Raw genomic sequence first — 268565 nt, 5'->3', positions numbered from 1 at the left:
GGTTCCTGTGGTGGAATGCACAGGCCCAATACATGTGCTGATTCCCCCTGTTTCCAGTCTGGATAATATGGGGAAAGTTCACACCCAGCTCCATGCTGGGGACAAAGGCCTCTCCCTCTGACAGCACAGATTTCACTGTGTGGAAACCACACAACCCTGGCATGCACCGGGGACTATATCCAATACTGACTAGTGAGCACAGAAACCTCTTCAGTTAACCTGTTCCTGGCAATATTCGCACCCCAGAGCCATAACCGACGTACTACAAGCTAGTGACAGAGCACTGGCTTTCTTACCAGGTCCTGACAGACTTTGCCCAGGATCTTGGGACAGTTGCACCAGCTGTCCCATCTGCACTTGCTCTGAGGCAGTCGCTACCCCAAGAATTTACCACGTCTCTAGCTGGTCTCTTTAGATGCCTAGAAGTCAAGGTGAGATGGGGAAGGGTTGCACAATGGATAATAGGAAACAGTGAATATTGTCCAGCTAATAAATGATAATGAAAAACCAATTGTCTAAGGTGGAAGTGTGAGGGACCATCTGGTGCAGACTTCTCCAGTCCTTCAGGGTCCCCACTGGTGCCGTTAATGGACATTTGGACCTCCTTCATAATAGCTGCATTGGAAGTGACTGATAGAAGCCAGGAAATACCCACTCCTCTGTATTGTCCATCCACACAGGAGAACGTGGGTGGAGTAAGGGATGTTGCTATGGAAGTACATCTGGAGATCAAGCTAGCGGAAGAAACTGTGGCGTGAGGGTCTGTCATGCTGGGGAGATAACGACAGTGGGACTTACCTTCAACAGCTCAGGATCCTGGTCCTGCAGGAGCAGAAGCAGTGGGACCAGGCTGCCGGTGATGCTCTCATTCACAAAGTGCTTCTCCTGCACTTTAACTGCTCCTGCAGCAGAGCACACTTCTGGTTTCACCTGGGAGAGACACCCATAAGGAGAGGGTGAAAGGGCTGGGTCACCCTGTAACAGCAGGGATTGCTCTGATGGGGATTTACACTCCACTTGCAGAATGATCTCAGAGTAATGCAAACTAAAGACTGGGACTGAATCGATAAGTAACTCTCCTGGATGCAAGTACTGATAAAGGGTCAGAGCCTGCCACCTTCACTCACCTTGTGCAATGCTTCACTCTGAGTCATCTCATGGGAACGATTGGGACTAGCCCTGGATCAAGGTACTACGCAGCATTAGTAAGAGTGGCAGAATCTGGCCTATAGTGGTTCCTTTGATAAAATGACTGGCATAGAACTGTCCAGGGTGTCAGTTTGACCGTGTGCTTGATTGTTTGATTGTTTGTTTGAAAAGTGTGAATTGGGAGTGCTTTGTTCCAGGTGGGCCTTGAGTGGGCCTGACTGTTATAAAAAGGCAGTCAGCAGCGAACCAGCTGAGTGGCGAACAGCGGAGGCTAACAGAGGGAGTTTGCCTGGGAGTTCGCCTCGGGAGAGCCCACTGAGGCTTTCATCTCACGTGAGTCTGTGAATTGCTGCAACAGCTGAGGAAGATCTTAGAAGGAAGAAATTCTGGAAGGAGAGCGTTCAGCTGTTGTAACCTGCACAGGTTGTGCCATGTTTGTCTTTCTTCCACAGGACAGAAGCGACTTTGTCTGTACAAAGTGCAAGCTGGTCTCCATATTGGAAGAGAAGGTTCACGGTCTGGAGAAACAAGTATCGACCTTGCGTTGCATACGAGAAAATGAAGATTTCCTGGACAGACGTCAGGATATGCTTCTATGGGCACAACATTCTGAAGAATCGGAACAGGCTGCACAGAGGGGACTGAGGGACGGTGAAGAAATTTGGCAGCATGTGACCTCCAGAAGAAGAAAGAGGAGCGTCCATGTATCAGCAATGAAGATACAGGTGAACAACCGTTTTCATGTTCTCTCCACAGGTACTAATGCAGAGAGGGGACAGATGATACATCTGAGGGAAGGGAGCAGAAGGAGACTCCACCGATTGGAAGGCATGAGATGCACTGTCCTAGGGATGGGGGGTTCCATGACCACCGCTCCCAAGAGAAGGAGGCAGGTGGTGGTGGTCGTGGACTCCCTCCTCAGGGGGACTGAGTCATCTATCTGCCAACCCGACCGAGAAAACTGAGAGGTCTGCTGCTTGCCAGGAGCTAGGATTCACGATGTGACGGAGAGACTGCCGAGACTCATAAAGCCCTCGGATCGCTACCCCTTCCTGCTTCTCCACGTGGGCACCAATGATACTGCCAAGAATGACCTTGAGCGGATCACTGCAGACTACGTGGCTCTGGGAAGAAGGATAAAGGAGTTTGAGGCGCAAGTGGTGTTCTCGTCCATCCTCCCTGTGCAGGGAAAAGGCCAGGGTAGAGACTGTCGAATTGTGGAAGTCAACGAATGGCTACGCAGGTGGTGTCGGAGAGAAGGCTTTGGATTCTTCGACCATGGGATGGTGTTCCAAGGAGGAGTGCTAGGCAGAGACGGGCTCCACCTAACGAAGAGAGGGAAGAGCATCTTCGCAAGCAGGCTGGCTAACCTAGTGAGGAGGGCTTTAAACTAGGTTCACCAGGGGAAGGAGACTCAGACTGAGAAAGCGGGACAATCAGCGAGTTATCTTAAGTGCCTATACACAAATGCAAGAAGCCTGGGAAACAAGCAGGGAGAATTGGAAGTCCTGGCACAGTCAAGGAATATAATGGGATTGGAATAACAGAGACTTGGTGGGATAACTCACATGACTGGAGTACTGTCATGGATGGATATAAACTGTTCAGGAAGGACAGGCAGGGCAGAAAATGTGGGGGAGTTGCATTGTATGTAAGAGAGCAGTATGACTGCTCAGAGCTCCGGTATGAATCTGCAGAAAAACCTGAGAGTCTCTGGATTAAGTTTAGAAGTGTGAGCAAAAAGGGTGATGTCGTGGTGGGAGTCTGCTATAAACCATCAGACCAGGGGGATGAGGTGGACGAGGAATTTCTTCCAGCAACTAGCAAAAGTTACTAGATCGCAGGCCTGGTTCTCATGGGAGAATTTAATCACCCCCTGATATCTGCTGGGAGAGCAACACAGTGGTGCACAGACAATCCAGGAAGTTTTTGGAAAGTGTAGGGGTCAACTTCCTGGTGCAAGTGCTAGAGGAACCAACTAGGGGCAGAGCTCTTCTAGACCTGCTGCTCACAAACCAGGAAGAATTAGTAGGGGAAGCAAAAGTGGATGGGAACCTGGGACGCAGTGACCATGGTCGAGTTCAGGATCCTGACACAAGGAAGAAAGGAGAGCAGCAGAATACGGACCCTGTACTTCAGAAAAGCAGACTTTGACTCCCTCAGGGAACTGATGGCAGGGCTGGCTTTAGGCCGATTCAGCCGATTTGGCTGAATTGGGCCCTGCGCCTAAGAGGGCCCCGCAGCTGTCCACTCCGCCCCCAGCTCACTTCCCCTTCCTCCCCTCCCCTGAATGCTCCGCCCCCTGTTCCTCCCCCTCCCCTGCTTCCCGCGAATCAGATGTTCGCGGGAAGTCTGAAAAGGGGCAGGCGGCGGCAGCAACAGGTAAGCTGGGGGGAGGGCGCGAGGAGGGCTCCTGGGAGGCGCGGCGCGGCCCAGTCCGGCCCTAGCCGAGCGGCCCCGGCGGCTCTGGCTCCAGCCCGGCACGGGCTCCGGGGCACCGGCCCCGGCCGAGCGCGCCGGCCCGGCTCCACGGCCCCGGCCCTGGCGCCGGCCGAGCAGCCCCGGCCCGAGCGGCTCCGGCCCCGGCCAAGCGGCTCTGGCTCTGGCTCCAGCCCGGCTCGGGCCCCGGGGCGCCAGCCCGGCCCCGGCCGAGTGGTTCTGGCTCCGGCCTGCTCAGGCCCCAGGGCAGCGGCCCCAGTTCCGGCCGAGCACCCACAGCACGGCCCCATGGCTCCGGCCCCAGCCGAGCACCCCCGGCCCCAGCTCGGGCCCCGGGGCACCGGCCCGGCCCCGGCCCGAACACCTCAGGCCCCGGCCCTGGCAGCTCCGGCTCAGGCCCCGGGGCGCCGGTCCCGGCCCCAGCCGAGCGGTGCCGGCCGAGCACCCCCGGCCCGGCTCGGGCCCCACGGCTCCGGCCCTGGCCGAGCACCCCCGGCCCGGCTCGGGCCCTGGGGCGCTGGCCCGAGCGGCCCCGGCCTGAGCCCCTCCGGCCCCGGCGGCTCTGGCTCGGGCCCTGGCGGCTCTGGCTCGGGCCCGGGCCGAGCGACTCCGGCCTGGCCCCGGCCCTAGCGGCTCCGGCCCAGACCCAAACCCTGCGACCCCAGTCCAAGCGGGGCCCGATTCCTGGGGGAGGGGCTTGCCAGCGGCAAGCCCCGCCCCCAGGAATCGGGCCCCGCTCTTGCTAAGGCCGGCCCTGACTGATGGGCAGGATCCCCTGGGAGAATAACATGAGGGGGAAAGGAGTCCAGGAGAGCTGGCTGTATTTTAAAGAATCCTTATTGAGGTTGTAGGAAAAAACCATCTCGATATGTAGAAAGAACAGTAAATATGGCAGGCGACCAGCTTGGCTTAACAGTGAAATCCTTGCTGATCTTAAACGCAAAAAAGAAGCTTACAAGAAGTGGAAGATTGGACAAATGACCAGGGAGGAGTATAAAAATATTGCTCAGGCATGCAGGAGTGAAATCAGGAAGGCCAAATCACACTTGGAGTTGCAGCTAGCAAGAGATGTTAAGAGTAACAAGAAGGGTTTCTTCAGGTATGTTAGCAACAAGGAAAGTGTGGGCCCCTTACTGAATGAGGGAGGCAATCTAGTGACAGAGGATGTGGAAAAAGCTAATGTATTCAATGCTTTTTTTGCCTCTGTCTTCACAAACAAGGTCAGCTCCCAGACTGCTGCACTGGGCAGCACAGTATGGGGAGAAGGTGACCAGCCCTCTGTGGAGAAAGAAGTGGTTCGGGACTATTTAGAAAAACTGGACGAGCACAAGTCCATGGTGCCGGATGCGCTGCATCCGAGGGTGCTAAAGGAGTTGGCGGATGTGATTGCAGAGCCATTGGCCAATATCTTTGAAAACTCCTGGCGATTGGGGGAGGTCCCGGATGACTAGAAAAAGGCTAATGTAGTGCCCATCTTTAAAAAAGGGAAGAAGGAGGATCCGGAGAACTACCGGCCAGTCAGCCTCACCTCAGTCCCTGGAAAAATCATGGAGCAGGTCCTCAAGGAATCAATTCGGAAGCACTTAGAGGAGAGGAAAGTGATCAGGAATAGTCAGCATGGATTCACCAAGGGGAAGTCATGTCTGACTAACCTAATTGCCTTCCATGAGGAGATAACTGGGTCTGTGGATGAGGGGAAAGCAGTGGATATGTTATTCCTTGACTTTAGCAAAGCTTTTCATACGGTCTCCCACAGTATTCTTGCCGGCAAGTTAAAGAAGTATGGGCTGGAGGAATGGATTATAAGGTGGATAGAAAGCTGTCTAGATTGTCGGGCGCAACGGGTAGTGATCAACGACTCCATGTCTAGTTGGCAGCCGGTTTCAAGCGGAGTGCCCCAAGGCTCGATCCTGGGGCCGGTTTTGTTCAATATCTTCATTAATGATCTGGAGGATGGCGTGGACTGCACTCTCAGCAAGTTTGCAGATTACACTAAACTGGGTAGAGTGGTAGATACGCTGGAGGGTAGGGATAGGATACAGAGGGACCTAGACAAATTAGAGGATTGGGCCAAAAAAAAACCTGATGAGGTTCAACAAGGAAAAGTGCAGAGTCCTGCACTTAGGACGGAAGAATCACATTCACTGTTACAGACTAGGGACCGAGTGGCTAGGAAGCAGTTCTGCAGAAAAGGACCTAGGGGTTATAGTGGACGAGAAGCTGGATATGAGTCAACAGTGTGCCCTTGTTGCCAAGAAGGCTAACAGCATTTTAGGCTGTATAAGTAGGGGCATTGCCAGCAGATTGAGGGACGTGATCATTCCCCTCTATTTGACATTGGTGAGGCCTCATTTGGAGTACTGTGTCCAGTTTTGGGCCCCAAACTACAAGAAGGATGTGGAAAAATTGGAAAGAGTCCAGCGGAGGGCAACAAAAATGATTAGGGGGCTGGAGCACATGACTTAGGAGGAGAGGCTGAGGGAACTGGGATTATTTAGTCTGCAGAAGAGAAGAATGAGGGGGGATTTGATAGCTGCTTTCAACTACCTGAAAGGGGGTTCCAAAGAGGATGGATCTAGACTGTTCTCAGTGGTACCTGATGACAGAACAAGGAGTAATGGTCTCAAGTTGCAGTGGGGGAGGTTTAGGTTGGATATTAGGAAAAACTTTTTCACTAGGTGGGTGGTGAAGCATTGGAATGAGTTACCTAGGGAGGTGATGGAATCTCCTTCCTTAGAGGTTTTTAAGGTCAGGTTTGACAAAGCCCTGGCTGGGATGATATAGTTGAAGATTGGTCCTGCTTTGAGCAGGGGGTTGGACTAGATGACCTCCTGAGGTCCCTACGAACCCTGATATTCTATGATTCTATGATTCTATGAAATTTAAGAGTGAAAAGTGCAAGGTCATGTATTTAGGGATTAATAACAAGAACTATTGTTATAAGCTGGGGAGGCATCAGTTGGAAGTAACAGAGGAGGAGAAGGACCTCGGAGTATTGGTTGATCACAGGATGACTATGAGCCGCCAATGTGATATGGCCGTGAAAAAAGCTAATGCGGTCTTGGGATGCATCAGGTGAGGTATTTCCAGTAGAGATAAGGAGGTGTTAGTACTGTTATACAAGGCACTAGCGAGACCTCATCTGGAATACTGTGTGCAGTTCTGGTCTCCCATGTTTAAGAAGGATGAATTCAAACTGGAACAGATACAGAGAAGGGCTACAGGAGGTTTTTAAGGTCAGGCTTGACAAAGCCCTGGCTGGGATGATTTAGTTGGGAATTGGTCCTGCTTTGAGCAGGGGGTTGGACTAGATGACCTCCTGAGGTCCCTTCCAACCCTGATATTCTATGATTCTATGATTCTATGACTGTCCAGTGTGTATAGCTGCCCTGTGCTGGAGCTTCCTGCCTCATGCAGATGTTGGCCTGTTGATGTGTAAATCCACAACCACACACATCCTGTGATATTATTGCACCTGAAATACACAGATACAGTGCAGTAACAGACAGCCCAGGACTGTACAGCTGCACCTAAGACATGCTCCCATAGACCATAAATGATCATGTAGTGAAAAGGAGGAGGAGAGGGGTTGTATTGTGATGTGCTTTCTGATCAGTCAGCTGTTAGTGTCTGTACGTTACCTTGACAAGTTCACTTCCCATTGGTTTCTGGTCAGCAAGAAAGGCTGCAGAAATTCAAGGTGGCCTGTTAGAAGAAAAGAGCATTTAAAAGACAGGGAGGTATTGAAAGTCCCTTTGTTCATATGATCCCCTTAATTGTGTGCCTGAGGTCTGGTGGGATGTGGAGTTCCAGGGATGTTTTGGCAGGGCCTGCACCTCTGATAAATAGATGACATCGGGGCCTTTCTAACTGCACGGGGCTACAGCAGGTTTGTGTCTCTGATACATATGATACCAAGTCTAATCCTACCAACACAGCTATACCAGGGTCTGTACCTCTGCCACAGAGGACACAAATCATTATGTTTAATGGCACAACTAGAGGTGCAAGCACAGGAAAGCAGTTAGTTTCCTGACATAAGTGAGAATCACACCCACTGCTCTCTCACACATCCTGTTTCCTTATATCACTGAAGAACAGCAGCAGCTTGCCAGCAGTAAGTTTGATGCTATTCTCCCACCCAGGCTCTGAAGGAGGATGCTGAGTAATCTGGGAGCCTCCATGACAGCTCTCCAAGCTGCATCAGTCAGGCAGCTGGGCTACGACATCTTCCACATGTAAAAAGAATTAAAAAAGCCATTGATTCAGTAAATGATTACAACATGCTGTTGAATCCCAGTTCTGCTTATTATAAACAACAGGGCTAAGTGCAGAGAGACTCACATTTCGCTTATTTGGGGCCTGGTGTCTTACCTACCACCCATTCCTGTCTGAGACATCTATTGGCTTGATAGCTCTGGAGATTAAAGTTCTTTAGGTACAAGTCAGGTACAGTACGAGCAGCAATGACACAAGCTTTCCACACTGCCTTGTTGTCCACTGTGTGAAGAGGAATCCCTTCTAGACATGAGAGGAGAGTTGGATCCCCATGGGCAAGTCAGTTCTCGGCCTCTCTGCGGAAATGGCCTGCACGGTACCTGTTAGTGCTAGCTGTGGGGGTGGACTTCGGGATGAGATCATAGAGGAAGCCCCATGGAACAGGGCCCTTGCTGGCTATTGCATATGAAGATGAATTATTGCTTGTATTACAATAGCCCCTACAGGCCTCAGTTGAGATCAGAACCCCATTGTGCTCCGTGCTGTGCGTACACATAGCAAGAGATAGTCCCAGCCCCAAAGAACTTTCAGTGCTGGAAGCCCTACACCAGGGGTCAGCAACCTTTCAGAAGTGGTGTGCCGAGTCTTCATTTATTCACTCTAATTTAAGGTTTTGCGTGTCAGTAATGCATTTTAACGTTTTTAGATGGTCTCTTTCTATAAGTCTATAATATATAACTAAACTATTGTTGTATGTAAAGTAAATAAGGTTTTTAAAATGTTTAAGGCCTGGTCTACACTACGGGTTTAGGTCGACTTTAGCAGCGTTAAACCGAATTAAGCCTGGACACGTCCACACAATGAAGCCCTTTCTTTCGACTTAAAGGGTCCTTTAAACCGGTTTCTTTACACCACCTCCGACGAGGGGATTAGCGATAAAACCGGCCTTTGCGGGTCGGAATTGGGGTAGTGTGGACGGAATTCGAAGTTATTGGCCTCTGGGAGCTATCCCACAGTGCTTCATTGTGACCGCTCTGGACAGCACTCTCAACTCAGATGCACTGACCAGGTAGACAGGAAAAGACCCGCGAATGTTTGAATTTAATTTCCTGTTTGCTCAGCGTGGAGAGCACAGGTGACCACGCAGAGCTCATCAGCACAGGTAACCGTGATGGAGTCCCAGGATCGCAAAAGAGCTCCAGCATGGACCGAACGGGAGGTACGAGATCTGCTCGCCAGATGGGGAGATGAAGCAGTGATAGCTGAACTCCATAGCAGTAAAAGAAATGGAAAAGTATTAGAAAAGATCTCCAAGGCCATGAAGGACCGAGGCCATAACAGGGACACACAGCAGTGCCGCGTGAAAATTAAGAAGCTACGGCAAGCTTACCACAAAGCCAGAGAAGCAAACGGAAGTTCCGGGGCAGAGCCGCAAACTTGCCCCTACTACGCGGAGCTGCATGCGATCCTAGGGGGTGCAGCCACCACTACCCCAACCGTGTGCTATGACTCTCTCACTGGAGAAACACACAGGGAAGACGGTTCGGGGAACGAGGAAGATGAGGATGGAGGTACTGTAGGTAGCTCACAGCAGCAAGGAAGCGGAGAAACCGGTTTCCCCAACAGCCAGGATATGTTTGTGACCCTGGACCTGGAACCAGTAACCCCCGAACTCACCCAAGACCCTCAGGGCACACAGGAGACCTCTGGTGAGTGTAACTTTGTAAATATTTGTAAACATTACACACAAAAAAGCAAGCGTGTTTAATGATTAATTTGCCCTGGCAATCGCGGCCAGTACATCTACTGGAAAAGTCTGTTAACGTGTATGGGGATGGAGCGGAAATCCTCCAGGGACATCTCCAGAAAGCTCTCCTTTATGTACTCCCAAAGCGTTTGCAAAAGGTTTCTGGGGAGGGCTGCCTTATCCCGTCCGCCATGGTAGGACACTTTACCACGCCAGGCCAGTAGCACGTAGTCTGGAATCATTGCATAACAAAGCATGGCAGCGTATGGTCCCGGTGTTTGCTGGCATGCAGACAACATCCATTCCTTATCTCTCTTTGTTATCCTCAGGAGAGTGATATCATTCACGGTCACCTGGTTGAAATGGGGTGATTTTATTAAGGGGACATTCAGAGGCGCCCGTTCCTGCTCTTCTGAACAGAAATGTTCCCCGCTGTTAACCACGCGGTGGAGGGGAGGGGTGAAGTGATCATCCCAGAGAATCGTGTGTGTGTGTGTGGGGGTGGTTTACTTGTGTTTGTGCTGCATGTTAACCGGGAAACCGCAGCCCCTCCTTTTACATTGAAAACCCATTTTAAATGGACAACCCAATTCATCCTTGATATGGGAAATGCGCTGCTGTTTGCAACCTTTCCCGCATGTTAAGAAGGTTAAAAAAGCCAAAACACTGTGGCCTACCATGGCTGCCTGCAAGCCGAAATATGCGACCTTGTAATGAAAGAGTGTACCCATTGTTCTCTAAAATGTGTCTTTTTTAACCACCTCTCCCTTCTCCTCCACCAGCTGCAAATGTTTCTCCTTCGCAGAGGCTCGTGAACATTAGAAAGAGAAAACGTAGTACGAGGGATGATATGTTCACGGAGCTGCAGATGTCCTCCCACGCTGATAGAGCACAGCAGAATGCGTGGAGGCAGTCAATGTCGGAGATGAGAAAAGCCCAATATGAACGAGAGGAGAGGTGGCGGGCTGAATGGTGGGATGAAAAGAGCAAGTGGCGGGCTGAAGACGATAGGTGGCGTCAGCTTGCAGACAGACGGCAAGAGTCAATGCTCCGTCTGCTGCAGCATCAAACTGATATGCTCGAGCGTATGGTTGAGCTGCAGGAAAGGCAGCAGGAGCAGAGACCGCCGCTACAGCCCCTGTGTAACCAACAGCCCTCCTCCCCAAGTTCCATAGCCTCCTCACCAAGACGCCCAAGAACACGGTGGGGGGGGCCTCCGTCCACCCAGTCACTCCACCCCAGATGATCGCCCAAGCATCAGAAGGCTGGCCTTCAATAAGAGTTAAAGTTTTAAAATGCAGTGTGTCCTTTTCCATCCCTCCTCCCCCACCCATCCCAGGCTACCTTGGCAATTATCCCCCTACTTCTGTGAGGAACTAATAAAGAATGCATGAATGTGAAAAAACAATGACTTTATTGCCTCTGCAAGCGGTGCTCGAATTGGGGAGGGGAGGGTGGGGTGGGGTGGTTGGTTTACAGGGAAGTAGAGTGAACCGGGTCGGGGGGGGGGGGGTTGGAGGGTTCATCAAGGAGAAACAAACAGAAGTTTCACACAGTAGCCTGGCCAGTCACAAAACTCGTTTTCAAAGCTTCTCTGATGCGCACCGTGCCCTGCTGTGCTCCTCTAACCGCCCTGGTGTCTGGCTGCGCGTAATCAGCGGCCAGGCGAGTTGCCTCAACCTCCCACCCCGCCATAAAGGTCTCCCCCTTACTCTCACAGATATTGTGGAGCGCACAGCAAGCAGCAATAACAATGGGGATATTCTTTTCGCTGAGGTCTGAGCGAGTCAGTAAGCTGCGCCAGCGCGCTTTTAAACGTCCAAATGCACATTCCACCACCATTCGGCACTTGCTCAGCCTGTAGTTGAACAGGTCCTGACTCCTGTCCAGGCTGCCTGTGTACGGCTTCATGAGCCATGGCATTAAGGGGTAGGCTGGGTCCCCAAGGATCACGATAGGCATTTCAACATCCCCAACGGTCACTTTCTGGTCCGGGAAGAAAGTCCCTTCCTCCAGCTTTCGAAACAGAGCAGAGTTCCTGAAGACGCGAGCATCATGTACCTTTCCCGGCCATCCCACGTTGATGTTGGTGAAACGTCCCTTGTGATCCACCAGGGCTTGCAGCAGCATTGAAAAGTACCCCTTGCGGTTTACGTAGTCGGTGGCTTGGTGCTCCGGTGACAAGATAGGAATATGGGTTCCGTCTATGGCCCCGCCACAGTTTGGGAATCCCATTTCAGCAAAACCATCCACTATTGACTGCACGTTGCCCAGATTCACTACCCTTGATATCACCAGGTCTTTCATTGCCCTGGCAAATTGGATCACAGCAGCCCCCACCGTAGATTTGCCCACTCCAAATTGATTCCCGACTGACCGGTAGCTGTCTGGCGTTGCAAGCTTCCACAGGGCTATCGCCACTCGCTTCTCAACTGTGAGGGCTGCTCTCATCTTGGTATCCTGGCATTTCAGGGCAGGGGAAAGCAAGTCACAAAGTTCCATGAAAGTGCCCTTACGCATGCGAAAGTTTCGCAGCCACTGGGAATCGTCCCATACCTGCAGCACGATGCGATCCCACCAGTCTGTGCTTGTTTCCCGGGCCCAGAATCGGCGTTCCACGGCATGAACCTGCCCCAGTGACACCATGATTTCCACATTGCTGGGGCCTGTGCCTTGTGAGAGGTCTATGTCCATGTCAATTTCCTCATCACTCTCGTCGCCGCGCTGCAATCGCCTCCTCGCCTGGTCCGGGTTTCGCCTTGGCATGTCCTGGCTCTGCATATACTCCAGGACAATGCGCGTGGTGTTCATAGTGCTCATAATTGCCGCGGTGATCTGAGCGGGCTCCATGATCCCAGTGCTAGCTATGGCGCCTGGTCAGAAAAAAGGCGCGAAAGTAGTATCTGATGGACCAGGAGAAGGAGGGAGGGCGGGAGGGAGGGAGGGCCGAGTGACGACATGGCGTACAGGTACAGGAACAGGGAGAAACACAAACAACTGTCACACAGAATGGTCCCCCCAAAGATTAAACAGAAAACCCTGGGCTTAGCAGGCCATTGATTTCACGAAGGAAGGGGAAGCAAATGAATACAGAACAAATCTATTTTTTACATCTTAAGCTGGCAGCCGATGGTGCAGCATGAGTGATAGCCTCTCCAGTACGATGATGATGGATACCAGTCATAATATACCATCGTCTGCCAAAAGGCAAGGGGCTGCTGCTGTGTAGCAATGCAGCCCCACGTCTGCCAGCCCCACGTCCGCCAGCACCCAGCATCGCCCTCGGCCTCTTCTGGGTGCTTAGCAGACAATACTGGGCAATTGGCAGAAAATAGTATACTACGACTGGTAGCCATCATCATCTAAACATGTCTGCCCAGGTGGCCATGATTGACAGCCACTCCAGTATGACGACGATGGGTACCAGTCATAATATACCATCGCCTACCAAAGGACAAGGGGCTGGTGCAATGCAGCCCTACGGCTGCCAGCCCCACGGCTATCACTCATGCTACACCGTCTACCGCCAAAAGGCAGTTAGCAGCTGCTGCTGTGTAGCAATGCAGTTCCACGTCTGCCGGCACCCAGAGGACATATGGTGACGGTGAGCTCAGCTGAGCTGAGCGGGCTCCATGCTTGCCGTGGTATGTTGTCTGCACAGGTAACCCAGGTAAAAAGGCGCGAATCTATTGTCTGCCGTTGCTGTGACGAGGGGGGAGGGGCCTGACGACATGTACCCAGAACCGCCCGCGACACTGTTTTGCATCATCCGGGCATTGGGATCTCAACCCAGAATTCAAAGAAAAGGCGCGAAAGTAGTATCTGACGGACTAGGGGAAGGAGGGAGGGCGGGCCGAGTGACGACATGGCGTACAGGTACAGGGAATTAAAATCAAGAAAGGTGGCTGTGCATCAGGGAGAAACACAAACAACTGTCACACAGAATGGTCCCCCCAAAGATTAAACTGAAAACCCTGGGTTTAGCAGGCCGTTGATTTGACGGAGGGAGGGGGAAGCAAATGAATACAGAGCAAATCTATTTTTTACATCTTAAGACGACGGTGCAGCGTGACTGATAGCCCTCGGCATCTTTCTGGGTGCTTGGCAGCAAATACTGGGCGCTTGGCAGTTAGTGTATGACGATGGTCTTCAGGCCTATTGCACGATCGGCTGCTCGGGGAAGACTCTGCTAATGTGCGATGACCCAACTTGTAATAGGACGGTTAACAGTCGTAATACACCATCTACTGCCAAAAGGCAAGCCCCACGGCTGCCAGCACCCAGATCGCCGATGAAGGCTACCAGTCTACTGCACCGTCTACCGCCAAAAGGCAGTTAGCAGCTGCTGCTGTGTAGCAACGCAGTCCCACGTCTGCCGGCACCCAGAGGACATATGGTGACAATGAGCTCAGCTGAGCTGAGCGGGCTCCATGTTGTCTGCACAGGTAACCCAGGTAAAAAGGCGCGAATCTATTGTCTGCCGTTGCTGTGACGGGGGGGGGAGGGGCCTGACGACATGTACCCAGAACCGCCCGCGACACTTTTTTGCATCATCCGGGCATTGGGATCTCAACCCAGAATTCCAAGGGGCGGCGGAGACTGCGGGAACTGTGGGATAGCTGTGGGATAGCTACCCATAGTGCAATGCTCCGGAAGTCGACGCTAGCCTCGTACTGTGGACGCGGTCCGCCGACTAGAGCACCTAGAGCATTTTATGTGTGGACACACACAATTGGCTGTATACAACCGATTTCAATAAAACCGGCTTCTATAAATTCGAACTAATTTCGTAGTGTAGACATACCCTAAGAAGCTTCATTTTAAATTAAAATGCAGAGTCCCCCGGACCGGTGGCCAGGACCCAGGCAGTGTGAGTGCCACTGAAAATCAGCTCGCACACCGCCTTCGTAACTCTTTTATAATAACACTGTGGTTTTGCAATATTTGTGATACCTCACAGGGCTAACTGAGGTGGCCCCAGCCTACAGTTCAGCCATACCACTGGAGCCATACCACTGGAGCCCCCTTGCTGTCCTGCAAGTTCTGTCCAATGTTGTGATGAACCTGCACATGCAACAGCAGGGCAAATAGACCCTTCTCTCCAGCCAGGGCTCTGTGCTTCTCAAGGATGCCAGCAAGGGCATAGGTTGCTTGGGAAAGGTCAGAAAAAGACACAAGTTAAATGTCAAATTCTTGCTTTGCCACCACACTTCACAACTTCTCCAGGGAGGGGAGAAATATGCTTTGATGCTCCCTTCCATCCACAGGCAACAGAAACAGGATAAGGAGGTTTTACTAGAGAAAAAGTTTAGCAGTATGTCAACTTGGTGCCTACCGCTAATGACAGCACAGTTATATAGGAGACCAGAATTGGATTTCCAGTCCCACTCTCCAGCTTCTTCCTGAGACTGCAGGGCTGGCAAGAGTGCTGAGCCCAAGGGGAAGGAGTGCCTCCCATGGCTCAACAGTGCCCCAACAGGGCATACATTCAATTATCCCAGCACGTCACAAGATTCCTAAGCTCTTTAATATTTTATTTTATATTAATGTTTTAGCTGGAAGGTGAAATTCTATTGGCTGATAAGAATTCCACACTGGGTGATAATAATGTATTTCCCAATTACATACCCAGCAAAATAGACAGAGGACAAATAGATTCTTAGATATTTTGTTACCATTTATTCAAGACTCTGACAAAGTACACTTACCTGCATACCTGTCCAATGTTTTTGAATATTCCCTTGGACAGACATGCCTAGTGTGTTAAATATGTGTAATCAGAGATCTCACTCCGTTTAATAACATCAGCAGACACAACATGTTGTGGGTAGTAAAAAGATGCTGCCTTGGTAATTCAGTAACACCCTGTTAAATAGAAAGATCATAGAATCATAGACTTTAAGGTCAGAAGGGACCATTATGATCATCTAGTCTGACCTCCTGCACAATGCAGGCCACAGAATCTCACCCACCCACTCCTGTATCAAACCTGTGTCTGAGCCACTGAAGTCCTCAAATCATGGTTTAAAGACTTCAAGGTGCAGAGAATCTTCCAGCAAGTGACCTGTGCTCCACACTGCAGAGGAAGGTGAAAAACCCCCAGGGCTTCTGCCAAAATTCCTTCCCGACCCCAAATATGGCGATCAGCTAAACCCTGAGCATGTGGGCAAGACTCACCAGCCAGACTCCCAGGAAAGAATTCTCTGTAGTAACTCAGATCCCACTCCATCTCACTTCCCATCACAAGCCATTGGGCATATTTACTGCTAGTAGTCAAAGACGAACTAATTGCCAAAATTAGACTATCCCATTATACCATCCCCTCCATAAACTTATCAATCTTAGTCTTGAAGCCAGATATGTCTTTTGCCCCATTACTCCCCTTGGAAGGCTGTTCCAGAACTTCATTCCTCTGATGGTTAGAAACCTTTGTCTAATTTCAAGTCTAAACTTCCTTATAGCCAGTTTATATCCATTTGTTCTTGTGTCCACATTGGTACTGAGCTTAAATAATTTGTCTCCTTCCCTGGTATTTATTCCTCTGATATATTTATAGAGAGCAATCATATCTCCCCTCAGCCTTCTTTTGGCTAGGCTAAACAAGCCAAGCTCTTTGAGTCTCCTTTCATAAGACAGGTTTTCCATTCCTCGGATCATCCTAGTAGCCCTTCTCTGTACCTGTTCCAGTTTGAATTCATCCTTCTTAAACATAGGAGACCAGAACTGCACACAGTATTCCAGATGAGGTCTCACCAGTGCCTTGTATAACGGTACTAACACCTCCTTATCTCTACTGGAAATACCTCACCTGATGCATCCCAAGACCGCATTAGCTTTTTTCACGGCCATATCACATTGGCGGCTCATAGTCATCCTGTGATCAACCAATACTCCGAGGTCCTTCTCCTCCTCTGTTACTTCCAACTGATGCCTCCCCAGCTTATAACAATAGTTCTTGTTATTAATCCCTAAATACATGACCTTGCACTTTTCACTCTTAAATTTCATAGAATCATAGAATTATAGAATATCAGGGTTGGAAGAGACCTCAGGAGGTCATCTAGTCCAACCCCCTGCTCAAAGCAGGACCAATCCTCAACTAAATCATCCCAGCCAGGGCTTTGTCAAGCCTGACCTTAAAAACCTCTAAGGAAGGAGAGTCCACCACCTCCCTAGGTAACTCATTCCAATGCTTCACCACCCTCCTAATGAAAAAGTTTTTCCTAATATCCAACCTAAACCTCCCCCACTGCAACTTGAGACCATTACTCCTTGTTCTGTCATCAGGTACCACTGAGAACAGTCTAGATCCATCCTCTTTGGAACCCCCTTTCAGGTAGTTGAAAGCAGCTATCAAATCCCCCCTCATTCTTCTCTTCTGCAGACTAAATAATCCCAGTTCCCTCAGCCTCTCCTCCTAAGTCATGTGCTCCAGCCCCCTAATCATTTTTGTTGCCCTCCGCTGGACTCTTTCCAATTTTTCCACATCCTTCTTGTAGTGTGGGGCCCCAAACTGGACACAGTACTCCAAATGAGGCCTCACCAATGTCAAATAGAGGGGAAAGATCACGTCCCTCGATCTGCTGGCAATGCCCCTACTTATACAGCCTAAAATGCCGTTAGCCTTCTTGACAACAAGGCCACACTGTTGACTCATATCCAGCTTCTCGTCCACTGTAACCCCTAGGTCCTTTTCTGCAGAACTGCTTCCTAGCCACTCGGTCCCTAGTCTGTAACAGTGAATGGGATTCTTCCGTCCTAAGTGCAGGACTCTGCACTTGTCCTTGTTGAACCTCATCAGGTTTCTTTTGGCCAATCCTCTAATTTGTCTAGGTCCCTCTGTATCCTATCCCTACCCTCCAGCGTATCTACCACTCCTCCCAATTTAGTGTCATCTGCAAACTTGCTGAGAGTGCAGTCCACTCATCCTATTACTATTACTCCAGGTTACAAGGTCATCCAGATCTTCCTGTATGATATTGTGCTGTCTGATACTTACATGGCTAGGATTTGTAAACCTGTTAAAATTTCCTAAATAAATAGAGAGATAGTAAAATATAATAAATAATAACAAATCTTCTATTTAAAACAGGGCTCCAGTTGCTCAGAGTGGACGTAAACCATGTGTATCTAGCCAGATAAGGATTCCCTTTGGGTCAGGGAATGCTATGATGGCATAGTCCAGCCCAGTGGCTCCTATGCCAGCCTCCTTCCTCCCCACCTCCCACCCCAGTGGGAAGCTGTGATTGGGTATACAAACCCCACACTGGGCAACAAGGGGTTAAGGAATTGCTCTGGGCCCAGCCAGCCCCGCCCCACCACACCTGCAGGAAAAACACCACCTGGAGGAGGAGTTAAAAGGCAGGGGAGCAGCTCCCTTGGTGACAGACCAGGGAAGAGAGCAGACCTGCCACCTGCAGCTTCAGGACAGAAGAGCTGAGGGAAGGCAGAATCTCTCCCTAGGACAACTGTCCCAAGATAAGGGAGGGCCTGCCCCAGAGACAGCTGGAGAGAGACGCCTTCCCCTTCTCCCCATCTTATGGACTGTGGACTTTGGTAATCCCCTTTATTTTTTGTTTGGAGTAAATCCCTAGGACTGTGCTGGCCCAGGAGGGTGGGCCATACCTCAGGAGGAGGCAGTTGGCACCAGAAAGAGATTGAGATACCACACTACATGGAGCCTTGTGGTGAGCAGACACCCTTTGCACTGCCTTAACCCGACTTTGGGACAATTGCAGGGGAGGTGGGGGTGATAGGAAGTGGCCAGGGAGCAGCCATAAGCAGCCCTGGCTGTCAAATCACTGATAGCCCCTCACAGGGCCCCGGGTTGGAGCCCATCAGGAGTGCTGGAACAATTTGTATAGTGGGGGTGCTGATAGCCATTGAACCAAATTGTAAACCGTGTATATAATGGAAACCACTTCAAGCCAGCGGGTGCTGCAGCCCTTGTTCCAGCACCTATGAAGCCTGGGGGAGTGGGAAGGTCCCGGGCTCCCCTCCAAATCACAGGCCTTAGCCCTTACACTACCTGACCAACCAACCCCTGAGCAAGGACCGCCACAGTAGCTTGTCAGGGCAGCAGAGGGAATATGGGTAGGATACATCAAAGGAATCAATCACCAACCACAATAACAGTTAGTCTTTTTATTTATTTTTACCCAGCATAGAAAATAACATTAAAGGTTAAACTCGGGCAAACCTTAAAACTCCTTCGAAAGAGAAGGGCTCAGATATTGGAAAGCCTGATGCAAAGGAATCCTATAATAGTGCACCACAACACAGATCCATTTTGGGGGAAATGTATGTTGTGTTTTGGCAAAATAATCCCTTCAGACCAGAGGTTCTCAGGGCATGGCTACACTTGCAGATGTAGAGCGCTTCGAGTTAAACCAGCCCTCGGAGACCGCAGCAGGGAAAGCGCTGCAGTGTGTTCACACTATCAGCTGCAAGCGCAGTGGCGTGGCCACATATGCGGCACTTGCAGCGGCATTGGGAGCAGTGCATTATGGGCAGCTATCCCACAGACCACCTCTTCCCATTCTGGTGCTGTGGCTTGTGGGAAGAGGGTGGGGCATTCTGGGTGCATCATGATGCATCGCTTTACATCCCAGCAATCCCTCTGCTTCCATCCACATTTGGTGCCATCTTTCAACATTTTTTGTACTAAACTCTGTCTTCCCTTTTGGTCTGTGGGAATGGATCATGAACGTGTGAGAAATATGCTGATGGGTCTTGGCAGCATGTCACAAATTGCAGTCGAGGTTCTCCTTAAGCTACAAAGTGACAGTGAGGAGTCCGACGATGATGTCGACTCGCATAGTGCATACAACATGAAATTGCTTATGGCATTCATGGACATGCTCACCACAGTGGAACCCTGCTTTGGGGTTTGGGAAACAAGCACTGAGTGGTTGGATCACATCACCATGCAAGTCTGGGATGATAAGCAGTGGCTGCAGAACTTTCGGATGAGGAAAGCCACTTTCATGGGACTGTGTGCTGAGCTTGCCCCCACCCTGCGGCACAAGGACACAAGATTGAGAGCTGCCGAACATAAGAATTGCCATACTGGGTCAGACCAAAGGTCCATCCAGCCCAGTAGCCTGTCTGCCGATAGTGGCCAATGCCAGGTGCCCCCAGAGGGAGTGAACCTAACAAGTAATGGTCAAGTGATCTCTCTCCTGCTATCCATCTCCATCCTCTGACAAACAGAGGCTAGGGACACCATTCCTTACCCATCCTGGCTAATAGCCATTAATTGACTTAACCTCCATGAATTTATCTAGTTCTCTTTTAAACCCTGTTACAGTCCTAGCCTTCACAACCTCCTCAGGCAAGGAGTTCCACAGGTTGACTGTGCACTGTGTAAAGAACTTCCTTTTATTTGTTTTAAACCCGCTGCCCATTAATTTCATTTGGTGACCCCTAGTTCTTGTGTTATGGGAACAAGTAAATAACTTTTCCTTAGTCACTTTCTCCACACCACCCATGATTTTATATACCTCTATCATAGCCCTGCCAGTGGAGAAGTGGGTGGCTATTGCAATCTGGAAGCTGGCAACTCCAGACAGCTACCGATCGGTCTCTAACCAGTTTGGAGTGGGAAAGTCAACCGCTGGAATCGTGTTGATGAAAGTTTGCAGGGCCATTAATCACATCCTGCTCAGAAGAACCGTGACTCTGAGCAACGTGAGTGACATTGTGGCTGCTTTTGCACAAATGGATTTCCCTAACTGCGAAAGGGTGATAGATAGGACGCATATTCCAATTCTGGCACCAGACCACCTAGCCTCCGAGTTCATAAATCGGAAGGGGTATTTCTCGATGGTTCTCCAGGCGCTTGTGGATCACCGTGGGCGTTTCATGGACATTAACACAGGCTGGTCTAGAAAGATGCATGATGCACGCATCTTTCGGAACACAGGCTGCTCAGGAAGCTGCAAGCTGGGACTTTCTTCCCAGACCAGAAGATCACCGTAGGGTAAGTCAAAATGCCCATTGTGATCCTTGGAGACCCTGCTTACCCTTTAATGCCGTGGCTCATGAAAACCTACACAGGGAGCCTTGATAGCAGCAAGGAGCAGTTCAACAACAGACTGAGTCGGTGCAGAATGACTGTTGAGTGTGCTTTGGCCAATTAAAGGGCCCCTGGCGCTGTCTGTATGGGAAGCTGGACCTGGCCCACGACAACATCCCCATGGTTGTAGCCATGTGCTGTAACCATAACATTTGTGAAGGAAAGGGTGAAAGCTTCACTAAGGCATGGGCCATGGAAGTTCAACACCTGGAGGCTGAATTTTAACAGCCAGAGACCAGGGCTATTAGAGGGGCCCAGCGCAGGGCTGTAAGGATTGGGGATGCCTTGAGGGAGCAATTCGATGCTGAAAGCCACCAGTAATGTTTGGTGCCCTGCACGGGAGTGAAGTGCAGTGGTTCCAATGTTAGTAGGCATCTGTGTTTGCTATGTATGATGCACTGACTTACAATGCCTGTTGCTTTCCTGGGCTACATTACTTAATGCAATAAAGAATGTTTTCAAAGCCAAAAAATTCATTTATTGAAAAGAAACACAACTGCTGGGGAAACCGGGCATGACACATCTGTGCTGTGTGGGAGGAGGGAAGGGGTTAGGGTGGAGAATGGGACAATCACAGAGTGGTGTATGTCTGTTATCATATTCAGCCTCCCTGCCTGGAGTGCCATGCAATGAGTGCTGCACTTCAGGCTGGCTAAAATGCATAGTGATGGGGGTTGAGGGCAGTGGATAAGGGTCGTAGCTTGCAGGGCTGGGAGGTGAAGCTACAGGTGTTGGAGACAGCTGGTGGCGATAAGAAACCGGATGTTGGAGGAAGTGGGTTGGCGGTGACATGGGGGCACAAGGGAAAGAGTTTTGGGACAAGGGTTGCAGGGGCGGGCGCGGATCTGCTCCGTCTGCAGTGCTATGAGTGCCTGTATTGAGTCTGCTTGGCGCTCCATAATGCCTATGAGCCACTCCATGCTTTGGTGCTGACAATCTGCATTCTGCAGGTGGAGCCTCCTTTCAGTCTCCCGCCACTCCTGTACTTTTTGATTTTCAGTAAAGGACTGCTGCAAGAAGTCATGAAGTCACGCAGCAGGTCCTCTTTGGTTCTTCGCGGACACTTCCTGATTCTTTGCAGTCTTTTGGCCGTTGATAAGAAGGATGGCTGGGATCTCAAGGTTGCATCTGTAAAGCCAAAATGCAGCACTTAACAGAGGCAGCATTGTTCACACTAGTAGGGTGACCAGACGTCCCGATTTTATCGGGACTGTCCCGATATTTCCTTGTTTGTCCCGCATCCCGACCGATGTGCGGTCGGGACACTGGACAAACAAGGAAATGCTCCGATGCCCAGAAGTGCTCGCCACCCCCCCCCCCCGGCCCGACTCCGCCCCCTCTTCCCCGCATTGGCTCTCTCCCCGAATCCCCGCCTCTTCCCCAGGTTCACCGTTCCTCCTCCCTCCACAAGCACTGGAGCGAGGCCCGGGAGACGCAGGGGAAGCACGGTGCCAGGGTGAGTAAGAGTCCTGCCTGGCCCCAGTGCAGGCAGGACTCAGTCGGGCGGTAGGGAGAGGAGGGGGGTGGCCCATGGGGCCAGGTGACAGCTGTACTCCCCCCGTTGGCAGCGCGACTCGGGAGCAGCCGCTGCTGCAGCTCCCACTGCCGCGGGGGGAGGAAGCGGCCATGGCGCTCGGCGGCTGCAGTTCTGGCGCCCGGGCCCGAACCTCCCCGAGCCCGGGCCTTCTGCGGGGACCCAGCAGTGTGCACCCTGTGCCCAGCCCCTGGCCAGTCGCGTCTGGGCTGCTGCCCAGCTGGTGCAATCCCGCGGTGGCCCCGGGGCGGAGGCATCGACAGCCCAAGCCCGTTCATTCCCCTGCGGGACCCAAGCGGGACGGGGGGGCTGGAGCCTGCTGCCCCCACTCCAGGATAGCACGGGATAGCACCAGCTGGGCAGGGGCTGGGCGCAGCGTGCACGCTGCTAGGTCCCCACAGCAGGCCTGGGCTCGGGGGGTTCGGGGGCGCCAGAGCCGCAGCCGCCGAGCTTGGCCATCGGCCGCTTCCTCCCTCCGCGGCAGTGGGAGCTGCAGCAGCGACTGCTCCCGAGTCCCGCTGCCCGGGGGAGAGAACAGCCGCCGCCTGGCCCCGCGGGCCGCCCCCCTACTCTCCCTACCGCCCGACTGAGTCCTGCCTGCTCGGGGCCAGGCCGGACTCTCACTCACCCCGGCCCTGCGCTTCCCCTGTGTCTCCCGGGCCTCCCTCCAGCGCTTGTGGAGGCCCCCCACCCCCCCGCGTCCCGATATTTGACTTGGGTGATCTGGTCACCCTACACACTAGACAGAGCAATTATTCGGCCATACTTAAAGACAAGTACAGTGTACACAATAGCAGAAAGTGCCAGTCCCAAAACGAGTGCACATAACCCACAGGAGCCCCAAAATGGTGAGTAAGCACAGGGCCAAGGGGGACTGATTGTTTCAGGGCCATAGTGTACTCTGGGGTTGGTTCTGTGCCTTGGGGAGAGCCAACAGTGGCAGGGGGCCCCTATACTGAACACTGTCCCCACATTTTCCACAGGATGAGTTCATCCTGGAAGATATCTCGCTGCTGAGGGTGACCTGGGAAGCAAGGGAGGGTCTTCTGCTACAATGCGGCTTCCGCCCTGGCCCTTATGCCACTTGCCTATGTGCAGCAATGGTCTCCCTGCCCCTCATGGCACAGTGGTGCAGACATGCGAGCCTTACTGGGACAAGGAGGACAGTAGCTCTGCCAAGCAACCTGCGCAAGCGGATTGCTCAGCTTCTGCATGAGACCTTCAATGAGATCACTGAGGCTGATTATCGCAATGTGAGAGAGCACATCAACGCCCTATTCCGCATCTAGGCATGCACGCAGCCCTAACCCTTCTCGCCCCAAGAGCCCGCACCAAACAACTACCTTCCCAAAATAAAAGCCACTTACCAGGCACCTCCTCTGCTGTTTGTTCTTCCCCAAGCACCGTCTGCTGCAACTGGCTACCTTCCTCCTGGCTTGAACACAGTTCCTGGCTGCATGCATCTAGGGATGACGGGCCATCTTCTGGCTATGGGCCCCCCATCTCCTCAGAACCCTCACTCCCGCTTTCCTCCTCCTGCCTTGTTGAATTCTGTGTTGCTACGGCCTCTGAAGTGTTCATGGTGGTCTTCGGAGTGGAGGTGGGGTCGCCCCCAAGTATCATGTCCAGCTCTTTGTAGAAACAGCAGGTTGTGGGGGCAGCACTGGAGCGGCGGTTTGCCTCCTGCGCTTTGTGGTAGGCATTCCGCAGCTCCTTCACTTTAACCCTGTACTGCAGTGCATCCCAGTCATGACCCCTTTCCATCATGGCCCTTGATATCTGCCCATAGGTATCGTAATTCCTATGGCTGGAGTGCAGCTGGGACTAGACAACTTCCTCCCCCAAAACACTGATGAGGTCCAGCACCTCACCATTGCTCCATACTGGGGATCGCCTGGTTCGTGGAGGCATGGTCACCTGGAAAGATGCACTGAGAGCACTCCACGCCTGGCTAAGCAAACAGGAAGGGGAATTTCAAAATTCCCAGAGAATTTAAAGGGCAGGTCTGACGGTTGGTCACCTGAGGGCAGGGCAGTAGAGTTCAAAGTGATGACCAGACTGGCTAGAACAGGCATTGTGGGAAACTTCTGGAGGCCGATCAGAGTGCATTAATAGACCAGGGTGTCCACACTGGCACCCAGCACGCCAGCCAGGAATCTGGGAAGGAGATTCTGACTCTGGTTAGTTAGGTTACATGTAAATGAGCGGTGGAGGGAAGGATGGTGGGACAAGCTTCTCAGGCTAGGATCTAAAAGGCTACATCTACATTACACACCAGTGTCGGCAGTGTGTAGCTACACAGTGAAAAGCAAGCTGCATCCACACTGCAGTGTGTAGCGATACAAGTCAGTGAAAGATTCTGGCGGGGGGAGGCAGCTGGGAAAAAAACCCTGTTGGAGACTTTCCCACTACCTCCCCTCTGCTGGAGTCTTTCCCTGTGGCGAAGAGAAAGTATACTACTAAAATGGCAGTGTTGATGGGGAGGCACAGCCTGGGCTAGTAGAGAGCCAGGTAGTGTATATACTCACATACATACCTACACTCTTCCTGCGTGTCTTTACTCAACTCACCTATGCTGCACCTTGCCAGCTGTACTGGGCTGACGCTGGGACTACGGGAATCTTTTTAGGAGTTTATGGGGTCAGAGGCAGTAAATGAAACACTGGGTGTTGGTGTTTCCATTGGGTTCTCCTGGAGGGGAAGCCATGGTCTGTATATTAAAATGACACATTTATAATGCTCCACTAGAGGGAGTGAGAAGGTCACTTGTTGCCAGACAGCTAAAGGAACTGAGTCCAGTAAAGGACTTCAGGATGTAGAAATAATTAAGGGAAGGATGTGGTGGGCAGGGAGAGTCATGAGGCCATAAATTCCCATCTCGTACCCAGTGGAGCTCACCAATGGCGCATTCTCTAGATAAACTTCAAACTGATATAAGCTCCCCCATTTGAACCTGAAATAACACTTTGACCAGACTTCATTGGGTGTCCCTTAGCTTAATATTGCCCTTTAGCTTAAAGAGCCCTTCATCCTCGTTGGCATTTACCGCCTCCCTCATCCCACGCCCCCAATGTATTTATAGATAGCTGTCTGTACACACCATCTCTTGGTCCAGTTTGAATTCCTCTTTTTTGGACATAGTGAACAGCACTGTACACAGTATTGCAACTGAGGTCTTACCAGTGCCTTGTACAATAGCACTAATACTTCTCTATCTTGCCTGGAAATGCCTCACCTAATACCTCCAAGGATCTCAGCTGCCTTTGTCCAGGTGCAGAGAAGGGCTATTAGGATGATCAGGGAATAGAGGGCTCAGAGGAGACTGGAAGCTTGGCTTGTTTAGCCTACCAAAATGAAGTTGCTCTAGTGTTTACCCCTCTGATGTATTTTTAGAAATCCCTCTATAAATACATCAGCAGGTAAACACCAGGAAGGCTACATAAGCTAAAGGAACAAGAACAAATGGGCATAACCTGGCCATGAAAAATTCAGGCTGGAAATTAAAAAAAAATTCTAATCATCTGAGGGGAGAGGTTTTGGAACAGCCTCCCAACAGGAGTTGTGGGGCAACCAGCTTAATTAGTTTTGAGAGATAGATGGACAAATTTGAGTGGGATTGTCTGACAGGGGTGCCTGTCATGGTAGGATGCAGAGCTCAGCAGCCCTGAGAGTCCCTTCTGGTTCATGTCTGATTTTCCTGAAATCTTATGCTTCAGGGCTTCAGACAGGCACCTGCAGCCAGGGTCAGGAAGGGATTCTTTCCCCTCCCTCCTAAGTGTGTTCTGGGTTGTGAGGGTTGTTGGTGGATTTTTTTTATTTCTATTTTTTGTCCTCTCCCTCTGACGCATCAAAAATGGCCACCCTTGGAGATAGCCCTCCCCATCTAATGTCCTAGGGCTCTGAAGTGGCTCAAGCATTTTCTCTCTCTAAGGTACTTGTCTGGCTGGTTCTGGCTCACATGCTGAGGGTCTAACTGATCAGTGGGGGTCAGGAAGGAATTTCCCCCCCAGGACAAATTGGGAGTGACCTTGGAGAGGGCAGGGTTCACCTTCCTCTGCGCCATGGGGTGAGGGTTGCTTGCTGGGATTATCTGGGTGTATCTCATGTAATCAATTCCCTGCCATTGTATGGGCCTCAGCCTCAGAGCACCTTGGTCCCTCCCGCCCTGTGGCACATTATAGTCTAGTCTCCTGCGGGCTGTCATACTTTGGTCTCATTTCAGTTATTGGGTTCAGTGTGTGGGTGCTGTTGGTAGCTTGTGCTATAGAGGAGGCTGATATGGCTGTCCCTTGCTCCCTTGAATTCTATCACCTCCTTGAGGCTCCCTTGTCATCCCCAGCTTGCATGACTTGCCCAAAGTCACATGTGACAGCAGTAGCAGAGCTGGGAACTCGACTGAGGCCCCTTGAGTTCCAGACTAGTGTAGTAACTGCACGACCATCCTTTCTCCCTGCACACCATGCACAATAGAGGTATATAATAAAAGGGCATGGCTAGCACCTCGAAGGTATTTAGGCTCCTACCTTCCATTGATTTCAATGGAACATAAGTGCCTAAATACCTTTGAGGATTTGGGCCTGTGCATCTTATGCACTGGTATCCATATACTGTAGTGCTATCTGGCACAGAAACCAGGTCACCTCCCCCACACCATAATGATCTATCCATTTCTCTTATTACCAGCAATGACTACACCAGTCTTCAAGTCTCCTACATGCCCAATTCCTGTTGACTTCACTGAGATTCAGTAGGTGACAGGGTCTGCAGGACTGGCCCTAAGCAGAGCCATGCAGTGCTCCTTGAGACTAGCAGGAGGGCATCACACCCCTCAGTCAGAATCAGCCGTGGGGGGAACCTAGTGGCATGCGAGGGCTGGTGAAACTCAATGTAGTTTTGTGATTTGCAAAAATAGTGACATCCACTAAACCAGTGTTACCATCCCTTAAATTCACGGAGCTGATTCTCTGGTGTACTGTGATCTGATCCACTTTAAAATCATCATTTCTGTTGTCCCATTTATAACTGCTTGTTTTAAATGGGAAACGTGTTTTAATTTCTATTATTGGGAGTGCGGAATTCCCATCAAGTTTCCCCTTCAACCTAGACCAGGCTATAAAATATTACATTGAAGAGTAAGAAATCTTGCCCTATTCTAGCCCAGACTGGACTCTTCACTAACTTTTGCCCATGGTGGCAGAAGCCACATTTATAACAGCTTTACTCCTGTTTGACTCAGACCTGTGGGGATTTTTTTTCAGCCAGTGGCCTTCAAGAGTCCATCCTGATGAGGACACTTGCAGTAATACTGGTGCACGCAGTGATCAAGAAGTTTGCTACCAAACAGAAGAAGGTGAGTGGAGCGCATAAAGAGAGAGGTAGAAACAGGCCCCAGGATCTGTCTTCTCTTCTGGATAAAAGCCTGACCCTGGTTGATGTTACATTAAGAGGCCTGGTAGCTTCAGAAGGCCATATAAACTGTCAGGGCACAGCCTCCTCCAACCCTGGGGATAGAATCACAGCATCTTGGGAAAGTCCCTTTCAGTTTTCCCTCTATTCCCACCTCTTCAGACAGGTCTCTGTTTAGCCACCAGGAAGGTGCTTCCTTTAGCAATGGGACTTAGTCACTGTTACATCCAGATGTAAACTCACACTCTTATATGCTAGAGGAGAAAAGAACAAACAAACCTGAAACCTGCTTCCAACGATCTCCTTTTCATCCAGGTGGCTAACCTCACTAGTGGGATTTTCCTCTGACAAGGTTCCAGCCAGGCACCTATTGATAATACTCTGTACCGGCTGGCTGACAGAGCTCAGTGCACAAAGACTTATTCCTTTTAGGATACCCAGTCCCATGGGGAAGGTGCTGAGCTCTACTGCGTGATCTCAGTGATAGTTTAGTGTCGTCCAGGTACACAGGCTATTAACTACTAGCTCTCCTACTCAGTCCAGGTTGGGGGAGGAGGAATCTCCGGGTCTGAAACAACTAATGAGTGTCCTATCTTGTGGAGAATGGTTTCTCCTCACTGAATGAAGATACACATGCAGCCTCTTGTCTGAGTGACATTCAGAGCCCGGCTCCACCACGGATGCATGGTGCAGATCAGAGTCACTTAGTTTCTTAGTTAAGTGAGTTTACAACTATTAACAGCTCTAGTCAGTGACACCCTGATTGTATTGCAGACAAGTTCAGCATGGAGATGACAATGGAGATTTGCCCCACGCTCTTCCTGTGTTCCCCCACTTCAGCCTGATCTGGTGCAGCTACTTCTAGAAGTGGAAAGAAAGCCTCCAATTCCCACAGCTCACCCAGCAGCCATCCAGTGGTAATCGCTATCTGCCAGCAGGCAGAATTTGACCTGCCCACTTCAAAATCCCGTTATGAAGGAATCTCCTGAGTTCTCCAGTCTCACTGTTTTCCTGCATTTGCAGACATTTAGCTGAGCTGAGGCAGGGACTGCACTCATCTGCAAACGGCTCCTACAGGACTGGCTCCCACCACTGGAGAAAGCCAGAGCAGCTCTGAGGAGGTTTCCCAGGAGTTTCCTCCTACTGTGGGTCACCATTCATATGCTACTTCCTCTCTGAACAGTGAGGTGTTCCCCACAGTATCATTGTCTCTGTTCTGACCATGAGCACTGTGTAGGCCTTCCATCTGGAGCACCGCAATTCAGCCTCTAGTCTGCCCACGGAGCACCGCAAAGCAGCAGGCGGCATGCCTTTCCTCAGTGGGCTGCTCACCCATCCTCTGCAGCATGCATGGTCTCTTACCTAACAGTGTGGATCACGGCCCAGGCACGGGGCTGGCCTGATGCTGAGCCTTCAAACTGCCCCAGAGTCTGTTTCTCTCCATTGTGCATTTTAACCCCACTAGACAGTAAGACAGGGGAGCATGAGCATATTTTTTGCATCATTAGAGAAAACATGAAGGGTGCAGAGCAGAGGATGTTAACATCTCACTATTACCTTCTTCAGGTAACTGATGTCCTTTTTGTGATCCTCCAAACATACATGAGCCTAGAGGAAGAAGCCCTTCAGAAGGGAATGGATTGAGGCTGTGGCTGACTGGTGGGGAATTCCACTTGCAGTCGGGAGCTCTCCATTGGTGTAAGATGGCTGGAGATGGCAGAGCTCCTGGACAGGCCAGCCCCCCATTTCCAGAGCAGAAGAAGAAGGGAGCGTGAGGGTGTGCCAGAGGAGCAGAGAGGACCTGCCAAGCACAGTCCTGCTACGTTGATCCTAGGTTCGCCGTTCTCAGCCAATGGGAGCTGCAGGAAGCGGCACGGGCCAAGGGATGTGCTGGCTGCCGCTTCCCACAGCCCCCATTGGCCTGGATTGGTGAACCGCGGCCACTGGGAGCTGCAATCGGCCAAACCTGCAGACATGGCAGGTAAACAAACTGGCCCGGCCCGCCAGAGGCTTTCCCTGAACAAGCCACGCCCCTAGTTTGGGAACCACTGGGCTAGATGGACTTTAGTAAGGCATTTGATACGGTCTCGCATGATATTCTTATCAATAAACTAGGCAAATACAACTTAGATGGGGCTACTATAAGGAGGGTGCATAACTGGCTGGATAACCATACTCAGAGAGTAGTTATTAATGGTTCCCAATCCTGCTGGAAAGGTATAACAAATGGGATTCCGCAGGGGTCTGTTTTGGGACTGGCTCTGTTCAAGACCTTCATCAACAACTTAGATATTGGCATAGAAAATACGCTTATTAAGTTTGCAGATGATACCAAACTGGGAGGGATTGCAACTGCTTTGGAGGATAGGGCCATAATTCAAAATGATCTGGACAAATTGGAGAAACAGTCTGAGGTAAACAGGATGAAGTTTAATAAAGACAAATGCAAAGTGCTCCACTTAGGAAGGAACAATCAGTTTCACACATACAGAATGGGAAGAGACTGTCTAGGAAGGAGTACGGCAGAAAGGGATCTAGGGGTTATAGTGGACCACAAGCTTAATATGAGTCAACAGTGTGATGCTGTTGCAAAAAAGCAAACATGATTCTAGGATGTATTAACAGATGTGTTGTGAGCAAGACACGAGAAGTCATTCTTCTGTTCTACTCTGCACTGGTTAGGCCTCAACTGGAGTATTGTGTCCAGTTCTGGGCACCGCATTTCAAGAAAGATGTGGAGAAATTGGAGAGGGTCCAGAGAAGAGCAACAAGAATGATTAAAGGTCTAGAGAACATGACCTATGAAGGAAGGCTGAAAGAACTGGGTTTGTTTAGTTTGGAAAAGAGAAGACTGAGAGGGGACATGATAGCAGTTTTCAGGTATCTAAAAGGGTGTCATAAGGAGGAGGGAGAAAACTTGTTCATCTTAGCCTCTAAGGATAGAACAAGCAGCAATAGGCTTAAACTGCAGCAAGGGAAGTTTAGGATGGACATTAGGAAAAAGTTCCTAACTGTCAGGATGATTAAACACTGGAATAAATTGCCTAGGGAGGTTGTGGAATCTCCATCTCTGGAGATATTTAAGAGTAGGTTAGATAAATGTCTATCAGGGATGGTCTAGGCAGTATTTGGTCCTGCCATGAGGGCAGGGGACCGGACTCGATGACCTCTCAAGGTTCCTTGCAGCCCTAGAATCTATGAATTGGTATGACTCAGAATGGCTGTTCTTACGTATAAAGCACCATGCACACACCTGTGACACCATATATATGATTATTATTTCTTTATTTGAATACAATTGTCTGGGTTAATTGTGATCCTAAGAGTCATTTCTGTAAGGGAAGCAGATCACCTGGGATGAGTCTCGCTCGATCACCAGAACCATGTTCCTTTCTTTGTCTCACCTTTTTCTAGGACTCTATTTTTGAGTTCCCATTCTGCAGCTCCATTGTTTCTCGCTCCTCAGTTAAAACTGGGTCCCCCTTCACCCAGCATTCCATATATTAACACTGTCTTCAGGACCATCTCAGAGCATCTACCTGTGCACTCTGCTGAGAATGAATCATTTGAAGCTCACAGAGAAAGTTGGCATTGTTAGGGGGCTTATTCCTTTACCCTCTCACTTCCCTGGTTCTTCTCGCATGAGAACAGAGAGCAACAATACCCGAAGTCCAAAGGTGCAAACAATTTGATGTTTATTGGGGTGAACTTCCAGCAAGCATGATTCCAGTTTCCTTCCTTAGTGTCCCCCTTCCCAGCTCTGACACCACAGAGCCTTGCCTGTGTCCCTGTTCCCCTTCCCCCCCTTAGCAAAACATGATCCCAATTCCCCCACCCCCATTCCCTGTTCCCATTCCCCCCCCCCACTTCCTAATTGACTGCAGACTATATAGTAAAACTTGAGTTCTGCTTAGCGATGCCTTAACCAATCATTTTACTGAAATTTAACTAACCAATCCTAAAATACTGTAACATGGTTATTTAACCAATTATATTCCACCACCTTAATTGGTTTACACCCAACAAAATTAATTATACAGCAGACAGCAACAATTACAGAATCAGACAGAGAACATGCAAATAAATATACAAAACAATACAGAAGTGAGGATTTTACATCCCAGCTATTGATAAGTGAGTTCTTGCCAGACAGGATGCTATCACACTAAGTTTCCTTTTACATCTTCTAGGCTCTTCCCTTTCTCTGGAGGCGATAGGAATATCAGGACAGGATTGTATTCCTAACAGCCGAATAACACCTTATTTCAATGTGACTAGTTTGGAATGTGAGAATGTTACCGTTTACTTCTCAGCTTAGGGCTGCCTCTGCTGCTTAGCCAAAGACCTTACCTAGCCTAAGAATAGAGCCTCAGGGTATGTCTACACTACGAAATTAGGTCGAATTAATAGAAGCCGGTTTTATAGAAATCGGTTGTATACAGCCGATTGTGTGTGTCCCCACGTAAAGTGCTCTAAGTGTTCTAGTCGGCGGACCGCGTCCACAGTACCGAGGCTAACGTCGACTTCTGGAGCATTGCACTATGGGTAGCTATCCCACAGTTCCCGCAGTCTCCGCCGCCCATTGGAATTCTGGGTTGAGATCCCAATACCCGAATGATGCAAAACAGTGTCGCGGGAGGTTCTGGGTACATGTCGTCAGGCCCCTCCCCCTCCGTCAGAGCAACGGCAGACAATAGATTCGCGCCTTTTTACCTGGGTTACCTGTGCAGACAACATACCACGGCAAGCATGGAGCCCGCTCAGCTCAGCTCACCGTCACCATATGTCCTCTGGGTGCCGGCAGACGTGGGACTGCATTGCTACACAGCAGCAGCAGCTAACTGCCTTTTGGCGGTAGACGGTGCAGCATGACTGGTAGCCTTCATCAGCGATCTGGGTGCTGGCAGCTGTGGGGCTGGCAGCCGTAGGGCTGCATTGCACCAGCCCCTTGCCTTTTGCCTTTTGGCAGTAGATGGTGTATTACGACTGGTAACCGTCCTATTACAAGTTGGATCATCGCACATTAGCAGAGTCTTCCCTGAGCAGCAGATCGTGCAATAGGCCTGAAGGCCATCGTCATCATACAGGAAAAATGTGGCTATCAGTCTTAGTACACCAACTGCCAAGCGCCCAGTATTTGCTGCCAAGCACCCAGAAGATGCCGAGGGCTATCAGTCATGCTGCACTGTTGTCTTAAGATGTAAAAAATAGATTTGTTCTGTATTCATTTGCTTCCCCCTCCCTCCGTCAAATCAACGGCCTGCTAAACCCAGGGTTTTCAGTTTAATCTTTGGGAGGACCATTCTGTGTGACAGTTGTTTGTGTTTCTCCCTGATGCACAGCCACCTTTCTTGATTTTAATTCCCTGTACCTGTACGTCATGTCGTCACTCGGCCCACCCTCCCTCCCGCCCTCCCTCCTTCCCCTGGTCCGTCAGATACTAGTTTCGCGCCTTTTTTCAGACCAGGCACCATAGCTAGCACTGGGATCATGGAGCCCACTCAGATCACCGCGGCAATTATGAGCACTATGAACACCACGCGCATTGTCCTGGAGTATATGCAGAGCCAGGACATGCCAAGGCGAAACCCGGACCAGCTAAGGAGGCGATTGCAGCGCGGCGAAGAGAGTGATGAGGAAATTGACATGGACATAGACCTCTCACAAGGCACAGGCCCCAGCAATGTGGAAATCATGGTGTTACTGGGGCAGGTTCATGGCGTGGAAAGCTGATTCTGGGCCCGGGAAACAAGCACAGACTGGTGGGACCGCATTGTGCTGCAGGTGTGGGACGATTCCCAGTGGCTGCGAAACTTTCGCATGCGTAAGGGCACTTTCATGGAACTTTGTGACTTGCTTTCCCCTGCCCTGAAGCGCCAGAATACCAGGATGAGAGCAGCCCTCACAGTTGAGAAGCGAGTGGCGATAGCCCTGTGGAAGCTTGCAACACCAGACAGCTACCGGTCAGTCGGGAATCAATTTGGAGTGGGCAAATCTACTGTGGGGGCTGCTGTGATCCAAGTTGCCAGGGCAATCAAAGACCTGGTGATATCAAGGGTAGTGACTCTGGGCAATGTGCAGGCAATAGTGGATGGTTTTGCTGAAATGGGATTCCCAAACTGTGGTGGGGCCATAAACGGAACCCATATCCCTATCTTGTCACCGGAGCACCAAGCCACCAAGTACATAAACCGCAAGGGGTACTTTTCAATGCTGCTGCAAGCCCTGGTGGATCACAAGGGACGTTTCACCAACATTAACGTGGGATGGACAGGAAAGGTACATGATGCTCGCGTCTTCAGGCACTCTGGTCTGTTTCGAAAGCTGGAGGAAGGCACTTTCTTCCTGGACCAGAAAGTAACCGTTGGGGATGTTGAAATGCCTATCGTGATCCTTGGGGACCCAGCCTACCCCTTAATGCCATGGCTCATGAAGCCGTACACAGGCAGCCTGGACAGGAGTCAGGAGCTGTTCAACTATAGGCTGAGCAAGTGCCGAATGGAATGTGCATTTGGACGTTTAAAAGCGCGCTGGCGCAGCTTACTGACATACTCAGACCTCAGCGAAAAGAATATCCCCATTGTTATTGCTGCTTGCTGTGCGCTCCACAATATCTGTGAGAGTAAGGGGGAGACATTTATGGCGGGGTGGGAGGTTGAGGCAACTCGCCTGGCCGCTGATTATGCGCAGCCAGACACCAGGGCGGTTAGAGGAGCACAGCAGGGCGCAGTGCGCATCAGAGAAGCTTTGAAAACGAGTTTTGTGACTGGCCAGGCTACGGTGTGAAACTTCTGTTTGTTTCTCCTTGATGAACCCTCCACCCCCCACCCCACACGGTTCACTGTACTTCCCTGTAAACCAACCACCCCACCCTCCCCTCCCCACTTCGAGCACCGCTTGCAGAGGCAATAAAGTCATTGTTATTTCACATTCATGCATTCTTTATTAATTCCTCACACAGGTAGGGGGATGATTGCCAAGGTAGCCTGGGATGGGTGGGGGAGGAGGGATGGAAAAGGACACACTGCATTTTAAAACTTTAACTCTTATTGAAGGCCAGCCTTCTGATGCTTGGGCAATCATCTGGGGTGGAGTGACTGGGTGGCCGGAGGCCCCCCCACCGTGTTCTTGGGCATCTGGGTGAGGAGGCTATGGAACTTGGGGGGGAGGGCTGTTGGTTACACAGGGGCTGTAGCGGCAGTCTCTGCTCCTGCTGCCTTTCCTGCAGCTCAACCATACGCTGGAGCATATCAGTTTGATGCTCCAGCAGACGGAGCATTGACTCTTGCCTTCTGTCTGCAAGCTGATGCCACCTATCATCCTCAGCCCGCCACTTGCTCTTTTCATCCCGCGATTAAGCCCGCCACCTCTCATTCATATTGTGCTTTTCTCATGTCTGACATTGACTGCCTCCACGCATTCTGCTGTGCTCTATCAGCGTGGGAGGACATCTGGAGCTCCGTGAACATATCGTCCCGTGTCCTCTGTTTTCTCTTTCTAATGTTCACTAGCCTCTGCGAAGGAGAAACATTTGCAGCTGGTGGAGGAGAAGGGAGAGGTGGTTAAAAAAGACACATTTTAGAGAACAATGGGTACACTCTTTCGTTACAAGGTCACATTTTTCCTCTTATAGTGAGGGCCTGCCGGTTTGTTATGAGAGATCACTCACGCAGTGCCAGGCAACAGATTTCGGCTTGTAGGCAGCCATGGTAACATGTGGGAATGGTTTCAAACAGCAGCGCCCTCATTTCCCATATCAAGGATGAATTGGGTTGGCCATTTAAAATGGGTTTTCAATGTAAAAGGAGGGGCTGCGGTTTCCAGGTTAACATGCAGCACAAACCCAACTAAACCACCCCCCCCACACACACACACACACCCAATTCTCTGGGATGATCACTTCACCCCTCCCCCCGCGCGTGGCTAACAGCGGGGAACATTTCTGTTCAGAAGAGCAGGAACGGGCACCTCTGAATGTCCCCTTAATAAAATCACCCCATTTCAACCAGGTGACCGTGAATGATATCACTCTCCTGAGGATAACAAAGAAAGATAAGGAATGGATGTTGTTTGCATGCCAGCAAACACCGGGTCCATACGCTGCCATGCTTTGTTATGCAATGATTCCAGACTACGTGCTACTGGCCTGGCGTGGTAAAGTGTCCTACCATGGCGGACGGGATAAGGCAGCCTTCCCCAGAAACCTTTTGCAATGGCTTTGGGAGTACATCAAGGAGAGCTTTCTGGAGATGTCCCTGGAGGATTTCCGCTCCATCCCCATACACGTTAACAGACTTTTCCAGTAGCTGTACTGGCCGCGATTGCCAGGGCAAATTACTCATTAATCATTAAACACGCTTGCTTTTAAACCATGTGTAATATTTACAAAGGTACACTCACCAGAGGTCCCCTGTGTGCCCTCAGGGTCTTGGGTGAGTTCGGGGGTTACTGGTTCCAGGTCCAGGGTCACAAACATATCCTGGCTGTTGGGGAAAACGGTTTCTCCGCTTCCTTGCTGCTGTGAGCTACCTACATTACCTCCATCCTCATCTTCCTCGTTCCCCGAACCCTCTTCCCTGTGTGTTTCTCCAGTGAGGGAGTCATAGCACACGGTTGGGGTAGTGGTGGCTGCACCCCCTAGAATGGCATGCAGCTCCGCGTAGAAGCGGCAAGTTTGCGGCTCTGCCCCGGACCTTCCATTTGCTTCTCTGGCTTTGTGGTAGGCTTGCCGTAGCTCCTTAATTTTCACGCGGCACTGCTGTGTGTCCCTGTTATGGCCTCGGTCCTTCATGGCCTTGGAGACCTTTTCTAATACTTTGCCATTTCTTTTACTGCTACGGAGTTCAGCTAGCACCGATTCATCTCCCCATATGGCGAGCAGATCCTGCACCTCCCGTTCGGTCCATGCTGGAGCTCTTTTGCGATCCTGGGACTCCATCACGGTTACCTGTGCTGATGAGCTCTGCGTGGTTACCTGTGCTCTCCACGCTGAGCAAACAGGAAATGAAATTCAAACGTTCGCGGGTCTTTTCCTGTCTACCTGGTCAGTGCATCTGAGTTGAGAGTGCTGTCCAGAGCGGTCACAATGAAGCACTGTGGGATAGCTCCCGGAGGCCAATAACGTCGAATTCCGTCCACACTACCCCAATTCCGACCCGCAAAGGCCAATTTTATCGCTAATCCCCTCGTCGAAGGTGGTGTAAAGAAACCGGTTTAAAGGGCCCTTTAAGTCGAAAGAAAGGGCTTCGTCATGTGAACGTGTCCAGGCTTAATTCGATTTAACACTGCTAAAGTCAACCTAAACTCGTAGTGTAGACCAGGCCTCAGACTGTCACAGTACGAGAAGGCCCTTACACAGACAGACAGTGATTTTAATTCTCTCTTTTATACCTCTATAACTAGCTAAGTGATAAGAATACATGTAAATTCTTAAAGTATAGGCCTTTACAGACAGGCCTGAATATCTATATCCTAACAGGCGTCATGCTGTGTATAAGCAAAAGGGGCTTTGGATAGGAATTCTGTACAACAGACCCTGAGGAAAAGTCCTTTGGTTGTTCAGCCTGTTACTCTCTTGCTGTCTGTCGTTTTAGTTCTTCTTTCACAAGGTGACCAATCTGATCCCACATCTACACACTAAGGAGCCATCCACAGGAATGGATGAAACATACAAATCCAGCATTCTGAGCACTCACTCTAAGGGTACGTCTACACAGCTAAAAAAGACCCCTGGCTCCACCTGGGCGGAGACTCCTGGGCATTAAAACCCGGCAGGAGGGGTGGATTTCAGAGCTCAGGCTCTAGTCTGAACCTGAACATCTACACTGCTATTTTTAGCCCTGCAGCCTGAGCTCAAATCAGCTCATCTGGGCTCTTAGATATGCTGCTGAGGGTGGGTTCCCCCCCCGTTGCATAGATGTAGGGTGGGTTCCCCCCCCCCCCCCCCCGTTGTATAGATGTAGCTCAAGAGGCCCCTGCAGCCTCATGTCCCACCCAGATAAGGGAACAGACAAAGATTAATTACAAAGCCAACTATCCCCTTACAATAAATACACTAGAACCCAGACACTGACCTGGGGAGACTAAACTTCATTAGCACACTGATTAAATGAAAGCAGAGACACCAGCTTGGATCAGAACTCAGGGTTTGTCTACACTGGCAATTTACAGCTCTGCAACTTTCTTGCTCAGGGGTGTGAAAAAACATCCCCCTGAGCACAACAAGTTTCAACGCTGTATAGTGCCAGTGTAGACAGTGCCCCAATGCTGGGAGCTGCGCTCTCAGCGCTGGTACCTACGCCTCTCGTGGAAGTGGGTTTTTTAGAGCGACCACACAAGGCACGTTAAAGCGCTGCCACGGCAGCACTTTAGCGTTGCCAGTGTAGACTAGCCCTCAGTGACAGCACCTTGCAAGAATGACTGAAGCCACAGGAAATAAAATAGGTCTGATGATAACAGATCTACTGCTCCACCTCTGGGTGATTAGATGGCTCGGGAAATTCTAAGGGGGCTACAGACCTGTTCACGTCTAGGGCACTGGTTGAATTCCCAGTCCAGGCCTTTAGGGACTGACAGTTATTACCATCTGATGGCTGTTGCTGTCCTTTGTGTAAGGAGTTTTGTGGTCTCAGCCCAGTTCCCAAAGGCCGCATCATCAAACCACTAACTGGAACCCTCGTAAGTAGATTCAGCAGAGATCAAGGACTGAATTAGCCACGGGGGTTCACTTCCTCTCCCCCCCCCCCAGACTGGTTCTTCCTGGTCAGGGGGGCTACCAGGGCAGTATGGGGGAGCTTGCACCATCACTGTCTATGCTGTACTTGTTTTGTGGCTCTCTCTCTGTCCTACCAAGAAGGACAAACCCTATAAGATCAGAGAACACTCCCTGTCTGAGTCCTGAGAGATTAATTTCTCTCACGCTCTCCGTGCCAAGTAACCCACTACCAGCCTCCCCACACCTGCCTGTCAGCCCAGCTCAACTTTCCAGGCACTGCTCATCAACACACCACCCCAAAGGCCAACCTACCTCTTCCTTGCTGGTTCCCTGCCTGATGGAATAGGTGAGAAATGGCAGCAGTGTGCTTCAGTTTTCCCCTTCTGTAAAATGGGGAGGATAATAATAATTGCCTACTGCACGGGGGTGGGGGGGTGCAAGGCTTAAATACATCTGACAAGTGTATTGGGAGCTCCAGCTGAAAAGGTGCACAGATTCCCTGGCGATAGGAGTGCTAGGAGAACCTGAATCAAACTGAGTGGGACAGTTCTCTATAGCACAAGCTACTATGTCAGTGCTGGTGCTGCCATGTCCCACTGTGCCAGTATAGAGCCATGTCTCATCATACATTTCCCAAAACATTACTGAGGAGCATTTGAGCTGGGCATCTCCCCGGAGGAACATCGGTGCCCTCCGTCATCAAACCTCCACTCAGCTCCCACCTGAGGCAGGAAGGCCCTCGCACAGTATAGCTCCCTTCCGTCTGCACAGTCCTGGCGGTGGGGCTGGCCCCAATCCTTCTCTAGGTCTGTGAGAAGGTGTAATGGTTCTCACATTCAACAGAAGGTCATTGTTACAAAGGTAAGGAGTGCATCAGGACAGCCACTTCCCCTGAAAGGTGTAGCTTTCATCTGCCCCACTCCATTATGAAGATCAAGAAATAAAACCCCATTTTCCCACAGCTACCCCTCTCAGCTTCTCTCCAGCTGGGGAGTACACAACTCACCCTGCCAGAGCACCCCTGAGGGCAAAAGCTGGCATCAGGGCCGGTGCAACCCATTAGGCGACCTAGGTGGTAGCCTAGGGCACTAGCATTTGGGGGGCAGCAGTTCGGGTCTGTGACGGGTTGGATCACAGAAACCCCCTTGGGAGCTGCCACCCGATGTGCAAAGACTACCCCTGCTTCTGTTTTCCCTGCCAGCTCAGGACTCCAGCACCCTGTCTTGCTGAGCCAGACACTCCTGTTTGGCTCCAGACACAGATCCAGGGTCTGAATCACTTGTCCCAAAGCTGCAAGTTTACCTGAAAACAGCTCACAGTAGAGTGCTTGTCTTTAGCACTCAGATTCCCAACTCCCAGTGGGGTCTAAACCCAGATAAATCCGTTTTACCCTGCATAAAGCTTATGCAGGGCAAACTCATAAATTGTTCGCCCTCTATAACACTGATAGAGAGATATGCACAGTTGTTTGCTCCCTCAGGTATTAATACATACTCCGAGTAAATTACTAAATAAAAAGTGATTTTATTAAATACAGACAGTAAGATTTAAGTGGTTCAAAGTAGTAACAGACAGAACAAAGTAAGTCACCAAGCAAAATAAAATAAAATGCGCAAATCTATGCCTAATCAAACTAAATACAGATAATCTCACCCTCAGAGATGCTTCAGTAAGTTTTTCTCAGACTGGACATCTTCCAGGCATGGGCACAATTCTTTCCCCTGGTACAGCTCTTGTTGCAGCTCAGGTGGTAGCTAGGGGATTCTTCATGATGGCTCCTCTCCCTCTCTGTTCTCTTCCCCCCTTTATATATCTTTTGCATAAGGCGGGAACTCTTTGTCTCTCTGGGTTTCCACCCCCCCTCACTGGAAAAGCACCAGGTTAAAGATGGATTCCAGTTCAGGTGACATGATCACATGTCACTGCAAGACTTCATTACTCACTTGCCAGCACACACATATACAGGAAGACTCACAGGTAAATACAGCCATCTGCAGACAATGGGAGTCATCAAGATTCCAAACCATCATTAATGGTCCACACTTTACACAATTACAATAGGCCCTCAGAGTTACATTTTATATTTCTAGTTTTAGATACAAGAGTGGTACATTTATACAAATCAGATGATCATACTCAGTAGATTATAAGCTTTGTAATGATACCTTACAAGAGACCTTTTGCATGAAGCATATCCCAGTTACGTTACATTCACTTATTACCGTATTTTCTCTAAAACTATCTCAGTTACATTATATTGACTTATTATCAAGTTTTTATAAAACCATATAGACTGCACAACGTCACAGGGTCCTTCGGCGGCGATCGGATCTTCGGCTGCCCCGGTCATCGTCAGCATATAGGCAGAGGGAGTGGGGCAGGGGCGCGCAGGGAGTGCCGTCTGCAGCAAGTAAGGGGGGGGGGCAGCACACAGGGGAACCACTCCCTGCCCCAGCTCACCTCTGCTCCGCCTCCTACCCTGAGCACGCTGCCCTGCTCTGCTTCAATCCCTCCCAGGTTTGCGGTGCCAAACAGCTGATTGGTGCCGCAAGCCTAGGAGGCAGGAGAAGCGGAGCAGTGAGGGCATGCTTGGGGAGGAGGCGGAGCAGAGGTGAGCTGGGGCGGGGAGCTGCTGCACGGCTCCTCGGGCCGGGGGGAGCTGCCGCGGGGGGGTGCCTCAGGGTGGTGGGGGGGGCGGAGAGCTGCCACAGGGCTCGGGGTGGGGGGGCGCAAGGTGGAAGTTTCACCTACGGCGCGAAACATCCTTGTACCTGCCCTGGCTGGCATTGCAGTCTTTCCACCTCACCCTCTTCTGCAGGGTTCCCATGGACTGGGGAGGGGAGTTGGCTCTCCATCCAGGTTATATTTATGTTTTTACTCCTTGCAGGGTAACCAAGCTCCTTAGTCCAAGTACAAACCAGTACCAAAACTAGAGAATCTGTAGCTCCACTGAGCTCAGCCTTCAGCCTCCTTCCTTGCAGGCAAGCCCCAGCAGCAGCCTGTTTTACTGCCTAGCCACCAATCAACCCAACAACTTAGGCCAAGCCCGCCCTCCTACCTCTGGCAGGTTAGAGCCTTTCCACATTCTCTAGACCAGGGATCGGCAAACTTTGGCATGTGGCCCATCAGGGATATTCTGCCAGCGGGCCGGGACAGTTTGTTTACCTGCAGCGTCTGCAGGTTCAGCTAATTGCAGCTCCCAGTGGCCATGGTTTGCCGTTCCAGGCCAATGGGAACTGCGGGAAGCGGCGCTGGCCGAGGGATATGCTGGCTGCCACTTCCCGCAGCCCCCATTGGCCTGGAACGGCGAACCGCGGCCAGTGGGAGCTGCGATCGGTTGAACCTGCAGACGCTGCAGGTAAACAAACTGTCTTGGCCCACCAGTGGCTTTCCCTGATGGGCCATGTGCCAAAGGTTGCCGATCCCTGCTCTAGGCCAAGCCAGGCTTCTTACCCCATCTCTGAGCAGCTTGCCAGCTCTCTTCACCAACCAGCCCCCACCTGCTGCTGGGCTTTCTTCCTCTGAAGTCCAACACCCTGTACAGGTGCAGCAGGGTGGTGCTAACCAAACAGGGCTGGGTGGCCCCACTCCAATCCCAGCAGAAGTCACTGTAGGCAATGGGGGAGGAGCACTGCTGGGGGCAGAGGGCACTCAGCTACTCCAGCCACTGTAAGCAGTGGTGTAGCTGTAGTGGCAGCTGGGTGGGACATGCACATGATTGGCTGATATGCCTTTCCCACAAGCTGTCATACATTCATCAAAAGCATTAGAACTACAGGTGCACAAGAAGAGTTCAGCATGGAAGTGGGCCAGTATATTTTCATCAATTGTCTCTCTGCCTCCCACTTGGAGTGGCATCCTTTCACCCTGACCTCTGCACCCGAAGACGACTTCTTCTCCGTCCACAGCTGGGCAGCAGGGGGCTGGGAAGAGAAACTAATTGATGCTTTTCAGCAGCAGGAACCAAGGACACCCAGGTAGGTCAGGAAGCCAATGATGACGTTCTCTACCCAAAGTGTTGAGTTCTGCAGTACAAGAAAATATTAATCCAAGTGCACAGAAAGTAGCAGAGACCAGATGCTGGAACTGGGTCAGAGATTCAAGGAGGCAGCATCCTCCTCTTCTCCAGGTCTTGCCTTATGTTGCTAGCATTGAGAAGAACAGTCCCATGTTCCAGTATGAGGCTACCATGCTGGTGGGAGCAGGGATTGGGAGAGGGTTTGGAGCAGTTCCAAGGCCCATGAGAATTTAGAATGTGCATAATCCGATGGGAGATAGCAGGCATTGGCTGGAATAGCTGAGGTCCAATAAACTAGCTGAGTTGCCTGAAAAGGTTGGGAAGATCTGATCTCAGATGAGTGGGTCACTATCCAGCGGAGTGGGTCACATGCTACATCAGTGAACCAAAACTGGTGGAGGGATACTGGTTATTGACCCTTGTTTCTCTGGACTTTGACCACCAGGAGGCAATGTTGGCATGTACACGAAGACATGTACTGTACAGGAATTACAGGGAGGCTGGACAGCTTCTCATCCCTCTGTTAGAAGGGTGGCAGGGCTTGTTTAAATTAGATAAATTGATGGAAGATAGGCCAATCAATGGCTATTAGCCAGGATGGGCAGGGATGTCCCCAGCCTCTGTTTGCCAGAAGCAGGGAATGGACAACAGGGGATGGATCAGTTGACAATTACCTGATCTGTTCATTCCCTCTGGGGCACCTGGCATCGGCCACTGTTGGAAGACAGGATACTGGGGTAGATGGACCTTTGGTCTGACCCAGTATGGCTGTTCTTAATGATTTTTAGTGCTGCTGGTTCCCTATTTGTTTTGGTGAAAACATTGGTGCATGTTTCGTATTCTGTCCGGGAGCCAGGGTAGGCGCTTCCTTAACTCCATTTCCACTCCCTGGGGGATTGGGAAGGACCCACGCTGAGGAATGCGAGGGGGGCAGTAATTTTCTGTCCCCACAGCACACCTATGATCCTGTTACACTGGGGAGCACGTGCTGGGACTGTCGGCAGCTTTCTGACTGAGCTTGGCAATAACAGGGCTGCCTGAGATCAGTGAGTTCTGCTCCTCCCTAACAGCCCCTGACTATTGAGGGGTTCCAGGGCAGGGGCCCCAGGGGCACTGATGGAGCAAAGCATTTCACTCCGGTTCAGTGGAAGATAGGATTGCAAGGAACAGTAAGATTCCATTTGATCTGCACAGGGCTTGCTAGTTGCTTCCCCCGCAGCTGGCTGGAAAAACACCCAGAGTTAAAAGGGCTAAATTCCAACAGCATTAAACAAGCAAATGAAACCCCCTGCTCCAAAAGGGGGAAAATTATGCCCTCCTTGTAGAGTCTCCCAGCCCATCCCTGTCTCCCTCTTCAGAGCTTTGGGAATAAAACTCAGGCCTGTCTGTTGTGATGAGTTTGCTGGGTCTCTGGGAGCAGAGCATGTGAGTCACAATCATTTCCCCTTAGGATACAGTGACTGTTTATCCCTCAGGAGAGTCCCTTCATCCTCATGCTACCAGAAGAGGGGCAGGAAGCTCAGAAGTACAGGGAACCTCTGTGGTAATTTAATCAGCTATGTGATTTACATAGATTGGGAACAACTGCCCCAGATAAGCCCCTTCTCTGACCCAAAGCATTGCTGCTTCCCAGTCTCTTGGGCCATACAATGCTACTGCCTTGCCCCCACTCCTCCTGGCCAACCTAGATCCTGCCTTGAATCCCCCTCCAGCAGCCTCAATTCACTGCTACTCCCTGCAGGTCCTTACCTGGATCAGCCTGGCTCCAGCCAGCCATACCATACCCTTTGATGCTGTTAGAATTAGTCACAAAGAGTCCAGCTCATTCTCAGTGTTCAAACTTTGGTCCTCACTCTCCATCCAGTAATGCCACCCACTGGCAGCATCTTTCCAGTAGGGGCCCCTGTGCAGCTGCTATCAGCATGTCTCAGTGGAACTTCCCCCCCTTATTCCAGGGTGGGGCCTTCATGCGGACCATGACATGGCTTATAGGTCTCCAGTCAGTTCATTTAATCAAGGAGAGCTATGATCCCATACTGAGGGCTGCAGGAAACAGCCAGCCGGGGCTGCCGTGGGACTGTGCCATCATCCTCTGTCCTAAGGGATTGGCTATTTCACATTGCCATACCTGGTTCATGCCTGTGCTGCCTTTGTCCATGCCTCTGAGTGGAACCCCCATGCCGTGGAGGCCCTGAGAAGGAACCGGGAGTTGAACGGCGTGTGGGGTCAGTGTCAGATTCACCCAGGGGATATCAGGCAGGTGAGCAGGGAGCAACCCTTCCGCAGCTGAGGGGCCGCAATGGAGTCTTCGGGAGGAGGATTCCCTGGGTACGGCCCATGCTGCTGAGGGTGGATGTGACTCTGAACTCTAACTCCTGGCTTTAGATGTGACAGGAATACCTTCCCTGGGAAGCTGCACCTATCCCTTCCTTTCCAGCCCCCTTTCTCATGTGGCAGGGCTTCCCCCATGATACAAGGTGTAGGAGCAAAGGGACAGAGTGTCTAGGTGGGAAAGGCACCATAATGTTTGCAAACTGTAGAAAACAGAGACATGGTGTATTGAGGTCTGTGTTATCTCAGACCACCTCCATCGAGGGCATAGAGAGAAGGACCTAATGGGGCCTTGTTCCATTGTCCATTCTACCTCCAAATGCCCCAAGCAATGAGGTTTCACACCTTCCCTTGGGAGATTATTTCACAGCCTCATCAGAGATCTGCCTCCCTGTCAGGACTGCTCTCTGGCTCTAGCTGAAATGTTATTTTGTTGCTGTTGTAGAAAAATGGTCTTATGCAAAATTGGAAATTTTCACTAACAAGTTTTGCTTCCCCCCAAAAAAACTGTCCTAATTTTTTCTAATTAAACTGGAAAATGCAAAAAAAAGTCATTTTTTAATTCATTTCATCACATTCTCTGCCTTTTTTTCCTCCCTCTGTTCTCTACTCTAGGGGGAAAAGGAGAAAAACAGAGGGAGAATTAAAAAAAAAATGAAAAAATTCAAAATCAAAATGGTCAAAAAACAATTTAAAAAATAACAATATGGAAGAAATGAAAAAAAAAATCACCTCTTTCAAGCCCTATGGTACAAAAAGTACTTTAAACATGAGCCACCCCCATTATTTATTTATTTATTTTAAACCAGTGCTGGGTGAGGCAGTCAGAGCACATTTTCTACAAGCTGCCTGTCAGCAGCGTGCAGGGCATGATTGCTTAGGTACACATCGAGCATTGCCAAGTCATGATTTTATTGTGTGCCTCGCAATATTTGGTGTTTTTCTTAAAGCTCCAGCGGCTGGAGTCATGTGACTGTATGAGACTCTCAGATCAGGTCTAGACTCAAAAGTTAGCTTGAATTCTTCCATCAACGTAGTTACCACCTCTTGGGGAGGTAAATTAACTATTCCAATGGGAGAACCCCTCCCGTCATTGTAGTGAGTGTCTGCACTGAAGCACAGCTGTGCTGCTGTAGCATTTCAAGTGTAGATAAGCCCTCTGCTCTTATTTTTTTAAGGAAGTTTCTGGCCCTTATGATCACTTGAAAATATGACCCCAGTGTACCCAAAAAGCTCAGAAACAAGAACATGAGTTAAAAGAACCCATAGTTGATTTTTTTTTTTTTAACAACTTACGATTTTGAAGCTGATCTCATGACTTTTTGAGGCCTGACTCCTGGTTTTGAATGTTTGGGATTGGTGGTACTGCCTGGGGTTTAGAAACAAGCAATCCACCACAGGAGGTGTGGTGCCAGGGTGCAGTCTGGCATCAGAACTGAGAGCCCTGTGACTTGAGTCACCCTTGCTAAGGTGACATTTGTCAGGGTTAGAGCTGGTCAGAAAATCCCCTCATAGAAAATGTTGAGGAAAACTCTATGGAAAGCTTGGACTTTGTCAACAACAAGAAAGAAAAAAAATCAGCTGCAAACTAGAAGTCAGAAATCCAATTTTCTATCCAAAAAGAGTTTAAGTGAAAAATCTTTGACCAGCCCAAGTTTATTGCTATGGTATCCAGGCTTCTTAAAAAAACCCAGTCCCTGCCACTAAACTCCAATGATGGAAAGTATCAGAGGGGTAGCCGTGTTAGTCTGAATCTGTAAAAAGCAACAGAGGGTCCTGTGGCACCTTTAAGACTAACAGAAGTATTGGGAGCATAAGCTTTCGTGGGTAAAACCTCACTTCTTCAGATGCAAGTAATGGAAATGGATACCTGCCTCTGGAAATTTCCATTACTTGCATCTGAAGAAGTGAGGTTTTACCCATGAAAGCTTATGCTCCCAATACTTCTGTTAGTCTCAAAGGTGCCACAGGACCCTCCGTTGCTTTTTCCAATGATGGAGTTATTCAGACAGCATAGTTGCCATTTTCCTATATACCAGCTCCCCCTAGCAGTTATAATGCACTACGCTCAATTGCTACATTTTCTCAAGATCACTTCTGTTCTATTTGGTGATATCTGACCACCACCCCTTTGGCCTTCCCTATTTCGTCCTTTATTGATCTCGAAGACAGCACATCTGGGACTGTCTCCCCAGCCATGAAAAGCTGCGTGGTCTCCAGAACCCATCAGAGCAAGCAGTGGTGGGTTCAATGAGAGCAGTGGCAGATGCCCCCTCCCTACAGTCGGGGGGGTTGAGTAGAGGGTCCCTCTCTAAAGCTGTCCTGTTGGGGAAAATATTTCACACAGGAGGAGGAAGAGGAAGAGGTGGATGCTGCAGCCACTGGCAGAACAGGAGCCACTAGAATTACCCACCACTCTGTTTTCTTCCTTATCTTTCCCTTTGTTATTCAAAGTTTTTGTAACAAACAGGAAAATCAGTCCAACCACATGAATCAGATTCTACTGAGCATCAATTCCAATGTGAGAGTGTGAAGTGAGGCGGATTCTCCTTATTCCTTCCCTCTTAGGGTTACCATATTTAAAAAAAAAAAAAAAAAAAAAAAAAACAACAACAAAGAGGACACTCCACAGGGCCCCGGCCCGCCCCAACTCCACCCCTTCCCCGCCTCGGCCCCACCCCAACTCTGCCCCTTCCCCAAAGTCCCCGCCCCAACTCTGCCCCCTCCCCTGAACTCTCCACCCCCTGCTCCTCCCCGTCCCCTGCTTCCCGCGAATCAAATGTTCGTGGGAAGCCTGAAACAGGCAAGCAGCAGGTAAGCTGGAGCTGGAGCTGGGGGGCGTGAGGAGGCACGGCCCAGTCCGGCCCCCCCGGCCGAGCAGCTCTGGCCCCGGCGTCTCCGGCCCGGCTCAGCTCGGGCCCTGGGGCGCCAGCCCTGGTTCTGGCTGAGCGTCTCCGGCCCGCCATGGCAGCTCTAGCCCCGGTGACTCCAGCTCGGCTCGGGCCCCGGGGCACTGGCCCTGGCCAAGCAGCGCCGGCCGAGCACCTCCAACCCCAGTCCCAGTGGCTCCGTCCGGGCTCAGCTCGGGCCCCGGTTCCGACCGGGCGGTGCTGGCTGAGCACCCCCAGCCCCGGTCCCAGCAGCTCCGGCCCAGCTCGGCTTGGGCCCCAGCCCTGGCCGAGCGGCACCGGCTGGCGGCCGAGCACTGCCGGCCCCAGCGGCTCCAGCCCAGATCCAAGCCCCACGACCCCTCCCTATTTTCCCAGACATGCCCGGCTTTTTGGAATTTCCTCCCGGCCGGGGATTTGAGGACTAAAAAGCCAGACATGTCCGGGAAAATCCGGACATATGGTAACCCTATTCCCTTTAGCTGATACGTGGTACTTAACTGCAATCTTACAGCACAGGCTCGGAGGGCATTTTCCATTAGCTCAGTGTTGTCATCATCTCTACTTTGCAGACAGGGAAACTGAGGCACTGAGTGGTGTCATGACTTGCACAAGGTCACAGAATGAGTCAGCAGCTGAGCAGAACCCCAATTGCCTGACTCCCAGCCTCGTGCTCTAGCCCCATGACCCTCCTTCCCCTACATCCACCTTGTAGAGTTTGGGCTTGCAACAGAGCCAGCTGCAGATCAGGATCTCAAAGGAGAAGCCCAGGGCAGGAAGCGAGGCAGCGAAGCACAGCTGGCCTGTCTGGGTGCCTGTCATACACGCATGGTACCCGAGCCAGGGCTGGCACGGCATTGGGCCTCTCTGCTTTTTTTAGCATCTGTTTCGACACAAGGTTTCAAAACCAAAAATGTGATTCAGTATGAAAATAGAGTTCCCTTTTCTTCTTTCCTACGGCAGGAGGGACCGAGGTGAAGCCTGCCAGCCAGACGACCCTGAGAGCTCTGCATGCGGCCTCCCTCACATTTGGAATGGAGCTGTGGATACTACAGGGGGCCAGATTTCCAGAAGAGCTCAGCACACTGGGTGCGCGCTTGGTGCTGAGCTTGCACATCTGGTACCAATGTGCAGGTTACTGGACTTCCACCAGCTGAGGTTCAGGCCTTGTAACCTTAGGCTCTGATCCATTTGGGTGGAGCCTCACCCCTACACGGAGTAGGCAGTCACAGGGGGTCAAGGATCAGATTGCAGGAGCAGGGCCTATTATTCAGTTACCTTTGGTGTTTAAAAAAAAAAAACCCACACAATCACTGCAGCTTCCCTGTGACAAGAGCAAAAGTGCAATGATGGAGGAAGAAGCATGATGCGATGCTGGGAGAACTTTGGTGACATGTATAATGTTTACGAGAACCCCCTAAGAAAGATCCAAATTTTGAAAGTTAATAACCAGCATAATAAAGCAATAAGATAAAAGCCAGCATTGAGGATGGAGTTAAAGGAGTGAGTGATTCCTCAGACAAGAGAAGCTGAGATGATCAGTTCATTATCTGCCATGTCCTCGGTCTAAGGACCAGCCTGCCCAGACCGTAATGGATTCAACCGACCAAAGTCTCATCCCTCCCTAACGAATATGGTGGACCCCTCTCTCTTTGGGCTGAGTGGCTGCAAACTGTCACACAGCACCATGTCAGTCCACACTCCAGATTTACTTCAGACCCATTAGGGCTGGAAACTTGGGTGGTTTTGTGTTTGTTCGTTTTTAGTAAAAGCTTAAATTCTGCACAGCCCACAGCAGGTATGAGAAAAGTGCTGCTATAACATACAAGCCTGGACGGGCTCAACCAGACTCCTGCTTGGTGAGCAATTCCTCCAGTCTTTGCATCCATCTCTCTGTGAAAGCCCAGGGCCTGGGACAGCTGCCTCTGTCTCACAAATGTCTTGGGATAGCAGGGCAGGGAGGAAGCCAGTGAGGGAGAAGGAGGTAGTAGCCAATTCCCTCTGTGACTGCAGCCAAGGAACAGCACTGGCTGGCACTTGCAGAAGCAGTTGCTAGATACCCAGGCTTCAAGAACAATAAATCTCAGTGCTCCGAGCTGTTTGCAGACATAGAGGAACAGATTCTCTGACTTGCTTCGTTCAGGTGGTGGAAAGGGAATGGGGACTGCCCCTTAGCTGGGAGTAAACTTGGCATGGGGGGTGTCCCCAGCCGATATAGATCCAGCAGAATTAGCTCAGACCTCTCCCTTCCCCACAGCCTCTGGCACAGGGGCCTGTCCGTCCAGCCTGGAGAAAGGCAGGGACTACTGCCCGCTGACACACCTTACAGCAGCCCAAAGGTGCTCTAACCTGCACCTGGGCTGGACAGAGAGGGAGGGAGCTGTAAGTAGCTGCCAGGCGACTTTGCCCCTTTGCTGCATGCAGCAGAAGCTGGACACAGGGAAGAATCTGGCTCAGAGGGTGAGTTTGCCTGGCACTTCGCAGAGGGAGCTTCTACTGGGGAGCACATGCTGAACAAGCTCCGTTCTCAGGTGTCAGCAACGCTGGGTGTGTGGCTCAGCTCTCTGCTTTGGGAGGGGCCTGAGCTATTGGAACAGCTGGCTTTTCTCATCCTGCTTAACAGGGAACAGCGTCAACTCCAATGAAATGGGTGGAGGGGGGGGGGGAGCGATGCAGGACAAAACGCCTGAGCCAGCAGAAAGCCTGCGGTGAAGGTTTCCGAGGAGTCAGCTCCCTGGCCACAGCTGCTTCTCTGCTGCAGTCTGCTTCCTCCACTCCTGTGGTTTGCACATTTCTCCCAGCTGCTATAAAGAGAAAGCTTGCTGGGCCATTTAGGAATAAAGCAGAGATTCTCTTTTCTCCCTCGGGAGGGGGAATGCTCTTAGTGCTGCTTTGTTAGGAAATCTGCATGATGCCCTTTGCCTGGGTCTGAGTGGATTAGGAATTCCAGAGGCAGGGCATCATGCAAATCCATTTTACAGTGCAGGAAGTTTTGGCGCAGATCCCGGCCTGGCTCGTGGATCACACAATCATGGTGCCTGAGGTCAAGTAGCTCATGGTTGTAGGGTAACTGCTACAACCTTTGGCCCCCTTTGAGGAAGCTCAATGAGTCTCTGGAAAGAGACCAAGATCCACTTGCTAGAAATGGTTCAGGTTCAACAACTGGATGCAGCTGCCTTTACTGTAACATTTTTAAAGGGCCAGATCCTAGTTCCAGTGAAGTCAGTGGCAAAGTTCCCATTGACCAGGGCCAAGACCTTGGCTTGGAGTATTAAAGCAACATCCCCAGCAAATAAGAGCATCCCAGCCATTCAGGGCAGCTTACAGTTCCTGGGCTGTGGCTTTTGTCAAAGCAGGACATTGGACAAGGAGGAAGGAAAAAGGAAGAGGAGGAAAGAAGAAATCATAACTGAAAGTGGTGCCCTCATTTCAAACAAGCCTTCACATGATCTATAGCACATTCCAGCCCAAATGATCCTCAAGCACTACCTGTCACACAGTGTGGGATAGACAGAGAGGGGCTACTGCATCCATCACAGATCTGCTCCCAAAGCCCAATGGCTGTTTCTTTTGTCTTCTTAGATGAAAAGGAGAGAGATGGATAGGGAGAGATGACAGGGGCAAAAACACCCCAAGTTAAGGCTGATTCCCCACTCTGGCACTTCGAGTGCAGAAGATGGGAGCCCACAAGGATTCTAAAAATTAATAGTGGCCACTCGAGGCTTGTATTAAACTCCCAGGGTTACAGCTTTTCTCTGACCTTGGCTTGGTAAACGCTGCCACCAGCCAAATGCAAAACCCCTTTTTTGGAACCCAGGAAGGCGCACTTGGGAATTTCTTCCTGTGGGGTACCCTCAAACCCTTTCACCCCCTCTCCAGGGAAGAAAGGAGGGGGGAAAAAAAAGGAAATTAGCTGTTGCTACCAGCTAATTAAAGAAAATATGCATAAACCTCATAGGACACCAAAAATCCAATCCTGTTCTTTAAAAAGGTAAATTTTATTAATAAAAAAAGAAAATACATCTGAGAACTTACTTTTGCTAGATTTTAAAAGAGCAATTCCAAAAATTAAGCACCCAAAATAGCTTTCTTGGGGGTTCAGCTTAAAGGTTACAAGCAAACAAAAGCATCTGGGGTTAACACAGAAGAGTCCACTAGCCATAAGAAATAAACAGAAATAAACCTAATTGCATATTTCTAAACATTCCTGATCTACTTACACATCTGGGGGTTCCAAATAAGTCGTTCTAGGTATGATCTGATGATCTATGATCATACCTGGCTTAAAGCTTCTCATAGCATTACTGCTCCATGTTCCCCTCTTTCCCGGAGAAAAACAACAGACACAAAAGGGAAGTTTTTTCCCCCCATTTTAAAAATTTCTAGCCTTCTCATTGGCTCTTTTGGTCAGGTGCCCACTCCCTTTCCTTTACCTGGGGGACTTTAATCCTTTACAGGTAAAGCAAGCAGAGAACAGCCACCAAGAGGGACTTTATAGCTAAATAGGTGTTCATAAAAGGGAAGCCCCCTCCCCCTTCATTTATCACACCTTACTTTTATAGTTCAATCACTCTTTGAAATGCATTTTCCTGAGGGTTACCCCTAGATAAAGTTCCTTCCAGCTGTGAGGATGGAGACATGGGGGTCTGTCCTGAAAGACTTCACGCTGTTTGCTAAATTGCAGATTTGCCTTGTCTCCCTCTTGCTGTTTCAAGGCCATTGTTTAACACACACACACACACACACACACACACACACACACACACACACACACATTCATTTGTTTAAGGCCTGCTTGGGGCTATGTGGTTTTGAACATGTGCCACCAACATCATTCAGGGGGAATTCATAACTTTACATAGAATGTTGCTACCCACATTTCATCCTGGTATTATTGACCAGTGAATTGAGTTTTCCAATGATACCGTGCAAGGCATATTTTGTACAAAGATTATTACAATAGTATGTAGGGTGTGAATACGGGGTTGCATTCCATCACACCATGACTGTACATTGGGAGGTCCAGCCCTTGTTATGATCTCAGCCAGAGCGACTTATATGCTGGAATACTCAGCAAGCCATTTCCCAATGCAATCCTTCCACTGCTCCACTGAAGTAGTCCCATCCAGTTACTACTATATTTTAATGTCCTCTCTTACCCTATCCTTATTTATATCAGGCTGGATGCTTTTTCAGGAAACGTGGGTGCAGATACATATGAGGATTTGGGGAACCCAGTGAAAAGAGGGGTGTCCTTGGCAACAAAGAGAGACAAGAGCTGGGTCCCTAGCTTTCACCTTCACAGAGATACTCAGTCCTGTCTACAGATGTACATTGTCAAAGAACTGTGCAGACATTAGCTAACTCAAAGGTCTCCATCTCACCTGGCCATCAGTGGGAAACTTTCCATTGCCTTTCACAGCACTTGAATCATGTCCTTAGAGGGAGCCTGTGGTGCAGTGGAGGGAGACCTGGTCATAGGGGAAGGGCCATGCCATTTCTGGCCCATGACAGTGATTGAATGAAAGGAACACCCACCTCCTGTGGCTGTAATGTGCCATGGCTATGCCCTCCCGAGCCCTGATCTGGACTTTGGAACAGCCAGACAGACCTGGTCCCAAAGAATCTATCCCCAGGATCAGAGCCCAGTGCATTGTGGGGCAGGTCTTTGGGAGTCTAGTCAGTGCTGTGCTTATGCCATGCAGTGCATAAGTGACCAATAAAGCTTACAGGTACTGAATTTACCACACTGTGGCATCGAAGTGTTTTGATATAAGGACCTCCCAGTAACCTAAAACACAACAGTGGCAGCTGCATGGCAGCACCAGACATACACCACGACAGGAAGAGGCTCCCAGAACAGAGGAAGAGCAGAGCAATGTGACAGCATCTGGCACCAACAGAGCAATGTGACAGCATCTGGCACCAAGTGCCACTGGCCCCCAGGGCACACGAGTCACCCCTTTGCTGCAGTCTAACCTCCCAGAGAGATACCCTACAATGTCAGAGCCTACCGCCCTGGATGTGACCACACTCAGACATTGGGCAACATCAGATCTGCATCCTGCAAAACCTAGGCCGAGGCCTAAACTGCTCTTGAATCAGCACTTGTTGGCTGCCTGGCTTCCTGGAGGCTGAGTCATGGCTGGCACCGCCTCCATTTCTTCTTCCCAGAAAGTTTCTTCCTCCGCCAGATCATTCTTTCCCATCACCACTTTTCTTTGGAATTTGGAGAGGTCACAGCTGGGGGACCTGCCCATGTGTGATCTTCCTCTCCCCTCACCACCCATCCCATCCACTCATCTCCGCCGCAGCTCTGCTAGGATTTGCCCGGGAAGAAAGAGCAGATAAATTCGTCATCATCACATCTGCTCATTGTCAGACAGTGGGCACTCAACAGCCCATGCACCAAAACACCCTCTGGTCACAGGCTTGCAGTCCCTTCTCTTCAGAATAAGACTAACAAAAGTTCAGCACCTCAACCACGTGCTTTCACCATGACCCAAGGCCTCCTGCAAGAGCCTATCTAATTCCAGCAGCCCTGGCTGCCTGGGAGTCAAGGCAAGCCTCTCCGCTCCCATCTTCTCCCTAGCCTGCACCCTGCAGGATTACACTTCACAGTCCCTCTTCCTGGGAGTCTCACCTGTCAACTGAGGTCTGTCATCTACAGAAACCTTCCTATTTCAGCACAGCTGGCGACTTGCTGAAGGAGGCAACGGCTGATTAGTTTCCGAGTAGTAGCCTTGTTAGTCTGTATCCGCAAAAAGAACAGGAGTACTTGTGGCACCTTAGAGACTAACAAATTTATTTGAGCATAAGCTTTCATGGGCTACAGCCCACTTCTTCGGATGCATAGAATGGAACATATATTGAAGAGACACCCACACCCACACAGCTATCCCTCCCCCACACACACCATGAACAGGTGGGAGTTGTCTTACCAATTCTGAGAGGCCAATTAAGTAAGAGAGAAAAAAAAAACCACCACCACACACAAAAAAACACACACACTTTTGAAGTGATAATCAAGATAGCCCAGTACAGACAGGTTGATAAGAAGTGTGAGAGTAGTCACAGGTGGGGTTGGACCAAACATTCCTTAAAGAGCCAGCCATCATGTGATGTTCACTTAGAAGCCAGCTCACATATGACATGGCCCCCTCATTTCAGTCATTAAAGATCTGCAGAATTCAGTGACTCACATAGACACTGACCATGCACCTGAGTATATATGGTACAGTGGGGGGTTGGGGAAAGACCTCAGCTCTACAGACAGGACTCATCAGCAAGGCTATTCCCAGGTGGGAGAGATCACAGGAGGGTCAGAAGAGAAACAATAGAGCAGTGGAAAACACCCAGACTTGCATTGTACCCTTGGTGTAAATGACTCATCTGCTCCAATATATACAATAGCCTAGCTCAGGGGTTCTCCGCTTGGGGGTCATGATCCCCAGCGGGGTCAAAAACAGGTTTCAGGGGGTTATGACCCCCCTCTTTCTATATTCCTAAATACCGGGAGGGGGAGGGGGTCCCAAAACTTTCTTCTGTTGTAACATGGAGCCAGGATGAGGCTGGAAACCCCGGCCTGGCTGGAGACAGTGCTAATATCAGCACTATGGAGTCGATTCTTCCAGCTGTGCATGTGGGTGGGACGAGTTCTCTAAGCCCATTAACAGCAGGGGAGCTGCCATTCTAACCACCCCCACTCTTTGTGTGTGTGGTGTGCATTATATCTGGGCTATGCTGGCTGCAAGGAAGAATGTGGATTTCACCTCTGACCTTGGATCCTCTTGGGTTGCAAACTGAGGAGCGCTGATGTTTCCTGTCCCATAGGCATCTGAGTCGCAAAGTGCAGGCTGAACTTGAACCAGAATTACATGCACTGTGAAATTGCTGGTTCCATGACCGAGGGAGGGAGAGAAAAACGTCTGGTTCTAATTACACCCTAAGTGCACAGTTCATGGTGTATTACTAGGCATGATATAATTTAAGGTTTTAAGACAGTTTCTGTTCTAAGCCTGCTTTTGACCCTGAGCTGCTTTCAGCCTGACCATATGCAGCCAGAGGACAGTATGTCTGGGAAAGTTTGAAGCTAATTGGATAAGCTGTTGCCAGGTTTTAGGACCTTGAAATATAAGTGGTTTTTCATTGTTTGAAAGTGGGTCTATTGTTTATACTCTTGTCTATTCAGCCCTCCAATGCCCCTTTTTTCTTAAGGGTAACCCACCACCACAATTAGTTTTCCATAGAGTTTAAGGCCAGAAGGGACCAGTAGGATTATGTAGTCTGACTTCTTGTATAACACAGGCCAGAGAACCTCATCCTATAGTTTCTGCATCAAGCCCACAACTTCTGGCTGAGCTATAGCATCTCTTTTAGAAAGATCTAGTCTTGACTTAAAGATTCCAAGAGATGGAGGATCCACCTAGGTAGGGTGACCAGATGTCCCGATTTTATAGGGACAGTCCTGATTTTGGGGTCTTTTTCTTATATAGGCTCCTCTTACCCCCCCCCCCCCATGTCCTGATTTTTCACATTTGCTGTCTGATCACCTTACACCTAGACAAGTTGTTCCAATGGTTAATTACCATCACTAAGGCTAAGATTTAGTCATGGGTATTTTTTTGTAAAAGTTATGGACAGGTCATAAGCAGTGATTTCCCTACACCACCCCCCTGAATTTCCCCAACACCCCCCCCCCAGTTTTGTGAACATGCCAATTTAGTGACTGTTTGGAAATTTGAATTGAAATTGAAACATTAATACACACTTTAAAAGCATATGCAGTGTATGATAAAATACATGTATCTGAAAAAGAATCAGATTTGAAAAGTATGAACATAGACTAGCTTCCTTATACAGCTGTTTTTTAGGACAATGTCAGCGCATTCATTTCGGTGATGTTGGCCAACCTAATAATTTCAAATGATGATTTGTAAGCGAAGTCTAAATGAGCTCTCCCTGACAGCTAGTGATGAGCTGTGGGGCTGGGGGTGGAAAAAGGCTTCAGGACCAGATTGTATTTACATTCACACCTAATCTATCTAGGTATCCAGCAAACAGAGCTGTGTTGCCCAAGTGATAGATTTTGGCTGGGGTTGGGTTACAAATCCCTTGAATGCGGGGGGGGGGGGGGGGGGTCACATGAAAGCACCTCTGAACTCTGAGGCCTTGTCTACACTACGAGAGTAGTTCGATTTTACTTGCATCGAATTTTTGGAATTGATATTGCAAAGTCGAACGTGTGTGTCCACACTAAGGACAGTAATTCGACTTTGTGCGTCCACACTAACGGTGAAAGCGTCGACATTCGAAGCGGTGCACTGTGGTCAGCTATCCCACAGTTCCCGCAGTCCCCGCTGCCCATTGGAATTCTGGGTGTAGCCGGCAATGCCTTCTGGGTAACAAAATGAGTCGAGGGTGCTTTTGGGAAACTGTCGTCATCCATCCATCACTCCCGCCCTCCCTCCCTGAAAGCGCCGGCGGGAAATCAGTTCGCGCGCTTTTCCAGTCATTGACAGCGCGGACACCACTGTACTCCGAGCATGGAGCCCGCTGCGACCATCGCTGCAGTTGTGGCCGCTCTCAACGCCTCGCAGCTTATCATAAAGGTTTCCCTGAGGCAGATGCAGAAAAGTCAGGCGAGGAGGCTACGGCACCGCGGTGATGTCCTGAAGTCTGAGAGTAGCACAGACCTGTCAGAAAGCAGGGGACCCAGCGCTGAGGACATCACAGTGGCAATGGGTCATGTTGATGCCGTGGAACGGCGATTCTGGGCACGGGAAACAAGCACTGAGTGGTGGGACCACATAGTGCTGCAGGTCTGGGATGAATCCCAGTGGCTGCGAAACTTTCGCATGCGGAAGGGAACTTTCCTGGAACTTTGTGAGTTGCTGTCCCCTGCCCTGAAGCGCAGTGACACCCGCTTGCGAGCTGCACTGAGTGTACAGAAGCGAGTGGCCATAGCCCTCTGGAAGCTTGCAACGCCAGACAGCTACCGGTCAGTCGCGAACCAGTTTGGGGTGGGCAAATCTACCGTGGGGGTTGTTGTGATGCAAGTAGCGAAGGCAATCGTTGATGTACTGCTGCCAAAGGTAGTGACCCTGGGAAACGTGGAGGCGATCATAGATGGCTTCGCAGCGATGGGATTCCCAAACTGCGGTGGGGCCATAGATGGAACTCACATCCCTATCCTGGCACCGGACCACCAGGCCACCCAGTACATTAACCGAAAGGGATACTTTTCCATGGTGCTGCAAGCACTGGTGGACCACAGGGGACGTTTTACCAACATCTACGTGGGATGGCCGGGCAAGGTTCATGACGCTCGTGTTTTCAGGAACTCTGGTCTGTTTAGACGGCTACAACAAGGTATTTACTTCCCGGACCACAAAATAACTGTTGGGGATGTGGAGATGCCTATAGTCATCCTCGGGGACCCAGCCTACCCGCTAATGCCCTGGCTCATGAAGCCCTATACTGGCGCCCTGGACACTGAAAAAGAACTCTTCAACTACCGGCTAAGCAAGTGCAGAATGGTGGTGGAGTGTGCTTTTGGCCGTCTCAAGGGGAGATGGAGAAGCTTACTGACTCGCTGTGATCTGAGCGAAACCAATATCCCCATTGTTATAGCAGCTTGCTGTGTGCTCCACAATCTCTGTGAGAGCAAGGGGGAGACCTTTATGGCGGGGTGGGAGGTTGAGGAAAATAGCCTGGCTGCTGATTACTCACAGCCAGACAGCCGGGCGATTAGAAGAGACCAGCGGGAAGCGCTGTGCATCCGGGAGGCTTTGAAAGCAAAGTTCCTGAGTGAGCAGGGTAACCTGTGACTTTAAAGTTTGTGTACTGAGAAGCTAAACCTGCCCCCGTTTCTTTACCCAGTTAATGTTGACTATCCTATCCAGTTACATACCCCCTTCACCCCCCTTCCAACACACGTGTCGAAATAAAAATAGTTCTACTTTGTTAAAGCACACCGTTTTCTTTAATACTGTTTTCGCGGGAATTTTTTAAAACTGGGACACAGACTGTGGTGCGGAGCGGGTGTAGTGTTGTGACGCGAATGCAGCTTCTAAACTCAAGGATTGACAGGCTCCGCTGCGGTGGGATGCTTGTTTCAACGGAGCCTGTCACCCCTCCTGATCGGGACTGTGTGTATGGGGGGTCTATGTGACTTTGTGGCAGGGGGAGGATGGTTACAGATCCCATGCTGTGTGGCTCTGTGATCCTGCCTAAGGACCGGCGCTTAAGATCTGTAACTGCCCTCCCCCGCCACAAAGTCACAGAGCAACCCCCCCCCCCCAACATAACATGAAAACAACCTCCCAGACTAACCGGGGTAACTAGTCACTGCATCACTGCACTGTGTATGTGCCCTGCTGCTGTGCCTGCCCCCGACTATGTACCCTGCCAAAGGTGACTGTCCTGTCCAATTACCAACCCCCTTTCCCCTCCTCCTCCAAAAGAACAGGATTGAAACAGTAGTTAACAGAAACGAATTTTTTATTATCAACTACACATGGCATTGGGAGGTGAAACTTGGACGTGGGCTTGTGTCAGGCGGGAAGAAAAGAACTTTTCAAATTTTGGGAAATGAGAGCCTTCTGCTACTAGAGCTCTCTGCAGGGGTGGAGTGAGACTTAGCAGGGACTCTGCCGCCTCTCCTTCTTTGCACTTTGGGTGAGGTGGGTATGGGACTTGATGGCGGGGGAGGGCGGTTAGAGATGGACTGCAGCGGGGCTCTGTCCTCCTGCCTCCGTTCCTGCAGAACATCCACAAGGCGCCGGAGCGTGTCCATTTGCTCCCTCAGTAGTCCAAGCAGCGTTTGAGTCGCCTGCTGGTCTTCCTGCCACCACCTCTCCTCCCGATCCATGTTGGCTTGGTGCATTTGGGTCAAGTTCTCCCGTCACTGGGTCTGCTGTGCTGCCTGGGCTTGGGAACAGGCCATAAGCTCAGAGAACATGTCCTCCCGTGTCCTCTTCTTCCTACGCCTAATCCGCGCTAGCCTCTGGGAGTGTGATTCCAGGCTAGGTTGTGAGACAGTCGCAGATGGGGCTGTGGAAATGGGAAAAAGGGAGTGAATTCCTCAGAAAGATAAATGTAGTTGTGAACAAAGAACATAGTCTTTCTCTGTGAACAAGACCATGCACAGCACCTTTCACATGCGCACTCAGCACAAGGTCGAATTCTCGGCCTTCGCATTCAGTGCCTGGGGTCTTGCACAGCACATTTGAGAAGCGGGGCAGCACAACGGAATTTCTGTTGCAGGCAGACATGGTAAGCCGTACACTTGTGGCAGTTTAAAACTTTTATATTACCACTGGCCTCATTTCACATTTAAAGCAATGTCAGTCCCTGCTGCCAGCAATCCGGCAAGCGGGAACTCTGCCCCTGTCCCACCCCCTCGCGGCTGTCCCCGGGAACGATCCCTTTCGGCTGCCCCTCTCCCGCCTCCACCGCGTGGCTGCAAACCAGCGGTTACAGTTCTGTAAAGGAACGGGAAAGCAGTCCCAACACTAACATTCCCCTACCTAATTAAAAGCAGGTCACCATGGCCGACATCACCCTGATGAGGATCTCCGAGAGCGACAAAGAGAGAATGCTCCGGGAAAGCCTCCAAAGACCAGGGCCGTATGCCGCCCTGCTGTGCAGAGCAATGATTCCCGAGTACTTGATAATCTCGTGGCGCGGCAACATGTCGTACTTCGGAGGACCCAATAAGGCCGCTCTCCCCAGGAACCTCATGCAACGGCTTTCAAATTACCTCCAGGAGAGCTTCATCGAGATGTCCCAGGAGGATTACTGCTCTATCCCCGGACATATTGACCGCATTTTACTGTAGCTGCAGTAGCAGGGAATAAACAGTAGAGCGGCTTGTGCAGGACAATCACTGAAAACCGGACATTGCTAGATTTCTTTTCAAAACTTGCACTGCCCATGACTAAACCGTTAAGCGCCTAGGGCACACTAATCATGAACAACCCATTCTTTTAATTGTTAATATTCCTGTTTTGTTAAAAATAAATGTTTAGATGTTTACAACACTTACTGGCTGATCCTTCACCAGATTCTGTGTCCGGGGTAATGGCTGGGGACGCTTCGTAGGGGATCTCTGTAAGGGTGATGAAGAGATCCTGGCTGTCGGGGAAATCAGCGTTGTGAGAGCTGCCGACTGCCTCGCCCTCCTCATCTCCTTCCTCATCTTCCCCGTCCCCTAACATGTCCGAGGAACCGGCCGTGGACAGTATCCCATCCTCAGAGTCCACGGTCACTGGTGGGGTAGTGGTGGCTGCCGCACCGAGGATGGAATGCAGTGCCTCGTAGAAACGGGATGTCTGGGGATGGGATCCGGAGCGTCCGTTTGCCTCTTTGGTCTTCTGGTAGCCTTGTCTCAGCTCCTTGATTTTCACGCGGCACTGCGTTGCATCCCGGCTGTATCCTCTTTCTGCCATGTCTTTAGAGATCTTCTCGTAGATCTTTGCATTCCTTCTTTTGGATCGCAGCTCGGAAAGCACGGACTCATCGCCCCACACAGCAATGAGATCCAAGACTTCACGATCAGTCCATGCTGGGGCCCTCTTTCTATTCACAGACTGCACGGCCATCACTGCTGGAGAGCTCTGCATCGTTGCCAGTGCTGCTGTGCTCGCCACGATGTCCAGACAGGAAATGAGATTCAAACTGTCCAGACAGGAAAAGGAATTCCAATTCAAATTTTCCCGGGGCTTTTCCTGTGTGGCTGGTCAGAGCATCCGAGCTCGCACTGCTGTCCAGAGCGTCAACACAGTGGTGCACTGTGGGATAGCTCCCGGAGCTATTAGCATCGATTTCCATCCACACCTAGCCTAATTCGACATGGCCATGTCGAATTTAGCGCTACTCCCCTCGTCGGGGAGGAGTACAGAAGTTGAATTAAAGAGACCTCTATGTCGAACTAAATAGCATCACAGTGTGGACGGGTGCAGGGTTAATTCGATGTAACGGCGCTAACTTCGACATAAACGCCTAGTGTAGACCAGGCCTGAGTCTCCACTGACCAAGGACAACACCGGTGAGTGGGGTGCGATGGAGGGAAAAGTGAGGGGCATGTTAAATAAACATTTGTTTGTTGGACTATATTTTAGTGATTTTGCTCCAGAATACTAGATTTGTGACTGGGGATGGAAATTTATATAAATATGTTTCCTAGTAGGCCAAGATTTTTAAAATGCATTATTTGCCAAGGTTGTTCTCACATTGTTGCTATCTTGAAAGGTCATTATGTTGGGGAGTTTCTGTACTAAACATTTTTATTATAATTAATTTTTACATAAGAATGATCATACTGGGTCAGACCAATGGTCCATATAGCCCAGTATCCTGTCTTCCGACAGTGGTCAAGGCCAGGTGCTTCAGAGGGAATGAACAGAACAGATAATAATCAAGTGATCCATCCCCTGTTGCCCATTCCCAGCTTCTGGCAAACAGGCTAGGGACACTCAGAGCATGGTGTTCCATCTCTCCCCATCCTGGCTAATAGCCACTGATGGACCTATTCTCCAGGAATTTATCTGGTTCTTTTTTTAATCCTGTTATAGTTTTGGTCTTCACAGCATCCCCTGGCAAAGAGTTCCACGGGTTGACTTTATGTTGTGTGAAGAACTACTTCCTTTTGGGGGGTTTTTTTTTGTTTTGTTTTTTTAAATCTGCTGCCTATTAATTTCATTGGGTGACTGCTAGTTCTTGTGTTATGTGAAAGATTAAATAACATTTCCTTATTCACTTTTTTCACACCAGTCAAGATTTTATAGACCTCTATCATATCCCTCCTTAGTCGTCTCTTTTCTAAGCTAAAAATTCCCAGTCATTTTAATTTCTCCTCCTGTTTCATACCCCTAATCATTTTAGTTGCCCATCTCTGAACCTTTTCCAATTCCAATATATCTTTTTTGGGATGGGACGACCACATCTGCATGCAGTATTCAAGGTGTGCACATACCATGGATTTATATAGAGGCAATATGATATTTTCTGTCTTATTATCTAGGGTTACCATATTTCAGCAAGCAAAAAAGAGGACGGGAGGAGCCCCGCCCTAGCCCCGCCCCTGTCCTGCCCTAGCCCCGCCCCTGCCTCTCCTACTTCCCGCCCCCCTCAGAACCCCCAACCCTCCCCCCGCTCCTTGCTCCCTGACTGAACCCTCCTGGGACCCCTGCCCCTAACTGCCCCCCAGGACTCCACCCCCTACCTAAGCCTCCCTGCCTCTTGTCCCCTGACTGCCCCCTCCTGAGACCCTCCCCCCCATCCTAACTGGCCCCCTACCCCCTACCTGTCCCTTGACTGCCCCAACCCTTATCCACACCCCCAGACAGAGCCCTGGGACTCCCATGCCCCATCCAACCACTACCCACCCTCTGACAGCCCCCCCAGAACTCCCGACCCCTCTAAACCCCTCTGCTCCCTGTCCCCTGACTGCTCCGATCCCTCTCCCTACCCCTGCCCCCTGACAGCCCCCCCCAGAACTCCCAACCCCCCCCTGCTCCTTGTCCCCTGACCACCCCTCCTGGGACCCCTGCTCCTAACTGCCCTCCAGAACGCAACCCCCTACCTAAGCCTCCCTGTTCCTTGTCCCCTAACTGCCCCCTCCTGAGACCCCCCCCACCCTAACTGCCCCCACCGGACCCTACCCCCTACCTGTACCCTGACTGCCCAAAACCTTATCCACACACCCCCAGAAAGCCCCCCCACTCCCGACCCCCCTCCCCTGTCTCTTGACTGTCTCCTCCAGAACCTCCCTGCCCCTTCTCCGACCCCCTGGCCCCCTTACTCTGCCGCTCAGACCAGCGTGCTGGGAGGAGGAGCAGGGGGAGGAGCTCCAGACTGCCGGTGCGAACGGCCGGCTGGTGATCTGCGAATGCAGGGAGGGAGGGAGGGAGTGCTCTCAGCTGCAGGGGAGAGGAGGGGGAAGTGGAGGAGGGGGCTCTCTCTGGCTGTCGGAGCCCCATGTAAGTGGCACCATCCGGCTGGCTGCCCTGTCAGCCGCGCGCGCTCTGCATGGGGGGGCGGGGGGGAGGGAGTCCGGACATTTACAAATTCCTCCCGGACGCTATTTTTAACTCTAAAAGCCGGACATGTCCGGGGGAATCCGGACGAATGGTAACCCTATATTATCTATCCCTTTCTGTTTGCTTTTGACTGCCGCTGCATATTGAGTGGATGTTTTCAGAGAACTATCCACAATGACTCCAAGATCTCTTTCTTGAGTGATAACAGCTAATTCAGACTCCATTTTGAATGTATAGTTGAGATTGTTTTCCAATGTGCATTACTTTGCATTTATCAACATTGAATTTCATCTGCCATTTTGTTGCCCAGTCACCCAGTTTTGTGAGATCCCTTTGTAACTCTTCGCAGTCTGCCTGGGACTTAACTATCTTGAATAGTTTTGCATCATTGCAAATTTTGCCACCTCACTGTTTACTCATTTTTACAGATCATTTATGAATATGTTGAACAGTAATGGTCCCAGTACCGACCCCTCAGGGATACCACTATTTATCCCTCTCCATTCTGAGAGCTGACAAAGGGTAGAAATAAATTGTTTCCCATCTTTTAACCAGTTACTGATCTATGAGAGGACTTCCCTCTTATCCCATGATAGCTTACTTTTCAAAGTCATTATATTTTTTTAGAAATTTAGACCGGTTATGTGTTTTGGTGTAATTTGCATTATCCTTATGTTACATTTGCATTATCCTAACAAAACATTTACTTTATTCGTATCTTTTATATATCTCATCAGCCCCGATGCGCACACACACACACCCCGTATAAATTCGAACACCCCCCTCTAATTTCAATTCCTGGGGAAACCATTGGTCATAAGCAATAAACAATTCACAGGTCCAGCCCCACCGGCCGCTGCTCTGGGGGGCCCCAGGGCCAGCCACACCAGCCACTGCTTGGATGGTTCCCAGAGCCAGCTGCCCGGGGCCACCAAGCAGTGGCTGGGGGGCAGCTCCAGGAGTGGCCGTTGTGCCTGGCTCCAGGGCCGTGTGAGCCTGGAGTTGCTCGGGTGGCCCTGGGGTCAGCCACACTAGCTGCGGCAGTTGCGGAATTTTACAGAGGTGGCGGAAAGCCACAGAAGCCATAGCAAACTCACAGCCTTAACCATCATTGTTAAAAAATGTGCCTTGTTTCTAGCCAGAATTTGTCTAAATTCAGCTTCCAACTACTGGAACTCATTATGCTTTTTTCCTGTTAAATTAAAGAGCCATCTACCAGAAATCTTCTCCCCATTTAGGGATTTGTAGAATGTGATCAAGTCACTTCTTAATCTTGGTTTTGTTTTATAATAATAATATTGTGACTAATTTGTATTATCATAGTGACCAGCTCCCCATTGAGCTAGGTCCTTACTAGCACAGAACAAAAAGACATGGAACAAGCATCACACCGGCTCATGACAGGCTGTCAAAAGCAGGGTAGACACCAAACTGGTGGTATGTTCCATAATTAGATTTCACCAGTCCAGGACCAAATGTGAACTCCCAAAATACTACAACAGTCTTAGACTGGAGCATCTCAGGGTACTGTCTGTGACTCTATTATATCTTGCCACTCAGGCAAAACAGACTATGTGATAAATGGTCACTTACACCAAAAATCAAATATTCCAGGTTTCGACCAGTCACTCACCCAGGTTGAGTTGCAGCCTACATCTCACACCGAAGACAATGCCAGTAGACAATTCTATAGTAAACTAACTAAAGGCTTATTAGCTAAGAAATGAGAGGATAAAGCAGGTAAAGTATGTGCACAGCTGAATCACAGTCTATGATTTCAAATCGTAACAGAGACGTAGTAATCTGCCAGTTTCTCGGAAGTCTCTCAGGGCTACCCAGAACAGCTCTGTAATCTCCGTCTCCTTGTTGAGTTATTCTGCCCTGTTAGAATCCAAACAGTCCAGAGATGAAGGATCCTTCCCTGAGTCCATACTTACAGCTTCTTCTCACAGAAAACAAGCTGACAGGGTCACCACGCAGGTGGGATCTTTCTTTGATTGGCAGAGAGAGAGAGAGAGGGGGGAGTGCATTTAGGCCCCGCCTACACTGGCAAGCTTGTGTGCAGTAAAGCAGCTACAGCGCTGTGGTGCCAGTGTAGACACCATGGTGATTACAGCACTGCGATTGGCCTCCGGGAGGTTGTAACGATGCTGGTTCTGGTGAGACCCAACTGAGAGTGCCAATTTAGGACAAATTGCTTAAAGCAGGGCAGTTACAGCCCAAGGCTGGAGTTTTTCCACCTCTAAGGCAAACCAAACCAGCCAGACAGGGAAGACTTTGGTTTTACCCCACTGGCTAACCACAAGTCACGCAAGCAATTCCCTTAGACACTCCAGTTTCCCAGTATCACCACCAGTGCCACTCGTTATGGGGACAAATGGTTATGAAAACCAATACCCCAGTAAAAGAAAAAAGGTTCTCTTGATCCCAAAGGGCCAAGCCCCAGCCCCAGGTCAATATATAAATGAGATCTTACCCACAAATCATGCTGTTGCCAATCCTTTAGAATCTAAAATCTAAACGTTTATTCATAAAAGGAAAAAGATATAGATAAGAGCTAGAATTGGTTAAATGGAATCAATTACATACAGTAATGGCAAAGTTCTTGGTTCAGGCTTGTAGAAGTGATAGAATAAACTGCAGGTTTAAATCAAGTCTCTGGAGTACATCCACAGCTGGGATGGGTCCTTCAGTCCTTTGTTGAAAGCTTCAGTTTGTAGCAAAGTTCCTCCAGAGGTAAGAAGCAGGATTGAAGACAAGATGGAGGAACTGCAACAGCTTTTTATAGTCTCTTGCCATGTGGTCTCTGCTTTCTTTGTCCCAAAGACACGCATTCGGGCACATGGCAAGAAAAAACCTTAGAGTTCTGTCCATATGCAAGTCCCTGCGTACCTTGCTGAGTCACAAGATGTATCTGCCTTCTTGCAATGGGTCAATTATATAGCTGATGGTCCTTAATGGGCCATCAAGCAGGCTAGGCAGTGCTGATGCCAAATTGTCTGGGGTGTCACCCATCAGCATAGCACAAGTTTGAAATACAGACAGTATAAAGACAATACTTATAACTTTCCAATATAAAAATGATACATGCACACAGATACCATAATCATAACCAATTATGTTAAGGCCCTTTCTTGCATCATGTGCGCCAATCACCTCCTAGCATTACAAGCACTGCAATCCCAAGCAGAGCAACAAATAGAGGGTTACCATTCGTCCGGATTTACCCAGACATGTCCTCCTTTTTGTGTTAAAAATAGCATCTGGGGGGGAATTTGTAAATCGCTAAATATGTCCGGGATTTCCCCCCCATGCAGAGCGAGGCGCGGCTGGGAGGGCTGCAGGAAAGTCAGCCGCTGGCAGCCAGAGCCCTTCCCCCGCAGCTTGCCGGGCTGGACTCCGGAGCAGCTGTAGAGCTCCTCCTCCCCCCACCCCTCCCTCCCTGCATTCTGAGCGGGCCGGCCTGCCGGGCCGTTTGCATCGGGCCTCGGCAGCTCCTCCTCCCCTGCAGCCCAGCGCCCCACTCCGGCAGCACTGTGCAGGGGCAGGGACCGGGTTGTGTGTTGCGCTGGGGAGCGCAGCCACGTGTCCGGCTCCGCACAGAGCCCAACACCATGTTCTGAGCGGCGGGGTAAGGGGGCCAGGGGGCAGGAGAAGGGGCAGGGAAATTTTGGAGGGGGCAGTCAAGAGACGGGGGGGGTCGGGAGTTCAGGGGGGCTTTTTTGGGGGGGTGGAGAAGGTTTTGGGCAGTCAGGGTACAGGTAGGGGGTAGGGTCCTGGGGGGCATTGGGGGGGGTCTTAGGAGGAGGCAGTTAGGGGACAAGGAACAGGGAGGCTTAGGTAGGGGGTGGGGTTCTGGAGGGCAGTTAGGAGCAGGGGTCCCAGGAGGGGGCAGTCAGGGGACAAGGAGCGGGGGGGGGGTGTTTGGGAGTTCTGGGGGGGGGCTGTCAGGGGGCAGGGGTGGGGAGAGGGATTGGAGCAGTCAGGGGACAGGGAGCAGAGGGGTTTAGATGGGTTGGGAGTTCTGGGGGGGGGGCTGTCAGGGGGTGGGAGTGGTTGGATGGGGCGTGGGAGTCCCAGGGGTCTGTCTGGGGGTGGGGGTGTGGATAAGGGTTGGTGCAGTCAGGGGACAGGTAGGGGGTAGGGTCCTAGGGGGCCAGTTAGGATGTGGGGAGGGTCTCAGGAGGGGGCAGTCAGGGGACAAGAGGCAGGGAGGCTTAGGTAGGGGGTGGAGTCCTGGGTGGCAGTTAGGGCAGGGGTCCCAGGAGGGGGCAGTCAGGGGACAAGGAACGGGGGGGAGGGTTGGGGGTTCTGAGGGGGCGGGAAGTGGGAGGGGCGGGGCTAGGGCAGGATGGGGGCGGGGCTCCTCCCGTCCTCTTTTTTGCTTGCTGAAATATGATAACCCTAAACAAATATTAGTGGCTTTCAGCTTCAAATTGCTGCCTCAAAGCATCCCTGATCCTTATGGCCCCGTGCTGTGCCCCTCTAATAGCCCTGGTCTCTGGCTGTTCAAACTCACTTCCAGGCGCTGAGCCTCTGCAGTCCAGCCCTGAGTGAAGCTTTCACCCTACCCTTCACAAATATTATGGAGTGTACAGCATGCAGCTATAAGCATAGGAATATTGTCATCGGCCATGTCCAGCTTCCCATACAGGCATTGCCAGTGGGCTTTTAAACAGCCCAATGCACACTCCACAGTCATTCTGCACTTGCTCAGCCTGTTGTTGAACCGCTCCTTGCTGCTGTCAAGTTGCCCCATGTATGGCTTCATAAGCCACAGCATATAAGGGGTAGGCAGGGTCTCCCAGGATCACAATGGGCATTTTGATTTTCCCCTACGGTGATCTTCTGGTCCAGAAAGAAAGTCCCTCCTTGCAGCTTCTTGAACAGGCCAGTGTTCCAAAAGATGCATGCATCATGCACCTTTCCAGACCAGCCTGCGTTAATGTCTGTGAAATGCTCACGATGATTCACAAGCACCTGGAGAACCATTAAGAAATACCCCTTGCAATTAATGTACTCGGTGGCTAGGTGGTCTGGTGCCAGAATTGGAATGTGTGTGCCATCTATCACCCCTCCGCAGTTAGGGAAGATCATTTGTGCAAAGCCATCCACAATATCACACACGTTGCCCAGAATCACGGTCTTTCAGAGCAGGATGCAATTAATGGCCCTGCACACTTCCATCAACATGACTCCAGTGGTCGACTTTCCCACTCCAAACTGGTTAGTGACCGATCGGTATCAGTCTGGAGTAACCAGCTTCCACAGTGCAATTGCCACATGCTTCTCCAGCAACAGGGTAGCTCTCATTCTTGTGCCCTTGCGCGGCAGGGCTAAGGCAAGCTCATCACACTCAGGGCTGGCTCTAGGATTTTTGCCGCCCAAAGCAAAAACAATTTTGGCCGCCCCCCACCCCCCGTTCTTTAATTACCCCACCCCCGGCCCCGCCTCAACTCCGCTCCTTCCCCAAATCCCCAGCCCTGCCTCCTCCCCCCAGGCTCTCAAGCCTAGGAGGGAGGGAGGGGGAGAAGCGGCGCCCGCGCCGTGGCCGCTCGGGATCTCCCCCTCCCTCCCAGGTTTGAGAGCCTGGGAGGGAGGGGGAGACCCCAAGCCGCTGTGGTGCGCGAATCAGCTGTTTCGCACACCGCTGCTCCCCCTCCCTCCCAGGCTTGAGAGCCTGGGAGGGAGGGCGAGTAGCGGCGGGCAAATCAGCTGTTTTGCGCACCGTGGCAGCAGCAGCGGAGGTGAGCTAGGGCGGCCGGGGCACATTTTTAGGGGTGGCATTCTGGCGCCGGCCATGCCGCCCCTAAAAATGTGCCGCCCCAAGCACCAGCTTGTTTTGCTGGTGCCTAGAGCCGGCCCTGATCACATTGTCCCATGAATGTGGCTTTTCTCATGTGAAAGTTCTACAGCCACTGCTCATCATCCCAGACATGCATCACAATATGATCCCACCACTCAGTGCTTGTTTCCCAAACCCCAAAGCTGCATTCCACTGTGGTCAGCACCTCTGTGAATGCCACAAGCATTCTCGTGTCATAGCTAGTATGTGTGGTGAGATCAATGTCGCACTCCTCTTGCCTTTGTAGTTTAAGGAATAACTACATTGCCACTCATGACGTGTTGGTCAGTGCAAGCAATGTTCTGGTCAACAGCTCAGGATCTATTCCTGCAGCCAGAAAAAGGCAGGGCAGGGCACACAGTACACAAACTGTTGAAAGATGGCGCCAAATGCAGACAGAAGCACAGGGATTGCTGGGATGTGAAGCAATGCATCACGGGGCATTGGGACAGGACCCAGGATGCCCTGCAACCCCTTCTGCCTTCCCACAAGTCTTAGCGGCAAAAGAGAAAGTGGTGCTCTGTGGAATAGCTGCCCAGAGTGCACTGCTACGAATAGCACCACAAGTGCCACAGGTGTGAACATGCTATTGCGCAGGCAGCTTTCAGTGTGAACACAAGACAGCGGTTTTTCTTCAGCGCTCTGAGTGGCGCTGTAACTTTGCAAGTGTAAACGTGCCCTTAGAGTCTTTGAGCTCTGATCATCAATTGCAAGGACCACTTGCCTTCAAATGCGCAGGAATTAGCGCTTTCCTGTTAAAGTTCTTCATTTGTATTACACAAGGCTTCTTTCTCATTTGATGGGTTATTTAGTTACGGGGATTTATACAATGCAAATATTTGCTGCTACACTATAATGGGATTCAGATAAGTGACAACAATGTCCCATTAGTTTTCATGAAGTTTAAATACCAAATACATTCTTACATCTTTAACAACACTTTGATCTATATGATTACATAAGTGAATTGGCCTCTCTTCCAGCTGTGAATGTGTCAGTTTGCAGCTCAGCCTACAATTTTGATCATCAGCATCACAGCAAGTTAACAACTTGTTCTTTTACAGGAGCTCTAAATTGTATGTTGTGGTAGGTCCTCGCCCGCACTTGCAGCACGACAAAACCCAACCCTTTTTAGGAGAGGAACCAAATAATGTTGTATCCAGTTGAAAAAACATGGGGGTTCCATGTAAGAAGCATGTATTCACCTAAAATGGAATTTAGCCAGGACACTGGGGCTAACATCCTATTTCTGTGGAGCAGTCTGTAGTCAAAGATCCCAGGAGCACTTAGCACCAACATTTACATGTCATCCAAGAGATATAACAGGCCAGATCCTCAGCTGATGGGAACTGGCTTCACTGAAATCATTGATTTACCGCTAAGGTTCTGGGCTAGCAGCTTCCAGCAAGGAGAATGTGACAAACCCCAGAACAGAGATGGGCTACCAACATCATTCTGTGAGGAAAAATCAATGTAGAATAGGCCTGCATGACACACACTCCCTCCCACCTAGTATGCATCCTGTGCCCCCTCTAGCTATTTCCTTTCCCATCACTTCTGAGTTCCATGTTGGCAGATCACTGTCCTTTTCCTCCATCCAATTTCCACCCATCTGATTCACCCAACAATATCACAACCCAATGCTTACAACAATACTCTCACCCCCAATGGGGATGAATTAATTACAGGACTTTGTCCTCATCTAGTTCCTTCCAACCAAACATCTCAAAATGCTTTGCAAACATTCATGAGGTTTAATGACCTGAAAATCAAAAACAAACCTACAAATGGTGGAAGCATGAACAAATTGCTAAGCATGGATACAAAAGACTAGCACAAGCATGTAGGGATAAAATCAGGGAGGCTAAGAGACAAAATGAGTTACATCTAGCAAGGGACATTAAAGGCAATAAGATGTTTTACAGATACATTAGGAGCAAGAAAAAAACAAAGGAAGTGTAGGTTCTTACTTAGCATGGAAGGAGAGTTAAACAGACTACATCAAGAAGGTTGAGGTGTTTAATGCCGATTTTACTTCAGTCTTCACTAAAAAGATTTATTGTAACTGGATATGTAACACAATAAATATTAACATCTAGGGAGAAGGAATTAGGGCTGTTGATTAATCACACTTAACTCATACGATTAACTCAAAAATTAATCGCGATTAATTGCAGTTTTAATTGCACTGTTAAATAGAATACCAATTGAAATGTATTAAATATTTTCGATGTTTTTCTACTTTTTCATAGATATTGTATTCTGTGTTGTAATTGAAATCAAAGTGTGTATTATTTTTATTACAAATATTTGCACTGTAAAAATGATCAACAAAAGAAATAGTATTTTTCAGTTCACTTCATACAAGTACTGTAGTGCAATCTCTTGGCCATGAAAATGCAACTTACAAATGTAGATTTTTTTTTTTGTTACATAACTGCACTCAAAAACAAAACAAATGTAAAACTTTAGAGTCTACAAGTCCACTCAGTCCTACTTTCTTGTTTAGCCAATTGCTAAGACAAACAAGTTAGTTTGCATTTACAGGAAATAATACTGCCCTCTTATTATTTACAAGGTCACCAGAAAGTGAGAACAGGCATTTGCATGGCACTTTTGTAGCTGGCATTGCAAGGTATTTACGTGCCAGATATGCTAAACATTCATATGCCCCTTCATACTTCAGCCACCATTCCAGAGGATATACTTCCATGCTGATGACGCTTGTTAAAAACACAATGCATTAATTCAACTTGTGACAACTCTTTGAGGGAGAATTGTATGTCCCCTGCTCTGTTTTACCCGCATTCTGCCATATATTTTATGTTATAGAAGTCTCAGATGATGACCCAGCATGTATTGTTCATTTTAAGAACACTTTCAATGCAGATTTGGCAAAACACAAAGAAGGTACCAATGTGAGATTTCTAAAGATAGCCACAGCATTTGACCCAAGGTTTAAGAATCTGAAGTGCCTTCCAAAATCTGAGAGGGACGAGGTGTGGAGCACGCTTTCAGAAGTCTTAAAAGAACACTCCAATGCGGAAACTACAGAACCCAAGCCACCAAAAATAATAATAATAATAATCAACCTTCTGCTGGCGGCATCTGACTCAGATAATGAAAGTGAACATGCATCGGTCTGCACTGCTTTTGATTGTTATCGAGCAGAACCCATCATCAGCATGGACGCATGTCCTCTGGAATGGTGGTTGAAGCATGAAGGGACATATGAATCTTTAGTGCATCTGGCACATAAATACCTGGTGATGCCGATTACAACAGTGCCATGCAAATGCCTGTTCTCACTTTCAGGTGACATTGTAAACAAGAAGCAGGCAGCATTAGCTCCACAAATGTAAACAAACGTATTTGTCTTAGCGATTGGCTGAACACGAAGTAGGACTGAGTGGACTTGCCGGCTCTAAAATTTTAAATTGTTTTGTTTTTTGAATGCAGGATTTTTGTACATAATTCTACATTTGTAAATTCAACTTTCATTATAAAGAGATTGCACTACAGTACTTGTATTAAGTGAATTGAAAAATACTATTTCTTTTGTTTTTTTACAGTGCAAATACTTAATCAAAAATATAAAGTGAGCACTGTACACTTTATATTCTGTGTTGTAATTGAAATCAATGTATTTGAAAATGTAGAAAACATCCAAAAATATTTAAATGGTATTCTATTAATTTTTTTAATTGCAAGACAAAATAGGGAAAGGATTAAAGCATATTTAGATAAGTTAGCTGTTTTCAAGTCAGCAGGACCTAATGAAATGCATCATAGGATTCTTAAGGAACTAGCTGAAGCAATCTCAGAACTGTTAGCAATTATCTTCAAGAACTCATGGAGGATGGGTCAGGCACCAAAGGAGAGGATATGTGGAAACATAGTACCTATCTTTAAAAAAGGGAACAAAGACGACTGGGGGATTATAGACTGACCAGTCAGTCTAACTTTGATACCTGGAAAGATACTAAACAAAGTATTAAACAATCAATTTGTAAGCACCTAGAGTTATTAGAAATAGCCAGTACCATTTGTCAAGTAAAAATAATGCCAAACCAACCCAATTTCCTTCTTTGACAGGGTTACTGGCCTAGTGAATAGAGGCAAAGTGACAGACATGATATAGCTTGTTTTTAGTAAGGCTCCTGACAGTCCCACATGACATTCTCATAAGCAAGCTAGAGAAATGTGGTCTAGATGAAATTTACTATAAGGTGGGTGACAACTGGTTGAAAAAACCATACTCAAAGAGTAGTGTGACAAAGTTCCTCCTCTATCTTGGTGGGTCCTGTGCTTATTGGCGGATTTTCTTGCCTCAGAGATTCACCATGTGGGTTGGGGAACAGCCCAGAGACCTTCCCTTCTGGAAGAACCCACAGTCCAGGTCAATTGGGAGGTTTGGGGGGAACCCGGGCCCACCCTCTACTCCGGGTTCCAGCCCAGGGCCCTGTGGACTGCAGCTGTCTATAGTGCCTCCTGTAACAGCTGCATGACAGCTACAACTCCCTGGGCTACTCCAAACACCTTCCTCCTGGTGTCTGATAATGCTTGTGCTCCTCAGTCCTCCAGCAGCACACCCTCTCACTCTCAGCTCCTTGCCTCTCTTGCTCCCAGCTCCTCACACTCCCCCCGCAAACTGACGTGAGCTCCTTTTTAAAACCCAGGTGCCCTGATTAGCCTGCCTTAATTGGTTCTAGCAGCTTCTTCTTAATTGGCTCCAGGTGTCCTAATTAGCCTGCCTGCCTTAACTGGTTCTAGCAGGTTCCTGATTACTCTAGTGCAGCCCCTGCTCTGGTCACTCAGGGAACAGAAAACTACTCCTCTAGTGACCAGTATATTTGCCCTCTACCAGACTCCCGTACCCCGCTGGTCTGGGTCTGTCACAGTAGTTATCAATGGTTTGCTGTCAAACTTGAGGACGTATCTAGTTGGGTCCAATACTATTCACTCCATTATCCAAATCATTAATGAAAATGTTGGCGAGTATGCTTAGAACAGTTGTGCATGACACCAAGCTGGGAGGAACTGCTAGCATTTCAGTGGACCAGATTAAAATTCAAAATGACCTTGACAAATCATAGAATTGGTCTAAAATCAACAAGATGAAATTCAATAAAGATAAGTGCAAAGTACTACACGTAGGAAGAAAAAAATCAAATACTCAGCTACAAAATGGAGAATAACTGGCTAGGCAGTAAAACTAAAGATAAGGATCTGGGCGTCAGAGTGGATCGCAAATTGAATATGAGTCAGCAATGCGATGCAATTGCAAAAAGGCCAATATCATTCTGGGGTGTATTAACAGGAGTGTCTTATGAACGGTAACTGTCCTGCTGTACTCGACACTGGTAAGGCCCCAGCTGGAGTACTGTGTCCCGGTCTGGGTGCCACACTTTCGGAAAGATGGACAAATTGAAGAGGCTCTAGAGGAGAACAAAAATGATAAAAGTATTTAAAAACTCGACCTATGAGGAAAGGTTAAAAAAAAATTGGGCATGTTTAGTCTTGAAAAAGAAGATTGAGGGGGGGACCCGATAATAACCTTCAAGTTTGCTGTTATAAAGAGGATAGTGATCAATTATTCTCCATGTCCACTGAAGATAGGACACAAGGTAATGGGCTTAATCTGCAGCAAGGGAGATTTCAGTTAGATATTAGTAAACTCTAACTATAAGGATAGTTAATCAATGGAATAGGCTTCCAAGGGTGGTTGTGAATTCCTGTCATTAGAAGTTTCTAAGTACAGGTTCTACAAACACCTGTCAGGGATAGTCTACATAAACTTGGTCCTGTCTTTGGGTAGGTCTATACTTACCTCCGGGTCCGGCGGTAAGCAATCGATCTTCTGGGATCAATCCCGGAAGTGCTCGCCATCGACGCCGGTACTCCTGCTCGGCGAGAGGAGTACGCGGCATCGACGGGGGAGCCTGCCTACCGCGTCTGGACCCGTGATAAGTTTGAACTAAGGTACTTCAACTTCAGCTACGTTATTCACGTAGCTGAAGTTGCTTATCTTAGTTCGAAGTGGGGGGTTAGTGTGGACCAGGCCTCAGTGGAAGGGGCTGGACTAGTTGACCTCTGAAGGTTCCTCCCAGCCCTATATTTCTATGATTCTGTGACTCTCTCAGCTCTATTGGGAGGCAGGTGAATATCATAATCTCCATTCCACAGATGGAGAAATTGAGGTTCAGAGAGGGCACATGACCTGCCCAAAGCACCTCAATGGCAGTCTCTTGATTCCCACTCCCCTGCTACAACTCCTGCTGCTTTCAGTAATAACGCTGTGCCCTTTGCTAGTTCTTTCCAGTTGCAGACCTCAATTAGCTTGACAGGAATGACTTACAAAATATCTCCTGCGGAGGGTTAATTATTTATAGCCAGTTTTATGCTGCTCATCACTGCAATATCAGAGTGCCTCAAAAGCACCAATGAATTAAGTCTCACAGACTCCCTATTGTTAAACAGGTGAGCAAACTAACATATAGAAAGGAAAATCTAGCGAGACTTGAGCAGCCAGGCTCACACAGGAAGGTCTGGAATTGAACACAGATCTCCTGCCTCCTAGCCCTGTGCTCTAACTGCTAGATAGGTGATACTCAGACCTCAGTGGTTCAGGAGCCAAATTAGCAATTAACATTACCCAAATGAGCAACAGTATGTGAATTCATTGTTTCATTTACTATACCACATATGTAATTCCCACAGCAAAATGACTGACCAAGTATTATTATTTTATCAATTTACAATTGCTTTTACAATAGTAAAAGCATCCTGATTGGTTAATAATTAAAGCACACAGTGTTTTACTATCATGTACTGCAAAGAGCTGCAGAAGAAACATTAAAAAGCCACTTGCAGCTCATGCGCTTCAGCCTGAGTATCCCTGATCTAGATCATCTTGCCTTCCACAATTAGATCACAAATACTGCACCAAGGAAACATCTAAACCAGACTGGAGCGAATGTTTCATGCGGATTATCCTTTGGCTGCTCCAACATCTGCCACCTGGGCCAGCAAACGGAATGAATTCATCCAGGTCAGCTGACCAGTCTCTCTGGGATCGGTGGCTTTGCCACTAGATACCAGGGATCTAGCTGAGCTTTTCACCCCTAGTCATTTTCCCATGGTGTTTGGCACATGTTTAGCCACAGTGCCCAGAACGGTCACCTGGTGAGGCTTGTACATTAAGAAATATCCCATGGGAGAGAACGGTGAAGAGTTTACTTTCAAAATAAAACTGAACATGAAAAGGAATAATGAAAAAATGCATAGTAAAAGTTATTTAATGAAACATACCAGCGGGTTGAGGCGTGGATCGCCTGAGCTGAACTGAATTGCATGGAATGATTTCAGATCCCCAGGCGGTGTGTGTTTCCTGTGTAGGGGTCACATAGCCAACATATGGTAGAAATCACCCCACAGCTCAGTGTCTGAGGCAGGCAGCAGTCTGTCTTAAAGGGATAGCATCACCTAAAATTTGATTCATATTAAAACTGGTGTAATACAGTGAGGAAGGTCCTCCCAAGCCTAAATATATAGATAAAGATTCTTGATTTATTTCTTGCATGTAGGGATCATAAATAAAAATATTCAGAAAGATTGGGGCATGATTGTGTATGCAGCATGTGTGTGAATTGCACCTCTATTTGCATGTACATTTACCACAACAGCAATTGAAACCTAGACAACTGGCTCTTAATTGGATACCTGAAGCTGTTTGAAAAACTGGCCCTTAGACTGAGAGATAACTGATCTATTTCTAGTATCCCCACTGCCACGTGCTCCCCTCATGCTTTTTGTGAGACCCCTGAAAAATCCATGTTTCATTTCCTTTCACATGCTCTGCATCAATGGTTAATGCACAAGCAGGACTCCCAGAGCCATGCTGACCTCTCCAAGCTGCCAGCCTGCAAAGCAGGAAGCGATCAAAAGAAAAGCCATGCTCATTTAAGCTGCCTTCAGAATGTTGTTGTCAGCCCCCCTCCCCATGATTTTCACTGGATAATCCTGATCTCAGCAGGCTGTGTCAGCACCTGGCTCTGAGGACTTGCAGGTCACTACAAACATCCCTTCTCACACCCCAAGATGTGTCGCTCTGTGAATAGCAAGTATATATTCCTGTGGGGCAAATTCACCCCCTCTTCGGAGGGCTCACACAAGATCTGTGCACCACTTCAGCCCTCCAAATAGGCTTTGAGTGGGACTGAATTGGTGTCTAGGGCAAGTTCTCTGACAAAATTGTAGCCTTAATTATGAATGAACTAAAATGATTATACAACCCACCCCTCTTCCCCAAATTCCAATGTGCCAATTCAGCAATACGCTCGTCCGAGTGAGACCATGCCTTCGGCAGTGCCTGGCACAATGGTGCCCTGATCCTGATTGGCCCCTCTGGGTTCTATGGGAACTCATAGACTCATAGACTTTAAGGTCAGAAGGGACCATTATGATCATCTGGTCTGACCCCCTGCATGTCGCAGGCCACAGAGCCGTCCCTACCCTTTCCCTTGACTCTGCTGTTGAAGTCCCCAAATCCTGTGGCTTAGTGACTTCAATTGGCAGAGAACCCTCCTGCTAGCGATCCCTGCCCCCATGCTGCGGAGGAAGGCGAAAAATCTCCAGGGCCTCTGCCAATCTACCCTGAAGAAAAATTCCTTCCCAACCCCAAATATGGCGATCAGTAAAACCCCGAGCATGTAGGCAAGAGTCTCCAGCCTGACCCTCATTGGCCATTATACTATTTACCTACCAAGGCATGGTATTCATTTGGCTAAAATCATGTTTTTCCATTAAACCATTCCCTCCATAAACTTATCTAACTTAATCTTGAAACCAGACAGGTCCTTCGCCCCCACCGTTTCCCTCGGAAGGCTGTTCCAATATTTCACCCCTCTGACGGTCAGAAACCTTCGTCTAATTTCAAGCCTAAACTTCCCCACAGCCAGTTTATATCCGTTCGTTCTCGTGTCCACATTAGTACTGAGCTGGAACAGTTCCTCTCCCTCCCTGGTATTTATCCCTCTGATATATTTAAAGAGAGCAATCAGATCCCCCCTCAGCCTTCGTTTGGACAGACTAAACAACCCGAGCTTCTCTAGTCTCCTTTCATACGACAGGTTTTCCATTCCTCTGATCATTCTAGTGGCCCTTCTCTGTACCCGTTCCAGTTTGAGTTCATCTTTTTTAAACATGGGAGACCAGAACTGCACACAGTACTCCAAATGTGGTCTCACCAGCGCCTTATACAACGGAAGCAGCACCTCCTTGTTCCTACTAGATATTCCTTGCCTAATGCAACCCAAGACCGCATTGGCTTTTTTCACCGCCACGTCACATTGTCGACTCATAGTCATCCTACGGTCTACCAAGACCCCGAGGTCTTTCTCCTCCTCTGTCACTTCTAACCGATGCGTCCCCAGCTTGTAACTAAAATTGCTGTTAGTCATCCCTAAATGCATCACCTTACACTTTTCACTATTAAATTTCATCCTATTTCTGATACTCCAATTCACAAGCTCATTCAAGTCTCCCTGCAGAATATCCCTATCCTCCTCCGAATTGGCAATGCCTCCCAGCTTTGTGTCATCCGCAAATTTTATCAGCCCACTCCTACAGTCGGTTCCAAGGTCAGTAATAAATAGATTAAATAAAATGGGTCCCAAAACTGAACCTTGAGGAACTCCACTGGTGACCTCCCTCCAACCCGACAGTTCACCCTTCAACACGACCCGCTGCATTCTCCCCATTAACCAATTCCTTATCCACCTCTGGATTTTCATATCGATCCCCATCTTTTCCAGTTTAACCAATAATTCCTCATGCGGTACAGTATCAAACACTTTACTGAAATCAAGGTATATTAGGTCCACCGCATTTCCCTTATCTAATAAGTCCGTTACTTTCTCGAAGAAGGAGATCAGATTGGTTTGGCACGATCTGCCCTTTGTAAACCCATGTTGTAATTTGTCGCAATTGCCCTTAACAATAAAGAATTACAAAATCACGGCATTTGAGTTAGCAGAGGATGCTGCAGTGTCATGATATCGTGATAATGGTTAGAGAGAGACAGGCATGAACTCTGGATTTGAATGCCCAAAGCTCAGATCTGGATCAGAACACCCCCTAGGTTCAGTCTCTGACCCCCATGGCCTAAAGGGATCACTCCGCCCCTCCCACCATCTCTGCAGAAGTTGCACTTTCACAGCTTTTGACTGCATTAGAAACACAGGGGCTAGATCGCAGCTTGCCAAGGGAAGAGAAAGAGTGCAGTAGAGAATGGCTGAGATGCTGGGGTGGGGGAGAGGGGCCCTGCCATACTAGGGAGCAGCATGGAAAAAGAAGGCAGAGGCCAGAGTGGGAGGAGAAGTGAATGGAGCTAGCTCAGGAGATAGGGCCCTAGACTAGGCATGAGGAGACCTTAGGGTGACCAGATGTCAAGAGTGAAAAATTGGGACAGGGATGGGGGGGGGGGGGGGAATAGGTGCCTATATAAGAAAAAGCCCCCAAAATCGGGACAGTCCCTATAAAATCGGGACATTTGGTCACCCTAGGAGACCTGGGTACAATTTCTGGCCCAAAGTCACCCAGCAGGTCAGTGGCAGAGCAACAATCTTTCTTCCTCCCACTTGCTTGGTTTTGCCTATTTAGATTGTAGCTCTCCAGAGCGGGGAATGCTTCACACTGTGTCTGAACACGGTCCTGGCATTATGGGGCCTCGGTCTCAGCTGGGGCTCAGGGCTCTACTGTAACGGAAGAAATAATAAAACTTAGCTGGCAGAGAATGCAATGCATGAGCAGGGTGTGATGGAGGCAGCCAGCACCACTGGAACTGCTCTGGGGAACCTCCCTGGGCTTGAGCCTACACAAATGAAGCGCCTCCTGATTTAGCAGCGTGGAAAAGAATCAGGCCCATTGCCCTAGGCTGGGACCCAGCCGTCAACTCCCTCCTGACTCTACAGAAGTCACTATGATTTCAGAAGCCGTGTCACTCACACACTTACACACCCGCCCCTCCCCATTCCTCCCAACAGAGGCAGATAGGGCTGACGCCAGAGAAAATGTGTGGGTCAAGGGTACAGGGCAACAGGGCTTCAACTAGCACAGCTAATCACAAATCAGGCTGCCGAGGAGCACAACATTACCAGTCCTCTCTCCCCCTCACATCCCCGTCAGCTGAGCTCTCAGACTGCATGGCCTTTGCTGTGAAAGAATCAGTGTATGCATCAATGGGAGAGACGGAGCAATGGGAGTCATCACCCCAACTGCTCCCTCCCCCCCCCCCCGCCCCGATCAGGATCAATGCTGCCTTTCTGCTGATCTCTCTAGGGGACAGCGAGGGTATTGTATGGGGGTTCAGATTCAGAGTGGATACAGCCAGTGACCCCTGTTCAGCCAAAGCCATTAAGATACAGCAATTAGCAACAGAGGGCAGAGAGCCACAACCAATGTCTAGACTAGCATCCTAGACAGAGCCATGCTCGGACATAGCTTATCCTGGAAAGAGACCAAATCCCAGTCTAGATACATCTTAGCCATTATATAGACTTTCCAAAAGTGACCAGTGATTGTGCTTGTCTCCGTTTCTGGGGGACAAAAAAGGGTCTGATTTTCAGACAGTGCTAAGCACCCATCACTAAAAGTCAGGCCTTTTTGAGGTGTCTCAATTTTGGGCTGCTCAAATCATAGTCACTTCAGAAAAAAATCTTGGCCCGAGGCTATAAAATGGTTTGCAAAAGCCATATCTACACTGGGATGTGACACATTTCCAGCATGTTTTATCATGGATCTGCCTAATTCAATTTGAATTATAGTGTAGACTGGGCTATAGAAAGACACGGTGCCAGCTACCCTGTAATTTGGGATGTAATTGGTTATGGGACCAGGCTACAGTGTGGCAGTCCCCCGACACAGATAAAACACTCTTTGGTCCTGGTTACACTGCAAGGCAGAATCCTGTTTCAAGCATCTCCCAAATCAAACACTGGATCTTTCCTTGGCTCAGGCACCACCTAGGAAAGTGGTTAACAAATGGTTCATTCGGTCCCATCTTCACCACAAGAGCCGACTGTTTTAACCATGCCACGGGGACTATTCTTTTGTAACCAGTTCCCAAAGAGGCAGGGAGCAACACCCTGTTAAAGCCAACTGGTGGTGAGGAAAATGAACTAGATTTATGTAAAGGACGCCTGAAAAAAGTTTGATTTGCTTTTATTATGGTTTTTTTGTGTTTGATTTTGCCTTAAAATCTGGTCTTCCTCATTTTGCTGGAGGTTTCCTTGGAGAACCCAGAAATGTGGATCAGGAGTTTCTTCAGCCTTTAACTAGGGGAGCTGCAGTGTTGAATCTTCAACAGTCGTCCTTCCCCCCCTGCCAATGGCTTGTTGGGTGTTTGAGTGGCAAAAATCAAACAAACAAAAACCAGCCCAAATAATTTTAAACAGTCTGAATTAAACAATCACTTTCCCTCTCAAGGGTTTTCCCTTGCTCAGTACCTGGAGTGTCATAAATCTACCAGTTCTCCAGTCATCCATAGAGACTGCCAAGAAAAACACAATAGACAAGAGCTGGATTTTTAATGCAAAAAAACATTAAGAAAAAAACTTTTTTTATCATTGATCATAAAAAAACAAAAAAGGGCCACACGCCCATTTCCCACCCCCATCACCCCCAACAAACAGGTCACCTGGAAATGTTTCCCTGTAAATAACTGATTGGCTGAGCTGTGGTTTATTGGAAGTTTGCATGAAACAGGGTGAAACCTTATATAATCTAGTTTATAAAGGCAATAAAAGCAGATAAGATGGTCGTTCACCCAGGCTCTCACATGCCAGAGGAGCATTGCCAGGCATAATGTCAAAAGCCAGAAGCTTCCATCTACCCAGGTAGACTGAGTACCTGAAGCATGTAGGCATCCTGGCAAAGTTGGCAAGCACCAAGTATTAGCCTGAGGAGGCTGGCACATTCCATGGACATTGCATGCAGTGTAGAGGGTGCCATTCCAAACCTCATGGCTCCTGAGTGCCCACTGTACCTGCTGCTCAATGGCTTAAATTGGCCTTTGCTTTGAATATGGGAGGCACAAGACTACAGGGAGAAACAGGGATCGTCTTCAAAGGGTAACAGCCCTCTCCCCGAGCCCCAAAAGAAACCAAGTGGGCGAGATTTGGGTTAGAAAGATTCTTTGGGACTGACCGAACTATATTTCATTGTCTTGCAAACAAGGCAGGCTGACGACACGGCTGTGCAAGAGATGGGCCCAGAGAGCAGGTGAACAGGGCTGAGATCTCAGTGTGCAAACAGCCCAAGAAGACCAAACTGCCAGGAGAAAACAAATATTGACCAAGCCCCGTAAAGGAGTGTGCTGGGGTTATAACAGCAGCGTTTTCCCAAGTAGCTCAGACTTTAGTGAAGTAGTAAACAACTCTCCTTCGCTCTCCTGCCTGTGAGAACGCAGCATGTGCAGCGGGGAGAGCAGGTAGCTGGGAGTTAGGACTCCTGGGTTCTGTTCCTGGCTCTGCCGCTGACTCACTCAGACCTTGCGCATGTCATTGGCTCTCTCTGTGCCTCACCTCCCCCCACTGGTAGAACAGACTTCACACTAACTGAACTCCTGCAGGTCGTGGGAGTTTTCTAGGGCCTTGCCTTCACTAGTCTTTTTTCCCTAAAATGTGTCAGCTTTGCTGGTGGAGAGCTAGTGTGAACAAGGGCTCCGTTGGGTTGTCTGGCCTGGCTCAGAGCAGCTCTCGGTGACAATGTATCATTACCCTATGGCCCTTTGCAGATAGGCTGGTGCAGAGGGGCAATAGGGCAGGCACACAGGCCTCCTAAGGAATATCCCCAGTGCTGGGGGGACCTCTGCAGGACTGTTGGGTGCAGGGAGCATTCTGGAGCAGGCCAGAGTGGGGGGAGGGCTGCCCACGCCTGCCCCAAAGGCCACACTGGCCCCTGAGGCATATGCTGCCTCCCCTCTGTCCCTATGCCAGTGCCTGAGCCAGACGTACAGGGATGACTCTGGCTCAAGGTGGCTACCAGCACCTTATCGCAATGGTGGGGACTAAGGGCTAGTGCGGACACATCCTGAGAGTGACAAGAGGGGTGCTAGGTATCTGCTCTGTGTGCTCACTAGGGGCGCACACCGAGGTGTCTTGGGAACAGGGAGTTGCATATTCCTCTAAAGCAACTGTAGGAAACAGAAGAGCAGAGCAAAGGGAGCACCTTGTCTTCCCCAGCCTGGCAAGTCCTTGCGATGGAGCCAGGGCCGGCTCCAGGCACCAGCCGAGCAAGCTGGTGCTTGGGGTGGCAGCTTGTAGGAGGTGGCATTCCACCCAATCCTAGGGCGGCATGGCCGCTTTTTTTTTGTTTGTTTTTGTTCCGCTCCGGCCACCCTGTAGGGGGCAGTGGCATGGAGGACAGGAGCGCCCTGCAGCAAGCCCGGCAGGGCAGCCTGCGTCCTTCCCTCCCAGCCGACCGGAGTGGTGCGGAGCCCTCCCAGCAGGGGGCACGGCGGGAGGGGCCACGTGGCAGCGCCCTGCTGAAGCCATGGCCACCCCCCTTCTCTCTCTCCCCCTGCTCCCTCCCCCTCCCCCTGCACCCTGGCTCCAGCCGCGCCGCAGGTTGTTTTTTTTGCTTTGCCGTTCTTGCCGCCGCGGGGTTTTTGTTGTTGTTGTTGCTTGGGGCGGCCAAAAAGCCAGAGCCGGCCCTGGATGGAGCTTCCAATCCTTTCAGTGCTCCTCCTCCAGATCCTCCTGGCTATTTTGCTCAACAGACAGGGAACTTCCCCCTCTCCCCACCAACACACAAATCTTCTATATCTTCCATGCAGAAGCCATGGGGAAAGAGCCGCCGCCATATGCTTGGCTCTCGGCCAGCAGCTCCTGCAAAGCACTGGTCAGAAGGATCAGCAAAATCATGCCTATTGCCTAATGACGCGGTACACCGCTACCTCGATATAACGCGACCCGATATAATACGAATTTGGATATAACGCAGTAAAGCAGTGCTTTGGGGGGGGGGGGGGGCGGACTGCGCACTCCGGTGGATCAAAGCAAGTTCGATATAATGCAGTTTCACCTATAAGGACAGCGTTATATCGAGGTAGAGGTGTACGTACAGTCTGCAGGCAGGAGGCTACAGCCACTTCAGCGAGGAATCAGAGACATAAGTCATAAGCGCTTCAAGTGAAACCAAGGGTGGCAGCTCTTAGAATTTGCCGAGCCCAGATCACAAATGGGGATAGTTCACTAACAGTTATCCTTTAAAACCTCTGTAACTTGTGCCTAAACAGCTCGATGTAGGAATGGATTTGAGAGTAAATGAGTAAATAATTCCCATTACTGATGCAACTAGATGATACTTGGCATGAATTCAGGACTAATTGTCTTGCACGGCAGGACTGCAAGACTGAACCATGAAAATCAAGTTCAGACACAGTGCAGAGTCACTCATATACAGTCACCTTTATCACTGTCTGCCCTTCTCTAGCACTTCCTGTCTGAAGGTCACAGAGCACCGCCCAAACATCGATGAATTCAGCCACATAATTCCCCTGGGGAGGTGAATGAGTGGATCATTCCCATTGTACAGATGTGGAAACTGAGGCACAGATTGGGGCAGGGACTTGGATGTAACACAACCCATAGTTGAGGGGGCTTTTGGAAACTTTTTATTAATATAGAGTTACAATATAATGTTTCTATAATACATTGTACATTACTTTATTCAGGTTCAGGTTAATATTCAAATAACCTGGCTAAAGATTCTGGCTTGCTAGCTGGGAAGTCCTCCTCCTCTGAGTACGCTAAAAGGGTGACCAAATTTCTATATATCTGTCCTCTTTTTGAGAGAGACAAGGCAGGTGAAGTATTATTTCTTATTGGACCAACTTCTGTTGGTGCAAGAGACTCACCTTTTTGGCACTTGTGTACAGGTCTGTCTCATCTTACGCGGGGGTTCCGTTCCGCGGTTAGCGCATAAAGCGAAAACCGCATATAGCCAAAACCCCATGGGGTTCAATGGTGGGCGAAATCGCCCGCACTACAGGTATAGTATTACAACTGTTGTTTTTCTCTTTTTTTTTTGTTTTGTTTTTGCCGACCGCGTAAAGTTGAAATTGCACATGTTAAATGCGCGTAGGATGCGACAGACCTGTACATACTTGGTGTACGTACTTGGTGTGAAAGCTTTCCCATACAAGGACAGTCCATATTTTACTATAGCACAGTTCAATAGGAGGAGAAGTCACATTTTGGCAATACAAAGTCTTGCTGCTAACAATAAAAAAAAGAAATTATTTTGTCATTCTGTTTAAAATGTAGCTCCTTTACTGGAGCATTAGGGTCAGGGGATCTCTGGGAAACTGGCATTTAGTTATAAGATGAATCTCTTTAATAATTTCCTACTCAAACTGACTAATTTCTGGACACAACCACCACATGAGCAAGTATGTTCCCCTTTCCCCATAATCCCTCCAACAGAGCATCTTGATAGTAGCAAAAATATGATGGATCGTAACTGGAGTCAAATGCAATTGATACAGTAATTTATAATATAATTCTTTATGAGCTAAAGAAATTGAAGGTGTAGATCCCCAATTCAACCCATGGTTATACCATAAGCTTCTCAGGGCAGGGATCATCCCTTCTTGGGTGTCTGCAAGATGCCTAGCACCGTTCCGAGAAGTACCACAAACAAATGATAAATAACAGTCAACCTCCCAACTCCTAGTCCAGGACCATCCTTCCTCCCTCATCTCTTGTTCTGCTGCATGCTAGACATTGATCAGGTAGAGTCACGCTTTGCCTTCACTACCAGCTGTCATCAGAGACATCAATGAAGTCCCAGATACTTCTGGGAGCTGAATAAGGCTATGTCTCCACTTTACCCGGATGTTTAATTTGCAGCCCATTTGGACGTACCTGCTCTGGCTTTAATCTAGCTAGCTCATTAGAAACAACAAGAAGGATGCAGCAGTGTAGGCTGTACAAGGCTGCCTCACTCTCCTGGTCATTGCTAGGCTCCCATTGCAGACAATGCCACCTTGTTCTCACTGCTATTTTATCAAGCTAGCCAAACTAAAGCCAGGACAGATATGTCGACAGGAGCTGCAAATCACACCCCTTGCAGCAGAGAGACAGCCGAATTATGATTATTTCCAAATAGAAACTAGGGTTAAGGAAAACGCCAGCATAACATACAAGAGAGTCTGGTCACTACATAGATTTATAAAAGAGAGAAAATAATGGAAAAATAATTCTGAAATACATCATGATGAAGAAGAAGAAGAAACACTTAAATTGTGGTAGTGGTACTGACCAACCAGACCCAGACCCCATTGGGCTAGGTGCTATAGAAACATATAGTAAATGACTGTCCCTGGTCTAAAGAGCTTGTAATAAATAATTAGCGATCAAATAGGAAGCTGCTGGCTTGAAATCCTAGGTTAATGAGTCAATACAGTTCATTATGCAAATGAATGAGAAAAGGGAGGTTAGATTCTTTTTTAAAAGAGTAGAACGTATCTTACCACACCTTTGAATGACTTATTTGCCTATGCATTCCAACGGGCAGTGGTATCTCCTATGTCCTAACCATTGAGCTTCTTCCCACCAGGAAGCTCATTCTGACAAAGCACCAGGAACATGGCAGCTCTCGGTGCAGGAGACATCACCAGCCATTGTAACAGACAGAGTGAAACCATGAAGGGCATTGAAAAAAAACCGCCTGCTGCTCCTTGTTTGATTGTTTTGTGTATGTGTTTGCCTGGTGAGTTATCTCCCCTAGTTAACAATGAAAAGGGCAAACCTGTTTTGGAAGGTTTCCAGTTTGTACATTTCTCACTATTTATAAGACAATTAATCTCTGTAGTTTCCGTTTGAAGGGCTAATCCTGTAAGGGATGCTGACCACTCTTTCACATTATTCTTACCATACCACTTACAGGTGTTGGAGAAAAATGAGTCCTCACTCTGAGTTTGAAGCAACAAGCCAGAGGCAGCTTTATTTTCCTGACACTTGGAAGGGGAGAGTACTCACGGGCAGGGGTTCCCCTCCCGAGGCAGGTCTCCATTAGATAAACAATTAAGGCAAGCATATACCTTTTGTCACATACAGTAATGATCAACAGCTGCATTCAGGGCTGCCCAGAGGATTCAGAGGGCCTGGGGCAAAGCAATTTTGGGGGGCCCCTTCCATAAAAAAAAGTTGCAATACCATAGAATACTATATTCTCATGGGGGCCCCTGTGGGACCGGGGGCCTGGGGCAAATTGCCCCACTTGCCCCCTCCCCCCCCCCCCCCCACCAGGCGGCCCTGGCTGCATTTTGTTTATACATATTCCTTCTTGATATTTCACTTTTTCTCATTAATTTCTGCCACAGTCTACTTTCCATTCTTATCTAACACAAGGTCAAAACAGTATCTCTTACAGTCTGCTCCCATTCCTCTAGGCCAGTGGTTCCCAAACTGGGGTTCGTGAACCCCTGGGGGTTCGCGAAATGTTACAGGGGGTTCTTGGAAAAAAATTCCCTAATGGCGGACAGAGCTGTCCCTAGGAACTCTGGGCAGCATGTGGCCAGCAGCCTGGAGCCTCTGGACTTCCAAGAGCTAAGCAGATCAAAGCAAGTCTATCTATCACACTGAGAAGATTTAAACTTCAAGACTCCTTATAAGAAATGGAAAGGGAGGTGGATATTTTTTGCTGTTTTTAAAATGAAACAGGCAGCTAGTATTGTTTTTTAAATTATTATGAAGAACAAGTTTAAGCTTTGTTGTAACATGTGGTGTTGGCCTGGACTGCTCAAGATCTGAATGCTTGTGTAGGAGGAACTCTTTGAGTTGGCTTCTTAAATACCTTCATGCTGTTTCACATCTGATACCCCTTGATGAAACATAGGAGCTTTGTCTTATAACAGGCTTATTCAAATTGATACAAGCTATGAAAGTGAGTTCTTGGAAGAGTGTTGCCATTTTAATAATGTAATGAAAATACTGTAATGATAAATAATTAATAATAAATAGTGTGTAATAAGCATATCATAAAAACAAATTTTATATTTCCAAGATCACTGCTTTTATAATTTATACTCAGGTAAAGGAGAAAATCCCTGGAAATAGACATTTTTAGGAGGGGGTTCGCGAGACTTGACATTTTAGTGAAAGGGGTTCACAGGTTGTTAAAGTTTGGGAACCACTGCTCTAGGCCTTCAAGTCTCGCGTTATTAAATAGAAGAATTAGCCTGACTCTTGCTCTTCCTGGAAGACTAAGATGTCTGCGCTTTTCCCAATTTCCACACAGGCTTCACTCAAGCTTAGGCTCTGGAGGGCACTGTGCCTACGTAGTGAGAGACAGTCCCTACCTGCAGTCTAAATCGCAAATGGCAGGAGGGGAACAGAGACACACAGAGGAGAAGGCCCCACATCCACAGAAGTATGTAGGTGCCTCACCGCCATGGCAGTTATGCACCTAAATACCTTTGACCACCTGGGCTGAGGTGACTTGCCACATGTCCTGGCTACGCCGCCAGCTTGATGGCAGAACAAGGTCTCTTGACTCCTAGCCCAGTTCCCTATCTACTGTCACTGCCTCTAATTTTTTAGGGCATCTTTAATAGCTTCAGGGACAGAAAAACATGCCCCCAGCTGGCAAACTCTAACGTATTTGTTAATGTCCAATCCCTGCAATGCAAATCACTGCCCAAAGGGCTTGTCTATGTGCTTTCACTATGGCATTTCTAATTTAATTATAATCTCTCAGTTCCTACCCTCCTTAACTCCTCTTTCACTTCCATTCTTCACATGCCCCAGTACAGGCATGCCTTCCGAAGGCCCAGGTACTCAGATTAAACAGTTACTTCGCCTTTTATTTAGTAATTTGTATTTACTTTTTCAAACTTTATGCTCTTTGTATCACTTTGATACCTTGTTTTTTTTAAAGTTTATTTTTGTAGCATTTACTCTCATTATAATTATTCTTATTTATATGTATATGGCTCTCCTCATCACCAGGATGAAAGCACTTTAGAAATCTAAGGCCTGATGTTGTAGTCCCTATCCAAATAAAACATGCACATCTTTCTGTAGGAATTCTGTTTACATCAATACTGCAGATTGGGCCCCAAAACAAATTAAGGGCTCAATGCTGCAGATACCTCCCCAGTAATTTTTATTCCCAAAAGTAGATCTATTAGAATTACTTAATTTGAGGAAATCCGAGAGACCAGGTGGAGGAGGTAAACTTAGAGAATTTTTTCACTTGACCAGAGCTCGGATTGGAACAATTTCTGTTGGTGGACGGGACTTGCTTTTGAGCTTCACAGAGCTCTTTCTCAGGCTGAGTAAATTGCTCATTCCCTCCTCTGCAAGTCAGGATAGAGATAATTTCGTCTACTACTGAAATGCAGCCACCTCTGGGGTGCAACACACAGCAGCTGTTTAACTTTTCACTTAAAGACAACCATTTGGGATGAGAAGGAATAAGGACAGAAGAGTCCCACATCCCAATGAAACAGAGAGGAATCTGGGGAGAGGAACACTGCAGCTAAGAAGCCATCCTCTTAGGGAAATTTGCATCCCTGAAGATCACAGGTTGTGATCACAGGTCCTTGGTTTTATGTCTCACAGGAACAATAGGATTTTAAACAATGACTGGCAGGCAGAGAGTTGAGGCTGTCTCCACGTGTTGTGTCTCGGCGATGCCTTTGTTTATAGGGTGAACTGAACTTTACACTCGATTAGCATCAGGATATGGCAGGGAATCAAATACCGCCTGGAAAGAGACTGGAGCTGTTTAGCTCTGCCTGTCCCTCCCACACACACACACACACACACACACAGAAGTCTTCTCTCGAGGCAAGAACTTTTCTCTAAACTTGCTTCCTTGTGTGGGTGTGTGAGGAAGGGAAGGTGGGAGGAGGATCCGAGAGACCCAGAAGGAGCTTAGAGGGGAAGTAAAACCAGTGCTCTCGCTTCTGGGATATTTATATAATGCAATGGACAGCCAGCAGCAGAATAACCAGCAGTATTTCCGATCGGATAGCAGCGACTCCTCAGCATGCATGATGGGGTCCGGAGCAGGGCACAAGGACGAGCCAGGCTCCGGGAAGAGGAGAAAGAAGCATTGTAGCCCGGTGTGGATCGCCATGGCTGTGATGTCCATCCTGGCTCTGCAGATCGCCTCTACCACGGGGCTCTTCGTATATTTCACCATGTCGATATCCAAGGTGAGGCCAGGTCAGAAGTAGTAGCACCGAAACTCACTCGCTCTGGTTTGCAAAGGGGGGAGGCGAGATCTTTGTGCATTTCAGCTTTTAAACCCACTTTCGGGGAGATTCAGATGTACTAGCAACAAGAGCTGTGAACTGCAAACTCTTTCGGGTGCAACCTTTGGTTTCTTTTCAGAGTGATTTAAATTCAAAAATACGGTTTTGCTTAAGAAAGCTACTGGCACAGTCAAGGAGGGTTTTATTTCCAGAGGTCTCCTTTTGCTTTGCATTCAAAGCAGTTGTGAAAATCTTGTGAACTAGCCTCCAACCCCTTGCTACACATCCCCCTCCCCCCTTCCCCGTTGGACTGAATCATTGAGCTTCTATAGGAAGCTTTGAAAATGTGACTAATCGCTTCCTTGATCAATGCAAAAATATCGTTTCAGGTGAGCGATGCAGCTCCTCTTAAAGGCGTAGGTGTAATTCTGAAAGCAACACAGGTCCCTGAAAGAATAGGGCAGCCTTGATTTGCATGTTCCCTCTCTGGCCAAAGTTCTGCACAGTTTTAGCAACGGGATCTTGTAGTCAAAGCTCCTGGTTTTGTTTGTGCATGTGGCAACTCTTTTCCCCAGTGGCTGGGCGGGCTCCCTAATTATCCCAGCCGTGATTTGAGCGATGCCAATAAAGCGATTACAGCTTTACAAGAAACTGAAAGCGTCTCCACCTTCCTTAGAGGAAAACGCAAGGTGCCTTAATAACGATCAAACCCGAAACTATTGTTCTCGCGCATAAGTCCCTGCAGCGCAGATCTCTGCCTGGCTCTGAGCTGCAATGTACCAGTTCAAACCCACTTTAGATGGGTACTAAACATAGAGTGAGGTGCCACCTTTGCTACTTTGCCTTGTGGCACCCCCCACCCCAACCCCCAATGGAATCAGGACATTTTGTACAAGCAGGCACAACATATTTTTCCCTTTTAAATATGAGATTTATTTTTTTGCATCCATTACTGTCTTGCCAAATTGAGGAATAGGCAAATCCCACCGAATAAGGGGTTTTGTGTGTGTCTGGATCAACACAGACCTGGAGGAATCTACCTATTTTGTAGAATGCAGAGCTTTGCTGATAACAATGACAGGAATGACCCAGTCTTATTCCCCTGGATAGAAGGGGAGAGGGAGAGAAATTACCTCCTATTAAACAACAGTATAAGGTTAAGTCAGGAAAAGATGTGTGTTTGGTGCTTAGATGCTATGGTGATGAAGACCCCAGGAAAGACTAGATAGAGAGCAGAGTTTTACCAGGAAGAAAATAAACTTTTATGGCTAAGTGTCCGAAGATAAGGAGTAATTCAGTCTCATGCTTCTGGGTGCCAGGCTCCAGCTTATCCCAGCAGGAGACAGGGAAAGAATTTCCCCCTTCTCACAAACTTCATTGCACAATTGCCTATATATGGCGGTGTTGGGTGAGGAGGGGGTTTGTCTTCTTCAGTGCATCGGGTATTGGCCACTGTTGGAGTCAGTACCCTGTGATCTGGTATGTCAAGACAGGGGCTGCTGGACTAGGGGCCTAATCCAAAGCCCATTAAAGTCAATGGAAAGATTCCTGTTGACTCAGTTGGGCTTTAGATCAGACCCTCTGTGGAGCAGGGGTCTGATCTGCAATGTCAGGAGTCAGGCTACTGCACTATATGAGCCGGTGATCTGATCTGGCAATGAGAACTCAGTGAGACCTTAAGAACCAGACCCTGAACTGCCTGCACGCCCAGACTCTCATTGACTTCACTGGGAGTTAAGGGCATAAACAAGGCAGCATCAAGCAGTAAATCTGTCTCAGTGCAGGCAACAGTTTAAAAACATGTAACATAATAAATAGGCCAAGTCAAAAAACTGCTTTTCTCTAATTCAGCTTCCCATCAGATGCTAGACTGTAGGGAGCCGTCTGCATGATTTAAAATGTTGAGCTGCTGGTGCTGTTCACAACCCATAAAAAAACTGCTAGTAGCCGAAGAGCTGTAGAATCCATTGTACTTGTTCCCACCACGTGTCTAAACCCATTTGACAGTAACCATTAACAGGTGTTGGAAAATCAGTTTGAAGTAGTGAGTAATCATTTATGCTGGTTGGGTACAATTTTCAAAAGCATCCAAGTGACTAAGGATTCTAAGTCCCATTTTCAAAAGTGATTTAGGACCAGATTGACAGATGTAAGTGCCTAAGCAGGGTAGGTGCCTAACTCCCATGGGTTACACTGCTTAAGCATTTTTGTGTCTTCCACTAGGCACCTGAATACCTGAACTCTGGGCACTCAGGAGCCTAAGTCTCACTGAAAGTCAATGGGGCCTTCAGCTTCACTGGAAATTGTACCAATTACTTTATGTAAAACATTACCCTCAAATCTGGCATTTACACTTTGGGCTGGGCAAACATTGAGCCCAAGTCTCCTCTCCCATCAGGAGTGTCAGTCCTATTACATAGTTTTATTTGTGTAATCCAGTACACTCAATCAAAAGCTGAATCCACAGTGCTAGGAGCTGCTCCGAGGAGTTTACAATCCAAGACCCGGATCCTGCAAGCCGTCCAATACAGGCATGCCCCTCTGCCCACGCTGAGCACTGTCTACTTCACTGGCACTTCATGCTGGCCCAGAAACCATCTGTGTAGAACAGCTTACAGCCTCAGGGACACAGAATCCAAGTTACATAGAAAGGGTGAGGAGAGAGGGACACAGACAAATATGTACAATGTTATAGGGAGATATACAATAGCACGTGTGGATCATTATCATATACAGAGAAAATCAGTGCTAGCTATCTCTATCTTTCTCTCTAGTTATCATTAGCTGGCAGATTTATTCTAGGCATTGGAAGGCAATGGAGTTCAACAGAGCTTCATTTGAGCTGGGGCTTGGCAAAGCTGAGCCCCAGCACCTCTAAGCTTGCCAGTTCTTCGCCCCGGCACCTCTGGGCCTGGCAGTTCTTCGCCCCGGCACCTCTGGGCCTGGCAGTTCTTCGCCCCGGCACCTCTGGGTTCTGTCAGTTCACAGCCCCGGCACCTCTGGGCCTGGCAGTTCTTCACCCCAGCACCTCTGGGCTCTGTCAGTTCACGGCCCCGGCACCTCTGGGCCTGGCAGTTCTTCGCCCCAGCACCTCTGGGCCTGGCAGTTCTTCGCCCCAGCACCTCTAGACTTGTTACATCAGTTTTGAAAGTAAATGGCTGGAGCCCCGGAACCCCTTTCATTACAAACTAAGCTCTGGAGTTCAGTGATGTAAAAGCAGCATTAGTGAGATCAGAATCCATCCATCTTAAACCAGGGTTGGGTTGGGGTATTTTTGAGAAAAGTGTGGTAATGATCAGTGAGTATGTTGGCAGTGAGGGGGAGAATAATTGTTTATTATTATTACAGAGCCCCATTGTGCTAGGTGCTGTATACAAACACAGCACCCAAAGAATGTCCCTGCCCCAAAGAGTTTATAATCTAAGATGAGAGACGGGGGGGGGGGGGGGAATACAAAAACAGACAGCTGGGGGCTGCCCAAGCAAAGAATGAGACAATTCTGGCCAGTATGGCCTGTGGCAGCTGGACAGAGTGGTTTTGGAATGGCGTGGGAAGAGTTTTGAACTTGCTTTGTTTCATTTTCCCAGAAGCTGGTGTCCTTTCCCTGCCCCGGGATACGTGAAGTTTTCATTTCCTAGGGTTGTATGAAATGTACTAGACAGGTAGTGGGACACATGCCATGGGATAAAGATGTGTTTACCAAAAAGTGCTGAGTCTATTCAACATTCTTCAGTAGTTTTTGGAGAATTACTCAATATTTTAGCAATGTACAAGAGCTGGATAATTACATCCTAAGTTACTGCTTATTCATGAGTCCTTAGGGTGCATCTACACTACGGGGACTTGACCCACAGAGCTATAGCCCCATAGTATAGATCAGGGGTAGGCAACCTTTCAGAAGTGGTGTGCCGAGTCTTCATTTATTCTCTTTAATTTAAGGTTTCGCGTGCCGGTAATACATGTTAACGTTTTTTAGAAGGTCTCTCTCTATAAGTCTATATTATATAACTAAACTATTGTTGTAAAGTAAACAAGGTTTTCAAAATGTTTAAGAAGCTTCATTTAAAATTAAATTAAAATGCTGATCTTACACCACCAGCCTGCTCAGCCCACTGCCAGCCTGGGGTTCTGTTCACCTAGGCCTGCAGTGGGCTGAGCAGGGCGACTTGAGGTCAGGGCAGAGGCCTGGGGTGTGTGTGGAGGTGCAGGGCAGAAGGCTGGGTGTTGGGGGGGACTCGAGGTCCAGGCAGAGGGCTGGGGTGTGTGGAGGTGCAGGGCAAAAGGCTGGGTGTGGGGGGGTTCAGGGCAGACGGCTGGGGGTGTGTGGAGGTGCAGGGTAGAAGGCTGGGTGTTGGGGGCAACTCAAGGTCAGGGCAGAGGGCTGGGGGTTTGTGGAGGTGCAGGGCAGAAGGCTGGGGGGGGGTTCAGGGCAGAGGGCTGGGTGTGTGTGGAGGTGCAGGGCAAAAGGCTGGGGGGCGTGGGGGGTGCAGGGCAGAAGGCTGGGGGGCGTGGGGGGTGCAGGGTAGAAGGCTGGGGGGCGTGGGGGGTGCAGGGTAGAAGGCTGGGGCCATGGGGGTGCAGGGCAGAAGGCTGAGTGTGTGTGGGGAGGTCAGGGCAGAAGGCTGGGTGGGTAACTATCCCTACAGGGATGCCCGAGGGACCATGCTGGGTACAATATTTTAATTCTCCAGCTGTTTGGTTTCCCATGTGTAATGAATTGGGGGACAGGGCAGGGCAGGCCCCAGCCCAGTTTCAAAACCACCCCTTCACCAGGCCCCCTGGTTGGCAGTCTGAGCAGGGAGGCCAAGGACCGATTGTTCCCGTGACCCAGCTCCCCTCTCACCAGTAGTGGGGGATCCCTGCAGGTCAGGGTTGAGGCAAACTGGCAGTGAAAGGGACATTTGGCCTGCTGGGTGGCCACACATGCCCTGCAGCTAGAGGACTCCATTCTCCAGGGCTGTGAACCAAGCACCTCTCCCCAGCATGATTGTTTGTCTGGGCTGGTGAGTCATGCTGAGCGGGGAGACAATAACATGACACCGCAGATCTAACCAGCTGGAGGGGAGGCTAGGCCTGGGTGTTTATTACAGACTGAGTCAATTTCACAATGTCTGACCTAATTCTCTGGTGGTAATAAGGCAATGGGAGAGCTGCCCATTCAGTGCAATGAGCCAGGATGTACAGGCATTTCAGCCTCAGCACAGCTGTAGGCTCCGTACAATGCTGCATTTCAGCTTTTCTCCTTTATTTCCTTAGCAAGACACACTAAATCTGTGCCCTCCCCAAACAGGGGCAGCCCTCTCTGCAGCGCTGGGGGCATCTGTTTCCCAAGGACACAGTGCTGCAGGGGCTGAGATTCTGCACCAGGGGAAAATCCATTGCACACTTTGGCTAACAAACAGGTTCAGGGTTGGATGCTGCTGAGGCTTGGAATTAGGCTGTGGGGCCTTTTGCCTCTAGCTCACTGGTTCAAATTCAGCCCAGCTGGGGAGTAACCACAAACGTTGGCCCTCTGAGGCCCATGAGAAATAACTCAGGGGCCTCAGGCTAGGTCCTGCCTCAGAAGTGGCACTAATTGGAAGCCTCAGCAGCGAGCAAGGACTGAACAGACCTTGGAGACTTTGGAGACAGTCCAAAGCAGACTGTGAAAAACTTCAAAAAGATCTCACAAAACTAAGTGATTGGGCAACAAAATGGCAAATGAAATTTAATGTGGATAAATGTAAAGTAATGCACATTGGAAAAAATAACCCCAACTATACATACAATATGATGGGGGCTAATTTAGCTACAACAAGTCAGGAAAAAGATCTTGGAGTCATCGTGGATAGTTCTCTGAAAATGTCCACGCAGTGTGCAGAGGCAGTCAAAAAAGCAAACAGGATGTTAGGAATCATTAAAAAGGGGATAGAAAATAAGACTGAGAATATATTATTGCCCTTATATAAATCGATGGTACGCCCTCATCTCGAATACTGCGTACAGATGTGGTCTCCTCATCTCAAAAAAGATATACTGGCACTAGAAAAGGTTCAGAAAAGGGCAACTAAAATGATTAAGGGTTTGGAACGTGTCCCATATGAGGAGAGATTAAAGAGGCTAGGACTCTTCAGCTTGGAAAAGAGGAGACTAAGGGGGGATATGATAGAAGTATATAGAATCATGAGTGATGTGGAGAAAGTGGATAAGGAAAAGTTATTTACTTATTCCCATAATACAAGAACTAGGGGTCATCAAATGAAATTAATAGGCAGCAGGTTTAAAACAAATAAAAGGAAGTTCTTCTTCACGCAGCGCACAGTCAATATGTGGAACTCCTTACCTGAGGAGGTTGTGAAGGCTAGGACTATAACAGAGTTTAAAAGAGAACTGGATAAATTCATGGTGGTTAAGTCCATTCATGGCTATTAGCCAGGACGGGTAAGGAATGGTGTCCCTAGCCTCTGTCTGTCAGAGGATGGAGATGGATGGCAGGAGAGAGATCACTTGATCATTGCCTGTTAGATTCACTCCCTCTGGGGCACCTGGCATTGGCCACTGTCGGTAGACAGGATACTGGGCTAGATGGACCTTTGGTCTGACCCGGTACGGCCTTTCTTATGTTCTTATGAGACTTCCAGGAGGGATGATGGGACTCAGGCATGCAAAGCAGGGCCTGGCTGCTACATCAAACTCTAGAATCTCAGCATGTAGCACGGGCCTCTCCACTTGCTAACTACAGCTGTCTTTCCCACAACGCTGCTTGCTTGCTGTGTCACCTATTGCCAATGGAACATGGGCTGCAGTCACTATGGGGACCTTCACCTGCAGGGTGATCAGCACTAATTCCATGGACACTCCAAGCACAAGCACCTCATTGCAACAATAGAGCGAGGTCTCATTTGTCATAGCCATCATCCATGTCAGCAAATAGCCACCCCACCACCATGCCTGGTCTCAAGAGGGCATAGCTAGCAGCAGTGTTCAGCTGGAAATGGTTCAGTTCCTCTCCTGTGGGTTAATGCAGATATTTACAAGGGGCAGATTAAGGCAGGGGCTGGGGTTTGTAAGGAGAGTGGGCCCAGAAGGAGCACCCAGCTCCTACTACACTGGGTTTGGGCTGCCAGGCAGGAGGATCAGAGATTCTGGAGTAGGAGAAAGAGCCCTGTGCAGATGAGAAAGAGAGCTCAAAGAGCCAGATCCTGCCAGGTGCTGAGCACGCTTGACTCCCAGTGACATTAATGGATGTTGAGAGTGCTCAGTGCCTAGCAGGTTCAGGCCATAAGTGATGGGGAGTTTAGCCCCAGGAATTTCTCCAGCAAGTAGGGTGACCAGACAGCAAATGTGAAAAATCGGGACAGGGGGTGGGGGTAATAGGAGCCTATATAAGAAAAAGACCCCAAAATCAGGACTGTCCCTATAAAATCGGGACATCTGGTCACCCTACCAGCAAGGAGCCGAGTCCCAGCTTGTCTCCTGAGCATAAAAGCATTTGCCACTGTTCCTACTGAGCACGGAAATAAAATGATTCCAAGACAGTCGGAAATGTTTTGGGAGAACAGTTAATTCCAGGGGCTGATCAGGCCTGTTCACCAGGGATCCCTCCAGGGCAGAGATGAGGCAGGAGGGCAGGGCAGCCTGCAGGAACCGCGCCTTGTCATTGCTTGGCCTCTACTTGTTCTGTGGATGAAAGGCTCTGGTCTCCAGGGCTGTTAAACCAGCATCTTTCACCACAGTTAGATTCACACAGCCACAGTAATGTGGCCTGCAGGCAGCTTTGCCTAGCAGCATTGTGTGACTGTTCATACACACATTTATAACAGAGGAACATGGTTACAAACCCAGGATGAGGCATCACGGGCTTCAGGCTGGGTTTTGCTGATGGACAAGCAGGTGTCCTAGGTTTGATCACTGGGACTTGGGTTGCAATCTGAGCAAGAGACCTGACTGAAACCCCCTGAAGAAGAGCTCCGTGTAAGCTCGAAAGCTTGTCCCTCTCACCAACAGAAGTTGGTCCAATGAAAGATATGACTGCACCCATCTTGTCTCTCTGACATCCTGGGACCGACACGGCTACAACATGGCATGAAACTGCCTCCGACAATCTCAGCTCTGCCATTAGCTTAACAGAAACACCCCCTCTTTCTTCCCCTCCCCCCTCCCCCATGTATCTAAGCCAGCAGCCCTAGGGGGTCAAAAATCCTGAATCAAATCCCCCCACAATCACAAGAGGGAATAAAAATCAGATTTAAAAAATAATAGCTATGGGGATCTTTGCCTCTGGAGCCTTTGAGTCATGTTTTCCAAGTTTTCCCTGCAACGAGGAGAGCTAGAAACTTAGCAGGTCTCCCCCCTGCCTCCCAATGAAAGCTCAGATTCTTACTGTCACACACAGCCCTAGTAGAGCTGCCCCAGGTGGACACATACCAGCTTGCTGTGTTTGGGTCCCACCATGCTAGACCCACGTCCCTTCCCTTGGGCAGTCTTCTAGCACTCTCTCTCCTGGGCCTCTTTGGCACATTTCCTAGGCACAGGCTCTAGGTCACAGAAATGGAACCATGCAACCCATCTGCTGTAGGCCCTCCGGACCAACACTGACACCACCACGCCGATACCCAGGGGTGTAAGCACACTCTCTCCCTGAGACCACCTTTATGGGACCCTGGCTTTACAGCTACCTCTTCAGGGGCACACAGCAGTGAAAGCAGACAGACAGGTTTTGAAAGGGTTTCTAAACACAATCACTCTTTACTTTAACAAGCACAAGAAATACACAGATCCAGGCAAAATAAGAAACACCCATGCACGTTTCCCTGCCGTCGTTTCCTCACCATGCTTGAGCATTTTCTGGGCTCAGGGCAAAGCTCTCTGGGATGTCCGGGATCCTTCTGCAGCTCACGGCTTCTCCTCTGGATCGTGGAGTCTCTGACTAGGTCTACACTACCGGGGGGGGAGTCGACCTAAGATACGCAACTTCAGCTACGTGAATAGCGTAGCTGAAGTTGCATATTTTAGGTCGACTTACCTGGCTGTGAGGACAGCGGCGAGTCGACCGCTGCTGCGCCGCCATCGACTCCGCTTCTGCCTCTTGCCGCGGTGGATTTCCAGAGTCAATGGCAGAGCCATCGGGGATCGATTTTATCGCGTCTTCACTAGACGCAATAAGTCGATCCCCAATAGATCGATTGCTACCTGCCGATCCGGCGGGTAGCGAAGACATACCCTCTCTCTCCTCCATGTCAGTTTCTCTTGACTTTGGGTGGTCCTGCAGTGAGTTAAACAGATCCTCCTGCTACAAAAGCATGTTCTTTCTCCTGTCTCACCTTCTTGGGTGTTTCTGTGTCGCCTGAGTTTAGAAGTCCTACTACCAACACCTGGTTCTGCTGCTGGGGAAATTCCACTTCTCCACACCCCAGCCCACTGCAGAGAAGTTGGAGAAAATTGGCTTCCCCCAGATGCCTCATTGTTCTGTCTGGGCTATGTCTATTTACTAGTTGGTAGCTTTGAATGACTGTCTCTTTCAAAGACAAGGTGGAGGAGGTAATATGATTTATTAGACCAACTTCTGTTGGTGAGAGAGACAAGCTTTTGAGCTTGCGCAGAGCTGAAGAAGACCTGAAGATTTCTGTGTAAACACAAAAGCTTGTCTCTCTCACCAACAAAAGTTGGTCCAATAAAAGACGTTACCTCACTCACCTTGTGTCTCTAACATCCAGGGACCAACACGGCTACAACATCATCTTTCAAAGACAGACTTGTAGGTACCATTTCCCTCCCCTTAGCACAAGGAGCATGAGGCAGCGCACAAAAGTCAACAGTCATAAGGATAGAGACAATTCATAAAATCAAGCTAGAATTTATAAATTGTACACAGATTCCCCAGATTGTCAGATTCACGTTTTCACATGATTCCAGGAGCTGGAGGTTCAATGAAGACATCAAATATCACAAGACTAACAATAAAATTGCATGAGATAGCAACACTGCTCAGCTATCGATCGCTAATGCACCAAGCAGTGCAGGAGTCTATTCCAGGAACTGTACTTCAATAGCACTCATCATGCGTAGATCTCCCAGTGCTTTGCTGAAGCTAGCAAGGGGACCTGAGGCCCAGATAGGGGAGGTGACTTGTCTGAGGTTGCACAGCAAGTCAGTGGCAGAGCTTGGGGATTGAATCCAGGTCTCATGGCTCATCCACTGGCTGGTTAATACCCGGGCATCACGTTCACATCACAGGATCTCAGCCCCTCTGGCACTGTGATCAGAGAAGCACAGGCTTATTCTCAGTTCCTGCATCCAAGCTCGGCACAGGGCTTACTCTGGACGAGTATCAAAAAGAAGAGCAACAGTCCATATTTACGTAGGTCTGGATCACATCAGTGAGGCCTCCCTCTGCACCCTACAGCTCAGCCACGCATGCAATCCTTTGTACACTCAAGAGGCTGCTTCGTTTAATCGATTCAACTCATCTTATTTTCCAGTTAAAAGCCCAGACACAGGGGAGCTCAGAGGAGCTGAAGTGTTTGCAGCTGATCAACAGATTGCAGGAAGTCTCAGACTTGGAGGAACTGATTGGCAACCAGTCCTGCCTCAAGCTGGCCAGCAGCATCAAATCCTACGTGACCATGGTGAGTCCATGACAAACCACACACTGGGTGGGGGGAGGGAAGGGAAATGGGAGGTAGGCACTTGCCAAGGAAGACCCTAGAACACCACAAAGGGTGACATTCCAGCAGAAGGTCTTGGGCCAGTCCCTGTAGGTGACTAATTCCAATCAGTTCCCAGGTCAGGAGGGACTCAGAGTTGGTACCATCTGGTGGCTGTTGGTGCCCATGTGAAATGAGTTGGTGTGTCTCCATCTAGGATCTCATGGACGACATCACAGAAGCCACTCTATCAATGGGAACGCCTTTGTTGGCCCTCTCGGTAGAGAGGCCAGGGAATTAGTTCAGCTCCCTCTTTCACTCCCACCCTTGCCTGCCCTGACAGGGTTACCTGCTACTGCCAATGAATGTCAGCGAAGAGTGTGGCCGAACCAGAACTGAATGTGGTTAAAGGGGATGGGCACAGATAGAAACCTTACTCTGAACAGGGCTGTGATGTGGTTTCTGAGATGGTGCTGGACATGGTCTATCCCTGTCTGCACTTGCCGTCAAACCAATGCCAATTCCAGTGCCAGCAATGAGTCAATTTCCTAGTGCAGATGCTGCCAATGTGCCTCAGTTTCCCCATCTGTAATACCCACCTCAAGGGGAGGGGGATTTTTAGGCTCCACTTATCAATTTTTGAGTTCCCCAGGTGGACAGTGGTAGAGTAAAGCAGAGGGGTGGCAGCAGGGTGTGCCTGGTGCTTTACCCTGCCAGGAGGGGCGTATTGTCCGATTGAGCTTGTTGACATGACTAGAAGTAATGACAGATGTGGGGGGCCTGGAAGAGGCAACAGGACACAAGGGAGTTGGGGAAAGTCTCCTGTTTACTCACTGACCTCTCCTCTTGCCTTCCAGGTGACAGAGAACATTATCCACAGTAACGCACTGAAGGGTGAGTTTCTGGCCCTGGCAGGAGGGAGCAGGGCAAGTGCCCTTCTGTACAGGGATAGAAATGGCTACATTCATTTAAATGGCTACATCTACTTTTAAATGTGTGAAGATCTCACCCATCTGGCCAGCTTGGGTCCCTGTTAAGTTTGATGAAAGGGCTCGATTTTCCAAAGCAGCCTGTGACAGAGCAGACAGCCTTTTACAAGTCCACCTTCCTGTGCATGTAATGCTTGGATTTATGCACAGCCAGAGGATAGTGAAACTAGACTGGTTGGGGGGATTGGTCAGTTTCACTTCCTGGTGAGGGTGCACTGGCACACAGCTGTGCTTGCTCACCCCAAAGCAAACCGGCAGCAGCATCTCCACTGCTCTCACTGGAGTCACAGCAGGATGAAAGCAGTGTTAGGGAGAGGAGAATTGGGGCTGTTGTGTTAAGTCACTAGAACCAGATGGGATTCACCCAAGAGTTCTAAAGGAACTCAAATATGAAATTGCAGAGCTACTAACTGTGATATGTAACCTATCACTTAAATCAGTCTCTGGTGACGCCAATTATTAAAAAAGGCACCAGAGGCAATCCTGGCAATTACAGGTTGGTAAGCCTAACTTCAGAACCAGGCAAATTGGTTGAAACTATAGTAAAGAATAGAATTATCAGACACATAGATGAACACAATTTGTTGGGGAAGAGTCAACACGGCTTTTGTAAAGGGAAATCATGCCTCACCAATCTATTACAATTCTTTGAGGGGGTCAGGTCAACAAACATGTGGACAAGGGTGATCCAGTGCGCATTGTATACTTGGACTTTCAGAAAGCATTTGAAAGTCCCTCACCAAAGGCTGTTAAGGAAAGTAAGCAGTCATGGGATAAGAGGGAAGGTCTTCTCATGGATCAGTAACCAGTTAAAAGACAGGAAACAAAGGGTAGGAATAATTGGTCAGTTATCAGAATGGAGAGAAGTAAATAGTGGTGTCCCCCATAGGTCTGTGTTGGGACCAGTGCTGCTCAACATATTCACACATGATCTGGAAAAAGAGGTAAACAGTGAGGTGGCAAAATTTGCAGATGATGCAAAATTACTCAAGATAATTATGTACAAAGCAGACTGTGAAGAATTACCAAGAGATCTCACAAAACTGGGTGAATGTGCAACAAAATGGCAGATGAAATTCAGTGTTGATAAATGCAAAGTAATGCACATGGGAAACATAATTCCAATTATACATACAAAATAATGGGATCTAAATAGGATCTAAACTAGCTATTACCACTCAAGACGAGATTTTGGAGTCATTGCAGATCGTTCTCTGAAAACATCCACGCAATGTGCAGCAGCAGCCAAAAAAACTAACAGAATGCTAGGAACCATTAGGAAAGGGATCGATAAGACAGAAAATATCATAATGCATAATATAAATCCATGGTACACCCACACCTTGAATACTGCATACAGTTCTGATTGCCCCATCTCAAAAAGGATATATTAGAATTATAAAAGGTACAGAGAAGGGCAACAAAAATGATTAGGGGTATGAAACAGCTTCCATATGAGGAGAGATTAAAAAGATTGGGACTTTTCAGATTGGAAAAGAGATGACTAAGGGGGGATATGATAGAGGTCTATGAAATCATGATTGGTGTGGAGAAAATGAATAAGGAAATGTTATTTACTTCTTCTCATAACACAAGAACCAGGGGTCACCCAATGAAATTAATAGGCAGTGGGTTTAAAAACAAACAAAAGGAAGAAATACTTCACACAACGCACAGTGTGGAACTCGTTCCCAGGGGATGTTGTGAAGGCCAAAACTATACATATAAAATGATGGGGTCTAAATTAGCTGTTACCACTCAAGAAAGAGAGCTTGGAGTCATTGTGGGTAGTTCTCTGAAAATGTCAGCCCAATGTGCAGGGGCAGTCAAAAAAGCTAACCAAAAAAAATGAAAAAAAAAAGAATTGGATAAGTTCATGGAGGATATGTCCATCAGTGACTATTAGCCAAGATGACCAGGTATGCGATCCCATGCTCTGAGTGTTCCTAGCCTCTGATTGCCAGAAGCTGGGAATGGGTGGCAGGGAATGCATCACTTGATGATTGGCTGTTCTGTTCATTCCCTCTGATGCACCTGGCATTGGCCACAGTCAGAAGACAGGATACTGGGCTAGATGGACCATTGGTCTGATCCAGTATGGCCATTCTTATGTTCTTATAGAAACATTCTTTTTTCAAAAAACAGGGTGGGCTTGTCAAAGATGCTAACAGAGTTTGGTGTTCAAATGCCAGGAAATTGCAATGGAGGGTGGGTGGCCAACTCCCTGAGGCTCCATTCCAAACACCAGCCTTCATTCTTGGGTTTAAATGGCCCCGACAGCCTGTCCCCCGTTCCCCCCCCCCCCCCACCCACACACACACACAGGGCTGCATTCCTTTCTCTCCTTTAGGGCTAAGGGATCTGTGGCAAGAGGAACATGGAATCCTGAACTCAGGGCTCACAAGTGCCTTTCACTTCCCTGTAAGTGCCGACTAGTAAGAGCAAGTCTCACCATGCTGGCTTCACAGCACTGAGGTGCTGAGTGCTGCCATGGGGCATATGTGTGTCAGAGAGAGAGAGACACACACACACAATTTACAGCCTCTGCAGATCCTTGTTCCTTTCATTTCACCACAGAAGCCAGGAGGAGCTATTTCAACAGCTCCAGTGGGCAGCTGGCTACAAGAGCACCTGGCAAGCCCTCTGCCCACCTCACCCTCCGGCAGCAGAGCCCTTCCCAGGACGGTGAGTCTGGGGTTCCCAATAGGATACCAGCGGTGCCCAGAGCCATGGGAGCCTGGAGGCAGGGGGGAGGGCAGAGGAATGGGGAAGCCTTAGCCTGGTATTAGAAGACAGGCTTGTGGATTTTGGCAGTGAGGGAAGGGGTGTAGAAAAATTTTGTTGGCAACTCCACGTCAGCTGTGGAGCTTCAGGTTTTGGGCAGTTCTCTCCCCCCACCCCCGATCTAGTCTGGGATCCTGGCTTTGTTTCTGTCTCAGGCCAATCTCTGTTTATTATCTATGCCTGAAGCCCATCAGCTAGGTTGATGCCCAAGCGTAGGTTGCTATTTGCTCCCGTCAGCCCCACAGTGACCTCTGCCGGCGTTCTCCCCTAGGAAGTTCAGCACACTTTGGGGAGCTCTCCCAGTCCTGCCGACACCCCATCACCAGGTGGGAGGACAAGACCATGCACTCACATCTCCAGAACATCACCTACCGGGATGGCAAGCTGCGGGTGAGCCAGGCGGGCAAGTACTACATCTACTCGCAGATCTACTTCCGCTACCCCAGCGAGGGCATCGCAGCCCGCGTCTCGGGGCACCAGCTGGTACAGTGCATCAACCGCGAGACCTCCTATGGGCAGCCCATCCTGCTACTCAAGGGCGTCGGCACCAAGTGCTGGGCACCCGAGGCAGACTATGGCCTGCACGCCCTCTACCAGGGTGGCCTCTTCGAGCTCAAGGCCGGTGACGAGCTTTTTGTCTCCGTCTCGTCCCTGGCCATTGATTACGACGATACAGCGGCCAGTTACTTCGGGGCCTTCCGGCTCGAACTGTGAGGGGCTGGGGTCTGTGTTTAAATCCTCCTCCCATTGGACAATCCCATTGCAGCTTCTTTTGATGTCGCTGCCCGTCATGGGCCAGCTATGACAAACCTGGTCAAGGCTTTGATCCGGTCACTGTTCCTGCCTTGCAAATCCACCTGTCCCAGCTGGTTATGAATGCTGTGACGGCTGCCAGGCCCATGGATGGTGGCCAGGACAACTGCTCTCCTTGACTTATGGGGCGATGCCCTGATTCCGTTCCCATTGGGTTTTGCCTTTGGAGGGCTGCCCGCATAGCTGCAGAACAGTCGTGGTCCCCTGTGGGGTGGAAGAGCCAGGGGGGCACCTCCAATGCACCCCCCACCCCATCATGGAGTCAGAGCCATAGGAGGAGGCAGCAAACTGTGTGGGGGTCTCCAGTGAGAGCAGAACAGGGCTCCTCACCCCATCCTCAGGGTGTTGGTGCCTTCCCCAGGGGTAGGTGCAGGGAGATACCCTTACATGCTGTGAAACTCACCCTTCAGATCCCTGAGGGGGTAAAGCCCGGCCGGAGCAATAAGAGGGTCAATTACTCTCCCCCCAGCACACCCACCCCACACGTGGAAAGGACTCAGCTCTCAGCACATTGCATACAGCCTCCTACTTGGGGGAAGGAGCCAGGAACATGGGTCTACTCTGTTAGGACAGAGCAGATTGTATCTGATCCAGCCAGCACCAGCTTTGGAGCAGGCGTCACAAAACACACGACAACGATGCCTTGAGATGATGTGACACACGCACAGCCACGTCATAGCGATGTGAGGGGAATGTGACATGGTGCAGCGTGATGGCATCAAATCTGCACATGAGGCTGTGCCACACCATGTTGCCACCTTGGTGTCCCCGTAACCAGGATGTGACAGTCCAGTGTGGGTCTGAATGCAGGTCCTTCTCCCACTAGGTCACCTGGGTTCGGAGCATCTGCCTCTGTGCAGTACAGCAAGCTGCATGTTGTCTCAACACACAGCCAGAGGGAGGAAAACAGAGACCAGGGAGTGAGATGACAGCAGAGTGTGCTCACTGTAGGCGGGGAATGTAGGTCGGTGGATTGGGTTCACCCTTCTTTGCTCTTCCTGCCCTGCTGCCCAGGTAGGTCTGAGACAGCCTGCAGGTATCTAGAGCTGGGTCTGAGCCACGCACAAACACGTTCTGCTTTCACTGAAGGTGGGATTTTAATCCGCTACAACTCTGCAGGTGCACACCACTAAATCTGTGTAAGAGGGTCTTAACTCATGTTAGCTGAAGTCAGTTTGTAATCTACTTAAGTGAAACTGGTTTGAGACCTTCTGAAATGGACTTGAGTGTCTATGGGGGGGGGGGGAGGGGGGGGGAGGGTGGCACCGATGGAATTAAATTAGCTTCTAAATCAGCTTAGTTAAATGAGTGCATGAGCCGTATAGACAAACCCAAAGCAACCCTGAGAGGGCCAGCAGCTCCACAGGACCCTCTCCCACCCATCCACTTCAGCACACACCTCCCCTCTTCAGTGACGCATGGTTTACACCACACCTGTCAGAAAGGACTTGATGCTACCAGGATTCTGGGTTAACATTCCCTCCTCGGTATTTGCTGCTCTGGTGACCCAGCTCAGAGCTGGCATGGCTGGCTGCTAATGGACAGGAAAGAAGAAATGCTGGTTTTAGATGCCATTCGAGGTGGGGTTAGTTTTTAAAGGGAAAGAAAAAGTTGTTAGGGCCAAGCTGTAGGTTTAGTGGAAGGAGACGGAGCGGTTACAGAGCCTGTGCTGAACAGATTTCAATGAATGTTTCTCCCTGGAAACACTTAACAGCTGGCTTTCCCTGGCTGAAAGTGACTCCGTGAAAACAGCATCTTCTCTGACTTGCAGATCTGCCTGCCATGTGGATCAGTCAGAGCTTCAGAAACAAAATATGCTTTATTCCTATCAGCCCTGCTGAGACAGCGCATCTGAGAGCGTGCAAGCTGGATTCCATCCTGTCTCATGCATCACTAAGACCAGTATTGTTAACTAAGGCCTTGTCTGCACTGGGATTTCAGCCAGCAGTAGAGCTGCAATTATGCAAAACCTCTGGTGTAGACGCAATTTACACCAGTGCGGTTTATCCTGGGGTTTGTTGTCCCAGTACAAACTGCTTTGGCTGCACATCATGCCTTACACTAGGGGTCTGCACTGGTACAGGTGCTCTGGTGGCTAAAATCCCACCATAGCCAAGACCTAGGTCTCAATTACATAGCCCACTTCTGCCCCCAATTACACCTTGAAGGCCGTGGGGTTGCACAGGTGTAGCTGAACGCAGATTTTGAATCTCTAGCACTGAACCAAGGCTCACTGGCTCGTCCCACGCTAGGTGTAAGATACTTGTAGATTCTGGGCAGGCAGGATGGAGACCCAGCTTCCATCTGTGTAATTACTTGTATATTCTGTGTATCATAATAGCACCACTAAGACTGTTGATAGGTACAGACATGCTGGAATGAAGGATCGTCTCCAGTGAAGGGCGTGAGTATACGCTGCCCAGCAGGGTGGATTTTTGATGTGAGATTTCTGTGCTTGTTCAATAAAACTTGTATTCAATCACTGCATTCGCATCTGTTTATACGGAGCAACATGCTCTACTGATCATGTTGCTGCATGACGTCCAACCCGCCAAAGCCAGTTCGGGCTTATCAGGCTTTTAGAGTGGGCACTGTGCCTTTAAGAGCTGAGCTTCCCAGACAAAGAGTCTGGGTGGGGTGCTGTGGCACTGATGTTATGCACAGCCAGTTGGTAGCAGGCATCCCACCGGACTCAGAATAAAGCAGAGCTCCTGCAAACACCTTACGTGGCCCCACGGGGGCTTAGATACTCAAAGTTATTTTGATGTCCAACTGCCACCAAAATCAATGGCAGCTGGGTGCCTAAATACCTGTGAGTGCTTGGGCCCGAGTGATTACTGAACCCCATGCTTAGCAATGGGCTGCTTCTTGCTGTGCCTCTGGGCTGCTTTTCATTAGTACAGTAAAGGAGAAGTTACATGGAAATCTGGATTTGGTGCTACATCGTGCTCTCAGGCCAGCCAACACAGCCCACAAGGGAAGGTGGGAATGCCGCAGGCTGAAGCCATGCTAGAGCAGGACTTGTAGCCATGGAACTCAAGACAAGGGCCCTGATCCCAAGCCCATTGAAATCAGAGGGTGAAAAACCTGGCTGCATTGGAGTCAAAGGGAAAGTTCCCTGTGACTTCCATAGAGCCAGAATTTGGTGTGGCATGTAAGAGTATTTCCCACTTCAAGACCATCTCTCTTGTCAAAGAATTCCACAGCCCGAGGCCAACCAGATGCATATTGCACCCTGGGAACGCAGACACTTACAGAATCAATCTGTGCACAGCGGGCCAGAGACCAGGGCGAGCGCCTCTACTCGCCGAAATTCCCTGCAATCTTTAAGGAGGGAGCTGAGCGGGTTCAGTGCCTATGTCGGTCCTGGGGAAACTTGGAGTTTGTTCCAGCTTGTCTTGCTGTTCTCTGAATCTCAACCACGGGCCCTTGTGACTGAAAGGATGCGTGCGGAGAACCAGGGGCGGCTCTATGTATTTTGCCGCCCCAAGCACAACAGCGAGGCAGCCTTCGGCGGCATGCCTACGGGACGTCCGCTGGTACCCGCCGCCGAATTGCCGCCGAAGCCGTGGGACTGGCGGACCTCCCGCAGGCATGCCGCCAAAGGTCCCTGACTGCCGCCCTCACGGCGACCGGCAGGCTGCCCCCCGCGGCTTGCTGCCCCAGACACACGCTTGATGCGTTGGTGCCTGGTGCTGCCCCTGGGGAGAACTCAGTCAGAGGAGCAGCCCGCTGCCTTCCTTCATGCAGCCCTAGGCCTGGTACATGCTCCCCTGCCCTCAGTTAAATGCCAGTTCGGCTGTGGGGCTTACAGGGAATCTTGTTCTTGAGGGGTGTGGTGAGGTGGGAAGTCTGGTCTGGTGGTTAAGGTGCTGGTTTGTGACACAGGAGATCTGGGTTTGCAAGCTCCCTGGGTGATGTTGGGCAAGTCCCTGAATCACTCTGTGCTTCAGTTTCACACTGGTAAAGGTTACTAATAGCACTTCCTTTCTCCCATTCTTCATCTCTCTTGTCTATTTAGATTGCAAGCTCTTTGGGGCAGGGACTGGCTCTCGGCATGTGCCAGGCACTGTGTGCACCCGTGTGTAACAGGGCCCAAATTTGGGTTAGACACTAGCTGATGTTTCTCATTATCCCTACGGGGGTGTGTCTGTCTTTAGATTGCACGCTCCTTGGGGTGGGCTCATTCCTAGTTGTCTGTCTGGAAAGCACATAGTACGAACTACCATGAAAATCCACACATTAATAATCAGTGATGCTCCATAGGCTCTCAAGTCCAGGTCTGGGTATTTCCAAACCTGGGCAGTCCAGATGTGCTAATGCCTGCATCAGCTGCATAACTGGCTATTTCGGCTGCCTCCCCAGCACTTACCCAGCTTGCAAATGTACCTGGCCCTTCAAGATTTTCACACACTAAAGCAGCACCCCTGTTTTTATAGCAGTGAAGCTGCAGGGTTGGGAGCAAATCCTCCTGCAGTGTAAGAGGGATGCCACACTCCAATGTCTCACCACCGCTGGGAAGGGGGAGAAGGTAGGGTTGGGGTGACTGAGTAGAGGAAATATGCCATCAGTCTGTGGCCTCTCACTCCAGCCCTTCGCTAGACACAGTTTTCTAGCTAAGGGTTCGTGCTGTGCTCATCTGCATGGCATAGGAGCAACTGATTAGGATTAACTTTTGCAGATGGATTTTAAAAGGTGCCTGCAGTAACCAGATGCCTCTTATTGTGTATTTGATCCCTCTGCTAACAGGACTCCAGCTCCAGCTTGCCTGTTCCAATGCAGCTGTACTCTGGGCCCAGGGCTTTTACACCTTAACCTTTTGCTCCAGAGATCCTTGCGCCAAACCATTTAAATCTGCATCCCCCGCCCACAGTGGTTCTTGCTCCCAGGCTAATTCTCTCACCTCTGCCCCCTGCAGTGACCACCACTTGGTATCTGCTGTCCACTCTATAACCCAGCTTCAACTCCTGGGAATCTGCTCCTGCGATTCCTCAGCATGTGCTCTGCCTCCAATTCCATTGGCACCTGCAAAGGTGAAGATCTTGTTTCTAACACCCTTGTCCAAAGCATTTATAGTTTGTGATGATCTGACAGCCCCAAACCAAGGCCCAGAGCTCCTCTCTCAGAGCCTCCATCCAGCTTGAAAAGTCCTCAGCTCCTGCTCAGCAAACAGGTTCCTTTTCTTGGAGTCTTGTAAATTGCTTTAGGCGAATCCATGCATTGGGTGTGTGTATCAACAGGATAGGTCCAAAGGATAGAAAAGCCACTGAACTAGACTTACCTAAAGATCCCAGGCAGAGCAGGACCCGCACCTCCCTCCTACTGGGGAGGGAACAGCTCAGACGCCAAGGTGAGAGCCTGCCATGGGAAACCCCTTCTACCGGATCTCACACACAGGACTCAGGAAGTGGAAGGAGGAGGATGCCCTCTGCCCCAACAAGGGAACACACCCTGGTTCCCTGCTCCCCTTGCCCTGAGGGATCCATGTGCTGCTCCTTTGTTCTCATTGGGAGATTTTCCTGTCTCAGCAAAGTCAGTTTGTTGTTTGGGAGCTTGTCCCAGGGCTGCCCGTGGCTGGGGGAAAGAGTGCAGGTAGGGGCTGCCCGGACCTGCCTACAGAGTGCCAACCACCTCCTGCAGAGATTTGCCAAGTGCATGATTCAGACCTTGCAGGAACCGATGAGCCCAGGGACAGGGATCCCTCCCTTTCATTCCCTCTGCTCCTTCAGGGGGCAATGGCTGCCCCTTCAGCCCTGGCTCTCTCCCATCAGTGCTATACAGGGTCCAAACGGCCTTTATTTCTATTCTGGTCCTGCATATTCTCTGTGATTTCTTCCAACTCGTTCTCCTCCATAAAAATAGTGCAGGCACTGTGGACTGTGCCCGTTCGTTCCTCTGCAGATTGGGCTTTAACAAGCCCAGGCAAGACCTTCAGCATCATCTATTGATATCGCTGGGCCAGCGCTCTCCTGAGCTACGAGGCAGCGCCATTTGCCTCAGACAGCCAGACATTTATCACCCCTTTCACCCCCAGAGAGCTCGTGCACTAATGGCGTACTTAAAATAGTTCTATACAAGTGATCCCCAAACGGCGTGGGAGGGCCCAGTAGGGCCACCCAGCCGCACCCTGTCCCAGCTCTGCCCTTAGCTGTGGTCCTGGCTCCCAGTCATGGCTCTGCACCCGGCCCTAGACACAGCCCCGCACCCCAGCCTTAGCTGCCAGCCCCAGCCCTGCCCCCAGCCTCAGCCCCCTTACCCTTGTCTGCACCCCACTCCCCACATGAAAGGTTTGGGGACCACTGTTCTATACACTACCCCTGCTTAGGCCCACTTTTCCTCAGGCTTTTTCCAAAAGTACCTAAGTGACTTTCACTGCAACTTCAGCTCCTAAGTCACTTAGATGTTTTTGAGAGTTTTACCCCATAATCCTGCAGGCAAATTGTTCCCCCTTCCCCCCCCCCCCCCCAATGATTCAACCTTTTAGGGTCTCTTAACAGCTGGCTGCCATGCTTCCTCAGGTTGTGATCACAGCAGGGTCAGGGCTACCCAGTGCTGGATCAGAGACCTCCAAAGACATCGAGGTGCTGCAGGAAGTAGACCTGGTGATTCATAGGGGGCATAGGCGTCAACTTTGTAGGTGCTCTGAGGCTGAAGCACCCACAGAAAAAAAGTGGGTGCTCAGCACTGACCACCCACAGGTATGTTAGAAGGCTCAGGGAGGGGCTTGGGAGAGGGCGGAGAGCAGCGAGCAGCAGGCAGGCAGGACTTTGGGGAAGCGGTGGAGTGGGGGTGAGATGAAGCGGAGCAAGGACAGAGCCTTGAGGGCAGGGGCGGGGCCTCGGAATGGAGGGAGGGTGGAGCACCCCTGGGGAAAACTAGAAGTCAGCGCCGATGATAGGGGGTGCACTTCCCCCCAGTCCATATTAAAGCGTTGCCCCAGCATGGTGGTAGAAGGTGCTACGGTACTGCAGGTGCTGCCTGCCAGCTCTCAGGCCACCCAGGAGCCCTGGTCAAAGACCCCATGGCACTTTTTTGCAAGAGTCTGGGGGTTAGCCCTGACCAAACTCCAGTCTGGGTAATGGGTGGCTGGCACTTTAGTGGTAAACAAAGTGATTTCTGTGCCTTGTGGATGGACCCTTAGGGACACGCGGCGCTGTAGAAATGCAAGGCAAACCATCAGTAGTGTAATGTGACTACAGTTACAGCTGGGAGCAGTTCAAACTGGGCTGAGCAACACACAGCGTATTAGGAGAGAGAGCATCTGGTATCATGTAGGATGAGGTCAGGCTCTCCTGAAAAGCCAAAAGGGTGGGGAGCCCCACTACGCTGTCCCTCCCCTACATATCCCCAGCCTGGGGCTCTCCATAAATCTATGGTCACGCCCCAGCTCTGCTGTCATTGGCTCGTCAATGGCCAAGTCTCCCCTGTGTCTGGGGTTCACATTGGTGTTTGGTGGAACAGCGTGGCAGGGTCAGTGGTGCTGTGCTAAGAGGCCTGGGCACCCCAGGGTAAAACAAAGCACCAAACATCGTTAGGGCCATTTCCAGACTTCTCATCAGTTTCAGGCGCTGATATCCAGCTGCCAGTCAGGAGATTGGTAACCATACAAACCCCTGGAACAGAGAAATTCTGTGTCAACCCACCACTGACTCTGAATGTCAGCCACACACGGCCTTTCTTGGCTCCCGACAATGAACCCCAGCTGGGAACCAGCTGGCTCTGTTCCCAACACAGGAAACACATTTTATTCCAATCAGAGCTCTACTGGCAAGAAAGGAAGTACAAAAGCTTGGAAGTCTCGGAATAAAAAAAAATCAGCAGTGAAAGAAAAGACAGGAATGCAGCTGCCTCTAGGGTGGAAGGCAGCTGCCATTTTCACCATGAACATCAACACAACGCTTTAAGAATGGAAGAAAGGAATAAGACAGCCAATCAAATCTGCATAGGACTTTGAGGAAGCAGAACATCATCACTCAAACTAGAATTGACCAGAGCATGCAGATAACTAAGCCCTATTTTCTTATCAGAAGTACCATGAGGTCTTTTAATGATCACAAGCGGGGAGAGCTTCTGTTCTAAGTCTCACAGTGGGTTTGGCAGCAGAGTGCCCCACAGCATTGTGCCTGGGTAGATGTTTAATACTGATCCTGAGAACCTGACTGCTGCTGAACCCTTCACCCCACTTCCTGTGACTTTCTCTGGAGGTCTTCCGTACACGTATAAAGCAGGACTGATTCAGAATGAATGTACATAGGCCATGTCATGGTTATGGGGAAGGCTTGGGGTTCAGATCCCAGTCCTGAGCCCTTGCTCTGAGCTAAGGTGATATGGGGAGGCTGCAGAAGCAAAGCCACTGGGAGGAGAGCAGCAAAGGAATCATAACATCACTGAGCAGTCACCTCCGGGCCTGAAGCAGGAGGAACTACATTGGGTTGCCAAGGGCCTCCTATCCAGTGCTCTGTGCTTAAAGGGAAGGTGGCTGTGATACATGGCTTGGAAAAGGAGAGGGTACATGTATATAAAGAAGGAATAAACAGCAGTGCCGGAAGGATCTGGGAGCTGTGCTATGGGAATGAATGACTCCCAGGAAATATTACTAGGTGCAGGTCATTTGCTTACACTGGATCCCTGCATTCAGCAAACTCCAACCAAGTCCTCACCTGCATCCATGATCCCAGCATCGAGCCTGTGCTGCAAAAGTTCAACCCTGGAGCAGGGGGGAAAGGATAGGTCTTGCCGCACAGGAAGATGAATGGGCCTATACTTCCCCTGCTCTGCCAATGAATGCTGCTGGAGGGCAGAAGCCCTGGGCTGGCACAATAGTAGGAGGAGGTTTGTAGTGCATGGGACGATGCTGCTGAACCTAAATCTGCAACGTTTGGGTTATTATTTTATGGGGCAATGCAGAGAGGCTCCAGCGGGCTGCAAACACACACAGTCCTTGCCCCAGAGAGCCAACAAGCTACAGAATTGCAGTTGGCAGACTCCAGCCTGGATTTACATCCATGTTAACGGATTCCCTGGCTTGCTCTTGCAGCGCTGTGACATGGCTTTCCCGCATCTCCCCACACAGCCTCTCCTTAGGCGGAGCTGGATTGCCTCAGTTCTCCATCACCCTGAGTCTGCTCCTCTTCCCTGGCTGCATCAAGACTGCCCAATATGTATTACACCCTCTGCCAACCCAGCCTCCATCCATCCCCAGTGCAGCAACCCCCTAGATCACAGCATCCCCCTGGAACACCACATGGGTTTGTCCTCCATTCTAGCTGATTTGTTAAGCTTGGAGCATTAGTCCACAAAGCCTTTTCGTGGCTGGCAGCTGTCTTAGCTGAGTCATCCTTTCCTGAGAGCTATTCCCAGCTGCCCCCAGTATTTCACCCCTGCTATAAAACTTCCCTTTTAAATGTAAGCTCATCATCCCTATCTGCGCTCTAGTACGTACCCAGGATCCTGGGCGGGGCTGTACTTCGGAGGCCAAATCTCTATAGCTGCCAGGGGTATGCTGCTCTTGTTGTTTGAGCTAGCTTTGATCTAGCTACATCAAAGCTAGCTTGGGTATGTCGATGCATGCTGCAATCACGCCTCTGATTGCGGTGCAGACATCCCATGTCACAGATGGCGAAACTAAGGGTGATAATGATGTTGACCTTTGTGAAGGGCTTTGAGATCTACTGATGAAAAGTGCTAGATAAGATTATTTTGATGTAGTTTACACTGATTTTTTTTACTACAGTGAATTACAGGACACACTTGCTCTGCAATAAATCCCTACACACAGACTTGCACTGGGATAACTAAAGGTGTATATGGTTATGTTGGTTCCACTTTCCAGATAGACAAATCTTAGCTGATTGGGCTTTTCTGGATTGGCATAGCGGTGAACCAACTGACGAGCTACAGAAATGAACTGGGAATTCTGGAAGACCTGCCCTATAGCCCTTAGGAGACCTGCTCATGCACCAGACCTCCATTGCGCTAGGGATTGTTTATTTGCAAAGACTGTGCACAAAGTTCTGTTTCCGTGAACACAGTAGGAAACAAATAGAAAGCAGTTTCCTTGCTCCCAATTTCCAAGTCTGCCCCTTCAGCCACTCTTGTGTCCTCAGGAGCTCTCTTGGTGCTCCCTCCCAGGACCATGCTCACAACTGCTTCTTTCACACACAGAGCTTGCCAAACAATTCCTTAGCTCCTGTGTTTGAAGCCAGTCTCAGGGAATTCCCTCAATCTCCCTGGCTTAGTTCTTGCCCAGGCTTTACCCTGCATCCCCAAACCTTGGGCAGTAACTTCTTTTGTTTCCAGTTATCACTATTTAAAATGGGCTTAGTTGCTTCTTCCATTTAGCCTGAAAGAAGGGTGCTTTGCATACCCATCCGCTTTAGGTAGGTATGTGATTGTCTTTAGATCAAAGATTCACTTAATGGCAGCCACTTCCACTTTTCAGTATAACCAGGTGAACTTTTTAACAATACTACCTTAAAAGCAAACTCAGACAAGTTTATACTTTCCAACACAACAGAAAGGACACCAACAGCCAAGCAGTGCCCACCCTGTTGTGGCTCCTCATACATCTGACCCCCACTTGCTAAAGGTTTAACTTTCATTTCCTTCCATGCTGTATTTCTGGTTTGTTAATATAGAATACTGTTCTCTAACAAAGCTGAATGGGAATTTAAAGTGTTGCAACTTAAAACTTAGCACCAACATTAAGCTTTGTTTAAAAAGCAACTCTGTGAGCAAGCTCATAGTTGAAGTGATATTACAGCATGGATATTATATATTCAGTATTGCCAACCCCAAGTCTTCAAAAATAATGAGTGAAGCGCCCCAAAATCATGAGATTTTTAAAATTTTAGGATTTTGTAGCCAAATTTAGATGGCCTCAGTTTCCCCATCTCTAAAATGGACATAATGATACCGATCTTCTTTGTAGAGCGCTTTGAGAGCTACAGATGAAAAGTGCTATATACAAGCTAGTCTTATTGTCAACCATCTGGTTTTTGATTTGAGTCATGAAATTAATTGGTCACGTTTTCAGGCTTTTCACTGTAACCAAGAAATCTATTAACCTTTTTTATAAAGAAAGCTGAGATTGTCCCTTAACCACATGCTGAGGCTTTAAGTAAAAACATGAAATTATTGTGCGAGTTGGCAACACTTTATTCTGAATTTAAATAAAATGTAGATAGATAACCATCTAGTTGCTGGGTCTGAATCCCAGACATCGCTGCACAGGGGAAGTGCAAATGACAGTCTAATTTCCATCCATGCTGCAATTCTGCATTTAGCCCTGGACTACACGGGGGGGGGGGGGCGAGGGGGAAGGGGGATTGATCTAAATTACACAACCATCTGGCTGACGTACTTAGATCGACTTACCGTGGTGTCTTCACCGCGGTGAGTCGACTGCTGCCGCTCCCCCGTCCCTGTTGACTCTGTGGCGGTGGAGTACAGGAGCCAATGGGAGAGGGCTTGGGGGGGGGGGGGGTCAAGTTATCGCATCTAGACTAGACACGATAAATCGATCCCCACTGGAGAGATCGCTGCCGCCAATCCGGTGGATAGTGTAGACATACCCCTAGAAGATAATCCAGTTGGCTAACAAGGCTGAATGGGAATTTAAAGGGTCACAACTTAAAATTGGATCCTACGATTTAAGCTTTATTAAAAACAAAGCTTTGGTCAAGTCTCCCGTCGCCCCAATAAAAGTGACTGTTGCGTTTCTATGTATATTTAACTGAGTATTTGTTCAGTCTGAGGCACCAGCTGGAGTAGATGTTACAAGAGTTGTATACGAAAAGCAGTATCTATATGTGTTTATAGTTAGCACACACACACGTGCACGCCATCCAGTGTGCTGTGTTTTTCATGTTTGTAGGGTCAATAAGGTTGTGCACTAAAAATGATTTCCTGTCCACAGTTCTGAACAGCAGAGAAAACAGCACGGCTGGGCTTGGGAAGAGATGGGAGGCCCAGGAATAACCTGTGAATTTCATCAAACTGGGCTGGTGATAGATCCACACCCCAGCCCCTTGGTTAATTTCAAAGGTCTCTCAGAAATGGAAAGGGCTAGAAGTGTACCTTCCAGTGTGAAGTGAAAACTGAGATGAGCACTGATATCCAAAAGGTTTAAACAGACATTTCTAATCTCTGCCTGAACCAGACAGATTTTACAGGCTCAGGAGTTCCTTGCAAATTATTCTGAATTCAACCACTCAGCCAACAGCATGAAGAATTCACTGAGAGCAACTGGATTGCACAAACCTGCAGTATCAGAGACATTAAAATAAAAATCCTAAAACATTGTTTTTCCAAAAGCAGAAACCTCTGAGTTCTCTAATTCTGTCTCATTTTATATGCCTTGAATTTAGAAAAAACAATTCCCCAGTAGTCTGAAAGCACCCAAAAGACATTTTGGGAGAAAAGTTTTTTTTTTTTTTTTTTTTAAAGAGGAAACTGGGGTGAGGTTCAGTCATGGACTTTGATGAAAAAATTCAGATTAACTTTAATTCTTGTGGCCCCGTAATGTTTAACCCATTCAACAAGCACCTTTCCTTTTACTGCTGCTAATACAGTGTCTTTATCTTCATTGCCTTGGGATTCTGTTGACTTTGAAATCGCTGTGTGTAAGCACATATGCAGTTCAGGCAAACACCCTCAGCTGTCTGGCAAACTGCCATTGCAGCCGGTTTGCCGTCTATCTAGAAACAAATACTCAAGCTAAAGCCTTCCCGTTTTGTGATTTTTCTAACCAATCACCTCAAAAGCCAGATCTTTTGTTTTGTTTAGTCCCCTTCCAAACTGAACTGGCTTAGGTCCCAAACATGAAGCTCACACAGATAAGGAGGAAATCCACATAAAAAACATGACAACACTCCAGGAAATTTCTTGGAGCAGTGTAAATAAACCTTACCGAAAGTATTGTCCCAGTTGAGGCTGCTGAGGTTATGACTTTACCAGAGATGTTCTAGTTCTAGTTACTATTTTAAAGCACCAGAGGAGAGATCTCCTACAGTCACACCGTGCATGATTTGGCCCCTTCTCAAATGTATTCAATGCTAGCATATTTTCAGCTCATGACTGCTTATATTGCTTATAAAACTTTTCGTTTTCTGCTGCATCTGCCATCAACCCTGCAGTCAAGGGTGAAAAACAAAAATGTTATCTATTCCTCTGGCCAAAAGTTAATGATTAATGGCCACTGTCAGCCAAAGTGCAGTTATTGTGCAGTCTGTATCCAGAGGGAGATTTAGTCATTTGGCTTAGAGATGCGTAGGATCTCATGGCCTTGCTCATGCATTCCTTCATAACTGGTAAAGGCTTGGACTGTGATAACATAATATACTGTTACTACCAGCCACATTATGGATTGGGATGGTCAGTTGCTCATAATGAGGTCACAATTTTTCCATTGGCTATAAAACTTTGCATGCTTGCCACAGGCTCAGCTATGATTTTTTTGCGAGGGAAGTTACATCGCTAAACTGCTTTAGCTCTGTGTATATTTTATGGGCAAGATTTGTAAATGCGAGATTAGGGATTTCAGGTGCCTAACTCTAGACACTGTAAAGAGGCCTGAAACTGCCATCTGGAATCAGGCCCCTTAATAGGGGTGTCATGTTTGGCACCTAAAATTTGAGGCATCCACTTTTGAAAATCTTGAACATCCCACACATGTGGCGATAGGCAGGTAAATCACATTGACTCCTGCACCTTGCACTCTGCCCACTAACCCAGACTCCTCAGGGCTTATTTGAAACATTCTAAGCTACTGAGCAGCTTCAAACAGATGCTCTAAGTTACAGCAGCCTCCAGCATGCAGCACAAACCAGAACAGCCATAACAATGTCATAGAATAGAAGTCATAGAATATCAGGGTTGGAAGGGACCTCAGGAGGTCATCTAGTCCAACCCTCTGCTCAAAGCAGGACCAATCCCCAGAAATGTGTCCTAGAACTGTCCCCTCCTGCTCTGCACATGCTTCCTATGCCAGGGCCTGTGTAAAGCAGTGTATAGGGTGGAATCTCACCCTAAGAACGCCACAGAGCTCATGTTCAGGGTTCACCCTTTGGAGCATCTGACAGTGCAACCCTAGGAGGTCAATGCTCTTCTGCTTGGTGTCAGGGAAATCAGGGCAGCATGGTATTGGGTGCGCTCCTCGAGAGGCTCAACGACACCCCCGCCCTCCCCCAGTATTGGGGCAGCGAGCTCTCTGCCCCTGTTAATTTAGATGTTCACTGGCTTTTTCAGATGCAGGAATGGATTGCAGTTGATTCAGTGCTTTCACAGTACTGCAGAAGTTCGAAGTGCAAATTGCCCTTTTTATCTGGTCCCTCCTGTGAGTCTCAATCTCCCCCCTATAAACAACATCCCTTCCTTCTTCGTCTCATTTCTATGCCTATGGCTTACCCATTTCACAGGCTGCACTGCCATCTGGTGGCCAGCATCATACTTCACGTGGGCTGTTGCTGCTGGCTTTCCAAATATTTCCTGTCCCAGAGGGAGCAATAAAAAAGTAGTGCAGATAGGAGAAAACACGGGAGCAGGTTAAATCCAGCCTAGCACCTCCACTCAGAAAGGCGATCAACATCCCAACTAATTGGCCAGTGTTTCCCCTTCCAGTTCCATGGGGGAGAGATGCTGCAACCTAATATAAAGCAAGAGTCAGTTCCAGTCACTTGCTCATTGCAGCACAGGCCCTGCATGTTCCCTCCACCGGTACAAGCAGGACGACAGACAACACCACTGAAGACTTGGTTTCCTCCGTGCTGCTCCTTTCATCTACCCTCTCTCTTTCCAGTTTGATTTAATCTAGTCTGCAAAAATCCCCAATGAGAGCACATTCTAGCCTCTTCTGGAACAAAATCCACACAATCCTTATTACTTACCACCTAAAAAAATCACCAAACCTGCTACTGTACTAGGGGAGTGTCTTCAAGATGCCACAAACCTGAGGCCTCCAGGGTGAGCTCTTCCAAAGGCAAGAAAAAAAACCAGTTGCTGATCTTTCCCCTAAACTTTACAAACCAGAGCTCCACAGCCTCAAAGCAGCATTCTACAACTCAGCCTTCCCTCAGCACTGTAGCTTGGTCAGTTTCCTGCCTTAGGTTTTGAGCACAGCCCTACAGAATTCCAAGACGAGGGACTTGGGTAGGAAAGCAGCGATTATTTTCATCATGCTACAATATTTCATTCAGACAAATCCAGGGCAGTATATAGGATTTCTATTGGGGTAGTGCTCAAAGTAAGGTGGACAGACACAGATGATGATAATATCCTGTCCTGAAGAGCACAGATCTAAAAAGTGCAAAACTGGAGTAGGAAGCGGCCTATAAAGTCATAGTACCCATGTTACCAAACTAGGCTATAGCCCCCATGCTAGAGAATGACATTCAAGGGACATTTCATTTGTCTTTATCTTGAGTATTGAGAATGAATATTAAGAATAAATTAACACCATGGCCCCTATTTACAGTTTCCACTTATACAAGTCCCACACTGATAGACCTGACATGAGCACCTCTTGCCAGACTGGATCCAGGATATGTACAGAAGTAGGGCAACCACCTTCTCTTGAGTAGGCAGCATGGGTGTGGTGGGCTGGGCACCAATGTATACAAGGGTTATGAACACCCCGCAATTGGCCAATGGTGCCCTTTTTAAATGTTGCTCATCATGATAGAATCCAGACACCTCATCCTCATTAATGGAGTATTATGTTTTCCTCACACACCAGCCCTGCGAAGCAGGGAAGCGTTCTCCGCATTGTACAGCTGGGGAATTGAGGCCTAACGCAGATTAAGGGACTTGCCTGAGATGGGAATAGAGCTCCCCAATGCCCTATCCACTAGTGCATCCTTCTTACTCCTTTTAACACCAATCACAGAACACAAGACTGCTGCATTTTGCAAGAGAAATTTATTGGCAGAACTCTACCTGTATAGTTATGTGACTATATTTAAACTGGCATAACTCCCACAATGGCCACTTTCTAGAATAAGTGTTCACCCAGGCAGATATAGTGTGTTAGTCTACAGGGTGAATTTTATCAGCACAATTATACTGGCATATCAGTATAATTCTGCTGGTAAGTTTCACCAGGAAGAATGGCCTTAAATTAATTTTGAAATGGCTTTAGTTAAGTGAGTACAGCTTCATTGTGCAGACATGGCTCAATTCTCTTGTTGGCAATGGTTTATTCAGTGCCCTTTTAGCTGCAGCTCATCATTTAAGACAAAGTTGGTGCATAAATGGGGCTTTTAGGATGTTAATCTGTTATCTCCTTGACCATATCTGGGGCATATTTGGCAAGAGAGGAGGGAGGCAACCTTTGAGAAACAGATCACTACCCATGAGATCCTGTTCTTTCATTCATAACTGCTCAGACATGATTTACAGGCACTCATCTGTTGGCAGTTACTGACACAAACTGAGGTTCCTTTTGCTGCTCCACTGTAGGCCAGCAGCTCATCTGACTGGAAAACAACTGTGTTGGAGACGAACCATCCATGTTTCAGTCATCACAGTTCTTCTTGATGATATCCTGCAAAGAGATCATGTTGCCTCTCCCCATGCTGCCTTCTTCTTGCTACCTCATGAGGGAAGGCCAAGAAAGTTAAGAAATTGTTTCTGCTTATTTTTTTACCTTAGAAATATAAAGTCTTTTCCTCCTTCCCTGTTTTTGGTAGTGGATTTTTGGAGGACTAGAGCTCTCTCAGCCTTCCATTAAAGGGGCACAGGGACTGCCATTTGCACAAACAACTTTTCATCCCAGTGCTTGACAGGAATGGGTGTGACAGAGGTATTAAACATTTTTAAAGTCAGCCTTGACTAAAAATGTCTTCTCTCAATTGTTAATGCTGCACTCATTTCTAGTCTCTTACCAGTTCTCCAGCCCTCACCAGAGTCCTCCCACAAAACAGGGAGATTGATAAGAAAACGCGAACACACCCTCTTTATTGGGAAAAAAAAATCTTTCAGGTCTTTTTACATCAGAAAGCAGGAAAAAAAAAGGGGCAGACTTTTCCTCTTCTTTGAAAGTTGTCTTTAAGTCCCTCCTACCACCATCTTCCTACATCATTTGCTCTGTACCATTATGATAAACCACCACCTTAGCCTTCCATCAATTTGGGACTCTAAATACCCTGACCCATGAATTTTGGGAGGAATACCAAACTTCGTGTAAGGCCAACACAACCAGATCTTTTCCACTCCTTTTGTGATGCCATAGACCGCCCTCCACCCAGCTCTATCAATAGAATGCTTATCAAGCAGGGTCCCAGAACTGAGGATCCACTGCAGGCTGTACCACCCACATTGGGCAACCACATCAGCCTTTAGGAACCAAAAGGAATCTACTGCGTAATGCAGTGAGCAAACTTCCCCTAGGACGCCAGCTGGTGCAGTCTGCAATCCAAAGTAAACTCACCTAAGGTGGATGAAACGCTGCAAGATTCTAACAATCTGTCGGCTCACACCTTGTTCTTGTATGGATGCCAGGCAGATATTTCCTGCTGTTAAGCCCAAGAGCCCTTTAGTGCTATAAATTTTATTTTGTGAGCAGCATTTCAGCAAATCCCTTTCCTCTCCTTAACTTATCCTGGTTAGTTTTTATTAATCAACAGGTATACGCCTATGGTAGTTGGGGGAAAGAGACTCTGATGCCCATTCTTCTTGGAACATGAGCCAAGGCCGTGGCTGATACTGGACTAGCCCATTGCGATGTTCCATGCTGCTGTTTTTTCCTTCCATCTCCTCCCCCTGGCCCACAGTGTGCTTGAACAGCAGTTCCTTTTCCCACATGACACGGGAACCCAACAGGTGAATCCATTTGAATACAACATACTGACAGGACTGGGCACTCTTACAAGCCATTTTAAACCCTCTCTAAATATGGAGGTCCAAATGATAACAGCTCTCAAAGAGACTAAATTAGGACCATGGTTGTGTGTATGTTTGAGAGCTTGAGTCTTCCACACCTAAGGAAATTACAAGAAATGTGAACTTAAAGCCATTTGTCTCTTCCTGGAATGGAAGTGTGAGAAGGGAACAAAGTTCTGTGTTAGGAATATGGCATGGGGTACACGACATGACATTTGTTCCCCAGCTGAGATAGATTTGTTTGTTTGGTGCAGGCTTGATTATAATTTAGCCAAAAATAGTTTTTCATGGTGTTCTTTACAAACACTGGGCACGTAAAGCATTAGTTTGTTGAGGAATCAGGGACAGCACTTGGAAAGCAGGACAAAACAGCTGTTTCAAGCACAAACCGAGACTCCAAGTGCAACCCATTGATAGAGCTGAGGATAACAGAATTTAAAACCTACCTGTTCTGAATTGCAAACATTTTCCACTCCTCCTGTAAAAGAGGGAACAAACAGCTCTCTCCTGCTGAACAGGAAATGCTGAAGACAAAGTCAAGGCTTTTATTTTCCACGCAGAAGATACTGAATGTGGTGATAACATTCTGGTCGGCAGACTTGACTTCTCCTATTCAATATGATTTGAGTAGCAGCTGCTGTTGTCTTGTTTGTTAGGATGCTGAAGCAGCGGTGACACCCGCCCACTGCTGGAGAGGCTTTGAAAATATTTGTTCTGTGCTTCAAACAGAAATCAGTTGATTTACACTGGAGTGAACTTTTAGTGCTCATGGAAGTCTGATTTATCCATAAAACTGGTTTATCAAAGGCAACCTAGATGGTGTAAACTTCCCACGTTGCCTCCTACTCTGAATGGACCTCGTCTAAGGATGAGGGGACTTCAGTCCCCAAGGTCCTTAGCCAAGACTGCCCCCAAAATGGCCAACTTGTGCTAAATGTAATGCCTGTTTTAATGGCCCAATAATTGCCCATCAGGAGCTAGACTAAGAACACAACTCATTTCTCATAGGCAGCTTGATAGTTGAGCTGCCAAAAGCAATGGCCAAGTATTTGGTGCTCAGTCAATTTTGGCCACTTCCCTGAATTCAAATCGGTGAGTCAGAGGTGAATGGCAGCTCTGCATTCCATTGCTAATCCTTAGCCATGTCTATAAATTGATCTGGAGTGGGTGCTAAGATGAACAGGCTGGTTTCTGGTTGTATTTCTGTACTTGGAAAGCGTCAGTAAACGGTCAAGTGATCTCATTAATTGACACCGATTCAATTTGCTAGAATCTGGGACAAACAGAATTGGAAAGGACCATCCAGGTTATAAATTATCCTGCTGGAGTGATCAGGAAGGGTTTTTTATTGCATAGTTGGTGGTAATAAAACAGACAGCAGCTGGAGAACGTGCATAAAGTGGCAGTGTTACTCATTCCCAGAGACAGGATTCCATCCTGAGTTTAGCACAGTAAAGGGCATGGAAAAAGGGAACAGAATATGCATACATGTAAACATTATGGATCTGGGAAACTCCAATAAAATAGACATACCCTTCAACATAAGACACTGCTGATTAAGAAAGAGGTCAGTTGTGCAATATCTGTAACATGATCAGGGATCATTTGGAAGGAGTGCAGTAAAACTTGGGCAATAACTCACCACTCTGTCTTAACCCTTTCATTGCTTATTAGAGAGGAGGAGAAATCCGTGGTCTTAGCCAACTAGGGGAGAGTTGCAAGAATATGACCAGTGAGCCCTTCTGCTCTCCCTTTGGGTACTTTTAACGAGCAAATCAGAGGGTAACTTAATACATTCAGAGAAGTCTAAAATGAAGCTTCACTCTGATTAGAAGCAGAGCTTCCAAAACAAGTCCTCATTTAGCTGGACACTGCATGCAGGAATATGTAGATTTACCTTGGGTTCAAATACAGAACTCAAAAAGCCCCCTTAACATTTTGCTGATTGCTTTTAGAAACCTAAAAAAGATCAAATTTGTGTTTTCACCAAGCAGCTGTCTGGGAATTGTGGCCCTTAGTTATGATCATCTCTTTCTCAGGCATCTTAGTGCTGTGTGCAAAAGTCATCCTTCTCTTCCATGGCTTTTGAAGACTTAAAACTAGATTGTCTTTTCTTCCCCTCCCAACATTAGTTATCAAAGTTCAAATAAAATAAGGGAACAGATTTAATTCTGTAGCATTTTGCTTTTACTCCTTCATGGAATCTTTCCAATGCAACTTCACAAAAGCATTATAATAAAGTCTTTTCTTCTAAAGAGAAGATTAATTTCCACAGATTACGTAGTGCAATTGGTTATTTTGTAGAAAAAACATGATTATCTTCAGCTCCATACAGGAAAACTCTGAAGATAGCTCCAGTTTCTTAATAAAAATAGAAAAGAAAATCCCCGGTCTTTTATAAAGTTTCGTTTTTGTGTTAAACACCCAATACTTATTAGTCTGTTTTTAATTGAAGAGTATGGAATCTGGGTCTTGATTAGCCATCTGTGCAATGTGCTTTAATACATCCTTTTTGGTAATGATCCCAAGTAGTTTCCTGAAAAGTTAATTAACAGATTGTTAGCATATGAGCTCCTTTCCCTGATTTTCCTCCCACAATGACTCTACGACCCTGACTTCTCTGATGGCAATTCTAATCCATGATTATCATCAAATGTTTCCATGGCTCAGAATGCCAAGACTCTATGCAAAGTGTGGAATTTACATTTCTGATCAGACCACTGGTCAATCTGCTTTGGGTATCCTTATCTAAACAAGCAGAACTACAAATATTAGTCAACAATTTATTTTAATTCTTCCCCCACACCCATCTTCCACAGGTTTTTCTAAAAACATTCCATTTTGCATTCACCAAAGTGTCCTGAAGAGAACCAATGTCCTCACACACACACCCCTCTGCCCTTCCTCCACAGCTCAAGTGGAAGAAGACTGTCTCTAAGGTGCGTGATCTGACATGGTGCTGTGCCTAATGGCTTTAACCCCTCCCAAACAGCTTACTGCCTTTTCCAGCAAGGTCTATTGTTTTAATGCAAAGTAAAAAGCAGAGGTGAGCTACCTCTGCTTTTTACTTTTTCTATGCATTGAATTCTCTATTATATGGATGTAAAACTAGAATGACTCCAACTAAATCAATGGGGTTACTCTGGATTTACACCAGTTGAAAAGGAGAGACGAATTTGGCTCCCTGAGATCAAGAAGCAATTTTTAATGCTTTGTATTCAGCGCTACCCTATTAGATTCCCAGCCCAAATTCCTCTATGTGGCGTTCTCACCCATTGTGAGTGACGAGGCACTGGCGCAGTCCCAGCTTGCGGAATATATCCACAACTATCTCCATGGGTGTTTGGTCTGTCACTGTGAATGGACTGAGGTCCAGGATGCTCCTGAGTTTGAGCATGGACGGGGAGCTCGGAGGCAGCGGAGGAGAGTGGTCAGTGAAATAAATAATTGAAGTGCTCACAATTCCATCCTGCTTCTTCCGGGCATTTTCTGAGTGAGAGACATTGTGGGTTATAAAGGGAAGACATTTAAAGCATAGGTTTTTCCTCCCTCTGTTTCCATTCACAGAACTTTAAAGAACCATTCCTTCATCTACTCAAGCAAAGGAATAGCAGAGGCTCTCTCCCAAGCCATCTGTCCAGCCAACTGAGAGGGAGGGGTGAGGACACTGGACACCAACTCCCTTTTCTTCAGCTGAAGATATCCCAGCCCCTGGGGCACCATAATCATCCCTCTCCTGAACGCTACTTCAGCTCAGCACATTACATTCACAACAGAGTTTGGATTAACTTTTTGGTGCTCCCAGAGCAATTGCATCACCTTGTTGCTGCCAAGAAACCCACCTATAGAAGAGCATTTCTGGACATGACTAGAGGACAATACTGGGCACAGATCTGCTGCTCAGGAGACGTGAGAGAGGGATACTAGTTTGCCTTTATGTAGCACTAGTCATAAAAGGACCTTCAACCTACCCATCTAGACAGAACTTAAGATGGGCAAACTGAAGCATACAGGGGTATGCAACATGTTCAGTGCCCTTACCTGGCTACAGAACTGGGTCCCTTTCATATTTAGCAGAGAACAATATTCTATAGCAACTTAATAGATAGGGATTACTATGTATACTTGATTAGAAAGAGGATTCCCCCCAGTCGTTGAAGACATGGCTCAGGTAAGGTACTCTCCACCTTTGTAAAGTTTACTTTAATGAGAGTAGCAGACTTCACCTCCCAACCACAACAAGCCAATCTGATGCTAGCCATACCTACCACAGTGCCTGGATACCATTTAATTATCATTATTGCCTAAAATAATGAGGAAAGCGGCTGGCCTGACTTCCAAAAGTCAGGATTCAGAATGGTGCCCAGCTTAGGTATTCGCCAATCAGATCAGGCAGACCGCTGGGAACTAATTCTTTTTTGTGAATCTTCAGAAAACACGAATTACTCCACTGGAAAATCTCTGCACAGTCCTGACTAAATGAGACCATGTTGTATCCCAGTGCAGTCAGGCCCAAGGAAGGAAATCATTAAGCTGTAATGTACCTTTCCTGCATTTCCTTCCCTCCCATTGTCAATGGCTGAAATATTTAGTAAGATACATATCAAGAGCAAGCATTCCCATACTGAGAGACAGTGAGTGAAGTCTGTACTTCATACAGCCTGCAGATTCCCACCAAAATCAACAAGTGTTTTTTGTGCACTACAGAGTCTCTCACTAACATGAGCATGAACAGGGCTGGTTCACACAGATCTGGGTCCCTCCTTACAAGCTACATTAGGGGTCTCACGAGAACATTTGCTCTGCCTGCTCAAACTCCTCTGCCATGCCAGGCAAAAGGATTCCATTCCACAGAGCGCACCAACAGGTAGTATGCCCAGAGACAGTGCCTGTGTTCATGAAGTTGAGGACAGAGTAGGTGGGGAGTTCCTGATAAGCAGGAGGGTAAGGGGAATTTGCAACATGTCCCAGACAGTGCTGTGATGAAGGAGGTATAATCCTTATTTCTCAAGCTCTGGTCAACGCAAAGCTGCTCACACTGCCCACCAAGTGGCACTGAAGCATGACACGCAAATAGCACACTAGCCTTTCAACCTGTCCCTTGTGGAGTGGAGGTTGATGGGAACCCCGTGACTTTGATCCTCCATCTGCAGGTTTGGCAGCACCATCTCAAACGGCCGTGGGTGTGGATGAAACACTAACAAGTCGGTATAAGGCAACAGCCAGACCCACTCTTTCAAGTGCGTCTCGGGTTTTGTTTTTAAGTGCACAGAACCAACAATACTCCAACCACATTGAAGCTTAGCTGCAGAAAGTGTCTTTCAAAAATAAGTCAGCCAATAAAATAAAATATTTTTAGTTGCTGCTGGGCCAAAGCCTTATTCTCCCTGGCAGTGCTCTTGCTGCATTGATTTAGTCAAACACACACGCTGAGTAGCACTTTGCACACCAAGGCTCGGGGTGATGGAAGTTACATGCCCTGATCACAGGCATTGCATAATGGCAACGTTCACTGAAGCTTACATCTACAGCACTCTATTTAACAAGTTGTAACCGGTGACATTTAGAGGTCTCTGACTGCAACGCTTTTATCCACATTGCATTCCGCTTTGGTTCTCTTACCAATTGAAATGATGACATCTCGCCGGAGGACAAATCCGACCAGCCTCTGGGACTCCCGGGACACCACCACCGGATAGCCGCTGTAAGTGGTTTCATTGATTATGGCCTCTACATCCTCTACCGTCATGCTGTCTTGTGTGAGGACAGTCAGAACAGGGTCATTCCGGCGGGGCCTCATTACGTCCATGGCGAGAGTCTTGTGCGAGAACTCCTCCTTGGCTTCTAGGAAGGGGTAGCCATTGAGACGAATATGGGCATCATAGATGCCCTCCCGTCCAATTGCATCTGCCACCCACTTGCTAGTCATGGCTGCAGCCATTAGAGGAACAATGTATTCCAGTCCACCAGTAAGCTCAAACATAATAACCACCAGCGACACAGTCATACGGGTTACTCCACCTGCAAAGCAGAACACAAGTCTCAGAGTTTGACACACTCCTAGGGATTCCCAACAAGAGCTCCCTTGTTTCTGATGTGCAATGTAGGCATACTACACTAAAGTCAGCTCTGCTATCATGAGGATGTAGCAGATGGACATCCCTAGTCTTCACATTCTACGGACAGGCAGGACATCATTTTCAAGGTTACACTGTAAAACAAATGTGAATATAGGTAAATGTTACTTAATTACAAAATGTCCATGCTTTACAGCAGGTTGGTTATACATTTTAGTCTGGATTACAGGAGTCATTAAATTTGTTTTGGATAGATCTGCTTCTCAGTGTCACTTAAATTCCATGAAGCCAGGAGCCAGAGTTGTTCTTTTGACTCTCCCATAGTACACAGAAGTAGCCTCAAGGAACCACACACATTCATATCAGCTGGTCGGGCATACTTCCGATCTGGACTGTTGCCTCATGTTTTTGTGGCCAGAATCATGCAATTCAGTGGGTCTGCTATCATGAAGAACTAACAGAACCTCTGAAATGTGTCTGATATTTACATTGGTTTAGTAAATTATTTCCTTTGACAGTTCAGATTTACATTTATCAATTTCCCAGTAAGCAGGAACTGAGAACCATTAGTTAGTAATAAATATACATGCATCTACACACTAATATATTTTTATATATAAAAATAAAATACCAACTGGTGTTTCTTAGTCCCAGCTTGCTGGAAAGTTGTTCATTGTTCCTTGACAAGAGTTCACACACATGCAGAGTATAGATCTAAAACACCTCAACCACAAGGATAGATAACTGTTTATGATTCATTACTTTCTTTCAGGCTGGTGTACCGCCAAGCCAGGTGGCATTCTGACTCTGTCATTGTTGCCATCTTCAGTTCCTTGGACGGCCATGGGAGGATACAACTGGCTTTTTAACTGCTTTGGTTTAGCTACACACAGGCATTTTGAACACTGGGAAATACATACACATCGGTTTCAAAGCAAAATGAATAAAAAACAAACATTCAGAAGAGCCTGAGTGACTTAAGCTCCTAAGTCACCTTTGAAAATGGCACTTAAGCTCCTTTGAAAATTTTACCCAATAAAGCTGCCTTCTTGAGTTCTGAGTCCCCATAGCTACTTCTAAAGCTTTGATTTTTTACTTTTACAATAATATGGGAGTTTTTCCCTCCAGTAACAGTCTTCTGCTTTAAGTGACATCTCCACTTCAGCATTTGTCCACCAGTGACCATTAAAAACAACCATGTTTATTTAACGCTATTGCTTATTACAACATATGGAGTACTCTGCCAACAACAGTGGAAGTGACTGACTGATCTACTTCCAAGAAGATTGATAATGTTCTAAAATAGCATGTTTACATGCCTCCTATTTTACAGCATCTCCAAAGCCAGGAAGTATTTTAGATTTCAATAAATGCATTACTCCTTTTTCCTAACAGAATCCCAACACCAGAACAGTGGGGCATACCCCCTTAGGGGGGTGCAAAGGAATGTTGGGGGGCACGGCAGGGCCCAGGCCAGGCCCCACAGTGGGGTGGGAAGGGAGCGCCACCCAACTCCGCTCTGCCCTCCGCTCTGTTCCAGCCCCAGATCCGCCCACGGTTCTGCTCCCGGCCCTAGACCTGCCCCCAGGTGCAGCCCCAGCCTTGGCCCCGGCTCCCAGCCCAGCCACGGCTCCAGCCCCAGCATCAGCCAATGGCCCCAACTGTGGCCTCAGCCGCAGATCCGGCCCCAACTGTGGTCCTGCTTTCAGCCCTGGCTCCCGGAGGGGGGAAAGGGTGCAACGTAAAAAGTTTGGGGGCCACTGGGCTAAAAGTAAGTATTCTGAGTTTTCAGACATGTGTCCTCTCTGAAAACAGCAGCAGCAGGACCGAGATAAATCTAAACTTCCAGGGTTTGCTCCACTACTTCCACTTGGATGCGTTAACTGAAGTTGGTGTGACTTGTGATGAAAACCAAAGACAACAGATCTTTGGAAAGCATAAGGCACATTGCAGCCAATTAGTTTGGGAATTGTGTCCCAGGGTAGAACCCAGTCAGATATACTCCTACTTCATAAAAGGGATTTTTGTTAAATGGATGAAATACTCCCCAAACCCCACAACAGAGTACATGAAACAAGAATTGTACCATGAAGCAGAAAGGCTGACAGAAGGACTGAAAGCCTAGAAAAAGGCTTAAAATCGATTAGGTTGACCAGGGATTTAAGTATTTACTCAGGAAATTCCCCCTCAAGTGTTTCATCTAATTTCCAAGGACATCCTAGTGCAGATTAGACCAGGCAGAAATATGATCAATACATTACGCATTACAAAGTACATTTTCAAAGAGCTTCCTCTCTCTAGATAAAAGCAGTTTCAAAGTCCACAAAACTAGTAGCATTTCGCACAAAATAATTTCTCTGTAACTCCGAAGGCAGCTATGTAGATAACTGACAAAGTATCACACTAAGTTTTGGCTTTAAACTAGCACTAAATATTTATTGCTTACCTAGACATGCTGCAGCACCAACCATTGCATAAAGGCCAGGAGTGATGCAATCAGCCCCTTGACTGCACCAGCCACTGAAGATAGTCCAGTCATGGTGATAATAAGCCAGCTGCTCCATTCCTACACCTAGTAGTCTGCCTACTATGGCACCAACCGCCATGCTGGGAATGAAGAGACCCGAAGGGACCTACCAAAAAAATCCAACACATCAGTGTAAGGTAAAGGCATGTTTGCAACAGTATGTCAACAACATACACGGATGGTAACAGACAGAAGTTGAACACAGAATCAGTTTGGCAATCATCGTCAACTAGGATTGTTGGCGATAATCGTTAAACTATGTACTGATTTGCTCCCTGCAGAGGGAAGGATACATACTGTACTGACACTGCTAGGACGTCCTGAATGAACAGGTAAAATACAATGTCTATGGTGCCTGCCTGGATAATGCAGTTTTTATTGTAACATTCATTCTCAGCTCCCTACATAATCAACTGTACTTACCTGTCACTCACACCTGAAACCGTGCAAGAGCTCTGCTGTAAAGAACCTTGCTTTAGCCTGAGGAGCCGACAACTGATCATTTCAGGAAACGCAGAAGAACTGAATGAAACAGACACCGTGCTTTACAATATCACCCCCAGCCCCCGCCCCATTTAAAGGAAAGACATGGGGGCATTCAACATCCCAGAGGAAGGTTTAGGTACCACACACTGCCCCCTTTCCTGTCTTACACATTTTCATGGGAGCGCAAACTAATTGTGGAAGTGTATGCTAGGCTCAAATCTTAAGCCATGTACATTGTTTATGATAACTATGATGACAGCACCAAAACACAATTGCAGATTGAAAAGGACATCTTATTTTGAGGTAGGGTGTTCCAGAGCCAGTCTTCATTTCTTTGTTGGGGTTTACTTACACTATGGTGGATTATACCTGCATACATAAAGTACCCCCCTACACCCAGGATTTGTTACCATACATACCTGGTTACTGTTGCTTTGTTTAATAAGTTTCTAATAAGTCACTGTCCTCTGAGAATAACAAAATAGCTATATACACAATATATATTAGTGTTCCCCTATGCCTATCCAGCTGGACAACTGCTGTGTGTTGTCATATGCGAAACACCCGAACGCAGTGAAAATTCCATCCCTAAAAATAGAAAAATCCCTCTCCCCAGCACGAAAAAAATCTAACTGAGCCTTGCCACAGTGGTCCCCAGAATAAGGTCTTACAGGGACCATTAGTGATTCTCACAGCCATATTCACATCATTTACTCTGACATGATTTGGCTTATAAAGTACAAAGTGCTTTCAGTTAAACTGTCAGACTAGCTGAAAGCATCACATCCTTTTTCTCAGACATTTGAGCACTGTAGCAAAGGACCACTTCACTGTAACATTAAAGGGGAAGTTGTTTTGCATATATTTAGTGATTCATAGGTTTGCCTTTAGTAGAATTAGATGATCAGTCACTTTTCAAATACTGGGAAAAAGAACCTTAGTTTGCAGTCCTACAGCCAGCATCTCAAATTCCCCCCCTTCAGTTTCTTATGAGGAAGCCTCCAAGTGCATTATAATTTTAGTGGCTCAAAAGGTTGCTAATGAATAAGCATGAAAGGGTCTCACATCTGATACTCTATGATAATAAAAGCTTTTTTTTTTTCTTTTTTTTTTAAATAATGAAAATAGCTCACAACCAGTGTCAAAGCAAATCATGTCCAAAGGAGGGTATTTCAAATTAACTATCTTAAGCAATGACCATTTAAAATAACTCAAGCTGAAAAAAATTCCCAGGGGCTACATTTTTATAAGAGTGCACTTTGATTCTGCCTGCAAAAAATGCAGAAGCTGGAAGGATGTGAGAAATTAAGTTGCGATTGTGCATACAATTAACTTAATGTTTTAAACATGCAACTTCACTCTCAAGTTCTAGCCTAAGCCTCCAAAACCAAGACAATTCAGAACTGTGCTTGTTGCTCCATTTTAAAGTAAAGTAATCTCAAGAAGTGGGTGTGGTGGAGGTGGAGATGCTGTGTGAATACTATGTAGCCTGGTCAGTGAGGTGAGACTGTTGTACATTGGGTTATAAGACTTATACGCTTAATAGAGGCTATGGATAAAACAAGTAGGAAAACAACCCAATGGATCTAGATAAGCAGCCTCCCAGCAAACACTGGGGGCAATTACAAGACGGTAGCATACTTCTAGGGTGAAGTATTTTGAACTATTTTGCCAGGCTGGGAGCCTATAGGTCAAAAAGAAAACCTTTTCAGGAGAAGATGGGTAAACTGTCAGGAGCTGTCAAGAAGACAGGCTGGCACAGGGAAAGACTCTGCAGAGGAGTCTGAAGGCGCTGAGGCCTTCCCCCCAGATCCAGGGAAACGGTAAGCCACAGGGAAAGGCTGGCATGCATATACACTGGGTTATTGCTTTTGAGATCTGTTTTCTCTGAAATGCCTTTGCTTTGAAAAGGCTGCCTGGTTACCGGTTATCACTTGCTCCTGAGGGAAAGAGATCCACAGGCACTGAAGATAAGTCAGGCCTGCTGTGATGATCACAGGTGACTGCAGGCAAGGCCTGGTTTGAAAGAATCACATGATCCTTCTAAAGACAGGTGATGGCACACAGCCTGAGAGGGATGCACTCAAAGAAAACAGCAGGGGTGAGAGATGCACTTAGCCCAGTAATTGTGACAGTGGAGTGTGGCAAAACACTGCTAAGAGTAACACTGCTAACTACCAATAACTGGGCACAATTAGAGGAGTTTAGAATGGGGGTAAAATTTGCAAGAGCATATTAGTCACTTTGCATGAGGTCATCCCACTGAAAGTCCATGAGATGTAGGCTGTTAAGTGATTAAGGCTCATTTGAAAATTACTACACTTGATTCTTAACATTCAGAAAGACTGACATGGATTTGAACCTTTCTACCTGCATATCATTTTACACATCATTCTCACCTTCATGCCAAAAGTGAATATGGTGATGAAGACTTTTAGGATAAGGGCCAAAGCCAGCTGCCACATAGCTGTGTAGACTCCTGGGCCAGCGGCTCGGTCCGGCAGATCATCCCCTGTGGTGCTGTTGAAGTCATTCACATACTCGCAGAGCTTGGAGAAATCCAGGAGCCCACAGTCATTGAACAGCTCAGAAATCAGCTCACTGGTGCTCATACGGGTATACTCATTGGGGAAAGCCAGAACAGCCGTGATGGCAGTCACAACAAGCACTTCCAGCACAGGATACTTGCCAAGTTTGGTTGTCTTACGTCTTCTGCACCAGGCAATGTTGCTGCGAATAAAGAAAGATCCCCAAAGACCACCAAAGATTCCCAAAAGGATGAATGGCACAAGCTCCAGAAGATGCCAAGGTGTGTGAAACTCCACGTAAAACAAAACCAGACGGCTGTTTCCAAAAGGGTTGATGGAGCGCAGGGTGAACGCTGCTACCAGGGCGGCAAAGAAAGATCTCCACAAAGTCTTGAGGGGAAAATAATAACTCACCTAAAAAGGGGGAAAAGGCAGATTCAGTCATTTATTGTAAACTGACATTAATTACTGTCCAATAAGAGCTACCGTTGTATAAAGTAGGGTTAAGGACTCTAATGTAAAAGGTTGGTGCGAGATTCCTTACCTATCACACAGTACTGTTTATATAAACAGTAATGTTATACTCAACGAATTACACACATGCCTAGAGTAGTCTTTATACTAGTGTTTGCATACTGTACGCTAAAGAAATTGTTTTACTCAATTTACAACCACCAAGCATTCTAAAACTTAAAAAAATTGACTATTTAAAATTCCAAATTTGCCTAGTAATAAGCCATGGAACAATCAAGCTACTGCTTCATTCAAAAGGAGCACCCTTTTATATAGTAAAGTGAATGGCATAGTAACCCTGAGCGCACCATGTGTGTACCCTACTGATACTATCCATTGGAGACTTCAGACTACTTCCACATTTTGGGATTAAGTCATAGGATTTCCAAGCTGTATTTACAATGAACACATGTTAATGGAAGATTATTTCAGAGATGCTAGGCAGAATGGAGAATTCTTTCCAAAACATGGTATACGGTTCTGGGCTTGAAAATATAAAGGTGGCAATGCTTTTTATTTAGTAAGGGGGAAAGGGGCATCTAGATGGCCTCACTGATTAATACCTATGTCTTATACCAGGTACCCAGGCCTGATCTTGAGTTCCATTCTTGATTGGTCGCATGGAAGATAAGTTTTGTGGTCAATCTGATCATATGTGGGTATTTGCTGCATAGAAAGCCATCCCCAGCAGGGTAAGTGAATATTACTTTGAGAATGTTGTGGTACAAACTGCTGACAGCTGGAGCTGAATGACTGGTTACATATCACTGATTAGTTTGGCATACTGCATCAGAGCTGAGCTGTAAGATAGCTCCTAGAGTGGCTACCACGATCTTACCACTCAGAACAGGGATGAGAGGATTGCTAATCGTAACATTAAATTCTTAAAAGGGTAGCAATGATCTATTCCATTTATGTGGCTTGTGACCCCTCCAAAACTCAACTAAATTAAAAGTCTCCTTGGAGAGAACCAAGACTGGATTATCAAGGTGGATATAGATTAGGATTGAGGTACACGGTCATCTTTTTTAGGGGGAGGAGGGGGGGGCAGGGGAGTAGTGCAAGACAGAGTTTTGGAAACAAGACTATGAAAACTGGGGGGTCACTAGTTAGTACCGGCGTGCAATGGCACAGCTGTGTGGGGGAATTATCAGTATTGCTGTAAAAATAAAGACATTAATTCACATCCTTCAGCAGTAAACCTTTCAAGACTCGAAGCATTCAGCTGACACTCACAAGCATTTATGTTGCTTAGCTCACTCTTCTAAATACTCCAAATGATAGTTAATTGTGCATGCTTCCTCTGCATCAAAACAGCCATGGAGGAGATTGAAATGCTGCATGTTTAAAGCAGTTAGTATGTGTGCAACAAAATAACATGCCAGGAGTAAATACAAAGTTTAGATTACCTCTTCCAGACTAAACAATACCCCTCCAATTGGTGCACCAAAAGCTACGGACACGCCAGCAGCTGCAGCAGCTGACAAAACCTAAATCAAGAGGTTAGAAGTCAGACATGGACAATATTACTCCTTTGTTCAAGTAGGTACATTTTGTACAACTCAGATTTCTACTGTATAGCTCACCTAACATCTGAATTGATTTAAAATATAACCACAGTAAACAGGTGAAATGACCTAAATAAACTGGAGATTATTCCGTAATTTACTACAAAATGTTATCATTAACATTTAAACAGCTCTCTAGTCTCAAACTTGGTAGTATCAATATAGTTTACAATTACCTCCTTCCTCAGATTTCATGTTCTATATTTGTCTTGGAAAAAGGTTCAGTACAAAGTCACAATCACATCTCAATAGCATAAACACAAAAAGGTATTTTCTTGTTAATTCTACAATCAACAATCACGTGGCTATCTGTATTCCTTACACCTTTTATCCAGTTTCCTAGAAATAATTAATTCATGAAATTCTAAACAAGAGACTGCATGGAGTCATTCATGATACTTAAATTGTGTCTTAAAATAGTGTTGTATTTATGGTTGCCAAAAGATAATACAGACAAGGCGATACTAGGATCTCAGTCATCACTTTCCAAGAGTTGCCATAAAATGTCATAGGATGTTATGATAACATTTTGTAGTAACTTATGGAATATATCTTCAATTGATTTAGGTCAGTTCATCTGTTTACTGTGGTCATATTTTAAATCAATTCAGATGTTAGAATTCTCTCCTGAACTAGTTAGGCTCTTATCATGCACCCATCTCCATTGAATGTCAGATGGCCGAATACCTCAGCCTGTACTTAGGTTGAGTAGTGTTTACTCTTATCCAAGTCCACAGAACATTACTTGTGCAAGTACTATAACTCAAGGGCTGCAGAACTGTCAAATCAAATCAAAGCAAGTTTATATCACTTGCTAATATTTATCTCACAAACCAAAAAAATCCCTACCCTATGTACATTGTGGAAAAGTATCATTTCCTTGTAGAAATATTTTCACAAGGGAAGCCAAACACAAATTTTTTTTGCTCCAAATAAGTGTTGCGTTAGATTAAGAAGTTGGTGCTAGATTCCTTACCTATCAGACAGTGTATGTATGTATCTATATATAAACAGCAATATTATACTCAACACATTACACATGCACAGAGTAGCCTTCATACTAGTATGTTTGCATACTGTATGCTAAAGATAAATTGTTTTACTCAATGATCTGCAGAACCACCATTCTAAAATTGGCTACTTATATTCCAAATTGATCTAGAAATAGTAGTAAGCCATTCAGCACCTAGTGCAAAGCCCCACAAAGCCCAGCAGTTTTTAACAAGGTTACAGCATCTTTGTTTTACCTCTCTGCGCTTGGCCTCATTTTTCCTGTATTTGGTGAAAAGGTGACACAAGATGTTTCCACAACAGCAAGCTACATGCACCAAAGGGCCCTCTTTCCCCAAACTTAAGCCAGACGATACTGCCAACACCAAGGTAACAGTTTTGATTATCAGGGTCCACTTGCCCAAATAGCCTCTAATGATGAAACCACTCAAGATCGTTTTGATCTGAAAGTCAAAGCAAAGTTTTACAGCCTTTCATTCAAACATTTGGTCTGCAAATTGACTAGATCTCTATTTTATCAGAGGCCCACTATGCTGTCAAGGACTTTGTTTTACAGCTTTATTAAACACTTTATAGTTGCTAAACAGTTTATTTCTTTCATATTTGCACTGAAAGTGAAACAAAGTTAACTGTTTGGTCACTGACACCAGCTAATCTCTGCTGAGCTGCTGGCTGGCATACACTAAGTGCTATACAAACAGTAGTGTTTAACTTCTGTGACGACATGCTGATGGGAAAGGTGCTTTTTAAAATATTTTTGCAGTCATTACTTGGAGACATGTGAGACTAGTTATATTTGAACACTGCAATTTGAAATGAAGCAAAAAGTTAGAACATTCTGTTTTCTAGTTTTACATTTTAAAAAAGTGCAATTTTCCTTAAATTTCCATGGTATTGTCATCTTTTGATGAACAATTACATCCCTCTATCCCAGAAGCAACCTTAGGCCAAATGATGGGAAATATTTCAGACTGCTTTGTTTGAGGAAAGTGACAGTCAGACTCACCTCTGGGATTCCTGAGCCACAAGCATAAGGTGCAAATCCCCTGACCAGCAACACTGCAAGGAGAGAGAATACCAGGGCCCAGAGAACATACATGAAGTAATTGAGAATGTATGCAAATGCCCCCTGAAATGGAGAAAAAAAATTGCTTGATTTAGACTGTCACCCTCAATCAAAATCACATTATCTATTAAATATTTAGAGAGATTGATGGGGAAGAAGGGAAGCATGTAGAATTTGCGTTTATACGGGTGACCACTTAGTACGGGGCAAGCCAATGGATATCTTGTGAGCATACAGGACGTTGGCTAATAAACTGGACCATGTGGCTTTAAGGACAGGCTTAACATAGGATAAAGATCTACACCACCATTTGAACAAATATGAATGTTCTACTTATTAGACACAATGGTACAGAACACAAGCTCTTAATCCTGTTCTCCCCAAAAGAACCCCAAAAAACAGTAAATTCTGCATTGCCCTAAAAAGATTTAAACTATGCAAAAAACCCTTCGCAAGGCTAAGAACTCAAACGTGTGTTAGCACACAGATACCTTTACACAATGTAATAAGCTTTCAGCTTCCCTCACTGGATAGAACATAAACATAATTAGGCTTGGAAGGATTCGATTTTTATTGGCAAATGTTGGTAAACATCAATTTCACTATATGCACACAAACTGACAAAATATTTCTATCAATAATCATCAAAATGTACAAATAGGCAAAGAAATACTACTTGAGAAGTTTGATCTGAGGATATTTACTTCATATATTTTGCCATTTGATTTTGAAAATTTGCGTCTCAACAATTAGCGAGCTTTAAGTTTTGAATCTGTCACGAAATAATTGTCTGACATCCAATTGTCTGACATACCCCATAATTTTACACAACTGTGAAAATTTTAAAAATGCTTAAAAATAAACACTGATATTATCCATCAAAATTATAAAAAAAAAATATTTAAAAAAATCGAAGTTGCCAAGCCTAAACAAAGTAGTGAAGTTATTTTTATTCATACAACTGAAAGATGCCAGCATGGGGTGCTAAGCCTGATGGACGCTTCAGGCTCGAAGTATGCTTGCTTTACAGCAATGAACCCTGTGACTAAGTAAATGTGCAAAAAACAGACCAGCAACAGAATCAATTCTTTTTACACCTCACCTCTCCATGGCCAATTATAAGCTGTGACCAGCTCTCCCACTCTGGGCACTTATCCCTATCCTCAAAGGTTGTCTCATTGGAGTTCCAGCAGCAGTGTTCATGGTTAAACCAGAAGCCTGACAGACACAGCCCTTCTTTCAAATCTGTCATCCAGTGGGCAGAGATGTCTATCAGACCAGCTAGAGAACCTAATGTGAAAACAAAGATAAAAAGTTAGGAATTATCTCAGACTGCTGGAATCTCCTGAATGTTACATTTCCTGTGGCATTCTGGCACATTTACCATAGGGCCAAACACTACCCTTGCAGTACTTATGTACACCTCTACCCCGATATAACGTGACCCGATATAACACGAATTCGGATATAATGCGGTAAAGCAGCGCTCCAGGGGAGCGGGGCTGCGCATTCCGGTGGATCAAAGCAAGTTTGATATAACGCAGTTTCACCTATAATGCGGTAAGATTTTTTGGCTCCCAAGGACAGCGTTATATAGGGACAGAGGTGTACATACAATTTATGTTTGTTCTTTGAAGAGCTAAAGAGAAGATTCACCTACGGATGTTTTTAAATGTGTGTGGGAGAAAAGTGCCCCAATATTTCAACATTTGACAGACAAAAATTGCACCAAGTCCCACCCCAGGCATCAGAACATAATTCATTTTGGTTAGCAGGTAAGTTTTTCCAACATCAATATGGTGTGGCAGATAATTTTTGAGGTACAGAAGGGGTAAGATCACATTTATGGAGCGCCTAAACAAAAAAGGTCTCGTGCTCTCTACAGCACTTAAGCACTAAATCTACAGTTATACTAACAACATTGACTCTGGGGCATGAGCAATGTAGGACTTGAAATAAACCATTTCCAATAGCCACTAGAAACCAAGAAAGTCACAGGCATGTGCCAAATGGAAATAGGAGAAAGTTGGTAAGAAAACAAGGTCTATGTTTTCGGGGTGATATTCCCATGATCCCTAACATCCTTAGAATAGATGCCTTCAGATGAGTTGTCCCCCACTTCCAAGACTGCAGGAAATGTCACATGTTTAATTACCAAGGTGGTGACCATGAATGGAGTCAACCTGATCTATATCAGTAAGTCTGGGTACAATATATTCAAGAGGTCATGCTAGATGTTTAGCAATACTCTTCCAACGAACATTAATGAAAAAGGGCCACAACAAAGTATAATTTCCATGTGTCAATAAGCAAATTATCTATGTAAATATGAATATATCCGCATCATTTATTGTAAGAGTTTAGCTGCTGCCTATTGATTTATCACTGCTCCATTGGCTCCAGTTGCTTCTGATGTAGTTTAAAGCTATCTGCAAATCTGTCTCTCTGAAAGGTCTGGAGTACTTGTGGCACCTTAGAGACTAACAAATTTATTTGAGCATAAGCTTTCGTGGGCTACAGCCCACTTCATCGGATGCATAGAATGGAACATATAGCAAGGAGATGTATATACATACACAGAACATGAAAAGGTGTGGGTTGTCCTACCCATTCTAAGAAGCTAATTAATTAAGATGAGCTATTCTCGGCAAAAGAAAAAAAACCAATTGAAGTGATAATCAAGATAGCCCATTTCAGACACTTTGACAAGAAGTCTGTCTGTACTGGGCTATCTTGATTATCACTTCAAAAGTTTTTTTTTTTTCTCTTAATTAATTGGCCTCTCAGAGTTGGTAAGACAACTCCCACCTGTTTATGCTCTCTGTATGGGTGTATATATATCTCCTCAATATATGTTCCATTCTATATGCATCCGAAGAAGTGGGCTGTAGTCCACGAAAGCTTATGCTCTAATAAATTTGTTAGTCTCTAAGGTGCCACAAGTACTCCTGTTCTTCTTTTTGTGGATACAGACTAACACAGCTGCTACTCTGAAATTTGACAAGAAGGTGTGGGGATACTTAACATGAGGAAATAGATTCAATGTGTGTAATGGCTCAGCCATTCCCAGTCTCTATTCAAACCTGAGTTGATCCATACATTGAATCTATTTCCCCATGTTAAGTATCCTCACACTTTCTTGTCAAAGTGTCTGAAATGGGCTATCTTGATTATCACTTCAATAGTTTTTTTCTCTCCTGCTGATTATAGCTCATCTTAATTAATTAGCCTCTTAGAGTGAGTAGGACAACCCCCACCTTTTCATGGTCTGTGTATGTATATACACATCTCCTTGCTATATGTTCCATTCTATGCATCCAATGAAGTGGGCTGTAGCTCACGAACGCTTATGCTCAAATAAATTTGTTAGTCTCTAAGGTGCCACAAGTACTTCTGTTCTTTTTGCAGATACAGACTAACATGGCTGCTACTGTGAAATCTGAAAAGGTCTGGGAACTGGTACCTGAGAGCCCCTCCCCCTCACCTTTATCCGATTGCAGCAATTAAAAATGAGCAAAAAAATCTCCTGCTGTCAGTCCCTGGAGTTGGCCTCTCCAGTACTGACAGAAGAACTCGGGGCCCCAAACTTTGGAACTTGCTCCCTTTGGCTGCTGGCCAGAGCCATTCTTTGGTGACTGACAGGGTATGATGAAGATGAGACGTTTCTCTTTGATTTAGCATTTTCTCCTTTTTGGGCTGAGTCCTCTATTTGCAGTGGTAACAGCAGACAGTGTATGCCCAGTAAGGGGAATTCTAGCTTGTCTGATTTTTGTATCATGACACACAGGCACTATGGCTGCAAGTGCTTAAATATAATTTCATATTCCACTGTAAAACCATGTAAGCAGAAATGGCAGCACTCATCTCTGGACCAGAAAGTCACACAAGAGTGTGGGTTAGGAGGAATCAATGCAGACACTATAGTGCAGGACTGGGAATTCATTTTAAACGGTATTGTCTTCTTACCTGCTAACAGTCCTATGAGGAGCATCAACAGCCAACCAGAGAAGGCATCGCTCACACTGTGAATCAAAGCCCATGTTGACTCTTTACTTTTACTAGCAATCTGGAGGAAAGGTTTAAAAAGGCAGAGACTAAACATTCTTTAGCAGACACAGACAGATCTATTTCAGAAGCAGATGTTTTTAATTAATCCTAGAAAAATACTAATAGTAACGTTAGGGTTTGAGTTTCTCCCACCAGTACAAAAAATTCAGAGTTAAGATTCAAACTCTATCCTTTAATCACGTGATTTTACCCAGGAAATGCAGGGTTTCCAGAATCAAAACATCCAGTATTGTAAGCAATGCATTACGCAGAATAGGTACGCAAGCGTGAATCAAGGACAATTAAGCTTCCCAAAACCAGGAAAATCAAAGAAAAGATTAAATCAAACTTTCACCTTAAATGTCTTTTCCCATTTAAACGCACAAACTTGCATGTTATTCTTTAGTTCTCTCAAACCCAGTATTTTTACTATTAATAGGACTGTTGTCCTGAGCAGTTTGTGGAAACAGAACTACCTTCAGAGCATTCCATGTCCACCTGTCATCATGCCATGCACCCTCAATTAGTATACTAATTCCTAGATAGATACATATTTTTCAGCAAGGTACAAATGCTTAATGTGTTCAATCTAGTCCCTTGACCAGGAGAGGAATGACAGAGGCTGGGCATTACTTTGAGCACTCAAGTAGACTCTGATCTGTGATAAGCTCAATTCCTGAGATTGTCAAGACCTTGCATGTGTGTGTAAATCCCCGTTAATGGAAAGGTTATTTCAACGCGGCTTTTCGGGCCAGACATCTTGGTTCAGAGGTATTCAACTGTTCCGAGGTGGTCTCTTAATGCTTAGACGCAATTCTGAGTCTCAAGATCAAGGTTGATAACTTCTTCTAAGGCTCTGCCCTATAAAGTTTACCTAACATGAAAGACTGTTTTAAGTTTGTTCATCTTACTGCTCTTGAAGGCTGTATGAAAGGATCAAATGGGGGCTATTGAACGCACTAACAATTCTGATGCAAGTCCCAGTACATAGTCCATTATTCGTCCTGGGTAAAAGACCCATTGGCCAGACAACAAATCCCCATTAACTGGAATAAAAATGGTTAGCAGACACCTTTCTGGCTGAAGGATTTTAATTACTTGTTTCTTTAGATTTTGCCTTTGAGCAGCAAAAGCCAGATTGTTTGTGAGCATAGCTACTACTGACCCAGTGAGGCTGGCGGAGGGAGTTTTTGGAAAGGATAAATTATCTGCTGTAGGTTTCTTTTTACGGTTGCAATCTGATCTTTTTGGCCAGTTAGTAATTTTTGGTTTGATCTGGTCTGAAGTTGTTTATACAGAGGAGGTAGCATTATTAGCAGCGTGTCTGGGCATTTCTCAACGAGGCTATTCATGCCAATCACCGGTTTTTCATTTTCTTTTCTATGCAATCCCTTTGGTTTAGTTCCCATCATAGATAGCGATGAAGGAGCTGTGGGGGTGGGAGGAATCGTGCTTGTAGCATCTACACAGCCATTTACAGGGTCTTTGAGTACTTGTTCCTCTTTGGGATAGTCTGGGCATCACGCAAGATTGTCACCTTTCCTGTGCTGACTGGCAGTCGTAGATTTGGGTACTCCTCACTTGTTAAGACAGAGGCTACTGTGTCATGCTCAATGTAACTTTCAAAAGAATACTTTGGCAAACAGAGTTACATTTAATAAGTTTAGGCCAGTCACTGCCCTATAAAAAGCTTGCCAACAAGTGTCTTATGATACAGGAGCATGTCAGTAAGCTTAATTCCCCATTTAAGGCACTCTGCCATTCTAAACCAATTCCTTCACCACTCATAGCCAGAAAGCACTGGGGAAGGAACTCATGAGTTACTTCACTTTAATCTTCTCCAACAGAGACCATGTCTTCAAGGCTGAAAAATAATGGCTATGTTTTTATTGTTTAATAGCCATTATGTGATCAAAAAGAAATCTTGCTCTTCCTTACAAACAAAACCATGTACATAGTATGTTCGCTATCTTCCTCAGTTCAAATATTATCCCCTAATAACAGTAATGCAGTTCCCAGAAACCTCCCACATCCTGGATGCAGAGAAACTCAGGAAAAGTTGGGATAAATTCAGTTGGCTCAATTCCTCAGTCCCACGTGCCATTCCGAGAGACTAACAATCTTTGCACAGAGATGCAGGGCTCATACAGCTGGTACATTTTGATGTCTGGTAAAATTTTGTATCTACGTTTCCTTGGACTAAAAGATCACCTGTGGAATAGTGCTCAGGTCACTCACCGGGAGAAAACCCTCCACCCTCAGATACTATAAGTGTCCCAAGATTAAAGTATTCAGAGACAAGGAGATAAGAAGTTTATATGCAGACAATTCTGCTTTGCACCACCAGCGAAAAGCAAAGAAACAAAAACTTACCTCTCTGTGCCTGTCCCGGTCTCTGGACTTTTCTCTCACCCAGTCTATAGTATTGAAATCTTCATAGGTACCCACACCAGGCAGAGGTTCTTCCAGAAAATCCATCATCTGGGTTGTGCCATTCATCCCTCCTCCATTGTATAAGGAGAACCCTGAAAATCAGAACGAATGAAAGGTAAGAGCACCTGCATTAATTCCAACATTCTCCACCTCTTAGGATGCCAATAGAGGTGATGAATGCAGTCCTAGGTAAAGGCAGGTAGTTATTCAATCACTCCTTGAGCACAGATTTGTTGAGAGAACAAGTCAGTCTACCAGTGACTAAGTAGTGCAACATACTCATGCATTAGATACACTTGTGTTCTCATCCCAGACCACAGTGAACAATGGTTCACATCATAAAACCACCCTGTAATGTGACATAACCACAATTGTCTGTCCAAGGATGACCAAGGAACAATACAGAGTGGAGGGGTTGGCATTAACGTCTGGCAGTAGCCACTGGTATTAGTCCCTGGCTTTCATGAGTACGACCGACAATACCCCGTGGAGGGATTCATAACTATACCTTGCTGTCTTGGGAAAGTGGAGAGGAACTTAGTCCTATTTAAAACTACAGCAAATATTTTAAAAAAATATCAAAAATGGAAGTGTTACAGCTGGCGGAGCAGAGGATGAGCAGCCCTGGGAGCAAGTCCTCAGTGAGGTGTGCATTTGGTAGCTACTCCAACAGATGAGAGAGATGTGGGAGGCATAGGAAGCAAAAAAGCATTAGCCAAAAGGCTTGAAAAATTTACCCTACAAACCACTAACCCAAGACTCCTCAACAGGCTAATATACATTGGGATGTTCCAAGCCACTGTCTCTCCTGCCCAATCTCCTGCAGGCTGGAACGGAAAATCCTGGTCTGCAACCAACTGAACTCTGATCTCCCAGATAAAGCAATCCCTCCCAACACACCTAAATACATTAATGCTGCACCCCATCACAAAAAGCAGTAGCTCCTAATAAATCAAGTGAAAACAGCCCCTCACCCCACAATATTTATAGCAACTCCTCACACAAATCAGTGTTGTAGAGCCCCTTCCTTGCAATAAATCCATTCATCATAGATCTTCCCTCCTCCCTGCAAGTCTAAGAGCCCTCTGCTCTGGTGGATGGATCCCTGCATCACGCTCTGCAAACCCACTCCTCCCCCTTCCTCCCAGAACACTCCTCTGCTAAAAGCAGTGCCTAGAGCAGCTGACCCTGAGGAAAAAAGAACAGGAGTACTTGTGGCACCTTAGAGACTAACAAATTTATTAGAGCATAAGCTTTCATGGACTACAGCCCACTGACCCTGAGGAGCAGCCCTGGGTTACACTTTGCTTACATTTGGAAGAGAATCTCCCCTGCTCCAAACGTAAAGACTAGAATTATTTTTGGGTTGGGGGAGGGGAGTGAAAGCTGGATTTTTCAAGTCCCGGTGTTAGACATCTTCAACCGTCAGTATCACTGACCTATACAGAGCGGCATTTAAGAAAATGCATGCTAAAAACAGGAGGCAATTAGGGAAAAGAGACAGCTCCATAATGAAGACGACAATAGCAGCAAGCAACATAATGCTAGAAAAAAACAAAACCAACAAGAGATACTGCTGTGTATGAATTGTATTAGAGCACAGCAAAGAGGTCTCAACTGGGACTGGGACTTTGTTATAACAGTCACTGTATATACACACACTAAGAGTTCATGCCCCCAGGAGCTGACAACCTAAATAGACAAGAAGAACAGGAGTACTTGTATATATAGGTTTCAGAGTAGCAGCCGTGTTAGTCTGTATCCGCAAAAAGAACAGGAGTACTTGTGGCACCTTAGAGACTAACAAATTTATTAGAGCATAAGCTTTAAGAAGTGGGCTGTAGTCCACGAAAGTTTATGCTCTAATAAATTTGTTAGTCTCTAAGGTGCCACAAGTACTCCTGTTCTTTTTTCTTGTATATATAGCCATTCTATGCATCCGAAGAAGTGCGCTGTAGCCCACGAAAGCTTATGCTCAAATAAATTTGTTAGTCTCTAAGATGCCACAAGTACTCCTGTTCTTTTTGCGGATACAGACTAACACGGCTGCTACTCTGAAACCTGTCATTAAATAGACAAGGTAAGACAAAGGGTGGGAAGGAAAACAGGCACAGAGGGGAAGTAAAATTATTTGCCCAAGATGACAAAGATGAGAATACAACACAGATCTCCTCTCGGTCCAGTGGCCTACCCATGTTCTCTCCCAAGAATAAAGCCACTGAACATGAAGCCAACAGAAGAAAAGTGTGCCCCTTATAACTTTGTAACGAGTCTGAAATGCATTTTTTCTTATGTGATAAAAATTTAACTTCTCCACCTGCAAAATATTCATTAATCCATTGCTGCATTAATATTCTGTTTTAGAGAAAATTTAAACCACCTTTAATCCGAAAAGAGCCTTAAAACACATCAACCTAATATTTGTTCTCTGCCCCTTTGAAACGTGCTTTTTCACATGATTTGAAGATATGAAGGGGCTAGAACAAAGGGCGGGGGGAAGTAAAACAAAGGTCTTTTAAACCCTATCCAAGGAAATCAAGTGGCTTTTTTGACAGATTAATATATGTGGAACAAATTCTTCCTGTGTAAATCAGACCAAGCCTTCATTCCTTTGTGTATGCAGGCACAAACCTTTGAACCTGGTCAATACCAGTGGATTCCTTTAATACTTACTCCATATATATTTTTCTTCTAAAGCCCGCAGATGTTCAAGCAGCAAGGACTCCCCAGGTTACAATGAGAAGTTAGTTAGTTAATGGAGTTTTTACCCATGAATAATGGTTTTGCAGCCAGTTTTGCCTCCTTTAAGGAAGCTTTCATGTTACAGGCATTCCCTCTCATAAGTTTTCTCTACAGACCAAGTAATTCAAGGCTTCCCAATTCTTACTGAGGCCTCAGGTACTAGCTTTTAATCATTAATTAAATGAAAAATCTAATCCCAAGCTAACAGCAAAAGTACAATAAAATGTGCTCTTGGAAGGGTTGCTTGGAAGAACTGTTACTAGCTAACGAATGCCGCTGAATGGTGAGTATCAGGAAGCCCTGTAAGAGGACTTCCTACATGCTGATCTAGTTTTACTGATTGCTAGATTAAGCTCAGAAATGAATATAGAGCATTTTCCTCTGCTCTCTGAAGATCACTTATTGTAGGAGAGAAAATGTTTCCGAAGAAACTACCTTAAAACCTTACTCATTCTTGCTTGCATATTTATACCTGCCCCTGGAAATTTCCACTACATGCATCTGAAGAAGTGGGTATTCACCCACGAAAGCTCATGCTCCTATACGTCTGTTAGTCTATAAGGTGACATAGGACTCTTTGCTGCTCTTACAGATCCAGACTAACACAGCTACCTCTTTGATACTTGATACCTTAAAACCGTGACTTACAGAAATTAATTTATGAACCACACATTCTGGAGCACTCTGTTGGCTGTAATAGTACCCTTAAGGTGTTAGGACCCCTTGATTTTCTTTTACGGTCCTTACAAGAACATTCAGCAAGATTTGTAACTTACAGAAGCACCCAAAGATTCTCAGACAGGTTGTATGGCAGAACATTCCAATACCTTTGCTAAAAGGAGGCATCTCATGCAGTGGAATGTCCAATATTCTGACTCTGGACAGAATGGACAAGGCAGGGGCATTAGAAGAAAGCTGTGCTGGATGCCAGTGATGGCACTCCAGCTTTAAACTTCCCTGCAACTCTGCCCCTTTGTGTTTTGGCCCAGGTATGGGGGAATGTGGGGGGTAGATTGGTGACACACTCACTGCACTCTAAATTTGGAGAGTCACAGCACATGTAAATGTATTATAAAGCAGCAGGAAGTTTCACAAATTAGTCTCCCAAACGGTCACTGGAACACAGAATCTGGAGATCCCTTAAAATTATGTAATACAAATTGCTCTTTAGCAGCCCATCAACACCCAGGATTCCCCCAAACTCTGAAGCATTTAACAAAGCAAGTGCCAGTCCATGCAGTCCTCAGAACACAGACTCAGCAGCTAGTAAATCTATTATATGCTCACCCAGCGCAAGCACACTACTGTGATACAGTGCCCTTAAAGAGCTATCCAGAAAGGGTGTACTGCCCTATAATATAGGGAGTTCATAGATTCTGAAACCAGAAAGGACCATTTTGATCATCTAGTCCAGGGGTGGGCAAACTTTTTGGCCTGAGGGCCACATCGGGATGAGAAACTGTATGGAGGGCCGGGTAGGGAAGGCTGTGCCTCCCTAAACAGCCTGGCCCCACCCCCTATCTGACCCCTCGCACCTACTGCCCCCCTCAGAACCCACCACCCCCATCCAACCCGCCCCCGTCCCTTGTCCCCTGACCCTTGCCCCTAACCGCCCTCCAGGACCCCACCCGCTATCTAACTCCCTCTGTTCCCCATCCCCTGCCCCCCCAGAACCTCTGCCCTATCCAACCGCCCCCTGTTCCCCATCCCCTGACCACCACCCCCAGAACCTCCGCCCCATCCAACTGCCCCCTGTTCCCTGACTGCCCCCCGGGACCCCCTGCCCCTTATCGAACCCGCCGGTCCTATGGCTGCAGGGGAGGGGGGAGCTGCAGGGGAGGGGACCGGGGCTAGCCTCTCGGGCCAGGAGCTATGGGGCCGGGCAGGACCGTCCGCGGGCCATGGTTTGCCCACTTCTGATCTAGTCTGACCTCCTGTATAACACAGGCCAGAGAACTGACCCAAAATAATTCCTAGAGTGGATCTTTTAGAAGAACATCCAATCTGGATTTAAAAGTTGGTAGTGAAACACCCACCACAGCCCTTGGTAAATTATTCCAATGGTTAAGTACACTCCTCATTTAAAATGTATGTCTCATTTCCCGTCTGAGTTTGTCTAGCTTCAACTTCCAGCCATTGTATCGTGTTATACCTTCCTCTGCTAGATTGAAGAGCCCACTATTAAATACTTGTTCCACATGTTGGTACTCAGTCTGTAATAAAGTTACCCCTTAACCGTCTATTTGTTATGCTAAATAGATCTTTGACTATCATTCTAAAATGGCATGTTTTCTAATCCTTTAATCATTTCTCGTGGCTCTTCACTGACCCCTCTTCAATTTAGCAACATCCTTTTTGAACTGTGGGCATCAGAACCAGACAGTATTCCAGCTGCAGTTGCACCAGTGCCAAATACAGAGGTAAAATAACCTCTCTGCTGCTACTCGAGATTCCCCTGCTTATGCATCCCAGGATTGCATTAGCTCTTTTGGATGCAGCATCACATTAGGAGTTCATATTCTGTAGATTATCCACCACTGCTTCCCAGGACAGAGTTCTCCATCCTATAAGTATGGCCTACTTTCTTTGTTCCTAAATGTACACATTTGCATTTAGCAGTTATAACATGCATATTGTTAGCTTGCGCCCAGCTTACCAAGTGAACTATATCGTGCTGAATCAGTGACCTGTCTTCATTATTTACCACTCCCACAATGTTTGTGTCATCCGCAAATGATGAGTGATGGTTTTGTTTTCTTCCACGTCATCAATAAAAAAAGAAGTGTTGAATAGTGTAGGGTCAAGAACCGATCCCTGCCAGACCCCAAAGGGGAACACCCACTTGATGATTATCCATTTAGTTACATTCTGAGACCAGCCAGTTTTTAATCCATTTAATGTATGTTATATGAATTTTATATCATTCGAGTTTATCAAAATGTCATGAGGTACCAAGTCAAACCCCTTACAGAAGTTTAGAGCATATTACATCAACACTATTACCTTTATCAACCAAACTTGTAATCTCATCAAAAATAGGTAAATTAGTTTGACAGGATGTATTTTCCATGAACTTATGTTGATTTCTATTAATTACATTACTCTCCTTTAATTTTTTATTTATCGAGTCCTGTTTTAGCCGCTCCATTATCTTGCCCAGCATCAATATTAGGCTGACTGGCCTATAATTACGCAAGTCAACCCGTTTAACCTTTTTTAAAAACTGGTACACTAGCTATCATCCAGTCTTCTGGAATTTCCCCAGTGCTCCAAGATTTATTGAAAATCAGCATTAACACTCCAACAAGTTTCTCAGCCAGCTCTTTCAAAACTCTTGGATGCAAGTTATCTGGACCTGCTGATTTTAAAATGTTTAACTTTAGTAGCTTCGATTTAACATTTTCTAGAGATACTAGTGGAATGGAAAAATTATCATCACTATATGAGAAGACTAAATCATGTGTTTTTTCCCCCAAATGCAGAACAGAAATATTTATTGAACACTTCTGCCTTTTCCACATTACTGCTAATTCTACCATTTCTATCTAGTAATGGACCAGTGCCATTGTCAGGATTCTTTTTGTTTCTAACATATTTAAAAAACTCCTTATTGTCCTTAACTCAGCTGGTCATTGATTTCATCTTGTGTCCCTACATTTCCCTTATCAATTTTCTACAATTCTTAACTTCTGATTAATATTCATTACTATGATCTTCCCCTTTCTTCCATTCATTTTATTTTTATTTTTTACAGCGACTTTTTCCCTAAAGCAAGTTGTTTTTTTTTAAAACCAGCATGGCTTTCTTCCTCAGTTGTGGCATTGGGGCTTTTGGGGCACCTAGTTAGGTGTTCTTAAATTATTCCCAATTATGATCATTCACATTTTTCTTATTAAATTCTTCCTCCCAGCTAATTTGGCTCAGAATTGTTTTCAGATTTGTGAAATTGGCCCTATTAAAGCACCAAGTGTGTGTGTATAATTATATATCTATATCTCACTGTTCTGGACTTTATTCTTCCTGGACATTTTAACTGATCAAGTCATGATCACTTGTACCTAAGCTACGATTACTTTTAGTTCTGTGATCAGTTCCAGAATTCAGAATATAGAATTCCCATGTTGGCTGCAACACTTTTTAAGTTAGGAAATCATCATCTATAATGTTTAGAAATTCCAAGGATGTTTTAGTATTGACGGCATGAGGCCTCCAGCATGTTACTCAAATTGAAGTCCCCCATGATCAGACGGGTTTTTTTCCTTACACATTACAGATAGGTGTATAAGGTGGTGGTCATCCTATTCCCTAGTGGGGTCTGTAGCAAACATTGTACTTGATCTGTTATGACATTGATCCATAAGCATTCAGGATAATTTTCTTCAAAGTTATCAGTGACAGAGTGTCACTACCCTCCCCATTTCCCACCACTACTAGATCCTTCCTAAATGGGTTATATAACCATTGATTTTAACATTCCAATCATGTGACTCATCCCACCAGGTTTCAGTAATACCAACTAGATAGAATTTATGCTCATAAATGAGCAATTTCAATTCCTCGTCTGTCACCCTGAGCATTAGAGTATAGGCAATTAAAGAATTTCTTCTCTATGTCCTTCCTTTCCTTGGTTAATTTTGTTCAGCAAGAGTAGCAGTAGGAGAGAATTCACTCAATCTTCCATCAATTTGTGTGTACCAATAGACCAAGCCATGGTTTCAGAAGTCAAAGTTCAGCTACTTTTCATGGACAATCATAAATTAAAATAAAAAAAACATAGGGGAGAGGGAAGGAGAGGAAAAGAGGGAGAGAATTACAACAGTTGAAATAAGCATTCAGATGTGTTTACTGTACTTATCAGACTGCATTGCAGTTTATACAGAATACTTTAAGAAAAAGCATGATCCCCAAACCAGACAAACCTACAGTATCTTCCCAAACCCACTTCCCACAGGTTCTCAAGAAAGCCCCACAATCAATATCCTCCTCCCCAGTAAAAAGACTACCAGGTGAGTCTTGAAGCATGCCTGTCCAGCACTGCAGAATGGCCTGTTTATCTTGCTTCATTTCATTTGGTACAAAACTGATTAGGTTACAGCCAAATTTTCTGGAAACATTCACAGATTTTGTAAGCCTGATGTGAAACCCTTGTGCCCAATTTGCAGAGGTGCTGAGCACACCCAGTTTCCACTGGAAGCATTAAAGAAAGATTTAGTTTTGTCTGTCATCTGTGACACTGTCTTTACACTTTACGGATAGCAGCTTAAAAATAAAGAGTGGGTAAGCTGGTTTCAGCCTTGATAGCCTTTGCTGTTTAAATAACCCCCATAAAAATCCCAAGCACTACCCTCTCCTGGAAAATAAAGGACAAAAACTGCTAACATTTGGAGCTCATACACAACTGGTACAGGCCATAACCTTCAGATAACATTCAATCAGTATGCAGCTACCTGCAGTCGGTATGACCCAAGTATACTTCTACCACAAAAAAAGAAATACCACCTATAATATACACCAAAGAGGAGTATGCCCTCGTCTCTCTCTGGGCACCAAAACAAACATGGAGGAAGCAAAAAGGTAAAATAATGCAACTTAGGTGACTGATGCAAATGGCTATACTTCCAGTCACAGTAGTAGCTTCAAAACAACAAGGAATAAAACTAGTGCATGCTCTTAAATATTCTAGTTCAAGGTTTCCCAAATTTTAATAGCATGGGCTAAATCTTAATAGAAAGACTGTATCAAGGAAACAGTTTCCCCCCACATAACTGCATAATATCCCTCTGGCAACTACAGCAATTGCTTAGCTGGAAAAGTAATGTTAGGAAAATGTATTATTAGCTTTTAATACCATTTAACAACTAGACTAGAGGACAACCTGAACTAAGGATACGTCTACACTGCAATAAAAGACCCGCAGCCAGCTGCAGCTGGCCTAGGTCAGCTGACTCAGGCTCCTGGAGCTATAAAATTGTAGTGCAGATGTTCAGACTCGGGCTGGAGCCTGGGCTTTGAGACCCCACGAGGGGGAAGGGTCTCAGAGCCCTGGCTCCAGCCCAAGCCCAAATGTCTACACTGGTATTTTTAGCTCTGCAGCCTGGGTCAGCTGACCTGGGCTCAGACTCGATGCCATGGGCTTTTTATCTCCGTGTAGACATACCCTATGTGACCAGACACCATTTGTGGAGCATCAGAAAACTGTTCTTGCTATGTCCCCCAGGAATGGAATAAGCAGTCATTTTGCTCTGTTAATATTGACTCAAAGAATGAAACAGCTTCAGATCACGGTTTTAAGAGCAAAGCAATGAAACAGATTTAGGTATGTGCCAGGAAGTACCCTGATGTACACACTTTGGTATGAGTTTTATGGGGTCACTATGTTCAGCAATAGTGAACAGAGAACTAACTATGCTATCCTTGGTGAATACCAGAGAGGGAGATAAATTAAAATCTCATGGAAACTCTGCTGATTAAAACTTAAGACTGGAAGTAAAGGATTAATTCTTGCTCAATAAAAGTGACCCCCAGTTTCAAAAGCAGTGCAATAGTCCTTGGGAAAGCTCATCTATTAAACCACAGTATTTTGACTTAACATAAAGCCCTTCCCAGTGCTGAAGGGTGACTGGAAAGGATCAATAAAATGCTATTATTGTTCAGCCTACATCCCTCCAAGACACAATCAGATTCGCTCTCCTGGGATATCCCCCAGCTTCGAACTGCCACGGAACCTTCTCCCAGCTGAGGATCACCACAAAGCAGCCAAGTACAATAGCACAAAGAATATGCACAGCAAAGCATGCTATGCAGCCTGAATGCATTGCAGGAGACCTTAGGTAATAAACTTCAGTTATGATTAAGTCATCCGCTCTTTGGAGACTCCTGTGATACCTATGCATCACGGGTAAGTTATAAAGGTCTCGCCTACAGGGCAAGTTACTGTGCAGCAAGCCGGGATGGGAACCTACAGCTCACCAGCTCACTGCACAGGAACATTCCAGGTGGATGCTGCTACTCTGCAGTGAAAGTCCCGGAGCACAGCCTAGTGTACTAAGCCACATTCGCTGTAGCAACGTGCACACAGGATGTTACTATGCAGCAAGCTGGTGTGCTGGAGAGTCGCAGCCTCAGCTTGCAACACAGTAATTTGCTGTGTAGACAAGCAGATACCTGCCCATATCACAAGCACTATCACCATCACCACAATGGGTGTTGGAAGTCTCAGAAGTCCAAGTAGGAAATTCACTCTTCATAGTTCATTCCATTTGGACCCCTAGAACTAGCCTGTCCAGGTCAGGGATGTGTGTGCATAGTACTGCTCTCCAGGCAGCTCCTGTTTCACGGATAGAAAATTTCATTCATCAGAGCATCACTCGAACATCTTTAAGAGAATTATTCATTTTTGCATTGGAAAATGGGATCCAAGAGTCCTGACAAAGCACAGCAAGAACATGAAAATGGACAAGTTCATCTTTAAACACAATATAAAAAGAAACATCCTTACATTTCCAAGAGAAATATTGAACTAGAAGATGGCTGGTAGTAATTAATATTTACCAGGGCTGCATTTCCTGTCCCTGTTCGTCACAGATGAAAACACTACGCTAATTACGGACAGATCCTAAATAGAAAGGAGGGGCCATAAGACTGGAGGAGCACAGTCCTGCCCTGTCATGGCATGGACAAGATGACCAAACAGGCTTTCCCCTTCTCTAATTTGCACAATTAGATCATCAATTAATACTCAAGACTGCAGCCAAATACACCAGCTGACATGAGAACAGGAAGACTCCCTGTAGCCAGAAGTTAGGCATTTTAACACAGACATTTTAGCATGTTTACCCTCTCCCCCACCTGCCAAAAAAAGGTCAATGCTCCATTTTTAGATTTTCTTTGATTTGAAATCTTTCAATCTGTGAACAATACTGACAAATCTAATTTAAAATAAAGCAGCATATGCACCTATACAGTGCATCATTCAGTGTCCATTGCACAACTAATGAGGCAATAAAAAGGTTACAGCACTTGGGAGGGACAGTTCTTTCCAGGATGCCCCAGCCTTCCTCTGTTAGAGGGAATCTGGTAACAGAACTGCTTTGCATAAAAGAAAGGAATCACTTGTTTACAGCAATTTGCATGACACCATTAGAGAACAGAAATCCAATATTCACTCTTAGCCCTTTGCAACCACCCTCCTTTCTTAGGAGCAGAAAAATCAGACCCGCAGCTTTAGCACGATGACCAGCAGTTTACCCATTGCTCCCTAACAGCTGCTGCAGTGTGTTGATACGATTAGCCAAGCCATACACTCCCTTCAGCAGCCTCCTTACCCTCACTTGGATTTTTTCCTCTCCACAGAAGCACCGTTTGAAGCCTGTCTCATGGCTGTATCTTTGGATACAGGAGATTGGTGAAAGGGACTGTAGGGTAACTTCCTTTACAGTGGCACTTGCTGCATTCTCCTCCCTTTCCAGCACTGCCGGGTTCTCTGCACTAAGCATGTCATCACCAGCTGACAGTCACATGAGCGGACTCTTGGACCTCCCTTGAAAGAGGGAGGATTTTAGCTGAACAGAGGAAGGTTAAAGATGCAGTATCCCTTGCCTTCCTTCACAGTGGGCAAGCTAGGAATGACAAAAGGAAGCTGGCATCTAGAGAATTTAACTTCCAGTCATTGGAAACAGCCTCCAGAAGGAAGCTGCAACTAAAGCTACAGTAGACACAAAACTTTATTTTGGGGGAGAGGAACGGGGGCACAGAAGAGGTTTGAATGAATGAATGGTTTCATTCCTTTCCTATAGACATTAGATCCTCTATTACTAACAAGACTGCCTGCACATTTCACTGTCAACCCCATCTCCTAAACAGCTGAAGAGACTGCTCAGTGGTTTTAAACTGAGAGCAAGCTAGTGCTTATGAAAGCAAGTGATTAGTTGTGGCAGCTAGTGCCAAGTACATGCTGCATACTTAGGACAAACTTCCTACACTTCTGTGCCCTTTCATTCCAATTCCCAACATCCCTGCTATTCCAGTCCTAGGAATCCACACACCTCTTCCAATTAATGTCCTCATCCATTATCCTTTGGGTCAGAGATGGCCATTTTAACAAAAGCTTATACTGAAGTACTGACTGCTAAGGAGTCCATCATCTGATTTACAGGCCTTTCCACATGTTGGACAGAGCAGGGTAGTAGCATCTCATTCCCGCTATGCTGGCTTACAAATTATCCTCTTCTTGACCAACATATCTTGCTTTTAAGCTTTCTATGCCATGGCTAACTTTGGCTTAGCACAGAAGTTCTCAAACTCTGGTCTGCGAGCTCCATTCAGGTGGTCCGCGGATAGTCTCCGCTAAGGTGAGCACCTGAGTAACCATACACAACAGAATGAAGGGCGACCCACCTAATTAGTGGAGCTGCGCAGGCGTGGCTCCAGGGTCGCCTGGGGGGGGCAAGTGGGGCAATTTGCCCCAGGATCCGGGCGCCACAGTAGAATATAGTATTCTATGGTAATGCAACTTTTTTTTATGGAAGGGGTCCCCAAAATTGCTTTGCCCCAGCCCCCCTGAATCCTCTGGGCAGCCCTGCATGGCTCCACTAATTAGGTGCCTGGACCCTGGAGAAGACGTACATGTAAAGTGAGGTGGTGGCCTTGGGGGGAATAGAGGGCAGGGGGGAGGGGGCAGTGGGGTGAGAAGAGGGGGTGGGGGGGAATTTGGGATATGCAGGGCTGCGGCGGCCAGAGAAAGAGGTGACTTTCCCCAGCTTGGGGGCTGCTGTGATGGGGGGAGAGACCCCTCTCCTTCCCAGCCAAAGCTTGTGGGCTGCCGTGGAGGGGGAGAGAGGGCACATCTATCACATTAGAAAGGTAAAACTACTGATATGAAAATATGAGTTGTGTGCTTTTATTTGTAGAACAAAAAAGGTTTTTTTATATAGCGCTTTTATACAAAGCACTTTACCATAGTTAGCTAATGGTACAAACAACATTTGGAAAGATCATTAAGTGGTCTGCCGAGACCTTCAGCAATTTTCAAGTGGTCTGCGGAGGGAAAAAAAAGTTTGAGAACCACTGGTTTACCGAATGGGAATCCATTTTGGGCTGTATAAGTAGGAGCATTGCCAGCAGAACGTGGGACGTGATCATTCCCCTCTATTCGACATTGGTGAGGCCTCATCTGGAGCACTGTGTCCAGTTTTGGGCCCCACAGCACAAGGAGGATGTGGAAAAATTGGAAAGAGTCCAGTGGAGGGCAACAAAAATGATTAGGGGGCTGGAGCACATGATTTATGAGGAGAGGCTGAGGGAACTAGGATTATTTAGTCTGCAGAAGAGAAGAATGAGGGGGGATTTGATAGGCGCTTTCAACTACCTCAAAGGGGATTCCAAAGAGGATGGATCTAGACTGTTCTCAGTGGTAGCAGATGACAGAACAAGGAGTAATGATCTCAAGTTGTGGTGGGGGAGGTTTAGGTTGGATATTAGGAAAAACTTTTTCACTAGGAGGGTGGAGAAGCACTGGAATGGGTTACCTAGGGAGGTGGTGGAATCTCCTTCCTTAGAGGTTTTTAAGGTCAGGCTTGACAAAGCCCTGGCTGGGATGATTTAGTTGGGAATTGGTCCTGCTTTGAGCAGGGGGTTGGACTAGATGATCTCCTGAGGTCCCTTCCAACCCTGATATTCTATGATTCTATGAAAGATTCAAGATTTAAGTGATAGTGAGTAAGGACATTGGAAACAAAAGGTTACATATAAAACAATCATAACATGCTTACTAGAGACTAAACTTAAGTAACAAATTACTCTCTTGTCTAACTAAGTTTCTTTCATACAAAACCTTTTCTGCAGCATCTTCAACCAATGATGGCTAGGATAAGACAGTTACCCTTTCCGTAACTGGTGTTCTTCGAGATGTGTTGCTCATGTCTATTCCACAATAGGTGTGCGTGCTCACCACATGCACCAGTGCCAGAAGTTTTTCCCCTAGATGTACCCATAGGGGAGCACCCCTAGTGACCCCTGAAGTGGCACCTCCATGGCACGGTATAAGAGGCGCTGCGCGCTCCCCACATCCTCAGTTCCTTCTTGCCAGACAACTCTGACAGAGGGGAAGGAGGGCGGGATATGGAATAGACATGAGCAACACATCTCCAAGAACACCCAGTTGCGGAAAAGGTAACTGTCTTTTCTTCTTCGAGTGATTGCTCATGTGTATTCCACAATAGGTGATTCCAAGCTATATCTGTTGGAGGTGGGTAGGAGTTCACAAACTCTCAGGACGGAGCACAGCCCTGCCGAACCCGGCGTCTTCCCTGGTCTGGGAGACTATCGCATAATGCGAGGTGAACGTGTGAACTGCAGACCACGTGGCAGCCCTGCTAATGTCCTGAATGAGGACATGGGCTAAAAAGGTAGTCGACGAGACTTGCGCCCTACTCGAGTGTGCCCTCACAATTCACGGTGGAGGAATTCCCACCAGGTCATAATAGGTACGGATGCATGAGGTGATCCAGTTGGAGAGCTTCTGAGTGGAGATCGGCCGACCCTTCATGTATTCGTCCAAGGCAATGAACAGCTGCGAAGACTTCCTGAACGGCTTAGTCCGCTCCAGGTAAAAGGCCAGAGCCTGTATCACATCAAGTGTGTGGAGGCGTCGCTCCTCACTGGACGCATGGGGCTTGGGGCAGAGGATCGGCAGGAAAATGTCCTGACCCATGTGGTAGGTGGAGACCACCTTCGGGAGGAACAAAGGATGTGGGCGGAGCTGGACCTTATCCTTATGGAACACCGTGTACGGGGGCTTTAAGGTCAGGGCCCTGAGTTCCGAGACCCATCTCGCAGATGTCATCGTCACCAGGAAGGCTACTTTCCACGAGAGGTGCGACCAGGTGCATGTAGCTATTGGCTCAAAGGGGGGACCCGTCAAACGGGACAGCACCAAGTTCAGGTTCCAGCATGGGACTGGGGGCTTAACATACGGGAAGAGACAATCCAATCCCTTAAGGAATCAGCCAGTCATAGCATGGGAGAATACCGTGTGCCCCTGTGCCGGCGGGTGGAAGGCTGATGTGGCCGCCAAGTGCATCTTGACGGACGAGGGCGCCAGGCCTTGGGCTCTAAGGTGAAGGAGGTAGTCTAAAATGACCTGGATCTGGGCAGCCACAGGGGAAATGCCCCGCTCAGCTGCTCACTGGGAAAACAGAGACCACTTTGCCAAGTACGCTTGACATGAGCAGGGCCGCCTGCTTTCCAGGTGGACGCGCTAAACCCCTTCCGAGCACGTCCTTTCCTCCCGGCCTAACCATTAAGCAGCCATGCCGTGAGGTGGAGTGATGCTAGGTTGGGATGGAGGAGGCGGCCCTGGCCCTGGGAAAGCAGTTCTGGGACGGCAACGGCCACGGTGGGGTGATCGCCAGGCTCGTGAGGGTCCCGTACCAATGTTGCCTGGGCCACACCAGGGCAATCAGGAGGACCTGGGCCCTGGCCATCTTTATTTTTTCCAGTACCTTGCCGATCAGCGGGGATCGGGGGAAGGCATAGAGAAGTTGGCCTCACCAGGACATGAGGAAGGCATCAGAGATTGCACCCACTCCCAGCCGCCCCTGGAGCAGAACCGGGGACACTGGCGGTTCTGCCGAGTCGTGAATAGGCCCACCTGGGGAGTTCCCCACTCTTGGAAAAGCCTATGCACCACCTTTGGGTATAGAGACCACTCGTGCTGAGAGAAGTCTCAGCTAAGGCGATTCGCCCGCGAGTTCCGGGCACCCGGTAGGTAGTAGGCCTGTAGGAAAATATCGTGGCCTATACAGAAGTCCCACAGCCTGAGGGCTTCCTGGCAGAGGAGCGGGCCCCGCCTTGCCTGTTGATGTAAAACATAGAGTCCGCATTGTCCGTGAGAACCCTGACCACTCTGCCCTCCAGATGTGAGTGGAAGGCTACGCACACCAGCCGGACCGCCTTGAGTTCCTCGACATTTATACGCAGTGCAAAGTCCTGCGCAGACCACAGACCTTGGGTCTGAACGTCCCCCACATGGGCTCCCCACCCCAGGTCCGATGCATCGGACACCACTAACGGGGGACTGCCCTTGAACGGGACCCCGTGGAGCATGTTCCCTGGGGAGGACCACCATTGTAGGGAGGCAATCACCACCTCAGGCACAGTGAGGACCTTGTCCATCCTGTCTCTGGCCTGGGAGAAGACCGAGGCCAACCAGAGCTGGAGGGGCCTCATCATGAGCCTGGCGTGGCGAACCACATATGTGCACATTGACATGTGACCCAGGAGCTGGAGACACGCTCTGGCTGTCGTCACAGGAAACCTTGTGACTGTGTCGATGAGCCCTTTCAGGGTCTTGAATCTCTCCGATGAGAGGGAGGCCCTGGCCGACGTCGTGTCCAGACTGCCCTGATAAACTCTATGTGCTGTATCGGAACTAACGTGGACTTGGTGTCGTTCACCAACAGGTCCGTGGACAGGAGGAGCGCCACGTGATCCCGCACCTGCGACCAGCCAGTCATCCAGATAGGGGAAGATCTGGACCCCACGATGTCCAAGGTAGGCTGCCACCACAGACATGCACTTTGTGAATACCCTGGAAGCAATGGACAGGCCAAACGGGAGGACCGTAAATTGGTAGTGCTCCTGCCCAACAGAGGAAGCGCCTATGCCCCTTGAATATATGAATGTGGAAGTACGCGTCCTGCAGGTCGAGGGCGGCGTACCAGTCCCCAGGATCCAGGGAGGGGATGATGGAGGCCAGAGAGACCATGCAAAACTTTAACTTCACCATGTACTGGTTCAGGCCTCGCAGGTCCAGGATGGGCCTGAGCCCCCCTTTGGCCATCGGGATAAGGAAATAGCGGGAGTAGTACCCCTTGCGTTTGAACTCCGCTGACACCACTCCCAAGCCAAGGAGCTGCCCCACCTCCTGTTCTAGCAGGACCAAGGCTGGGTGGCAGACTGGGACTGCCTCTTCTTATAGTCCTGTGACTTTTTATAAGGGGGCTCGTATTTAGAGTGGATGGCCTGGGTGGGAGCCTGCTGAGGCTTAAACTTGGGTCTAGCCAGAGCCGGGACATAGAGGCCAAGTGCCTTAAGCGTAGTGCGGGAATCTTTCAGGCCATACAGCTTCACATCCGTCTGTTCCGCAAACAGGGCCTTGCCATCGAATGGGAGGTCCTGCAAGGAGTTCTGCACCTCACTGGACAGCCCAGACAGCAGGAGCCACGACTCCCTTCTCATGGACACTGCGGAGGCCATGGACCTTGTGGCTGTATCCGCAGCATCCGACGCTGCCTGCAGGGTTGCCCTGGCAGCCGCTGTACCCTCCTCCACCAGAGCTTTGAACTCCTTCTTGTCACGCTCTTGGAGGGAGTCCTCGAATTTGGGAAGAGAGCCCCACAAATTGAACTCATACCGACCCAGGAGAGCATGATGGCTCACCACCCTTAACTAGAAACTTGAGAACAAATAAACCTTTCTCCCAAATAAGTCCAGCCTCCTTGAGTCTTTATTTTTTGGAGTAGGGAGTTGGGGGCAGGGTGGGTGTACAGGCATTCATGCCCCTTAACAGGCACAAAGTACTTCCGTTCTGCCCTCTTAGAGATGGGGGGCAAGGAAGCCGGGGTTTGCCACAAGGCATTTGAAATTTTTCCACCCCTTCATGGAGTGGGAGGGCCGGTGCTGAGGCTGATAGGACGTTGAAGATGGAGTCTGAGGGTGCCTCCATCTGCTCGTCCTGAAGGTTGAGGCTCGATGCCACCATTTTTAATAGTTCCTGGTGGGCTTTAGAGTCTTCCTGCGGAACAGAGGGAGGACGGGCCATAATCGCCTCATCAGGGGAGGGTGAGGATGCGGGCGAGGTACTCTGTGTACCCACTCGTACCGGAAGTCCCACCACTTGGTCGCCCTCTGGGCATGGAACCGAAGATGCACGTCCCACTGACTCCTTTCTGGGAGGCTGGGAAAAGGAGGCCGACTGTCGTTCTGAGGCTCCGGCAACCAAGTGAGCTCTCACTGGGGGCTGCGTCGGGGGCCACGGGGCCCATTGGTACCACGGTGCCAGCTAAGCAGCACGGTGCTACTGCACCTGCTGTGGCACCAGCAGAGCAAGCTGTTCAGCCTAACTAGCCTGTCCCATCGACTCACGACTACGAAGGGAGGCCGGGCTAGCGTCCGACCTGCCGCTATCCTGGACCGGGAGGAACGGTGGCGTCGGAAACAGTGCCGACCATGAGACCATGATCCTGACATGGAGGAACGGTACCGCCGGTAGCAGCTGCTTCGCAATCAGCTCCTGCGGGCGGATCCACAACAGTAAGGCACCGGCGATCGACGCCCAGGACTGCGGGAGCGGTGCTGCAGCGGGGTCCTGGAGTGAGACAAAGATCAGGAACGGCATCAATGCCTGTATCGCGATGGGCTACGGTAGCCTCTCGGAGACAAGGACCTCTGGTGCTATCTGTCTCAGTCTCGACGGGGCCTGCTCCCTTCGCGAGGTCTATGGTCCCTCGAGGCAGAGCAGTGCCTGGAACCCGTCAGTCGGAATCCAGCCAGACAACCTTGTAGGGGTCGATTGTGACCGGTGTGGACTACGCACGGAACGGTTGCTGAGTGGCGAACGGCGTCAGGAACATTCCCTTGATCGCGAATGGTACCAATCAGGAGGCAACTGCAGAGATCCAAGTGGTGGCTTGCCTCTGGACCAGGGAGCCAACGGTGGCGGTGCCTCAGGTACAAGCAGGGACATAACGTCCTGGGCCGCTTGCAGGGCCTTCGGCGTGAAAGGCTCCCAGACATCTGGGGAAGCCTGCACCGAATGGGCCGGGCTACTCCGCTCAACCTGAATCAGAGACCTGGAGGCCGACGGGGACCGAGAACTGCCCAACGTGGGTCTAGTCTATCCCCCGGTCTTGCTCCAGTGCCTCCGCAAAGAAGATCTCTTCTTAGCCTTCTTGGTGTGCCCGGTGGACGGGGAGCAGTGCCGACTGGTGGAAGGCACCCAGGGGTCGCCGCATACCGACGCTGCAGTACCTGGTGCTGACTCGGAGCGGTGCACCAGAGTCAGGGTCAACGTCGACTCCATCAGAATGGCTTGGAGCCGAATGTCCCTTTCCTTTTTGGTCCGAAGCTTGAAAGATCTGCAAATCTTGCAGCGATCGCCGAGATGGATTTCCCCCAGACAGCGTAAACAGTCCGCGTGCGGGTCACTCACTGGCATCTGCCACCTGCAAGTGTCGCACGACTTAAAGCCCGGGGCATGGAGCATGCCCCGACCCGGGCGCACTAAACTAAACTAAACACTAATCTAAACTACTTCAACTACAGGTACTACTACAACAGAACAAGAGTTCTAGAGGAAAGCTACAGACAAGCTGGAGCAGAGCAGTTCCGATGCACCTTCACTGGCAGCAAGGAGGAACTGAGGATGGGGGAGTGCGCAGCGTCCCTTATACCACACCATAGAGGCGCCACTCTAGGTGTCGTTAGGTGTGCTCCCCTATGGGTACTGCTAGGGGAAAAACTTCCGGCACTGGTGCACGTGGCGAGCATGCACACCTATTGTGGAATACACAAGAGCAATAACTCAAAGAAGAGCCTGTTTTCATGAATGTAAACATACTGCCTGTTTATTTCCTAGATGCAGGAATAAGGGGTGTCTTCTCCTTATATCCCCAAAGTCACTTTGTGCATCTGTATTTAGAAACAATACAACTCCCCCGGCTTCTTCTCCTGTGAGCTATTCCTCGTTGATTTCAGATCCCTCATTGACTTAATATGTAAACGGACCTCCATTTCATTAGCTTACAATGCTTAATTAACACCTCACCAGAGACAGATGAATAAATATCTTGTCTGACAGGAAACTCGTTTCTCCACCTCAATTGTGATGCAAAACTTAACATATTTTCAGTATACATAACTCCTGACATAATATCTGTACACTTTAACCTGGACTTTTAAATGTTCCCAATCAGTATTAAATAGTTAAAACTAAGAGTGCAATAAACCAAACTTAGTTCTCAGGGTCAAGCCTCTATGTAGGTTACAGACAATTTAGTTTAGCAGATGACCCTTCAAATGATAGAACCAAACTTTATTTAAAACAAAGCTGATTAGTTAAGCAAACAGACATGCAATTACCATTCACACAGGTACTACAATTATAGTCACATTCAGAGATGTAATGGTGTATCAACAGGCAATCAGTCCGCTGAGACAGAAAGTATAGCCTTATGATCCTGTAACCTAGTGGTACCCTTTTTGATGCTAAATGGAGTGCTCCTGCAATTTAGCATGGCTACTCCTTTTATAATCCCTTATCATACTAATTAATTACCATAGTCACATTTCTGCCACCTCTCTATAGGCTTTTTAAATCACATATTGGTTAAACAAACATCTACATCAACATCCTTCCCATATTACCAATATGGACAGCATTTTAATAAAAACATTCAAACTTCTTTAAAACGCTCATTAAAAAACCATGCTAAAACCAGCTATAACCAAAACATATCCGCAACATAACCTTAGGTCATATCTTTGCTAACTGCAGTTCTCCTGTCATACTGTGTCCAACTTATCTCTTAACTTTTGCTCACATGAACAAACACTCAATTTCCCATACTCCCCTAGACTTAGGCAAAAGCCGAATTCCTTCTGTAGGCTAAACCGTACATTTCACAAGGCTATCAATGACCAGTATGACCCTAGCTTTCATTTAGGACCTCACTTGACATTCTTTGGTGAACTCCCTTGCCAGCTGGCATTAAAGTGTTCTTGGGTCACAAGGCCCGTTGGAATATGCACACCCTAAGTACAGTCATCTGCATGGATACATAGCCTCTTCAGTTATGTCTCCAGAGTCTCTGTCTGTTCAAGTAAGAGTTTTGTCACTTGTTCAAAATCAGAATATTCCTAGCATCACATCCTTAGTGGTAATCAAGGCAAAAGAAAAAGACACAATGCAATACACAAATCCTTGCTTGACTCAGATATATGCATGTATCAGAGTGTGCAGGCTCTGCCTAAGATATTTTACCCAACGTTCTGCCATGTAGTCACTGGATGATCTACTAAAAAGTAGCCCATAAAACATTGATTAGTTTTACATCTGGTGAGAAATATCAGAAAAACATAAGAACGGCCATACTGGGTCAGACCAAGGTCCATCTAGCCCAGTATCCTGTCTTCCGACAGTGGCCAATGCCAGGTGCCCCAGAGGGAATGAACAGAACAGGTAATCATCAAGTGATCCATCCCCCGTCACTCATTCCCAGCTTCTGGCAAACAGAGGCTAGGGACACCATCCCTGACCATCCTGGTTAAAAGCCATTGATGGATCTATCCTCCATGAATTTATCTAGTTCTTTTTTTAACCCGGTTACAGTCTTGGCCTTCACAACATCCTCTCGCAAAGAATTCCACAGGTTGACTGTACGTTGTGTGAAGAAATATTTCCTTTTGTTTTAAACCTGCTGCCTATTAATTTCATTTGGTGACCCCTACTTGTGTTATGAGAAGGAGTAAATAACACTTATTTACTTTCTCCACACCAGTCATGATTTTATAGACCTCAATCATATCCCCCCTTAGTCATCTCTTTTCCAAGCTGAAAAGTCCCAGTCTTATTAAACTCTCCTCATATGGAAGCTGTTCCATGCCCCTAATCTCACGAGTTGCTTCAGAGGAAAGTGCAACAAGTCTTGCAGAAGGCCACTGATGAAATAATCTGCTTGCAGGGGAAATTTCTTCCTAACCCCCATTAGAATTTGGGACTTATTACCTGCAGCAGGAGGATTTATATCCCTTCCAGAATTCCTTGCTATCATTATTTTGGATATTCTTGTTATCCATATAAGCATCTCTCCGAAACTCTTGGGGGGGGGCTCAAAATTTAACAGCAGCCCACCTTAAAGACCAACTTTCTCCCATTCAAGACCAAAAGCAAGCAACCCTTCCAACCATAGAAAAACCCCACCTTTCCTCCTCAGCAACCTAATACATACCACCAAGGCACTAGGGTTTCTTTTTTGGTTTGGTTTGGTTTTTTTAAGTAAACAGGCACATCTGTGTCCCAAGAGCACTCATGTCACATCCTCACATTTCCTACTCAAACACAGCATACTTGCATCACTAACCCAACAAGCTTATGAGACCAGAGCCAATGGACTAGTGTACGGGGACAGAGAGCGGCTGGCGTTTCACATGCAAACTAATGAACCAAACCAAAGCTACTAAATCTAGTTTCACCTCTGACATGGGCAACCTCATGCTGACTCATGCACCTGATAAACAGAGCATAACACTGTCAGCGCATCCCCTTGGAAGGAATCAAAGAAAAGCTGCCCTGTCCCAGGAGGCTGCAGCAACCACCATTAGCGAAAGGGTTAAGATTAAAATCCACATTGCTTTCTTCTGGATTCATCCAACACTTAGGGAAAAAAGTTGAATGGAGTATTAGGGGCAGACAGAAATATGTAGCATTCCAAATCTAACCCTCTGCCTGGCAGGTTAGCACAGCTGCCGGGGTGCAAACAACAGCTTAGACTAATTAGATTCACTTGCCACATGGTATGAGAAACGCTGTTAGAATTTGGCACAACTGGATGAATGTGTCTGTGGGTTCTTCTGCAGAACAAATGTAGAAGTTACAGTTCAGGCATAACTTCACTGTCAGAGTGGGTAATCAAGGAGAATGTGGCTCGTTTCTCTTTAGTCCTGCACAAAAGTCCAAATTGGAAGTTACAGGATTCACTCAGGTCACAGAGGTGCAGTCAGAGTAATTATATAATCACTGAGTCACTTCTTGGCGACAAAGCTAGTGCAGCATTAGAAACCTTAAATCTGAAACTAACAGATTTTCTGCCCCTTTGCAACCCAAGTGGTTAGTCAAAGTTTGGGGCCCTGTGGGTGTTTCAGTGCCCTGCGAGCTGAGGTGATAGCCACCAAAAACGCCACTTTCTCAGATAAGTGGGACCAGGAACAAGTGGCCAAGGGCTCAAAGTGAGGTCCCGTGAGGCGTGACAGAACCAGGTTCAGGTCCCAAGGGGGAACCGGGGGTCTAGCATAAGGGAACGCTCTGTACAAACCCTTTAAAAACCTGGAAGTCATGTGGTCGGAGAAGACTGACTGTCCCGCCACCGGAGGGTGGAAGGCCGAAATGGCCGCCAGGTGCACCCTGATCAAGGAGGGGGCTAGCCCTTGGGTCCTAAGGGACCAGCTGGAGCGGAGCAGACGCGGGGGAGGAACCTCTCTCCCTCACCCATGAGGAGAACCGATACCACTTAGACAGGTAGGTCCTCTGTGTAGATGGCTTCCTGCTTTCAAACAGGACCCGTCTAACAGCCTCGGTACACCTCCCCTCCTCCGCCTCTAGCCACGGAGCAGCCACGCCATCAGGTGGAGCGGGGCCAGGTTGTGATGGAAAAGACGACCTCCCTCCTGGGAGAGGAGGTCCGGGCGGAGCAGCAGCCTGCGAAGGGGGGCCGCCAAGAGTTGCACTAGGGTCCCGTACCAACGTTAACAGGCCCAACCCGGGGCTATCAGGATAATTCTCACCCCATCCGACTTCACCTTCTGTAGGACCCTGCCTATGAGGGGGAAGGGCGGGAAGGCATACATCAGGGGCCCCGACCAATCGAGCAGGAACGCTTCCGTCATGGCCCCATCGCCTTCTATCATCCTGGAGCAGAACCTGGGACACAGACGGTTCTGGGCAGTGGCGAATAGGTCCACCTGGGGAGTGCCCACTGAAGGAAAATCCATTCTGCCACCTCCTTGTGCAGGGACCACTCGTGTGGATGTGAGAACACCCTGCTCAGGCGATCTGCGAGCGTGTTGCTCTCGCCGGGTAGGTGGAATGCTCGGAGGAGGATGTTGTGGGCTATACAGAACTCCCACAGGAGTTGGGCTTCCTGGTATAAGGCCCTGGAGCGCGTGCCCCCTTGCCTGTTGATGTAATACATTGCGGTGGTGTTGTCTGTGAGGACTCTGACCACCTTCCCTTGCAAGTGCTGGCAAAAGGCCAGGCACGCCAGGTGCACAGCCCTGAGTTCCCTGACATTTATGTGCAGGGTCTGTTCCTCGGGTGACCACATACCCTAGGTTCTGACGTCCCCCACGTGGGCTCCCCAGCCCAGGTCCGAGGCATCCGACACTAGATCTAGTGAGGAAGAGGGGTCTCGGAAAGGGATACCCCGGAGCATGTTGCTCAGGAGGGACCACCATTGGAGGTCTGCAACCACCGTCGGCGGTACCGTGACAACCTTGTCCAGGCAGTCCCTGGCCTGGGAATAGCGGGAGGCCAACCAGAGTTGGAGGGGCCTCATCCAGAGCCTGGCATGTCGCACCACTGTTGTGCATGCTGCCATGTGGCCGAGGATTTGAAGGCATATCCGAGCCGTGGTTACCGGGAAGGCCGTGACCAAGGTGACAAGGCCTCTGAGCGCCTCGAACCTGTCCCTTGGAAGGGAGGCCGTGGCCGCCTGGGAGTCCAGCAGCGCTCCTATGAATTCTATGCGCTGGACTGGAACTAAACGTGGATTTCTCCTCATTTACCACTAGGCCCAGAGCGGAGCAGGTGCGTAGCAAGAGGGATACTTGCTGCAGCACCTGGGACCAGGACTTGCCCTGGAGCAGCCAATCGTCCAGGTAGGGAAAGACCTGCAGCCCTCTCCTCCTGAGGTGGGCCGCTACCACCGCCATACATTTGGTGAAAACCCTCGGGGCCGTCGAGAAGCCAAGGGGACTGGCATTGTGACCGGCGCCTCTGCTCCCGCTGCTCCTTAGGCGGGGGCTCATATCTACCCCGAGCCTGTGGAGCGGAGGTGTTAGGCCTGGGCTTGTCCTTGGCCAGCGGGACATACAGGCCCAGCGTCTGCAGGGTAGTACGGGAGTCTTTCATCCCATGCAGACGCGTATCTGTTTGATCTGCAAACAGGGCCCGACCATCAAACGGCAGGTCCTGCATGATCAACTGGGACTCAGCCGATAGGCCAGAGAGCGAAAGCCAGGATGCCCTTCTCATGGAGATCGCCGCCGCCATCGAACGAGCGGCCGTGTCCATCGCTTCCGAGGCTGCCTGGAGCACTGCTTTAGCCGTCCGCCACACCCTCATCGACAAAGGCCCGGAACTCCTTCCTGTCCTTCTCAAGGAGGGAAGGCTCAAACTTGGCAAGGGACCCCCACAGGTTAAAATCATTTCTGCTCAAGAGTGCCTGGTGGTTGGCCACTCTGAGCTGAAAGCTCGCAGACTAATAAACTTTTCTCCCAAAGGAATCCAGCCTGCAAGTGTCTTTGTCCTTAGGGATAGGAGCGGGTTGGCCGTGCCTTTCTCGGTGGTTCACCGACTCCACCACTAGAGATTCGGAATTGGGTGGGAGTATAAGTACTCGTGCTCCTTTGTGGGCATAAAGTACTTCCGTTCGGCCTTTTTGGAGATCGGACAGAGAGATGCCGGGGTTTGCCAGAGGCCAGTAGTGATATTGGCCACCCCCTGACGGAGCGGGAGGGCCACACGCCCCGGCGTCGAGGAGGTCAGGACATTGAACAATGTGTCCGATGGCTCCTCCATCTCCTCGGCCTGGAGCTGGAGGTTTAATGCCACCCTCCTGAGTAGCTCCTGGTGGGCTCTGAAATCCTCCTGAGAGACCGGAGGTGGTGGTGCCACGGAGTCGCCCGGCGCCGAGGAGGTTGGTGCCGCGGTGTCATCTGCACCCGGCTGTACCGCAAGCTTGACGTCCTGACCCGGGGCCCGAGTCAGTGTCGGAGGGTCGGTGCCCACTGCCTCATCGCAGTGACGAGGTGGCGACGTAGGCTGGGCCTGGGACGCTCCTGCCACAGAGCAGGGTCCCGGCGGTGCCGGTGCCTGGGGCCACAGTGCCCACTGGCACCACTGTCCCTGCCAGGGAACGGCCTGGCCCTGGGACGCGAGGTGGCCCGGAAGGACCAGCTGATCCTGCGGCACCGAGCAGCTCAACGAGGGGCGGCTGCGTGCCGAAGCCAAAGTCCGGGATGAGCGGATGGTGCCGTACGAACGGCTGGAGCAGTCCCATACATGACGTCTCCGGCCCCTGGAGGAGGACAGGTAGGAGTTGGGGGTGCTGTCCCCATAGTGCCTCCGGCGCCCAAGACTACGATGCCTCGGTGCCTGGATTCCCGTGACGAGCTCCGGGCGTAGCGCCTTCCACGGTGGGTGCCGGAGCGGGAACGGCGGTGCCGCCACCGCCGAGACCTGTCCCTGCGGTCAAGGCTCAAAGAGGAGCGGCGCCGTCTTAGTGCCTCCCCTACGGTCTCCCGGAGTGGAGATGGAAAGCTCACTCGCAGACGATCCTGCTCGCGGCGTGGAGGCGCACTGAGGTCCACGGCTCAGCCCTTGAACTCGGGACGGTATCTTGACCTCTGAGACATCCGGAGAGGGTCGATGGGCACTGAGCGAAGGCTTCCCACGGGATCGGGGGCCTGACTGGAGCGGCGCTCCCGGTACTGGAAGCGTCATGATGTCGCACGCGGACTGAGCTTCCTCTGGCATCGAAGGCATTCTCACCTCTGGTGAGGCGCCCATGGACGGCACCGGACTACTCCGCTCTACCCGAGTCGGAGGTCTCGGTCCCGATGGGGATCGTGGGCTGCGCAACACAGGTCTAGCCTCACCCCGATCTTTCTCCTAGCGCCGTTGAGTCTTCCCTTGCTTCTTAGAAGGGGAGTGGTGCCGGCTCGTCGACGGGGCCTCGCTGCGCACCGACAACACGGTACCGGGCGCGGAATCAGGACGGAGCGCCTGGGGCACTTCGCTGCGCGCCGAGGACGAGGTGCCCGGCGCGGGGTCGGCTCGACACGCCGGTACCAATGCCAACTCCATTAGGAGAGCTCGGAGTTGGATCTCACGCTCCCTCTTTGTTTGGTGCTTGAAGGAGCGGCAAATTTTATACTTCTCACTAATGTGAGCCTCGCCCAGACAGCAAAGACACTGAGTATGTGGATCGCTTCTGGGCATGGGATTGCAACAAGAGTCGCACGACTTGAAGCCTGGGCCATGGGATATGCCCCGAGCCCAGCATGAACAGAGAAAAGTTCAGTAAGTAACTTCAGGGAAAGCTGGATACCACTAAGGCTAGAATTGCTGGAGCACAAGTTCCGACTACCTTCACTGGCGGCAAGAAGGAACTGAGGGTGGGGGGAGCACGTAGCCCCCTTTATATGTCGGCGCCACTCCAGGGGTCGCAGCGGTGCTCCCCCACTACGGATGTTGCTAAGGGAAAAACTTCCGGCACCGGTGCACGTGGCGAGCACGCACACCTACTGTGGAATACACAGGAGCAATCACTCGAAGAAGAACTGCTAGAAATGCCTTGTTCCAATTCAGTATATTGAAAATTAAATAATAAATGAGATAAATGTAGGTCCTACATATAACTAAAACACCTCTGAGAGGAAAAAAGGCAGTTTCCAGTGTTTTTATATGTATTAAAAAAAGGGGAAGGATGACCTAAAGCAGATGTTTGGGATAAGTTCTTCACCATAGGAACTGCCATAGCAGAAATCTCATTACTTGCCAGTGTAATTTGCAATAGTAGACCCCTAAAAAGACATGTGGTGTCAGAGAAGATACACCAGTTAGATTCTAAATTAAGAAGCTTTAAAACACAACAGCTCATCTCTTTACAGGCAGCCAGCACAGAGTGCAGGATAAGTATATTATTATCACCACTGCTCAATTCTGCCCGCAAGCATGCTCCTGCATTCTCCACTATCTGCAAGTGGTAGTTTGCTAAGACAGAGGTTCAATAATTAAAACTCCTAGCTCACAAAGATACGTGCTGCTGTTGCAGTTTTAGAGGGTAGGTTATATACCTGGTGCCCAAACATCTCACTGTATTCCTAAACAAAAAAGTCCTGAATTCAATGGACAAGCTAGTAAAGTTAACAATCACCAAAATATTTAAAATCCCCTCTTGGTGACTGCTTTATTTCTTTCCATGTTAACACACTCCAGATTTAAGAATTCTTTGTAGTATCTTAGCACCTGATTTCCTGTAGTGATGGTTATATAAGAACCTAAGTAGTTTCATGACAACTATGTGCATTTATATCTATATATTATTGGGGGAATATATAAATAAATGCACATAGTTTCTATGTATTATATATGCTATCCTGGCCTAGAGTTGAAGTTGCTAAACTCCTCATCCCATCTACACAAGCTACAAAATGCTAGAAAATAAGTACACCTCTACACCAATATAACGCTGTTCTCGGGAGCCAAAAAAATCTTACCGTGTTATAGGTGACACCGCGTTATATCGAACTTGCTTTGATCTGCCAGAGTGCGCAGCCCCGCCCCCCCAGAGTGCTGCTTTACCACATTATATCCAAATTCCTGTTATATCGGGTCGTGTTATATTTGGGTAGAGGTGTAGTTAAAAATCATTCAATGCTCCAGTTAGGTCATACCAAATGAGTGCTAACACCACATTTATAGCATATTAAGTGTCCTATATTTTCATGTTATATACGCACATCCAAAACTAATATTAAAGATATACCCATGGAAGCTTCAACATTTCACTGGAAGTGATTGATCCCATCGAGCTTTCCTCATAGAAGCAGCCATGTTCCCATAAAAAGACAAAACTGAGATGGAAAGTAAATTTCCCTATTAATTAAATAAGGAAGAGGATAATTGAGTACCTTTCCAGGCAAGTTGCAAGTATTTGCATAAACGTAGACAATTACATTTACCACCCCAATTAACTCCGGACTAACAAAAGCTTCCTTACAAGGACCGAGAACAAAACTGCATTTACCCACTTTCTCCTCCAAAAATATTTAATACTTGCTGAATCTTGCTGCAGAAATAATTCAATATTGAATGTGTCCCCACTTTGAAAATCAGTAGGAAAGAAACATTTCATTTCAGTTCTGCCTTTTCACAGCAACGTAGCTGCCTTTCTGTTCTGTTTCATTGTTGTTTGTAGTGTTGTCGTACCTGCGTTGGTCCCAGGACATTAGAGAAACAAGGTGGGTGATGCAATATTTTTTTTTATTGGACCAACTTCTGCTGGTGAAAGAGCGCACTAACTGACAAAGGTGCTAAAGAAGCACTCAAGGAAGACAAGGCCGTTGCATAGAAGCTAACTGAATTCTTCGCATTGATCTTCAGTGCAGAGGATGTGGGGGAGATACCCACATCACAGCTATTATTTTTAGGCAACAAATCCAAAGTACTGTCCCAAATATATATGTCAATAAGAAGAGGGATTTAGAACAACTGATCAACTGAACAACAACAGGTCACCAGGACCAGATGCTATTCAACCAAGATTTCTGAAGGAACTCAAATTCGAAACTGCATAACTACTAATGGTGGCATGTAGGCTATCACTGAAATCAGTCTCTGTACTAGATGACTGGACGGTAGTTAATGTAATGCCAATTTTTAAAAAGGGCTCCACAGCTGATCCTGGAAATTACTGGCCGATAAGCCTAACTTCAGTACCAGGCAAATTGGTAGAAAATATGGTAAAGAACAGAATGATCAGACACCAAGGTAAACATAGTATGTCCAAGAAGAGTCAACATAGCTTTTGTAAAGGGAAGTCATGCCTCATCAATCTATTACAATTCTTTGAGGGAGTCAATAAGCATGTGGATGAGGGTGATCCAGTCAATATAGTGTACTTGGATTTTCAGAAAGCCTTTGACAAGGTCCCTTATCAAAAGCTCTTAAGAAAATTATGTAGCTTTGGGATAAGAGGGAAGGTCCTCTCATGGATCAGTAACCGATTGAAAGATAGAAAACAAAAGGTAGGAATAAATTATCAGTTTTCACAATGGAGAGAGGTGAACAGCAAAGCCCCCCAGGGATCTGTACTGTTCAACATAATTATTGGTGATCTGGAAGAGGGAGGAGTGAACAGTGAAGTGGCAAAGTTTGCAGATGATACAAAATTATTAAAGACAGTTAAGTCCAAAGCAGACTCAGGGAGCTACAGAGGGATCTCACAGAACCATGTGACTGGGCAACAAAATGAGACAAGGCTATAACTTTGCTAGACACTAAAATCATGGTCTTAATAAAGACACTGGATGTATGGGTTATTACAACAATCTGTAACCCACTAACCCCCCACCCCCTTTGGTCCTATGACTAGGGGTGTGTTAACTGGCCACTTCACTTTGAATGGTCCCTTAGAATAATTGCTAACTACTTACACTAAACTATCTGTTCATTCTTGTATTTAGCTGCGACACTCTGAGTACCTTTCCCAGATCTCAAGAAGAGCTCTGAGTAGCTCAAAAGCTTGTCTCTCTCACCAACAGAAGATGGTTCAATCAAAGATATTACCTCACCCATCTTGTCTCTCTAATATCCTGGGACTGACATGGCTACAACTCCTCCTCAATGAGCAACAAAACTGGCAGATGAAATTCAACACTGACAAGTGCAAAGAAACGCACACTAGAAAAGACAATCCCAACTATACATATACAGTGGGTTTAAATGAGTAGTAAACACCCAAGAAAGATCTTGGGAGTCACCACAGATGGTTCTTTGAAAACAACCGCTCAACGGGCAGCAGCATTCAAAAAGGCTAACAGTATGTTAGGAACTATTAAGAAAGGGATAGAAATTAAGACAGAAAATATTGTAATGCCACTATATAAATACTGTGGCCAGATCTGGTCGCTCCAGCTCAAAAAAATGTAGAAGAAATAGGAAAGGTTCACGGAAGGTCAACAAGGACTATCAAGGAAGAAGAGACTAAAGATTAGGGCTGTGCATCTGAAAACAGTTGATTAAAGGAAGAGATGAGAGGTCTATAACAATGAATGGTGTGGAAAAAGTGAATAGGGAAGTGCTATTTACCCTTTCACACAATACAAAAACCAGGGGTCACCGAATTAAATCAACAGACAGCAGATTTAATACAAACAAGATGAAAATTGTCACACTATGCACAACTAACCTGTGGAACTCATTGCCAAGGGATGTTGTGAAGGCCAAAAGTATAACTGGGTTAAAAAAAGAACTACAGAAGTTCATGGAGGATAGATCCATCAATGGCTATTAGCCTAGATGGTCAGGGACGCAACCCCACGCATGGGGAGACCTTAAACCTCTCTACCAGAAGCTGAGACGGGAAGACATGGGTGGATCATTGTCAAGTTGCCCTATTCAGTACACTCCCCGTAAAGCTCTGGTACCAGCCTTTGCTGGAGACAGGAAACTTGGCAAGAATATGTGATCTGGTCCAATATGGCAGCTCTCATGTTCTTCCTATTATAAGATTCTCAATAAAATGGTAAGAGTTAGCAAAACTACAATTTTATCATGCTGAACAACTTGTCTACCATCAAACATGGGGTCAGTGCAGACTGGATTCCATGAATTAAAAAATGCTTGTTTATTTAATAGGGAAGAAGTGCCCAACAGTGGGTTTCTTTCAGTGGGAAGAGTGAAGAAAACAAGATCTAGATTATCTGACAGATGTAACAAAAAGCAGAACAAGGTGAGATCTTTCTGCTGCTGCCTGAAGATGGCCCTGTTACTAAACATCTTTCCTGTATCTACTATACAGCTTATTTTTATGTACGTTATCAAAATATCATAAGATTTCTCACCACACCCTTTGGGCCTGTCTTCACAAAAACAACTTTTAGGTTGCAACAGGCCGGGATTTAAATCCACCTCACATTAGCCTGCCATGCACTAAATGTCCACGTGGACCATTCTGCCTTCCATTAAAAGTTCCACCATGTACTTTAATGTGGTTTCCTGCCCAGCTCTAGAAGGGACATTAGCCAAGAAAAATCCAAAGACGTTTGGCCATATGGCTGTTTGTGTACCCAGACAGCTGCTCCATGGACTGGCATTGTTGTTTTGTTTTGTTTTTAATTAAAAGATTGAAGAAGAAAACAAAAATTATCCACTTCCCCCTGTGCTGCCATACACTGGTACATGGGAGATGCACAATGGGCAAAATGAGTTGAGGAAAGTACCAGCACACAGAGAAAACACCAGATACTGCTCAATCTGGGACACATGGAAGGAAAAGAAAAGGCTCACTAAGAAAAACATTTTGGGAACATTAAAGGACATTTTAAAGTTAATCCCAAGCTCTAAGCAAATATACGTCTCAGTGACACCCTCTTTAAAGTGTTTCCATTAACCATCTATGGATCTCTTGTGTGGTTTTCCACTCAGTTGTGGTTTGTGTACAAGCCAACTCCTTTAAGTGGAAAAAACAACAGTTACAGCTGACCATCTCCATCAGTGTGCAGGAAAGCAGGGGGGGGGAGCCACTCAGAATATTAATGCATCTCAAGCATTACAATATTTTTATTCCTTCTACCTTCTTTTTTTCTGAATTGGACCCAATTGGACAGAATATAATTAGCCCATTGAGATGCACTAAATTAGCTCTGCAAGAGGTTAAAGTTAAAGAGACTTACTCATTTTTGAAATCTGCTGAAATCCAAGTATGGACATAGATGGAACAGCACCAAGATATAGGAAAGAAGCAGTGTTTACAAGTCCATTGGCAAATCATGCTGGTTTGTAAATGTTAGTAATAAGTTACAGGTACCTATAAATCCACCGCCAAACTCAGTAGAAGATTTTATATTTTAAAATTCTATACATGTTACCAAAAGTAACAGAGGGTCCTGTGGCACCTTTAAGACTAACATAAGTATTGGGAGCATAAGCTTTCGTGGGTAAGAACCTCACTTCTGCAGTGAGGTTCTTACCCACGAAAGCTTATGCTCCCAATACTTATGTTAGTCTTAAAGGTGCCACAGGACCCTCTGTTACCTTTTGCAGATTCAGACTAACACGGCTACCCCCCATGTTACCAAAAGTGCATCTAATATACTCCTTAAAGCAAATTTGATAGCCTGAATTTTTATTCCATGTCATTTTTGATGCTTTTGAAAACTGGCATGTCTGATTGTCTTATTTTTGAGAGTCAGACTAAGTTACTGTATAGTGAGATATTATAGTTCTACACCAGTGGGTGAGATGAAGTCTATGCTGCATGATAAGTGTGCATATCCACCTTGAAGGACAGTAACATTAGACAGAACTACAAGTTAGGCCTGATCTACATAGAAAAATTATATTGGCATAGCTACATCAGTAAAGGGTGTGAAAAAACCCCACATCCCTGACCCACAGCTACGTCAACAAATCCCCAGTGTAGACACAGCTATGTTGACAGAAGACGGCTTCTGTCAACATAGCTAACTTCATTTGGGGAGGGGGTGTTCCAACACCAACAGAAAAAAACTCTCTGTTGATAGCTTGTGTCTACACTATGGAGCTATGCCAACATAAGTATGCTGTTATAGTCACCATAATATAGACATAGTCATGGATTCATGAATAGCACAAAAGACATGGGGCCTAGTTCACAGATTTATAGTTTCTAAGATCAGAAGGGACCACTATGATTATCTAGTCTGACCTTCTGTATTACACACACCATAAAACCTCCCCAAAATAATTCCTAGAGTAGATCTTTTAGAAACGCATCCAATCTCGATTTAAAAATTGTCACTGTGGAAAAATCCACCATGACCCTTGATGATTTGTTCTGATGGTTAATTATTCTCATTGTTTAAAATGTGCCTTATTTCCAGTCTGAATTTGCCTAGCTTCAACTTCCAGACATTGGCTCATGTTAGACCTTTCTCTGCTAGAGTGAAGAGCCCACTATTCAATATTTGTTCCCGTGTAGAAACTTATAGACTAGACAAGTCACCCCTTAACCTTCTCTTTGTTAAGCTAAATAGACTGAGCACTTTGAGTCTATCCCTATAAGGCAGGTTTTCTAACATTCTTGAGGCTCTTCTCTGAATCCTCTCCAATTTATCAACCTCCTTCTTGAACTGTGGGCACCAGTCCTGTTTGGGGATCCTAGATCAACGATTCCCAAAGTGGGGGAGGTGGCCCCAGTGAGGGGTTGGGACACTGCAAACGCTTTTCAGAAGGGCTGCAGACACCCTCCTTCCTCCCCCCACACAGGGTTGTGGAGATAACGATCTACTCATGTTTACAAGGCTAACACAATGTAGTAATCACTGAGCTATCCCTCCTTGCCTGAATCTGCAGATAGCGTGACACCACAGCTCCAGGAGTTGTAAACGGCTCCACTCAGCTCAATACAGACCCTGCATGCTACAACTTTAGATCAAAACCAAAACAATTCTTCCCTGAGGATGAGGCAAACTGGAAGGAGATTGATTTGAATCCCCTTTGTTGAGCCACACTGCCACCAGATGTGCACGCTGTATTGACGGACTTGTCTTGCAAGGACTCACTGGAGGTATGGTTGGAAAGGGAAGACATCAATCAGTTTTGGTACTCAGTGAAATGTGAATGTCCATCACTTTTTTCATAGGCTCTAAGAGTAATACTTCTGTTTGCTTCCTGTTTTCAGTGTTTTAAGAATTGCTGCCATTAAAAACCAAGCACCACCACCCCAGAATATTGAGAACTAGCTACTTGGGTCTGACAACCTTCACAGTGCATTTACAACTGATTTGTAACTCCTCATAGACTCATGCATCTTATCATTAAGAAGAATACAGAAAGTTATTACACTTAATAAAAACTGAAGTACCTTTTGAATGAAATGTACACAAATGCATATTTTTGTGTACGTTAGCAATATGCAGAACAAAAAATCTTGTCTAGTAATTATAAGCAGTGTGCCATAGTGAATACAGCACTGGACTGGGTCTCATGAGACCCGGGTTCTATTCCTTACTCTGCCATGCATCTACTGAGTGAACTTGGATAAGTCACTTGCCCTCTGTGTCTCAGTTTCCCCATCTATAAAATGAGTTTAACAATATTGACCTCCTTTGTAAAACACTGAGATCTACTGATGAAGAGTGCTATACAAGAGCTAGGTATTTATTTGTGGGGTAAGAAACTGGGGATTGAGGATTACAGAACAAGACTGAGAATACGGAAAATATAATGCCATCATATAAATCAATACTACACCTTCTCCTGGAATTCTATTCTGATCACTCCAAGGATATAGCAAAATTAGGAAAGATTTAGAGAAGTGACAAGAATGATTAGAGACATTGAAATATTTATATAAAGAGTGCTTGAAAGAAATTGGCATTATTTACCTTAGTAAGGAGATAAGAGGGGCCATGATAAAAGTAAATACAATAATGGATGGTACAGAGGTGGTGCATCAGACACTTTCTATTCTTCCAGTCTTGCAACAAGAATGCAGGGGGCATTCAATGAAACTAAAGGTGGAAAATTCAAAACCAAATGGAATACTTTTTCACACAATACATGGACTGTGGAACTCATTGCCACTGTATGTTAGAGACAAAGAATTTAGCAAGATTAAAAGATGAACTGAATATTTATATGGAAAACAAGAGTATCTAGAGTTATAGATAATACAAGTTTTGGAAGGAATGCAACATCTCATGTTTCAGAGTTTAACTCTATTAGGGAAGATATTGAAATCTTCATAGGGCAGATTACGCCACATCTGCCTACTGTGGGATTTTAAACCTTCCTCTGAAACATCTGATGCTGGCCAATGTTGGAGATAAGGTATTGGCTTGACAGTCCCTGGATCTAACCTAGTATGGCAATTCTTGTGTTCCCATTGGAGGAGAATAATGGAAAACATTGATGGTCTAAAAGGAAGATGTGGCTGGAAAAGTTTGGAAGTCACTAATCTAGACAACTCCTCTAGTCAGTATCAGTATGGTCCCCACAGTTGTATTAGAGTCCTTTCTTCAGCCCAGTTTTAAAAGACATCAGCAACAGGGATGGCACAAGCTAATAGATTTCCCTGTTCAGATACTTTCTGAAGAACTTAAATTTTCCTTGGCTCAGTCTCCTTACTCTTACTTACATCCCAGTCAACTATCCTGAACAATTTCTCTCCCTCCCTATGGTCTTAAATACTTTAGACCATTATACCCCATTTCCTTTAGCTTTTGATCAGCCAAGATATATAGAATTAGATCTTTCAAGTCTCTTTGTCCACTTTATCATTTTTGTGGCTCTTCTCTAAATCCCCTCCAATTTGTGCACATCTTTTTGGTATGGAGGTCCCAAGAGTATTCTAAGTCCTCTATAGACAGGGTCCCTCTTCTCCTTGTTCTTTATTCCATATTCTATAAATTGATGAACCTCAAAACACCTTTATCTCCTTGCTTTACTGAAGTGGCTGCACTGTAGCAATGCAGATTACATGCAAACTGTTTCAATGAGTCATTTCACCCTGAGTGAAAGGTACATTGTAATTATCAGTTGAACAAGATAGAGGGGAATGTCCCAATTTTCAACATCTAAAAAACAGTAAACCAGAGCAGATGGCTTTGCGGAGATTGAAGAGCGCCTCAAATAACAGCTGCATTATAAAGAAGAGCAGCCAAGATCTTTGGATGGGGGCTGAACAATTATGAGTAAGAGAGCTTCTGGGTCATAACTGTCCCAGGGATCATGTTTGCTTTTACTCATACACCAGGCTGCCTCAAGCCACTGATTAATTACTTGCTTGCCCCCAATGATATGTGAAGTGCCTAGAAAGGACTGTGGGGAGGAAAAACAAGTCCTTGAAGACACAGAAAAAGAGTGCAGGCTAATTTATTGTATATACTAAAAGATCACGCAAACAGAAAAATATATTGAGAAGAGAAAATACTTTCCCTGTATGACAATTCACTAAATGTGTACAGCCAGGATTAGATAGTTTACTGTGATGGGGAGACGCCCTGGCTTCTCTCCTACAAACAGTCACTAGTCTACCTTCTGTAGTCTATCTTACCTTCTCTTTTAAAGAAACACTCGGCTACTTTGTGCTGCACCCAAGTCCTAATTCAATCACTGTTTACTTATAGTGACAGAAGACAATGGAAGCAGGTGAGTGCACACTTGGCTGCTATATGATACTACAGCAGCCTGTACAGAAAGCCACTCAGGTGAAAATAGTGCAATGTAGAGAATTGTGTTGAGGTCACAATAGGAGTGACACAAAGCATATGGCCCTTACACCACAACCTGGGCACTCCATCAAGAAACTGGCTCTTGCTACAGTCACATGAAGTAGTACATATTAACCTGAAATTATCTACATAAAGATTTTAGTGATGAGGAATTTAATGGAGATGGCAACATGAGCATTACCTCCCAACATCTCTCTATCCAGCGGCGGATCATCATCTGTGATGGAGAAATCCAGAGCTCCTCCTGCTATCTCCACCATGTCTTCATCACTGGTGCTGCTCTGGAAACTCCCTCGTCGAAAGCCTTTATTATTCATGGCTACAACCTCTGAACCTAGAATGGAAGGGAAAACAAAGATAGTTTCATAGTATAAGGCTGAAGACACCAATGTGTACACCTACGTTCCACAGTAATTGATGTTTGAATATGTGCTAATCCAGTCTGACTAGCTGAATGGAATAAAATGGTAGACCTGGTATCCTACATACAGGAAGGGAGGTAACAGCTTTATTTTTTCAATATGGCAAGCCTACATGAAGTATGACAGCTGCCTGTTCTAGCCCAGGGATCTGACTGGATTTTCCACATTTACAAGCTGTTGTTCCTGTGATATATTTCATGCTATCATATGGGCCAGAAACATTGATTTAGTTACATGAAATAAGAGGACAGCATTTCAAAGAGTTACCTGCAGGGTGCATAAAAATCAGTGATTTTTTAAAAACTGGATTTAAATCTCTTTACAAATGAATGTATTTAATATTAAATTTGAAATTATAACCACCTATTAAAGCCTAAACTTACTATCATCTATTAAATTAAAAGCAATATTCAAGCACTACAAGTCTGCTGCCAAAGTTCAAAAAAAGAAAAAATCAAACCATTGAACTGGTGGAAGTCACTGGCTACAAACCAGAGTTTTGTAAAGTGCTAAACCAACTTTTGACAATAGTCCTTTGTGCAGGTGCAGAGACAATACTTTCTTCATTTTAGTTTGACTAGTTCAGTTCAATGACTGGTTCTCAAAGTTGAGAAACAGATTGGGAGCTGAAAAAGCAGAAAAGCTTGTTTTCCTTTTCCACTCTACAAAGAAAAATGAGATGCGAGTGGATGAGACCTACTCATTCTAAAATTTTAAAGGACACAGTGACCGTAAACAATCAGTTCAATTCACTAACCGTTAATACTTCTGTTTAATAAATCTGTTTTAAATACAAAACATGTTGATAGAAATAAGTTTATGTATCCAATATATTTGAGGTAGTTTTATTTTAGCTATTAAAAACCATTTGAAAATGCTGTTCTTGTGCATTTTGAATTGAATTTCAGTTACCATCCAAATGTAGCATGAGGAATGAGGAGTAAAAAAAATCATTTAGTAATGTTGTGATGCGTCATTCGTTTTCTAACCAAAAAATGAACAAATTAAGAATCTGAATAAATGTATGTTAAGCTATTATACAGCTTTAAATAAATATGCAGAGATATAACGTACCCTCCTAGTTAGCAAAAAGAACCAAATTTAGTGTAAAGGCTGTATTTGCTTACATGTCAACATGTTTTAACCAAACAGAGACTAAGCCTCTTTAGAAAACCAACAAAATAGCACAAATGCAAAACAAGATTGATTTAAATTAATTGATTTTAATCCACTCTGGTTACTTGTAGAGATGCCATGAAAGTGTAATACTAAAATGCTCATGTTTTTAAAATGGATTTTGAAAACCACATACACACACTCCAAACTCGGAGGGAAATAGCTTCAACAACAAAAAATCAAACCCAATAAAGACTGGGAATGGCTGAGCCATTACACAACACATTGAATCTATTTCCCCATGTTAAGTATCCTCACACCTTCTTGTCAAGCTGTCTGTAATGGGCTATCTTGATTATCACTACAAAAGTTCTCTCTCTTAATTAATTAGCCTCTTAGAGTTGGTAGGGCAACTCCCATCTTTTCATGTCCTCTGTGTGTATATATATCTATCTCCTTACTATATGTTCCATTCCAAACATCCGATGAAGTGGGCTGTAGCCCACAAAACCTTATGCCCAAATAAATTTGTTAGTCTCCAAGGTGCCACAAGTACTCCTGTTCTTTTTGCGGATATGGACTAACACGGCTGCTACTCTGAAACCTAGAATTTCTGTATTGCCCATAATCATTTACAGAATCCTAAACTCTTCACTTCACCTGAATCAGAAAGCTCAGTAGCAGAAGTTAATACATAGTAAAAAGAAGAACAGGAGTACTTGTGGCACCTTGAAGACTAACAAATTTATTAGAGCATAAGCTTTCGTGGACTACAGCCCACTTGTTCGGATGCATACAGAGTGGAATAAATATTGAGGAGATATATATACACACATACAGAGAGCATATGCTCTCTGTATGTGTGTATATATATCTCCTCAATATATGTTCCATTCTATATGCATCCGAAGAAGTGGGCTGTAGTCCACGAAAGCTTAAGCTCTAATAAATTTGTTATTCTCTAAGGTGCCACAAGTACTCGTTCTTCTTTTTGCGGATACAGACTAACACGGCTGCTACTCTGAAACCTGTCATTAATACATAGTGTATTTCATTTTCAAAGTTCTGGCTAGGGTGACAAGGAACATTTGCATTGTACCTCAGAAGCTGCACATGGTTGCTGAACATTCCCAAGCAAAGAGGGGTTAACAAACCACTACTGTTATCAGCGGGTGAAAGATAGTGGGTTCCTTAGCCTGGTGTTTCCAGACAGGGAAGACAGCAAAGCAATTCATTTGCCAGTAATTTTCCTGAATAAACTCTGCCTTCACCTCCCTAGATAGTAATCCTTTTGTAAAAGGAGAATAATGTAACCGCTCAAACACAAAAAACAGACGTTGGGCTTTTCTTCTCTCAAGTGTTTGCATTCACAAAGCTGGATTCTGTCTTCCATTGTGAATCCTTCATATTGCTCCAACTGCATAAAGGTGCTGTAAGCCCAGCAGAAATGGCGCAAGGAAGTACATGCTAGAAGGCAATTCCCCTTGCAAATGCTGGCAGAATGGCACTACTGCACCCTGTGCTGAGTTCGCCTGTCATATCACCAGATATGCATCTCAGCCTTGCTTTAGGAAAAACAGCACTTCCAAACAGCATGAATTATGCTCTGCAAAATCATTTCCTATTGCTAAGGAAAACAATCCTGGCATTGCAAAATAAGTTGACAAACAACTTCTCTCAGAAAAATACCCCTAAAACCACAGTACACTGGTTAAACTTTAAACTGTGTTTAAACTTTAAACACATTAAACTGATGCAGAGTGCAAGAGAAAAGAAAATGTTATAGGTACATTTGCTTTAGTTGAACCCAATGTTCAGTACAGCCAGTAAGCAGCTGTACTCTAACCCTAACCTAATGCACAGAGTGCCTTTATATTCATAGCCCTCTGAAAGCCCACAAATGGAACAACTTACAGTACTTTATTTAACGTGCATAGAGGAGGTTGGCTTTAAGTTTTATTTTATCCATGTAACTGAAAGTGACTTGTTGAGGATTTGTGACCTGTTGTGTGTTCTCTCTGGCCAAAAGAAGTAAAATAAAGTCTAATGTTAATCAAGTGGAATCCTCTTGTGGCACAGTGTTTACTTAAAATATCCAAAAAGTATTTCTGATTTCCACCAGATATGGAACTCTATTTCCTGACCGAAACTGATCTGCACTGTTATTGTTCTTTAAGAGCTGACATGTTTCAAGCCAGTAGAGGCTGCATACAAGTGATAAGCAAAGCGATCCCTATACGTATGCCCCTTACCTCTTAGACACAAGAGCCTCGACTAGGATGATATAAATGCGAAGAACTTTATTTAAAAAAAATAAAAAAGACATGAATTTCATGGTGGTAAAGGTGCTGGACTAATAGCCCTCTGAAAGCTGAAATCCAATGTATTCAAAGAAAAGGTACAGCACAGAGTGTAGAAGTCCCGACACATTAATCTCTGCCAGTGAGATTAATCTCTGATCTGCAGGAACCACCTCTGGGGGGAGAACACTGCAGTCTGAATAGGTCTCCAATAAGCCTGCTGGCAAGGGGACAATGATGGCTGTATTATGTGGCTACCTAGCCACCACAAAGTGGACTACAAAATATCAACTTGCTTCAAACAGGCCATCTGACAGCTGAGATAGAGAAATGACTGTCACAACCGCCAGGGGTGGCTCCAGGCACCAGTGCACCAAGTACATACCTGGGGCGGCAAGCCGCGGGGGGTGGCCTGCCCGTTGCTGTGAGGGTGGCAGTCAGGCAGCCTTCGGCGGCAATTCGGTGGCAGGTACGTCGAAGGCGCGGGACCGGCAGATCACCCGCAGAAACCCCGCTGAATCCACGTGACCAGCGGACCGCCTGCAGGCATGCCGCCGAAGGCCACCTGACTGCCGTGCTTGGGGCGGCAAAAAACATAGAGCCGCCCCGACAACCGCCCTGGGAGACAGACTAATAACCTTGAGGTCAAAGACTCATTCTCCTAACTATCCAGGTCCCCATTTAATGAGATTTTCATTACTTGTACATATGTTTTTTGGAGAAGTATTATTTTTAAACTTCTATTATTAAGTGTCTTATAAGTATGAAAAATGAGTATCCCAAATGGTTGGAAAATTGTTCTCAGAAAGTAGTTATCAGTGGTTCACAGTCAAGCTGGAAGGGCATATTGAGAGGGGTCCTGCAGGGATCAGTCCTGGGTCCAGTTCTGTTCAATATCTTAATCAATGATTTAGACAATGGCATAAAAAAATACACTTAAGTTTGTGGACAATACCAAGCTGGAAGGGATTGCAAGTGCTTTATAGGATAGGATTAAAATTCAAAATGATCTGGACAAACTGGAGAAACGGTCTGATGTAAATAGGTGAAATTCAATAAGGACAAATGCAAAGTACTCCACTTAGGAAAGAACACTAAGTTGCACACATACAAAATGGGAAATGACTGTGTAGGAAGAAGTACTGCGGAAAGTGATCTGGGGGTTATAGTAGATCACAAGCTAGATACTGTATGAGTCAACAGTGTCACACTGTTGCAAAAAAGCAATGGTTATTCTGGGATACATTAGCAGGAGTGTTGTAAGCAAGACACGAGATGCACTAATAAGGCCTGAACTGGAGTAGTGTGTCCAGCTCTGGGTGCCACATTTTAGAAAAGATGTGCAGAAAGTCCAGAGAAAGCAACAAAAATTATTAATGGTCTAGAAAACATGACCCATTAGGGAACATTGAAAAAATTGGGTTTGTTTAGTCTGGAGAAGAGAAGACTTGGGTGGGGGAATATGATAACAGTTTTCAAGTGCATAAAAGGTTTTTGGTTACAAGGAGAAGGGTGAAAAATTGTTCTCCTTAACCTCTGAGGACAGGACAAGAAGCAATGGGCTTAAACTGCAGCAAGGGAGGTTTAGGTTGGAAGTAGGAAAAACTTCTTAACTGTCAAGGTGGTTAAGCACTCGAACAAATTGCCTAGGGAGGTTGTGCAATCTGTCACTGGAGGATTTTAAGAACAGTTTAGACAAACACCTGTCAGGAATGGTCTAGTTATTACATAGTCCTGCCTTGAGTGCAGGGGACTTGTCATAACTATAAAGTAGGGTTACCATACGTCCGGTTTTTCCCGGACATGTCCGGCTTTTTGGTAATCAAACCCCCGGCCGGGGGGAATTGCCAAAAAGCCGAACATGTCCGGGAAAAATACCGGCCGGGCACTTCCCCTCCCGGGCTCCAGCTGCTCTGCTCTGGCGGTGAGGGTCCAGAGGCAAGGGGGCTGCCCGAAGCCGGAGCGCTCGGGCAGCTCGGCTCTTAAACAGAGCCAAAAAGTCAGGGGAGGAGCACAGGAGCCGGAGCCCGGGAGGGGAATTGCCCGGCGGGGGGCGCAGGGTCCGGAGGCATGGGGGCTGCCCGAAGCCGGAGCGCTACCAGCTTCACGGTTTGCCGGACAGCCTCCAGACCCTGCGCCCCCGGCTGGGCGCTTCCCCGCCTGGACTCCAGCTGTGCTGGGGAAGCGCCGGTCAGGGGCGCAGGGTCTGGAGGCTGCCCGGCAAACCGTGAAGCTGGTAGCGCTCAGGCAGACCTTTTCACATGGCTGGGAGGAAGGAGGGGGAGTTAGGGCGGGGACTTTGGGGGAAGGGGCGGGGAATGGGCGGAGTTGGGGCGCAGCCGGGGGTGGGTAAGGGGCGGGGCCAGGGCCCGTGGAGTGTCCTCTTTTTTTATTTTTTAAATATGGTAACCCTATATAAAGGGAAGGGTAACAACCCTCCTGTGTACAATACTATAAAATCCCTCCTAGCCAGAGGCACCAAAATCCTTTTACCTGTAAAGGGTTAAGAAGCTCAGGTAACCTGGCTGACACCTGACCCAAAGGACCAATAAGGGGACAAGATACTTTCAAATCTTGGCGGGGGGGGGGGGCGCGCGCGCGGCAGAAGGCTTTTGTTTGTGCTCTTTGTTTTGGTGGGTGTTCGCTCTTGGGACTAAGAGGGACCGGACATCAATCCATGTTCTCCAAATCTTTCTGAACAAGTCTCTCATATTTCAAACTTGTAAGTAACAGCCAGGCAAGGCGTGTTAGTTTTATCTTTGTTTTCTCAACTTGTAAATGTTCCTTTTCTAGAGGGAGGTTCATCCCTGTTTTGCTGTAACTTTGAAACTAAGGCTAAAGGGGGTTCCTCTGGGCTCTTTGATTACCCTGTAAAGTTATTTTCCATCCTGATTTTACGGAGATGATTTTTACCTTTGCTTTTAATAAAATCCTTCTTTTAAGAACCTGACTGATTTTTCCATTGTCCAAAGATCCAGGGGTTTGGGTCTTTGATCACTTTGTAACCAATTGGTTAGGATATTTCTGAAGCCTACCCAGGAAATGGGGTGTAAGGGCTTGGGGGGATATTTTGGGGGGAAGAGGAACTCCAAGTGGTCCTTTCCCTGTTTCTTGTTAAATCACTTGGTGGTGGGAGCGTACCAGGTTTTAACCTAAGCTGGTAGAAATAAGCTTAGGGGGCTTTCATGCGGGTCCCCACATCTGTACCCTAGAGTTCAGAGTGGGGAAGGAACCCTGACAGGACTGGACTAGAAGACCTACTGAAGTCCCTTCCAGTCCTACACTTCTATGACTCTATCCCAAGTTTCTAGCCATCAAATGTAATCTCAATGTTTACAGAAAGCCTTGTGCTTCCCGAACACAAAGCTACTCGCCCTGTGTCTCAGGATGAAATCAAAAGGCCAGATGCCTCCAAGAGCAGACACATATGTTTCTATGTTCAACCACATAACAAACCAAAATTCCTATTATTCAACAATTTTGTCTGAAATTCATACCAGGTAATTTCTGCTAATTAAATACACCTCCCAGAATATTACACTAGAAAAAGTACACTTCTTGTTCTTCTGATAGCTCTGAGAATAGCTTTGCGTGGACTGGTACTGATCTTTTAACCAATTGCTGCAGCCCATGGATTGCTCCTCTTGTCTATCAATCTTGTTATTTAGAATTTTAGCTGCCAAACATCAATCCCTGCATCCACAAGAACTTACTCATACCTTTTGAATGGGTATTGAACTCATGCTATAAAGAGACTTGGATATGAACTGTCCTGTCTTTAGATGTGTACATGTGGCTCCTAGCTGAATTGCTCCCATTCACTGACATTGCATTCCTGATAGTCCAATAATAAATGCTGCGCAACAGCCACTGTGTGCACACAGGAATTCTGTATGGAAGCAAGTGGCTGACTTAACATTTACTATAAAATACAATTGAACGCTTCTTTCAGTGATGAAGCTTGAAGTCCCCAGTTACAGAAAATACAGCAGAAGGTTGTTGAAACTAACAATTTGACTATTTCCTCAACTGGTGGGCAGTAAGGCTATGTCTACACTGCGAAACACCCGCAGCTGACCCGTGCCAGCTGACTCAGGCTCGGGCTAAGGGGCTGTTTAATTATGGTGTAGATATTTGGGCTTGGGCTGCAACTCAAGCTCTGGGACTCTCTCCCTTCGCAGGGCCCTAGAGCTCAGGCTGAAGCCTGAACCTGAACACCTACACCACAATTAAACAGCCTCTTAGCCTGAGTCAGCTGGCAGGGGCCAGCTGTGCATTTTTAATTGCAGTGTAGACATACCCTAAATTTCCAAACTAAGACTCCTGGGTCCTCCTGTGCACAAAAGAAGGGTGCCACATGCTTCCTCCCTACATAATGATCTTGTGACCATACATGAATGAGAGCAGCTCCTCCTCCCCCCCTCACAAATCCATACACCCCAAACAAAAATTACAGCTCCTTTACGGAATAAGGTAGAAAATCACTGGAAGAGATACAACTTGACTTTCCCTCATGCCCCATGGTGGGCATACATACCAAGAGATTGCTGGCCTAGCCAGGGGGAAGCCATCTTCCTAGAGACTCTCCACAATCAGCCTCTTCCACCTCTTTCAGCCACAAGATGCCATTTTCTCCATCTCAGTCAACCACAGTGCTGAAGCACTGGATTAAAAACCCAAGCAGATCCACCCTTCTGGTGGCTCGAAGTGACTCAGAAGATAGGAACCATAATAACAAAGCTAGACTGAGTACTGCCCAATAGGAATTTGCACTTCCAGAATGATGTTCTTGTCCTTTTCTGTCTCCATCATGATGTTAACCATGCCCCTTTGAGTACTTTTAAGTCAGAAAACAATTCCCCGGGCTCCCAGTCTTTCTCCTTCCCATTTCATTCTTAGTCATGTGCCAAGCGCTAAAATAAATTTGTTTCCCATCCCTACTCAACTGTTTTACTCCAACTGCCACCTCAGTCTGAGGGCTGCTACTCCTTTTCTTTCTTTACCAGAGTCCCAACAGAGCTGTTTGGTAGGGGTGAGTGAAGTAGCTGCCAATTCAAGCTCACACCAGTCAATCCACTTCTGTAAAGCCAACCTTAAAGGTTGCTCTAAACAAAGGAGTATGTTGAAACAGCTTTGTTGACTACGAACATTTCAAATGCAGCTCTCAACACACATTTCCTCCATCTAATAGAAGGTTTGGCTTTGGCTCCAGAGCTAGTACAAATTACGCCAGAGAAGAAAAATGTCTTTCAAGAGAACTGAACAATTCTAATCCTGATCAGCTGCTTTCATGAGACATTCTTCTGGTGGGGAAAGGAGTGACAGTTCACCACCCGCGGTTCTCTTCACTTGAAAATCCAGATAATTAGAGAGACAGTACTTTTCTTGTAGTCCAAGACAATTCAAATGCAAGTTTCCAAACCAACCAGCCTTCAGAGCACCTGACAAGCAATTCTTGGTTTCCTCCCCCACCCCGCCTCCAGTTTGGCTCATCCCTGAATCCTGTGTTCTTCTCTTGCTCCCTCATCTCAAAGCTCACATCACCTCTTGAACTGGATACATATATCGTATATACCACAAATAGTTAGAATTACTTTGAAACCCTATGCAAACACTAGGGATATGAAAAAATATCAAACAGTACAGAAATCTGTTCTAACTGCAAATAGTTAGAAAAAAGTACAATACAATCACTGGATTGTTGTGCCAATACTTACAGTACCTGGCCTGAAGCCAGCAGAGGAAAGATTAATAGCAACACATTCACACTGCTACTACACTTGTGCTGTGGTTTCAAACATAACATTTTTATTTTCAAAAGGACCCCCAAAAATCAGCTAGTTCATCAAAATAAGTTATTTTGGACTCTCTACGTATAACAGGGGAAAAACACACATTAGAGTTTCAGATCCTTATATGCAACCTTAATTTAGATATTGCTTTTGATTTAAAAAATGAAATTTGACAAAGACGCAATGACCCACAACAAAATTAAAGGTATATTAAAAAAAACATTAAAATAAATTAGCCATACCTGTGATCACAGTAACCTGGTAGCTCTACATAGTTATCACTGTTTATGATTCACTGCCCAAACTGAGCCAAGGGCAGAATGTAACTAGACTAGTCACTCATATCGGGGCCAATCCAAAGCCTATATAATTCAATGGGAGCTGGCATAAGTGGGCGCTGGATCAGGCCCTTTCTGTTTATAGTCAGATTCACTCCCTGGTTCTGAATTGGATGAAGCTATTCTATGTATATTGGAAACAGTGCCGAGGGGAATGACAACAGGAAAAAAGATGGATTTTTTCAAATTCAGTGACAGCTTTTTAAAAAATTCTTAGAGCACCCTAAATTGCTCCTAAACTACTTCATGAGCCCTTTACTTGATATATAGTTAATTCTTCCCAAAGCACTAATCAATTAAACCCTGTACGTACAGGTTGCAGCAAGCAGTAACCGGAGAACAGTGCCTCACTGTAACTTAATTGATATTATCTAAATTAAAGCAGAGTACAAATATAATTCCAAGATACTGATTTAATTGAGTGTCTTAAAATAATGTGGGTTACACCCTGCAGCACACAAACACTGCCAGACTAGTTTTATAACAAGATTCAGACCAAAGGGCTTTATGTACTGAATCACTGCCAAGTCAAATAAAAGGCTCTTAGCCTTAGGACTTGGACAAGTGCTCGCTTTTGCTACTGCTCTGATCATTAGAAAAGTAGAACAGACCGCACAGTGACAGGATAGACCCCAGAGTTTCCCAGAAATAAGACTATTCTTTGTGAAGCGTATCTACCACCCAGGGCCGGCACTTCCATTTAGGCGACCTAGGTGGTCACCTAGGGCATCAGGATTTGGGGGGGCAGCATTTTGCCGCCCTCGATGGCAATTCTGTGATGGGGGGTCCTTCTGCGCTCCGGGTCTTCGGTGGCAATTCTGCGGCGGGTCCTTCACTCGCTCCAGAACCCGCCGCCGAAGTGCCCTGAAGACCGGGAGTGTGGAAGGCCTAGGGCGGCAAAAACCCTGGCGCCGCTCCTGCTACCACCCTCACACATACACTTCCTCAGCCAAGAGGAATTGTACTACAAATATCTTCTGGTGTAGCAAAAACATGAAGATACTGTATACTAGAGGGATAACATAGTATGAAAAAATCTTAAAGGGACTCTGTCAACTCGAAATCTAGCCAGTTTCAAAATACAAGTTAAAGTCATTTCAAATACTAGACCTTCGTGGTTTTAAAACCTCATTATCCTGCGCTGGAAAGTGTTTTTCTCCCCTCCCCACCACTACTCTGCACACAGAGGAAACTGACTATACAGAGGAAACAGGGAAGGTTGTTGGACAGAAAAACTGAAAAGAGAAATGTTACTTCTAATTATAGTACAGTATAGGCAAAAAACTCAGAAGTGATTTTAAGACAAAACTGTCCCTTTAATACATAAAATGTGTTGTAATGGATTCAGTTTCTTTAGGAATAAACCAATTGACCATGGAGGTTTAGCGGTTTGTTCAACACTGGCACCATACATGTTTCTCTTCTATTGTATTTTAAGTTCATAATTACAAAAGGCATTTAACCTGCCACCCATTAGCCACCCAGATTTTCCTGTTCTGGAAAGCAGAACCACCCCTTCATCTATTAGTGTAACAAGTCTGTCCATCTCATCCCTTCCTTCTTTACATTGGGAAATTAAGGTTGCTTACTTTCAAATTCAGACGAGCAAAATGGAGTTTGGTGGCCTCTGCTGATTGAGCTCTGTCAATGGGGGAAAAGGAAGCTCTCGGCCTGGGCTCAGATACTATGACTGACAGTGCTCCGAATGGTGGTGTTAAGTCTGAAATGTGAGGCCACCAATCTACATCTCCAAGTGGCTTCAAGCATTGTCCTGCACTTTCCACAAGGCAGCTGATTTAGCAACCCTTGGGGCTGCCCAGAGTGGACAGATAGATAGTGGAGAAATTGTTACAAAAGGCAAGTATCAGTTGTGTAACCAAAATGAAGGTAAAAAATTCGACCAATTTTGTTTTGCACTTGAACAGGTTCAGTCCAAGTCATTACAAACTGCTGCACTTTAAAACATATGCATGGGTCACACTGCAAAGATTAACAGTAATTACACTAGAATACCCCAGGTCGTGTTGTGAGATGTGGCTTTGTTATATCAAGACAACACACCCCTCTGTACTTTCCTGATCAATGCTATGAAGTGATACATGTGTATGCAAGACTGCTGATCCCTGTGGTTCTACAGCATTTGAGACAGTTTTACTTCTATGTGGCTAATCTAATGTGCAAGATTTTAATTTTGTAGCATATAATAATCAGATACTTAAGCATGTGTCATCCCAGGGACATTAATAAGTAGGACAAATCCTACTGCACATGTGATGGACAGTGATTTCTCTATTTGCATCCTAGTTTCAGCTCCTCTTGAATTCATCACTGCTTCTCACAGCCTTGTGCCATTCCGCCCCAGTAGCAACAAACTTGAACAGAAGCAACCATCATCATGAGAGCTGTTTTCATCCTCACTCGTGTTTAACAATGCTTGACTTCTGCCTAGGATTTGTATTTTTGAATAAATCCCCTTTGTTTTATTAGGTATTTGTTACTCATTAAATATGACAGAAGACTGGATCTTTAGCAGCAACATATCTTGGTGTCTTTTTATTATTTTAATTTAATAAGACACCATACCAATTCTCCAGGTGCAGTACAGAATAAAAACACATAGAAAGGGGGGGGGGGGAGAAGGGAGGAATAAGGGAGAATCCAAAATCTAACTGCCCTGCCAGGAATTTCCACAACTCATGTCACCCATATTGTTCAATGACTAAAAGAGGGTAATTAGAAGATACATTGAAGGGCCAAAATAGACCTTAAGCTACTTTGCAGGAGAGCATTCTAGTCTGGAGGACACAGGGAGAGGGAGAAAAGAAGAGCAGTTGCCCAAAATCTGCTTCTCATAAAGAGTAGAGCCACTCCACAGCAACTACATCCACATTAAGGATGCAATTATGTCACTAAACCTCACAAGTCAGTGGTATCAAAAACTGCTGACTGATCATTTTTACATCTATATAGACACTTATCTATTATTTGTATTAGCATAGTGCCTAGACCAGGGAGCCACATTTCTAGGCAATCAGACACTGATGCAAAAAAAAAAAAAAAAAAAGTTGCAGTCTTGTACACAGGCCAAAAACAATTACCTAGAGTGGGTTGAGGAAATCTGAGGACTCTAAGTAGTGCGGGAGTTGCTCTACTGCACCTCTCTCAAAAACTGACAACCCAAACCCCCACCTAATACACACCACATTATTGGAAAATTGTTTTTTGTTTTTTTATATAATGTGGACCACACACTCAACCAGTTTTCCAACAATGCACCTGGATGGTCAGCTGGCGTTTTTGCCTCAATGATAAGAATATCAGTTTAGTAAGCTATCCTACTTTAAGAAAAGTTCTGGCAGTTTTCCCAACCACAACTACTTTACGTGGGCTGCTTTTAATCCCCAAGTATGAGCACATTTAAACAAAAATCAAGTGGGAATTCGTTTTCCAAGTGCTTAAAGAAAACAAATGACAGCAGAGAGAACAGAAAGGGTTGGGGATCATAGAAACATCTGTTTTTCAGATGGAAGAATGAGGGAAAAGGACAAATATCAGAGCTTGGTGGTTCCCCTACAAATACATCAAGAGGTGGTTATCTTATGGAGATCCTTTACCCACTGACCACAGTGAAATGCAACTCAAGATTCACCTGGAGCCCTATGGATTCTAGCAGGATCAGAGTTTTCAGGAAAATTTATCACCAGGCACTAGAGTTGTTTCTATGAAAGAGGCACTTCAAAAAACTTGTTACTATTCTCTCACATACTCCTACATTAAAGTTGAAATGAAAGCAAAGACATTTGCCATTGTGTGAAATGTGCCGTTACCTCATTCAGGATCTACAGTAGAACAGAAAGATTAGGAAAATTAAGGCAGCACTGTCAGCAGAGTGTAGAGAATTTGGGACTAGGAGCCAGAACGCTAGAGTTCTATTCCTAGATGTGAAAATGACTCCTTTTGTGGCTTTGGGCAATTCATAATTTCTCCATCTCAATTTCTCCATGGGTAAAATGGGAACAATGCTTATTGCTTCACAAAAAAGTGCCAAGGACGAGTTGTTTTTAAACTATGCATTGGTATTAAAGAGATCATCCTGACCACACTAAAATGAATTGTTTCACCAATTCAGGTATTCCATGTTAAATCAGAGTGCTTTCCAAACCCGTTTGCTGTAGCTGCACTCCCCCTCCAGGAACGGTGGAGGAGTTCTACACTGGGATAGAGCCTTGCTTGTGGTTAGAACCTAACAGTAATAATTCTGACAAGCAGTGACATTTTGCAATATATACCAGTAGTCTCTAGACACAGAAATAAAGCCAAAGTCATTGAGCTTCTGACCTCATTAAGGATCTGAGCCTGCCCCTTTAGAAGTGAATGGCTTAAAGGAACATTCAATTTAGTCACATTTTGTCTAAAATGTACCTATTATTCTTCAGATTAAAACCATTAGTACACCTGAGATAAGAAAACCCATCTTTCCTCCCCACCACCATCCATCTTATTTACTTTGTGACTGGTCGGTTACATCATTTCCCCGATACAGTCACTCATCCTCCTGCCCTGCACTTACTCTCACTAGAAAGAAAAGTCATGTTGGATCATGATTTTAAGGAGATGTGTTAAGAAAATATTAAATATGAATTTGCAGTCAATGAAGACAGGGACTATCACATTTAACACGTGACCTGAATATGGGTCAATTCTATTGGTAAGCTATTAAACAATGGTCCCAATTTTCACTGGCTGCAATGTCATGTTTAACATCATGTTAGTTAAGGTGACTCCTCATGGCTGTGTTGTAGTCTAACAGGATCGAATTTTCTTGCAAAGGTGAGCTCTAGATGGGCCTTTCATATATGCACAGGGGAAAACACCCCAAGAAGGTTTTTTTAAAGCACAAAAACTGATAGGGAGATTCAAGAAAAGGCACAGTCCCTAAAACGACAACTCCCCCTCCCCCACCGATAGAGTTCAAATTGATGGCATCTTTCTAACTACTATATCAATAGTTCCAATTCTTACAAGTTAAAAAGCCAAGGTTCTTACAGCTACATACTGATATGCAAACACACGAAATATCAAATTGAGAACTGTGAACTACCAACATTCATAGCAATCCTTTTCTGCAGTGTACATTTATACCCACTTTACTTACAATCTGTGTACATATCCAATTTGTGTATCTGTTGGAAATTTAGTTCAAAGTTTTGACTCTTTGGTTCTTAAAGCTAAGCATCCATATAAAAATGTTCTACTTTGTAGAGGTGCAGAGCACCCATTGAGAGGCTGGGTGCTGAGCCCCTTTAAGCAAAAGTGGCCCAATTTTCAAATGGCTAGATTTAGCTGCCCATATTTTGAGTTTAATCTTTTTGTTTGAAAGATTGTGTATGCACTATTTTTAACTGAAGATAGAAGTTATAGGCTCTAGGTCAAGGGTCGGCAACCCTTCAGAAGTGGTGTGCCAAGTTCACTGTAATTTAAGGTTTCCCGTGCCAGTAATACATTTTAACATTTGTAGAAGGTCTCTCTCTATGTCTATATTATATAAACAAACTATTGTTGTCTTTAAAGTAAATAAGGTTTTTAAAATATTTAAGAAGCTTCATTTAGAATAAAATTAAAATGCAGATCGTATCAATTTAGTGTGATTCTTGCCTGGGATCCTTGTCTGGGGTTCCAGCCACCAGCCCCACTCAGCCCACTGCCGGTCTGGGGTTCCATTCACTCAGCTGGCCGCGGGCTGAGCGGGGCCAGCGTGGAGCTGAGTGGCTCAGTCCACTGCCAGTCTGGGTAGCCGGCTGCCAGCCCCTTGCCAGTTGGGGTACCAGCTGCCAGCCCCGCTCAGCCTCCTGCTGGCCTGGGTGAGCAGAACCCCAGGCTGGTAGCGGGCTGAGGGGGACCAGCGGCCAGGATCCCAGCTCCCAGAAGCTGGCGGACGGAACTCCAGACCGGCAGTGGGCTGAGCGGCTCAGCCCGCTGCTGGTCTGGGGTCCTGGCCACCCACTGAGCGGCTCAGCCCGCTGCCGGATGGGTGAATGGAACCCCAGGCTGGCAGCGGGCTGAGCAGTGCCAGCGGCCAGGACCTCAGACTGGGAGCAGATTGAGCCACTCAGCCCGCTGCAGGTTTGGGGTCCCTGCCACCAGCCCCGCTCAGCCCGCTGCCGGTCTGAGGTCCCAGCCACCGGCCCTGCTCAGCCCACTGCCAGCTGAGTGAATGCAACCCCAGACCGGCAGCGGGCTGAGTGGGGCCAGTGGCCGGCACCCCAGACTGGCAGCAGACTGAGCCACTCTGCCCACTGCCGGCCCCGCTCAGCCCACTGCCGGCCGAGTGAACAGAACACAGGCCAGCAGTGGGCTGAGCGCAGCCGGCAGCTGGGACCCCAGACCGGCAGCGAGCTGAGCGGCTCAGCCTGCCTCCACTCTGGGGTTCCGGCCACCGGCTCCTGCCAGCCGGGGTCTCAGCCGCCAGCCTGCTCAGCCTGCTGCCAGCCTAGGGTTCCCTGGAGGTCCCCAGGCCTGCAGCAGGCACTGAGTGGGGCCGGCGGCCAGGACCCCAGTTGTCAATGGGGCAGCAGCCGGAACCCCAGAGCAGCGGTGGGCTGAGCTGCTCAGCCTGCCACCGTGTGCCATCAAAAATCGGCTTGCGTGCCACCTGTGGCACGCATACCGTAGGTTGCCAACCCCTGCTCTAGGTTATATCTTTTTCTCCTCCAAATCACTCTTTCCTCCTCCTCCTTTAGAGGGGGAGATACTTAAGTACCTCCTTAAAACACAAAACAAAAACAAACAAAAAAACAAAAAACCACACACTCCTCAAGAATATGAACAAACAACAGAACTTATACAATGAATTCCTAGTCTGGCTAATAAAATGAACTGCAGAAATAGCCATGACAACATTGATTCAGGGTACTGGCACAGACAGAGCCTGACGATTTTACTGTACTTAGGAACATTTCACAATGCTTTCATTTTTTCTCAACATCCACTCTCTCTCATTTAATAACCTGAGAGAAAGATGGGATCTTGTAGATGATTTTTTTAGGCCACTTCCTGTTTACTGATTGGACCTTGGAAATAGACTTTTCTAGCCAATTAAAAATCAAGAAAGCTTTCTGGTTCACCAACCTGCCCGGCAAGTTCTGTAACTCTTAATTCAGAAAGGCAGAAAACCTACCCTACTGAATCTCTGAGGACTAATAGTTGATCATTTTTTGCTTTGTATCCACATAGAAGAAAGCTTCCTGGCTACAGCAGACACACCATCAGACTGTGTTAAACAGAAGACTGCATTTGCTTCCTGATCAAGGGTCAAATTATGCTGGTTTCTGCTGGCTCTGAACAGGGTTTTTTGTTGCTGTTTGGTTTGGATTTGGGGGGGGGGGGGGGGAAGGGAGGGAGGCCACCATCATCAACTCTTAGGGTTACCAGACGTCCTCTTTTTCCCGGACATGTCCGGCTTTTCGGCAGTCAAACCCCCGTCCGGGGGGAATTGCCAAAAAGCGGAACATGTCCGGGAAAATGGCGGCTCTGTTTAAGAGCCGGGCTGCCTGAACGCTACTGGCTTCGGGCAGCCCCGTGCCTCCAGACCCTGCGCCGCCGGAGCCCGGGAGGGGAAGTGCCCGGCTGGGGGCGCAGGGTCTGGAGGCACGGGGCTGCCCGAAGCCGGTAGCGCTCGGGCAGCCCGGTTCTTAAACAGAGCCTCCAGCGGCTGCGGCTCTGTGTAACTGACACTGTGTCAGTTACACACAGCCCCGGCGGCTGGAGGCTCCAGCCGCCCCCGCTCTGTTTAAGAGCCGGGCTGCCCGAGCGCTACCGGCTTCGGGCAGCCCCGTGCCTCCAGATCCTGCGCCCCCAGCTGGGCACTTCCCCTCCCGGGCTCCGGCGGCGCAGGGTCTGGAGGCACGGGGCTGCCCGAAGCCGGTAGCGCTCGGGCAGCCCGGCTCTTAAACAGAGCGGGGGCGGCTGGAGCCTCCAGCCACCGGGGCTGTGTGTAACTGACACAGTGTCAGTTACACAGAGCCCCAGCCGCTGGAGGCTCTGTTTAAGAGCCGGGCTGCCCCAGAGCTACCGGCTTCGGGCAGCCCCGTGCCTGGAGACCCTGCGCCGCCGGAGCCCGGGACGGGAAGTGCCCGGCTGGGGGCGCAGGATCTGGAGGCACGGGGGCTGCCCAAAGCCGGTAGCTCTCGGGCAGCCCAGCTCTTAAACAGAGCGGGGGCGGCTGGAGCTCTGTGTAACTGACCTAGTGTCAGTTGCACAGAGCCAAAGAGGAGCAAAGCCTCCAGCCCCCTGGGCTGTGTGTAACTGACACAGTGTCAGTTACACAGAGCCGCAGCCGCTGGAGGCTCTGTTTAAGAACCGGGCTGCCCGAGAGCTACCGGCTTTGGGCAGCCCCCTTGCCTCCGGACCCTGCGCCCCCAGCCGGGCACTTCCCCTCCCGGGCGCAGGGTCCGGAGGCACGGGGGCTGCCCGAAGCCGGTAGCGCTGGGGCAGCCCGGCTCTTAGAGCCTAAGAGGAGCAGAGCCTCCAGCTGCGGGGGCTCTGCTCCTCTTGGGCTCTGTGTAACTTATACAGTGTAAGTTACGCAGAGCCGCCGGAGCCCCGGAGGGGAAGTGCCCGGCTGGGGGCGCAGGGTCCGGAGGCATAGGGGCTGCCCAAAGCCCGAGCGCTACCGGCTTCACGGTTTGCTGGGCAGCCTCCAGACCCTGCGCCCCCGGCTGGGCGCTTCCCCTCCCAGGCTCCAGCTGCGCTGGGGAAGCGCCGGCTGGGGGCGCAGGGTCTGGGGACTGCCCGGCAAACCGTGAAGCTGGTAGCACTGGGGCAGCCCTTTCCCCCTGGCTGGGAATGGGAGGGAGGAGGGGGCGGAGTTAGGGCGGGGGAAGGGGCGGAGTTGGGGCGGGGCTAGGGGTGGGGAAATGGGCGTGGCCATGGCCCGTGGAGGGTCCTCTTTTTTTATTTATGAGATATGGTAACCCTATCAACTCTAGAATCTGAGCAGTCACTATAAAAAAAATGTTCAATCCATAACTCTTATGGGATTAGTCTAGACTACAGTTTTTGGTCATGCTGTAATTTGAGTTTTAATTAAGTGGAGCTGCAATACAACCAAGAACTAGACAAATCCATGGCTGTGAAGAGAACCTTCAAATTAGGAACAGATTGCAAACTGATATTCAACTCCCTAGCAAGCCAGCCTAAAAGAGTACAAAGATGGAAAACACTCCTGTTCATCTCATTTGGCTGTTAATTCTGAAGCCTAATGATTTCCTTGCCAACATCATTAACTATTTCACTGCTGATCAAAACACACAAGACAGAGGCACAACAGTTAGCTGATATCACTGCCTGAAGCACATACCGAATAAGAAAAGGGATGACCATATTGCAACTGTCTGCAGAATCTACCGAGAGGGCCATTTCAAATCACTAACGTTTGGTTTATGGGCAGTGCTTGGTAGATTACAACTGCTTTCCCCACCCCTGATTTGAATCCTGACCCACATTTCCCTTAGTATGTCACAAAGTTTGCTGGATTTAATATTTAGATACTAAGAAGTTTTAAGCTGAAGTAAATATTTAATATTAAGCAAGAGTCTACTCTACAGAACACATCATTCCTTTTTTTCCCTTCATGTTTAATTTTCTTTTGTAACTCCCCTTACTGCTAGGCAGAACTATGATCAATGGACCTTTTGTTTCGTTGGCAAGTATTGTGTAAACAATGACCAAGCTCCTTTGCTAATACTGTAATTGAGAACACTGGATAACTGGAAATTAAATTGGTTTTAAGATGCAGTAAATACTCCCCTCTCCCATTTTATGAAGTTTAAAAGTGGAGGTCCTGTTTGCTCTCCACAGACAACAAAGATCCCGTGATAGAAGCTTTTCTCCTAGTGATCCAGCTAAAATTTCTTCTACCTGCAACACTGTGCATTGTTCTGTGTTGTAGCTGGCTGCTGCCCTCCATATTTATTAGATCATACTAGTCAACAGTCTTCTAAAATCATGAACATTGGCCAGTTCAGGCACAAAATTTGCTCACCACAATGATGATGAAAGAATTAATATTTTGCTCACACATCAAAATTAGCTACAAGACAAGCGCGTTGCAAGGTTGTCGTACATAAGTAGTTTGCTAACCATTTTGGGATTGTTTGAGAGCACAGGCACTGCAACCCAGGTCTGATCAAGTACTATAGCTCATAACGTACATGTACAAATGAGACCTCTTGCAATAGCTAAGGTCAATGGGAAAGGAGGACAAATGGTAAAGGGAGTTTAATTGTGAAATGTCCACTGAGTTTAAGTTGGTCTCTGAAAATTAAATATTTTCTGCACCTAAAATTTCAAATGTACCACCACAAAGTTTTTTTCCTGGAGATTCACCTTCTTTGCACTAATATCCAACATCAGTTGGCAAGATTCACTTGTATTTAGCAGATGCATATGCAGATTAAATCTGACATCAGTTTCCTGATGAGTTGCCAATGTGCTTTTGGTGTGTCAAAGTTTTATTATGCCAACCCAAGTAAATCATTGACATTAAAGACCAAGTGACAAGGACCTATACGAGTTTAAAAATGCCAGCCTTTACTAGTTTAAACAATAAAAAAAATCCAGTGTAACTTATTTTATCCAGCAAAAAATTAACAGATTATTTTCCATGAACTGAATGTCACCAGCACAGACTGATAGGATGTGGATGGCATTCCTCAGCAGGTTGAAAAATACACTGAAAGCAGGGACTGAGAGACAGACAATGGCCCCCAAGACAGTCCTGAGATGACCACAGGCAGACCCTCCCATATAGCTTCGTTCCACCCACCACCCAAACTGAAAATACTTCTCCCACATGCGACATACACTGAAGACCTCCAAAGATCTGGCATGTGATCTGGAGTGAATTAGCCAATCTTGGGAGACCAAATTCTCTTTGCTACTTAGCTTTGTGGGCATTTTTGGAAGGAAGGCTCAGATTACCTTGTTCCCTGCCCACAAAGCTAAGTAGCATAAGAGATTCTGGTCTCTTATAAGAATGATAGTTTAATATATACATTTTAAGCTATGCCAAGAAGTAGGTGGCTGGAGCTAGAAAATGTGTAATGTTGAAACACTGAATAAGTGTGCCAAATAAAAAAAAAAAAAAAAAAAGCAACCAGTCTGGGGCAGCATCCCACTCAGCTCTTTATTGGCCCTGAATCTTCATTGCTACATTGACAACATCTGTCTCCTATGTCTAAATGCTCTTACTCCCACTTCAAACCCACTTTCTAAACTGCTAATTACTTTAAAAAAAAAAATCCAGTTTGCTGGACAATTCCAAAAATGATTCTAATTGAGTATCTGGCTGCCAAACACTTTAATCTGAAATACATTTTTACAGGCTTTGATCGTTTTTATATTTTCCTGGCTAAATCCTCTTGTTTGTAATGAAGTTTCCATTCTAAAGGAACCAATAGCTTCTCTCCCCCATGTAGGCAGTGATAGCAATCATGGAAGTCACTCCTGACAATCACAAAACTGTTTGTAACATTCACACGCAGAAGAAGCTAACAACTTTGCCCATGTCTCAAAACTCTACAATTACAGGAAGATTAGTAGTTTCTTGTTTATCAAGTTTCCAAGGAAGATGAGACCATATTTTCTTGACTTAATCCCGCTGTTCATTTAATTCCTATTGCAAAAGGAGTAATAGTTTCTGAAAACTGGTTATTCCTCTCCAGTTCACATGCCAGAAAAAAAGTAGTCATTTTCCATTAAAATAATTGAATCAGCATTGATATACTAAGACAAGATCAGAGACAAAATTATCGTCTTCACAACATCAAAGTTTTGGAAGAAGGTCTCAAATTGCCTCTTTCTACTTCTGAAGGCAAAGTTTATTAAAGTAGCTCTCAACTGAAATTGCACTAGTGGATGCATTACTTAAATGCCCTAGTAGGAGAGTTCTAGGAACCAAGAGAACCCTACAGACCAAGATAATATTTATTAGAAATACGAAAACTGCTTTCTCCCTTTATCAGAATGGCACATAGTAGTGAAAGTATCACAGGTCCACAACAATGACCCTGTAGTCTAGGTTGAACAGTGGTTATATCTGTGTTTCTATGACAATTAAATTTCAGGAGTTTGCAACTCTGCAGTCAATTTGGCCTGAACTGAAATTAATGTGTCACTCCTGTGTATTGCATGAAACAGATGAGTCACTATGAAATAAATCAATGAGAATAAAAATGTTCCTGTTTCATTTAATTGCTCAAAGATATTCATTCAATTTGACCATAAATCCATTATCAGATTCACGAATTATCATAGCAATGTGCGTTTTTAAATCAAATCTTACTCCCTCCCCTACAACCCAGTTTCACTTGATACATTCAACTCCGAAGTCCCAGCAGGGGTTCGTCACAATAACATCTGTTACAGCATACTGAGATTATAAACAAGGTGATGATGGCTTTGCTATAAGCAGAAAGAATCTTGGGATGCAGGAGAGGAAGCTCTTAAAACCGAACAGTCTTCAAGCAGCAAAAAGGAAGAACAACATTGGCCAAGTACGCTTTCCATACAAGTTATTTTTTTCAGAATTACTGCGGTCTGAAAATGCCCTTTAAGTATTTTTATTATCTCTGTTGAAATCTAAGCTTCAAGTTTCAGGTGTCAAGGCTCACTCTGTAGGTTTAAATAACAAACTTTAAAAAAAAGTCTTGTTAAATTTAAAGAACCTTGGAATTCTAGTTATAGAGGGTTTCCCATTTCCAAAATACATCACTGCAATGTAAATTGACATGCGGCTGCTTTGCAAATTCAGTCTTGCAGAGAACAGTTTCCAGCCAACCACTAGGAACAGCAAAGGTTGAAGATTACTACTTAAATATTTGTTTTACAGCATTTTCCATGAACTCCAATCAGGATTAGGATGGAGCTCCATTGTACCATACACTGTAAACAGTTATATGATAGGGTCTGTGCCCCAAAGATGAAGGATGAATTGCAAGCCTAAGAGATGATATTTTTCCCTCTTCAAAACCAAGGAAATTAAAATAATTATGATTCCATAGTCAAAGCTTTAAAATCAAGAAATGCAAAGCTGCTACAGCCATGTTAACTCTGATGTGTTGCACGTGTATATTTCTCTGTTCAGATGTGATTCTGACTGTATTCCTGTTAGTAAAGAAGTACACCACAAAATATACTGGAAGTGCAACAAGGCAGAGTTAACTGCTGTAGGAACCTTAACTTTTGCATTCCCTGGCTTAAGGTTGCATAATTAGAAATCTTAAATGTTACATTTAAGTTTGTTGCATTAAATTATTCTGTTGGCAGTGGAAAGGGGCAGGTACACTTGGCATGCTGGAGTTGAGAGTTGCCAGGACTTCCATGAACATCTTAGAAGTTTAGGTCAGTACCATAAAATACCACCTGGTCTTAATTTCGTACAAAATATCAGCCTGGAGGCAAATCATTTTATGCATTTATCTAGCTCTGGGTGAACTATCTACTTCAGTAAAATAACCATTAAGATCATCCTCTGTGGATTCTTCAGATGAGCAGCATATTTTGAAATTCATAATGATCACAGACAACATATACAGCAGGCTCAATGAAGTCTTTTAACCCTTAGAAGACTGTAAACATGCCCTTTGGCTGGCAGTCAGCAAGCACTTGTTAATGCAATATGGGCTAGGAGAGAATTTAAGAGAGATATTTTCAAAGGCACAAAGGGAAATTAGGCATCCAATTTCCATAGAATTGTCAATGGGAACTGGGTGCCAAATTCCCATATGTTCCTTTGCAACTAGAAATGTGGTTGTAGGGGGAGATTTCCAGATGGTTGGCAAGAACCAGTGAGTATTAATAGAATTTCTCTCATAGGGATGGGGTTAACTATTTTAAGGAGAACTGCCAAGCTGAAATGAGAATTAAGTACAGACTTTTGCTGAATGCTGCTAACTAACCAGGCTTTGGGAGTGTTCTTTGCAAAAAACATTAAAATTAGGGCTGTCAAGTGATTAAAAAAAGTTAATCTTGATTTATCGCACTGTTAAACAATAATAGAATACAATTTATTTAAATATTTTTGAATATTTTCTACATTTTCTACAATGTAGAACTTTAGAGCCCATAAATCAAATCAGTCCTACTTCTTGTTCAGCCAATGGCTCAGCCAAACAGGTTTGTTTATAGTTGCAGAAGATAATGTTGCCAGCTTCTTGTTTACAATGTCACCTGAAAGTGAGCACAGGCATTTGCATGGCACTATTGCAGCTGGCACTGCAAGATACTTACATGATGTCCCTTGATGCTTCAACTACCATTCCAGAGGACACGCGTCCATGCTGATGATGGGTTCTGCTCGATAACTATCCAAAGCAGCGTGGACCGACGCATGTTCATTTTCATAATCTGAATCAGATGCTACCTGCAGAAAGTTGATTTTCTTTTTTGGTGGTTAGTGTTCTGTAGTTTCCACATCAGAGTGTTGCTCTTTCAAGACTTCTGAAAGCATGCTCTACACCTTGTCCCTCTCAGATTTTGGAAGGCACTTCAGATTCTTAAATCTTGGGTCAAGTGCTGTAGCTATCTTTAGAAATCTCACATTGGTACCTTCTTTGCATTTTGTGAAATCTGCAGTGAAAGTGTTCTTAAAACAAACAACATGTGCTGGATCATCAGCCGAGATTGCTATAACATGAAATATATGGCAGAATGAGGGTAAAACAGAGCAGGAGACATACAATTCTCCCCCAAGGAGTTCAGTCATAAATTTAATTAATGCATTATTTTTTTAACTAGCATCATCAGCATGAAAGCATGTCCTCTGGAACAATGACTGAAGCATGAAGAATATGAATCTTTAATGCATCTGGCATGTAAATATCTTGCAATGCCAACTACAACAGTGTCATGCGAACACCTGTTCTCACTTTCAGGTGTAAATAAGAAGCGTGCAGCATTAACTTCCATAAATGTAAACAAACTTGTTTCTCTTCGTGACTGGCTGAACAAGACGTAGGACTGAGTGGACTTGTAGGCTCTAAAGATTTACATTGTTTTGTTTTCAGTGTAATTATGTAACAACAAAAATCTACATTTGTAAGTTGCACTTTCATGATAAAGAGATTGCATGACAGTACTTGTAATGAGGTGAATTGAAAAATACTATTTCTTATTTTTACGGTGCAAATATTTGTACTAAAAATAATATAAAGTGAGCACTGTACACTTCGTATTCTGGGATGTAACTGAAATCAATATATTTGAAAATGTAGAAAAACATCCAAAAATATTTAATAAATTTCAATTGGTAATCTATTGTTTAACAGTGCGATTAATTGTGACACTTTTTTTAATCGTGATTAATTTTTTTGAGTTAATCGCGTGAGTTAACTGCAATTGACAGCCCTAATTAAAATAATTTCCTCACTCTGAAACCCCTTTGGGACTACTTGATTTGCTAAAGACATCCCCAAATGCATTAGATCAGTCACACCTTCAGCAAACCAGCGGATTTCATGGTAGAAGATACTTTTCTCCTGCAAAATTAAAACATTCAGATCTTCACTGCCTCGTCACACATAGATTAGTTACATGTCATTGCACACTTCCAGAGCACATCACAAACACTGTTCTTGCCCACAGATATTAGGGGTTTCCCATGCACCAGAGGTCCTCAGCCCTCACCAAAGCATATTCTATGGGAAAGAACACTTTGTAGGCAAATGACATTAAGAATAGTGGAACAACTGATTGAAACAAAATGTGCTGTATGGGTAACAGTTTTAAACTCTGCAATCTGACCAGTCCACATCTTTCCATTTAAGCAAGATCTTACACCCTAAAAGCATGCATTCTCCATCACCTGTTATCCCAGGCCATGTGTCTGAGACTGACTTTCTGTATTCTAGTACATAGATATCACCCTCTCTTCAATCACTTGTACCAATTATACTTTTCAGGTTACTTCGATGTGCCTGTTTTATCTGCCTACCAAGCTCTCTTCTTTACACACATCCAATTATGCACCTCCATGTGTCTATAGAAACCCGTACTGCAGTCTGTCATGCTGTGCCCACTGTATGCCTTTTGAGTCATTCACTTGGCTTCACTTGTCTAGACTGTGACCAGGGACCCCTTGATGCCAACTGAGAAAGGGCACAGGAGATGCATAGGGTTGTAAAGGAATCCCCTGGGTTGGATAGCTGCATAATAGTTCAAAGGATGGCAGATGAGGTCTCTGCTAACAGCCAGTAGCCCACTGGTGACCATAATCATTGTGAAATGTCTGTATGGATAATATTTAAGGAGTTCTGTGTCTATACTGAAAATTATGCTCTTAAGCTCTTGGAGTTAGGACAGGTCACCAGCAGGTGATAAACCTCAGAGATGTTCCTTTCAAGCAGAAGATAATGGATACCTATCTCCTTGTCTGTCCATTTGGGTATGGTGTATTGTACACCTCACACTGTATGTCTATTTGATACTGAGCCAGGTGTGTATTGAGAAATTGCAAAATGGTCTGACAGATCTTGGAGCGCAAAGAGACTGAATCCTTCACCTAGGAGGCAAAGTAACAGCTTGCTTGTCTCATGAAAGAAGTGCCGCAACCTGCCTGACTGTAAAGTGCTGCAGGGATTTTGAGAATATTAGTCATGAGAGTATCTTGTTAATTAGTGTAGGCTCTAGAATGCACATTATGATTTTATTTTATATGTAAATCATTTGTTTCCAATACATGTACTTGCTGCTACTTGAATCGCTGTGATTTGTTAAATAAACTTATATCTGATTTCACAATAAGCCAATCTAAGCACTATGAGTATGACAGAGCGGTGATCTGAGATGAAAATGGTCAACTGGGGTATTCTGCTTCTTTGGAAGCAGTGACTCCGCGAATACTATAACTGTAAAGTGGCGCAGGGGTTGGGCACTCCAGGCAGACGCAAAGAGGGCTTGAGGGTCGGAGTGTGCCTATCGTTCACCTGTAGAATGACAGCAGGGCGTGTGAGGTCTGGAGGGGCAGGCTTGCATTGCCCGTGGTCACTGGAGTTGGGGAGGTGACCCCAGCAGGCACAGACAAGGATGCCCCATGCTAAGGGCAGGGAGTACCATGGTGCCTCATAACCCTGGGTGCCCCCAGGAAGCATATCTGTTTAGTCTGTGCCCCCCTCACTTACAGGACAAGAAGAGAGTTTTAAGAGGAATTTGAATGAGAAGAGGACAGTGGCTCAGCAGACCACAACTGGAAGGGTATGCTATGGGAAGGGAGCAGCGAGGAAGATTCACGGGTATAGTGCAGTAAGAGACAAAGAGCTTGTCTTCACTACTGGGAGACTGATGCTGCTGCAATCGATGCAGAAGATGTCTATTTAGTGGGTCTAATCATGCTTGGAAGTGCCCCTCTTTCATGAATTTGCTGGTAACGGTGTCTCTTACTACACATACTGTGGGTTAAGACAAAGAATTTGATACTGGTGGTAAATATGTGTAATAGGCATGATTTTTGGAAAAAATCATTGGTACAGTCTAGGAGCAGTAACAAGAAAATCCTATGAGATTTCTCAACTAGTACCTGTAGACAGGCTTAAAGCTTGGCACAGCAGAGAAAGCATAACCAATCTAGACTGCTGTGGGGAAGGGGAAACTGAGGCTCACCGCCACATGGCATTAGTGGCTAAATGCCAAGACACCTACACTTTAAAAGATAGTAACATCTGCATTATGTACACAATGCTAAGCACCACAATGTTTTCCGGCAACAGAAACCCAGAACTTTGCAAGAACACTATGAATGACATTACAGTGTTTGGTAACACTTGAAGGTTGTATAACCAAAGCCAAAAAGGGATTTTAGGCATACTGCCTCCATTTTGGTCAGTGACCAACCCTCTGACAGTAATCTCAGAGGGGGAGGTATGACGTGTCATTCCACATTCTTTATGAAAATATGCTTATATGAATATGACAACAGATATACTTTATGCAAGATGGCTCATGTGAGATATCATTGGAAAGATTATGATTTACTGAATGTGATTATCCTATTTGTATGCATGTATCATTTCTGTATCTGAAATTAGGAATACTGATTATGTATCTGTATTTCAACTACGCTACTTTGGGTGACACCTCAGGTACCACAATAGAAAAGCCAGACAGAAAACACACCCAGAGTGCTGCAACTTTCAGCGCTGTAAAGTGCCAGTGTAGACAGTGCACTAGTGCTGGAAGCTATTCCCCTCACGGAGGTGGGTTTTTTAGTGCGCTAGGCGAGCTCTCTCCCAGTGCTATGCCGTGACTACACAAGTCACAGCAGAGCTTTAACGTTGCCAGTGAAGACGTGCCCTTAGTCTTCCTGTGAACGTGTGGGTCAGCCTGTGAAGAATGGCTACAAGGGCCTTACTGTCAGGTGGTCTTGTCACCTGATACTAAAACATTACCTGGGAGTTCTTGTAACTTTCCACTGTAAGGGAAGGGGGGTAAAACTAGGAAACAAAGGACTCCCGCCTTATGCAAATCCTATTTAAGGGTGGGAAGTGAGGTAACCCAGGTCGTCAATTCTCCCCTGCTATCCCCACCCAAGATGACTGCTGGAAACAACTAAGACTGAACAGGAGGAAAAAAACTGGGCCCAGGCTGGAAGGGTGTCTAGCCCGTGAAGAAGATTATTAGAACCACATTTTAGGGTGAGAACTCACATGTAACCAGTTGCTTTAGTGTATTAAGCTTAGTTTGCATGCTCTGTTTTATTTTCTTAGTAATCTGCCCTGTTCTGTCTGATGCCTCTTTAACTACTTAAAATACACCTGTTATAGTTAATACATTTATTTCTGGTTTCTAATACAACCCAGTTTATGTGATTTCTAACTGGGGGGAGGGTGGCAAGAAATTGTGCATACCCTCTTCCACATTGAGGGAAGAGGCGAATATAATATATCTTTGGGTCTGTACTTCAAGGGAGGTAGACATCTGAGTGCTGGAGCAAGTCCCTTAAACTGAGTCTTCCCAGAGCTGATCTGCGGCTGGGTGTGGCTCTGCCTGTGCGTGTGTTAGAGCAGTGGTTTTCAAACTTTTTTTCTGGCAACCCAGTTGAAGAAAATTGTTGACACCCGCGACCCAATGGAGCTGAGGATGAGGAGTTTGGAGTGTGGAAGGGGCTCAGGGCTGGGGCAGAGGGTTGGGGTGCAGGGGTGAGGACTTTGGTGTGGGGCCGGGAATGAGAGGTTCAGGGTGTGGTGGGGGGGCCTCTGGGCTGGGGCAGAGGTGGAGGTGGGGGTCAGGGCTCTGGGCTAGGGGTGCAGGCTCTGGGGTGGGACCGGAGATGAGGAGTTTGGGGTGCAGAAGGACGACTCTGGATTTGAGGGGGGCTCAGGGCTGGGGCAGGAGTTTGGGCACGTGCTTACCTCCGGCAGCTCCTGGTCAGCAGTGCAGCCGGGGTGCAGAGGCAGGCTTACCGTCATATTTTTTAAAGTTGGTAAAATTTCATAAACATGTCTATTGTTATGGAGATCACACACAGTAAATTAGTGTTCCCTTTTTCTAAAAGCAATGAACATTGTTATGAACATACTAAACTTCTGACTGATTAATTTAAAATAACGTCTTTGTTTCAGTGAATTAAATATGTAGTGATCTGGAATGATTACTTTATGAAGGTTTAAGAGTACATTTAAAATATAAAAAAAGCTTAGAAATACTGATTAAGAAAATGTAAAGCAGAGAAGAGCTGCATCATGTATTCCATAATATTTAATGTTTTATTCAGCAGGACCAGCTGACTTGCCCTTACTACAAAGTTTTTGCAAACAAATCTCTGACAAACTTCAGAGTATATTAAAAAAACCCATGACCGACCAGTTTTAGTCACAAATTTAGTGCTTTTAATTAGGTACCTTCTGCATGTCCAGTCTTCACCATCTGGCAGGCAGTGGAAAACATGCTCCATTTTCTTTAGAAAGAAACTGCAGAAGAGTGTTTTTTTCAAATGTCATTTGCTTCATCTAGGTTCAGGGATTTGACTAGAAGGGGGTGATCAGGGATGGGGAGGGAAGAGAGGAGGGAGACAGTGGGGAGAGGGCAGGGCCTGGGTCAGAGCAGGGGTGGAGGATGGGGACAGGGCCAACTCCAGGCGCAAGCGGAGGAAGCACGTGCCTGGGGCAGCATTCCGGGCAGCCCTTTTTTTTTTTTTTGCTTTTACAGCAAAAATGGTAGAGACGGCCCTGGCTGGGGAGCAAGCCTCCCCAAGGGGCAGCTTCGCCCACCGCTAGGCTGACCAGATGACAAAGGTGAAATATCGGGACATGGAGGCAGGAGGGGGCAGGAGTTTAAAAAAAAAAAAAAAAAAGGCTGGTGGCAGAGCAAAAAAAAAAAGCCGCCGGAGCGCCCCACATACAAGAACAGCCTGTAGCGCTGATCTGCCCGCGGCCCATCCCTGCGCTGCGGCCCCGAGGGGTTGGGGCAGGGCACGGCATGTGCAGACAGCTGGGCAAAGGGACTGGGGGACACGGGAGCCCTCGAGGAACGGGGGCCGCCAGCCGCCCCAGGGGAACGGGCCAGTGGGCACCAGCTCTGCCCCTCAGGTGCGGGGTAGGGTGCGGCACTGGCTGCCCGGCCGGGCGCCCCGTGGCCTACGCTGGAAGATCCCATGTGGGCAAGCGCCCGGTAGTAACTGACTTCAGAACGAATTCATGAGGCAGTCACTCCTCTGGGCTCCCCAGGGCCCTTCACGTTAAGGGGACTCATGGGAGATCCACTCCCACCACCAGCATTTTCTGACCATCATTTTACCCTACAGACACTGACAGTAGGGCTGGGGCATCTGCCAGGTAAGTGAAGTTTGCTGCCACCTCTTTACTTGTGGCGGTGGCTGCGGCGCACAGGACGACAGCAGCGCTCCCCTCCCTGAACCCCACGGCAGCCCAGCCCCTGGAGTGCCGCCTCCACCGCGGACCCTGCTCCGCACTCCCCCTGCGACCCACTGCTGGGCTGCGGGAGCTCGGGACTTGAACACAGCTCCCCGTGCTCTGGCCATCGGCCCAGCAGCCCCCTGCTCCCGAGCGGCTCAGGCCCTGACCCATGCCACTGCACGGGGAGCCTGGCACCCTGCTGGGGTCGCTCTCCCCTTACCCCACCGCCGGCAGTCACTGAGCAGCTTTCGAGCCTCCGCAGCCCAGGCCCGGGGAGGGATGGGCTGGCCTCCAGGCGCAGCTGCTACACCACCTTCTTAATGGCCGCGCTACGCACGCTAGTGTCATCCCCTCCCTTCAGCGCTTGCGCTGCCGCCATACAGCTGATCAGCCGCAAGCCTGGGAGGGAGGAGGAATGCAGCATGCTTGGGGAAGAGGCGCGGCCAGGGCGGGGATTTGGTGAGGGATCGAATGGGGCAGTGAGGGGGCGGGGATTCGGGGAGGGAGCCAATGGGGGAAGGAGGGAGCGGAGTCAGGGCACGCGAGCCCCTCCAGGTTCCGCCTGTGCGCCAGAGCAGAGGGCAAAATTGCTTGTTTGTCCCGACCGAACATCGGTCGGGACGTGGGACAAACAAGCAAATATCGGGACAGTCCCGATAAAATCGGGACATCTAGTCACCCTACCGCCCATGACATCGGAGAAAAGCGGGTCAGCTCCCGCACCCAGCGCGTGCTTCAGTCTCTTTAGGCAGGGGCTGCATTCACAAAGCGCAGCGCATTCCGCGTGAGGGAGAGAGTACGGTGGTCTCTGCGGGGAACTGTGACTTTCCACCATTGTGAGGCAGGCTGGGCAGCTCGGTATCCTTTGCTGCCTAGTCCCTCCCCCCAGGCTGTGAGCCCAGGCTGCCAGCCCGGGCTGCCATCGGGAATAGGGGCAACAGTTGAATAATACTGCGTAGGGCCCCATAAATCCTAAGGACAGCCCTGCCCGCAGGCACTGCCCCAACAGCTCCCATTGGCTGGTTCCCACCCAATGGACATGCGGAGCCGGTCCTCGGGGTGGGAGCAGCACGCGGAGCCCCATGACACCCCCCCCCCAGGAGCTGGACCTGCTGCTGGGTGCTCCTGGGGCGCAGCGAGGTGTCGGAACACACAGGAACTAGCCTGTCTTAGCCATGCAGCACCACCGATGGCACTTTTAACGACCCAGTCAGCGGTGCTGACCAGAGCCGCTGCAACCCAGTGCCATCCATTCCGCGACCCAGTACTGGGTCACGACCCACAGTTTGAAAACCGCTGTGTTAGAGGAGGTTTCAAGAGCCTGGCTCAGTAAAACAGGTTAAAGGGGGCCCACTCTGGCAGAACAGATAGACTCAATGATATCTCAGCACATCAGGTGACTTTCCAAGGGGTCCATACCGTCACAGCCTCCATTATCCTGCTCTCCATATTAACTGAACAGCAGGACTCGTTTCAGGTGAAGTCTGAGCCCTGCCGCCTGGGGCAGACAGCCTGAGCCCCACAACCCAGGACTGAGCTCTTTGGCCATTCTCCAGATTTTTAATCATTTGATTTGACCTCAGTCCCAATTAGACTGGATAAATGTGGTTCCACTACATTAAAAGTAATTCCAAATCTTAAAAGGGGATCAATAAGATGCATATTCAGTATAAATCACATTTCATAATGTTTCACTGCTGTGCTATGGTAATCCTTATCTGTTGTTCCTTACTGAATTATGTCCAGTTTAAATGCAGGCTCTTTTTTGGGGGGGAACCAGTCATTTTTTACTATAAAGCTCTATACGGACCATAATGCTGTTTAAAAAATAAAAATAAATAAAATTAAATTAAAAAAAGCAAAGGATTTTCTCTTCACCAACACCACACTCTCACCCTTTTCTGTCACAAAAAAGCCTATTGGTCTACTGCCCCCACCAATATTATCACCTCATCTGAAATCTACTGTAAACAGGTACTTCTGGATGCGGTTCCAGGCTGCCTGAAACTGCCCAAAGCGCTGCATTAATCCAGAAAAGACTTAATCCTGTGGTGCGAAAAATGGGTAAGTCCTGAACACTGTATGTGGTTCATTTACTATGAATATTTCTCTTAAAGAGCTTGCTACTAAAACTTAAGAAACCAATAAAGGGAAAACTGGACTGAGAACACGGCTGTAGTAAGAACTTGATACAAGGAACACAGATGGACTAAAACCCTTCAAATGTAGTGATACAGGAAGTTGCCTATTTCCAACCAGCCAGGTGTAGATCTAGGTATGTCTTCACTGCAGCAGGAAGTGAGTCTCTCAATCCAGGTACATAGACCTGCACAACCAGGGCTCCAGCTAGCACGCTAAAAATAGCAGTGTGGATGTTGCAGCTCTGGTGGAGACTCAGAGTCAGGTGGACTTCAGAGCCCCAGCTGCTGCCCGAATGGCAACATCCACATGACTTTTTTTAGCCCACTAGCTCAAGCTAAGCTAGCATGAGTCTGCTACCCAAGCTGGGAGGCTCGCTCCTCACTGCAGCGCAGACGTACCCCAAATGGCTCCCATTGCTGGGTGCAATCGGTGGCACCCTTCTTTTGACTGCAATGGAAATACTGAGGCACTGTTATGCAAGTGAATTAAATCCAGTCAATTGGCTTTTAAAACTGGACTTCTGGCACTGACAAAGCAAGCTCTATAGAACAAGGATACAAAGTATTAAAAGCAGAAGTGCTGTATAAGCTTTGGGGAAGAAAGGAAGGCATTGCTTCATCTTGCTCTTTAGCACACCTCCCTCCCTAAAGCCAATTACAGAGGTATCCAGTCCTTGGTCAGAAGACCAGAGGCTGCCATACGAGCAGTGGTGGGCAACTTGTGGCCCGCATGCGGCCCAACAGATAATCTGATTGCAGGCTGGGAGACATTTTGCTGACATTGACCGCAGGGACATGCTGCCCGCTGCTTCCCGCAGCTCCCATTGGCCGGGAACGGTGAACTCCGCTACCGGGAGCTGCGGGGGGCCGTGCCTGCAGACAATCAATGTAAGCAAAATGTCTCGCGGCCCGCAATCAGATTACCCTGATGGGCTGCAGGCGGCTCACGGGCCGCAGGCTGCCCACCACTGATATGGATCCTTGAAGATTTTAAGGCTCAGGGGCAAGAAGCTATGAAGATCATTAAGGCCCTTCTCTTTCCACGCACGCACCCCAATGTCACAAATAACCAGGTGTTCAAAATCAAACCAGACATTTCAAAGAAAAATCTGAAGTTACTTGCGATGACTGATGGTGTTTAGGTACTGCCAACCTCACTACAGCAAGCACTGAGAAGTATTAATGCTTAAGATCTTAATTTGTTTTAGTTCTGTTTGACACTTGTAAGAGGTTTGCCTACAGAACTGTTTAAGAACTGTACAAACTTCCACACCCTGACAATAATGGGCCCATAATATATTACAGTAAAACAGATTATGAGATTTCAAATGCCCTGTATTAACCTTACATGCCAAATGCCCAAATTTACCTTATTGTGATTAGTTTGTATCAAGTAGTATACTCACAGGGGTCTTTTTAGAAACTGCCTCATTTGTTTTGTCTTCGATCACTTTCCAAACTATGTTTGAGAAATTGAAAAACTCCATGAAGTCCCATTCTCAGGAGAGTCATTCAAAATCTAATGTTCCAAAACCAGCATTTGTAGTACTTTAGAAGCACAGTTGCATTAGTTGTGCGTATGAATATACTCTGCACTATGAAAGGCCTGCCAATCAACATTTCAAACGTGAATAATTAAGAGCATGGTGCAAAATACTTATTATACGCACCGTGTACCCCATTCCAAGACTTGCCATTAGACAATGAAATCTAACTACCAACTGTTAAGTCTGTCCCCAAAGGTGTCACTTTCTACTCTACCAGTGGCCTGTTACTACTTAATCCAATGTACTGCCACTCTGACCTTGCAAATATAAATTCTTGCTGTCTCTGCCAGGCTCCCTTACATTGGCCCACATCTCAGACACTGCTGAATGCAAAATAGGAGATTACAAAGAGGTATTAAGGAGAGTGGGTGGTTTGGCATATGATGTATGGGAATAAGCAAGACTCCTAGCTGGAGCTAAAAAGTTTGGCTTCTGCTGTAGTCTGGCACCTGGTTTATTGGTGGTTTTGAGGGAGAAGGAAACCAGCTGGATTTGTTTTAAAACTAGCCTGATGGTAACATCAACTGCTATAAAACTTTTTCTTGCATTCCAGACTGAATACATACAAAGAACAGCATAACGAGAGAACACAGTCTCTTGCAAAGATGGATTTTTAAATGAAAAGTTAGAATTTACTTTACCCATTCCTTCAAGACTCACTTCTTCCAAGACACCCACGAGAAGCTGCCCAGATAGTAATGGCTAGGTAGAGGGGCAACTGGGTATATGGGATGTATATATATTAAGCTATGCATATTAATTGTATCCCTGTCCTACAGCCTTAATATGGCACGTTGTGACGTTTCGCTCCATATTCTTTATTCATATCATAAGCATATTTTAATATGTCATAACAGATGTCCTTTATGCAAGATGGGTCTTGTAAAATATCATTGAAAAGGTTATAATTTACTGAATGTGATTATCCAATTTGTATGCCTGTATCATTTCTGTATCTGAAGTTAGGAATATTAACTATGTATCTGTATTTCAACTATGCTACTTTGGGTGACGCCCCACTGCTAACACTTCAGGTACCAACAATGGAAAAGCTAGACAGGGCTGACCCATCAATGAGGACAATGGACTGTGAAAAGGCTTGGCCTTCCTACAGACGCTCCATACTGCCACTGACTCATGGATGCTGTAATACTACAGAGTCAGGTGGTCTTGTCACCTGATACTAAATATTACCTGGGATTTGTAACATTCCACGGGAAGGGGGGGGGGTCAAGTTTGGGAAACAAAGTATTCCCGCTTTACGTAAATCCTATTTAAAGGTAGAGAGGAAGGCAAATGGAACTCCTCCTCTCCATGGCCTGTCTGCCCAAGAAGAAAGACTGCTAGAGCCACCCGAAGGGAAGGTGGGGGAGGGGGGGAGGAGAGAGGGGAAGGGGAGTCCAGACTGATACAGGTGTCCAGTCTGTAAAAGAATATAACTGGAACTCTGAATCACAGAAACTTTGCATCCTGCCTACAATAACATTTAGGGTGAGAATTTACATTTTGTAACCTGTTTCTTAAGTATATTGAGCTTAGCTTGCGTATTTTGCTTTATTTGGTCAGTAATCTGCTTTGTTCTGTCATCTCTTATATTTACTTAAAATTCACCTTTTTTGTTAATAAACTTATTTCTGGTTTATAATATAATCCAGTTTATGTAATTTCTAACGGGGTGGGGGAGGCAAGAAGTTGTGCATATCTCCCTCCACATTGAGGGAGAGAGCGAATTTCATAAAACCATTGGGTTTGTACCTCTTAAAGGGAGAGGGCACAAGAGTGTTGGGGAAAGCCCCTAAGGCTGAATCTTTCCAGAGTGGATCTGTCTCTCTGTGCAGCTGGGTGTGGCCCTACCCTTGTCCTTGGCTGGAAGAGGCTTGTGAGCGTAACCCAGCAAGGCCAGGTAAAGAGGACCCAGACTGCCAGAACAGGCTGACTCAGTGGCATCCCAGCACATCAGGTGACACCCAAAAGGGCCCAAACCTGTCACACACGTATCGTATATTATAAACTTTTTGAAGGAGGAACTGTCTTGTTATGCATGCCCCTAGATTCAGATAGCAGGGGAGTCAGAATAAGAGGGAATGGCAGCTTCTCTCTAGCCACACAAGGAAAAGAGGAATTGCTTGTTTCCTCTGAACACCTGGATCAGGGGTTAGGAACGGAGACATACCCATGGGTCAGGAGAGGCCTGGCAAACAATAGTGTTGTGACAGAGAAAGACCTTCACTAATAGAAAGTGGGGAAATCTAGGGTGGGCACAGAGAAACAGGGGGAGGGGGAAGAGATAACAGGAGACTTGAGGGGTACAAACGATGGGGAAGGCACATCAATTTGCTGAGATGGAGGAGGTGTTTCCCCAGATAGTTAATGCCTTTGAAAAGGATTAGCAGATACAAAGAGGTTGGTTCCAACCCTGTCCCAGAGAGGATTTATACACTATCACAGTAATCCCCACTAACTTTGCTCAAGCCACTCTTCATGATGACAGTCCAGCTAGTCCCTCTGATGTGAAAGAGAAGTTATATTAACAGTTGGACAATCATTCTGCAAACATGTTGACATTTTGCTAACCACATGTCAAGGCTGCCATTAGACAGCGGGATCTGACATGAAGCTGCTGGAGTTCTTAACCTCACCTGTTAGACCAGTAAATGAAATGTTAGCTACCAAGTTTGTTTTTTTTTTTTTTCAGTTATGCAATCTAATCAACCAACATTTTAGACCCTCTTCCCCATCTTTAAATCTTGCAAATAAATGCATTCCATTCATTGTATTTAAACAAGTTGTACATGAACAGCAACTGTTTATCCAGTAAGAGAGAGACCTAATTTCCTAATTGTAGGTTGCAGTGCAACAATTGCAAGAGTGCCTCACAGCTGAAAATGCTACCGAAGATCAAAGCCAGAGACATCAGCATTATAGCTATACTGCCAGAAAGCAGTACCACTTTCTGGAATAGCAGGGCTGCAGCCTTGCCCCTTAACTATACACAACCTTACTTTTTGCACAAATCAATAAAACTGAATCAAATCTGAATTAGGAAGAGTGAGGCTAGGGAATTACTCAAAGTATTTATTTAAATCAAAAATGCTGCCTCATAATTTGAGCCAAAAATTTAATGACTCTAGTTTTGAAATGCAGTTGAGTTAACAAAATAACTTTTATTGTAATGGAAGAAATAACCAATGTTGTTATATAAGGGAAAAGGAAAAACTCAGCAAGTCCGTGAAGTACAATCTCCCAATAACTTGCTTCAAGTAGTACTTCCAATATGAGACAACAGAAATTAAGTTTGGTAATGGAGAAACAATGGTGGTTTACTAACTTTTTTAATTCCATTACTTTTTGTTATAAGAAATAAGCACACCACTCACTGGCATACGGGAAAAAAATCCTCATTTACAATTACATCATCCAATAAGCTTTTTTTTTTATTAAAACTGCCCAGAGAACTGTTCTTAGTTCAATGCTATTCCAGCTCTATCAATTATCTGCGGGGAGGAAAAAAAAAAAAAACCCAAACAAAAAAGCTACAAAATCATTGCTGGTGAAGTTTGCAAGTGACACAGTTCTACAGAGCAATCAAAATTGCTTGGAAAACTGGACTCTTCTGAACACCATGTTTTAACACATCCAGATGTACGTTGTACAGCTAGAAGCCAATAACGTAGTTCACACTTAGTGGAGAGTATTTTGGAAAGCTGAGATTCTGAAGTGGACTTAGGGTCATGGTGGATAAGCAATTCATCACGAGTGTGATGTGGTGTCTAAGATATGGTGATTATTTTTGTAACTCAACTATTGCTCAAGCAATAGGAGTATTCATTACACTTATTTACAAACAGAAGATATGTAAACTTTACTTTTAGTGCTCACTTCACTAAGTTAAGTGGCCACAGGAAGCACAGTAATCTTATGCCCAACCTACCAGGCAATAGTGCAGGACAACGTTATAATCAGGGCTTGAAAAATTTGCCAGGTGCATCCTAGAGAAAGGACCTATTAGCCCAAATGCAGATACAGAAGACTAGGGAGAGGGCATGCTACAACGAGGTACAAGCTCCTTGCCATCAGCTGCTGGGAATTCTACCGGAGAGATAACCCTAGATCTGCTTGGGAGCTCCACCGGTAGCAGAATCTAGCTAGTAGACATTTTATCAAATTGAAGCTTCACCCCTCTTTCAGTGCTGAAAACGAGAAAGAGCTTTCTGCCTCTTTCACCCCATCAAGAGCCCCTACCTGCTTTGAAGGGAAAGTCCTAGCCACGAATTTCTACCACTCTCACCTAAATGCATTTGCACATTCCATCAGTAAACAAAAGGATCAGTCTACTCTTCATCCTCTACTCCCAGGTAAGTTTATTTTACTATTTTGTGAAGGTAAGGTGAAAAATACAGTTTATATTTCAAAAGGTGGTGAGATTTGGGATGATTCTAATAACTTCCAGGTGAAAGTTCCAGGCATGGGCCAGTTACAGATAAAGCCATCTCATCTCCAAAGAATGGCTGCTGCAGGGATGAAGGTGGGAGGAAAAGAGGTCTCTGCTACACTACCCCATCCCAGTCTGTTTTTGGGTCCTGCTTCCACTGTGAATAACTCCACCACCTCCTTCTGATGCTGTTGCTCAGAGGTTTCTCAAGAAGAACCAGAATCAGCAGGATGTTCCACTGCTGCCAAAAAGGTTCTGAGAAGTAACAGTAAAATAGATCAGAGTTTTGTTAATTTCACTCTACTTGGCAAAGCTATGAGCAGCAGTAGCAGCACCAGCACTGTGTGCAGACTCAGGAAAACTTTGAAACCTGTTTATACCCATAAGCATTTCTTCCATAGGTAGGTGAAGATATGATGTTGTTACAGACAATAAGTTGTGTACAGAAACAACTACAAAGAGAAAACTCAGTGGAAAATTGTGTAATTTGAAACCTATCCTGGTATTCACAGATGGGCCAATTTCTTTGTAGCCCTCTTAAAAGATAGTTTTCTGCGTCCAAAATAGTGCACCACCACACTGGGTACATTAAGATTCCCTGTTGATATCTATTCCCTGCTTTTCCTTGGACATTGTCTACGCTTTTGTACAACTCCCAATCAACTGTATTGTAAGTGCTACCTATATTACAACTTTGGAGCACAGCCTGGTGATCATATTTTGCATTAGAGTATTAGGTGAAATGCTCTATTCCAGGGGTCAGCAACCTTTCAGAAGTGGTGTGCCGAGTCTTCATTTATTCACTCTAATTTAAGGTTTTGCGTGCCAGTAATACATTTTAACATTTTTAGAAGGTTTATAAGTCTATAATATATATTGTTGTATGTAAAGTAAATAAGGTTTCAAAATGTTTAAGAAGCTTCATTTAAAATTAAATTAAAATGCAGAGCCCCCCGGACTGGTGGCCAGGACCCGGGCAGTGTGAGTGCCACTGAAAATCAGCTTGCGTGCCGCCTTCGGCACGCGTGCCATAGATTGCCTACCCCTGCTCTATTCATTTGATATAGCAACAGTCCTTATAAAATCCAAGAAATCTGATTTTCTACTTCACATATTAAATTACAATTGTAATTTACTGTTCGCTAAAAAGAGAGGTCAGGAAAGTCCCTGATCTTGCAACAAAAATTCTTGGGTCAGCATCACATTAAAGAAGGTTTTAAAGATAGGAACTTCAACAGCATAAAATGTCAGATTCTACAGTATCAGTTTCACTTCCTTTTAAAACGACCTCCTTAAATATGCACACTTAAGGGCTTTCAGCGTGTCCCCACTCCCCACACATAAGAGATTATCCCTGATTTTTTGGTACTTGGTCCCAGGACATTTGAATTTTGTCCCTGAGTGCTTGCACAGAGACTTGAGTTATGTGCTTTGAGATTCGTAGTCTGCCATGTAAGAAGTTTTATAGCCTTTAATGAGACAGCCACAATATCCAAAGCTTGATGGGTGAACCTTACTCACCCATACCCCAAATACTGCTAAGTAAACCAACATCTCTCACCCTAGCTACTACCTACATGCTCCCTTTTCAGAGGGATTTTCTCTTCAGACAGCTGATCTTACAAGATCACCAATACTACCATTATTGCACATCCAACAGGATCAGAGAAACTGAACAGAATCTGCTGCTGAGATGCACTCTGACACTGATTTGTAATGCAGGATCAGATCTAAATGTTTACTCTGAAAGTCCACATTACAGGGGACTGTTTGATCTAATTGTTACTCCAAGTTTTCTAGTCTGACAGCCAGTGTTCACCTGGAACATTTACACTGAAGAGAGGTTAATGTGTTAAAAAAGGGGCATTTACCACACTTAATTTGCTTCAGATTCCCCTTCACTCTTAAGCTATCACTGTAGCATAAAAATAAAAGTGAACTTGCTTAAAAGAGAACAAGGGGAACTGAAAGGCTTCCGGGATGGGTTTTGGGTAAGGCATCTGTTTTTTGGTTTTAACCGATAAACACCAATAAAAGACCCACAATACAAAAAATGAAATTGACATTCATCCAGCAAACGCCAGGAAAAACATCAGAAATGGTTACTTGTATCTAAGGGCTTGTCTACACCGACAGTAATGCGCAATATGGGGTATGATTTCTGAAGTGTACCAACATGCTGCATATTAACTGTTCCACACAGACCCTGTTGGTGAAACAGAACTACATTAGAGTGTACTCGGGCAAATTAAAACAATTACCCATGACAGTATACACAAAGAGAAAGCTCAAAAAAAAAAAAAAAAAAAAAACACCACCACACACCACACCAAGTTTTGGACATCTACCTAGAACACAAAAATTGCTAAAAGTAACCACCCTTGCCCCACAAAATTAAATATACCCTGAAAAACAGAAGCCATAGTTATGGGACACACAGTCTTTCATATCTAGGTCACTACATGAAATACAACCCAAGTCAATAAGTGAAAATCATTACCTTTTGAAGGCTGGTTGATAGCCTTTGTGAATGACTTGATATCATTCAGGAACCAGCCTTAGGCCAAGACTCTACATCACAATTTGCTACATTGTTGGTAAGGTCATCCCTACATATAGCCCCTCCAAGTCAGACATGATGCACAATGTGGGGCAGGAGAGATGACAACACAGTGTGGCGGTAGCTCAAAACACAGCTGCTTGTCCTTATACTCAGGGAATTCTGTGATTCTATGTTTTTCCCTTAAGCTCTTTGGCCATCATTTTTCCCCGTGTAGGGCAGTGAAGATTCTGACACAAACCACAGTTCTGGAGGTGATTGATTTTATTTTAGGAAAAATAAGCAAGAATAATCAGTGTATATTCGCTGGGGCGGGGGGGGGGGGGGGGGGAAGAGGGAGAAATCACTGTCAGGGTTACAGTCCAAACCTAATATTTATATTTTGAAAACTATTTTATCATGTAGAGGTACTGACACTTAAAGCTGAGATTAAGGGTCCAGCTACACAATGGGGGTCATTTCTCTGTGGGGGGTATGCACTACAAGGGTGTGATTTATAAAGCATATTGACATGTTGCCTATTAATTGGTCCACATAGACCTTTCTGGTGTGCACTAAAGGTTCCAGAGCACACTTTCACATAGCACTGTTTCAAACAGCACTATGTGAAAGTGCATTAGGGAACCTGTAATGCACACCAGAAAGGTCTATTTGTTGGTTCATGTAAAAAGGTTAGCATGTTTTAGAAATCACACCCCATAGCATGCACTCCCCCCACTATGTAGAGAAGCCCTAAGCGGAGCAGAGAGGGTGATATTTGCCAGGCTTCCAATTGAAATTTAAAAATGTGGAGACTATTGAAAAGTCAACTTGTAATAAATTAAAACTGTTTGTATTCCAACAGGGCAAAAAATATCCTGTTTGTTAGTTCCTATTGTGGCAAAGTGCATAAAGCAAGTGTTGATATCAAGGAGTATGAATTATCAGAGGACAAGACATTTTTAAACTTTCAGGATACAACTCGTACTTATTCAAAGTCCCATAACAGACTCCTTATCTGATTGATCAACTTTTAACAAAATTTCCTCTGGGAAAAGACTGAACATGAGAACTTGTATACAGAAAGTGACCTGTCCCAAAGAGGGGTGTATGTGTTTAAAAAAAATCTTTAAAGGGAAGCTCTGTCAAAACTTTAACTGATGAGTCAACATATTACTGTTTAGTTTAAACTTACCTCTTCACCCTGTTATGTAGAAGGAAGTCTTTAATTGCCCTCATTCCCTAAATAAAGCCTGGCTTAGAAACAGCTTCACTACCTAAAGTTCTACAATAACTTTAAATTCTTGTCTGGGGGTGAAGCAAGGGAAGTATTCAATTTTCAAACCACTTACTGTGATGCCAATGCTTTAGCAAGAAGCTAAAAGGAGGAAGTTTTAAATCCTTTCTTGCTACAATCTGTCATCCCACAGCCCAGGAGAAGCAAATGGTGAAATATTTAACAGCAAAGGAAAAGCGTGATCTAGAAAACTCATTTATAAACCCATGAACAGCTCAAACTGCATTTTCATAGCAATAAGAGTACATTCCGCAGCCAGCCATACACAAACCTAAAAGTCTTTATGATATCCCTTACTTAAGGCACTTCAATTTCCTCTGCTAATGCCACCTCTACAGAAGACTTACACACTCTTCAGGGTGCAGAAAAATAAGGAAATCGGGGCTGCTTTAAAAAGAAACATCAATTGAAAGGCTGTTTCCAATTTCAGAGTGGTAGCCATGTTTGTCTGGCATACGCTTTCGTGGGCTAAAACCCACTTCATCAGATGCATGCAGTGGAAAATACAGTAGAAAGATATATATATATATACACACACACACACACACACACACAGAGAACATGAAAAAATTGGTGTTGCCATACCAGCTATAATGAGACTAATCAATTAACAGTTTGTTACTCACACCTTCTTGTCAACTGTTGGAAATGGGCCATCCTGATTATCACTACAAACATTTTTTTTCCTCCTCCTGCTAATAGCCCACCTTAATTGATTAGTCTAATTATAGCTGGTATGGCAACAGTGTGTGTGTGTGCGCGCTACTGTATTTTCCACTGCATGCATCCAATGAAGTGGGTTTTAGCCCATGAAAGCTTATGCCCAAGTAAATTTGTTAATCTTTAAGGTGCCACAAGTACTCCTCGTTCTTTTTGCTGTTTCCAATGTTTCATACAAAACCCAGGTCATATTTGCAAGACTAAGGATCTCTTGCTGTATTGCTATCATTGTTCAAAGCACCAGGAATATGGCAGTCAACTCTACCACTGCCTCTCTGTTACCTAATTACATTGACTGGTTGTTTTATTTTCCTGAAGTTAAAGATGCATAGATAAATGTAATATGTGTCTAGGTTACAAATTCATTACACTGTTTAACAAACTATTGTTAAACATCACTGCATCTTATTATATTTATAAACTAATTTACATTCAGTGTAAACTAGTAACTTCTGCTTACCATACAAGCAAATGTACCTTGTCAAAACAAGAACAAAAAATGTGGCTACACATTTAGCTCTCAATAAATCCTAATTGAATCTCAACACACTGTACTTCAAACTCACTCAGGATCCAATATCACAGTGCTTAAAGTATAACTCCCCTTAAATTCCATGAAAGATTTGCCAGAGGCTATAAGAGCGGTCCCTTGGTGATACTAGTAGTGATGCTTGCGCTTGGATTAGCAAACCACGATGCTTTGATGTAACATCAGCAGTACAACTTGCAAATACCAAAAAGAACAGGAGTACTTGTGGCACCTTAGAGACTAACACATTTATTTGAGCATAAGCTTTCGTGTGTGTGTGTCTTCCTACTGTATTTTCCACTGCATGCATCCGATGAAGTGGGTTTTAGCCCATGAAAGCTTATGCTCAAATAAATGTGTTAGTCTCTAAGGTGCCACAAGTACTCCTGTTCTTTTTGCGGATACAGACTAACACAGCTGCTACTCTGAAACTTGCAAATGCCAGTTCACAGCACTTCCAGATGCAAGCATCACTACTAGATGTTGAACCCCTGAGTTTTCAGAGCTGCAGCTATTGATTACCAAAGACTTGCTGAAGCACATTGGTGGTTTGGAGTTCTACTTTTACAAAAGTTGGACAATCAGGCAGCATAAGTGACTAAAATGTCTTTTAGTTTGCTAGCAAACTCTGCCCTTTCCTTCCAGATGAGGAACTGGTCACAGCTATGTATGTATTTGTCCTCTCTAAACTGAATTATTGCAATTCATCACATCTGAACCCGAACATGAAAACAGCATGAAGGCTCAAGCAGGTGCAAATTGCAGCTGTCAGCCTCCTCCAGGATTTAGGCCAGGAGTGGGCAAACTTTTTGGCCCGAGGGCCACATCTGGGTATAGAAATTGTATGGCGGGCCATGAATGCTCACAAAATTGGGGTTGGGGTGCAGGAGGGGGTGAGGGCTCTGGCTGGGGGTACAGCTCTGGGGTGGGGCCAGAAATGCGAAGTTCAGGATGCAGGAGGGGACTTCGGGCTGGGGAGTGAGGGGGTGGTGAGGGCTGCGGGCTCTGGGGTGGGGCTGAGGATGAGGGGTTTGGGGTGCAGGAGGGTGCTCTGGGTTGGGACTGAAGGGTTCAGAGGGCAGGAGGGGGATCAGGGCTGGTGCAGGAGGTTTGGGCACCAGGGTGTGGCTCAGGGGTGCAGGCTCCAGGCAGCGTTTACCTCAAGTGGCTCCCGGAAGCAGCAGCATGTTCCTCACTCCAGACCCTACGCAGAGGCACGGCCAGGAGGCTCTGCTGTGCGCTGCCCTGCCCGCAGCCACCGCCCCTGCAGCTCCCATTGGCCGCAGTTCCTGGCCAATGGGAGCTGCGGGGGCAGTGCTTGGGGCGGGGACAGCGTGCAGAGCCCCCTGGCTGCCCCTACGCATAGGAATCGGAGGGGGGACATGCCGCTGCTTCCAGGAGCGATGCGGAGCAGCCCCAACCCTGCTCACCCGCTGGAATGCCGGAACGGGGCAAGCCCCAAACCCTGCTCCCCAGTGGGAGCTCAAGGGCTGGATTAAGACAGCTGGTGGGCAGGATTCGGCCTGCAGGCCATAGTTTGCCCACCCCTGATTTAGGCTGTAAACACATCAAGCCTGTGCCTCAGTGCCTCCACGGGGCTCCCACCCTGCCTCGGATACTAGTCTACAGCCTCAGTGGTAACCTTCAAAGAAAGTAATGTATTGGGACCCTGTTAGAGGACCACATCTCTGTATATGAGCCAGATAGTGGCAGACCACAAAGCCTTGAAGGCATCTTTAGGCAGCTGGGGACAAATCACTCAGCTGAAGGGATTCAGCTGTGAAATGAGCTTCCAGAGGAGATTAAATGAGTGACTATACCTTTAGGAAGGTTTTGCAGTGTTTCCTATTTGGTAAAGCTCTCCACCAGAATGACATTCATAACTGACTCCCTGCCCTAATTTTGTGTTTTTTTCTTAAAGTACAACCCACCACAAGCTGAGCTTTCTGTGTCCTGAGAAGACTGTGAGGCAGAGTCTCCATGAATTCCACAAGGATGTTAACTACCGCTGATCAGTTTCATGCGCAGGGCCGGCTCCAGGCAGCAGCATAGCAAGTAGGTGCCTGGGGTGGCACGTCTGACCGTTCGGCAGCAATACAGCGGCGGGGCCATCACTCCCTCTCGGAGCAAAGGACCTGCCGCCAAAGGCAGCTTTTTTTTTTTTTTTGCTGCTTGGGGCAGCAAAAACACTAGAGCCGGCCCCTGTTCATGTGGCCAGCACACAGTTATTACAGGGATGGGCAGCAGGCAGTACATAACCCTAAGATATAGGTCTAGGCATGTGTTAAATGAAGGATACTATATTACACTTTGAGACAAATGAAAAAAGGTTTCTTAAATGACCTTTTTGCTGCTTTGCTCAACACGTGACCAAGGAACTTGGGAACCTATCACAAGACCCCATAGTCCCATTTACAATTAAGACTTTCCATCCTAGAAGCAGTTACTCGGTTCCTGTAAGAATTCACACAAGAGCCACACCTTGTCTGACGCACTATATGGAGTCTGAACTGTAAATGCAAAAAGTTTCCTATGTCCAGACAATCCAGAAAGCTGCTGCAGGTCTTATATTTTTAAGAGGACTTCAAAGTATGTATAAGGCAGATAGGCCCCAAGCTTTTCAGTGATAGGGGCCACTTTAAGGGGATTGCCAATATGCTCGTGAATAAGCAGGTGTCTGCAAAACAATCTACTTGCCCATATGTGATCCGATAACAACACTGTGGCAACTACAATGGCTGCTTACATTAGGAGAGTGATGCATCCATAGCTGTTTATTTAACACCCTTTAATGAACAGCCAGCACCATGTGACAAGACAATTTTCCACAAGCCACCACAAAAGGCTCTGCAGAGCACCAGTGTCCATGGCCCACTGTTTGGGAACTGCTGGTTTTGCCTCAAGCACCCCACCTGCAGCAGCCTAAGCCAACCCCCTGTACAAAGCAGCACCGAAGTTCCCAGTCCAGTTCTGTGACACATCTGAAAGGCCATGATACTAGGTGATCGACTTGGGCAGTTTACCAGGGACAGGGTCTCACTGCTGAGACAGCATCTGCAAAGGGATTTGGGTGGCTTCAAGATAACATACAGCTAGAAGAGTTTATTGCCTCCTAACCTGACCAGCACATGCCTCGACCCTGCTACCCTCTGCTAGGGAGAAGAGAACCTGCAGCGCTGACACCCAGCATGCTCACACAGTCACTGGTGAAGAGGCACTGGACTGAGGGGAAGGGGTCTCAAATACCCTGGAGCCCCACCTCAAACTCCTGCCCCATGGCCCCTCCAGCTTCCCCCCCACACACACACCAAACTCCTGCCCCAGGGCCCCTCCAGCTTTCCCACACACACACACCAAACTCCTGCCCCAGGGCCCCTCCAGCTTCCCCCCACACACACACACCAAACTCCTGCCCCAGGGCCCCTCCAGCTTCCCCCCACACACACACCAAACTCCTGCCCCAGGGCCCCTCCAGCTTTCCCACACACACACCAAACTCCTGCCCCAGGGCCCCTCCAGCTTCCCCCCCACACACACACCAAACTCCTGCCCCAGGGCCCCTCCAGCTTCCCCCCCACACACACACCAAACTCCTGCCCCAGGGCCCCCTCCAGCTTTCTCCCACACACACACACACACACACCCAACTCCTGCCCCAGGGCCCCTCCAGCTTCCCCCCCACACACACACACCCAACTCCTGCCCCAGGGCCCCTCCAGCTTCCCCCCCACACACACACACCCAACTCCTGCCCCAGGGCCCCTCCAGCTTCCCCCCCACACACACACACCCAACTCCTGCCCCAGGGCCCCTCCAGCTTCCCCCCCCACACACACACACACACCCAACTCCTGCCCCAGGGCCCCTCCAGCTTCCCCCCCCACACACACACACACCCACAACTCCTGCCCCAGGGCCCCTCCAGCTTCCCCCCCCACACACACACACACCCAACTCCTGCCCCAGGGCCCCTCCAGCTTCCCCCCCCCACACACACACACACACACACACCCAACTCCTGCCCCAGGGCCCCTCCAGCTTTCCCCCCACACACAACACACACACCCCCAACTCCTGCCCCAGGGCCCCTCCAGCTTCCCCCCCACACACACAACTCCTGCCCCAGGGCCCCTCCAGCTTCCCCCACACACACACAACTCCTGCCCCAGGGCCCCTCCAGCTTCCCCCCCCCCCCCCCCCACACACACACCCAACTCCTGCCCCAGGGCCCCTCCAGCTTCCCCCCACACACACACACACACACCCAACTCCTGCCCCAGGGCCCCTCCAGCTTCCCCCCCACACACACACACACACCCCCAACTCCTGCCCCAGGGCCCCTCCAGCTTCCCCCCACACACACACCCCCAACTCCTGCCCCAGGGCCCCTCCAGCTTCCCCCCACACACACACACACATACACCCAACTCCTGCCCCAGGGCCCCTCCAGCTTCCCCCCCACACACACACACACACACCAAACTCCTGCCCCAGGGCCCCTCCAGCTTCCCCCCCCCCCCCACACACACACACACCAAACTCCTGCCCCAGGGCCCCTCCAAGCTTCCCCCCACACACACACCAAAACTCCTGCCCCAGGGTCCCTCCAGCTTCCCCCACACACACACACACAACTCCTGCCCCAGGGCCCCTCCAGCTTCCCCCCCACACACACACAACTCCTGCCCCAGGGCCCCTCCAGCTTCCCCCCACACACACACAACTCCTGCCCCAGGGCCCCTCCAGCTTCCCCCCCCACACACACAACTCCTGCCCCAGGCCCCTCCAGCTTCCCCCCCCACACACACAACTCCTGCCCCAGGGCCCCTCCAGCTTCCCCCCCCCCACACACAACTCCTGCCCCAGGGCCCCTCCAGCTTCCCCCCCACACACACAACTCCTGCCCCAGGGCCCCTCCAGCTTCCCCCCCCCCCACACACACACACACACCCAACTCCTGCCCCAGGGCCCCTCCAGCTTCCCCCCCCCACACACACACACACCCAACTCCTGCCCCAGGGCCCCTCCAGCTTCCCCCCCCCCCCACACACACACACCCAACTCCTGCCCCAGGGCCCCTCCAGCTTCCCCCCACACACACACACCCAACTCCTGCCCCAGGGCCCCTCCAGCTTCCCCCCCCCCACACACACACACCCCCAACTCCTGCCCCAGGGCCCCTCCAGCTTCCCCCCACACACACACACACACACCCCAACTCCTGCCCCAGGGCCCCTCCAGCTTCCCCCCCCCGCACACACACACACACCCAACTCCTGCCCCAGGGCCCCTCCAGCTTCCACCCCCCCCCCCCCCACACACACACACACACCAAACTCCTGCCCCAGGGCCCCTCCAGCTTCCCCCACCCACACACACACCAAACTCCTGCCCCAGGGCCCCTCCAGCTTCCCCCCCCACACACACACACACACACAACTCCTGCCCCAGGGCCCCTCCAGCTTCCCCCCACACACACAACTCCTGCCCCAGGGCCCCTCCAGCTCCCCCCCCCCCCACACACCACTCCTGCCCCAGGGCCCCTCCAGGTCCCCCCCACACACACACCACTCCTGCCCCAGGGCCCCTCAGCTCCCCCCCCACACACACCACTCCTGCCCCAGGGCCCCTCCAGCTCCCCCCCCACACACACCACTCCTGCCCCAGGGCCCCTCCAGCTCCCCCCCCACACACACCACTCCTGCCCCAGGGCCCCTCCAGCTCCCCCCCCACACACACCACTCCTGCCCCAGGGCCCCTCCAGCTCCCCCCCCACACACACCACTCCCTGCCCCAGGGCCCCTCCAGCTCCCCCCCCCACACACACCACTCCTGCCCCAGGGCCCCTCCAGCTCCCCCCCCCACACACACCACTCCTGCCCCAGGGCCCCTCCAGCTCCCCCCCCCCACACACACACCAAACTCCTGCCCCAGGGCCCCTCCAGCCTCCCCCCACACACACACCAAACTCCTGCCCCAGGGCCCCTCCAGCTTCCCCCCCCCACCCCCACCAAACTCCTGCCCCAGGGGCCCCTCCAGCTTCCCCCCCCCCACCCCCACCAACTCCTGCCCCAGGGCCCCTCCAGCTCCCCCCCCCACACACACCACTCCCTGCCCCAGGGCCCCTCCAGCTCCCCCCCACACACACACCACTCCTGCCCCAGGGCCCCTCCAGCTCCCCCCCCCACACACACACCAAACTCCTGCCCCAGGGCCCCTCCAGCTCCCCCCACACACACACACCAAACTCCTGCCCCCAGGGCCCCTCCAGCTTCCCCCCCCCCACCCCCACCAAACTCCTGCCCCAGGGCCCCTCCAGCTTCCCCCCCCCCCACCCCCACCCAAACTCCTGCCCCAGGGCCCCTCCAGCTTCCCCCCCCCCACCCCCACCAAACTCCTGCCCCAGGGCCCCCTCCAGCTTCCCCCCCCCACCCCCACCAAACTCCTGCCCCAGGGCCCCTCCAGCTTCCCCCCCCCCACCCCCACCAAACTCCTGCCCCAGGGCCCCTCCAGCTTCCCCCCCCCACCCCCACCAAACTCCTGCCCCAGGACCCCTCCAGCCTCCCCCCCCACACACACACACCAAACTCCTGCCCCAGGGCCCCTCCAGCTTCCCCTCCCCAATTCCTGCCCCGGGCCCCTCCTTTCCGCAATGCCCAGCACCCTGCCGGGGCCAGCGGCCGGCTGGGGGTCTCCCCGGGGCTGCTCGGAGGCCAGGAGCAGCGGGACGCTCACCTCTCGAGGAACCAGCGGCCCCGCTCCCGGGAGGGCGCGTCTCAGCGGGCCGCCCGACTCCCCGCAGCGCTGCACCTGCGGGAGGGAGACTCCCATTCACGGCGGGGGTGGGAAGCGGCTCAAGTGACCGTAGCAGCCGCCTCCATCCCGGGCGCTACCACCCACCTTCCCTTCTCAGGAAGCCTGCGCGCTACGGCCACCTCCCGGGTGGGAAGGGAGGGGCGCTGGCGCAGCAGCAGTGCGCCCCGTGAAGCCGCTTGCCGCCATCTTTGGTGCTGGCAGACGAGGCGCCGTGCTCGGGCACCTGGTGCAGCCTGCCCGGTGTATAGCAGAGAGGTCAGCTGTCTGATCCCCCATCCCATCCTCTCCTCAAGCATGGGGCAAAGGGTTTGGGGGCAGGAGTTTGGGGGTGTTATGGACACAGGCAAAGGGGGGATAATTGCACCTGATCCCCTAGCTCAGGGTGCCCCCCAAACATAATGTCCGTGTAAATAAAATGAAATGGCGGGGGAGCAGCTTACATGAGCTTCCAGGGCCACCACTGTCTCTCATCAGGCCTAGCACAGGGCAGGAGGGGTGGAAGCCAGACCTCTGCCAAGTTTCACAGCTGGATTCTAGCTTTACAAAGAGCCAAATCCAGACTCCCCCGGACCCAACATCTGCATTCTGCTGATGTAGCATGGGTCCATCTCCAGGTTAAATGAGACACTACATCTCGCCCATAGTCCCACCTGTCCACGTAGCCCCAGCCTCACCCTGCCCTGGAGTGGTTAAAAATCAATCGCTCTGCCAGACTTAGAGACCATACACTCAGGGGTGCTGCAACAATTTGTATAGTAGGGGTGCTGAGAGCCACCGAACCAAACTATAAACCCTATATATAATGGAAAGTACACCTCTACCCCGATATAAACGCTTGTCCTCAGGAGCCAAAAATTTTTATCGCTTTATAGGTGAAACCGTGTTATATTGAACTTGCTTTGATCCACCGGAGTGCATAGCCCCGACCCCCTCCCCCGGAGCACTAATTTACCGCGTTATATCCGAATTTGTGTTATATCGAGTCATGTTATATCAGAGTAGAGGTGTACTTCAAGCAGAGGGTGCTGCAGCACCCCTAGTTCCAGCACCTATGCATTCATCCCAGTTTCCAGAGAAGTTCCACTATCTCCAGAGCTTCTTCCGAGACACTTGAACTCTCTCAGATTTTCTTTACATCACTCAGAGTGCTCTGGCATTGTAATAACTACTCACCAGGGCCGCTGAGATTCACTGCCACCCATCCTCCTTTGCATGCTTGGTGCACTGCTGTGCCATGCTCATTACACAGTGAGCAGGTGTGCCAGACCAACACCTGTCACAACTTGTCAGGCAACTACAGTGTAGTACAAAAATGATGCGCTGATAACTCAGGCCTGGTCTACACCGAAAACTTATATCAACCTAGCTACATCACTCAAGGCTGTGAAAAATTTCATACTCCATCCAACAGTAGTTAGGTTGACCTAAACCTCACTGCAGATGGTACTGTCCTGGCAGCAAGCTCTTTGGGGCAGGGATGTCTAGTACTAACCTGTGTGCAAAGCACCCAGCACAATGGAGCCCTGATCTCAGCTGAGGCCTCTAGGTGTCACTATAATAATAAAAGTTTGCACATATTCTCACAGTTCCCATCCTATGCCTTCCATGTGGACCCTCTATCTGGGCTTCCTTTGCTCAGCTAGAAGCAACTTATGGCTCTGGCCTGCATGCTTAGGTGCCCTGACTACAGCTGGGCAAATAACAGATTTTTCAATTTACTAGCAATTCCAAAAAATTGGGGGCGGGGAAGGGTCAAACTGAAAACCATCTTTTTCAAAGAATTTGGCATATAAAAAAGCTAAAAAATTGCATGGGGTCAAAGAAAACATTTAATTTCTATTTTGAGTATGTTTTCATATTACAAAGAATAAAAGTAAAGGAAATTTTGCAACAAAAAGTCATCTCAAATCAAAAAATCAAAACATTTCATTTTGAAAGTGTCAAAATGAAACACTAATTTCTTGGAGACTTTTGTGTAGGAGCTTTTTTTAATTTTTAAATTAAACAATTTGGTGAAACTGACCCAAGTTTGCTAAGTGTTTCGGTGGCACCAAATCTGCTTTTTTCACTGGAGAAAAGTTATGGTGCAAAAATTTTGTCAGGCTCTACTTGCATCCACCCGTCTAGTGCCTTATTCACTAGATCACACTGCTTAGTTTGAGCCAGAAAATGTAAATGGAAGAAGGATGATCGTATGTTTAAGGCACAGGCCTAGGAGTCATGAGAGCTGGGTTCCATGCTTAACTCTGCCTCTGGCTTACTACAAGAATGTGGGTAGCCAGTCTGTGCCTCAGTTTCCCAGTCTGATAAATGGGGATTATAATACACAAGAGGGAGGGAGAGTAAATTCATTAAAGCATGTAAAGTGTTTTGAGATGCCTGTAGGAAAGATGCTAGAGAAGAGCAAAATATTGTTATATACATTAAAATTTATATGCTGATCAATGGAAGGTTCCAAATGGTCTTGTTTGTCCCATAGAATAGAACAGAATTACCTTTCATATTTCTGATATCCTAAAGCATTTGTCAAATGTTAAATACTTCAAGTACAGGGACTGTTCACAGAGTGATCAGCCATTGTGCACTCTGCATCGGGTGTTGCCTTTTGAAGATTTGTTCTGGAAGACCAAACGTGTTCTTGGAATAGCAGGAGGTGCATCAGGTTGAGGTGCATTGGCAGAGCTGTGGGTCAGGGGGAAACTCAGGGCTGGATAGCAGGGTGGGCTACAGGCTGAGTTTGAGGGGTATCAGGAAAACAGTGTGTGGGAAACCCCAGACTGGAATAGCAGACAGCTGCAGAACAGAATGGAGGGAAACTGGAAGAGCAGTGCATGGTGATTTGGAACGAGCCTACCTGTAGCATACCTGTTTCTTTCCAATGCTGTTTCTCCATTTTATGAGCACATTGGGAGGCAGGAGAGAGGATCAAAGAAAAAAATATTGTAAAGAAAAGAGGAGGGAAATATAATAATCTTCTGGGTCAGGTTTTTAGGACTCACTGAATGTGAATTTGGACCAGAATTACTGTACTCTCTGAGAATAAGCAGGCAACTCAGAACAATCAGTCAGATGCTTTATAGTAAGTCTAGGGTATAAAATAAACCTGTTAAGTGCTGCAAATTAGTGCATGTTTCTTTTTGTAACTAGCTTCTAGGAGATATAGGGGTGTCTGACAATAGACGACTTTAAAACTGGAACCCTGACTTGGATAGATGTGTTGGTTATTAAATAATATTGCAGCACATACAAGCTACACAGATTTTCTCTAACTCACTGACACTCAAAGTAGAGAGGCTATTGTATGGAACGGATAGTTACCAGTACAGTGAGGTAAAGGCAACAAAGAGGGTTATGCAGAGTCTAATATGTAATTAACTTCAGCTTTCATAGGACCAGATTGTCAGAAAATTGGGTGTCCTGTATTAAAGTTCACACACGCTGGAGCAGGACTGTACTGTAATTTGCATAGTAGCATTTAGCCACTAGAGGGAGACTCCACACTTGGTTGAATAGCTTTGACATTTTTTGTCGCTGTGATGATGAAACATGGTGATCAACTGTGATGGCGAGTTCCTCTTTCCAACAGGAACTGAATGGAAGCTCCCAGCTGCCTGTTCTACATAGGCCTTGTTTGAATGAGTTGAACGAGCTGTAGTTATAGGACTTCATACTGGACCCAGCCGAAGCAGGTGGATTTCTCTCCATTTCCTCTGATTTCGAGAAATTTCTCTCCAGTTCCTCAGCTTCTCCAGGTCGGTGACTGGGGAGGTGGGTGTCCAAGCATCACAGTGCATTCTCTGGCCTCCATGACTTTCTCAAATATCCTCTTCCCTTCTGTGTTGCTGGTGTTCTTTTCCTTATAATTATTAAGTTAGTCTCAGTGACTGGAATGCCATGAAGCGGTAGCCGTCCCAGGTGCTTTCTGCAGGACCCTTAGATCCAGGGCCTTGTGGACTGTGTGGCAAGCTGGATCTAAATTCTGTAGCAAGGCCTGTGATTTCTGTAGCACAACAGACTGGAAATCCTGCAGGAGCTTCACAGTAACCAGTGAAGGTTTGTATGGACAGGGCAATGAAACCATAAGCAGCACAGTAGCTCCTGTGCTAGTTTGATTGCTATTAAATTTCCCTGTATTTGTATGTTATCCTCACATTTTGGGTGGGGAGCAGCTGGAGCTTGTGGCTCCTAGGAAGGAATGGAAGGGGTGTTTGGGATTAATCAGGTAGGCACATTATTTGGATGGGTCTGCTAAAATGGTCAGCCATGAAATAGTTAATGATATTGGCCCAGAGCTCCCAGCTGGGGTACAGCTGTTTAACACTCCTCACTGTGGTAGACCCCTGGCAGAGCTGCCAATGGGAGATCACCCCAGTGTAGGGGGATCTTCTATGATGTAGAGCGGGCACTGCACTTCCTATGCCACCCCTCTCCCTTGGTCTGTGTCAGGGGCATGGCTGGGATGCTGATCCCCAAGGGCTGTATCAGCTGCTTGAGGCCTTTGGAGACTGGCGTGACAGAGCAGCCTGAGGGCTGCACTAAGTTACACTAGGAAATAGAGCAGTACAGAATGGACTCTGGAGAGAGGAAGGCAAAGGCCACCTGAGCACATACCTGTTCTGAGCTGAGCTATGGGCCACTCAGCTGTAGCCAAGGATCTGAGCCACTGACTTTTAAACCTGTCAGTCTGCAGACTTGTGGTCTAGTATCTGGGGCATTCACCTGGGAGCTTACTGATCTAGGTGCTACTCCTGCTGCTACCATTAATCTGTTTGGGCAAGTCATCCCCCCTGTTTCCCTTCCCCTAGGGTGACCAGACAGCAAATGTGAAAAATCAGGACGGGAGTGGGGGGTAATAGGAGCCTATATAAGAAAAAGACCCAAAAATCGGGACTGTCCCTATAAAATCGGGACATCTGGTCACCCTACCTTCCCCCCTTTGTTCTGTATAGACCAGTGGTTCTCAACCAGAGGTACATGTATCCCTGGGGGTATGCAAAGGTCTTCCAGAGGGTACATCAACTCATTTAGATATTTATCTAGTTTTATAACAGGCTACATAAAAAGCATTAGCGAAGTCAGTACAAACTAAAATTTCATACAGACAATGACTTGTTTATACTGCTCTATATACTATACACTGAAATGTAAGTACAATATTTATATTCCAATCAATTTATTTTATAATTATATGGTAAAAATAAGAAAGTCAGCAATTTCTCAGTAACTGTGTGCTGTGACACTTTTGTATTTTTGTGTCTGATTTTGTAAGCAAGTCATTTTTAAATGAGGTGAAACGTGGGAGTACGCAAGACAAATCAGACTCTTGAAAGGGGTACAGTAGTCTGGAAAGGTTGAGAGCCATTGGTGTAGACTGTACGCTGTCTCACTATGTGTACATGCAGCACCCAGCCCAGTGGGGCCTCTAACTGCTACTGTAATGCAAATGTATTCAAGACATGGGGCAGTCTGTTATATGATGTGGGTACAGCACCTAGCGCAACGGGGCTCCATTAGCTGACTGAGGCCTATAGGCGCAACGGCAATACAAAGAGTAAATAACCATCATAATACAGTTCAGATGCTTCTTGCTGCCAAGCTTTGGGCTCCAGCAGACTTTTATTGTGGGCATGATGGGAAGCGCATATGTAGGAGTTCCCAACCGGCATAGCTCATCCTCCAAATCTCCTGGCAGGAGAGGACAGCACTAACCCAAATATATTTTCCTGGCACTAGAGGGCAGCTGTAACATAGATAAGGCAAATCACATCTTATCATGTATTTATACCTGCTCCTGTACTTTCCACTCCATGCATCTGATGAAGTGGGTTTTAGCCCACAAAAGCTTATGCTCAAATAAATGTGTTAGTCTCTAAGGTGCCACAAGGACTCCTCGTTGTTTTTGCTGATACAGACTAACACGGCTACCACTCTGAAACAGATACAAACCTCTCTCTGGGCCTGTCTCATTAGCAACATGGCTTTCAACACAAGATCTGGTTTGCTGCAGTTGAGGCTTGGACAGCTTCCCTTTTATTGGAGCAAGCACTTGTCTGAACTTACAGCTTGTCCCCAGAGAGAGATCAGAGGAAAATACCTTTAAACTCTGGCTGCCTACCAGCTGCAGAGGTCGCAGCATGTTATATAACTAAGCAGCAGTGGTAAAGGACAGTCAAAAAAGTGACTCTGTATATAGGTCATCAAGGGGCTCCGTCTTTATCCTCCTCCCTCAGTGATTCCAGAGGAAATCAGTTTTGTTTACAAGTCAAAGAGTTTTTTCTTACTCTTCCTGGGGACTGAAAATCCAGCTGGGTTCTGCCCCTAACAGCATCAGTCATAATAAAAATCAGCAATTGGAATTCACTCAGTTAACGAAGCATAAACTAGGGATGTAAAATGTTAACCGGTTAAACCACCTTAACTGTTAACCTCCGGGCCGGCCAGCTGGCCCCGCACAGGTAGGGTGACCAGATGTCCCGATTTTATAGGGACAGTCCCGATATTTGGGTTTTTTTCCTATATAGGCTTCTATTACCCCCACCCACTGTCCCGATTTTACACACTTGCTATCTGGTCACCCTACGCACAGGTCAGAACAGCCCCAGCCGTGCTTCCCGGCCGGATCAGCCCCAGCCGGTTAACCGTTTAAACAAAATATTTGTTAATCATTTAAACGGTTAACTTTTTAAATGGTATTTACATCCCTAGCATGAAACAGAAAAAAGTCAGGTCTTTTTCTCTTAAAGCTGTGTTGCTCCCTATGGGGATAACTTGTGTGTGCATGGTGCCGTGGTGGTGTGTGTTGACTGGGTCTTAGGGACTTAGGTCAGGGCACCTATCTTATCTGCTGCTTTCTTTTCTCTCTGTGCAATCAGACCCAGCTTGCTGCAGTCTTTTTGGAGACCCTCATTGCTCCCCCAGGTCACCTCAATAGCATAATTGCTCCTGAGAGAGAACGACATGCTGGTTCAACTGTTTCTGCTCCAATGCCATGTGCCTTTGAAAAGCCCCAAGATTCAGAATGTAAGGGTCTTAACCTACTGCTCATTACCATAGCATCTGAGCACCTTTCACGTATGATAAATAGCAATAGGTCCCTAGTGGATTTCATGGAGTCTCTGGCTCTGTTCCCTTTTCAGGGTCAAAACTCTGCTTGGGCTAGGGTTTTGGTGGTTGAGATTTAGGAGCAGAAGGGGGTGTCAGTGCTGTAAGTGTTATCTGATATAAAGGCCTTTTCAAAGAGGAGAGTTTGGCCACTTTTACTAAATATAGTCACAATCTGGATTTGCCTCCTCTCCTCTGGAAGTTCATTCCCTAGCTGGATGGATCCCCCTGAATGGGGAGGAGTGGTGAATGGTGAGTGTCAGGAAATAAACACCACCTGTTCTTCACTTCCACCCCAGAACACTCTTCTTAGAAACAGCCAGCCTGATACCAGCTTGCTGGTTTCCGGTGCACATTACTTGCATTCCCCCCAGCATGATCCCAGGCTGCCATATAATAATGTAGCAGACTGTACAACCCCCTGTTCTGATCTCTCTCTGTTGAGCTGGTTCTACTTCTGATGTGCATTACCCCCAGACAGATGCTATGTACTGACTCAGTCATTCCTGCAAAACTGATTAATTGTCAGTGAATCTATGTGGGCAAGAGATGCCGGACTGATAGTCCTGGCAGACTGATGGGGGTGAGTCATCTCAACAACAGCTACCCCCTAGACAACAGCAAGGCATGCTCAGCCCTGAGATGGAAGGACCACGCTTAAGAGGGAGAAAGGACTCAGTCACCATAACCCATTCAGCCTTTGGCCTGTGTGCTGCTATCAGCGACATTCAGCTGGAATAGTGATGTTTGTAATGGGGACACCTATCCACCAGGAAATAGACAGACACGCACACGCACCCTACTCATTTCACAGAGACTGCCAGGCAGTCAGCTGGTAACAACTGGGCCTACTAAACTGAGCTGGGTTTGAGTGGTGCCCTAAAGGTGAAAGATTTAGGGTTGCATCCATCAGGTTTTACCCGGACAGTCCGGTTTTTTGCTTCTGTGTCCAGGTGCCATAGGGTTGCCAGGTGCCTGTTTTTTAATCAGAAAGTCCGGTCGAAAAGGGGACCTGGCAACCCTAAATGGCACCCAAACCAAAAGTCTGGTTACCACTGGGTGGGGGGAGGCACCAGGTCATTAACCCGCGCCACCCCTGCCTAGGCAGGGTTGCCTCCTACCTGCAGGCAGGCTCCTTGAGATGATCCAGCAAGCGACGGGAGGAAGGGGGGAGAGGAGTGAGCAACGGGGAATGGCACCTTGGGGGAAGAGGCAGAGTAGGGGTGGGGCCTCAGGGGAAGAAGTGGAGCAGGGGCAGGGCCTTAGGAGTCCAGTTACCAGCAATTAGAAAGGTGGCAACCCTAGAAAGGTTCCATAGCCCTTCCCAGGCCACGTGCACAATTGGTTTCCATGCCACCTATCCTAGCAGTCCCAGTTTTGTGCTAGCCAGGAATTCCTTTCAAGTTGCACAGGTACTCAGCTAGGGACCTGGGGGTATGAGGAATGCTGGGTGAGGAGGCTAACATGGACTGTGCCTGTAACCTTGTACAGTCACAAAAGGGCCATTCTTCTGCCTAGGAAATCCCTGTCTTCAACTCATTTGGGCTAATTCCTGATCTAGAGGGACTGATAACTAACCTCCCTGCAACCCAGCCTGAAACAATAGCTCAGAGATGTAAACTGCCCCAATCACTGGAGTAGAGTGTTAACCCTGAAACCTAATTATGGCCATTTAAATACTTGTGAGCTATTTGACTGCCAATGATTTTAGCAGAAACATGCAGCTTTTCTGGAATTTGCTGAGAGCTTGGACTTGTGAGCAGAGCACCACTTTTTCACACAACATTTAATTCGACTCTGGAGATTATGGCCACAGGAAATTGTCAAGGCAAAACACTTGGCAAAATTCAAGATGGAATTGAACACTTATGCACATACAATATCCAGAATTATAATAGTTCTTGCCAACAACAATTTTGGAAGGGATACTAAACCTCATGCTGCGGGGCTTAAACCACCCTCTGACAATCAGAGATTAGAAAGAGACCAAATGCAGGGGCAGATTATCCCATATCTACCTATCATAGCATTCTTACACCTTCCGCTAAAACCTCCAGTGCTGGCCACTGTCAGAGACAGGATACTGGGTTAAATGGGCCACCCTAGCTATTCCCACCTGCCATCATGGTCCCTCCAGGCTGTTGGCAGCTGGCACGATTTAGAGTCGCCCTCCGGCTTGACCTGCAGGACCAAAGACTCAAGAGCACAGAAGGATGGCTTAAAGCCCCTCCCAAGATGTGGGGGACAAAGAACACCAAATTCACACCCAGGATAAATTTGGCCCAAACAATCAAGCCCTGGTGAGAATCAGTGGGTCTCTTCTGCTCTGGTTTCCATTTCAGTAACCAAGTGACCCTCAGGCCCATTCAGTTTCTTTATTTACCCTAGTTGTTGTCTCCCCTCAGTGGAAATTCCAGGCACTTTGTGGGAGGAACATGCAAGAGAAGTGAGACACGCTGCAAAAACTTCCGCTGAGATCCTGTTTTGTAACTTCCCGCAGTGCAGCCCTGATGCCACTGACACTCATTACAGAGAAGCAGGTGACTTCTCCCAGGCACCAGGGGCAGAACTGGATTACTTCATAACAATGTGATCCTCAGAAGCTGCTTGGTTAGTTCTGGCCTGAATAACAACTTGGATCCCAGCCCACTTATGAACCATGAGTTTAAGGGACTCAGTGTCAACACCCTCCCTTCAAAACTCACTTTTGCTACACAGAAATGATTGGTGAGCTGTCACTGGGGTGAGGGATCTGGACAGTGGGCAGCAGGGGTGTTACTTTTCAGATCCATTCTCTCCCCCAAACTAACTTTAACAAGCTTCCTGTCACAGGGCCACTGGCCCTTTAAGAGCCTAGTCCCACCTGGGAGGCCAGGGATCAGCCAATGCCTTTGATTTCAATGGGAGTGAAGCACCTAAATACCTTTGAGGACCTAGGCCCTGGTTCATAGATGAATGGCCAAAAAGTAGCCCCTTTGAAAGAGGCCTGCAGGAGCCTCTGGGTCAGGGGAAAGGAGCCGTTGTGGTGTCTGAGAAATAAACCCATCCCTGAAGAAAGAGATTGAAGTTCGGCCTCTGTTGGGAGCTTTATCTGTTGCACTGGCGGGTGAGTCAGCCCATCAGCTTTCACCAGCTTCACCATAGGAGGAGGAGGAAATAGACCTAGTAATGTCCTGTTGCAGTAGAAGAGGGAGTAGGGATATCACTGGGGAGAAATTAGGTGTAAGATGGCACCATGCAGCCTATATCAACATGCCAGCCCTCTCTTCTAAGTGCCTGATCCTGCCATGTGGTGAGCACCCTCAACTCCCATTGTCTCCCATGACCCTCATATCAGGCCCCACCCTTAAAATGCAATGCTAAAATAAAGTTGCCTTTTGAGACATCTTTTGTCTCTTGCCCCAGCAGCTACTGGGGGGGTTTGCTGTTACCTTGGAGAGTGCAGTGAGCAATGCTTCCTCCCAGAACTGGTTGGAAAAATTCTAATGAAATGGTTTTGTTGGAATTGAAAGGTTCTGCAGGGAGGGTTCAATTTTGACAACATTCCTCCAGAAACCAAGCAGAGATCCAGTGGAACCCTGCCTGTCAGGCAGCTTTCAAAACCTGCCTGGTTTCCTGCCAGCTTGCCCGGCTCTTCAGCAGTCCCAATTTTCCAGGGTTTGGAGCAAGCTATGTGGAATGGGCTGGGGACCCCAGGGAAGCTCCACCATGCAGACTGCCACTGAGTCTGGGACCTGTGGGCTGTCCCTCTGGTGGAAAATTTTGAATTTGTTCTGAAACCAATGTCAAAATATTGAAATGCTCCATGAACCAGAAATACCTTTGTCTGCACAGCTCTGTTGCTGACAGCCCACACCCAGCATTCACTTCTGAGATCTGACAGCTCTACTGAATCCATCCAGCTGCTCTGGAGTCTGCCTAGAATAGACATCCTCAATGGCGCAGCATGCACTGGGTTTCCTGCAATTGTTTGGGAGACATTTCTATTTGATGGTTCTGAAGTCTTCATCAGGAACATGGAGAGGATCTTCATAGAATATTGAAGTCATCATTGCAGCCAGCATGGACATGCCAGTGGAGAATGTTACAGAAGCCAGAGTTTCCTAGCTCAAGATCGTATCACCATCACAACATTCCTGATCTCCAGTAAAAGGCAATGTGTCAGAGGTCAGTCCTGGCCTCCACCCAACTCCATAGCAAACAAAAATTAGCTTTGCATTCACCAATGCCCTGAACAACACATTCACAAGTGGCAGCATGACAAGGCTTTACCTCATCAGAGGTCACACCCTGCTGCTGCCTCAGTTTCCTCACTGTCACAGCCAAACAAAACCACCACAGCTGGTACTTTGTCATTATTCTCCCCTTCTGGGGACTGATTTACTAACATGCAAAAAGTTTAACTCAATAGACATGCCCAACCTTCTTCTCCAGGCTCACCAGTTTATCACATACTCCAAAGGCTCCTAATACCCTCTTAAGGGGTTTCTTCCAACCCCTCCCTCCAGGTAGCTCTAGCCTAGCCTTTCCCTCTGGGTGGTAAGAAGAGCTACTGCCCTGGGATAATCTGAACTTGCATCTCCTCTAGGTCTCTCCCCTCTTTACCCTTTAATCAGTTCCCATCTCACTCTCAGATCTAAGCAGATGCACTCTACCAGCTCCACCACAAGACTCTCAAGCTAGACCTTCCCTAGCACCGGATCTCCCCTTTTCTTCTCCTCATATAGAAAGCCCCACCCTGGGGCTACCATCACATGATGGTTGGTCACCTTACCCAACCCCCAGCCCAATCCCAAACCCAAACCCATCACCTGGGAGGCAGATACCTAGGCACAGGTGAGGAGGAGCCCAACTTTCCTTAAAGGCATCCACTCCCAAAAGCTGTCGGGGCAGTGGTCAGAGCACCTGAAGCAAACAACTGGGAGTGTGCATGAGCATTAATACTGTTCACCCTTAAACAGGGGGCAGCTCTTCGCCATTTGCTTTTCAGGAATAATAGGCACCCAGAGGAAAAGGCATGGAAATGGACAATGATCAGTGTCAATATTTGTCATGCAATTGTGGTCTGTGTGCATGGTGAGGGGAGCTGGAATTACTGGGGCTGGCTGGACATTTGCTGCTAATTTGTTTTTTAAATGGAAATGTGTGGAAAGTGCCTGCTTGCCCCCCAAAATTTGGATATTTCATTGAAATTCCCAAACCTGGCAACCGGAAATGTTTGAAATTTCAGCCAAACATTTTGGATTGTTGGATTTTGGGTTTTCCGACAAAATGTTCAAAATTGCAATGAAAACAAAAAAAAATGTTTCATTTTCATTGAAATTTTCCCTGGAAGGAAAAAACTGCCATTTTCCAAACAGCTCTAGGAATTACACTAGTTCCACCCCTCCCTACTCGGATGAGATATACATTTCACGAAAGGTCTTATACAGCTACATGTGGGAGCTTTAATAGAAGCTCTGGGTCTCCTTGCCTCATCCCTGAGCTCTGTGGACAGTGAGGCTGTATTGAAGATGGGAAGCCAAAGGCAACTTTCTCACTGTGTTTTCCTATCCAAGTACTTGGCATCGTTTTAAGAGAAAAATTCCCCTGGCTCAACATTAAAGATAGAACTAAATCATGTGACGGCAACCTCTGCCCGACTGCCTCCAGTGTGCTAGGAAACCGCTTATTGTAAAAGGAAAGCACTGAAATAGCAGGAGACCGGAAGTGTGCGACTAGACTCTGGTGTGCAAAGAGAAGAGCTATTGTGGATGCCAGAGCACTGTGCCCATTGATCACGGACCCAGCCCCACGCACTCATAGCAAGTGTTTGGCCCTGTCACATTGATGTCACCGCTTTGCAAACTTGTCAAAAATCCTGCAAATCCCCCCTCCCCTATTGCGTTTGCACCGTAGAACATTCCGCCCAGCTGAGTTGTCCATCCATGGTGCTGGGGGCTCTGCGGCTACTCCCCTGCACTCTGAGCCAAATCTGAGTCAAGAATCTAAATCACTAATCCACCAGCAGAGGTTGGGACTGATGAAACAGCCCTCCGAGCCATAGGCAATGGAGTGCCTTGTGTTGTGCTGGCTGGTACAGGGTTGGCATGGCCGTGCTTCCTATCCAGCCCTCTGTCTGTCTGAAGGGAATTCCCTGTGATTCACAACCTCGATGGGAAGTTTAAGTGTGTGTGTGTGGGGGGGGAGGTAAACTGGAATATTCTCCATGGAGGACCCTGGAAAAAGAAAAAACCAGTCCCCTGTGCTCCACAAGGTCACTATTTATGGACAGAAAGTATGGGTGGCGCATGACTCCTCCATTTGCAGGCTGTGGCCCTGCCCCAAAGCCAGCCCCCACTCAGCCCCCCCAGCTTCCTCCTCCCCCAAGGTCCCCCCCTACCTGCCTCTCGTGCCTCTTCCCCCGAGGCCCCTGCCCCACCCACCTGCCTGCTGACCGGCCAGCCAGCCAGCCAGCTGGCCCCTTACTGCTTACACACACCTTCCCCCCCCCCCCAAGCCCCATGTGGGCAGAGTGGGGACCAGAAGAGACGGAGCGAGGTCGGGGCCTCCGGGGGAAGAGGACAAGTGGGACCAGGGCCTCGGGGCGAAGCCTGGGCAGGGCCATGGCCCCGGCGCCCTTTCAGCAGCAGTGCACTCCAAAGGCGGCAGGCTGGCTTTTTAGGGAGGCTTAGCCTCCCCTGGCCTCTTATACCTGCCGCCCATGACAGAAACCTCTGATGTGTACCTGGGAATGTACAAGAAGAAGTAAAGCAGAGCTGAGTTTGGGTCCAATCTAAGAGGGCGTTGGACAGCCAAGGAAGAGCTCATGTTCATTAGCTTCACAGGAGCAGTTTTTTTCTCCTGGAGGAGCCTGAGAACGGGGCAGCAAAGAGGATGTAGAACCTACTGCCTCTTTATCTACCTTACACTTTCATACGGCACCTATTGCTGCAGTAGTTCAGTGTCAACCTCTCCATCACTGATCTCAATCCAGCCTAGATCAGTAGAGAACAAAAGCTGTTCCTAGCTCATGGCTGTTCAGAGGCCAATATGAAATGAGCTGGGGGCCCACTTTGGCTCCCAGCGCACATCATCCAAACTGGCACAGATTGGTCCCTTCAAGGCAGTCTCAGCAGAGAGGCCAAGAGGGGAATGGGAATTGACCTCCCTCAATTTGGGGGCCGCTTGCACCACTGCTGCCCTTTCTGCCCGTGTGCTGTGACTGCAGAAATCCAGTCCCAGGGTTGCCAAGCCAGCAGCTTTCACCAGCACCATGACCCAGACCCTCAATGGTATTTAGGCTCCTAAATCAGTGTGATTTAGGCACCTGCACACTTTTGAGGATCTGGGCCTAAGGTCCCTTTAAGCAGGAAAAGGTAGGAGTAAAAGTGGCAGTGGAAAGCCAGGTGGGAAAGAGACCAGGAGTGGTGAATGGCCTTTCCACTCTATTGTCTAGGCCCCGGGGTAAGCAGCATGCGCCAAGTCTGATTGAACTACCGTCACACCATGCAGTGTTCATCGCACATCACCACAGTTCCCAGCGGGGACTCACGACATCCGGGCCCCACAGAATCGAAGTAAAACAATCTGTGGAAATGACCCAGCAAGGAGAGGGGACAGGATACCGCTCAGCAGTACCGCAGTCTGCATTGTGCCTTTGGATTCCTCACGGATGAAGTCAGACTCCAGCCTTGCTAGTAAGGGGGGAGCTGGAGAGGGAGGGGAAAAGGCCGGAAGGATCAAGGGTCACAAATACCCTCTCCCCTGCTGTCATCATGGGAAATCATTTATATAGGATACTCCCCCCTGAACCTAACGGATGATCCATGCTCCAAAAGCAAGTGATCCTTTCCCCGCAACCCACAAACCACTCCAGCACACCCCAGAGGGAAATGCATTCACCCCCAAGCTGTGGTGATTGAGTTAGCCCCGTGCACTGAGCAAACTCCTGTCATTTGGGAAGCTCCAGGGCTGGAGCACCCATGGAAAAAAATAGTGGGTGCTCAGCACCCATCAGCCACAGCTCTTTGGCGGCTCATTTATTTAAAGCTGTTTGACAGCTGGCGGGAGGCACTTGGGGGAGGGGACAGATGGGGGCAGGAAGAGATGGAATGAGGGCGGTGTCTTAGGGGAGGAGCAGGGGCAGGGGCAGGAAGAGACAGGGTGTGGGCAGGGCCTTCGGAAGAAGCGGGGATGGAGCACCCACCAGGGAAAATAAAAGTCAGCACGTTTGCTACTGTGTCTTTTTGGTGGGATGTGATGAAGGTGCAGTACCACACCTGTTTGGAAGAACTCCCAGCCCCACCTGGAAGCTCAGAGGAATGGTGTGAAATGTGGATCCTCCTGGCCAGGCAGGACTGCTGTATATCGAACCCACTCTGCTCAGAGGCCATTTGCCTGAAGTACCCTTTGAAAACCCGTCATCATCTTCCTCTAGTACACTGAGGCTTACTATAGACCCCTTCCTATTGCAATCCTAAACTCTCCGGAGTACAGCATGGGGTGGGGAGATAGGGCTGCATCTACTTTTACCTTAGGGCCTGGTGATTGAAATCAGGGTGTGTGATGTAACACAGCAGAAATACCTGGTCTGCAGGAGTTGGTCTGTGATACCAGTGGCCAAGCAGCTTCCCTACTATTTAAGGCATTGTTTATCTCTAGGCCATGTAAACCAGCTGGAGTGCCATAGCTGAGCCCAAATCCAGGCTGTTAGCAACACATCTCTCCAGGAAGGAAAGAGGGTGCCTGGGGACTGGCATTGGGGAGAAGGGGTGAGGTGCCAGAGGAGGATGCTTGTTATGTGACTGGAGGGCGTGGCTTCGGGGAGGGGATGTGATAGGAGGGGTAGATTAGCAGTTGGGGTGTGTACGTGTGAGATGTAACCATCCCCACCCCACCCCCAGCAACTGCTCTTTACAGCCTCTACCCCAACCCCTCCTCTGTTAAAGTGGCTCGTTGTAAGCACTGGAAAGTGGGGGAAAGGGGTGGCCACAGTCAGCTTCCAGCTCATCTCTCCCCGTTAGCAATAGAAACATTGAGCCCAAGTGACAGCTGTGACTGGCCTGGCTGAGCAATGTTCCTCTTACCTCCTGATCAGGGGACTGCCCAGCACAGCGGGGTCACAGCCAGGCTGCGGGGAGAGCACAGCTCCATCCAAACCCTCTCCAGCTGGAGAGAGCGCCAGGGAGGAGGCTGTGGCAAGTGAGTCAGCAGCAGCAGTGACTGTCACAGGATCATCTGAGGAAGCAGGGCACTGAGACACATTGCAGGAGGGTGTGGCACACTGGGGACAGTCAAGGGAACTGCCGTAGGACAGAGCCAAGGGTGGAGCAAATGGCCGTGATCACTTCTCTTTCTGGAGCAAAGTATGCAGCTCACACCCACTCACACCCCCTTTCCAATGCTCTCATTCTGGATGCTGCACCATGAAGTCTTGGTTCCAGTCCCAAACACTCCCACACACTGTGGGGTTACTGCAGGTTTCAGAGCCCTTGCTGTCCAGTCCCTGCACAGCCGCATTAAAGCTCCCACAGGCCGTGCTGTCTCCGGCACTGCCTCACACCAAAGGGGAAGGTTCTTCCGGGTACCTGCTCAGTTTGGGGATGGAGCTGGTGCAGATGCAGAGAGGTCCCAGGTTTTAGTCCCTCCTGGCTGTCCCAGCACTGTTAGCCCGAGTGCCTCGTGATCACAACTCCCTTGGGATGCCATGAGGAGAAACCATCCAGTCTGCCGCTTCCCTCCTGGGAACTGCAGAATTGTTCTCTTCGGTATATCCCCAACTACAGTACTAAGCCAGGCTTAAATGTCCTAAGCAACGGGGCTGCCATCATTTCCCTTGGCAGATGATTCCACAGAAGTTTCCTCTGCTCAGTTTCATCCCATCACTCCCAGTTACCCTCACTCCCTGGACCACCCTAAACAATCCAGCTCCAGCCATAAGGGTCACCCTCTTCAGATGCTTGTGGACGGTTAGCACATCCCCAACCAAACTGCACATATCTAAGGCCTGACTCACCAGTGCAGTCCTGAATCAGCTGTTCAGTCCATCTGACCCTTCCTCATGAAACTCATGATTTCCTGCCTTCTCCTTCCATGGTATGCTCACACCTTGAATACTGTGTGCAGATCTAGTTGCTCCAGCTTCAAAGGGATATATTAGAATTGGAAAAGGTGCAGAGAAGGGCAGGAAAAATGATTAGGGGCATGAAACAGCTTCCATAGGAGGAGAGATTAAAAAGAATGGGACTGTTCAGCTTGGAAAAGAGACAACTAAGGGGGGGAATATGATAGAGGTCTATAAAATCATGAATGGTGTGGAGAAAGTGAACAAGGAAGTGTATTTACTCCTTCACATAACACACGAACCAGGGGATCACCCAATGAAATTAATAAGCAGCAGAATTAAAACAAACATAAGGAAGTACTTCTTACACAACGAACAGTCAACCCGTGGAACTCACTGTCAGAGGATGTTGTGAAGGCCAAGACTATAACAGGGTTCAAAAAAGAATTAGATAAGTTCATGGAGGATAGGTCCATCAATGGCTATTAGTTAAGATGGTCAGGGATGCAACCCGCTCTGGGTGTCCCTAGCCTTTGACTGCCAGAAGCTGGGACTAGATGATAGGGGATGGATCACTCGATAAATTGCCTTGTTCTGTTCATTCCCTCTGAAGCATCTGGCCCTGGTCACAGTTGGAAGACAGAATATTGGGCTAGATGGACCATTGGTCTGGCCCAGAATAACTATTCTTATGTTCATTACTTTTGTTCTTCTCTGAATTGCTTCCATTTTTTATGACATCTTTCCGGTCCTGAGGAATCCAGAACTGAACTCAGTGTTCCAGAGAACGTGGCATCAGACCCCTAGAGAGAAGGACTGTTCTCGCCTGGCTCCATGGTTCCAGGTTGCTGTTGCATATGCAGCCTTCAAATCACATTGCCTTTTCCTCTCTGTTTGCTGTCCTCTCTTTTGGCCTTGGTGTCCAAGTGTCTCTCTCCATCCCATTCTCCCGCTCCTGCTCACCTCTGGCTAGAGCGGATTTCCCTGCAGCCCCACCCGAGAAGCCTGACCCCAGGCCCTGCTAGAATGACACCGTCTGAAGATCTGCACCATTCACAAGGGGCCCCTAAGGGCCCCCTTCCCTCACAAGTCATGCCCCAATGGCTGAATCTGTGCACTGTCTAGCCAGTCTGAGACATGCCAGCATACCTGATTCTCAGTGAATGCTGTCCCCCCATGTGAATTACAAGATCACCCAGACTGCTGCACACTTTCCATATAAAATCTCAACACCCCTGCACACTCAGTCATTCCCCCAGGAGCTTTCCTTGTTCTCTGGATGCTGCTGAGGTCTGCCACTTCCACCGAGGAAAGCTGTGATGGTGACATAGTGAAAGCACAGAGCTGGAGGACATGTGGCCATACAAGCACTTTGCTTTCCCAGCGCTACATAGGAAATTACTCACTCTGGGTAGTTTCAGGATGAGGTACCCACTCCGGTCAGGGGTGCCGAGAGCGGGTTCGGGCCCCGGTGAAAAAATTTTTTCAGGTCCCCCCAGCAAGGGCGGACCAGCTAAACAGGGCCGACGGGGGGGGTGGGGGGGGGGGGGGGAGAAGCCAGGCCCCGGGCCCCCTTCCGGACTGCCGAGCCCTAGTAATTTGTACTGGCTTCCCCCCATCTCATCGGCTCTGACTCCGGTCTCCAGCATGTTCTCATTTCTCTCACTGCATGCCAAGTGAGACTCTCCTGAGGTGCAGCAAAGACGCTTTCCCTGAGCCCATACACTCTAGCGTAGGTGTTGGTGCATGCAGCACTAATGAAAAGTGCCAGATCGATAATGCTGGAGACTCAAGTCCCTAGAGCAAGTGCTGCACTGGCCCTGGTAGTACAAAGGTCCACTACCCTGCCCTACCAATGAAGGAACCACTGCTCGGGACAAGAGCACCGTTTGGTGTTCACACCCCCAAAACCCCACCATAACCGACCCTCTCAGCAGAGAGATCAAGAGCTGAATAGACTGTGGAGACCTGTCTCTAGAAACTGGCCTGACACCCAACACCACATTTCACAAAGGCTCCCAAACAGCCAGCTTTCAGTTACCACCTACCTGCAGTGGGACCAATGATCTAGAGGTGATAGACTCTGTACCTCAGCTCCTGTTTTATTCTAGCCCTGTTCTCTGTGTGAAGAATGCAGGACTGGTTTCCAATCTGCACTGGTGCTTCAACTAGACCTTTCAAGGACACTTTGACTTAAATTCTCCAACTCATCAAGAATTAAACTATTTCCATGTCTATGAGGCTTGTTCTGTATTACTAGAGACATTTAATAACAGACTAGTGTTTGGAGGGAGCTGTCCAGGGAATCGCTGGGTGAAATCGCTGGCCTGTGTTACACAAGTGATCATAGTGGTCTCACTTGGCCTGAAAATCTAAGACTCTCTGGCTGCCCCAGACTCCACAGAACAGGTTTCCTGTCTACCTGCCACCCTGCCCTTAAATGGTTCAGCTTAATTTTTGGAGATATCCTATCCCCTAGACTACTCAGCCTCTATTCTTGTTCCAACCACTAGAGGGAGACAAAGAACCACAGTGGTTTAGTATGGGGTACATGTGGACCAGGGGTAAATCCTGGTCAGGCTGTCTCTCTCAGAAACTTTCTCTTCCCACCCTTTCTATGAGCTCCTGATTAGATAATGAATCTCTTCTGCCCTGATTAATTCACATCCAGCAAGGAAATCAGCTGCTTTGCCTCAGAGTCAGAAAGAGTGACTCCTGCTCACCTGCTCTTTAGGAGCTCAACTCCAAGGGCCCATCAGACTCGACGAAGGTCTGAAGTATGGAAATTCAGCTGATGATCCCACAGTTTTTTAGGGGGCGGAGGGTAGCAATCACTTCCTTAGCCTGCCTCTGGTGGCCTGAAGCTGCCCCTATATCCACATCTGGGTCAGTGAGATTTCTACCACTACTTCAGCAATCACCACCCATCCATTAAACTCTCTCTGGAACACTCCCACACCAGCATCAACTTCCTGGACACCACGATCAGCTTCAACAATGGAACCTTACAGACAACTATATACAGGAAACCCGTGGATCACCACACCTACCTTCACAAATCCAGTAACCACCAAGAAATCTATTTTCTACAGCCAGGCACTCAGATACCACAAAATATGCTCCAAGGAGAAAGTCTGGGATATGTACCTTAACACACTCAAAACTGCCTTCATCAAACGAAGAGACTCCACCAGAGAAGTAGATCACATCATGGAACTGGCACCCAAATACTCTGAAATAACCTGCTTCAATACAGAAATAAGGTGCTTCTCCCTCTTGGGCAGCCTCCTTTTCAGCTGCCCAGGTCCACCTATCTACAAAAGCAACCTTCTGGCTTTGGGTCAGTATTCGGGTTCCCAAGGCCTTAACTGTCCTTCTTTCCTTTTTCGTCTTTCTGCCCCGCCTGGGAGTGGAGAAAATGTCTGGGGAAATTTCAGAGAAAATTGGGAGTTGACAGTCTACCATGGATGCCTCACTAGCTTCAGGGTCCTCCCCTTTCTCCAATCCCCCTACTGCGAGTGTCATCAAATCCTGGGAAATCCTTCCCTATGAGCACTGGGTAAGGGAGTTTAGGCACTACACCTGCTGCTACCTCTGTAGCATTCCCTTGGATTTCAATTCTTACTGGGATGGTGGGGTAGTAATTAACCGTCCCATGGACGTATGTCACCCCTGTGCGTTTTGCCTGTAGTAACTGACTACGTTTTATGAGCTTTCCTGAGATGAGTGTGATGGTGCTCCCCGAATCTATCTCTACTCCATTTAACTTCAATGGCCTGGTATATTTGTGTGGGGTTAGTGCAACCCCCACAATGTGAATTAGGGAGCATGGGGGGGAGGGATAGCTCAGTGGTTTGAGCATTGGCCTGCTAAACCCAGGGTTGTGAGTTCAATCCTTGATGGGGCCACTTAGGGCTCTGGGGCAAAATCAGTACTTGGTCCTGCTAGTGAAAGCAGGGGGCTGGACTCAATGACCTTTCAAGGTCCCTTCCAGTTCTAGAAGATGGGATATCTCCATTAATTTATTTATTTATTTCCTGGTTGCCTAGGTTACGTTGCATAGACTCCTCAGCATTGGGCCACTGTGCAACTATATGTCCCCACGCCCCACAAGCGTAACATCTGTATGGGGCCCTAGGTGTTCCCTGGTCTCTTGGTTTGGGCAGTCTAATGTCACGATCCTCTTCACCCTCAGTGCTTTGACTTTTGGTGGCCTCTGGTAGGCCTTCAGTCCCTCTCTTTTTTCACCTGGGCCTTCCTGGGGGCTCAGTTACCTGAGATCTGGGGGTCGGTGCCACTAGTTTAACCCGGGGCACTTCTTCCTTAACTGTTCAGGTCAGTTCCTTCGCCGTCATTTGCCTCTCTACCAGTGCAACAACCTCGTTGTAGGTGGAGGGGTTGTTCTAGCTTACCCAGGTGCGAAGATCTGGTGGTAGTCCTCGCATGTTCCGGTCAATGACCAGAATCTCTAGTATCTCTTCTGGACTCCGAGACTCGGTTCGTAACCACTTTTGTGCAAGATGGATGAGGTCATATAATTGGGACCACGAGGTTCTGTTGTCCTGGTACCTCCACTCGTGATACCGCTGGGCCCACATTGTGGTTGTTACCCCAGATCTGGCCAGGATCTCTGCTTTCAGCTGGGGGTAGTCTGCTGCAGCCTCTTCAGACATATCATAATAGGCCTTCTGGGCCTCCCCACACAGGAATGGGGCGAGCCAAGCCTCCCATATGGCTGTCCTCTCAAAGGCCTGGAGGTATGCCTCTATGTCATCCTCCCGCGTCATTTTCTACCGCCAATTGCTGGCCCATATAATCCGCGTCCTATCATGGCTGTGGTTCAGCTCTGTAAGAGCCTTCACCTGGTTTACCAGTTTCCGCAACATAGCATGGTCTTGAGCGGCCTGGTCCATTAACAAGCAATTGGTCTCCTGCTGCAGCCTCACTGCCTCCTGTTGGGCAGCTGCCTGGACACTGGTAGCCTCCTGCTGGGCAGCCGTGGCTTGTATCAGTGCCCACACTACGTCATCCATTGTGGTGGGGGGGGGGAAACCAACCTCTCCCTCTTTTTTTTTTTTTTAAACACCCTCCTTCTTCCGCCACACAGTGCACCCAAATCCCACTTCTGACACCAGTGTGACAAAGTTCCTCCTCTGCCTTGGTGGGTCCTGCGCTTATAGGTGGATTTGCTTGCCTCAGAGATTCACGGCAGCCCTCAGTTTGGCCACTTTTGCTAGTGGCTCAAACCTGCGGTCCACTCAGCTAACCTCATCACTGGCCAGCATGGGGGAAATGGAGAACAATCCCCACAGTCTCTGTGTCCCACCTAATGGGTCGGGGACAGGTCAGATCCCTTTCCAATTTAGGCCTTCCCTTCTGGTGTTTCTCACAGACCAGGTCAACTCCTCCTGTGTCCAATCAGGAGTTGGCGGGATGGGGGGAATCCGGGCCCACCCTCTACACCGGGTTCCAGCCCAGGGCCCTGTGGATAGCAGCTGTCTACAATGTTCCCTGTATCTGCTGCGTGACAGCAACAACTCCCTGGGCTACTTCCCTGTGGCCTTCCCCAGCACCTTCTTTGTCCTCACTGTAGGATCTGATTAGCCTGCCTGCTATAATTGATTCTAGAAAGTTCTTAATTGGCTCCAGGTGTCTTGATTAGCTTGCCTGTCTTAATTGGTTATAGCAGGTTCCTGATTGCTCTAGGGCAGCCCCTGCTCTGGTCACTCAGGGAACAGAAAATTGTTCATCCAGTGGCCAGTATATTTGCCTTCTACCAGACTCCTGTACCCCACTGGTCTGGGTCTGTCACACTTTCCACCCCAAATTAAGCTCTTCTCCCATGCTTGGTTACGGCATCTCTTGCCCCTTTATTCCCAATGGCCCCTTGTTTCTGCCTCCCCCCCCAACACTTTGTTTCAATCTCTCCCCTACTCTTCTTGTTTGATTCTGCATTTCTTTTTGGGGAGGGGCAATCTTCTAAATCAGTGCTCTCTCTTTTCCATTTGTACATCACCATCTGCTCCTCCCCTCCTACTCACCTTCTGTCCCCCAGCAGGCCCGTGTGGTGGGACCCAGTCTCTGGCTGGATGCTGTGCCCCATGGATTGTCTTTGTGCTGCTCTTTCATTTGACCAGAGGGGATTGCTAGAGAACAAAGGGAGATGCCCCTCCCCCAGGATGGAGCATCCCCCTGCTACCAGCCCAGGGAGCAAAGGACATGCATGGGGCATTGCTTCTAGACCATCAGGTCAGTCCCTATATCTTAGTGGGAATCCTTTCCCCACACCACTTGAGAGAGGCCTCCAGCACCAACAGAGCACTGCACCTGTGCTCCTGCATAGGAGGGAGACTCCTGTTGCAGAAGGAACGTTTGCTCAATGTGACCACAGGAGATCTGGCCTGAAAAAAACTCAGACATTTGTGGTACATGTGAGTTCAGCAGATCTGGCCAGTTGGGGCTGTGCTACCAATGGGGATTGGGGCTGGACCTTACCCCATTCCCAACATGGAGACTTGTCTACTGGATGAGCAGGGGATTTGGCTCATGGTGTCAGTTCCCCAGTGTCCATGGGCAGTGGCAGAGCAGATTCCCTATGGCCATAAATGATATTACAGACCCTGGCTCCCAGCAGAGCGCAGAGGTGGCAGCTCTCTGTAATGAGCACAGGTTTTCAACTGAGCTCCCAAGGCAGGTACTGTTCTGGGTCAGTGTGATTTGCTGCCAGGCTCTTGGTTAGCCACTTCCTGCCCCAAGGCAGCCCCGTGTGTGACATATGGCTTATAAGAAAAGCAGATAGCAGCAAGACTACAGTTGTTGGTAGGCAACCTGCCCTGTGGTGTAAAGAAACAGACAGCCTCAAAGGCATGCCAGGGGACTCATGAGTCCCACATGCCTGCTCTGATCTGACGGGTGGTTTCTGTCACTTCTGTCTCCTCTGCAGGAGCTCACGGGGCTACAAGCAACCTGCCCTGTTGTCCGTTACCTTCAAACAGCCCATTCAGCACTAGTGGAAGGCTCTGGGCTGACAGCCCTGGGGAGTAAAGGTCTCTGCAGAGCTGGTGGGTCCAGGGCCATACTACCCCCACTCAGCATGCTCTGCCAAGGATGAGTCTGTGCCCCTCAGTTCTCACTTGGGGGGCCCCCCATGGTATCAGAAGGTCTCTGTGCCCCGTTCAATCCTCAGCCTCTCTGCTGAGACTGCCGACAAGCAGCTACAGGTGGTGATTCTTTGCTAGAGTCCAGAGGAGGGAGAGAGCTCCTGCAGACTGACTTCACTTAGGCAACTGACTTGGGCGATAGGGATATGGGGGCATTGCAGCCTGCGGTCAGCAATCCTATCCATGACTGCAGGATCTGGACGAGGTCCCAGGCAGGCCACAAGGGGTGACACTGCCCAACACAAGCTGTGTGCCCCAGTCTGCAAGGGGACAGGCAGGGAACCAGGGGGTCTGGGTGTGGGTGCAGCACCCCAACTACAGGAGACCCAGTGGGTTTACTGCATCTTACTGCATCTTTACTCTTCTCTATCCGAGGGACACCATCCTGGGCTGGATTTGACCTGGCCCCCTAGAGATGAAATGACACAAGTTTCTAATATTGTGAATACTCGAGGATGGGGTCAGAGAGCCTCCAGACTGATGATCTCAGGGCAAGATAGAAACACCCTGGATCAACAGCTGCCCTGCCCTGAACAGCAGATCACACCTAGCCCCTTTGCCCTTGACCTAAACAAGAGCGGGTGTTGCTCAGGTCATTGGGGTTTCCAGGGGAACTTCAACTTATGTCCATATGGCCATCTCAGGAAGAACAGATATAGAGACCCAAGTGATGTCACCTGAAGCATGGCACCCCCACCCCACTGCTCGAGTGCTGGTCTAGACCTGGGAGCTGGAACATTCAGGCTCAGAGATAAGAGTGGAACCAAGCAAGGGCTGCTGATCTGTGGGGCCAGGCTTATCCTTGGTGTAACTGCCCTACATAAAGACGAGCTGGTACAAGGATATTTTGAGAGAACGGAAGGGAGGAGGGAGCTCCTTCAGTTTTAGTGCTTTACAGAAGATGACCTTTTGCTTCACCCTCTTCTGCAGGAAGGTGTGCAAGACAACACACCTTGTTGCACGGCAGCATTTCAAGGTGCTAGGAAACAGCTCTGTCTCTTTGTGAAACGTCTGGGCAGGACAGTGGGTGACTCCCTCCTCCCACCTTGCAATGTGGAAAAAGAGAACATAGCTGCGGGGATTTCCTCCCTGGCTTGTTCACAAGGGGGTAATGGGGATTTTGATCACAAGGGTCACGAGACGGTTAGGAAAGAGTCCTAATTCCAAAGAAGAAGTGAAATTAAAAGTTACCTTAGTGCTAGTAGCAGCAGCCGGCTAGTAACAATACCTAGCCCGTCTAGAACATTTTTATCTATAGGTTTTGAAGCTGCTGATGTCTGGCACTGCCTCTGATAATGAAGCCTAGTGTTTGGAGCGTGGGTCGCAGGTAGGTGTAGGGTTGGATCTTGGCCAAAAGTGGTTCAGGAATTGAGATCCAGGGGCAGGCTGGGGTCAAAACCGAGATCTCAGAGGTCTTGTGGAGTTTTAAACAAAGTCTGAATAGTTCTGTTCAGAGTTGTTTGGTTGTTGGGAGTGACCCACAAGCTGTCCCCCACCCTCCAGCGAAGAGCCCGGTTGGTGGGGGAAACTATGTGGCTTGCAGGGAGTAGCAAACACCCAGCCTGTCACATGCTGCTGTCAAGCGGATGCAATCAGGGCCGATAAACTTTGCACCACGTCCACCACAGACATGAGAGAGGGACACTCTTATCTGACCCATGTATTGGCTACTTTAGGCTTTCCCACTCTCCATTCTGTATATTTAAAAACACATTTTCTCTGCCCTGTGAAATTGAACGGAAGCTATTATCATGCTTGGGTACACCCTACTCCTCCAGAGCTCTTCACTTACCATGGGCGAAGGATTCTTGCAGGATAAAGGGCATCCTTTCCACGCAGCAGGTGTTGCATGTCTCGGAGATCAATGGGTCTGCTCGGTAGCTGAAAGTTAAGCATGTGCTTCTGGGCTTTGCTGGATCAGGGCCTAAGTTGTAGGCAATAAGCGCCTGTCCAAACCATATTGAAGTTAATAAATTAGAGTCTTTCTGTTGACTTCAGTAGACATTGGACCATGCCCTAAAGAAAGAGGGTGCGAAGGACCCAATAGGAAACAGGATGTCACATGTGCTGCTGGTGCCCTTCATTGGAAGGACAGCGCAGGTCTTAACACCTTATGTTAGAGATGCTAAAGGAAGGGAGAGCTGGTTCATTGGCTTTTTACTTTATTTTATTTGAAGTTTTGGCTGTTTTCTTTGACATTTCAAGGAGAATTTTCATCCACATTTGAAAAACGTCAACCAGTCGGGGCAAATGGCAAAAAAAGAGTTTCCCCCCAAAATTTGTTCCATTTTATTTATTTATTTATTTGCCGTTTTTGTGTGTGTGGAGATTTTGCATCAAATTGTTGAAACGTGAGAAATTTCGACTAGCTCTAAAGGAAGGTACAGCAGACACCTGCTGAGTGGGATGCCCCGCTGGACAGCCACACATGACAGCGAAGAGCACTTCCCATTTAAGAGCAAACACCTGTTTGTACCCCTATATTGTGATCACAGGAGGCTGTAAAAATGTCCCTTCTGCCTGCATGGATTCAGGGTTAGATCTGCTGATGTTAATGACAAATGTCAGTTTTCTGCGTAGCTGCGTAGCCAGCACAGCTAGGGGAGAAAAGATCTCCATTTCTTCTGGCTCGTGCACCAGCAACAGAATGGTGACTGGATACTCCTTGCAGGGTCTTGATCACTACAGAACATGCAGGAGCCAGAAAGAACCCAACACTGTCCACAGGTTCTAGGGTGACTTTGCTTAGCTTTTATGTTTTAAAGGACAGATTTCGGCACTGACTCAAGGGTTTGTGCTGCCAGAGGCCCTGCGCAAAAACAGCCACCCCTCCCAGCAACTCACCCGATAAACAATCACTAACATTTTACTGCCCCTACTATTTTGCTGCTTTGGGCTGCGGAGAAGAACCTTTGAGGCTTGTGTATATTTATAGAAGAAGTTGCTTGGCAACTCCTCAAGTCACGTTGCGCTGTGTGTGTAGCAGATGTCTTCTGGGAAGCTTGACATCATGCGTGGCTCTGATGCAAGGAAGTGGCTAACCTCACCGGCTCTGCATAACATGCATAGCAAGGCAAGCCCAGTAGGGAGAGGTCTGGTTTCCAACCCTTGCTGGAGACAAGTTTTTAAATACTTTCCCACATGCTACTAGCTGCAGTCACAGGACTAAGGGGGCAGGGGATGTGGGTGGAGTATGCAGAAATAGTGTTGGTGGTGATGCTGCTACATGGAATGATTCACAGAAGTGGTGAAACCTACTAGGTGACATTTGGCCCATCCCACCCACCCCTCCCCAGTGCAGAGTGGGTCCCTATAACACACTCTCTAGTGCTCTGTCCAATCCCAACTGATATAGCCCAAGTGTTGAGTCTTTCACCACTCTGTGTTCCCAATCCATTTCACTCTCCCAGTTGCTTGGCACCCCACAGGCAGATTTCCGAGTAGCTCTGAGCATGGGGTCTTCCCACAGTTAGGACCAGCCTCTGACCTTTTCATAGAAGCTGCTGCAGCCTTTTCACTGTGTCTCACTGACCACCTCTAAGTTGCCCTGTTGTCCTTTAAGTGACTGCTGAAAGGCACTAGAGCAGCAGCCATGGGGACAGATTCATCCTCAAATCAGGTACAGCATGGCCAGAGGCAGCACAAACTTCTCCTGTACACATGACCCTTTGACATGGATCTAGGCCAAGATTTCTGGCATGACTAGGGATTTGGGGTGCCTGAGCTGGGATACCATAAAGAGGCCTGATCTCCAGAAAGCACCGAGCACCCGCCTGCTGAAAGGTCGTCCCCTTTAATGAACCACCCAGAAACTCGCCACTTTGGGAAAGTCTTGGCCAGAATAGGCTTGACTCTCATCTACATCCAGGCCCATCCACACCACTCTGGCAGTCTAGTAGGTCCTCCACTCCCACTTTAAGGCCCCTTTACATGACTGGAATGGTATAAATGGGCCTTTCCGGAAATGAGAATCAAGTGCAACGACTTCCATCCCAGAGGATCGCTTTAAGAGCCCCAGACATGGGAATCCTTTCATCCACCCATAGGCAGGGCCAACGGGCGGAGGGGGAAGCCGGTACAAATTACCGGGGCCCGGTGGTCCGGAAGGGGGCCTGGGGCCCGGCTTCCACGGCTTCCCCCCCCCCCGCCCCCGTCAGCCCTGTTTAGCTGGTCCGCCCTTGCTGGGGGGCCCAAAAAAAGTTTTTCACTGGGGCCCGAACCTGCTCTCGGCGGCCCTGCCCATAGGCCACTGTTTGTCCCTAGGGCTGCTCCTTCCAGGGGAATGTTGTGGCACACTGGCAGGGGACAGTACTGCAAGGCACCTTGACTAGCAGCACCCAGACCCCAAGACTGCTGATCCAGCATCATTCCCCAGAACTAGACTCGCTCTTTCTCTATGTAACTTTAGCGCCCTCGTGGCCAAGATGGAGTCTGCTCTGCAGGAAGCTCTGGCCAAGAGATGGTGTGCGCAGGAATGCAGCAGGAGAAATCCCTTCCACCCCAGGGGCACCTGTTCCAAACCTCCCAGAGTGAACACACCCACCCACAGGAAAAGTACAATGGATATAACACAGGGAAATATTTATTTACAGAGGGAGAGGAGAAAAACAACAAGGGGAAATATAGGGGGAGCAGTAGAACAGGGTTGCATCCAAACCAAGGCCCCACAGGCCCAGTGGTAGCACAGTCTGGAAGGGCAGACACTGAGCAATGTGTCTGCACACAGAGTTCAGGAGTCCTGAGCAAAGTTCCAGTCCAGTGGTGAATCTTGGGTGCTCCTGGTTGTCTTCGGCGTCAGTGAACTTTCCCCAACAAACCCCTCTGGTGCCCTGTTCTGCCGCTCTCTGCAAAGCCACACAGATCGAACACCTCCCCACTTAAATAGCTAACAGCCTCCCTCCTTGTTCCCAATGCAGAGTCAGAAGCCCCAGTACTCACAGCCCCGTGCAGCTCTGGGCAGCCGTAATACTGGCCCCCTCCCCCCTAGGAAAAAGATTTAAAGGGGCCATGCTTTCTAAACCCCAAAGGGGTTACATCTATAAGAGCGCACAGGGCCGCCTAAAGGGGGGGGGGGGGCAAGTGGGGCAATTTGCCCTGGACCCCGCAGGACAGTCCAGGTCTTCGGCGGTATTTTGGCATTGGGGGGCCCTTCAGTCGCTCTGGGTCTTCGGTGGCATTTTGGCGGCGGGTACTTCAGTGCTGCAGAAGACGCGGAGCGACTGAAGGGTCCCCTGCCGCCGAAATGCCACCGAAGACCCAGACCGCTGCGGGGTGAGTACAAGCGCTGCTTTGCCCCAGGCCCCCTGAATCCTCTGGGCGGCCCTGAGAGTGCACAGCTGCCAGGTGGCTTTTGATCTATGGTATTTGATGTGCAAAGGAGAGCTCAGTGTCACGTGAGGCCTGATCCAAAGCCTATGGGAGTCAGTGTTGAGACTCTCGTTGATTTCAATGATCTTTGGGTCAGGACTGTTGTGATCTTCTCTGGGGCTGGGCTCATTGTTGGAACAGGGAGCAGCAGAGGTTAAGATGAATCTCACTGGATAAGTTCGCATCTTGGTGCACTGCCTCACCTGCTACTTTCCAGTGCCACGTGCGCTCCTCTTATGAAAATGCTCAGGCGTTCATCCAGGACTTTCTCGGGAATCCCTTCTGGGTATTAAACCCCCTCCCCCATCCCCCAGTGATCCAAAATAGCCACTCAGATTCATCTAGCCCTCATTTTCAGGAAGAGGCTGTAGTGCTGTCGTCTGCATTAACACCTCACTCTGCGGCACAGATGCGCACCAGGCTGGGTCAAATACCCCACAGCACAGCAGCATTCTCAATGGAGCCCCTTGCTGCTGCCCCCTGCTTGCATCAGAGGGATGGCAGAGAGCGATACATTGCCTACCTCTGCAGCGCCCTGGCACCTAGGGTCTAACCTCCAACCCTCAGAGTGGGCAGTGGATCCAGGTCCCACATGACACCTGGTATTGTAGAGTGACTGAAGGGAAGGAGCAATTCATAGGATCAAACTGAACCTAGCTAAGGGAGAATGACAAGTAGGGACAGTAATAATATATTTGGAAGGGAAAGCTTTTTTTAATATAGGTTCAGAGCTCTCTAATGGTCTAAGTGCTTTCCTCTGACCCTGAGACAGGTTCAAGTCCCAGTCAGGGAAACCATTGCAATTTTGAGTTCCCACTGCTCCTGTTATAGGTACAGTGATGGGAATATGTGAAAGGATGGATTTGAAATAATAATGTAATGCCTAGCTCTTATACAGCACTTTTCATTGGTAGATCTCAAAGCACTTTACAAAATAAGTCAGTATCGTTACACACATTTGAGAGATGGGGGAAGGGAGGGGAAACAGGGGCACAGAGGTGACGTGACTTACCCAAGATCAGCCAATGGCAAATCAATGACTAGAAGTCAAGTCTCCTGAGTCCCAGGCCAATGCTCCAGCCACTAGGCTACACTTCCTCCAGGGAAATAAGATCGGGCCATAGCAATTGTTGTTCTTTCAGGTTCGATGATCTCACTTTGTGGGAGTTTTCTGTAATGGATGCTCATCTTTGCAGAGCAGCTCAAACAAACCCCTTTTTAATAGTGATGGTGGCAGATCCCTAAGGGTCACTTGGAGGCCTGCAAACTGGTATAAATCCACAGCAAAACCCAGCATACATTTGGCCTGCTGCTTGCTACAGGGCTCAGGACTAGACTGCTTTATAGCTGGGCTGCCTGCACAACTCCAGGTTAGAGTCCCTGGCACAGGAAGCACCAGCTGTGCTTGCAGTTGAGCTGCCCTAGTCCCTGCACCTGGACACACAGCTCATGCTGGCTGCTGCCCCCCCGTCACACATGCTCCCCTGCTCCAGGATAGCCATGAAATAGCAGGTGTTTCCATGTTCTAGAGGCAGGGCTTGTGCAATCAGTGAAGGAACTAGGTAGTCTAAAGGCTCTCCTTCCCCCACCAGTGCACCACAAAGCTCATGTTCCCATCTGCAGCTGAGTGCTGGTCAGTTCCTTTTTAAAGACACTTTAGTCCTTTTTTTCCTAAAAGAGTGAGTGACTGCTGGATATTTATAAACCTCGCTCCAGCTGCAGAAGGCCACAAACCATTGCACTCATTGTCTGTGCAGTCACAAAGCTCAGCCACCTGATGAGGCCACAGCAAGCCTGGTGGCTGAGCTTTGTGACTTTGTCCTCACCCACAACCACTTCAGATTTGGGGACAACTTATACCTTCAAGTCAGTGGCACTGCTATGGGTACCCGCATGGCCCCACAGTATGCCAACATTTTTATGGCTGACTTAGAACAACGCTTCCTCGGCCCTCGTCCCCTAGTGCCCCTCCTCTACTTGCGCTACATTGATGACATCTTCATCATATGGACCCACGGAAAGGAGGCCCTTGAAGAATTCCACCTGGACTTCAACAATTTCCACCCCACCATCAACCTCAGCCTGGACCAGTCCACACAAGAGATCCACTTCCTGGACACTACAGTACAAATAAGTGATGGTCACATAAACACCACCCTATACCGGAAACCTACTGACCGCTATACGTACCTACATGCCTCCAGCTTCCATCCAAGACACATCACACGATCCATTGTCTACAGCCAAGCCCTAAGATACAACCGAATTTGCTCCAACCCCTCAGACAGAGACAAACACCTACAAGATCTTTATCAAGCATTCGTAAAACTACAATACCCACCTGGGGAAGTGAGGAAACAGATTGACAGAGCAAGACGGGTACCCAGAAATCACCTACTATAGGACAGGCCCAACAAGGACAATAACAGAACACCACTGGCCATCACATACAGCCCCCAGCTAAAACCTCTCCCGCGCATTATCCATGATCTACAACCTATCCTGGAAAATGATCCCTCACTCTCACAGACCTTGGGAGGCAGGCCAGTCCTCGCTTACAGACAACCCCCCAACCTGAAGCAAATACTCACCAGCAACTACACACCACAGAAACACCAACCCAGGAACCTATCCCTGTAGCAAACCTCGTTGCCTACTCTGTCCCCATATCTACTCTGGCAACAGCATCAGAGGACCCAACCACATCAGCCACACCATCAGGGGCTCATTCACCTGCACATCCACTAATGTCATATATGCCATCATGTGCCAGCAATGCCCCTCTGCCATGTACATTGGCCAAACCGGACAGTCCCTCCGCAAAAGAATAAATGGACACAAATCGGACATCAGGAATGGTAACATACATAAGCCAGTAAGTGAACACTTCAATCTCCCTGGTCATTCTATTACAGATTTAAAAGTCACTATCATTGAACAAAAAAACTTCAGAAACAGACTTCAAAGAGAAACAGCAGAACTAAAATTCATTTGCAAATTCAACACCATTAATCTGGGCTTGAATAGGGACTGGGAGTGGCTGGCTCATTACAGAAGCAGCTTTGCCTCTCCTGGAATTGACACCTCCTCATCTATTATTGGGGAGTGTACTACATCCATCCTGATTGAATTGGCCCTGTCAACACTGGTTCTCCACTTGTGAAGTAACTCCCTGCTCTCCATGTGTCAGTATATAATGCCTGCATCTGTAACTTTCACTCTATGCATCCGAAGAAGTGAGGTTTTTATTCACGAAAGCTTATGCCCAAATAAATCTGTTAGTCTTTAAGGTGCCACCAGACTCCTTGTTGTTTTTGTGGAAAAAATAGTATGTGATCCCATATTTAAAGTCTGTATCATAATGCATATATGTCCAAGAGGGATAAATTAAGGTTGCACAGGCAACCTTAATTTGGGCATTTCCTAACTTCTGAGTGCTTGACTTTGCAACCTTAAGGTTTTTTTAGTGTAGTTTTTGGGGATGTAATTAGAAATGGCTCTATCACAGGGGTCGGCAACGTTCGGCATGCGGCTCGCCAGGGTAAGCACCCTAGCAGGCCGGGCCAGTTTATTTACCTGCTGACGCGACAGGTTTGGTCGATTGCAGCCCCCACTCGCCGCGGTTCGCCGTCCCGGGCCAATGGGGGCGGCGGGAAGCCGCGGCCAGCACATCCCTCGGCCCGCGCCGCTTCCCGCCACCCCCATTGGCCCGGGACGGCGAACTGCAGGGAGTGGAGGCCGCAATCGGCCGAACCTGCCGCGTCAGCAGGTAAATAAAGTGGCCCGGCCCGCTAGGGTGCTTACCCTGGCGAGCTGCGTGCTGAACGTTGCCGACCCCTGTTCTATCAGATCATGTGACAAATATTATAATTACAGGCTTTAAAGAACATTAATGCCATCAATTAACTGCTGATGGCAAATGCACTCTAAAAATGTCCTCACTCTCCTGTTCTGCTGACATCTTCTTATCAAACATAATTGTGCATCATTTCACTTTATCAGATGGAAATCATCAAGAACAGGGCATCGTGACATATAGCTAGAAGGGGACAGAAATAGTTTGAGGGGAAAGTGATGCTGATATTTATTTTCAAGGGAAATTCTTAGCTATAGTTTGTGGTTATGCTTTGACAAGTGACTGTGTCAGACTGCTTACTCACCAGATCTGCTCCCAGGGGGCGGCTCAGCTCTGTGCAGAGGACATCACCAGCCTAGGCATCCCTCAAGTGCAGCGGAAACCCTCAAACTGGAGCTTGAGTGGTGCACAGTCCACAGTCTTGCACAGGGGTCATTAGACCTGCTGGGCGCATTCTGAGCAGTAGCTCCTGACTAATAACTAAGGGCCATTGTTAATAGCGTTGATCCTGAAGTCCTGAAGAAGCAGTACAGTTCAGCAGAGCTCTGATCTCCATTGTACAACCTCAATGGGATCATTGATTAAATTCCCATTACAGGGCCAATCAGTTGCATGTGTGCAAACACACCGAGGGCAAGGGAGCTGCCCAGTTGCCACTGCGGTTATCATTGGCAGCAGGGCTGGCTCCAGGCACCAGCAAAACAAGTAGGTGCTTGGGGCGGCACATTTCTAGGGGCAGCATTCTGGCGCCGGCCATCATAGGCGCCAACTCCGGGGCATGGGGAAAAAGTGCCCCTGCCACCCCAGCTCGCCTCCGCTCTGCCTCTGCCTGCTCCCCTGAGCGCGCCGCTGCCTCTCCGCTTCTACCTCCTCCCTCCCAGGCTTGCCATGCATGAAACAGCTGTTTGCGCAGCAAGGCTGGGAGGGAGGGAGGAGAAGCCGAGCGGCAGGCGCTCGAGGGAGGCGGCAGTGGTGTAGCGGAGGTGAGCTGGAGCAGGGAGCAGTTCCTCTACACTCCCGTTACTTCCTGCGCCCCCCCCCCCAGCTCAGCTCCGCTCCACCTGCTCCCCTGAACGCGCTGCTGCTCCCCTACTCCACCATCCCGCGCCCGGGGGAGCAGGCGGAGCAGAGGTGAGCTAGGGTGGGAGGTTGTGGGGGGCCCGCAGGAAGCAATGCGGGGGGGGGAATGCGGCACGCCTGGGGGAGGAGGCAGAGCTGGGGATTTGGGGAAGGGGTTCGGAAGGGGTGGAGTTGGGGCGAGGCTGGGGACAGGGGGGCATGAAAATAAAGGGGGGATGGTCAAAAAATTTTTTGCTTGGGGCGGCAAAAATCCTAGAGCCGGCCATGATTGGCAGGCAGTGAGATGGCACAGATGTAATGAA

At 47.6% G+C, this 268565-nt stretch overlaps 3 protein-coding genes across 7 annotated transcripts; 1 reads left to right on the top strand and 2 right to left on the bottom strand.

Annotated features, from left to right (window-relative positions):
• Positions 1–59005: 59005 nt before the first annotated feature.
• Positions 59006–76814, bottom strand: LOC135973386 (myb/SANT-like DNA-binding domain-containing protein 2). Of its 2 annotated transcripts, none has more exons than XR_010590197.1 (2): positions 76721–76814; positions 59006–59575 (listed from the first exon to the last, which is right to left on the bottom strand). XR_010590197.1 is itself a non-coding variant. In XM_065556399.1 (2 exons), the coding sequence occupies exons 1-2, from the start codon at positions 61144–61146 to the stop codon at positions 59427–59429; spliced, it is 726 nt and encodes a 241-aa protein (XP_065412471.1). In that variant the 5' UTR covers positions 61147–62517; the 3' UTR covers positions 59006–59426. The 2 variants fall into 2 exon arrangements, 1 of the variants encoding a protein (XP_065412471.1); XM_065556399.1 differs by lacking the exon at positions 76721–76814 and adding an exon at positions 60570–62517.
• A 13353-nt stretch (positions 76815–90167) lies between these two features.
• On the top strand, positions 90168–108370 carry LOC101939668 (tumor necrosis factor ligand superfamily member 10-like). The gene is made up of 5 exons (XM_005279160.5): positions 90168–90638; positions 101138–101284; positions 102160–102196; positions 104869–104976; positions 105347–108370. The coding sequence occupies exons 1-5, from the start codon at positions 90408–90410 to the stop codon at positions 105787–105789; spliced, it is 966 nt and encodes a 321-aa protein (XP_005279217.1). The 5' UTR covers positions 90168–90407; the 3' UTR covers positions 105790–108370.
• A 16723-nt stretch (positions 108371–125093) lies between these two features.
• On the bottom strand, positions 125094–237127 carry LOC101939384 (H(+)/Cl(-) exchange transporter 5). 4 transcript variants are annotated; one of them, XM_042853340.2, is made up of 13 exons: positions 233574–237127; positions 182941–183093; positions 145962–146113; positions 143508–143607; positions 140644–140831; positions 139482–139604; positions 138712–138918; positions 137306–137386; positions 135255–135797; positions 132289–132475; positions 129388–129786; positions 127038–127254; positions 125094–126301 (listed from the first exon to the last, which is right to left on the bottom strand). In XM_042853340.2, exons 2-13 carry the CDS (start codon positions 183074–183076, stop codon positions 126211–126213), a joined length of 2424 nt encoding a protein of 807 aa, XP_042709274.2. In that variant the 5' UTR covers positions 183077–183093; positions 233574–237127; the 3' UTR covers positions 125094–126210. The 4 variants fall into 4 exon arrangements, with proteins under 4 accessions (XP_042709274.2, XP_065412465.1, XP_065412464.1 ...); XM_065556393.1 differs by lacking the exon at positions 127038–127254; XM_065556392.1 differs by lacking the exons at positions 182941–183093; positions 233574–237127 and adding an exon at positions 157088–157277.
• Between the last annotated feature and the right edge of the window lie 31438 nt (positions 237128–268565).

The sequence above is a fragment of the Chrysemys picta genome, chromosome 9, assembly GCF_011386835.1.
Source record: "Chrysemys picta bellii isolate R12L10 chromosome 9, ASM1138683v2, whole genome shotgun sequence".
Lineage (NCBI taxonomy): Eukaryota > Metazoa > Chordata > Testudines > Emydidae > Chrysemys > Chrysemys picta.
This window is presented reverse-complemented; position numbering and strand designations above follow the sequence as displayed.

Bases quoted from the DNA above. Each gene is read 5' to 3' on its own strand.
- LOC101939384 (XM_042853340.2), bottom strand. From the start codon at position 183,076: ATGAATAATAAAGGCTTTCGACGAGGGAGTTTCCAGAGCAGCACCAGT. The intron at 132,476-135,254 runs GTGAGAATGATG...TTTTTTTGGTAG, and splicing joins TATTCACTTTTGGCATGAAG to GTCCCTTCGGGTCTCTTCAT. The intron at 126,302-127,037 runs GTGAGAACGCCA...TTAACTTTTCAG, and splicing joins TGCCTCGTCACTCACAATGG to GAAACTACTTGGGATCATTA.
- LOC135973386 (XM_065556399.1), bottom strand. From the start codon at position 61,146: ATGCAGAGCTCTCCAGCAGTGATGGCCGTGCAGTCTGTGAATAGAAAG. The intron at 59,576-60,569 runs GTAAGTGTTGTA...CCATTTCCACAG, and splicing joins ATCTGGTGAAGGATCAGCCA to CCCCATCTGCGACTGTCTCA.
- LOC101939668 (XM_005279160.5), top strand. From the start codon at position 90,408: ATGGACAGCCAGCAGCAGAATAACCAGCAGTATTTCCGATCGGATAGC. The intron at 101,285-102,159 runs GTGAGTCCATGA...CTTGCCTTCCAG, and splicing joins TCAAATCCTACGTGACCATG to GTGACAGAGAACATTATCCA. The intron at 102,197-104,868 runs GTGAGTTTCTGG...ATTTCACCACAG, and splicing joins CCACAGTAACGCACTGAAGG to AAGCCAGGAGGAGCTATTTC.